Source organism: Leptodactylus fuscus, chromosome 9 (assembly GCF_031893055.1).
Source record: "Leptodactylus fuscus isolate aLepFus1 chromosome 9, aLepFus1.hap2, whole genome shotgun sequence".
Lineage (NCBI taxonomy): Eukaryota > Metazoa > Chordata > Amphibia > Anura > Leptodactylidae > Leptodactylus > Leptodactylus fuscus.
The window spans coordinates 50698449-50912010 of record NC_134273.1 but is presented as its reverse complement, the minus strand read 5'-3'; the positions used below and the strand labels follow the sequence as shown (position 1 = coordinate 50912010).

At 42.7% G+C, this 213562-nt stretch overlaps 1 protein-coding gene across 2 annotated transcripts; it reads left to right on the top strand.

Annotated features, from left to right (window-relative positions):
- The first annotated feature begins 7470 nt into the window (after window positions 1-7470).
- On the top strand, window positions 7471-192213 carry PDE4DIP (phosphodiesterase 4D interacting protein). Of its 2 annotated transcripts, XM_075286675.1 has the most exons (35): window positions 7471-7842; window positions 23278-23354; window positions 26471-26594; window positions 46526-46692; window positions 67013-67172; window positions 79591-79728; window positions 82430-82549; window positions 86733-86825; window positions 88999-89202; window positions 90748-90906; window positions 91402-91515; window positions 92652-92789; window positions 93987-94166; window positions 94635-94802; window positions 95804-95950; window positions 110362-110431; window positions 112849-112943; window positions 115757-115873; window positions 118277-118411; window positions 119861-119973; window positions 123311-123450; window positions 144687-144784; window positions 147397-147503; window positions 150497-150875; window positions 152675-152822; window positions 153489-153605; window positions 153701-154121; window positions 158559-158794; window positions 162669-162720; window positions 166368-166507; window positions 171835-172037; window positions 176539-176682; window positions 189544-189682; window positions 190901-190947; window positions 192026-192213. In XM_075286675.1, exons 1-35 carry the CDS (start codon window positions 7696-7698, stop codon window positions 192071-192073), a joined length of 5085 nt encoding a protein of 1694 aa, XP_075142776.1. In that variant the 5' UTR covers window positions 7471-7695; the 3' UTR covers window positions 192074-192213. The 2 variants fall into 2 exon arrangements, with proteins under 2 accessions (XP_075142776.1, XP_075142775.1); XM_075286674.1 differs by lacking the exons at window positions 7471-7842; window positions 23278-23354; window positions 26471-26594; window positions 46526-46692; window positions 67013-67172 and adding an exon at window positions 74103-75296.
- The last annotated feature ends 21349 nt before the right edge of the window (window positions 192214-213562 follow it).

Genomic DNA, 213562 nt, shown 5'->3' with positions numbered 1-213562 from the left:
AACTTCAGTGCCAGGACAAACTTGAGAGCTGCCCAAACGCCAGAGCATGCAGACCATCAATGCCAACAACAGACTCATTATATGGCGTCCCAGTGAGCTGCTGACATGCTGGAACAATCACAGGCACAGTGCAAGAAACAAGTTCTACAGCAGGACAGCTTGAGAGTCGGAGCACACAAACCATCGACGGCAGCAATTTACTAAATTTAGGTGGATCATATACGTCAACAACCCGCGGACGAAGTCGCGGGCAGAGGCTACTATGTTATACTGTATATTGTAATAGTATGCTATTATGCAGTGTTATGTGTAGTGCTTTGCTGCATAAACACATGTATATTGGAGACTCCCTTTGCACAATTTGGAGCTTATTTTTACCTATTCCAGTCTTTACTTGTCTGTGCAATGACACAATAGTGTGTAAGGTCCTTTTATATGTGATGCAAACATTATTGTGATATACTCAAATAGTATGCTATTATGCAATGATATGTTCAGTGGTTTGGTGCATACACACATGTATATTGGAGACCTTTTTTAATTTGCACTATTTCTTTGTGAGGCCGTTTACAGTTATATCTATTTATAAGTATGGCACTATAGTAAATATTTGAAAATCATTAAATTCTATGAGTAATTATATATATTGTATGATATTCTGTCATGCTGTGGTCATGATATCTATGTATTGACTTCAATTTTGTGCCGGGTTTTGGATGGGACCTCTATTATGAATGTGATTTTATCATTAGTTTTTAGTGCTTAAAGTTTGTTACTAAAATATTTCTATTTTTCAATTATGTTTTGTGTATGATTTCTTTGGTATATTCATATAGGCTGGTCGCTATAAAGACCTGGATAACCCGTTGCACAGTACTTGTCTCTCTCTCATTGATCTCAAGCAGTCTCAGTCTCTGTACCTCTGGGTGGCAGGCACTTTGTCTCTGTCTCTAAATAACCACAGTAGTCATGTAGTCGGGCAAGGAATCCTACAGCCTCTATAGCCTTGGGGGTGTACTACTTGCATCCTTACCAACTGCAGCAGCTTCAGAGTCAATACGCCTAGGTCGTCATTTCTACTACTCTTCAGGGTCTTCAGGGTTATCCAGTCTAGGTTCCTTTGTCAACTCTTAATGGTATGGTGGTATACAGATTCCCCGCCTACTCTTCTCTGGGGTAATGCATCACATGTTAACTATTAGGGCCAGTTCACACAGAGTTTATGGGTGCGCATTCTGGCACATATACACTTGTCAGAATGTGAGCGCTCAAAACAGATCCCATTCATTTCAAGGGGTCGTTACAGGCGTATAACGCGCGTAATTTTGCGCGCGCAAAATTACATCTAGGTGGTATTCAAAAAGCAAAGTAGCTCACATATGCTATTGTATTACAAAATGAGCTAAAATACATATTTGCCTTTACTAGAATAATTTTGACATGTAGATTAAAATTTACATGTTATTTATTCTATTTGCTAAAAAATCTCAGAAACAATAATGGAATTCCTGGGGGTTTTGGCCATTGATTTCATGTTTTCACGCTTTATATGGCTATAAGCCAGATACTTTGTTGGCTGATGACTATCTTACCCAGTTGCCCTATACATATGTAATCTTGCCTTTGTGCTATGGTAAGAGTAAGGAAAGTCGCTACTAGACATTTATAGCAGTGGAACAAATGGTTTAAACAGTTGAAATTTTTCTCCAATGAAATCTGCCATTAGGGGAGAATAAGAAGGCACTGGAAGGTTGACCAAACCAGACAAATTTGGTAGCTCACACAATTCTAATATGTAGGGCCCACATTACATCATTTTCTGTATTAGAGCTGCCTTTGGTTTGCTTTTCTAAGCTTGTTGCATCAAGCAAGGGATACAGGAGCCCTACAGTTGGTGGGATCCCAATCTGGTGGTAGGTTACTGACAAGTCTTTAAATAATTACTGCAATGTAAATTGTACTGTTATTCTGTAGGGTTTTTCACAAATTGATGATCCTAATAGTAGGCTTCATGCAGCTATTGCTACTTTGGAACTTCAGGCAAGTTTTCCTAGCCAAGTTGTACAATACCTCATCTGTAAAGTTTGGTTACCCTCCAGAGGGGTAGCTATAGAGCAAGGGGAGGCAACCAAAATGTATAACATATTAGTATCCCTTAAACTAACCCTCCTCCTCCTGCCTCACTTCTAATTTACTTCTATTAAAAAAAAATATATATAATTACCTATGTCCCACCACTTTCTGATAATCCGGTGACGTTCTGTTTCACCGCTTCCAAAAAGGAACATCACCATTACTCCCACCCCCACTCCTGTGGGAATAGCTCCTCCCCTCTTCCTCTCTGTTAGTAGAGGGCAGGATAGCTTAGCTAAGGGGAAGGGCTAGTAGCTTAGCTAGGAAGACAGGGGAGGAGGGGCTAGTAGTGGGCGAGATAGCTTAGCTAGAGAGACATGGGGAGGAGGAGAGGCTAGTAGTGGGTGGGATAGCTTGGCTTGTGAGAGTGTGGGAGGGGCTATTAGTGGTTGGGATAGCTTAGCTAGTGAGACAGGGGGAGGGGCTAGTAGTGGGTGTGAAAGCCTAGCTAGAGAGACGGAGGGGGTGTAACGGAGGGAACTAGTGAGGAAGGTACACAGGAAGCTGAACAGCAGGAAGTTACACCATGTAAACAAATACAGAAGATTCCAGGAGCTCCCACAGATACCCATAAACCACTCCAAACATTGCTAAAGGTATGTGGGTGTACTTACTAACCTATTACTAGCACTAACAGACCTTTTTTTAAAGAAAAGAAAAAAAAATGCCTGGAAAACCCCTTTAATTGTTATTAATGTGAGGCAGATGTAGTTACTAAAACTAAATTAATAAACCCAAATGCCTTAATGCCTATATTAATAGCAATAGAAATCCCAGCATGTACCTGTTTTAGTTTTTTTTAACTTTCAATTTGCTGACAGGAACTCTCCTATTTTCCTCCCCCTCTTCCTTGTTGAATGCACATGCCAGGAGTTGCCCTTGTCTTAGGTGGCCCAAATTCCCCATAAGAAGACACTAGTATTATAGAGCGTACATGGTAATTAGGGATCCCCGGTCTGTCAAAAAAGCAGACAAATGAATGGACCTATAGATAGTATAGTCACAGCCACATGATAAAATAACAGGTAAGTATTAAAGTAGACTTACTCATTCTGATGCAATGAGTCCCAGAAAGAAACGTGGAGATGCACGGAGAACCTTCCAGCTAGGTGAAGAGGAAATGGCAACACATTGCGGGCATCGGGTCCTTGAATGAACGATTGGGGGCGTGGATGGATTCCATCCTTCAGCCTTTAACTGTTAGAGTTCCAGGCTTCATCAAAGATACTAAAGATCTCTTAAGTATATTTGAAAAATTTACATGGAAGCCGGAATATAAGTGGTTAACTTGCGACGTAATATCGTTATACTCCAGCATACCTTATCATATAGCCCTAGAAGCTTTTGGATACCACCTTTATAAATATTCTAAATTCTCAGAAGATCTTAATGAGTACATTATTGAAGTTATGGATTATCTTTTAAAACATAATTTCTTTATGTTCGATGACACTTACTATCTCCAGTTGCATGGCGTCCCCATGGGAGCCAAATTTTCACCCAGCCTTTCCAATCTCACAATGGCATGGTTTGAGGAACAATATGTGCATTCACCTAACAACCCTTTCATTGAGGATATACAGTTTTATGGTCGTTATATAGACGACGTACTACTTGTATGGTCGGGGGAAGTGTCAAAATTCTCCTCCTTCACCGACCATTTGAATAGTAATAACTGTAATTTGAAATTTACATCTTCTTTCAATGAACACCAAATTGATTTTTTGGATGTGACCCTCATAGGGGACCCTGCTAATGGATGTGTTGTTTCACGACTTTTTAGAAAAACCAATGCAGGCAACACTACTTTGCATGCAAAAAGTTGTCATCCGATGCATACAATAAAGGCTATACCAGTAGGGGAGCTGACCAGAGCCAGACGTATTTGTACTAAATATCTTGACTATGAACTAGAATTGAACAATATCTGTTCTAGATTAACCCAACGGGGATATCCCAAATGGAATTTAGATCAAGCTAAAAATATTGTTCACAATAAAAAATAGAACATCTTTGCTACATATAAACAAGAATTCCACAAATAAGGATAAATCAGGGGAACTTTTCTTTTCCACCCCATATAGCAACCAATATAATGACATTGTCAACATCATCAAGAGAAATTTGAACATCTTACAACAAGATGATGCACTCAATGACATCCTCAAAAAGGGATGCAACTTTGTTGCAAAAAGAGGGAGAACACTTGGCAATAGAATTTCCCCTAGTTATTATACATCCAACAATGATGTACAACAACCACATAACTACAAAGGATTTTTTGGTTGTGGTGGTGTTAGATGCAATATTTGTCAACTGGCTAGGAAAACCAAGTGTTTCTCAGGATATTATAGTACGAAAACTTATAACATCAACTCTTACATCAACTGCAATACAGATCATGTAGTGTATGTTATTAACTGTGAGCAATGCAGACTCCAATACGTTGGATGTACTATTCAGCCATTAAAAAAAAGAATAGTAGAACACATTAGAGATATTTATAACCCTGACAAAGTAGGGAAATCTGGAGCTTCTAAACATTTTACAGACATACAGTACATCAGGGTAACATTAAATCCTTAAAATTCTATGGCATAGAAGCAGTCAGTCGGCCCCAACGGGGAGGTGACTAGCAGCGCTTCTATAACGAGAAGCCTATTGGATATTTTGTTTAAAAACCAGGTTTCCGAAGGGCATGAACTTTCGTACCGATCTTTCATTCTTTTACTAACTGATTTCATCCATTTTATATTTACGAACATACATTTATACATTGCCCAGATTAAGTTGTTTCAGGTCCCTATCACTTACCTGTCAATTTCTTCTTCGTTTTGGTTCTTGGATTACCATACAATCTCTGTCATCAATGAGTTGCCCAGCGCTGGATAGACCATAGATTATGAGCATCTTTTTGATTGCGCATGCGTGGCAGACGTGGTGCGCATGCGTGTAGGTCCTCCATCGAATCTAGGGTCTGAATGTATATTCTTCGTGTGCGTAGCAGACGTGGTGTGCATGCACGTAGGTCCTCCATTGAATCTAAGTTTTGAATGTATATGTGATGTTTGGGAGTCTTGGAGTAGACCATATAATATGCAATATATTGCTGAGCACTGGACATAATAATATACCACAAGTATCCCTGTCATTGCACATAACACGCATGCGCAGTTATTATTATTTTTCAAAAAGTACCGAGCTGAAATACAAATTTTCAAATGCATACTGTTTTGGGTATTCTATGCGGGTGCATAATAAGCACATAATATACTTAATGTAGACACAGTTATTGTGGAGTAAGTTATTTATTTTGAATACTGTCTCAAAAGAACAACTATAGATATCATATATAATGGATAGGCATAATGCCTGGTACTTACCAATATACCATTATTCACTTTATCTGTCTACCGCATATTGTTATAATCCATTTTTTTAGAACACCATATATGGGCTTGTGTACATGCATAATAAGTTTAGTAAATATGTGTAGCTTTCTCTGGAGAACAACAGGTCCAAGATTAGGGATATACATATTTATTTTATGACGTAGAATATCTACAATCGATGTGGTTTGTATGGATAATGTGTTAACTGTTCGGATTGTATGTTTCTTTCTTTTCTAGTTCCTTGATACAATTCAGTGGTATTCACCTTCACTTTTCATTTTAGAGCATCAATCATTGTTTTTTGTATTGTCCTTCACGAGCTCGCGTGTCAGGTGAAGCTGCTCTCAATCAATGAACGGATATTCCGTCCTAGTGCAGACGGGTGGGCTTCCGGTATTTGTTGTTTGTTTTTAACACACACACACACACACACATATATATATATATATATATATATATATACACATGTGTTTGTTTGCATCCACATTGAAACCATGACTAAGGGGTAAAGAACCCCGAAATACGTCGGTTTTTTTCTATTATATTTTTCAATCCGGTTTGTACCTCACATATGTTGTATATACGTGAATTTTAAAGGGAGCATGTCTCCAGAATAAAGTTTATATTTTTATACAACAAGAAACCTTCGGAGTGCTAGATATCCATGTGTTGCCAAATGAATGGACCCACTGCTGTGTGAATATGGTCTTGCTGTTAGGCCCTTGCAGATGACCATTGTGTGGGTTAGTGTGCTATCAGTGTATTTCATGGATAGCACACTAACACATTTTTTTCAATGGACCCGTGTGCAGGCCGATAGTCTGGGCTGCATCAGATGGGACAGGTCGTATTGTTGTCCTATATTCCAGCCCATGCTTCCATGGCTCCTATTCAATTAATGAAAGGGGCCATGGAAGCATGGCCCTTCTCCAGTGTGCAGCTTGTGCTTTTATTTCATGAGAAGCCGGTTGCAGCACCTCGTCTGTAACTGGCCAAGGGAGCCTTCACACAGAGTAAACGCGCAATTTTGCACATTTTTGCAAAATACATGTGTAAAAATAAGACTCCCATTGACTTCAATAATATTTTTTACACGTCTAAAAATATGCCTGTAAAAATACGCCTGTAAAATGTCATTGAAGTCAATGGGAGTCTTATTTTTACACGTGTAATTTTTACACGTGTATTTTGCAATTTACATTTTGTATTTTGCAATACATTTTGTATTTTGTGAAGGTAAACGCGTGTATTTTGGCAAAATACATGTGTAAAAAATACACGTGTAAAAATAAGACTCTCATTGACTTCAATGACATTTTTTTACATGTGTAAAAAAACATGGCAAAATACACGTCAAAATACACGTGTAAAATGTCATTGAATTCAACGGGAGTCTTATTTTTACACATGTATTTTGCCAAAATACACGCCCGTTTACTCCATCACTAGAACTGTGACTGCATGAGAAGCCTGTTGTACTGATCTCAGACTGACCCATTGAGAAACTAGTAACTGGTTATAGAGGAGTTATTCAGGAGAGGGATGGCCATCCTTGATACCTTTGCACTGGGCCAGTCAATGTGTTAGAATAGCCCTTGCAAGGAAATGAATGATCTATTACAATAATTGTAAGATGGACATGTTAATAACATATTCAAGCAGATCCATTTCTACTTTTGCATTGGTTTATTTTTCATCTTGCAAATATTTATTGTTATAATGCTTGTTTACTGCAAGGCATAGCGTATAGCAAATGCTCAATTTGTGTGACATGTTGACCAAAGTAACAGCTGCCTGACTAAAAGTCACAGTGCAGCTCTAGTGACAGCTTTTCTATCCGTATCAGCTTTCAGCACTTGTGCCTGTATTGGATTTATGACAGTTGTCTGCTAGAGATTCCATAAATATCTCCCTAAAGTAAAAAAAGAAAAAGCAACTGGTCTCCGGGTGAACACTTTTCAGCTGTACTGGTTGCAAAAGGCTGCAAAGAGAGAGAGGTCCTAACTCTCAGTCAGCTGAGAATTTTTCATTATGATTTCATAATAGCTGAAATGCAGATTTTTAGGTTAGTGTTTGTTTTTGGTTTGTAGAATAGAGTTTGTATACAGTTAGAAATATATTATTTAAAATATGCTAAAGTGTAGAAAACGGAAGTGGTGAATACAAAATTATGACCATGTCTATCGGATACCGAACATTGTCGCAACACCTCAATGACCTCAAAAAGGAAAATTTCAGCCTCAAATTGAGGATCTACTTTCTGGAGGAACGAATCCAGCACAAGTATGAAGACAATAGCAATGATGTCTACAAAAGTGTGAGTATATTAAACTAGTATGCCAATCCATATTTTGCGGCCAAACATGACGTGCGGCTTTACAATAATGTAACGTCATCAATTTCTTTAAAAACTGAAATCAATTAAATTAAGTTTAAATATTATTTAAATAGCAAAAAATGTATCTGTAATTTCTTCATAACCCATTAATGATACCTTATGTGGGAATGATGACTCTTGAGCTATGAATAGTAACAATTACCTGTTGTAATTATGCTTGTTACTATGTTGTTTTATATATGTTGTACCACATAACAAACTGATAGTGCAGATTGGATCTGTCTTGAGAAAGCCCATCTTGGAAAAAGAATTTCAGCTTTTGAAATTCACTGCACTATGACATGCTGACTTTTTTTGTCCCCACTAATCTCCTACTATGAGATCAGATGCAGTACAGTATGTACTGGTTTGGAAAAATAGACTTAACAGAACACCCTATTTAAGGCTTTTTTCTGGTTGTAAGGCCTTATTCACATATCTGCATTTTGCGGACATGTGAGGTCCGTGATATTTGCGGACAGCACCCCACCCTACTAATTTGTGTGTGGTGTGCTGTCCATGGTTGATCTCTAATTCATGTCTGTGATTCAGAGGGGAGGGTCCAAGAGTGCCCGCACCTCAGGTATACTGATATTATCATTATACAGTGACGGTATATTGATAGATACTAGCTCTACACAGGCTCTGCAGACCATCTAGGTGAATACAGTAGTGACTTACATGTGACATCACTGACTGTAATTGTTCACATTTCCCATCTCTCTACCATCAGGGCCACCATAACTCCTTCTTCCAGTAATAACTTGTTTCTGTAAAGTAAGTAACACAGACATCCCCTCACTTTTGCAGGCACCTGACTCACATTGTCCTCACTTATATACAGTCTCCATGCTGCTGTAACCTTTAATTATAAAATATATGATATAACAGACCCATAATGAATAGATATGAGCGAACACTAAAATGTTCAAGATTCGATATTAGTTTCGAGTAGCCCCTCAATATTCGACTACTCGAATTGAATATCGAACCCTATTATAGTCTATGGGGGGGAAAATGCTCGTTTCAGGGGTAGGCAACATTCGATCAAATTATACTTACCAAGTCCACGAGTGAGGGATGGGCTGGATCCTCCGAGAAGTCTTCTCCGTGCAGCGTCCCCGCGGCATCTTGTGGGTTTGAATTCACTCTGCCAGGCATCGGGCCTGGGCAGAGCCAACTGCGCATGTCCGCACTACAAGCGGGCAAGCGCAGTCGGCTCTGCCCAGGCCCGATGCCTGGCAGAATGAATTCAGAGCCGGAAGACGCCGCGGGGAAGCTGCACGGAGAAGACTTCTAAAGGTAGGAGAAGAACCAGTGTTCATTGGCCGACTGTATAGCATTTGGCCAATCAATGCTGGTTTTGCATCGAACTTTTCCATTCGAATAGCGAGTGGTACTCGATCGAGTACGAGTATTTCAAATACCTTAGTATTCAATCGAATACCTACTCGATCGAATACTACTCGCTCATCTCTAATAATGAATATACCCGAGTGCATCTTTAAATGAGTAATGTCTCTGCGTGCCCCCTTAAACAGTGCCCCTGATTTAAAATTTCCTAATTAAGGCTGGGGCCCCATGGGGCGGAAACGCCACAGGAAAAACAGTGGTAAATATTCTTTCATCTAAATCATTCCACTGTAGCTCTGACTGTATGTTTAGGTCATTGTTTTGCTGGAAGGTGAATCTCCTTTCCAGTCTCAAGTCTTTTGCAGCCTCCAACAGGTTTTCTTCCAGGATTGATCTGTATTTAGTTCCATCCATCTTCCCATCAACTCTGACCAGCAACCCTGTCCCTACTGAGATGAGCAAGGTTACTTTTCCGCCACACATAGCATTTGCATTTAGGACATAAAGTTCAACTTTGGTCTCATCTGACCAGAGCACCTTCTTCCACATCTTTACTGTGTTCCTGATATGGCTTATGGCAATCTGCAAATGGCACTTCTTATGTCTTTCTTTCAACAATGGTTTTCTTCTTGCCGCTCTTCCATAACAGCCAGATTTGTGAATTGCACGACTTACTACTTATAGTTGCCCCATGGACAGATTCTCCCACCTGAGCTGTGGAATTCTTCAACTCCACTAGAGTGACCATGGGCTTCTTACTTGCTTCTCTGACTAGTGCTCTCCTTGCTTGATTTGTTAGCTTAGGTGGACTGCCATGTCTTAGTAGGTTTTCAGTTGTAGAATATTTTTTCCATTTTTGGATGATGGATTGAACAGTTTTTATGACCTAACACTGCTTTAAACTTCTCCACAACTTTATCTCTGACCTGTCCGGTGAATTCCTTGGTCTTCATGATGCTCTTTGTTCACTAGTGTTCTCTAACAAACCACTGAGGCCTTCAAAGAACAGGTATATTTATACTGAGACTAAATTACACACAGCTGGACTCTATTAACTGATTAAGTGACTTCTGAAGGCAATTGATTGTAGTGGATTTTATTTAGGAGTATCAGTGTACAGGGGGCTGAATACATTTGCATGTCACACTTTTCAGATATTTATTTGATTAAAGTGTTGTAAATCATGGAGAACTATCATGCCACTAAACAATTATCTGCTGCTTTCTGTTGGCATATCACTTAAAATCTCAATAAAATACATTTAAGTTTATGATTGAAAGGTGACAAAATGTGAATAAGTTCAAGGAGTATGAATACTTTTACAAGGCACTGTATAGTTAAAAGTACAGCATGTGCTTATAGCAGCCAGTGGTGGGCCCCAAACACTCAGTGGACCTGGGGTCACCACCACTCTTCCTCTCTGCTACGCCTCTTCTGTGATAAATTAACTTTTAAAAAATAATTTCATATACTTATAATGCAATATTTGTGGGTCTGTGAAAAGCAGCATCCATTATGGTGCTCTCTGGTCTCCAAACTGGACCTAAATAAAGTACTTATTAAAAGTAATGGGCTCACATGGACATCACACATCTGCACAATGCCTAAGGGATACAGCAATATGTATTTCTGTGTTTGGTTGTCTCCATTTTGTAAATATAGAAGAATATAGGAAATACTATAACCTTTCATCTTTTAGCTTCAATATGTCTAAAGAACATAATGTTGATTATCTAGACATATTGATTATCTTATAGGCATATGCAAACTCCTGACAACTGCGGTGAGAGTGTATTTAAAATACAATGTTAAAAGTATATATTGATGAGTTATAGTAAACCTTTCATGTTCCGTGGGCAGCATTAAGGTTCAGTGATTGGTACTCTTTGTTTCTAGCTCTGTGGGTATGGGTTCATATTCAACCAAGGCAATATCCCCATGGAATCTGCAGGGTGGACATACCAATTGTCACCTATACACTTACACTTACTCAGTGGGTTGATGTGCCTTATACAGTCCTATGAAAAAGTTTGGGCACCCCTATTAATCTTAATCATTTTTAGTTCTAAATATTTTGGTGTTTGCAACAGCCATTTCAGTTTGATATATCTAATAACTGATGGACACAGTAATATTTCAGGATTGAAATGAGGTTTATTGTACTAACAGAAAATGTGTACTATGCAATAAACCAAAATTTGACCAGTGCAAAAGTATGGGCACCTCAACAGAAAAGTGACATTAATATTTAGTAGATCTTCCTTTTGCAAAGATAACAGCCTCTAGTCGCTTCCTGTAGCTTTTAATCAGTTCCTGGATCCTGGATGAAGGTATTTTGGACCATTCCTCTTTACAAAACAATTCAAGTTCAGTTAAGTTTGATGGTGGCCGAGCATGGACAGCCCGCTTCAAATCATCCCACAGATGTTCAATGATATTCAGGTCTGGGGACTGGGATGGCCATTCCAGAACATTGTAATTGTTCCTCTGCATGAATGCCTGAGTCGATTTGGAGCAGTGTTTTGGATCATTGTCTTGCTGAAATATCCATCCCCGGCGTAACTTCAACTTCGTCACTGATTCTTGAACATTATTCTCAAGAATCTACTGATACTGAGTGGAATCCATGCGACTCTCAACTTTAACAAGATTCCCGGTGCCGCATTGGCCACACAGCCCCAAAGCATGATGGAACCTCCACCAAATTTTACAGTGGGTAGCATGTGTTTTTCTTGGAATGCTGTTTTTTTTGGACTCCATGCATAACGCCTTTTTGTATGACCAAACAACTCAATCTTTCATCAGTCCACAGGACCTTCTTCCAAAATGAAGCTGGCTTATCCAAATGTGCTTTTGCATACCTCAGGCGACTCTGTTTGTGGCATGCTTGCAGAAACGGCTTCTTTCTCATCACTCAACCATACAGCTTCTCCTTCTGCAAAGTGTGCTGTATTGTTGACCGATGCACAGTGACACCATCTGCAGCAAGATGATGCTGCAGCTCTTTGGAGGTGGTCTGTGGATTGTCCTTCACTGTTCTCACCATTCTCCTTCTCTGCCTTTCTGATATTTTTCTTGGCCTGCCACTTCTGGGCTTAACAAGAACTGTCCCTGTGGTCTTCCATTTCCTTACTATGTTCCTCACAGTGAAAACTGACAGGTTAAATCTCTGAGACAACTTTTTGTATCCTTCCCCTGAACAACTATGTTGAACAATCTTTGTTTTCAGATCATTTGAGAGTTGTTTTAAGTAGCCCATGATGCCACTCTTCAGAGGAGATTCAAATAGGAGAACAACTTGCAATTGGCCACCTTAAATACCTTTTCTCATGATTGGATAGATCTGGCTATGAAGTTCAAAGATCAGTGAGGTTACAAAAACAATTTTGTGCTTCAGTAAGTCAGTAAAAAGTAGTTAGGAGTATTCAAATCAATAAAATGATAAGGGTGCCCATACTTTTGCACCGGTCAAATTTTGGTTTAATGCATATTGCACATTTTCTGTTAGTACAATAAACCTCATTTCACTCCTGAAATATTACTGTGTCCATCAGTTATTAGATATATCAAACTGAAATGGCTGCTGCAAACACCAAAATATTTAGAACTAAAAATGATTAAGATTAATAGGGGTGCCCAAACTTTTTCATAGGACTGTATATTGTATCACTTATAATTAGTATGCTCCAAATGATACCATTTATTTTCTGCACCACAATTTTTGCTCCTATTTAGTGTGCAACAGACTATACCATTTCATTTTTGCAACGCATATTCTATGCCTAATTGGTGTATACTAAGTTACACAATTGCTCCACAATTTTTATTGCTAATTGGTGCACACAGAATTGCAGATGTACAGTAGCAGTGTTATCACGAGCGGGATGAAGTGCTGCAGCATGATATTTTATCCCAGAAGCCCATTGTTTTCCTTTGGTTTTTGTTGACTCCTGGGATTAGATATCACACTGCAGTAATTTATGCCGCTTCAGAAAGTTGAGTTAACTCCACAAGTATACTGTATCATTTGTGTACCACAGGCTTTTTTTCCGGATTGTACACACCAAGTTGTACCTTTTAATTTTGGTGCCAAAAGTTTCAATTCTAATTGGTGCATGGTTAGCTATAATATTTCATTTCTACACCACAAGTTTTGCTCCCTTTCGGTGCACACCAAGTTATATAATTTAATCATGGTCCCAGTTCCCCATTTTTCCATCATTATTATCATTACCAGCTGAAGTATTCGGGAGACTTGTCTGCTTTGAGCAGTTTAATTTTTTTTTCAAAGTGAACGCTTTGAGTCCCCAGGACACTTAGTCAAGGGCATTGGTAAGGTGCAGAGAAGAGGGGCTGGGACAGGTGGTAGCTTGTCTCATGGTGATCTGCCAGATTGATTCTTTGTGTCATAGATCCAATCTCTACAGAAGCATCAACAATATACAGAGACAGTTCTGTTCCACAATAAAGCTGAGCTGTCTAAAATTACTTCCTGTATTTAGCTTTCCCCTGACATATATGACTTATTTAAAGGGGTTGTCCAGAATTTAAAAAAAACTCAATCCCTAAACTAAATCCCCTCCCTCTGCCTGACTTCTAATTGACGTTATTTAAAAAAATTCTATATTTACCCATATACCTGAGATAGTCACATGACTGCCCCAGGCACATTTTCTGATGTTCCGGTGATGTTCCATTTCTGCATTTCCAGAAACAAAGCATCATCAAAACTCTCCCGCCCCCATCCTGCACATACTTACCCATCTTCATTATTCTGGTACCAAGCGGAACCACTTCCTCCGCTTCTGCCGACGCCTGCGCAGTAGAGCTTTATTGTACAGATGCTGGCCAAAGTGCAAGAGTACATACCACGTATGCACAAGAAGTCCACAGAAGAAGATGCTGATGGGACTGAAGACGCTGATCTCTAGGACACAGAAGACAGGTAAGTATGATTGCGGGGGGGATTTGGTCTTAGTGAGGTAGGTAGGTAGATAGATAGATAGATAGATAGATAGATAGATAGATAGATAGATAGATAGATAGGGCAAGTAAACCATGGGCTAGTTAAGGAAAAAAGGGAGGGGGGGGGTGAGAGAGGGGGATCATGGGAGTTGTAGGCTAGGACAGCAGGGAAGCATGTAAACAAATGTAGAGGATGTCAGGAGGTCACAGAGAGAGCCAGAAATCATTCAAAACACTGATAAAGGTATTTTGGTACAATTATTAACCCATTAACAGCACTAAAATATCATTTAAAAAAATTTGCCCAGAAAACCCCTTTAATGCTGTAGGCACAGTTACATATCCCTGTCTTTCTACTGTTGATTGTCCCCCTCCCCCTCTATATGGCTCATTGTATAATGAGATTGCTTGTGTACAGAATACAGACAGAATTAATCAGATGAGCAAAAGACATGAGAATACTGAAATATACTGAAACATATTGCAAGGTTTGCTCTTTTCACCTGTAATATTGATGTAGGAAAAAATAATTAAAATATGACTTATACTTTAAAGTTGTGAATTGTAATTGTTGAAAAATATAAAATTTTCATGCTTTGCATCAAGTTCTGAAACACTCACGTGGGCTCAATATTATCATAATTCTAAAATGTTATCATAATATTTTCCAAAATGGGGTGTTTTGTTGAGGGTTTTCACTGTTCTGATAACCCTTTGTAAAAATTTGGGATGAAAGTGATATTTTTAAATTCTGTGAAACAGCTCTGAGGTCAAAATGCTCATTTTACCCCTAAATAAATCCCTTCATGTGTGTAATTTCCAAACTGGGGGTCATTTGTTGGGGTTTTTTCACTGTTGTGATATCTCAGGGCCTCTACCAAAGCGTCATGGTGAATGAAAACAATTTCAGCAAAATCTGTCCTTCAAGAGCTAAATGGTGCGCATTAGTTTATGTGCCTTGCAGTGTACCAATGCAGCAGTTTACGTACATTTCTGGGGTATTTTACGCACAATTACTTAACAAATTGTGGCTGCATTTTCTTCTTCAATCCCTTGTGAAAATAAAAAAGTTGGGACTAAGGCCAGTGCCTCATATAGTGTAAACCCCTCATTTCGCTACAGTGCTTTACAGTACCTGAATCCACACATTGCAGAAAAAAAAATCTGCATCGGGAAATCTCTCACATTTTTGTAAACCGCAATATGTCAGTTATACGTATGGAAACGATGGTGATTTCTGTATAGGTACAATTAATGGTTTAGTTGGGCCAGAACTCAATTCCGGCAATCAAAAAAATTTTTTTTTTTTTTTTTTTTTTGTGATGTGTGTTTCTTTGTAATGGATTAAATAAAAGAAAAGTTTTTTACTGAAGGAGTGTCGTAAACCAACCTTTTCCTTTTCACACCATAATCAAAAAATGCCTGTCAGCGTTCTGACATAATTTCTTATTTTATACCATATAATTTATGCGGTATAAACTAAGAAATTATCTCACCCACAATGTGGAACATAATAAACACTGTTACTTACCTCTCCTCGCTCCCGAAGGCTTCAGGCCTACTTGGATGATGTCTCCGATGTCACATGAGCATGAGGCTTGCATCCTTATGCATCACGACGCAAGCCCCCTGCTCACGTGACATCCAGTTTCCTGCGCGTACTACATTGAAAATGGACGACGAGTGCTACGGAGCTGCGGAATAACAGTTTCTTTTTGTTTCCTCCCTGGGCCCTGGGTCTCCGATTATTATACTCTGGGTTCTGAAAAGACCCAGAGTATAATAATTCTTCATGAGTGTCCACAATGGGGCATATAATACTGTGTGCAAGAGCCAATTGAGGGTATATAATACTGTGTGCAGGGGCCACTTGGGGGCATATAATACTGTGTGCAGGGGCCACTTGGGGGCATATTAGTGTGTGCAGGAATGCATGTGTCTGTGGGGGGCGGGGTTTTGTCCAGGGGTGGAGCTGATATTTCAGAGTTTCCCCTAAAAAAATGTCCAATTTAAGCACTGGGTACAATAGCAGCAGAAATTCAGCAGAAGAAAACTGTGATGTATTTCTGCTGCAGGTTTTTCCTGCATCGCATTTTGTCTGCGGTTTGCTACGTGGTTTCCACTATTCTGGTACCCCAGGGGCTCTGTAAATGCAACACGACACCTGAAAGCAATTCCATAAAATCTTTCCTCCAAAAGCCTGTACCCATACAGCAGTTTACGACCACATATAGGTTATTGCCATACTCAGAAGAAATTGTTTAACCACCATAGCTGAAGTGATGTTGTACTTCACCACCCCATTTTAGTAAAGTCAAGATGGAGGAAGACATTAAAATGGGAACAGAAGGAAGGGGGACATTAAATTGGAGACAGATCGAGGAGTGGACATTAAACTGGGGGGCAGATGGAGAGTGACATTAAACTGAGGGCAACTGTAAGAGGACATTAAACCATGGTGGGTAGCTGGAGGGGGACATTTCTGCCTCCAGTTGTCCCCAATTTAATGTTCCCCTCCAACTACCCCCACTGTTTAATTTCATCCTCCAGCTGCCCCATAGTTTAATATCCCCCTCCAGCTGCCCCAATTTAATGTTCCCTTCCAGCTGTCCCAGTTTAATGCCCCCCCTTAGTTTCCACCAGTTTAAACTGGGGCACGAGGAGAGGGACTTAATTACTGTGGGGCAATTGGAGGAGAACATCATAATGTGGGGGCATATAATGTTAGAGTGACTGTAAGAGCATTATACTGTGTGGAAGCACATGGAGAAATGGATGAGAATGGGTGGAGTCAACATAGAAGTGGGCGGAGCTAAATTTGCTGTGGCATGCATATCACACCGCAAATCTTGTCCCTCTTTCTGTCCTTTGAAAGTTGGGAGGTATGGTTAAAGTAATGTGAGAGATATTTTCAAATAATTTCATCATCTGGAATATGATAGTAACTAAAGCATATAGGTATCTTACAGTATACAAGTGAAATATTACAGGGCCTTATTGTGTTTGGTAAAGGTACTGTATCAGTCAGCTGTCAGCTGCAGATGTCAGGAGACGGCAAGTGTCTGTTACTATGAATAGAATATGAGTGGATGCATAGCACACAAACAAATTTGCATTGTTAGCAACTCATTGCACCTATGTACAGGACTGTGACTCTGCTAGGCTTAATGCAACATACTCATGAGATATAAGTAACCAATCCTTGATATTTTTTTTTTGCCTGTAACTAAACATATTGGATTATACTTGCCATCCTATGATATACTATGGGAAACTATTAGATAGTTGTCAGGTAACACTGTTTGATGCAGTAAAGTGTCGCTACAGTTTCTCTCTTGTTAAAAGCAAGTCCTTAAAGGATTGACCCCCGCTGTTTTACCCCCGTCCCGTCAATCCTTTAAGTAACGGGGCCAACCCTCATGGTCCCGTGAACTGCCTATGTGTCATACAACCTGAAGTTTATGCTGTCTAGTAAATATGGGCCAATGTGTTTAAGAATTTTTTAAAATACAAACATCAGATAGTGAACAGAACTTCACACTTCACATTCATTAGTACATAAGAAGTACTGTGGTAAGTATACCAAAAATTTCTGGCCACCCTATCACATAACTAGTTCCCAGATACTGTTGGCTGCTGCTTGGCTTGGAGTGGAAAGAAATGGCAGCTATATTTACAGATGTAGCACAGTTAACATGGTTAACATTACAGTCAAATTAGGGGCGTAACTAGCAAAGACTGGGCCCCATAGCAAACTTTTGACTTGCCCCACCCCCACCCCCATACTGCATAGTGCCTCCTTTCCTGTCCCCCATATGGTATAACGCTTCATTTACACGCAATATAATGTCCCAAAGTGGCCCCCAGACAGTATAATATCCCATAGCTGCCCCTGCACACAGTAAAATGGTCCATAGTAGCCCCTTTGCACAATATAATGTCCCATAGCAGCCACTTCACACAGTATAGCAGACCCTTCACACAATAAAATGTTCCATAGCAGCCCCTCTACACAATATAATGTCCCATAGTGGCCATTTCACACAGCATAATATCACATAGCGGGCCCTTCACACAGTATAATGTCCCATAGTGGCGCCTGCAAACAATATAATGTCCCATAGCGGAGTTGCTCGGGAGTCCAGGAAAAGTAAGTAACATTGTTTTTTATGTTTGATCAACTCCCCGGGGCCTCCGATTATTATACTCAGGGGGGCCAAATAATAACCAAACCCACCGATCAAAGTTTTACAGAGCGTTAATATAAAATGTGTCTGCAGTTGTCAGATAATGGTTGATGTCACAATATCAGAACACTCCCCTACCCCCCCTTCCCCACACTTTTCCAGGGGACAGGTGTTTAACTACCAATCTAACCAAACTGACTCGACTGCCTCATATAAAAGAACCAGGCACATAGATACGATTACATGGTATTGCGATGTGGAGAATGTGGAGACGCGTCTAATGTGGAGACATGCTACACTAATACCCCATTACATAACACCAAGAGACCTAACCTCCTCTTTGAACCTGAAGCTACTAGCCTAATGCCATGCCAACAGAACTTAGAGGAGGTAGGACCACAAAGAATGGGACAATAAAAGCTTCAAATAGAGTGCTATGGTAAAATAATAACTAACTGTTGAACAATTTCCTACGCGTTTCCTCCATAAGGATTCATCAGGGCATATAATAAGATCAAAGTAAGCCATAGAAGCCACAACAAACAGATGTCAGCAGAGATGTAAGTAGTCTGACTGCTCTGATATCAAATCATTATCTGACAACTGCAGACACATTTTATATTAACGCTGTTAGGGCCCCTTCACACGGCGTAAGCGCTTGGCTCATTCCGAGCCATACATGCGAGCGCTTCTAAACACGTCCCATTCACTTCAATGGGAGCGCTCGTAAAGCCGGCTTTACGAGCGCTCCCATTGAAGTGAATGGGAAGTGTTTAGAAGCGCTTGCGTGTACGGCTCGGAATGAGCCGAGCGCTTACACCGTGTGAAGGGGCCCTTAAGATTTGGTCGAAGGGTTTGGTTGTTATTTGGGGCCTTCTAATATTTTTATATTATTGGTGTATATTTTTCTTTTATTAAAGTATTTATTAAAGTTTTTCACAAAAGGATAAAAAAAACAAGAAACAGAAAAGGAGGATCAGGGGACGGGAGGGCGTACAGTCTCTGGGAGGGGGGTAGGCGAGGGGGGAGGGGAAAAGCAAACACTCTGATGCACCAGATTATTATTATTATTATTTATTTATTTATATAGCACCATTAATTCCATGGTGCTAGAACATTATATCAAAAGAGCTAATTGAATGAACAATCAAAACAAGGAACAAACAAAAGGGTGGGCAACCCAACTAGGAATAAAGGGAAAAGAAGGTGTGATCTCCCTCCCTGGAGCCGGGGGGGGGGGGGGCAGTGTATTGCATCTCCAACATCGATCTGAAGTGGAGGGATATATTCTGTGGAGGACAGAAGGCACTCTGTACCAGTGTGAGAGAATCTTAAAATTAGTTTCTTGCACCCTACAATGGAAATAGAGATGACCACGCGTCTGGTGGGAATGAAACCCCCAACTTTGATGTATAATTAATTAATCGCTTTATTAACCCTTTCGCTGCCAGGCACGTACACTGTACGTGCTCCCAAGGTGGCACTTCAGTAGCGGAGGACGTAGTTACTACGTCCTCCCTACTAATGCCGATATCTCTGGACTGCATCAACATATCTTGATGCTTTAAAATGCATTTTAAAGAAGAGACTCTCATCTTTAAAATGATACCAGGGACTTGATGATTTTACTTACAGTCCTGGAACGATTCACTGTTGAAAACACTATTTGGCATTGAGATCCAACTGCAGATCTCAATTCCCGACAGTGTTTCAACAGTGAATTGCTCCAAAACTGTACATCCAATCATCGAGTTCTTGATATCATTTTAAAGATGAGATTCTCCTCTTTAAAATGCAATTGAAATCATCAAGATATGTTGATGCAGTCCAAAGATATAGAGCTCCAAATTGTCCCCCCCTCCTGTCTAAGCAAGCAATTTGCGATCTAAGAAGAAAGGAAGAGGGACATGGAGCAGCCCAGCAGAGAGAGAGAGACAGTGAAACGATCTGACTCTCTGCATAACTTGTATGTGACAGCAGGAGGGGGGTGGCAGGGACTCTATTGTCCCTATTAACCCTTCTCCTGCCAATCAGAGAACATACTATACATTTGTCTCTGATTGTCACATACAGTTATAATGTAATTCCCCCCTGAGCATTACTAGTGGGGTATTCTTATGTTATACCTCCTGAACATAACCAGGAAGTTTGTTGGCACTGTGACCCAGACGTTTACCATTGTCCAGGTCGCAGAGCCAAAAAAAAAAAGTCGCACCAAACACTTACACAACATATACATAAAGTCGCAAATAAAGTTTACATTTCACCCAATCCCTGTCCTGTCTATACCTGAGCTTTCTACAGTAAAATATGTCTCTAGTGATGTCCATTACATGCTAAAATAATAGTAATAACGATTATCACTAGAGATGAACGTATAGATTGCTAAAATTATTATAGGGGGATGGAAAATAACATTTTTATGTAAAGTCCTATTTAATTTGCATGCACAAAATGGGATGGCGCATTTCTGCGATTTTGGCGATTCTTTAACACCCGCCCCCGTAAATATATACATGTGTGGTATGTATGAACTCCTCACATATTGCAGTTTTATGGACAGTACATTATGTTTGCAGAAAGGGATTTCTTGAGCCGCACTTTAGTGGCAAATTTGAATTTTTGCGCAATTTTTGCTAGCAATCTCTGTTTGCGGCAAAGTTGAATGAAGGTGGTTGTATATATAAACTATTAAATTGTGTTTTTATATACGGTATGCTGTGTACTCTGAAAAAAGTTAGATTTTGGTATCACAGTCACAGTTTGGTAGGTGCAGTATAGCTTTATAACATATTAATGAACAACAGCAAAATCCTGCTTGTCTTCTGTATTCGTGTTTTTGGGAGTCTGAGCTCTTGTTGTAGTTGATGTTTGCGGTACATATAGTATATTTACACATTGTATATACCATAAGCTATTATTTTAAAAGTATTTTGTATATGAATGTGAGATTGAACATGAGTTTTAGGTGCAAATATGTGTTTTAGCGTAATTTTTCAAAAAATTATTTGTGTTGGTCGCAAAGTTGCATGAAGGTGGATGTGGCTATCGATGACCCATTAAGACATTTGTAATCTTCAGGTTGTCTACTTTCAAAAAATATATAGGGTTTAGGGGTTCACTTACTTTTCATGGTGTGTAATCCCTACATTTTATAGGATGATACTTTTTTAACATTTCCAGCTTCAAAGCAGAATTTTGTTCCTTCCAGTTTAAGCGATTTTCTGAAGACACGTGCATGCAGGTTCAAGCCATAGTGATATGTATGAACTCTGCACATGTTGAACTCTTATTTTTAGGAGGTTTGGTGCATTTAATTTTTTGTTTGGTTTCCGCTTTTAACAACTAATATACATTTATTTGCATTTTTTCATAAAACATTCACTTTAAATCAAAATTGCATGAAGGTGCCTGTTCGTATACAGTACCAAGTGGCATTCTGACAATGCTGCAGGTGTCTACTTTAAGAAAATATATAGGTATGGGGGGGTTGGATGTTTTTTAATGTTGCAATTTAGGTTTGATTTGTCCATCTCAAAACTGTGAAAATTGCTCTGGCTACTGGAGGTGCAAAATTTCCAGAGACCCTTGGTAGCGAAAAGGTTAAAGGTGAAGTTTTAGACATCTGATCTTCTATTTTTTCTCGACAACTAAATTATGGATTGAGGAGACGACTTAGTATCATAGTTCAGTGAAATTATTATCAGTGGTGGTCCAGCTATCACAGAAGAGCCACTGCTCTTATTGACACAGCCAGCGCTCTAGTATCTCTGAGAGTGTTCTACACTATGTTCTAGAACAATTTAAGGTGTGGTTCATACCAAACTTGTTTAACCCAAAAGGAATCACCCGAACCAACCAAACCATAAATTAAATGAATCCTGAGGGGTTTTCCCATCTCTATTGAGGGCCCACCCTTAGTGTTGTTTTATAGAAAAATCACTGTCTGTATTGGCCAGATTTAGTGTTTTGAATGCAGCGCCACTAAACTGAACTCATCATGTCAGTCCAGTTCCACTGAGTTGGATTCAAACCAGTATGTCTAGCTGATACATAGCTCATGTTTTCCAGCCTTAATATGACTGCCGGAATCAGCCCAGAGTCAAGGGTTTAATCCAGGGGTAGGGAACGTACGGCTCTCCAGCTGTTGCTAAACTACAACTCCCAGCATGCATACTTGCTCTACTGTTCTTGGAACTCCCATGGCAGTGAATGGAGCATGTTGGGAGTTGTAGTTTCACAGCAGCTGGAGAGCCGAAGGTTCCCTACCACTGGTTTAATCAATACGAAATTGGTGGTCCAACTTCTGTTGCGGGTTTTCTTGCAATTTATTGCTCATTCAAATGGAGTCTATCACCAGTGCGAACCATTTTAAACCAGGAACACAGTTAGATAGGTCAGGCTCCTCTGACCTCCATTTGTTACCAAGATATTCTTTTTTTTTTTTTTTTTTTCAATATTCAAATGATCATTCTGAAGCACCGAGTATGGCTCTTTTGTTCCAAACTGCCATGCCCCACATTGCTCTAAATTGGCCCCTTCCCTCTTTTCTACTTTGAGTGACAGGGCCAGGAGGATATGGTGAAACCTTGCCTGGCCTTGTGTTCTCATATTCATGTCGTTGTATTAGAACAGTGCGGGACACACTAGTTTGGACAAAGGAGCCCTCTCTGCTCCAGGCTGCTGATTTGAATATTGTAAAATCAATTGTTGCCAATTAGGGCACAAGTTTACATGGGTAAAAAGGTGTTACATTCAGGTGAGCCTGATATATCTGTGTTTCTGATTTCTTATGCTTCACACTGGTGACAGCCTCCACTTTATATACCAATTTTTTATTCAATAAACCTGACCTATTTCTCCTTTTTAGAATATTGAGCTCAAAGTGGAAGTGGAAAGCCTGAAGCAAGAACTTCTGGAGAAGCAGCAGCTCTTAGAGAAAGTTTGGTAAGCTTTTCATTTTTTTATGGTTGCCATTTTTTTTTATGGTTGCAGGAATGTAATGAACATGTATAATGGACATTTTCTCAATCAATCCATTCAAAGCTCCTCAACTTAGATACAGATGTTTTTGTATTTTTGAGAATATTTGGCTCAAAGGTCAACACTGTTACGTCGCAACTATGATTTGGAGATGAGTGGCTAAGTCCTCTCGCTGTTTTACTTTTATGGAAAATATGTATATGATGTTGATGCACTGGTACCATAGTCCGACCTTGCTTCACTCCTGTAATGCAACAATTCCTGACAGTTGCTGGAGGTGTGGAGCCAGCTAACATATTTCACCTGTTTCGGATGCCCATTGTTCCAGCACTTCTGGATACAGGTCCAGGCCCTAATTGATTGGGTGTCATGAGTTTGTCTCCCACCACTACTCAATACATATTTACTTAACCTACTCTCTGACCACCTACACAAACCCTCCCTGAACATTTACTTCACATTCATGTCTATCTGTAAAAAAAAAAAAAATTATCAGGAAACCTTTTTAATATCTACACCAATAAAAAGGAATTCAGTAAAGTGGAGTGTCTGTGTTCTTGTTGGCCAGTAGACGACTATCGTAGACTCATAGATCTGGGCAACAACTAAGAAGACGGGTCTGGTACATTTGCCTGTTAGCCACAGAGGAGTGTGGTGCCAGCTGTAGCAGAGCGGCTATTTTGCCCCGGCCCAGAAACTGCTCATTACTGCCTGATTACTCCATGATATCATATTTGGAAATGTTGACATCTATGTATCACAGCAATTTTAAGCACACGTTCCTTGTTCATGAACGGAAACCCCCTCTGGCTGTCACTCTATATGTGGATCCTGAAAATAACTTGAAGCTCCTGGGACCTAATGCAAATTCATAAAGGGGCCCCCATTTACTATGTGCTATTGATAAAACTAGTGTCTCCTTATGTTGTAGAGATTCCTTTGAATCCCTTCAGGCTCAGGACACCTCCTATAGCTATGCCCCTGTGTGGATCTGACAGTGTTTGCCACTGGCTGTGCCAGACTAGCGCAGGTCTAGTCCTACTCAAGTGAATTAATAAGTCATCAATATCAAAAAAACCTACCCAAGAGTGAACAAACCCCCTTTAATTTGGGGAAAATGCATATACCCCACTGAGGAGAGGCAGTCTGAAGCCAAAGTAAATGCAGTATCTATGAAAGAGAGAGTAAGACTGAAAATAGGAAGACAGCTCTGAAAAATCCCCACAGTAATACAAGACACATAAACTGCAGAGGACATCACACAGCTGCATCTGTCAGTGTGAGCAAATGGCCAGTATTAGGTTTTTGTTGGTTGTGAAGATTGGAACATAATGTGTTACCTATTGAGATCTAGCCTACTTCCTGTTGTCACACAGACATGTTCTATTTAAAAGGGCTCTATCAGCAAAAATGTTGCTGTATGAGCCCCACATATGCGTGAATAGCCTTTAAAAAGGCTATTCAGGCACCTCCAATCTTATTTTAAACCCCCATCCTGTTTTAAAATAAAACTCTAAAAACATATATGTAAATCATATTTGAACGTGCACGGTGGGCGGTCGTCCACGATCCGACGTCATCTTCTGGCACGACTACCTCTTCTTTCTTCTTGCAGCAACGCCCTCTGGTCCTGGCTCTTCTTCGCCTTCAGCGTACTCTTCTTCCGGCGTGATTGCTTCAAATCCCGAGTCTGCGTAGTAGTGCTCCCCTCCGGAGCATGCGCAGTACGCTTGTGAACTGCCATTGCTAAAAATGGCGCCGAAGCCTGCGCAGTAGTTTTCATTAATATGATATGGTATCTGCCATTACAGCATCCCAGAGTGCTGCTGCTTTAAGTTTGTATTTTGTGCTTCCTGGTTGGTTTGGTATGTCCAGTCCTTAATGTTCTATGTCACTGTATATATTTTTTGCAGCTTTCCCTATTCTTTTAGGCCCAGTGTTTGAAACCTTTTTCCTTGGTTCTACCCTGACTAATCACAGACCACTAGGCGGAGTTGTAGGAGACCTAGGTCTCCGTGGTGACCGATGAAGGTCAGTGTTGTGCCATTCTGGCTTGTAAGCAGATCAGTTTCCTGTTTGGTGCAGAGGTACTCACACAGCACTGACACTGGTTCTCAACGGCCACCTATACAGCCTCTAGGAGGAGAGATTACCTGCCTCAGGTTCATCTAGAGACAGCCCTAAAGAAGGGAGTTCAGCTGTCCGGACTACTGGACACTGTGGCAGGAGGAGCAGTGGTGGACACTAACAGGAGGAGTTCACTCAGGCCTACACAAAGGTCCTGTCAGGACTCTCTGCATCATCATTCCCAGTATACCAAGCTAGGAGAGGCCCAAGAGGAGAAGTAGTTGGAGGAGAAGTCTGCCATAGAGCCTGTGTTATCCTTGAGCACCCTCCTAAAACCAAGGCTGGAGGATTGGACATTGTGGTACTACCACCCCCATTTCGAAGCTGCTGTTGTACCTGTTCCCAGTTGCTGCAATAAAGTTATCACCCTGTTCAAATTCAACCACTGGCTTTCTGAATCATGGTTGCCTTACCATCAGGGCCCTTCCGAACACCATCACAATGGCTCAGAGAAGCGTTCCGAGGGAAACTACTACCACCACCATCCGGGTAGTGCTTCAGGACCCCCCTCAGTTGTGTCTGGCCCAGGAGCTGGGCTGGGGTGCTTGGTTGAGCATGTTCGGTCTAGCAGGTGGCACATCATCTGCCTCTACTACTCCCATCCTCTGGTTCCCTCCATCTGGGTAGCGGCACCATTACTACTTTGTGTAGGTGGTTCCATAGTTTCAACTATAACTGTAAAGAACCCCTTCCTATAAGGATGCATCTACCTTGGTTTGCTGTTTTCTAGAAAGAGGGTGGCATTATCATCATCCCTAACAGTCAAAACCAGTGCCCATTGATTGCATGATGGGCCAGAGATAAACCCAGCCTGCAACTACACAGGTGTATCCTGGTAAAGCCTCAGTCACAGTGCATTTGAAACCTGGACAATAATATAGCCATAGACATCACTAATAAATATAGGCCATTTTGTATAGCTAGATAGTAAACAGCACTGTCATATGTTTCAGGATTGATGGTGGACAACAAAATAGTTGCAATGAACCTGAATTACATCAAGAGTACAAACAGAGGCAAGAGGAAGCGCAGCGTGCTCGAGAGCATCTAGAAAAAAAGATTGCATATTTGCAAGAGGTAAGATAAAAGACAAAGTCTTGTACTTCTTGTGTTTCTAATTTACTGTTTAAGTTAAGTTCATGTGAATAAAATACACATCTGAAAAATCCCACATATATTTGCAGTGAAATCAGGGGCAGAAATCCAGATTTACAGTTTGAATTGTCATTCAATGGCCCATTCAATCTGTGTGTGGCTACCTGCCACAGAAACCAGAAGACATGTCATGTCTTTGTTTTTGTTTTTTTAATTGAATTTTGAAACTTTAATTTTTATTGAAAGGTTTTTTGTATGTACAATACAACACAAGAATTGAAAACATAAAAAACATGAACATATAGCGTTGCGTATACCATCAATTAAAACGAATAAATATATATATAAATATATATATATATATATATATATATATATATATTACAGAAACATGAGAATGGAAGTGAGGGGATGGGGTTGGAAGAGAAGGGGAAAAATCAGAGACCATTCAAAATACAGTATGCATCCCAAGATGACCATATAGCTTGAAACGCCTCGACAGTATGATTAAGCGAAGCTGTCAGGTTCTCCATACTATGGACATCCTTAACTCAGGCTACAAGATCAGAACCAGAAGGATAAGAGAGGTACTCTTCCATCGAAGAGTGATGAGCGTTTTGGCTGTGGTACAGAGATAAAGAAACAATTTAGAGGACTGTTTACCCAGGTGTGCAGGGGGGAAGTTGAGAAGATAGATGAGGGGGTCTAAGGGGACACCTTGGATAAAGAGAACGTCCGTAAGGGACTTGACCTCCAGCCAGAAAGGGTGGATCCCTGGACATTCCCAGAAAACATGATACAGAGTACCCACCCCCACCCGGCAACGCCAACACTGGGAAGAGATGCTAGGATAATTTGCCATTGGTTCGGGGAGATCTGCCTGTTCAAGGCCCCAGACCACTTCTCCATATATTTATGCAGTATGGGACCTCGCCGTCCAGAGGAGGAAAGGATTCCATAAATGCCAGAGATAAGGCCAGCAGTAGAGGTGCCTGCACGACAAAGTTTTTCAAAGGCAGTCGGTGGGGACACCTTCAGTGAGCCGAACTGAATAAAAACAAAATGGACAATCTGCTGGTAATGCAACCACTCAGTGGCGGGTAGGTGTAGCTTTGACACAAAATACTCAAAGGGCCTGAGCTCCATCATCAGCGGGTCTATCAAGTCAGCGACCCGAAAAAGGCCCAGCCTACCATGTCTTTGTTTTATCTCCACAATGCAGAATTAAAACCTTTATATCATGGTGTGAGCAACAATGCAAAATCACATTAAAATCCACAGAGACAGGCTTTAGACTGTTGCAAAGCTGATTCGGCATGGAGTACACACTAAAATCTATATGAAAATTCTTCCATGTGAACATACCCTAGCAGAAAGTAATAGGCACAAGCAGGGTTGGACTGGCCCACCAGGGGACCGGGGAATCACCTGGTGGGCCCCGAGCATTCACTATTAGTCCTCATTATAGGGGCCTTTATGGGGCCCTACTGGACCTCCACTGCCTTTTTTTAATAGGATTTTTTGAGGAGTTTTCCAGCTCATTTATATTGATGATCTATCCTCAGAATAAATCATCAATAAGAGATAAGTGACCCACTGACCAGCTGTATGAAGGGGCTATAGTGCCTGTTTATATCACATGTTGTCTGTTTATAGTGACCATGTGATGTAATTCCAGTCTTTTCACATAGACATGTATAGGACCAGACTGTAGTTACATGACACGGCTGCTATGAGATCTACGACAATATGTAAACAAAGAAGAGGTCACGGCACTTACACAGGTACCACGGTTCTCTCAAAGAGCTGATTCTTCCTTCATTCTGACTTCCATTGAAAACAATTAGTGCAGGACGCTGTGGCTGCCACGGAGGTGTAAAAATTAAAAAAAATATATATATAAACTCTCCTGTCCCCAGCACCCTGTTGTTCTCCGCCTCTGTCTGTTCAGTCTCATGGCAACAGCTCATTTCTGGATATCCTGTACCCAATTCGTCTTAGATATTTGGGGGTTTTCTAAGAGAGAGTGGGTTCACACCTTTCGCCCGGTTTCTGGCGGGTTTCCGTCTTCTTCCCCAAAAAACTGGACAGGGGACAGAAACCTGGCGGTCAGTTTTCAAACCCATTCACTTGAATGAGTTTGTAAAGTGACTGCCCGTGTGCGTCTTCTGCCTGTCTGCGGTGAAACCATTTTTTTTTAACTGGACACAAAGTTGGACATGCAGGACTTTGTGTCCAGTTAAAAAAAAATGGTTTAGCTGCGACAGGCAGAAGACACACACAGGCAGTCACTTTACAAACTCACTCAAGTAAATAGGTTTGAAAACTGTGCGCGGGGGTTCCATTCCCTGTCCAGTTTCTCAGGGAAGAAGACGGAAACCTGCTGGATTGGCTAAAGCGGAGACCGGGCACAGGTGTGAACCCACTCTCTCTTAGAAAACCCCCAAATATCTTACCCACCACAGAGGTCAAACTTACCAGACTATAGTTTTTAGGCTCACTTTTCGACCCCTTTTTGAATATTGGCACCACTTGCTATGCACCAATCCTGTTGAACAGATGCAGTCGTTACTGAATCCTTAAATATTAGATATAAGGGTCTGTCTATATCTGTGCATAATTTCCTCAGAACTCAGGGGTGTATTCCGTCTGGAACGGGCGTTTTGTCTATTGTATTTTAAAGGTGGCGCTTTCCATCATGGAGAATTTACATTAGCCCTCATGTCTTTGGTCATTAGGTTTTTCTTGTGTGAATACAGCAGAGAAGGCATTTAATATATCTGCCTTTCCCTTATCCTCCATTGCACCCATATTATTTTTGAGCTGCGCCCACATTGTTAGTACTTTATTATTTATTCAGTTAAGGAATAATTTTGGATTATTTTGACTTTCCTTGGGAATTATTCTCTCTGCTTCAATCTTTGCAGCCGTTATTTATCTTGCAATTTATTTTTACAATTTATTTTTTCACTATATAATTTTTTTAATGCTGCACCACACCCCTTTTTATCACTCATTGCACTATTTAACATTTTAGTTAGACACATTTTCTATGATTTTTAACCCTCTTATTCCCACAAGGTACATGTTTTTCATTGGATATTTTTTAAAACGTCCCATTTACTTTGGGTGGATGCTAGTATTCCAAATGTGCACGTGTTCGATGCCAGTCACATGTTAATGTGAAACACACAGCCCTGCACAACCAATTAATGATACCATCTTTTTGACCAGGAGGGGCTGTCCAGCACCTCTATTTGTGCACCCCACTGGTATCATCATGTAAGTGTGGGTTCATTTTTCAGTGATATGAGACAATACCATTAGCTGGACTGAGAAGTAACATGAAACATGAAGAAAAAGAGGCATATAATATATAGTTGTCTAGTTATGAGGCCTCATTACTGCAGGGATCTGTTTGACCTTCACTTAGGTTTGGAGATTTGGGAGCTTCCACAGTAGACAATTCCTGTCAGAGAGTAGCTGTTTTCATTTCAGTGGAAAGGTAGTGCCATCTAGTGGTGAGCTGAGGGACCAACAGGAAAACAAAAGGTGCAGCTTTTTAGGGAGAGGAAAGAGAATGGATTTTATTTGTCTAACAATAAATTTAAAGGAAATCCCCATTTATAGGGGCTATTGTTATGCCCTAAAATTCGAGTAGTCTTGGCACAATCCCTCCTTTCCAGAATGGCTAGCAGAAGGTTGGTATAGAGTGCTCTTTGGTGAAAGCGCTCTGGGAGCTCCTTAATAGTTCCAACAGCTTTGAATAAGACATCTTTAAAATGAAAGCCCTTTGAATTGAGTTGGCAAACAACTTACAGTTTGATAGTGAGATACTGCATTGCCATCAAGTATTCTTGTACAGGGGCTCTCCCTCTCCCTCTCCCACTCCCACTCCCACAGGCAATATATGAAAAGCAGGCATTCTATAGAATGGCTAGATTGTGGGGATAACGTCTATCCTTAGGGAGAGACCACCTTCTCAGGTGTGTGGAGACTTATAGCCATAGTTGCTCCACTGCAAAGGAACATGGGAAGAATATGCAAATTTGTCTCCCAAGATGTAAACAGGGAGACAGTGCCTCTGTTATGCTGTCCTCTATAGCAAGCAACCCTGAACAACATGCCCGACTTCCCAGAAGCCTTTGCTGCATGATGCAAGGTTATAACCAAATCAGTTTCTCAGCTACGGACGGCACCGTTTCTGTCTCTTTGGAGGTTGAGAGGCTGAAAGACCAGATTGTGGGGATAACGTCTATCCTTAGGGAGAGACCACCTCCTCAGGTGTGTGGAGACTTATACAGCCATAGTTGCTCCACTGCAAAGGAACATGGGAAGAATATGCATATAGAATGGCTAAGCATTGTATAGAATGCCTGGCGTTTTTAGGCAATGTATGAAATGGGAGAATTGTTACATACATTGCCTAGGCATTGTGTAGAATACCTAGCCATTCTATAGAATGCCAAATGTTATTTAGGCATAGTATGAAAAAGCCAAAACGAGCTTTATCAAGTACGTGAAATAACTTGGAGTCTGTGACATAATGCTGGATAGTAAGTAGAGATGAGCGAACACTAAAATGTTCGAGGTTCGAAATTCGATTCGAACAGCCGCTCACTGTTCGAGTGTTCGAATGGGTTTCGAACCCCATTATAGTCTATGGGGAACATAAACTCGTTAAGGGGGAAACCCAAATTCGTGTCTGGAGGGTCACCAAGTCCACTATGACACCCCAGGAAATGATACCAACACCCTGGAATGACACTGGGACAGCAGCGGAAGCATGTCTGGGGGCATAAAAGTCACTTTATTTCATGGAAATCCCTGTCAGTTTGCGATTTTCGCAAGCTAACTTTTCCCCATAGAAATGCATTGGCCAGTGCTGATTGGCCAGAGTACGGAACTCGACCAATCAGCGCTGGCTCTGCTGGAGGAGGCGGAGTCTAAGATAGCTCCACACCAGTCTCCATTCAGGTCCGACCTTAGACTCCGCCTCCTCCGGCAGAGCCAGCGCTGATTGGCCGAAGGCTGGCCAATGCATTCCTATGCGAATGCAGACTTAGCAGTGCTGAGTCAGTTTTGCTCAACTACACATCTGATGCACACTCGGCACTGCTACATCAGATGTAGCAATCTGATGTAGCAGAGCCGAGGGTGCACTAGAACCCCTGTGCAAACTCAGTTCACGCTAATAGAATGCATTGGCCAGCGCTGATTGGCCAATGCATTCTATTAGCCCGATGAAGTAGAGCTGAATGTGTGTGCTAAGCACACACATTCAGCACTGCTTCATCAAGCCAATACAATGCATTAGCCAGTGCTGATTGGCCAGAGTACGGAATTCGGCCAATCAGCGCTGGCTCTGCTGGAGGAGGCGGAGTCTAAGATCGCTCCACACCAGTCTCCATTCAGGTCCGACCTTAGACTCCGCCTCCTCCGGCAGAGCCAGCGCTGATTGGCCGAAGGCTGGCCAATGCATTCCTATGCGAATGCAGACTTAGCAGTGCTGAGTCAGTTTTGCTCAACTACACATCTGATGCACACTCGGCACTGCTACATCAGATGTAGCAATCTGATGTAGCAGAGCCGAGGGTGCACTAGAACCCCTGTGCAAACTCAGTTCACGCTAATAGAATGCATTGGCCAGCGCTGATTGGCCAATGCATTCTATTAGCCCGATGAAGTAGAGCTGAATGTGTGTGCTAAGCACACACATTCAGCACTGCTTCATCAAGCCAATACAATGCATTAGCCAGTGCTGATTGGCCAGAGTACGGAATTCGGCCAATCAGCGCTGGCCAATGCATTCTATTAGCCCGATGAAGTAGAGCTGAATGTGTGTGCTAAGCACACACATTCAGCACTGCTTCATCAAGCCAATACAATGCATTAGCCAGTGCTGATTGGCCAGAGTACGGAATTCGGCCAATCAGCGCTGGCCAATGCATTCTATTAGCCCGATGAAGTAGAGCTGAATGTGTGTGCTAAGCACACACATTCAGCACTGCTTCATCAAGCCAATACAATGCATTAGCCAGTGCTGATTGGCCAGAGTACGGAATTCGGCCAATCAGCGCTGGCTCTGCCGGAGGAGGCGGAGTCTAAGGTCGGACCTGAATGGAGACTGGTGTGGAGCGATCTTAGACTCCGCCTCCTCCAGCAGAGCCAGCGCTGATTGGTCGAGTTCCGTACTCTGGCCAATCAGCGCTGGCCAATGCATTCTATTAGCCCGATGAAGTAGAGCTGAATGTGTGTGCTTAGCACACACATTCAGCTCTACTTCATCAGGCTAATAGAATACATTGGCCAATCAGCGCTGGCCAATGCATTCTATTAGCTTGATGAAGCAGAGTGTGCACAAGGGTTCAAGCGCACCCTCGGCTCTGATGTAGCAGAGCTGAGGGTGCACAAGGGTTCAAGTGCACCCTCGGCTCTCCTACATCAGAGCCGAGGGTGCGCTTGAACCCTTGTGCAGCCTCGGCTCTGCTACATCAGAGCCGAGGGTGCGCTTGAACCCTTGTGCACACTCTGCTTCATCAAGCTAATAGAATGCATTGGCCAGCACTGATTGGCCAGAGTACGGAATTCGGCCAATCAGCGCTGGCCAATGCATCCCTATGGGAAAAAGTTTATCTCACAAAAATCACAATTACACACCCGATAGAGCCCCAAAAAGTTATTTTTAATAACATTCCCCCCTAAATAAAGGTTATCCCTAGCTATCCCTGCCTGTACAGCTATCCCTGTCTCATAGTCACAAAGTTCACATTCTCATATGACCCGGATTTGAAATCCACTATTCGTCTAAAATGGAGGTCACCTGATTTCGGCAGCCAATGACTTTTTCCAATTTTTTTCAATGCCCCCAGTGTCGTAGTTCCTGTCCCACCTCCCCTGCGCTGTTATTGGTGCAAAAAAGGCGCCAGGGAAGGTGGGAGGGGAATCGAATTTTGGCGCACTTTACCACGTGGTGTTCGATTCGATTCGAACATGGCGAACACCCTGATATCCGATCGAACATGTGTTCGATAGAACACTGTTCGCTCATCTCTAATAGTAAGTAGGGTCCACACGGTGGCTCAGTGGTTAGGAGTTTGTATGTTCTCCCCGTGTTTGCATGGATTTCCATCACGTATTCCAAAGACACACTGATAGGGAAAAAAATGTACATTGTGAGCTCTATATGGGGCTCACAATCTACATTTAAAAAAAATAAAAATAATACTGGATAGTACTGACGCCTTCTTTAACAGGATAAATGAGTTGACTTTTGTTTCATACAATCATCACATTATAGCGAATCAGCAACCAATAGTCCCTGGGTTCAGTGGCATAACTACCGGGGTAGCGGCTGCCACAGGGCCTGGGGCATTAGGGGCCTGGCGACAGCCGCTACAGCTGCGTTTTTTTTTTTCTTTTCTTAATAGACCATTACACTTCAGCTGGTAACGGCCCTATTTACTTACCAATCATGGGAGTGGCTGGGATGGGTAAGTGACGCCACGGGCCCCACAAACATCATTATTATACTCAGGGGTCTTTTCAGACCCCCGAGTTTAATGATCGGAGGTCCAGGGGAGGTAAGGTAACATAAAAAAAATGTTACTTACCTCTCTGGACAGGTTTCGGGCCTACTTCTGTGACTCTTCCTGACGTCACATGACCGGGCCTGCGCTTCGGGTCATGTGATGTCCCGGACGTCATTGAAGATGGTCGACACCACCGAGGACTGCAGCAGAGCCGGGGATAGGTAAGTAACATTGTTTTTTATGTTGGTACCCCCCTTCGTTCTCCGATTATTATACTCTGGGGTCTGAAAAGACCCCAGAGTATAATAATTGTTCATGGGTGTCCACAGTGGGGCATAATAGTGTGTGTAGGGGTCACTATGTGGCATAAAACTGTGTGCACCATGGGGCGTAATACTGTGTACAGGGGCCACTATGGGGTATAATTGTGTGTGCAAGGGCCACTATGGGGCATAATAGAGAGCGCAGGAATGTGTGTGGGGTGGTCGGGGTCTTCGGCGGGCGTTGGTCAAATCAAATCAAAAGTTCGCCACAGGACCCCGCCATTCCTAGTTACGCCACTGTGAGACACAGTTTCTCGGAGTGAGAGTGAGCAATTGGAAGAGGAGTTGGTGGATGACGAGGCTACTGACCTGACATGGACAGGGGTGATGTCTATCGGGGAAAGCAGTGTAGATGTGGAGGCAAGCTAAGCAGGAAAAAAGGTGGCTAGAGTCAGAGGCATGTCCAGAGGCAGCAAGGCCAAAGATTTTCCGTGTACTAGCCACTTCTGCAAAACTCGCCCATGTTGGCAGACTTATGCGAGATCTCTCCGTGTCTTTGAGGAGTCCACAAAGAGGGTCAGCTGTGACGACGCACTCGTGAGTGTAACAATCCCGCTCCTGTGTGTGATGCAAGAATCCCTCCTAGCCATCAGGGATAACGCATTGTACGCTGAGAAGTCGGGCATAGGAGCAGAACCATTCCAGCAGGATAGTCAGTGCACACTCCTGTCCGCTTCACAGCGTATATTGATGGAGGAAGAGGAGGATGACGAAGTGGCAGATGATCTCATTGTCACTCAGGAGGCTAGTGGCACCCCCTGGCCAAACTACCACCACTGAGGAGCCTAGTGTTACCAGGAGGGACAAGTATAGGCGCATGTTGTGGGAGTACTGGGTATTGGGTCTCCAAGTTGGATTTGTGGCTGGAACATGTGCTATACACCTTGGAGGTCCTTTCCTGCCCTGACGCCAGCGTGCTATCAGAAAGTGTCTTCAGCGCAGCCGGTGGCATCATCACGGATAAGCACAGCTGGCTGTCAGCTGACAGTGCTGACCGGCTGACTTTTATTAAAATGAACAGCCAATAGATAGACCCATCATTTACATGTCAGTTACATGACAAATTTAGTGCGGTTTGCACACTTTGCAAGTCTAAACTGAGTAGGGGCTCTGAAAAGAGCAACCTTGCCACCTCTTGCGTGTGCTGTCATTTGGAAGGCAAGCCCTGGGCTTAGTGGGAGAGAGCAAACGCAGGACAATTGTCGCCCGGCATTGCCGACACTGCCTCTTCCACTGTTTACAGTGCTGGTGCTGCAGTTCAGACTACCAGCCTGGACACCTACACATCTGTCTCTGACACTTTGGGGAGTTCACCCCCATCCACCCTTTTTGCCTGCACCATCATGCGCCTCTTCCCAGCCACTCCCCATCTCCCAGGCGTTTCATTGCAGGCAGAAGTATAGCGCAAGCCACCCACATGCAAAAGCCTTCAACGGCCTCATCTAAAAACTGCTCGCCCTGGAGATGTTGGTGTTTATACTTCTGGATACTCAGGCCTTCCATCACCAGATGGCAGCTGTGGCACCTCGCTATGCAGGGCCTAGCCGTTACTTCTTCTCTTGGTGCGCTGTCCCCACCTTGTGCCTGCACGTGTCCCATAACATCAGTCGGGCCCAGAGTTCCGTGCTTTGCTGCAAGGTCCACTTGACCACCGACGCATCGACAAGCGCTTGCGGTCAGGGATGCTGCTTCACTTTAATGACAGGCCGGGTGAATATAGTGGAGTCTGGGCCCAGGGTGCAAACTGGGGTGGCCTATCTCTACTCCCAGTCCAAAATTCATGGCAGGGGTTCTCTGAAAGCTTACTCCTGTGCTGCAACTTCGACCCCAGCTACGAGCTGAAAACGCTGTAACACTGACGTGGGGAGATTTCAGCAGGCCGTACTGAAGCTCATCAGCTTGGGGGACAGACAGCATACTGCCTCTGAGGCGAGGGATGCCATCCTGGATGATATAGCAATATGGTTTTCCCCGCTGCACCTGGGCCCAGGCATGTTTGCGTATATGATAATGGCAGGAACCTGGTTGAGATCTGGAGCTTGCCAGACTGAAACACGGTCCACACATGGCCCACGTTTTCAACTTGTTGGTGCAAAGGTTCTTTGAAACCTACTCCATTGTGCCTGATATACTGGTCAAAGTGCAGCCATTTTCGTAAGTCAAAAGTAGCCTCTGCTAGGCTGAAAACATACAGAGCACACTCCTGTCATCTTCGCACCGTTGACTGGCGGAGGAAGACGAAGGGGATGAAGTGGCATTTCATGTCACTGTCCCACACGAGGCTTGAGGGTGAACTTCAGTGCATCCCATTGCTTCAGCACGGATGGTGTGAAGGGGAGTGGAAAATGGAGGAAATGGAGAGTGACCCTTACAGTTGGGGCAGCGAAGTCATGCCAAGTAACACACTGGCACACATGGCTGACTTCATGTTGGGTTGCTTTTCAAGAGACAAAGGAATAGTTCACATCATGGAGAGCAAACAATACTGGATTGAACAAAAAATTGGATTGAGCTTATATAGCTTGACTGATTTGCTGTGTATCCCAGGTAGGTTTTGGGGGGTACAGCATTAAAAAATGGGATTGAGTTTATATAGCGTGACTGAATTGCTGTGTATCACACTTAGCTTTTGGGGGGTAGACCCCTAAAAATTGGATTTAGTTGATATAGCCTGATTGAATTGCTGTGTCTCCCACTTAGCTTTGGGGTACAGTATGGGAAAGCTGGATATTGCGTATATAGACTGACTGAATTGCTGTGTATACCACTTAGCTTTGGGGGGTACAGCATTAAAAACAGGTTTGACCATATATGGCCTGACTGAATGGCTGTGTCTTCCACTTAGCTTTGGGGGGTACAGCATTAAAAACAGGTTTGACCATACATGACCTGACTGAATGGCTGTGTCTCCCACTAAGCTTTGGGTGGTACAGCATGGGGAAAGCTGGATTTTGTGTATATAGACTGACTGAATTGCTGTGTATACCACTTAGCTTTGGGGGGTACAGCATTAAAAACAGGTTTTACCATACATGGCCTGACTGAATGGCTGTGTCTCCCACTAAGCTTTGGGGGGTACAGCATGGGGAAAGCTGGATTTCGCGTATATAGACTGACTGAATTGCTGTGTATACCACTTAGCTTTGGGGGGTACATCATACTAAAAACAGGTTTGACCATACATGGCCTGACTGAATGGCTGTGTCTCCCGCTTAGCTTTGGGGGTACAGCTTTAAAACCTGGATTGAGCTTTTATAGCGTGACTGAATTGCTGTGTTTCACACATAGCTTTTTGGGGGCAGACCCTTAAAAATTGGATTGAGCGTACATAGCCTGACTGAATTTCTGTGTCTCCCAGGTAGATTTTGGGGGTACACACCGTGGATATCTGGATTGAACATACATAGCCTGACTGAATTTCTCTGTACCCCACTTAGGTTTTGGGGGTATACACCGTGAATATCTGGATTGAGCGTACATAGCCTGACTGAATTTCTATGTATCCCACTTAGGTTTTGGGGGTACACACCGTGGATATCTGGATTGAGCGTACATAGCCTGACTGAATTTTTGTGTATCCCACCTAGGTTTTGGGGGTACACACCATGGATATCTGGATTGAGCGTACATAGCCGGACCTAATTGCTCTGTATCCCTGTTTTTGGGGGATACTGCCTGCAAAGCTGGGTTGAGCGTATATCGCTGGACTGAATTTCTCTGTATCCCTGTTAGATATTTGGGGGGACACTGCCTGCAAAGCTGGGTTGAGCGTGTATCGCTGGACTGAATTGCTCTGTCTCCCTGTTATGTGTTTGGGGGGACACTGCCTGCAAAGCTGGGTTGAGCGTATATCGCTGGACTGAATTGCTCTGTCTCCCTGTTAGGTGTTTGGGGAGACACCGCCGGCAAAGCTGGGTACAGCGTATATATCGCTGGATTGTATTGCTTTGTATCCCACTTTGGCGTTTGGGGACACACAACATGCAAAGCTGGATTGAGCATCTATTGACTCCTCTCCCTGTAGTATATAGCTCTGAAAAGAGCTGTTATTGTTCTTCCGTTTTTCCCTGCCTAGCTGATGCTAATCCCTATCTAGCCCTCAGCAGCACCTCTGTCCCTATGTCTCAAAGCCGGAAAATGAATCGAAGATGGCGGCTGATGTTCTTATAAATCAGAAGTCACGTTTTCGGCAGCCAATGGTTTTTTTTTTAATTTGTTTTCAATGCCTACATTGTCGTAGTTACTGTCCCACCTCCCCTGCACAGTTATTGTTGCAAAAAAAGCGCCAGAGAAGGTGGGAGTGGATACAAATGTTTACTGCGAATGCAGCGTGGTATTCGATTGCAAACGAATACCTCGAACGGCCTGATATTCGATCGAATACCTATTCCATCGAACGGTGTTCGCTCTAGTCTCATCTGATCACAGCACCTTCTTCCATGCTTAGTGTGTCCCCTATATGGTTTGTGGCAAACTGCAAACGGCACTTCTTATGTCTTTCTTTCAACAATGGTTTTCTTCTTGCCACTCTTCCATTAAGGCCAAATTTGTGGAGTGCACAACTTATAATTGTTCTGTGCTACTTTGTGTTACTCTAATTATTTAAAATCTCAATGAAATACACCTAAGTTTGTGGCTGTAAAGTGACAAAATGTGAAAAAGTTCAAGGGATACGAATACTTTTTCAAGCTACTGTATTTTTAAGCATAGTTTAGATTGCCAAAGCTGATTTAAAAAAAAAACAAAAAAAAACAAACTTTTATTTGAATGATTAGGTTACATTAATTGAGTTTTTAACATGCTGTTGAATAATCATATAGCAATTTTAACATAAAAATGCTAAAATTTAATAATTATTATCTACAATATTGCATTTATTTATAAGGACAAGCCCTTGGTTATCCATGGGACAGAAGAACAAGTGAAAATATTTAATGTTCAGTATTGTGAATAAAAGCTAATGCCATATCAACTTAGTGAAGCCTTTAACATTTAACTACATTAACTATAATTAACTTTAACAAATTAAAGGGATTCTATCATTTTTAACTAAGCATATATTTGCATAGCCTTTAGAAAAGTTATTCCAGACATACCTTTAATTTGTTAATACTCCCAGTCATTTTTTAATTAGCCCACTTTTATTAATATGCTAATGAGCCTTCAGCGTGCACCTGGAAGTGTCTGTGATTCTCTCTTAGCACTGCTTGCGTGATCTGTATACACAGGGAGGCTGCTGCTGACTCATCAGCCTCCCTGCATTCACCTCCCCCTGTGTGTACACACAGCAGACAGTGCTCACTGAACTTCCAGGTACACGCTGGAGGCTAATTAACATATCCATAAAAGTAGGCTAATTCAAAAACAGCTGGGAGGATTAACATACAAAAGGTATGTCTGGAACAACCTTTCTAGAGGCTATGCAAATTTATGCTTAGTTAAAAATGAGTTTTCCCAATGATAGAATCCCCTTTACTATAATTTGTTAGGATTAACAGATTTTTTTTTTAGATGATAAGGTGCACGTTTTACCAATCCCTGCATGCACCTCTTCCTCCCTTCTGGCACCAATCTGTCAGACTAGGAAAGATGCTATGCATTCTGTTTAGAATGGAGAGAACCACAGCCCTCCTTACTGTGCAGGTCCTTGTACCTTGTAGCTCTCACCTCATTTACCAGCAGCTGGAATTTACCAGTTGGTTACGAATTTGTTGTAAAAATTAGTGTAAAGTGTATTCTGCAGAATGACTGTGTGTGTGTTTGTGTCTGTGGATGCAGCAAATCTATCTCCATGTAGCTCAGCTGTGAGTGCTATGTACATAATGTGTGTACCGCAGAATTGTGTGTGTGCACAAGCACAACATGTCATAGAACAAAAATTTAAAAAAAGATCATAAATTATCATAGATAATGAATCCTAAGTTTAACAGGAGTCAGCTTTTTTGTACTAACCCCTTATCTACCCTAGAACACCAAGAAAGGATGCGCTAGACTACTTCACTAGATTTAGTATGACTGACCTCTCCACTTAATTTAATCACTAAGGAATTTTCAATTATTATTACAGGGAACCTACCACCAACCCATATATTTAACTGTTACCACCATGTTGCATAGCTTTGTTATAAATATCATTTTAGCTAATTGGAGCTCTGCTCTTGCGACTCAGACTCCTACCATCTTCTGCAGTGTTGATCTTCCCACCATGACATGCTATGCTATAACATCATCCATTCTATTTGAGCAACATTGCATAACTGTATCATTTGCATTATGTTGGTGTACTCCCTTTAAATAGTTCTTCCTTTTTTGTTGTAGTCTAAATCTGGAGCGTGTCTTATAGTCAAATGTGTGTTACAGTTCAAAAATAAAAAATACCGTATATTAGTTTAATAGTGTTACGTTCTGCAATAGCAAATTATATTTCCATACTCTGGAATTAATGATCATGGCAGAATTAAAATGGTAAATAATACTTGCAGTGCTAAAAATATATGTGATGGTCTAGAAGTCACTCTTTTAATTGTGACCTGATGTATTATCCCCCCCATGACAATAATGACAATGTACATCCAATTGCATCCCTTCATCCAATCAAACCTCCTAGATTGATTGGTGTGTGGAAATCAGAGCAATGCCAGGCAAGCAAATCATACAAAAGAAACTGCTATGAGAAACATGTTTCCTTTGGCTGATACAAAGTGAACACTGTGGCCATTTCTTCTCCAACTGGTTTTATTGACTACTGGCAGCACACAATGCAATGCAATTAATACACAGTGCAATGAGCAGCCAATAATCTTCACCTTTATCCCTGCATAATAATTTGATCAGCCAGATGAGCACTACTAGACAGGACTATTATAATAATATTCCTGAAGTTCAGGCAGTCTAATAAAGCTCTTACACCTACTACACATATATCATGTTGAACTCAATAATATTGCTTAGATCATAACCTCAGATGTTATGCCTTTGATCTTGTTCTGAATACTTTCCATATGGAGAGTTGGCTACAACTGTTATAGCATAAATATGTTAAATCATTGTTATAATTCATTTAACAGTATACAGTATGAAAATTATATTACTGCAGTATCACCCACCATAAATAAAAATAAAGCCCACAGTAAAAGTAGTATTGTTAAAGATGTGACACTGTGTTGTATCTGGATTTTATTCACTAATATCTGTATGTATTAATATCTTATAATAAATAGGACCATAAATCCAAACTTGGTCCATATATTTTCAATGGCTCTTCATCTTTGGCTCATCTCACAGTGATCCAACACAAAGCATATGAAGGCCCCAAAATGATAGTAATGGGAATTCCCTCCTGCTCATGTAATAGATACTTTATCTATTTTTAGCAGACTGCTAACTAAGAAAATGACCACAGGGGGAGTCAGCAGAGAGTTTATCATGTCCAGCAACTGGTGCGCATGAGAGTTGGTACACAGGTTTACAAGTGAGAAAGCTAAGGAACTCCCAAAAAGATCAACCATGGAGAGCACTGGAACCCTTGCCTGTAAAGACTGCAGACTTTTTCTGCATTGTTATTTTATTGCTTTATTTAAAGGGATCCTATCATTAGAATCCATTTTTTTCTAACTAACACGTAGGAATAGCCTTGAAGGAGTATTCCCACATCGCATATTCACCAGTCTTCACTGCTGTAAAATCTTCTTTCTTCCTGGTTTCTTGCGTCATTTGGTGGGCGGGGTTTCACATGCAACCTGCCGTTTAGCTCCGCTCGCAAATTAGCGTGTAGCTCCGCCCACCGCATAGTGTGATCCTATGGGGCGGCTGAAGGGCCTGTGATGTCATCAAAGGTGTTAGTTAGAAAAAAAAGGGATTCTAATGATAGGATCCCTTTAACCATATCTCAGTTTTGTTGCTAGATACATAGATTGTTAAAGGGATTTGCCAATTGTACTTGTTTGTTTGGATTTTCCCATTGTCCTCTCTCAGAAATTTGGCCGTTGTCTTCTTTTCACTTCCTGTATTCTTCAACAAGCTGGTGGGCAGGCTTTGACTATTTCATGAACAGCATACTATGAAGTACCTCAGTAGATATAGATGTACAGTTTGCATGGTAAGCAACACAATATTGATCATGGTGACTATCTTTAGGGTTATGCTTATGGAACTTTTATTGATGTTTAAGTAATTTGGGATATTTATTTTGTATGATGTCTTGCTACTGATTACTTGTTTGTTCCTATTATGGATTATCTTGTTTACAGTTCCCATTTTCCTTACATGTAATTATTGATATTTGTTTTTTTTTTATCCATTGTTATTACTCTATGTCATGCTATTCTGATATATAATTATTACCAGTGATTTTGCTAAACTTGTATGTGGATATTTTTTTCCCCCATTGTATATGTAATAACATGCTTGTATTGGTTAGGCTTCGGATCTTGTTTTATACATCTGTTTAATGGATGCAAAAAACAGATACAAATAGATGGCCATTCATTTACATAGATATCAATGGTAAAAAAAAAAAATGGATCTGTTGCTGTTCATTTTCTTGAAGGACACAGAACTATGTATACTATACTTTTGTGTCCATTCAAATAAACAGACAGCAACTAATCTGTTTTTGTTTTGTTTTTTAACACTGATGTCTATGAACTGAACAGAGCCTAAAACTAATAATAAAAATATTTAAAAAATTAATTAATTTTAACAAAAACGTTTAAAAAATAAATTATTTATTATTATTTATTTATTTATATTAAATTTTAAAACATTTTAAAAAATAATTAAATATTGTAAAATCTAAAGAAAATGTAATATGGGAATCTCATACAGCCAGGTTTTTATAAAAAATAGAACAAACATCAGAAAATTAAAGGTTTTCTATTTAATTTGAAAACATTAACTCATTTAGAAATTGATGGCACCGACACATTTCTTTGGCGGATTTTTCGGGTTCATAACACATCCAATGTTTGCTGTTGGTGAAAGGTCTGGACTGCAGGCAGCCAGTTTAGCACCCAAACTGTACTACTGTGATGGATATAATATCTGGTTTATCATTGTCTTGCTGCAGTATGTAAGGACTTCTATTAACTCTCTGCTTGACCCCTTACAATCTGGTTTCCGCGCTCTGCACTCTACTGAAACAGCTCTCACAAAAGTCTCTAATGATCTACTAAAGGCTAAATCCAATGGTGACTTCTCTCTTCTTATTCTTCTGGACCTCTCTGCAGCTTTTGACACTGTTGACCATCAACTTCTCCTCACTATGCTCCGCTCAGTTGGCCTCAATGACACTGCGCTCTCCTGGTTCTCCTCTTATCTCTCAGGCCGCACTTTCAGTGTATCATTTGCGGGCTCTGTTTCCTCCCCTCTTTCCCTTGCTGTTGGGGTTCCTCAGGGCTCGGTCCTCGGCCCCCTGCTCTTTTCTCTCTACACAGCCCCCATTGGACAAACCATCGCCAGATTTGGCTTCAGGTACCATCTTTATGCTGATGACACCCAATTATACACATCTTCCCGTGACATCACCCCTGCACTCATTCAGAACACCAGTGACTGTCTCTCTGCTGTCTCTAATATCATGTCCTCGCTCTATCTGAAACTAAATCTCTCTAAGACTGAACTACTACTGTTTCCACCATCTAACAGATCTGTCCCTGATATATCCATTGCAGTCTCAGGCCTTACTATAACTCCTAGGCAGCATGCCCGCTGCCTTGGGGTCATATTTGACGCAGACCTTTCCTTCACCCCTCATATTGAATCACTCGCACGTTCATGTCACCTCCACCTCAAAAACATCTCCAGAATACGCCCTTTCCTTACCAGAGATACACTAAAGACACTTATTGTCTCTCTGATTCATTCTCGCCTTGACTACTGTAATTCCTTACTAATCGGTCTTCCCCTCACTAAACTCTCTCCTCTACAATCTATTCTGAATGCAGCGGCCAGGCTCATCTATCAGGCTAGACGCTACAGCGATGCCTCCGGTCTGTGCCAGTCGCTACATTGGCTGCCTATTCATTATAGAATAAAATATAAAGTTATTACTCTCATCCACAAGGCTCTCCATAATGCCGCACCTCCCTACATTTCTTCCCTCATCTCTGTCTACCGCCCAACCCGTGCTCTCCGCTCACTCAATGACCTAACACTTACATCCTCTATTATCAGAACCTCCCATGCTCGTATACAAGACTTCTCCCGAGCTGCACCACTTCTCTGGAATGCTCTACCCCGGACAATCAGATTAACTCCCAACTTCTACAGTTTCAAACGCAAACTAAAGACGCATCTTTTCAGACAAGCCTATCACAATTCCTAATGCACAAAATTGTCTGAACACTGTATAAGCAATGCCGCCCCTGCTACCTCTTGTGTCACCCTCTCTACCTCATAGATTGTAAGCTCTTTTGAGCAGGGCCCTCAGTCCCATTGTGTGAAATGACGTTCTTTGTTATGTATGTCTGTACCTGAACCCTATAAATTGTACAGCGCTGCGGAATATGTTGGCGCTATATAAATAAAATGTATTATTATATTATTATTATTATTAAAGAGATGTTGTCTGGACGGGAGCTTAAGGCTGTCTAGTCTAAGTTGAAACTAACTTAGACACTTTTAGTAAATCTGCCCCAACGTGCACATAAGGTCCATTTGGATCATTTTATATAAGGGATTTCTCCTTTTAAACTCTCACATATTCAATACAGTTGAGGAAAATTTATAAATTTGTTTTATCAGAATATCTGTATACCTGGCAATATTCTTGTCTATGTACCTTGTGATTTTCCTGAACTGAAATAGTGATGACGAATCAACATTAGATCAGTCGGAGTCTGACTCCTAGGACACTACAGATCAACTGATACTAAATAGTAAATGAACTAAATAGCAGCAGAACTCCAGTGATCCTTGCTTCTGCTTCACAGACCTTGTGATGTCACATTCATTAGTCACATGGCTTGTTTGCAGCTCAATCCCATTCAAGTGTATGGGGCTGAGCTGCAATACTAAACAATGGTTGTACAATGTACAGCTTTGTGCTTGTAAGTAATGAAGAGACTATGGTATTAGTCCAAGTGCTGCAAATGGACAACCCTTCTAATGTTTGAATAAGCAAGGGGCAGAGAAAAAAATGTTAAAAATGCATACTCACTTGTCCCCGATACTCCAGTGTTCTCCTGCGCATTCCAGTTTTTCTGCTCTGGAGGCGTCTCCCAGATATCTTCCTGATCGCATATTTTTTTTTTTTTTTCACTGTCCCCGGCTGATGTAAACATTAAAAGGATTGTCCATTTTTGTCTGGACAACCTCTTTAGGCTCTACCTCTACTATCAGGTGGTCAATGTCAGGAAATGGTTGTGATTTTGAGCTCTGACACTGTCCACCTTTGATTGCCTGCTTCTGCTTGACACTGACCACCTGACAGTAACCAAGTCTAAATAGCATATAAGGCATCAAAATTAGCAGCATTTATAGCTTGGGAACACTGGGCGTAGAAACAAAATTCCAATTGTGATGCAATCAGTTGAGCAGCGCCTAGTAACAGATTTCAAGACCTAGAGTTGGTAGAAGTGGTGAAAGGTCCTCTTTCATAACCTATTCAAAGGACACATCTTCAATATCTTAGTTTCATAAAAGCACTTTAGGCCGAGGCCCCACAGGACAGAAACGCCAAAGGAGAAATCGCAGCGTTTTACAGTAAGGGCAAAGTGGATGGGATTCTAGCGAATCACATGACCACTTTGCGGTAAAAACTGCCGTTTGGACATGTCGCGATTTCCAAAACAGGGTTTTGGAAATCGTAGCATGCCAAATATACCTACGGAAACGGCGGTGGTTTCCCATAGGTATAATTGTAACAGAAGGTCAGTGGAGGAAAACTCAGTGAACTTTCTGTTTAAAGCTCTGTGGGAAGAATCACGATGCGTTGCGGCTACCGTTTTTCCCCATTACTTTATTGCTGCGGGATGTCCCGTGGGGCCTTAGCCTCAAAAATCCTCTGCATAGTCCTTGTTTTACCATATTAATGTGCTTATCTATGTTTATTTTTCAGGAAGTCAGGCTTGCTATGAATGAAGCAGATCGGATGTCTACTTTAGCTGAAACTGAAAAAGAAAATTGCCTCAAGCTAAAAAGAACGATTGAGGGATTTACAGCAGATATGACAGAAGCAAGGCTACTGCAGAAGAACTATTGCACCATATTAGCTGAAAAGGACAGGTATAAGCAGTTATAGCTCCATGGGCAACTTTATAAACAGAAAGTAGTTATAAAAAAAAAGAAATACATTTTGTATGCAAAGTTTATTTCATCATTGAAGTGGTCGGGAATAAAGAGGTGTAGACAATGTTAAACGCACTGCTCAAAAAAATAAACGGAACACTCAAATAACACATCCTAGATCTGAATGAATGAAATATTCTCATTGAATACTTTGTTCTGTACAAAGTTGAATGTGATGACAACAAAATCACACAAAAATCATCAATGGAAATCAAATGTATTAACCAATGGAGGTCTGGATTTGGAGTCACCACCAAAATTAAAGTGGAAAAACACACTATAGGGTGATCCAACTTTGATGTAATGTCCTTAAATCATATCAAAATGAGGCTGAGTAGTGTGTGTGACCTCCACGTGTCTGTATGACCTCCCTACAACACCTGGACATGCTCCTGAAGAGGTTGCGCATGATCTCCTGAGGAATCTCCTCCCAGACCTGGACTAAAGCATCTGCCAATACTTCATTCATTCAGATCTAGGATGTGTTATTTGAGTGTTGCCTTTATTTTTTTGAGCAGTGGATATTATTCAAACACTTGGAAACAAGTAAGGGATTTGGTTTATGTAAAGATAAAACATACATCTTCAGAGTTTTTTACAAAAAAAAAAAAAGTTATTGATAGAATGGCAAGATTTGCATCAAGATCAATCTCATGTGAACTTCCCATATACAGTATTCCATTTCATGCAAGAGAAGTCAACCTGGGAGATTGCAATAGAAGTCTCCATATGCTGTTCTGGACTGCCCCTACATGTTATACATGAGGTTGGTTCAGTCCTAACTCTGCAAGGCTGTACCTGTACATCTTTGCAGAGTTATGGTCCATTCACACAGAGTTTTTGGGCGCTGAGTTTGACGCTGAATCCGCGTCAGAATTCAAGTGGAGAAAAAGGCCTCCCTATAGAGTTCTATGGGTTCCGCTCGCTTTATTTTTCCACTTGCGGAAAATTTTCCACTAGCGGAAAAAGAGATTCCTTCAGGCGGATTCTGTCTGCAAAAACCTATGCAATCAATGGGAGGCAGAAAATCAACTTGCGGATTTGAGTGCGGAATTGGCAAAAACCTTGCGGAAAAACTGCTAGTGTTTTTTTCAAGGTCCATACACTGTGCTGGAGGAAAAAAGAACAAAAACTAAAAAAGCCAAAAAAAAAAAAACCCCTCCAAAAACCGCTTTAAAAAAATTCCCTAATTCCTGAAGCAGATTTTTTTCCTTGCTAAAATCCTCGCCAGAAACCTCAGTGGGAATGGACCCTTAAGCAGCTGCAGAAGGGGTGAGCTGGCTGTTACAACGTTGGACCTCTCAGACAAAAAAGCAGGGATAGTTTATTAACTTGCCAATTGCTGTATGCACCTGATACCATAATAAGGCTCCCATTACAACCCCCAGACTGAATGATCCACTGGGTGTCAGGAACTGTATGAGCTGCTGGGCCTAAAAGGAACCAGATCAGCTCTGTAGCTTACTAGGCTGCATTCTTTCTCAACTTGGCCAAATATACAGGCCACAGTTTATGGGAAATCAGAAATGCAACTATATGTTGTTACTTACATAAAAATTACTGTAACGCAGAGGGAAAATTAAAAAGTTTTTTTAGCAGCACTAAAAAAATTTAAAAAAATTATGAAAAACAGACATATTCCCTTTCCTTTTTTGTTATTTGAATATCCCACACATAAACATTTTATAGCCCCCAAAATCACAAGTATGAAAAATAAAAAAAAACATGCCTTGTCCTGAAACAGGAAAAATGGCCTGGTCCTGAAATGATCTTGGTCTCCCAATATACAGTAGTCAACAGGGCAGTTAGTAGTACTGTATATGATAGAAAGGTTATCACAAATTTTATCATACTTATTGAATGTAGCATTGTAGCTATTCAAATAAATAAGTCCCCCAAAGGGAGAGATGCTGTCTGCTGTGGCCCTATGGACAAATAATAATGGTTAGCTAGACGGCCGCCATATATCAGGGCTCAATACAGTCAACGAGCCAGTGGCCCCTGTTCCCATCTTGAATATCACTGCACCTATATATTTTGTGTAAAACCTATTTATACATTTGAGATAGTTTAAAAGTGTTTGCCAATTAAAAAAATATATACTAAAGGCCGCTCTGTATAGCTTCATGCACTGGTGAATTCAGAGGTAAGTATGTCTGCTCAGAAAACGGTATGGACGAGTGTCCCCATACCCTGGTCTATAGTCTCTCACCCTGCTAAATCAGTATCCCTACACTATGCTGAGGATGGCCCAATAGGCCGAAACAGCGCTGTCCATAGTTGGGAATCTGTTCCTTTTGGGACAGAAATACTGATTTAGCAATTAAATCCACATTATGATTAAAAGACTTTATAACTGAGTCGTTCATGATGTTAAGGATGCCGCCCTCTATAGGGTGGTGTACAGAGTGCACTCTGTTCTCCTAATTCCATCCAGGAGATTAGATTTGCACATATTTTTTACCCAGAAAACGGTATGTCAAGGGAAAGATAAGAGAAGTAATCATTTGGGTTATTATGTGACCATGCAATCTTGCACCCTAGATGTATCACTGGAGGATTGCACTGTTTATATAGCCCATAGATGGCAAGGCTATGAAGCAATTTACACATACAACAATTTACCGTTCCTTAGTCCTTTTTATTTTACAAAGTGTCCAATCCTTTTAATTCCTCTAAGAGCTTTGTAACACTAGTTTATCTCGCTAATCCTGGCAGCAGGATCTTTTCACATGGAAGACTAGATGGAATTTTAGATCCTCTTTAAAATAAACTTGTTAGCTATATTTGGGATACTGAACCACCTTATGGTCCTAAACAGTCCTTATGGCTTAATACCCCATATAATTTCCTGTATATGATATATGAAGCCTGTCCAAACAGGTATCTCTACGCTTACCTACAGATAAATCTAATGGCCAGATGATAAATAACCCCCAATATGATTATGTTTGCCACTTCCATGGCACATGTGGTTCTGAATAGAAGCCAGGGAAAGTACACCGCAGTTTAATTATAGATATGCCTAATGTTGGGAGCATGTGACGTGAAGCTGAGGTGTACTGCCCCTTCTCACCTTGCTTCATTACAGAACTGTACATGCATCAGAAGCATTCATTGCATCAGAAAGTAAGTATAAGTTGTTGTTTTTTTTTGTTTTAGACATCTGTACAGACAAGCTTGATATAGGAATATCTGAGACACTAAACCACTAGTCCATAAGTACCTGTTGATGGTTTAGTGCCCCAAATATGGCTGACAGGTCCTAATTGAGGTACAACTGACAAAATGGTTGCTAAGAGAAGCTACAAAACCAAAAGTTAGAAAAAATATCCATTCCACTGAAGCTATTTCCTGTACTGAACAGGATTCGGGAGCACCCTGACACCAGGGGAGACCAAGTAAATAATGTGACTAAATATAGCCTGCCAATAATGTCACCTAAAAGAACTCAATTACATTTACTGGGCAAGCTCTGGTTCACTAAATTCTTAGATAAAAATTCTACATGGTTGAGATCATATTTCTTATATTCCAAATGGTGGAGGAATATGAGGAGGAATTGTGGAGGTTGAGCGCAGACATGACAATTCATGTTGGGGTGCTTGACACTGGTGGGCACGAAAATGATGGGTCTATCCAGTGGCTATTCATTTTGATGAAAGTCAGCCGGTCGGCACTCTCAGCTGACAGCCGGCTGCGCTTATCCGTGATGATACCATCGACTGCGCTGAAAACCCTCTCAGATAGCATGCTGGCAGCAGGACAGGACCTCCAAGGCGTATAGTGCAAGTTCAAGCCACAGGTCCAACTTCGACACCCAATACATGTAGGGAATAGAGGGATCGGAGAGGACAGGGCTGTGGTCGGACAGGTATTCCCACAACATGCGCCTATACTTTTCCCGCCTTGTGACACTAGACCCCTCAGTGGTGGGAGTTTGGCGAGGGGGTGCCATTAATGTGTCCCAGAGCTTAGACAGTGTACACCTTGTGGGTGTGGACCGGATGGCACTTGTTCGCCTCATGGAGGAACTGTCCTCTCTGCCACCAACGACACTTGATGGAAACATCTCCATCATGTTCTGCACCAATTGGCAGTCACTAATGCGATTGGCCCTCCCCTCTACCGGAATAAAAGACGAGATGTTATTTTTATACCGGGGGTCAAGGATTGCAAATATCCAGTATTGGTTGCTCTCCATTATTTTGACTACGCGCTTGTCACTTGAAAAACACCCCAACATGAAGTCAGCCTCCATTTCGCCCCATCTGCTCTGCAAGAATGGGATGCATTGAACTTCCCCCGTAGCCTCCTGTGTCACAATCATATCATCTGCCACATCTTCATCCTCCTTCTCCTCCGTCAATAAACGCTGTGAAGCGGACAGGTGTGTGGAACTACTCTCCTGCTGTGACGGTTCTGCTGCTATCCCTGACTCCTCAGTGTGATCTGCGTTATCCCTGATGGCAATGAGGGATTCTCGCATTACACACGAGAGCAGGATTGTTACGCTTACTAGTGCGTTGTCACAACTGACCCTCTGGGTGTACTCCTCAAACACCCGTAGAATTTCACATAGGTCTTCCATCCATGGCCACTCATGGTTGAGAAACTGAGGGAGCTGACTTTGTGGTACACTAGGGTTTTGGAGATGGTACTCCATCAAAGGTCTCTGCTGCTCAACCACTCTGCTCAACATATGATATGTTGAGTTCCAGCGTGTGGGGACGTCGCACAACAGCCGGTGTTCGGGCAGATATAGGCATTGCTGGAGTTTTTTGAGGCTAGCAGCGGCTACTGTAGACTTGCGAAAGTGGGCGCACAAGCACCGCACTTTCACCAGTAGCTCGTGCACATTTGAGTATGTCTTTAAAAAAACGTTGCACCACTAAGTTAAAGACATGGGCCAGGCATGGAACATGTTGGAGGCTGGCAAGCTCCAGAGCTGCTACCAGGTTCCTGCCGTTATCAGACACGATGCCTGGGCCCAGGTGCAGCGGCTCAAACCATATTGCTGTCTCATCGAGGAGGGCATCCCTCACCTCGGAGGCAGTGTGCTGTCTGTCCCCCAAGCTGATAAGCTTCAGCACGGCATGCTGACGTCTACCCACGCCAGTGCTGCAACGTTTCCAGCTCGTAGCTGGGGTCAATTTAACGGCGGCGGAGGAGGAGAGTGTTGTTTCAGAGCCCCTGCCAGGAATGATAGGCGGGGAGACGAGGTACACCGGCCCAGTTTGTGACCCAGTTCCAGCCTCAACTACATTCACCCAGTGTGCCGTCAGTGAAATGTAGCATCCCTGTCCGCATGCACTTGTCCACGCGTCGGTGGTCAAGTGGACCTTTGTGCAAAGCGCGGAACTTAGGGCCCGCCTGATGTTGAGTGACACGTACTGGTGCAAGGCGGGGACGGCACACCGGGAGAAGTAGTGACGGCTAGGGACGGCATAGCATAGCCATCAGGTCCCGAAAGCCCAGAGATTCCACAACCCGGACCGGCGACATCTCCTGGGCCAGAAGTTTGGAGATGTGCGTGTTCAAGGCTTGCACATGTGGGGGGTTAGCGCTGTATTTTTGCCTGCGCTCAAATGTCTGAGAGATGGTGGGTTGCCGGGAGGAGGTGCATGATGGTGCAGGAGAAGGAGCTGAGACAGGAACAGGGGAGGATGAGGGAGAAGTCCCCAAAGTGGCGGAGCCACATGTTGCGGTGTCCTGGCTGGTGCTCTAGACTGCAGCGCCTGCACTGGCAACAGTCGGAGAGGCAGTGGTGGCAACGCCGGACGACGATTGTCCTGTGTTTGTTCTCTCCCACTGAGCCGAGTGCTTGAATTCCAAATGACAGCGCATGGAAGTGGTCGAAACGTTGCTCTTTTCAGAGCCCCTACTCAGTTTCAAGTGGCAAATTGTGCAAACCGCACTATATTTGTCCTCCGCACATTCCTTGAAAAATCTCCACACCATCGAGGAATGTGCCTTCGATGGGGGAGTTTTTATGGACTGGCTATAACAGGGAACATCTTGGGCCATTCTGGGTGTGGCCTGGCTTCGGCGAAGCAGCTGACCTCTGCCTCTGGACATGCCTCTAGCTACCCTCTTTGGTGCTGCACCTCCATCAACATCGACACTGCTTTCCCCATTTGACAACCCTGTCCAGGTTGGGTCAGTGTCCTTGTCACCCACCACCTCCTCTGCCAATTCCTCTCTCGCCTCCTCCTCCTGCACACCGCACATGGCAACAGGCTGCCCTCGTCATCGTCACTGAGGGTGGGTTGCTGGTCAACCACCACAAAATCAATAGGAGATGGAGGAGACTCGAGTGCTTGGGCATCTGGACACAGAAAGTCGTCTGGTAGCTCCGTGGAATTGGGAAATGGAGGGACAGTTAAAGAACCAGAGAACAGCTCCTGGGAGTAGGGAAAGTTGGGATTACTCTGCTGGGAAGATTGGGCATTTTGGGAGGAAGGCTGACCAGAATGTTGTGTAGGAGGAGGAGTTGAGGTAGAGGCTGACTGGTTTGTGGATAATGTGGTGGAAGCATTATCCGCCAGCCATTGTAACACATGTTCCTGGTGCTCGTGCCCTGCACCCTACTTAATGTAGCCAGCAAGCCGGGGACTGTGGAGAAGCGTAATGCTTGCTGCCCATGAGGAGTAGGCATGGAATGCGCTGTGGCTTCACCACGACCTTGCTCCCCAGCAGCATTCCCACGCCCCCGGCCTCGCCCACGTCCCTTACCGGTAGACTTGCGCATTTTTAGATGGTTTTGATGATTTGGTGGCTACACACCGTGACAACCTGGATGAAGCGTTTATAGCCTGATAATTAGAATGCATATCCCACTGATTTTTTGTGGGTGCACACTGTGACAACCTGGATGAAGCGTCTATAGCCTGATAATTAGAATGCATATCCTACTGATTTTTTGTGGGTGCACACTGTGACAACCTGGATGAAGCGTCTATAGCCTGATAATTAGAATGTATATCCCACTGATTTTTTGTGGGTACACATTGTGACAACCTGGATGAAGGGTATATAGCCTGAGAATTAGAATGTATATCCTACTGATTTTTTTGTGGGTACACACTGTGACAATCTGGATGAAGCGTATATAGCCTGAGAATTAGAATGTATATCCCACTGCTTTTTGCAGATACAGCCTGGCTTAATTGCTTTGAATCCCACTTTAGCGTTTGTGGGTAGACATTGTGCCAAGCTTGTTTCAGCTTCTACCTTTAGTGTAGCTCTTAAAAGAGCTGTTGTGGTTCTTCTTTGATATTCCTGCCTAGCAGAATCTAAAACCTATCTAGCCCTCAGCAGATGTCTCTCTCTAACTAAGTGCAAGCACAGAATGAATCAGAGCTGAAGCCGCCTGTTCGTTTGAATCTGAGGTCACATGTCCTCGGCAGCCAATGGCTTTTTCCTAGTTTTTTCAATGCTTCCGTTCTTGTAGTTCCTGTCCCACTTCCCCTGCGCTGTTATTGGTGCAGAAAAAGCGCCAGGTAAGGTGGGAAGGGAATTGAACTGTAAGTGCATTTTCAACGCGGTGTTCGTGATGTCAAATCGAACATGTACTCGATCGAACGCTGTTCGCTCATCTCTAGAGGCTGTCCTTGCTAGGACTGTCTCCATGACTTTTCACCACAGAAAGAGAAGAGATTCCAACAGGGTCGGACTGGGGTGACTAGGGCCCACCAGTGGGATTATTTCCAGGGGCCCACCCTACTGCCATATGTAATATCGCCCGTCCAGTTTTTGCCATTATACACGATTAAAGTGCATTTTCACGCACAATACAGTGTGAAAAACAGCTATGGCTACACTACTACTTCTTTCATGCAACCAAAGATCGCAGTGCCCTTTGGGACTCTTTCACATTAGTGAATGGAGTCGCATTGGGTCCCTCAGGTTGCAATGTGACTCCATTCACTAACATGAGTGAAAGAATCACAGGGCGACACATCTTTGGTTGTATGACGGAAGTTATAGTGTAGCCATAGCCTTATGCTAGGTTCACAACAGCGGCAATCTCTCCGTCATACAGGTCCACAATGGGACCAGAATGACGGAGAGGTGGACTATCAAAATGGCGGTTACACACAGACAGTGGCAGACCTCATTAACATAATGAGGTCCGCCAGGTGTCAGCCATTTTCAGGCAGATAAGGGTATGTTCACACATCAGTATGCCATCCGTCCGTTTGAATTCAGTTTGACACTTCAAAATGGACTGAGGCACATACTGATTGTATACTGTCGGGGGAAAATCATAATACCCCAGAGATATGCTGTCTGTAAAGGAAAATTAATTAACAGGCCAAGATCGGCCTCCGCCATCTTAGCCTGGAGAACCACAAGACACATGGTGGTCGTGTATCAAAATGGATTCTGGTTTAATGGTGGCTAGAACAAAGTATATATCACATGGCATAGACAGAACAGGATTGGCTAGTATAATTAGCCTAACATCTATTGGTGGAGAAGTTTGTAACAATAGCCCTGATGCATATCTATTGGATAAGAAACTGGAGAGAGGACACACCCCCCTGAGGGCTGGCTTTACTCTAAAATGGAGTCTTGTGAGCACATGGTAGCCGCATGTATCAATCAAAATGGCAGCCATCAGCACATGTCTCAAATACACATCCTAGATGTCTATCTCATGGTATTCTAAAGACAATAGACATCCTTGTTGGAGACAATTAACTTAATTACCCTTCTCTTGTCCCTTTATCTTAAAAAGGGTCTTTGGTCTTTGATCCTTCCTAACAATGCCCGTGGTTCCTGCCGAACTGTCTCCATTTTAATTAGTTTCTTTGTAAGATAGCATCACCCAATACACAGAGCATAGTATTTACATAACCAGTCTGGCAAGATCCAAACTGCATCTCTCTGGGAGAGAGAGATGGACAGATAGAACCATCTCAGCCCCCACCTCTATACACAATTTTTCATAAGATATTATTGTTCCCCCACAATTCCCCCATTAAGACATTTATTATTTTTCATATCAGATGAGTACGTTCACTTAGTTCCCTAAATGCCAGCCCTGCTGGATTCCCCATCTGATATTTTTTTTTATAAATGTCTACCACTTATATCTATCTTTATCATAACATCTATTAAAACATATCAAAATTAATTTGAAAGAAAATACTATATACACAATATGCCCATGGCAATTTGTACAATGTTTTGCCATATCCCCATTATCCTTTTAGGAAAGCAAAACAAAAAAACAAACAAATAATGTCCATTTCTTCATTCCTGCCGTGATTCAGGAATCTTTGTATAATGGGAAGCAGGTATCCTCCAATTTGACGGAGGTGGCAGTTGTCATCAGCACTTAGGAGGGGCCGTCTTTCTGATATGTCTTTTCACTATCACTCAATCACCACCTGCAAGCTATGTGCTCCTGGAAAAAATCAAAAGATCAAACAGGGTCTAGAATAGAAGAAAACGCCTGTTCATGTGTTACTTTCAGTCTTTGACACAAGTTCTGGACATAGCTGGCAGTACTTATCATACTTAAGTTGTGAAGTCTGGGGAAAATACAACCCTTAGTCTAAGCACCCTTCCATAAAGCACCTTGAGTGTGCACTTAAACCTTTTCTACTTTGCCTGAACTCTGCTCAATCCCCAATACATACATTATTTTATTCATTATTTCACCTGTGACATGTGTACCTCTATCAGACTCTATCCTCTCAGGTATCCCCAATCTACACACAAGCTCAGATATCAATTTCTTGGCAGTTACCTGCGTCGTTGCTCGGCTGATCCAACCTGAGACCAAATCTCCACACAGACCAACACATTTGTACGTTGTAAATTCAGGCAATTGTATGTAATGGATACAGGGGTTTTGGTGTGCATGCGGTGTGTCTTAACTACCTGTCCTGGATTGTGTAGAGCACATATGTGACATGCTTTTATGTGATTCCCTGCAGCCCTTCCAAATCCTGAGGCAACCCATAACTTACCCACTAGTGACTCCATGGCATTTCGAGAGGCATGCACCTTACCGTGGGCCAAACCAGCCATTTGGGGGTATGCTGCTGCGGGCAGACACAGTCTATCCCCCATTTTCCACATTCCTTCACATTCTCTGGCACCAGCCTTTGTCCATTTCTCAATTTCCTCACCAGTCACCTAAGAGTACAGCCCCTTGGGGTCTGCTATTTTTCTCACCTGGTTGAGACCCTTCCATGGTGGTAGCACCGCTGCTCAATCAGCCTTCTCATTTCCAATACTCTCAGGGTCTCTTCCCTTTGTGTGAGCTCTGACTTTCACAATTGCCAACTGCTTACGGAGCAATATGGCCATATCTCAACTGACTTACTAAGTTTCCATTCTTAATTGGTTCGCCCTGTGCCGTCAGGAAGTTCCTGGACCTCCATATTGGACCATAACCATGTGCAATGCCAAACGCATACCTGGAGTCAGTGTAAATGTTTGCTGTGCTATCAGGCGTCTATAAGGTCAGCCTCTTATACTGACATGTGTGGTGGAAGGGCTTCTTATACTATGGTGTCATGTATAATGACTACAGCATGCCCTGTATTCAAATTTGCCTTTTTCTGTTAGGTACCTGGAACCGTCCACAAACATCTCATAGTCAGGATTCTCCAATGGGGCATCAGTGACATGACTGAAGCCGCCTCTTCTGAGAGGGAGTTTAAAAATATCTCATCTACTAATATCTCATCATCTACTCCCCTTTGAATCATGAACTCCTACTGGTATAAGAGTTGCAGGATTCAAAAGTCAAATAACGCTGAAATGAGATGTTTTGAGGAGGATTGTAGAGCAAATTCCATGTTACTCTATCTTGCCAAAGAAATATGACATCTGTCTATCTGTGTGAGGATTGCCTTACCACCGTTCTGATAGAGGAAAACACATCAGGTTCAGGTCTGTCTATCTGTAGCACAAAAAAATTAAAATTATCAACATATCACAATAATATTCACTTAATTTCCCATAAAACATTTGCCTAATCTTTTAATACTCTGCCTATTTCTGGCAGTGTCACATCCCCTATCACTTCTCTTGACTCTTTTTAGTTAAGGTGACAATAAGAGACACTTCTAATTAGATTTCCAGTGTCTCACTTTAAGCTATACAGGGCAATACAATACTCTATTTGCCCTTTAGCCATTATACAATAGGACTTTTGAGACCTAATTAAGACACTAATTAAGACATTCTGTTGTTTGAGGGTCCAGCCATTGTAAGTGGCTGGCTGGCTAAAACTTGCCAAACCTGTATTCAGACTTATTTATACAATCCTAAGTAAATTCAATTCTCTACAACTCCTAATTATTCCAGAATTACAACTAATTCATTAAATGCTCAAAATATATCAGCAGAGAAGGCAAAAACTTTATGGGATCAATCTATCTTCCCCTCCCCCATCATAACAAGAATTTATACACAAAAACACATTACAGAGCAGATATCCGAGTGCCTTCTGATCTACTTAGTCAGATGTCTATCACCTTGTAGCAAACAATGCCGCAGAAATACCACTTTTGTTTTGTAAAACTACGATTTATCTTTACCTGCGTGTACATATTAAGATAGCTCACATGCATTGCCTACCCCTTTATGGTGCCTAATCCCATATCAGAAGGATCAATCTGAATAGAAATGATCAATAACATTTTACAAGTATTCGATACAACTTTTTCACAAAATAATTCCCAATTGTTAACATTCATGGGTTTATAGTATAAACTCATAACCAATAAACACTGAGTACCTAGTACATGTACATGGTATATCAAGTACATCTCATATTCACCAGAAGACATATATATATATATTCAACGATGGAAAAGAACTCATATCTACTTGTCACCCCCTCTGTGGGACTATCAGCATTCAATTTCTTCATCTGCTCCCTGTGGAGTCTAAAAATGTAACAATATAAACATGAACAAACAGAGCATGTGCATATAGCAATACATGTAACACATATGGGCCCATTCATATACATACATGCAAACTTCACACTGGAGCTCCAGACACACACACATCCATTAAATCATAAAGAACTTGTCAAATTTTCTTATTTTCCTACAAATAATCACAGAGTTAGTTATAATTCCTGCACAGCTCAATATTGAAGAAAAATAAACAAAACATGTGATTTAGATGCCTTCGTCTTCTCCTCAATGTGTATATCACTGGAAAATAAACATAATGATGATTATCTAAAATTTATGACATTAATCCAATTCTAAAGACATTAAATATGATTTAAACAGCCAATACTGATACCAACATTACATATTAATATCTTTGTGCAGTTTTTGAATATGTCTATGGCAAACCCCTCTCTTCTAATTACCACAGATGTTCAGAACCTTTTAAACTATATTTGAGGTTTCGCCTTAAGGGCCAACTGCCAGAATTTTAACATTTTTCTTTCTGAGATTCCAATCAAAGTTTTTACCACTGTTACACAAGGTTTAAAAATCAAATACTGGCATTTCTAAAAACAGCTTAAATTATACAGTTACAAATTGTTAAACCATATATTCATAATTCTCCATACATTATACCAATGATGTTACATCGTATCACTCATAGCTAAAATCTTAGCTAACTGCCGTGTCTCCCCTCCCCCCTTCTTGCTACCAAACCTGTATACCATGATACCTCTGCTGTGGATATATACGAGTCACACTGGGGGGAGGGGCCTGACCTTCATCATCACTCACATGGCACTAACAACACAATGCCATGTGCAGAATGCATTGATCTTTTAACTGGACTGAGTGTGTGTCCACTATGCATTTCCTTACACTAAGGAAAATATACACACACTTAATACCTTATTTCTGTAACCATTCCTTACTTAATTTGTTTTTCCAACTATCCAACATCTTATCAGCAGTTTCTCACCTCCATTTCTAACTGCTCTTTCCTTAAACTATCTTTTGGGTTGATTTCCATACTGGCTGACTCTGCACTCCCCCCATTCTGTTCTTCAATCAGAGCTTATTCCTCTTTGTAACTTATGCTCCTGTATCTGTCCTGCATGATCTAATCTCCATTGGTTCCCAACATTTACTATCAAACAATCCTATCTTAGGAACCCCTGCTCTCTTAAGGATTTTTTATTTATTTATTTATTTATTTTTTTTTCCTTTTTCTTTTACTTGGGCGGCAACTTCTCTCTCTCTCTCTTTCTATTAGTTCATATGGGGTGTACCATATCTCAGAGGGTCCCTTCCCCATACTAGCTGATGGCCAGTCAGCCGTGAGCTTCCCACCCCTCTAGGGCAATTAAGACAATAGAGGGTCACTCTTGACTACTCGAGGGTCATACATATTTCTCCCCAGGGTCACACAGATCGCTCTGGGGGTCATGCCGACTTCTCTTAGTGGGATCTCCCAAACAGTCACTCTGTTTTCACTGAACTAATCTCTAATGTACAAGTTTCCGGTATCTGTGCTCAAGGCAAAACCTATTCTGAACACCCCTGAATCTTTACACGTACTTGCGCGGATTCTACTCAGTCCTTAGTGTTTAAACAAGGACTTTTCAATCACTCAGTATTAAGGATGGAGACTGACTCTCCCTTCTATGCCTCCCTATACACTTTATAACAGATGTATCAATCAAATGACAGCATGGACAGTATACAAAGAATGAGGTATAACATTCCCACCCCCTTTACAGACAATATATTCTACTGGTTCTTCCGAGCTATATAAAAATGGCGTTGATTTTATACTATATGCAGCACTAACCTCACTTATCAACACACAGGATCCGGGACACGTAGAAACTCAGATTAATTATTTGGTAAAGCAAACGCTTACCTTTCTTTCAGCGCTGATTTATTCATCTGAGGTCCTCCGTGCCCGTCTCCAAATCGGTTGGTGAGTGGATCAGTACACTATCGGCTGCACATCAAACGATCATCAACGCCCTCACGTTGGGCGCCAGTTTCTGTCGGGGGAAAATCATAATACCCCAGAGATATGCTGTCTGTAAAGGAAAATTAATTAACAGGCCAAGATCGGCCTCCGCCATCTTAGCCTGGAGAACCACAAGACACATGGTGGTCGTGTATCAAAATGGATTCTGGTTTAATGGTGGCTAGAACAAAGTATATATCACATGGCATAGACAGAACAGGATTGGCTAGTATAATTAGCCTAACATCTATTGGTGGAGAAGTTTGTAACAATAGCCCTGATGCATATCTATTGGATAAGAAACTGGAGAGAGGACACACCCCCCTGAGGGCTGGCTTTACTCTAAAATGGAGTCTTGTGAGCACATGGTAGCCGCATGTATCAATCAAAATGGCAGCCATCAGCACATGTCTCAAATACACATCCTAGATGTCTATCTCATGGTATTCTAAAGACAATAGACATCCTTGTTGGAGACAATTAACTTAATTACCCTTCTCTTGTCCCTTTATCTTAAAAAGGGTCTTTGGTCTTTGATCCTTCCTAACAATGCCCGTGGTTCCTGCCGAACTGTCTCCATTTTAATTAGTTTCTTTGTAAGATAGCATCACCCAATACACAGAGCATAGTATTTACATAACCAGTCTGGCAAGATCCAAACTGCATCTCTCTGGGAGAGAGAGATGGACAGATAGAACCATCTCAGCCCCCACCTCTATACACAATTTTTCATAAGATATTATTGTTCCCCCACAATACTGACACCTTTTTATGCTGATAGCAAACGCTCTCCGTCCCCTAGAGGACAGATAAGGGGATTACAAGTAGCAATTGTAACCAGAGTAGAGATCAGTATGTGTATCAGTCCGTTCTGAAGTGTCAAACTGAATTCAAACGGACGGATGGCATACTGATGTGTGAACATATCCTAAGTCCTCAGCGTTTCTGAAACTTGGATATTGTTATGCTGGAGCTCTAGAAAAGGGCACTAGCATAACAATAGAGTGGGACATTATCTATGGGGTGGGTGGACTACAACTCTCAACAGTTCCAGGGCATCTGGAGCTGCTGGGAGTTGTAGTAATTGAAAGATTTGGGGGCATCTCTCGATTGTCCACCTCAGACAGCGGGGGGATTGGGGGTGCTAGCAGTACCATTACAATAAATCACAACATTACAATAAATACAATGCAGTAATATTTTGTGCAGTAATACTCACAGGAGACGTCTTCCCACATTTCCCTTTGGACCGCCATGACCACTTCTTCCAGCTGTGACTTGACTCTGTAAAGTTTGAAACACAGACATCTTTGACTCCTCACTTCTCCATGTACCCAACCTATATATATATATATATATATATATATATATATATATATATATATATATATAATATATACAGCCCCTGCAGCCTATATAATACCCCACAGTGGCACAATAGATTGTGGGGCATAATAGAGGTTGCAGGGGGGCCACTGTAGGGCATAATAGAGGTTACAGGGGCCACAGTGGACCCTTCAATCTCTATTATGCCCCACAGTTGCACACCCATGAACTATTATTATACTCGGGGGTCTTTTCAGACCCTGAGTATAATAATCGGAGCCCCAGGGAAGGTGAGAGAACATAATAAACACTGTTACTCACCTCGCTGGGATCCGATTTTACTCCTAGCAGGCTTTGGGCCTATATGGTAATGTGTCAGACGTCACGTGGTCTGGGATAATACCATATAGGCCCAAAGCCTGTGCTAGCAGTACCATACAGGCCCAAAGCCTGTGCTCGCAGTAACAGGTTATTACTACTACCACAGGCTTCGGGCCTATATGTTACAGCTAGAACAGGCTTCGGGCCTATATGGTAATATTCCAGCTAGGAGTAACACCGGATCCCGGAGAGGTGAGTAACACTGTTTATTATGTTCCCTCACCTCCCCTGGGGCTCTGATTATTATACTCAGGGGTCTGAAAAGACCCCCAAGTATAATATCAGCGGCAGTGGGTCACGGCCTGGCCCAGGCCTATTCACTACCGCCCGCCGCGGCCTAAAGTACAAGGGGAAGCGGGGGCGGCAGTGAACAGGTCCGGGTTGGTAATAGGCCGCTGCCTGCTGGTAGATACTCCATCAGGCAGCGGCCTATTATAAAACAAAAAAAAGTTATTATACTTACCGACCGACCGCGCGCTGCTGCTGCTCCCGCCGCATCCTCTTCTGTCAGACGTCTCTGTATCAGCGTAGGCGGCATGATGACGCCGCCTACGCTGATACGTAGATGGCTGAACAAGCCCAAGGAGAGCGGTAGCTCTCCTTGCGCTGGTTCTTAGGATTAGGGGAGGCGCCCTAAGCGCCTCCCCTAATCCTCCTCTGACATGGGCAGGGGCCCGATTGAAATGTCAGGGGCCCGATCGGGCCCCTAACCACCCGATCCACCCCATTGATGATCGGGCCCCTGCCTATGCTAAAATGATTAGCAGTATAGTCGGGGCCCGGGGGCCCACCGGGGGATCCCCCGGTGCTCCGGCGGGCCAGTCCGACCCTGGATTCCAATGAATAAATGACAAACTGTACTAAAGCTACAAAACTATATATCAAGCTTCTCAGCCTTTTCTGCTCTAGAATTTGCTTCTGGCAGATTAGAAGGCATTTTCCATGTGACAGATTATAACCCTTTAATGACCTGCATATGTTAGTCATGGTTTCTATATTGGTTATTTATTCTGCCACAATTGAATTTCTGCGTCAGTTGTGGTACCACAGCTGGGAACCTGCTTACAACGCCTAAGATCACCAAACCTCCAAGCTTGGGTATTTAATAGAGATGAGCGAACACTAAAATGTTCGAGGTTCGAAATTCGATTCAAACAGCTGCTCACTGTTCGAGTGTTCGAATGGGTTTCGAACCCCATTATAGTCTATGGGGAACATATACTCGTTAAGGGGGAAACCCAAATCCGTGTCTGGAGGGTCACCAAGTCCACTATGACACCCCAGGAAATGATACCAACACCCTGGAATGACACTGGGACAGCAGGGGAAGCATGTCTGGGGGCATAAAAGTCACTTTATTTCATGGAAATCCCTGTTAGTTTGCGATTTTCGCAAGCTAACTTTTCCCCATAGAAATGCATTGGCCAGTGCTGATTGGACAGAGTACGGAACTCGACCAATCAGCGCTGGCTCTGCTGGAGGAGGCGGAGTCTAAGATCGCTCCACACCAGTCTCCATTCAGGTCCGACCTTAGACTCCGCCTCCTCCGGCAGAGCCAGCGCTGATTGGCCGAAGGCTGGCCAATGCATTCCTATGCGAATGCAGAGACTTAGCAGTGCTGAGCCAGTTCTGCTCAACTACACATCTGATGCACACTCGGCACTGCTACATCAGATGTAGCAATCTGATGTAGCAGAGCCGAGGGTGCACTAGAACCCCTGTGCAAACTCAGTTCACACTAATAGAATGCATTGGCCAGCGCTGATTGGCCAATGCATTCTATTAGCCCGATGAAGTAGAGCTGAATGTGTGTGCTAAGCACACACATTCAGCTCTACTTCATCGGGCTAATAGAATGCATTGGCCAGCGCTGATTGGCCAGAGTACGGAACTCGACCAATCAGCGCTGGCTCTGCTGGAGGAGGCAGAGTCTAAGATCGCTCCACACCAGTCTCCATTCCGGTCCGACCTTAGACTCCGCCTCCTCCAGCAGAGCCAGCACTGATTGGCCGAATTCCGTACTCTAGCCAATCAGTGCTGGCCAATGCATTCTATTGGCGTGATGAAACAGTGCTGAATGTGTGTGTTTAGCTCAACTACACCGGTGGAGTAGTTGAGCTAAGCACACAGATTCAGCTCTGCTTCAATCAGCGCTGGCCAATGCATTCTATTAGCTTGATGAAGCAGAGTGTGCACAAGGGTTCAAGCGCACACTCGGCTCTGATGTAGCAGAGCCGAGGCTGCACAAGGGTTCAAGCGCACCCTCGGCTCTGATGTAGCAGAGCCGAGGGTGCACTTGAACCCTTGTGCACCCTCGGCTCTGCTACATCAGAGCCAAGGGTGCACTTGAACCCTTGTGCACACTTGGCTCTGCTACATCAGAGTTGATGGTGCGCTTGAACCCTTGTGCACACTCTGCTTCATCAAGCTAATAGAATGCATTGGCCAGCGCTGATTGAAGCAGAGCTGAATCTGTGTGCTTAGCTCAACTACTCCACCGGTGTAGTTGAGCTAAACACACACATTCAGCACTGCTTCATCACGCCAATACAATGCATTAGCCAGTGCTGATTGGCCAGAGTATGGAATTCGGCCAATCAGCGCTGGCTCGGCTGGAGGAGGCGGAGTCTAAGGTCGGACCAGAATGGAGACTGGTGTGGAGCAATCTTAGACTCCGCCTCCTCCAGCAGAGCCAGCGCTGATTGGCCGAATTCCGTACTCTGGCCAATCAGCGCTGGCCAGTGCATTCTATTGGCGTGATGAAGCAGTGCTGAATGTGTGTGTTTAGCTCAACTACGCCGGTGGAGTAGTTGAGCTAAACACACACATTCAGCACTGCTTCATCACGCCAATAGAATGCACTGGCCAGCGCTGATTGGCCAGAGTACGGAATTCGGCCAATCAGCGTTGGCTCTGCTGGAGGAGGCGGAGTCTAAGGTCGGACCAGAATGGAGACTGGTGTGGAGCGATCTTAGACTCCCCCTCCTCCAGCAGAGCCAGCGCTGATTGGCCAAAGTACGGAATTCGGCCAATCAGCGCTGGCCAATGCATCCCTATGGGAAAAAGTTTATCTCACAAAAATCACAATTACACACCCGATAGAGCTCCAAAAAGTTATTTTTAATAACATTCTCCCCTAAATAAAGGTTATCTCTGGCTATCCCTGCCTGTACAGCTATCCCTGTCTCATAGTCACAAAGTTCACATTCTCATATGACCCGGATTTGAAATCCACTATTCGTCTAAAATGGAGGTCACCTGATTTCGGCAGCCAATGACTTTTTCCAATTTTTTTCAATGCCCCCGGTGTTGTAGTTCCTCTCCCAACTCCCCTGCGCTGTTATTGGTGCAAAAAAGGCGCCAGGGAAGGTGGGAGGGGAATCGAATTTTGGCGCACTTTACCACGCGGTGTTCGATTCGATTCGAACATGGCGAACACCCTGATATCCGATCGAACATGTGTTCGATAGAACACTGTTCGCTCATCTCTAGTATTTAACCCCTTAGATGTCATGGTCAATAGCAACTGCGGCTCCTAAGGGTTTTTTGAGAAAGAGGACTTAGCTGCAAAAGAGATTACAGAGGTCCAATGCCTTCACATGGCAGACAGGGGCCTAATGAAGGTCCACGGGACTGCCTTAGTATAATCCTATTAGGCAGTCCCATTGGCACGGTTGTCAGAAAATGATAGGCAGTATAATGCATTGTACTACTGTAACATCTTTGCCCATCCGGGCTTTGGCGTCATCTTCCAGCCGCATGCTGCAGCGCAGGAGAAGTGTTCGGTTGTGATTTATTCCGTTGGTTTCTTCCTGCACTGTCTGAACACTGCAATGCAGTGCACTGCACTGCACTGTCTGAACACTGAACACCTTGGTAATTGATTTTCCACCACACCCATCTCCTTCACCTTCAGTTTTCTCTTCTCCTCTAATGGTTAATCTGGCCTTGCCCTGTGATTGACAGCCTGCCTTCCTGTCAACTCTACGGGCGGGTTCTTCCTCCCTATTTAGCCTTGGCTCTCATTCACACCAGTGCTTGCTATTGTCGTGTGCATACTTGCTCCTTGCCATCCCTATTTTTGCTTGCATTCTTATCCTTGACCTCTGGCTTTCCCTACTGACTATTCTTTGGACTCCGATTTGGCACTGCATCGCTCGACTGTTACTGACCCTCGGCTAGCTGACCTCTCTTTGTTGTTGTTCGTCTTGTCTCCGTTTTGTGTTTCACATATACAGGAAGGGACCGTCTTCATGGTTCATGCCTATTACGTAGGATAGGGCCTGGCAATAGGAAGGGACAGTTGGGGGCTTCAGCTTAGGGCTCACTGTCTCTTGTATCCCTTCCCAGGGTTCAACAGCTACTGGGGAATTGCTGTCCTAGCAATTCCCTAACAACTACATAGGCAGCATATAGGACATATATGGTCAATGTGTGGTCAACGACTGGTTAAATTACAGCTTTTACAGGAAAATATACTAACAATGATATAATAGTGTAATAATAATATACAATAATATTTATAAGCAAGTCTTCCTGTAGATGAATGTGATGATTTGTTGTATCCAAAATGATTTATATGAACAACAACTTCTGTAATGTTTTATCTTATTAGGATGATCCAGCAGATGACTCTTTTACTTAATAATAAGGACTCTCTCATCAATCAATTAACAGAGAAGAATGAAAATCTTGTGCACCATCAAATTAAGGACTTAGAAAAGTCCATGCATGAGTTACAAGATGCTTTGCAACAAAAGGAAAGTGAAATCAAGGTAAGAAAGCCATTATTTGTGGCTGAATTCTATGACATAAAGAAATGGTACGGTATGGTAAAATGGTCACTAACTATTCAGATCACTTAGTCTCATGTAATTCTAGACAAAAAATGTAAAACACTGTAATTAAAGTCTATATTGTACGAAAAGTCATGTTTGAAAAGTCATGTGCGGAAAATCTCTCTAAAGTTCTTGCCACTAGGCGTCTCCTTTTTAGCTAATTTGCAGTTCCCTCCCTGTCAATAGAGAGGTTTCAACCATAGATATATTAGATAAGCAAGATGTCTTCCCAATGAGTGGAAGGGGGAGGGTCTGGTCTCTTTACACAGTGAATGCAGATGGGAGGAGTTGATTCTCCTCACAGCCTCCACACATATCTGTAAACTGTTGAAACTGAACATTGTGCGGTATCTCACAGCTTACAATGTAAGAAAAATCAATTTAAGCACTCCTATCGATTTATGTGATTATGGATAACATATTTCTTGACTATGCTGGTAAATTGCTATTTTCCTTTGTCATGGATCCTATAGGTTGCATTATGCCTGCATTGTTCCTGAATCCTCTATACTATGTTCACTTAGGCTTTTCTAAGCTATTCCTTTGCTATTGTAAAGTTACTCCTTACAGAACTGCATGTAACTAAACCAGTATTAGTAGTAATTGATAGGGGAAGGGATCAGACTGCTCCTTATTGAGCACGTCCCCTGTCTCATAGACAAATTTACAATGTCCTGCAGCCATAATGTGATTTTTATACAGTCATAGAACAGACTGCTAAGAAAGACCCAGCAGATATTTCAACTTTTTAGGAAAACTCAGGTAACTTATAAATGAGTATGCGCTCCCCGCTCTGCTTAATGCCTTAGGCACTACTTACCATATTTGATGGACCTACTCTCATGCCCGTCGCTTCTGGATAGCCATCGATAGAATGACACAATGGCTATTTGGACAATCTCTCCCTTTATCGGCCCTTTATTTTTCATCTTAATCTTAAACCTGCCATCCTCTAATATGCCCAGTTTAAAATATTCCAATACGTTCTACTGGCTGCCCGAAACCACATTGCTTTTAAATGGAGAAACATTATTTTTTCAGTAACCAATGTGGTTTGGCGCATTGATACTTTTATGCTACATGAAAAAATTAACGCCATTGTCTCTAATACTCGACTTTGATAAGATTTGGTCCCCTTAGGTTTATAGAACTAGCATCCAGGGTCTACCATACCTTCATCTCTGATTGTGATGTATGATTGAGTATCTCTCTCACACCCTCTATTCCAATCAGGATTCCCCACTCACATTTCAATATCTGTCTGTATCTTAGCGCTACACCCCCTTCATACTCTTCCCAGTGTTGGTTTTATTACCTTTTTACTCCCCCTCCTTACTTTATGCCTCTGCTTGCCACGATTGTATAGCCGTTTCTACATTGTATATTTGTAAAGTTTTCCATTCTCTGTATTTGTACTTTGATTGCCTTCATATTTGCCATGTTTTATTTCGCTGCAATATATTTCAATAAATACCTTTTGAAACAAAAGGGGTATGCCATGTATGTAATGTAAAGATAATTAAAAGTCAAACATTTTTTGCAAATATGTATGATTGGCCTAAGCAGTCATGTGCGACGCAGGAGAATCTTCAGCAAAAGTGCAGTGCATGCTGTACAGAATAACGGATGTTGACATATGATTATGCTTTATATGTCTTACCTTCCCTGACCTCCTACCTGACTTGTGAAAATCCTGGATAATACCTTTAAGTTCTTCTTAAGTTCTGGTAATCAAATCAATATACAGAAGTCCTTCTTTGTTCTGCTGTCCACACAGACAAATTAATATAGGGGGAAAAACCATAGGGAAAAAAATAAATCGTGAAAGGGGGGAAAAATAAATTGTGAACAGAGTGAGATTTGGCTTATCTGAAGATATGAAGAGAACTAAACCAAAGACTGTACCATTAGTGTGCTTTACATGTTTTTTTTTACAGAAAAAAAGGTTGTGACATGGTGCCTCTGCGTTTACCAATTGGGTCCTGTGTTCAAACTAAGGATGTTTGTGCTTGAGCTCGCACCCACTTTTTATAAAACTGGCCCTATTGTGCACGTGTGCAAAAGAGAAAAAAATAGATTGTGAGCTGGAGCTGGGCGATTAATCGTAAAATAGGCAAAACATCAACCAGGATAACCGATGTGACTTTGTTCACACCAGTTATTTTGATTCTTACAATATTTGCAGTTCACTTCAGGCTGAACACATTTGAAACAGAACTACCAGTATGTTCGCATGGAGTTTTTTGCAGGCATTTGATTGGGAGCTGCTCGCTTTTTTTTCCTGCTAGTGTTTTTTTTCTGCTAGCGGGAAAAAGAAGTGAGATGCCCTATCTTCCCACGTCTGAGACATCCGCAGCGTGAGACTCCCTCCTGAGTAGGCCCATTGATTTGGGCCTAATCAGGAGCGGAATGTCACGACTCAATGCCGGTGCACTGCATTGACTTCCCGTCGCAGCTAGCGGCGCAGAGTTTACACGGCAGAATTTGGTTTCCGCCGCATGAGCACACCCTTATACTCGGTTCTGAAGAGAGACTAGAGTATAATAAGTGGAGGCCAAGGGAAATTGAGCAAACATAAAAACTAGTGTTACTCACCCCTCCTGGGGTCCAGTGTGATTACCTGCTGTCCTTGCGATTTTACCTGTAGTTAGGCACCGCGCAGGCCTGGAGAGGTAAGTAAAGGCGGGTTCACATCTGCTCTCGTGTGTGCTTTAAGAAATCTTGCTGGGTTTCCGTCTTCTGCCCAGAGAAACTGGACAGGGGACGGAAACCCGGCAGTCAGTTTTCAAACCCATTCAGGTGAATGGGTTTGAAAAGTTAGTACCTGTGAGCGTTTTGTACCTGTCCGCTGTGAAACCGTTTTTTTTAACCAGACATAAAGTTGGACATGCAGAACTTTGTGTCTGGTTAAAAAAAAAAAAGTTTTGACGCGGACAAGTACAAAACGCTCACGGGTGCTCACTTTTCAAACCCATTTGCTTGAATGGAGGTATGTCCCAATTTCAACTCAGATCTGCGTCCGGAGGATGCAGATCTGAGTTGATTACATACGCGACTAAAGCAAGGAGCTGTCACAGCTCAGCGCCTTGCTTTACCGCGGCACTCCGGCTAGTGGATATGTAGGCGCGATGTGATGACGTCAAATCGCGCCTACAACTCTGTTAAACTGCGGAGAGAGCTGCGGGGGAGCACTGGAGGGTGAGTATAAGTGTTTTTTTGTGTTACACATTGAGGTGGAACATAATGAAGGGGGCCCATGAAACTGGGGGCAGATGAATGGGGGGGGGGAACGGCATGAAACTGAACAGAGATGGGGGGACATGATTCTGAGGGCAGAGATGTGGGGGGGGGGCATGAAACTGTGGGCAGAGATGGGGGGACATGAATCTGGGGGCAGAGATGGGGGGACATGAATCTGGGGGCAGAGATGGGGGGACATGAATCTGGGTACAGAGATGGAAGGGGACATTAAACTGTGGGCAGAGATGGGGGACATGAAACTGGGGGCAGAGATGGGGGACATGAAACAGGGGCAGAGATGGGGGACATGAAACTGGGGGCAGATGAAAGGTGTATATGAAACTGGGGAAGAGATGGAGAGGGGGCATATAATTTACGGGTGACTGTAGGAGGATTATACTGTGTGCGGGCACATGGAAAATGAATGAGAATGGGCGGAGTCAACATAAAATCATTCACACGATGTTACGCTCCGCTCATTCTGAACGTTAAAATTTGTTCAGAATGAGCGCGTAAGAAGCAGCTCCCATTGATTTGAATGTACATACCTCCCAACTTTTGAAGAACTGAAAGAAGGATGAGCATTCACACACGCGTATCATATTGAAAGCAATAGGGAAAAAAGCCTCCCATTGATTGGGTAGCACGCGTATGCCAGGAAGTGGCGAAACGTGCGTCGGGTGCTCCATAGCCGGGTAGGCTCATCATAATGTGGATTGTATTCTGTACTGGGTCTTTTTACACTTCACTTTAGGGTTGTGTTGTTCACTGTTGTTATATGCTCTGTGTTCACTCCATTATTGGTATGCTTATGGCACTGTAATTTATTTAGTTGTTTATAGGTTGTTCACACAGTTCTTTATATATGACCCAGCACAGATGTACCACTATTACACTATAGCATAGTAGCCACCCCACTATGGTATACATTTTGTATTGGTCCTTCCCATATCTAATATATTGTGGTTAATTGTGTATTATTATCTTTATTTCAATAAATATTTATATTTTATTCATAAGTAATCCTGTCTTTTTGACATTGTGTTCTAATTCTACCATTGAAATCAATGGGAGCGTATACGCCGCTCAAAGTCTCACGCGCCGTATACGTGCCACGTTACTCCGTGTGAACTTACCCTTAAAAACATGTTCAGAATCAGCGCGTACAAAGCAGATCCCATTCATTTCAATGGGAGCCGGCATACATGCGCTCCCCATTGAAATGAATGGGATGCTTTTTTCCCTATTGGTTTCAGTATTCAGAATCAGTCAGCGTATACTCAGTGTGAATGCACCACACACAGCTGTGCAGTACTGTATATACATGTTAACATACACACACAGCTGTTTAGTATACACATATTAACATACACACACAGCACTGCAGTACTGTAAGCTGAGCAGTATACACACTTCTGCGTTACATATGGACCACCGCACGCAGTGATGCTGCTCTTCTGCTTCCACATCACACAGAGCCGCACTCCTCCCTGGCATGTGACTGATCACATGGCAGTGACATCATTAAAGGTCCTTTATCCCTTCAGGGTACAGTAATCTCCCTGCCCCGATGGCCGCACTGCAGCTGGATATCTGTCGCTGAGGCTGATGTAAGAGCTGCTGTCCTTATGGGTGATGTAGCCTATGAGAGGAGTGTAATATGGGGTGTGTGTAATATGGGGTGTTTGTAATATGGAGTGTGTGTAATATGGGGTGTGTGTGCTGAGGCTGCAGCAGGGCGGGGAGGGATCACTTACCTGCTGGCTGTCAGTGCTGAGGATGGAGCTGTCTGTACACTGAACGTGTTTGGCTCCTCATCACTGCAGGCAGAGACCTGCTCAGCTTCAGTATTAGGCCTACAATGAGCTCTGCAGCCTTATGCTTATGATCTCAGTATTTCTTCTCTGTCTTGGTCCTTGTCTTCAGGTTGTAGTGTTACACTCAGTATCAGGCAGGTTTGGCTGTGTGTAGTAGATTAGTAATGTTCTGTTATCTATTCATTGGTGACTAGGGCACAAAAGCAGAAAACATCTCATATATGCTACATCTCACTAAGGCTAGGTTCACACCTGCTCTCTGTTTGGAGATTCTGTCCCCCAATCTGCTTGAAAAACGCAGAGAGGCCCCGTTCCCACGGAGTAACGCGACGCTCATTCTTACACGTAAACACGTGTCAGAGTGAGCGCTTCAAAACAGAATCCCATAGACTTTAATGGGTTCCGTTTAACGCGCATAACACATTGAAATCAATGGGTTAAAAAGCCTCCCATTGATTACAATGTGCAGCGCGCGTAAGATGGAACCCATTGAAGTCAATGGGATTCTGTTTTGAAGTGCTCACTCTGACATGTGTTTACATATCAGAATGAGCGGTGCATTACTCCGTGGGAACGGTGCCAGAGAAAAGAAAATTTTTCTGCATTTTTCAGGTGGAAACCCGCCGAACTCCATTATAGTCTATGGGGTTCACAGGTAACCGCTTTTTAAGCAGATTAGGTTTCTTCTCTTCGGGTCTCCAAGTGGATCTGCAGAACAGAAAGCCGAACCTAGCGTAAGCTACAACATAAACACCTGGATGAGGGTTAGTTTTTAGGAGAACTTGTCTGCACTTCTGACATGTCTGGTTTACTAAATACCTGCTATGTATAAATGAATAGACAACTGGACCTTACCATCTCCCTTGTCAAATGGGGGTGTCCCTGTACTATTTGTCATGGTCAGCAATGATTGGAGAGCGTTAGCAGTGTTACAAGGCACAGCGCCTTATGGTAACAACCAGTTGTCACTTTTTTCATACATTTCCAGGAGAAATAACTGAGGAATGGTACAGGACAGAGTTATAAGAAAAGCTGCTCCAAAATAGGCATTTCACTAAGATTTCAGGTATTCAGTAAGACCTCAGAGACCTGTTCGGAGAGATGAGCAGCCTTTTTCTATACCCTCTGCATACTTGTCACGGCTTGCCCAGACTTAGGATTTATTGTGCATACGACATTATTGCATTACATGTCTTATTATGGTCTGTTCAGTATTCCAAACGGAGTCATGACACCTATGACAGATCCTATGACAAATCGTAATGTAGTGGTATAGGAAAGGACACAAATTCTGTTTTTTTTTTATGCAGTTTTTGAAAGCAAAATCAGATGTGGATGTGTACCCAATAATAATAATGGAATTCAGCAGGGCTTTCTATTTTTATAGAATAGTGCTGCACGCATGGCTATTATTGCATCAGAATGGGAAAAAGTCTTTGACATGTGTCCTCTTGACATCGAAGTATTTTTATTGAGCAGGCAGCTGGTAGCTTTGTGTAGTTTTGCAGCGTTATTTAGTTTGACTAGTATTTTGCATATGAAATGTGTCAGGTTAGAAATCCGTATTAAAATAAATAAATAAATGAACAGAATCATTTGTTTCTTTGTCATTTGTCTCCTCCACTACAGCTTTTTTTCCCATTACCTGAAGGCCAAATGAGGGAAGGACGGAATTTCTGCTGCAATTCTGACAATAGTAATTTTGAATTAAAGCTTTAAGAAATCCTGTATAATTTCCATATATAGATAAATATAGGGAAATGCAATTCTAAATAACATCTGCTGGTGGTACATTCAACACTCGAAGTGTCTTGTGAATCTGAGTTTGTAGATTTTGAGTTCATATTCAATGTTGGACTTAAAGATGAAAGATGTGTGCAGGATTTGTAGACGGGAGCTATGTGGAAATCAACGGAGATGGATTTTTCACACAACTGCTAAACTAAATCTTCAAGTAATATTATCCCATGTTTTGGGTAAGGAGATCTTACGTGATGGTCATGCTGAATTTGTGTGCAGCAAATGTGCATTCATGCTTGAACGTTTCTACAGATTTGATACGGTCATAGCACGCATTGAAGCTCTCTCAATTGAAAGACTGCAGAAGCTTCTTTCTGAGAAGGATAGACTTAAACATTGCCTAGCTAGCCTTTACAGGAAAAACAACAATGAAGAAGGTCAGGAAGCCAAGTCAGGAGAAGGCACAGTTGAGACTTCAAATCTTTCAGACATGCAGTTCTCTTATTCAGCTCTTCTGCAGGAAGATTTTACTTATTCTGGATTTGAATGCTGGACTGAATTGGAGGAACCTAGTCAAGAAGTTCAGCATTGTTCACACACTGACAGTTCAGGTGCTGTACCGAGAAAATGTCATGGATGTTCTTCTTTGAGAGTAGCTGATTCTGACTACGAAGCCGTTTGCAAAGTACCAAGGAGGATAGCGCAGAATATTTCTTCTGGTCAGATGTCCACAGTCGCAAGCACTTTCAATGAATTAGTAACAATTCCACAAACTTCAGAACCTGAGGCTGCAAATGATAAGGTTGTATCAGATGGAGATTGTTTGGAGAGATCGTCTTCTGCACCTTCAGTTGAATCACTTCCAGATACCAAGGATCCTGGGCCTAACTTTCAAAAAGCTGAAGAAAAAGTCAAATCAACCAATGAGAATCTGAAGTGGCAATGCTCATCTTGCAACTACGGTGTTAGCTCATATGGATATGCAAGGAAATTAGATCTGGCCCTTAGTCTTGTTAAAATGTTTGACTACAAACCAGTTCAGAGTCCAAGAGGGAGTAAAATACCTGTAAAAAGCTGCCCAGGCATAAAGTCAAATAGTACTCTTAATAGCGCTCTGTCAAGCACTTCAAACACTGGTCTTGGTTTCCTGGATAGCATCATGGAATCCCCTCCGAAAGGTTCTCAAGACTTCATTGCCGAACTTTCTGATGTGCACGAACTGTGGCACAATGTCTATGAAGATTACATTCCAATTCACATGCAGGTATTTTCATCTTTTACTCTCCTTGCTGTTGAAAACAACATACATTGATATTAGATTAAGATTCCCTATGTGTGGTTCTGGGACCCAGATAGTAACGATACAGTAAAGATATCCACTCATAATATATTTATTTATATGTGCATGCGATCGTAATATATCTAGAGCTAGTCTAAGCAACATAAAACAAGAAAACCAGCACTTTACTCAACGTTTACAATGTATTTAGTGTATTTCCACCTTCATGGAATTCACACACTTCAATTTTTTTTTCATTATAGTGTTCACTTACTTAGGGTTAAATACTTTTGTATTATAATAGTTTTATATTTTTGGACATTACCCCTAATATATTTATTTATATATAATGGTTGAAGAGGGTGATTTTTAAATTTTAATATTTTTGTTATTTTAAATATTTTTGTAAGTTTTTATATATATATTTGTTTATTTTCTTTTTTCTTTTTCTTTTAGTGCACCTAAGGCTAGGTTTACACTTGAAATGCTTGAAAAATGTTGAGAGAAAAGTGGTGCAAGCCCTGCTTTTCTCTTCACATTTTTTGGCCTTTTCAGGCGTTAACTGCGAGTAACCGCTTTTTCTAAGTGGATTAGGTCTCCATTCTCGGGGTCCCCCAGTGGACCCCCAAATGGAAACCCAAACACAAGTGTGAACCTAGTGTAAGAGGTTTGGAGATGTGATTGTTCAATCATTCATAGTAATACACTACTTCTGTACTGCAGTATAGTATATACCTGTGGCAGGGCATAATAGAATAGCTATGATGACCAGCCTGGGAGACTTCAGTAGATTATCAGATGTCAAGACAACTAATCAGTTTAAAGATTGTGGACCCATGCACTGAAACAGCAGATCTTAGGTTCACAATGGCATTGCCTCCTCTGTCGTTCCAGAACAACGAAGAGGTGGATTGCTAAAATAGCGATAATACAAGGAGTCCGACAAACCCCATTTACAATAATGGGGTCTGTCGGGTGACCGTTGTTTTAAAATTGAAAGCGGCAAAGGAAACAGTGACGGTTACAATCTGTGCTGTAATTCATGGCTGTTAATGGTTTCTGTGTGCGGTAATAAAGCTGTCACCCCACATTATGATGTACATGTACATCGAATGTTGGGAAAGGGTTAAAAGATGATATTTCAATGGATTTTCCAGGCAAATTGGAAAACCCAGTGAGGGCTAAAGGTGGGCTAAACTAAAAAAAAAAAACAAAACAACAAAAACTGCAACGCCTTCATCTGGTCCTTCGTTCCAATGTGAGGTCCCTCCTTTCATTTTGTGCCTGTAATACTTGGGTTGCAAATGAATGGTCAGGTGACCACTGTGGCCAGCCACTGGTCTCACTGGTCACATGCTGGGTATTTACATCATTGTTAATGCTTCACCTTTACTGAACATGTGACTGAGACAAGTGGCTGGCCACTTCACTTCCTGGCTGAGCCAGGACCAGTATGGAATGGAATAGGTACCCAAGCGAATCCCATGCCCACTTTTCGTTAAAATACGCGCTGAAGACACTCGCCAATTTCCAAAACTGTTGTGGTGGTTTCCCTATAGGTGTAATTGAAGCAGAGAGTCTGCAGAGGGTTGCAGCCACGGTTTTTGCAGTGCTTTTTTGCTGCAGACGCCACATTGGGCCTTGGTCTTAATGTTGTCTGCATCCTGCATAGGTTTGGTAATGGTAAGTAAGGAAACTATTAAGCAGTTTAGAGCACCCCTTGTTATTTGTAATTGGTTAAGTCTTGTTTTGTGGCCTTTTTTAGGCGAGTTTACCTCGGGTACTTTATTTCCACACACCACAAACACAATGAAATAATTGACCTCTTTATAAAATACCCTTCTGATAAGGAAATGACATTGTGAGCTCTGATGTGAATGCTGCAGAATATGTTTGCAAGCTTATGTATCTGCTGTATAGCCTAACAAAGCTTAAATCGCACGTACAGTTATTCCTAAATACCTCAAAGTACAGTCGCAATGTGTATTTTTTAGCAGCCAAATGCAAGTGGTTAGGAAAATTTTGTTTTTATTCACACATTGTATTTTTGTTTGTGGCATTTTTCATGTAGTTTTGACGTTTAATGTAAATATACAGCATTACCAATATTAGTTCATGTTTATGGCACCATTAAAGAGAGCATTTCGGGGATTGGGGCCTCTAAACCAGCAGCATGCCTTGATGCCTCAGATATGTAAACCTTCAAGCCTGGTGACCCCAGTCCCATCCTGTGGCTACATTTGCCAGATTTGTAATCTGCCATGTGCTATGTAGACTTCAATTCAATGTGCATGAGCCCCACAAGTGCATTAGACATATACTGTCTAAGTGGCAGGCTGGTTCAGAAGGAGAAATTGTCCTGTCTGCAAGGACATACAGTTCACAAAAGCAAAGAGAAAAAGCCAGACATTTGGATTGGAAGCTGCTAATGTTAATGGGGTTATTGCAGGTAGTATGTGTTTACAATGTGTATCACTTTTCCTTTTTATAATTTAGTGCGATGTCATAAGTAGCAGATTGTGTTGAATATACACCATGGTCCATAACCCTGCAGTTCTAATGACCCGAATATAGATTCCCATAAGGTTTTAGGGCTCCGTCACACACGATTTTCAAAACCTCTGCAATACTTTTTACTCGAGTAGATGTCTATAGAGAAACCAACATGCCCAGAGGGTGCTGCATTTTGTAATTAGAGGCCAATAACTCCAAACATGTTAAAGAGGACCTCTAAGCAATTAGAAAATACTAAATAACATATATAATTTGATTCTTACTGTTTCCCTGGACAATTTGGTGTTTTGTTTTTTTATTAAAATCCTTCCCCTAGTTCAAAAGATATTTCCCTTGGAATATTATATGTAAACTAGCTTGGATTTTCCATGTGGGTGGGAGCCTTTTATTTTCTCACAGATACACATAATGTTACCACCTACTTGGAGAATTAGAGTTAGTTTACATATAATCTTCAAGGAGTTTAAAAAGAAAACTCCAAATTGATCAGGGGAACGGCAAGAATCAAATAATATATTTTACTCAGCACTTTCTACTTGGTGACAGAGCCTCTTTAAAAGCAGACTGCGATTTAAAAGGGGTTTCCAAAACTGCATATGTTCTGGATACTGATGATGTATCCACAGGATCTGCGTCATCAGTATCTGATGTTGAACCCTCACTGATCAGCTGATCCTACTTGCCGTAATTTGTATACAGGGTATAAAGCTAAAAATAACTCTTCTCATATTTGAGCTTTGTAGCAGTAGCGCAGAAGAACTGGCTTTGTTACACTGCTTCCATTATTCCCATAGAAGTAGTAGGAGCTACAGTAACATTGTAGCACATCCAGGTGCGCTCTTTGCATGACTTATAGACACATTAGTTTGCTGTGCTATGTTGCTCCTATGGGATTCATGGCAATATTGTAGCACAACTATATTTATCGGTTTCTATAGCTCCCAACGTCCCTAGAGTGCTGGAGACATGCGTCTTCTTACCCATGAAAGGCTGAGCTGAGGATATCCCTTTAAGCCCTGCTACCTTATTCAATAAGCTTCACCCTTTCTGTATGTCCTGCTCCGTGGACAAAGCACAGATAGCATCTATAAAAGTTTATAAATGTTGTGTAAGGCATGTATGCTACTTCTTCTTTTACTCAAATTGACCAGAATTCTGCCACATTTTGCTTAGTAAATATTCTCTGTTCTGAACTAGCTAGTCCATGAAAGGGTTAATGAGGCTTCTTTGTGTCAGGTGTCCAGATTATTTAATAAGATTAATGTAATTAAGTTACTTTATTGTCCTAAATTGCTTTACTTTTAATACAGTGTTAATGTATATGGCAGCTGTCACATAGAAGTTGCAAAACAGAGTCTATGGGATTATTCACATTATGTTCAAAAAAAAAGTAGGATGTGCTATTTTTGGCCATATTTTGACAGATCACTCCAATTCTAGTCTATAAGGAATCTGGAAAGGGCTGCTGCATGGATGCAAAACAGCTGTTTGAAACATGCCTCTTACGAAACTTATGCTCTTTCCCTGCTAAAACCAATTTCATTGTGAAATTCCCTGCTCGAGACTGTAGATCGCATAATAGATGACTTATCTCTATAGAAGTCTATGGAGAGGGGAAGACAGAACAGTGAGCAGGGTAAGCTGGAGACCGAGAAGAATATTAGTATAGCAGCACTGCACAGTGTGAATACTCCCCCAAGGGAGTGAAAACCCACAGTTTCGGAACCCAGAATGTAAACATTTTAATGTCCCCTCTTCTTTGCAGAATTTGGTTGAAAAAAAGAGCCAGGATGCAACGCAGTACGAGACTTTGCTGGCGCAACAAGCCTCTAATCTGCAGAAAAGAGAGCTGGAAGTTCAAGCACTTCAAGAAAAATTGCAGGAGTCTCAGACTATTATCGAGGTACGCATGTTGTTCACGGCATCCCGCCTTCCCTAAATATTTTCATATTAAACTCAAGCAGCTTCCTACTTTACGGACAAGTAGTGTTTACTTCATTCATCCATAAATCTCTACTGAGGATGTGCCAATGATATGTATCTCTAATATATATGTCAATAATCTTTCACTTATTCCAAAATAAAAAATTTTGGGTACTATGCCTTTTTTTTTTTTTTTTTTTTTTTGCAAAATTCTAAAAAAAAAAACCCCATACCTGCCTCCTGATACTTCTCTGCAGAGGCTTCCCTCATTCTGTAGGCCCATCCCTGTACTTTAGCAGCCAAATGTGATGCCATGGAGCCTGTGACTGGTTGCAGGTCTTGACATGTCATTGAAGGTGGCCGGTAAACAGAGACCAGCCTGGTGGCCAGGGAAGCCATGCAACATAACCAACAGTAGACTGGGAAGGTGAATGTACTTTTTTTCTTTACTCATACCAACAGGTTTTGCTGTGAATTCAGCAGGAAAATCTGAAACACCAGCATTTATTTGTAGATTGTTACTTACACAATTGATGTCATTGGGAAAAATCAGCAACACATCCTTGTCTTTTCTGCAGCAGAAATGATCATGCTATAAATTAAAAATTTCATGCACCAGGACAATTTCCTGACAGATAATTTCTGCAGCAAGTATATGGGACTTGTTCTAGTCCATTTTGCTGTACGGTGGCTCAGTGGTCAACACTGTTGCCTTGCAGCACAGGATCCTTAATTTGTTTACTGACAAAGAGCAACATCTGCAAAGAGTTTATATGTTCCACGCCTGTACTCTGGAATCCTCTTACATGTCTAGAATATACTGATAGGTAAATTGAGTTTCCATAAAACATCTTACCCTTGTGAGTGTTGGGACAAGCACCTGTACAGCAGTCTTCTGACTCCCCTACTCCATGATGCTCTCTGTATATTAAAGAGGTTTTTCAGGATAAACTCATAATTATGCCCTAAACTAGACTTCCTCCCCCCACCTCCAGGTACGCTTTCTGATAATCCGGTGACGTTCTATTTCAGCGCTTCTGAAACGGAACGTCACCATCACTCTTTCCTCTCCCCTATCCCTACAATACTTACCAAGCTTTCCGGTGTCCGTGGAACAGGTCCTCCCCCTTTTTTCTGTCTTCTAGCAGGGCGGAGTAGCAGCTAGGGAGATGGCAAGAGTGGGAGGGGCTAGTAATGGTCAGGACTGCTAGGCTAAAGAGAGGGTAAGTTGAAAGGGGCTAGTAATGGGCGGGATTGCTAGTCAGTGAGGGTTGGAGGGCATAGGTTGGTGATACGGAGAGTTTTGTAATGATGTGAGATAGGAGGGGGGGCTGAGTGAAAGGGAGTTAGTGCAGCAGCTTAGGCCGGGTTCACACCAGCGCCCAATCTCCGTTATGCAGATTTCCGTTTCCTGAGAAACTGGACAGGTGACGGAGTCCGGCAGGCAGTTATCAAACCCATTCATTTGAATGGGTTTGAAAAGTTTCCACCCGTGAGCGTCTTCTGCTCTCTGCGGCGAAACCTTTGTGTCCAGTTAAAGAAAAAACTGGTTTCGCCGTGGAGAGCAGAAGACGCAAACGGGTGCTCATCGGCGGACACTAAATGGAGGTTTCTGTCTTCTGCCGACAGAAAATGGAAACCTGCATAACGGAGATCAGGCACTGGTGTGAACCCACCCTTACACAGGAAATCTGTACAGTAGTAAGCTAACAGCATGTAACACAGAAAATGCAGAAGCTGCCAGAGACACCGAGAAATCACTCTAAGGGAGCCTTCACACGATGTAACGCTGTGCTCATTCTGATCGTAAAAACACGTTCAGAATGAGAGTGTAAAAAGCAGTTCCCATTGACTTGAATGGCAGCCGGCATACGTGCGCTCCCCATTGAAATCAATGGGAGGCTTTTTTCCCTATGCTTTCAATGTATTACGCGCTATTCATTTCATTTTCCTAACAAGCTTAAAGGGTTTCTCTGCTTTCTGTGGGATGACCTGGCAATAACTGTAAAGAACAGTTGGAAACCAAAGATTGCGTATGCAGCATTACATCTGGTGTACATGTGGTGATATTTTATTGGGAAGTTAAGAAATGTGGGCTAGGGGGTGTAAAGCATATAAACTTTTATTTAAAGGGATATCCTGTGTTTGGGATAACCTAAAATGCGCGGAGGCTCTAAATTGCTTAGCCCAATATTCCATGTCACCCGTTTGTATGGACAGTGTGTTTCATCACTAGATGGAGCACTCTTTACATCCATATGAAGATGACGATGATTTATTAATGTTCCACTTTCACAGTTGTGCCTTGGCTGAGTTCTCTTCTGGGCAGGACATTTAGAGATTTTATTACCTGAGTGTGTTCAGTGCCTATGCAGAAGTGAACTGAGCTGCGGGAAAGCCAGGAAAGAGGTCATGTACAGTATGTGAAACATGAGAACAGCGCCATCTTCATGGAAGATGTGGAATTGTCCAATGTTTACATACTTTAGCAGCAGGCAGGTTTGGAAATGAAAGCTGCAGGTCAGTCACTATGAAAACCTCATTTTGGGCATTTTGAACCCGTTATCAACAGTTTTGTCCTTTGCACTAGTCCTTAATATGCTTCTTTTGCAGTTGTGTCGGCTGCCCCTACTAGTGACTGTTTTCCGAATGAATATTTCTCTTTTCTTTCTACAATACAGACCCTGCAGGAATCTCAGCACCAGCTGACAAACAAGTTAAACAGTGCCCAGGAACTAACACACAATCAGGAATGTCTACTGCAAAGCTTAAGGGATACTCTTCAGAGCAGAGACCATGAGGTAGGTCATCTTCACAAAGACAACTTTTTTTTTATGAAATAAGGAATATCTTTTGAGGTTAGTGATGATTTCCTTCTTTTCCTATTTTTAATTGAAATTTATATATCCTATTAATATTATAAAGGTGAAAGTTTGTGAGTTTGGATGTTTGTGGGTTTGTGTGTTTGGATGTTTGTTCCTCAATCACGCAAAACCCGCTCCACCGCTTTGGCTGAAATTTTCCACAAATATAGTTACTACACTGGATTGCGCAATAGGCTACTTTTCGCCACAATAGCGCACATACGTTTTTCCCTGGACCCCCACAAAACCCAAACTCACATCACTATCTCTGCAATCTCACACACTTTGGACCATAGCAAGCCACAAAATTCATATTACCCTCTACAGCAGAGGTCAGCAACCCCTGGCACACGTGCCAAGAGTGGCACTCCTGCCATATTTCACTGGCACACCAGCAGCACAGGACCTGCAAGAGTTAAATGAAGTCCGAGCATCCCTTCAGTGCTCTGCTAGAGCTGAGGCATAAGGACACTCCCCTTTGAGAGGGGTGCAGGAAACCCAGGGGGTGGAGCTTAATCGCTCAGGTCTGTGCCTGCAATAGTGCTCTGCATCCTGCAAAGATTCCCCGAGGAGGAGAGGAAGCTGCTAGCAAAGTGAAACTGAAAAACACACAGGTACATAGGATTACTATTCTCATTAATGTCAGGCATTTGGGGTTATTAGTTTAGTGTTAGTAACTCCATGTGCCTTACATTAATAGGAATAAACCCCATCATGTCCCTCATATTAACCCCTGTGTGCCTCATATAAAGGTTACTAATATGTGAGACATGGAGGTACTAATAAAAGACCTCAATAATGAAGATACGTCATTATTACCTCTAAGTCTCTCACATATCAGTAAGTCTTACACAAGGGTTAATGTGAGGGACATGATGGGGTTAATTGCTATTAATAAGAAGCACATGGAGTTACTAAACTGTCATGCACAGGGCCAGACTTTATGTTGCTTGCTCAACAGTATCCTGTGCCCAAAACTTACATGTACTGGCAGAAAATAACAAATCATACAATGTCGTATATCGAAGTATATTCACTTGAAATACCTCTGTCCCAAAGACACTATGTACAGTTTCTCAGAACACCGTATAGCAGCTGAAATACAAATTACATTCATCACAAAAGTCTCATGTGCTCTCAGAATTACAGCAACAACAAGATACACAGTTACATTTCATATCCCATACCTTATACACAGTACGAAAACCTTACCCGCGCCTGTATTTACACACTTCTACAATCACTGCAGACGAAGTCGCGGGTACCAGCTAGTTTGATTATAAGCTAGGGAACTATGTGTTTGTAACTATTAAGATGTTTAGTTTAACTTTTACTTTATAAATTGCAGCGTTTTATAGTCCCTACAATCCCATCCACACATTGCAGGAAAAAATACACAGTGGAAAAGCTGCAATTTCCATAACTATTATGGTTTTGGAAATCGTAACATGTCAGTTATTTCTACGGAAATGCTGCCGGTTTCCCTATAGGTATAATGGAAGCAGAAAGTCCGCAGAGGTTTCTGTGAAAAGTGCTGCAGTGAAAACCACTATACGTTGCTGCTGCAGCTCTCTACGTGGGGCCTTAGCCTAAAGGATGTAGCCAAGTTTGGCACTGATGGTCCTATTTTTGCTTTTCTAATGTGACATTTTAAAAACTGTAACTGTTCATTTTAATATTGACAGTCATATGAAGGCTAATTTTTTGCACGAGTTGTGCTTTTCAATTGCACCATTTTGGGAAACGTTTACTGTATATACTACAGTTTTTGTGCTGAAAAAGTCCGCCTCGGCTTATACTCGGGTCATTACGGTAATTTAGCAATATCATAGTTACAGACCCGGAATCCGGACCTGGCATACAGACACCGGGACTGGTGTCGGGCCGCAGCATTGCCACGCTCATAGCAGGAGTGTAGCGATTCTGCTTATTTCAAACTGCAGAAATACTTAAGGTACTTCTGCTAGCAGGCCCGGAATACAGACCCCGCCCCCCCCCCCCCCCCCCTCCCGATTCCATCACACGCTGGGTGACGTGGCCATGTAAGCTCAGGCCCGCACCCGGCGTATATCTGCGTTCCATAAGTACTTCTGCAGTTTGAAATTGACAGCATCGCTACGCTCCTGCTATGACCATGGCGATGCTGCGACCCGGCACGGTGTCTGTATGCCGGGTACGGATGCCGGGTCTGTAACTATAATGGCTTCAGAGTGGTCACCATACCAACCGGCACCTCCGCTGTAACTTTTACATCGGTAATGTCGGAGCTCCCTGCAATCATGCCTGCAATCAGAGATTGCAGACACGGGGAGCTAGGACATCTCCGCTGTAAGTGTTACAGTGGAGATGCTCTATGATGTCCCGGAACGAGGGGTCCGGGCAGGTGCCGCCATGCTGCTGGAGGGAGCGGGTGCGACTGCTCTCTCAAGTGCGATCCTTTAGCGCTTCTGCCGGGAATTCCCCTCAGCGCTCCTGCCGGCGGCCGGCTGCAGTTCTCCTTCAGGTCCGGCCGGCTGGGGATTCCCCTCAGAGCTCCTGTAAAGGCTCCCCTGCCGGCAGTGCTTCTCTTAGAGCAGCCTGTAAAAGAAATGACAATTTTTGCAATGTATTGCAATGCATTAGCATTAGTGATCAGACCCCCTGGGGTTCAAGAATTTATTAAATTTAAAAAAAAGTAAAAAAATTAAATAAATATAAAATAAAGTATTAGTATTAGTAAATAAAAAGTATTAAAAATTCAAATCCTCCCCCTTTCCCTAGAACACATATAAAACTAATACTGTCAATACTGTGAAACACATACACGTTAGTTATCCCTGTGTCCAAAAACACCCGCTCTACAAATCTATAAATATATCTTTTCTGTACGGTAAATGCCGTAGTGGGAAAAAAAGGTTGTCTAACTGCCCCTTCCCCGAGACTGAGTCCCCCCCCCCCACACTTGGAATTCAGCCTGACTACTTCCAGGCTAAGTATAGGGTATCTACACTGTTCATATTCCGTCGGGAAGGGGTTAATGGGAGCACTGCAGATACGCTATATTCAGCCAGGCTGAATTCCAAGTGTGGGGGGGGGGAAACAGTCCTCAAGCTCAGGGAAGGGGCAGACAGACAACCAAAACACCTCCTCCCCTACCTCAGCGTCTACTGCACCCAAAAACTCTGACCATTTTAAGGGAGCCTTCACACGGCGTAAACGCGCGTGTATTTTTGCAAAAAAAATAAGACTCCCATTGACTTCAATGACATTTTACAGACATATTTGTACAGGTGTATTTTTACACGTGTAAAAAATATCATTGAAGTCAATGGTAGTCTTATTTTTACACGTGTATTTTTACACGTGTATTTTGCAAAAATACACGCGCGTTTACGCCGTGTGAAGGCTCCCTAATTTTTGAAATTTTCCAGTAGCTGCTGCATTTCCCCCCCTCGGCTTATACTTGAGTCAATAAGTTTTCCCAGTTTTTTGTTGTAAAATTAGGGGGGTCGGCTTATATTCGGGTCGGCTTATACTCGACTATATACGGTAGCTTATTGACTACATTTTATTAACTCTTTGTTACTGGGATGGCAAAAAAGGCCAGTTAAATAACAGTCTTTGTATGTTCTAAATTTTCATGGTGCACTAGGCATCATAGCTAGTTAACAAAGACATCAAAGTTAACATGTTAACTTTATTCTGCCAGTTAGTACAATTTGTGGCAATACCAAATTTATGTTTATGTTGTACTATTTTTGAAATATAAAAAAACTAAAAACTTGAGTCTTCAGTAGTTGATACCTTTTTTAATGGCTTACTTAATAATGATGACAGATTACAAGCTTTCGGAATAACTCTGATCCCTTCCTCAGGTATAGTACCAGCGGAAGGGATCAGAGTTATCTCGAAAGCTTGTAATCTTTCATCATTATTAAGTTAGCCATTAAAAAAAGGTATCAACTAATGAAGACTCTCAAGTTTGTTGGTTTTTTTTTTAATATATTTTATACCCACTGGCTAACACGGTACAAAAACATACTTTTTCCTTGTACTATTTTTGAACAATAAATTTTTTGTTTTATTTTTTTGCCTTTTCTATTTGTTATTAGTGTTACAGAGCTTTTGCATCTTCTTCTAGGTTATGGAACTATACCAAATAATAGATGAGCACAATGCCACTATTGCTAAACTACAGGATATGATATTGAAAATTCAGAACGAACAGCTGCAAGTAAGTAATGCTATAGCACAGTCAGCATGGAAATATGGAAATATGGAAATGGACTTCACTTTTTGTACTGTCATTTATTAGCAAATCTATCATTTACTGTAAGTATTGGAAAGGTTCCTAAATATCCAAACATAAAGCTGAACAATGATTCCTTAATTCCTTAGATCCCAGCAACAAACTACAAGACATTCATAGGTCTTTAAAGGACTAATAAGCTCTCCATAGCCATTTGATATTCTCCAGGAATTGTTAAAGGGTATTTCCATTCTGCACATGGATAATGATTGATAAAAGATGGAAATGCCTGACTTATGTTTCTGCTTGTTCTATTTTTGCCTACTATTAACCCATATGCCTGACAACATATATGATTTAATAAACATTCAGTTTCATTTGCATACAGATTGTAATTTAAGGATTTCTGCAACACATCCTCCTCTAGCATTGGTATTTAGAAGAGCTGAGGATAATTTTAGAGATTGAAACCTTATCGGTGTGTCAGCGAGCTCCGCTTCACAGGCCACATTCATTTGTCATATGGGCCTGTGTGGTGCTCAGTCCTATTTAAATGAATGGGACTGAGTTTTAATTGCAAGCACAGCTGCTATACATTGTATATCGCTGTGCTTGATAAGCAGTGAAGAGACAGTTGGACCCCTACTCATCTGATATTGATGATGTATCCTGAGGCTAGATCTTGAATATCTTTTCACTTTTCAGCTTTCGTTTGGATTGTTTCCACTTGTACCTAGAGATTGTACCTTCTAATGACAGGGTTGGTTCACACTACCAATACTTATTGTCCGTTGCTCTTATCAATCACAGGATGAGAGCAACAAACAGATACAGACTGAGCTACCTCCTTCCCTTTGCATTCATATCCATGTAAAAAACATGAAAGAAGGTTTTAAAGGGACACAACCACAAAACAAAATATACAGCTCTCAGCAGTTTAGCAGTAATTTTACAGACAGATTGGGCATACCCTGCTTTCTGCCTCGATGCAATGCCATTCCCGGGGAGTGCCTGACTACAAGCACTTGTACGACATTGCAAGAAGTTCCAGAGGGGCAGTCCTTATGAAAGAAGGGGGAGGGTTCAACGCCCATTCAATCTAATGCTGTAATGGAGTTCCATTGAGTGTAATGGAGATAGTGCAGCTCCAAAGCATTAAAAGAGTCGTCCAGGATAAATTAACCCCTAAACAAAACCCCTTTCTCCCCATCTAACTTCTAATGTACTTCTATTAAAAAAAAAGATATTTACTCATATCCCTGGGGTGGTCATGTGACCACCCCACTTTCTGATAATCTGGTGACGTTCTGTTTCTGTTCGGAACGTCACCATTACTGCCCCCCCACATCCCCATCAATACTTAGCAGCCTTCCTGTGTCTGGAAACGGCTCCTCCCCTCTTCATCTCTGCCAGTAGTGGGTGGGATAGCTTAACTAGGGGAAGGGGGAAGGAGCTAGTAGTGGGTGGGATAGCTTAGCTAGGGAGACATGGAGGGGCTAGTAGTGGGCAGAATTTCTTAACTAGCGAGACAGGGGGAGGGGCCAGTAGTGGGCAGGATAGCTTCGCTAGGGAGACATGGAGGAGCTAGTAATGGGCAGGATAGCTTAGCTAGCGAGACAGGGGGAGGGGCCAGTAGTGGGCAGGATAGCTTAGCTAGGGAGACATGGAGGAGCTAGTAATGGGCAGGATAGCTTAGCTAGCGAGACAGGGGGAGGGGCCAGTAGTGGACAGAATAGCTTAGCTAGCGAGACAGGGGGAGGGGCTAGTAGTGGGCAGGATAGCTTAGCTAAGGAGACAGGAAGGGGGTTGTAATGAAGCGAGAGAGGAGGGGGGCTGAGTGAAAGGGATCTAGTTTGAATGTTACACAGGAAGCTGCACAGCATGAAGTTGCACCATGTAAACAAAGGATGCAGAGGACGCCAGGAGCTCCCACAGACACCCAGAAATCACTCAAAACATTGCTAAAGATATATGGGTGTACTTATTAACTCATTACTAGCACTTACAAATGAATTTCTGCCCATAAAACCCCTTTAAACCGGCACATACTGTGCTACCCAAATATGACCAGAAAAGAATTGGTCCGTACTCAAAAATAATGGGAGATATTGTATAAATTATAACCTCAGAGACATTTCTATGTTTTATGTTTTTTCAGACCTTTCAGGTAATGCCAACACAGCTACAATTTTTAGACCTGCAGAACACCTTATTCTCTACTCAGATGGAACTTCAAAAAAAGCAATTGGCCCTCCGACAAAGGGAACGCCAGCTGACTGATGTTAAAAGATCCCAGAAATTACTAGAAGTTGATTTATTAGAAGGTCAACAACAGAAAGAAACTACGTGGAAACATAACCAGGTACCATTTAACATTGCATATTGTATAACACCGTTCTGACGGCTCCTTTCCATGAAATCCTGTGCTCAAATCCACTTTGACTGGAGTATGGGTGTAAGGAAGCTGACGCTATTAGGAGGGAGGTTCTGACACTTCAAGCAGTTATATCTTAGGCTCAAATATAGAACAGTGCTTTTGGAGTCTTATGAGAAAATGTGATTCTGATCTATTATATGACACTATATTTCCAGAGATATTACATTGGGAAATTCATAATCACATGGAGAGCTTCGATCTAGATGCCATATTAAGAGATGAGAAAAAGGAAAACTTACTCTAGCGCCACCCTAGTCAAAAATGTATGAGATCTGTTAGATATTACACACCATAAAGTGGCTTGCAAAGGCACTCTCCCTAAGGAGACATAGTATCATTCTGAGCCACGTCAATGACCTCTCATCTTTTAATACACAACCCGCCTTCCCACTGATTCTCCCAGGTTGACCCCCCTCCTCCCAGGACCATGTTGTCAAACCTATGGCATGCCCTAGCCAGACTTCTTGATCGCTAATGTGGAATCCAGGATAGTGGTCCCAGTTTCCCCAGTGAGTGAGCACTTTCTTTAGGTGTATGTGCAAATTTACATACAACTGAAAGCTGTCCATGTAAGCTGTAGGTCTGCAGTTTGCTGTTCTTTGTTTGTTTTTTCTTCCCCTTCATTTCAATGGCAATTGCAAGGCAGAATCCACTTGAAGATAAATCCTGAAGCTCCTTTTTTCATCTAGCTAATTTTTTTCTCTCGCCTGACTCCCATTGAAATGAATGGAAATATTGGTAGGCACTTGCTAAAAACTGTGCGAACTTGCGTCTCTCTTTTGGCCCACATTACACCAAAAGCACTGTTCTGTGTTTTATAATGCCAAGATATAGCTTAAGTGAGCACTCCGCCCAGCCCCAGCTTCCATGCATTATTAGAGCCTAAGGACCTGTACACTACTGAAAAGCAGGGAGAGCATGCAGAACAAAGTGGATTTCACAGAAAGGAACCTAAATCCATTAATAAAGTATATTACATTTTTTATTGACACAAATGTTAGCATAAATTCAAAAGTTGTTAGAAAGTTTAGATTCACTTTAAATGTGCAAATTTAGTTTTTTTGTATTAAATCTTGGGATAGTATTAAGGCCTTGTTCATATCTGCGTTCGGGGAGTTCATATCCGCATGGGGACCCCTCGAACAGAATACTGAATGCATTGATAAGTGGTGAGAAATGAAAGTTATAGTCTATGGGGTCCGTGTGCTTTCCGTGCGCTGTCCACATGAATCATGTGGAGAGAAAAGTACTTCAAGAACTACTCTGCTCTCCATGATTCGTGCGGAAAACACATGGACCCCATTATAGTCTATGGGGTCTGTGTGCCTTCATTGCTCACCGCTTGTCAATGTGTTTGGTATACCATTCAGATGTGAACTAGGCATAATACTTTTAGCAATGTTGCAAATGAAACAGTATTAAGGTGTGGAATTCATGTTCTATTTATTGAAAATGTAAATTGTATATCAGGAGTTACATGGAGCACTGCATAAACTTCAGAGAGAATTGCAGGAGAAGAGTCAGCATCTTAAAAGCCTAGAAGAAGAGAAATGTACTAAGCTACTTGCCCAGGAGCACAACATTGAAAGGTTAAAGCAGACTGTAAACCAGAAAGAACAAATACTGCAAGTAAGTGAATGAATTTGTCATAAGGATTTAGAACACACTCCAACATGTAAAGTTTATTTCAGCAAGCCAATATGGATATTGGGCGATTGAGCAAGCAGAAAATAGAGAAGGTTTTTTTTGTGTTTTTTGCTTCGTTTTTTTCAGTCAAAGACATGAATGGTTACAAAAGAAATGGGACATGTATAGGAAGCTCTTATACATTTACCTTCTCTGCTCAATCCACTTTGCTTTTTGCTCAAAAAAAACCAAAACAGCAAAATCTGCAACAAAAAATCTGCAAATCAACACAGGGTCTCAGCTTCACACAACTTTTTGGCTCTCTGTAACCAGCTTTACACAACTTTTTGGTTCTTTGCAACTTTTTTGCTCTGTTGTATTGTAACCATCAAGTAAGAACTATGTTGTTGACAACCCGGCTTTTATTAAGTACATTTCGGAGTACCAAACCAGTAACTTCTTTCTCCAATTTTTTATTTTTTTTTTAAATTCTTTTAGGAGTACATGGATGTCTTGCAGTATCAACAAGGTTTAGAAAAAGTCCCAGGTGGTAATGAACATATGATAGAAAAACTACGACAGAGAATTAAAGAGAGAGATGCTGCCCTAGAGGTACATGAATTACACGTCTTGGAACGTTACATATAAAATAGGCTATTCTAGGTGCCATATTGAGCATTGTGAAACTTTATATCCACACTTGGTGAGAACTTTTCCATGGTTCATTATATTAAATAAAATGCTTCTTACTACTTTAGCACTACTCAGATTTTCCTTTAAGTAGCAGCTGCTGCAGCAAGTAAATGCAGTCTCCACACAGTGCTCTTAGAAAGACGTGTAGTAAAGTGTTTAGACTCTGAGGGGGTGTTCACACTTGTGCTGCTGTCCGCCCACCTTGATTCCGCCAAAATTACAGAAAAAACAGCTTGGGGACGGTTTCATATGGTCAGTTTAAAAACCCATTCATTTCATTTGGTTTTTAAACCAAAGCGCCGGTGTCCATATTGCAGCCTCTCCGCCATGAAACCGCTTTTTTTTATACAGACACAAAGTCAGACATGCAGGACTTTGTGTCCATGCAAAAAAAGTGGTTTCACAGTGGAGAGGCTGTATACGGACACCGGCGGTTTGCTTTAAAAACCCAGCGGTTTGCTTACCAGATAACACTTAAAGGGAGTCTATCATTAGAAAATGACCATTAAAAAGGGTATTCCTACCTTCCATTTTCTTCTGCACCTTGCCGTTTCTGTAAAAATCCGGTGCTTGTGATATGCAAATTAAGCTCAGAGAGCACAGGGGGAGTTCCCTCTGTGCTCCGAGCACACTCACGTCATCACCTCTCTCCACCCAGGCTATTCAGGCATATGCTTAGCTGAAAATCCGTTTTCTGAATGATAGAGCCCCTTTAAAGCATATACAGTTGTTTTAGTATACTTTATACAGGCAAAATGTACATAGTGATTCCACAATAGTAGCCAATGTGCTTCATTTTGTGTTCCTACAACTTAGTGCTGCTGCAGAAGTGAATTTCACATATTAATTGAGATCCAATTTCCAACAAGATGGACAAATATTTTGCTTTTCACTATGACCTACACTTAGTACTGGAAATTTTACTTCATTTCTAAAGACTTTACTTTTGTATATTGTCCATTTATGAATGTAATATGACTTTCTGTAGCTTTAAACTGTGACTTTTTAAAGCACTAGAATAAGAATTCTTTCCATTTTGTTCAATACAAAAACAGAGAGCAGTCGATGACAAATTCTGTGCTGTAGAAGAGAAAGAAAAGGAGATGCAGCGCTTAAAGATGATCATCCGGGAGAAAGAACACGACTTAGAGAGGCTGAGTAATGTTCTTTCTGGGAATGAGGAGACCATAAACGTATGTTTTGTTTGTTTACAAATATTGCAGATGTGAACAATAGTATAGAAAGAAGATGGCCTACCTACGATTTAATCTATTGAAATATAGAAGGAAAAAAATAATAATAAATATATATATATATATATATATATATATATATATATATATATTTGTGTATGTGTTTGTATGTATGTATGTTTGTATGTCTGTGTATAAATATATATATCTATATAAAATGATAGGTTCTCAAATTGTTAAAAGTATTCTAGGCACTTAATAAAATCCTTTGTACTGTGGTCAAACAGGACATACAAATGTTGAAACTAAATGATGAAAAGGTTTGATTATTAAAAACACCTAAAGAAAACTATACATTTACTATAACTTTCACTTACAAATCACTTTGCTCTAAAACCATCTGTATTAGAGATGAGTGAGTAGTATTCGATCGAATATCTCCCCGCCATAGGTATTTGTGTAAGCGGCCGATCACCAAGGGGTTAAACGCATCAAATATTCGATGCACTTAATCCCTTGGTGTTCAGCCGCTTACACGCATACCTATGGCGGGGAGGTATTCGATTGAATACTACTCGCTCATCTCTAATCTGTATCACCCACTAAATATTTTGCTGTGGTAGAAATTCATAGTGCAGTAGTAGTGCAGTAGTAGTGTTTAATATTAAATGTTAAGGAGGATATTTTTTTTGTCTTCTGACATTGGTGGTATTATATACTGGTGGATACTTGAATTCAGCAAGCTGTCAGCTTTGCTGATATGCGCCCTGGCTCCAGAGATATCTGTGCCATTAATTTCGGCACCAATATCCCTCAACTGTCAGAAGGGTGGGCCTTACAGCTCATTGTCACATCTGGGCTATGAGGAATGCCGCCCCTGACAATACAAGGCTATGAAAGTATACAGCTGCTCTCAACTAGTGATATTTCTGGAAATAAAGGGATTTTATATTGGTGACCTATCCTAACAATAGTTCATTAATATTATTTGCCCAAAACACTCTTTCAATCTTCATACTGAAATTGATTTCCAGTTCATAGCTGGAATAATATATATATATATATATATATATATATATATATATATATATATATATATATATATACACTGTGTAATATATGCATGTATTGGGACATGCATATGATTTGAAATGCCCTTGTTCCCTTAACAAGTTAGACAGAATGTATGTATTATAGAGTTTGGACAACCTGGTGAAGGCCAAAGACATGGAACTGGAACAGATATCTGCTGCTTACAAAAATATTCAGTGGTTAAAACAGGAAACTGAGGAAAAGTACAGATGTTCACTCAATGAGAGAGAATCCATTATACTTCAGCTGCAGAAAAATCTGCAAGAAAGGAATAAAGAAATTGAGGTAAGATTTGTTTTTAAAAAAAGTACATTGCTTTAGAAATTTGTTGGAATTTGTGAAAGCAGATACTCCATTCTATATACTGCACATATTCACTGGCTGCAACATTCAGCAAACAACAAGTGCATTTCACTAGTAAAATATTTGTGAATTAGCACATGGCATCGAGGACCAAGGCAAAGGGTTTCAGCTGTTTGACAAACCAAAATATTCCTATTATATTACAAAAATAGGATTTTAGAAACAATGAAGAATTAAGACACCAAGTACATTAATAAGAAAGTTGTGGAACCCCTCAATATACTTTATCATGGGAAAAATGGAGAAACCCTTTGCATTTTGCTGGTTTCCTAAGGGAGGCCTCATTGGATAGTTCTTCGTGTCACTATGCTGTCCTGTATATGGAAGGATTCAAACCTGACCGGTTCCCCTTAAGATCCATGTTGTTTATTGTGAATAATTGTACTATAGGAGATGAGGACTTGCTTTCTTGGGAAGTCTGACATCTGCAGTGGGGATATGATTGAAGAACTTAAAATGTGTCTTCAGCGGAAAGAGAAGATGCTGCAGGATGCTGTCTTTGCAAGGAACCAACAAGCTGAAGAGCACATGAGAGAGGTCATGGATCTCTTAGCAATGGTAAGTATTAAGTGCACAAACTTGTCAGGACAATTGTATCAGCCTGAAAAAAGGTAATGGTGATGGTCTCTCCAAAATGAATGGTTTTCCTCTATGAATATAGAAGCACAATGTCATTTAAAACTGTAGAAATTTAACCTTATATGCCAGTTTTCTAAGTCACTATTTTTGTACACATCAGTTCTTTCACGCAAAAAATCCTTTTCCATTTTTGCACTGTCCTTGCCACTTCCTCAAAAAGGGGGCAAGGCGCAGACAATCAGGGGGCGGGCTATTGCCAATGCTAGATTTATCCTAAATCTGCTGATATTTTTCCTGTAGGACAAATGTTTCCCTGGCCCTTCTGATTTCCTGAGGTCTCAGCTTCAGGCTCACAGATTGGCTATGGGACTGCATTTAGTAGACCCCCAAATGGGTCTTTTCATTATCCACTGTTATGGTAGATCATTGAAATGTGAGTCTAGGAACTGGCCACTGATCTGACTCCTTATATACTCTGTTCAGCAGCGATCAGTGGGGGTCCAACTGCTCAGACAACCGCTGATCAGGAAAATGGGTAATTTTATCCCCTATATCTGAATGGAGTGGTGGTTGATCCATTAGTTTCAGTGGGAGCGTCGGAGATAGCCAAGCACGGTTCTTCAGTTATCACCTACACTCCCATTGAAATTAATGTAGTATTGCATGCTTCCTGATCACTGCTTTCATTCAGAGCAGGAGAAAATTCCCTCGTTTTCCTGGTCAGTGGAGGTCTGAGCGGTTGGAACCCCGATAATATAATAACACATATGACACATACAGAGTGGCATGCAGAGTTATATAGGTATATAGCCTATACAGTAGATGGAAGGAACTTGTACAGAGTCGTATGTCACCAGTGTCTGTATTGTAAAACCTTTAATGTGGTACACTACTGACCATTGGCTCATTTTGGGGTATAGTACAGCACACTAGTTTGACTGGGGTAGTGTTTACATTTTCTTTTCCTTTTATCATTGTAGATCTCTTCAGAAAAGATGGATCAGACTTCAATCTGTCAAAACTGTTTAGTGAAAGAACAAAATACCGGAGTCAATCAATCTGTTGAACATTTGTCCAACTTCATTCATCTCCAAAAACTTGTTCAAGAAAAAGAGAAAATAATTCAGGTATTTCATTTTTGGTATTTACCATATTTTTCGGACTATAAGACGCACTGGACTATAAGATGCACCTAGGTTTTAGAGGAGGAAAATGGGGGGAAAAAATTTTGAAGCAAAGAAATGGTAAAATATTTAATATATGGGAGTTGTAGTTTTGCAACAGCTGCAAGGCCACATTGACAGGTGACTCTGCAGCTGTACAGAGATCCATAGAGCGTTATATTTTGCGGGGCCAGATATACTTTTTAGTTATACCATTTTGGGGAACGACACTTTTATTTAAATCAGAGGCAAAACGGTGAAAAAAAAAACGGCGGTTTGAAAAATATCAGTAGAGCGGGCATTTTCGGACACCGGGTTACCTAATGTGTATGTGTTTCACAGTAATTTTCTACTTTTATATGTATTCTAGGAAAAGGAGTTGATTTAGAAGTTTTATTTATTTTATTTTATTTTTTTAAAGCTTTTTTTTTTTTTCTTCACTATTTTATTGCCCCTTCCCCCTAGGTGGCTTGAACCTGCAATCATTTGATTGCAAGTCCCATAGACTGCAATAGAAGTGTATTGCCGTCTATGGGAGATTCTCTACATTACTATTATGGCTGGTCATAGACCAAACGCAATAGTAATATAGCAGTGACAGGCCTGGGAGCCTTCAGTAGGCTCCCGGCTGTCACCAGAACAGGTCGGCTCCTGCGACCTTGCCGCGCAGGAGCTGGTCTGCAACTTTAAAGGTATGGGGCCGGTAGGGACCGGCCTCGGGGGGTATTCTACACCTTGGGGGGAAGGGGGGGTTAAGTTTTAATTCCCGCAATTAGAATGCATACTAATTGCGGGCATTAGCTTTGGGCTTCCGCGTATAGCGGAGACCCGGTTGCCATGGCGGGGCACCGTGGCAATCTTTTGACACCCCCCGACCGACAAGGATGCCGAAGACCTCGACCGATCCCTCCCACCCCGCATTCCAGCGCGCTCTATTATGGGGCATAATAGAGCGCGCTGGAATGCGGGTTGGGGTGATCGGTCGAGGTCTTCGGCATCCGTGTCGGTGGGGGGTCAAAAGTTTGCCACGGTACCCCGCCATTCCTAGTTGCGCCACTTAGACCCTGGCTAAGTTTTCCACTATGCCGAAACTTTGCATCTGCTCTTTGGGAATGACTCAAATCATAGGCTTTGTGGGCTACAACTACACTAGCAGTCACATTTACGTTGCTTCCATCTTTGTACACTATGCAGATCTGTCGGCCACAGCAACTGATTGGTAGCGGTGCCACATACTCAGATGTATGGCATCTGTTTGCATATATTTTGTTTTTGGATCCTTTTTTTCTGAGGAATGAACTGTATAGTAAAAACATGAAGTGAGCTTTACCATAATGAATTTTGTGAAAGATGTTTTAGGGTACATACACTTTGATTGTAACTGTGTATGGGAGTACAGGGCTGTGTAAGGGTCAGTGCACACAGTTTTTTGGTGCTGATTTTGAAGCTGAATCCGCCTCAAAATCAGCCTCCAAAAAAAGCCTCCCAATAGAGTTTTAGCAAAAAACTCTGTGTACAATGACCCTAACATGTAGAGAGAATGAGGGTGGGGGAGGGTCAATATAAACAGCTATATCTCAGACATTATAAAAGGTACAAACTTGCTTCTGGTGTCATATGAAAAAGGAGATTCTCTTCTCTATTTTAAAGAACTGTGCTATCTAAATTATTTCCAGAGATATGGCTGGGATTGTGATTTTTATATCATGTATATTATACTGATGCATATAAATAGTGTTTCATGAAAGAAAATAATCTCCTCAAAAGCATATTTATAAGTTTAATAATGTCCGACATATTACTGTTTGAAGTGACCCTCCCCTACCCTCATTTTCTCTACGTTATACAGCCCCACAGTGCCGCACCTCCCATGAGGCGACCTGAAGCGACCGCTTCAGGTGGCGCTATACCATGGCCCCAGGGAGGGGCCTGGACAAGTTGTCCTGGACTGGCTTAGCACTGAGCGGTGGATTGGGGAGGCCGCTGGAGCAGCGCTGCTCCAGCGGCCTCCCCTCATGCTCAGGCAGAGAGGAGTTCTTCTGCCTGCCTGCGAACGCTGATAAGCCCCGCCCATTTGCTTTGCCCCGCCCCCCCTCCACGCCCTATCTGCTTTCTGTCGTTCGCCTCGGGCGACGAAAGGGGTAGGTTCACCCCTGTAGCCCCATACACAGTAACATTAACAGAAGCAAGGCAGGCAAAGAGTCACAAAAATGCAAGATTTCACAAAAAGGAGCCAACATTTGTTAATAAAGTATGTTCCTAAATATATCTGTTACTGTTACTTTCATAAATGTGGATATTATGAATAATAACCAGGTTTATAGGTTTATACATAATAACTAGAGATGAGCGAACACTAAAATGTTCGAGGTTCGAAATTCGATTCGAACAGCCGCTCAATGTTCGTGTGTTCGAATGGGTTTCGAACCCCATTATAGTCTATGGGGAACAGATACTCGTTAAGGGGGAAACCCAAATCCGTGTCTGGAGGGTCACCAAGTCCACTATGACACCCCAGGAAATGATGCCAACACCTCTGGAATGACACTGGGACAGCAGGGGAAGCATGTCTGGGGGCATCTAACACACCAAAGACCCTCTATTACCCCAACATCACAGCCTAACAACTACACACTTTACATACTCAATACCACATCTCTGACAGTAGGAAAACACCTTGAAACATGTGTATTTGGCACTTGCAGTGAGGAGAGCTTGTCACCAGCAGTGAATTTGGCCCTTGTAGTAAGTTGAGGTTGGCACCAACATTTGTTTTGAAAATCAGGGTGGATTGAGCCTCTAACCAGCAGAGTTTGGGCAAATTCATGGTGGAGGGAGCCTCTAAACACCCCAGTTTGGGCAAATTCATGGTGGAGGGAGCCTCTAAAAACCCCAGTTTGGACCAATTCATGGTGGAGGGAGCCTCTAACCAGCCCAGTGTGGGCAAATTCATGGTGGAGGGAGCCTCTAAAAAACCCAGTTTGGACCAATTCATGGTGGAGGGAGCCTCTAACCAGCCCAGTTTGGGCAAATTCATGGTGGAGGGAGCCTCTAACCAGCCCAGTTTGGGCAAATTCATGGTGGAGGGAGCCTCTAACCAGCCCAGTTTGGGCAAATTCATGGTGGAGGGAGCCTCTAAAAAACCCAGTTTGGACCAATTCATGGTGGAGGGAGCCTCTAACCAGCCCAGTTTGGGCAAATTCATGGTGGAGGGAGCCTCTAACCAGCCCAGTTTGGACCAATTAATGGTGGAGGGAGCCTCTAACCAGCCCAGTTTGGACCAATTAATGGTGGAGGGAGCCTCTAACCAGCCCAGTTTGGACCAATTAATGGTGGAGGGAGCCTCTAACCAGCCCAGTTTGGACCAATTAATGGTGGAGGGAGCCTCTAACCACCCCAGTTTGGACCAATTCATGGTGGAGGGAGCCTCTAAACAGCCAAGTTTGGACCAATTCATGGTGGAGGGAGCCTCTAAAAACCCCAGTTTGGACCAATTCATGGTGGAGGGAGCCTCTAACCAGCCCAGTTTGGGCAAATTCATGGTGGAGGGAGCCTCTAAACAGCCCAGTTTGGGCAAATTCATGGTGGAGGGAGCCTCTAACCAGCCCAGTTTGGACCAATTAATGGTGGAGGGAGCCGCTAAACAGCCCAGTTTGGGCAAATTCATGGTGGAGGGAGCCTCTAAACAGCCCAGTTTGGACCAATTCATGGTGGAGGGAGCCTCTAAAAAACCCAGTTTGGACCAATTCATGGTGGAGGGAGCCTCTAAACAGCCCAGTTTGGGCAAATTCATGGTGGAGGGAGCCTCTAACCAGCCCAGTTTGGACCAATTAATGGTGGAGGGAGCCTCTAAACAGCCAAGTTTTGGGAAATTCATGGTGGAGGGAGCCTCTAACCAGCCCAGTTTGGACCAATTAATGGTGGAGGGAGCCTCTAAACAGCCCAGTTTGGACCAATTCATGGTGGAGGGAGCCTCTAACCAGCCCAGTTTGGGCAAATTCATGGTGGAGGGAGCCTCTAAACAGCCCAGTTTGGACCAATTCATGGTGGAGGGAGCCTCTAAACAGCCCAGTTTGGGCAAATTCATGGTGGAGGGAGCCTCTAAAAAACCCAGTTTGGACCAATTCATGGTGGAGGGAGCCTCTAACCAGCCCAGTTTGGACCAATTAATGGTGGAGGGAGCCTCTAAACAGCCAAGTTTGGACCAATTCATGGTGGAGGGAGCCTCTAAAAAACCCAGTTTGGACCAATTCATGGTGGAGGGAGCCTCTAAACAGCCCAGTTTGGGCAAATTCATGGTGGAGGGAGCCTCTAACCAGCCCAGTTTGGACCAATTAATGGTGGAGGGAGCCTCTAAACAGCCAAGTTTTGGGAAATTCATGGTGGAGGGAGCCTCTAACCAGCCCAGTTTGGACCAATTAATGGTGGAGGGAGCCTCTAAACAGCCCAGTTTGGACCAATTCATGGTGGAGGGAGCCTCTAACCAGCCCAGTTTGGGCAAATTCATGGTGGAGGGAGCCTCTAAACAGCCCAGTTTGGACCAATTCATGGTGGAGGGAGCCTCTAAACAGCCCAGTTTGGGCAAATTCATGGTGGAGGGAGCCTCTAAAAAACCCAGTTTGGACCAATTCATGGTGGAGGGAGCCTCTAACCAGCCCAGTTTGGACCAATTAATGGTGGAGGGAGCCTCTAAACAGCCAAGTTTGGACCAATTCATGGTGGAGGGAGCCTCTAAAAACCCCAGTTTGGACCAATTCATGGTGGAGGGAGCCTCTAACCAGCCCAGTTTGGGCAAATTCATGGTGGAGGGAGCCTCTAAAAAACCCAGTTTGGACCAATTCATGGTGGAGAGAGCCTCTAACCAGCCCAGTTTGGACCAATTAATGGTGGAGGGAGCCTCTAAACAGCCAAGTTTGGACCAATTCATGGTGGAGGGAGCCTCTAAAAAACCCAGTTTGGACCAATTCATGGTGGAGGGAGCCTCTAACCAGCCCAGTTTGGACCAATTCATGGTGGAGGGAGCCTCTAAACAGCCCAGTTTGGGCAAATTCATGGTGGAGGGAGCCTCTAAAAACCCCCAGTTTGGACCAATTCATGGTGGAGGGAGCCTCTAAAAACCCCAGTTTGGACCAATTCATGGTGGAGGGAGCCTCTAAAAACCCCAGTTTGGACCAATTCATGGTGGAGGGAGCCGCTAAACAGCCCAGTTTGGACCAATTCATGGTGGAGGGAGCCTCTAACCAGCAGAGTTGGTGGAAATCAGGGTGGAGGGAGCCTCTAACCAGCAGAGTTGGGGGAAATCAGGGTGGAGGGAGCCTAGTATTAGCAGAATTGTGCAACGCTTATGGTGGATGAGTATGAGGATGCGGAGGAATTGGAGAGGTTGAGTACAGACATGGAGTTTCATGTTGGGGTGCTTTACACAGGTGGGCACAAAAATGACGGCTCTACCCAGTGGTGGTTCATTTTTATCAAAGTGAGCCGGTCGGCACTCTCAGCTGACAGACGGGTGCGCTTGTCAGTGATGATGCCACCGGCTGCACTGAACACCCTCTCAGATAGGACGCTGGCGGCAGGACAGGACAGCACCTCCAAGGCATATAGGGCAAGTTCAAGCCACAGGTCCAACTTCGACACCCAATACGTGTAGGGCGCAGAGGGGTCGGAGAGGACAGGGCTGTGGTCGGAAAGGTATTCCCGCAACATGCGCCTATACTTCTCACGCCTGGTGACACTAGGACCCTCCGTGGCGGCACTTTGGCGAGGGGGTGCCATCAAGGTGTCCCAGACCTTAGACAGTGTGCCCCTCGTTTGTGTGGACCGGTGAGAACTTGGTTGCCTACTGGAGGAACTGCCCTCCCTGCCGCCAACGTCACATGCTGGAAACATCTCCATCATATTCTGCACCAATTGCCTGTGGCAAGCATTGATGCGATTGGCCCTCCCCTCTACCGGAATAAAAGACGAGATGTTGTTTTTATACCGGGGGTCAAGGATAGCAAAGATCCAGTACTGGTTGTCCTCCATGATTTTGACAATACGCTTGTCGGTTGTAAAGCACCCCAACATGAACTCAGCCATGTCTGCCACAGTGTTAGTTGGCATGACTCCTCTGGCCCCACCGGAAAGTTCAATCTCCATTTCCTCCTCATCCTCCATGTCTACCCATCCGCGCTGCAACAATGGGACGATTCGAAGTTGCCCGGAAGCCTCCTGTATCACCATCACATCATCGGACAACTCTTCTTCCTCCTCCTCCTCCTCCTCCTCCTCCATTAAACGCAGTGAAGCGGACAGATGTGTGGACCTACTCTCCAGCTGTGACGGATCGGATGCTATCCCTAACTCCTCTGTGTGATCTGAGTTATCCCTGATGTCAATCAGGGATTCTCTCAGAACACACAAGAGCGGGATTGTAAGGCTCACCATCGCATCCTCAGAGCTCACCCTCCTTGTGGACTCCTCAAAGACCCGTAGGATGTCACAAAGGTCTCTCATCCATGGCCACTCATGGATGTGAAACTGAGGCAGCTGACTTTGTGGCACCCTAGGGTTTTGTAGCTGGTATTCCATCAAAGGTCTCTGCTGCTCAACCACTCTATTCAACATCTGAAACGTTGAGTTCCAGCGTGTGGGGACGTCGCACAAAAGCCGGTGTTGTGGCACATGCAGGCGTTGCTGGAGAGATTTTAAGCTAGCAGCGGCTACTGTCGACTTGCGAAAGTGGGCGCACATGCGCCGCACTTTCACCAGTAGCTCTGGAACATTGGGGTAGCTCTTTAGGAAACGTTGCACCACTAGGTTGAAGACGTGGGCCAGGCATGGAACATGTTGGAGTCCGGCAAGCTCCAGAGCTGCTACCAGGTTCCGGCCGTTATCACAAACGACCATGCCTGGGCCCAGGTGCAGCGGCTCAAACCATATTGCCGTCTCATCGAGGAGGGCATCCCTCACCTCGGAGGCAGTGTGCTGTCTGTCCCCCAAGCTGATCAGCTTCAGCACAGCCTGCTGACGTCTACCAACGCCAGTGCTGCAACGTTTCCAACTCGTAGCTGGGGTCAATCTAACAGCGGAGGAGGAGGCGGTGGCGGAGGAGGAGGCGGTGGCGGAGGAGGAGGCGGTAGAGGAGGAGGAGGAGGGGGGTGTTCTTCTCGTGTCCCTGCCAGGAATGTTAGGCGGGGAGACGAGGTACACCGGGCCAGTTTGGGAAGCAGTCCCAGCCTCAACTACATTCACCCAGTGTGCCGTCAGTGAAATGTAGCGTCCCTGTCCGCATGCACTTGTCCACGCGTCGGTGGTCAAGTGGACCTTTGTGCAAAGCGCGGAACTAAGGGCCCGCCTGATGTTGAGTGACACGTGCTGGTGCAAGGCGGGGACGGCACACCGGGAGAAGTAGTGACGGCTAGGGACGGCATAGCGAGGTGCCGCAGTTGCCATCAGGTCCAGGAAGGCGGGAGTTTCAACAAGCCGGAACGCCAACATCTCCTGGGCCAGCAGTTTAGCGATGTTGGCGTTCAAGGCTTGCGCGTGTGGGTGGTTAGCAGTGTATTTCTGCCGCCGCTCCAATGTCTGAGAGATGGTGGGTTGTTGTAAAGAAACGCCTGATGGTGCCTTTGATGGTGCAGGAGAAGGAGATAAGACAGGACCAGGGGAGGATGAGGTAGAAGTCAACAAAGTGGCGGAGGCAGATGAAGTGGTGTCCTGGCTCGTCCTCTGGAGTGCATCGCCAGCACAGTCAGCAGTGGCAGTGGCAGAGGCAGAGGCAGAGGCAGTGGCAGTGGCGTGAACGGCAGGCGGCCTTTGTCCTGCCGTTGCTGCCTGCCACTGATTCCAGTGCTTGGATTCCAAATGACGGCGCATTGAAGTGGTGGACAGGTTGCTCTTCTCAGAGCCCCTAATCAATTTCGAGAGGCAAATTGTGCAGACAACACTATATCTGTCCTCGGCGCATTCCTTGAAAAAACTCCACACCTTCGAGAAACGTGCCCTCGAGGTGGGAGTTTTTCGGGGCTGGGTACGAACTGGAACATCTTGGGAGATTCCGGGTGTGGCCTGGCTTCGCCTAAGCTGCTGACCTCTGCCTCTGCCTCTAGCTACCCTTTTTGGTGCTGCACCTGCCTCAACATCCACACTACTTTCCCCGCTTGACATCCCCCCTGTCCAGGTCGGGTCAGTGTCCTCATCATCCACCACTTCCTCTTCCAACTCCTGTCTCATCTCCTCCTCCCGCACAATGCGCCGGTCAACTGGATGCCCTGACGGCAACTGCGTCACATCATCGTCGATGAGGGTGGGTTGCTGGTCATCCACCACCAAATCGAACGGAGATGGAGGAGACTCTAGTGTTTGAGCATCTGGACACAGATGCTCCTCTGTTAGGTTCGTGGAATCGTGACGTGGAGAGGCAGGTTGAGGGACAATGAAAGGAGCGGAGAACAGCTCTGGGGAGCAGGGACAGTTTGGGTTATTGTTCTGTAAAGCTTCGGAATTTTGGGAGGAAGGAAGACAAGACTGTTGGGTAATAGGAGGAGAGGAGGCAGAGTCTGACTGGCTGCTGGACAATGTGCTGTAAGCGTTCTCTGACAGCCATTGCAAGACCTGTTCCTGGTTCTCGGGCCTACTAAGGTTTGTACCCTGCAGTTTAGTTAATGTGGCAAGCAACCCTGGCACTGTGGAGTGGCGCAATGCTTGCTGCCCCACAGGAGTAGGCACGGGACGCCCTGTGGCTTCACTGCTACCTTGCTCCCCAGAACCATTCCCCCGACCTCGCCCACGGCCTCGTCCACGTCCCTTTCCGGGAGCCTTGCGCATTTTGAATTCCTAGTTAGAAATTGGCACTGTATACCAGTAGTAAAAATTGTGGGTGCACGTAACCCCAATATATTCTTTGAATTCCCAGTCAGACACTGGCACTATATGGCAGTAGCAAGAAATGAGGGTATTTGTATTCCCAATATATTCTTTGAATTCCCAGTCAGACACTGGCACTATATGGCAGTAGCAAGAAATGAGGGTATTTGTATTCCCAATATATTCTTTGAATTCCCAGTCAGACAATGGCACTGTATACCAGTAGTAAAAATTGTGGGTGCACGTAACCACAATATATTCTTTGAATTACCAGTCAGAAACTGGCACTATATGGCAGTAGCAAGAAATGAGGGTATTTGTATTCCCAATATATTCTTTGAATTCCCAGTCAGACAATGGCACTGTATACCAGTAGTAAAAATTGTGGGTGCACGTAACCCCAATATATTCTTTGAATTACCAGTCAGAAACTGGCACTATATGGCAGTAGCAAGAAATGAGGGTATTTATAACCCCAATATATTCTTTGAATTCCCAGTCAGACAATGGCACTGTATACCAGTAGTAAAAATTGTGGGTGCACGTAACCCCAATATATTCTTTGAATTCCCAGTCAGACACTGGCACTATATGGCAGTAGCAAGAAATGAGGGTATTTGTATTCCCAATATACTCTTTGAATTCCCAGTCAGACAATGGCACTGTATACCAGTAGTAAAAATTGTGGGTGCACGTAACCCCAATATATTCTTTGAATTACCAGTCAGAAACTGGCACTATATGGCAGTAGCAAGAAATGAGGGTATTTGTATTCCCAATATATTCTTTGAATTCCCAGTCAGACAATGGCACTGTATACCAGTAGTAAAAATTGTGGGTGCACGTAACCCCAATATATTCTTTGAATTCCCAGTCAGACACTGGCACTATATGGCAGTAGCAAGAAATGAGGGTATTTGTATTCCCAATATATTCTTTGAATTCCCAGTCAGACAATGGCACTGTATACCAGTAGTAAAAATTGTGGGTGCACGTAACCCCAATATATTCTTTGAATTCCCAGTCAGACACTGGCACTATATGGCAGTAGCAAGAAATGAGGGTATTTGTATTCCCAATATATTCTTTGAATTCCCAGTCAGACAATGGCACTGTATACCAGTAGTAAAAATTGTGGGTGCACGTAACCCCAATATATTCTTTGAATTACCAGTCAGACACTGGCACTATATGGCAGTAGCAAGAAATGAGGGTATTTGTATTCCCAATATATTCTTTGAATTCCCAGTCAGACAATGGCACTGTATACCAGTAGTAAAAATTGTGGGTGCACGTAACCCCAATATATTCTTTGAATTCCCAGTCAGACACTGGCACTATATGGCAGTAGCAAGAAATGAGGGTATTTGTATTCCCAATATATTCTTTGAATTCCCAGTCAGACAATGGCACTGTATACCAGTAGTAAAAATTGTGGGTGCACGTAACCCCAATATATTCTTTGAATTCCCAGTCAGACACTGGCACTATATGGCAGTAGCAAGAAATGAGGGTATTTGTATTCCCAATATATTCTTTGAATTCCCAGTCAGACAATGGCACTGTATACCAGTAGTAAAAATTGTGGGTGCACGTAACCCCAATATATTCTTTGAATTCCCAGTCAGACACTGGCACTATATGGCAGTAGCAAGAAATGAGGGTATTTGTATTCCCAATATATTCTTTGAATTCCCAGTCAGACAATGGCACTGTATACCAGTAGTAAAAATTGTGGGTGCACGTAACCCCAATATATTCTTTGAATTACCAGTCAGAAACTGGCACTATATGGCAGTAGCAAGAAATGAGGGTATTTGTATTCCCAATATATTCTTTGAATTCCCAGTCAGACAATGGCACTGTATACCAGTAGTAAAAATTGTGGGTGCACGTAACCCCAATATATTCTTTGAATTCCCAGTCAGACACTGGCACTATATGGCAGTAGCAAGAAATGAGGGTATTTGTATTCCCAATATATTCTTTGAATTCCCAGTCAGACAATGGCACTGTATACCAGTAGTAAAAATTGTGGGTGCACGTAACCCCAATATATTCTTTGAATTCCCAGTCAGACACTGGCACTATATGGCAGTAGCAAGAAATGAGGGTATTTGTATTCCCAATATATTCTTTGAATTCCCAGTCAGACAATGGCACTGTATACCAGTAGTAAAAATTGTGGGTGCACGTAACCCCAATATATTCTTTGAATTCCCAGTCAGACACTGGCACTATATGGCAGTAGCAAGAAATGAGGGTATTTGTATTCCCAATATATTCTTTGAATTCCCAGTCAGACAATGGCACTGTATACCAGTAGTAAAAATTGTGGGTGCACGTAACCCCAATATATTCTTTGAATTCCCAGTCAGACACTGGCACTATATGGCAGTAGCAAGAAATGAGGGTATTTGTATTCCCAATATATTCTCTGAATTCCCAGTCAGACAATGGCACTGTATACCAGTAGTAAAAATTGTGGGTGCACGTAACCCCAATATATTCTTTGAATTCCCAGTCAGACACTGGCACTATATGGCAGTAGCAAGAAATGAGGGTATTTGTATTCCCAATATACTCTTTGAATTCCCAGTCAGACAATGGCACTGTATACCAGTAGTAAAAATTGTGGGTGCACGTAACCCCAATATATTCTTTGAATTACCAGTCAGAAACTGGCACTATATGGCAGTAGCAAGAAATGAGGGTATTTGTATTCCCAATATATTCTTTGAATTCCCAGTCAGACAATGGCACTGTATACCAGTAGTAAAAATTGTGGGTGCACGTAACCCCAATATATTCTTTGAATTCCCAGTCAGACACTGGCACTATATGGCAGTAGCAAGAAATGAGGGTATTTGTATTCCCAATATATTCTTTGAATTCCCAGTCAGACAATGGCACTGTATACCAGTAGTAAAAATTGTGGGTGCACGTAACCCCAATATATTCTTTGAATTCCCAGTCAGACACTGGCACTATATGGCAGTAGCAAGAAATGAGGGTATTTGTATTCCCAATATATTCTTTGAATTCCCAGTCAGACAATGGCACTGTATACCAGTAGTAAAAATTGTGGGTGCACGTAACCCCAATATATTCTTTGAATTCCCAGTCAGACACTGGCACTATATGGCAGTAGCAAGAAATGAGGGTATTTATAACCCCAATATATTCTTTGAATTCCCAGTCAGACAATGGCACTGTATACCAGTAGTAAAAATTGTGGGTGCACGTAACCCCAATATATTCTTTGAATTCCCAGTCAGACACTGGCACTATATGGCAGTAGCAAGAAATGAGGGTATTTGTATTCCCAATATATTCTTTGAATTCCCAGTCAGACAATGGCACTGTATACCAGTAGTAAAAATTGTGGGTGCACGTAACCCCAATATATTCTTTGAATTCCCAGTCAGACACTGGCACTATATGGCAGTAGCAAGAAATGAGGGTATTTGTATTCCCAATATATTCTTTGAATTCCCAGTCAGACAATGGCACTGTATACCAGTAGTAAAAATTGTGGGTGTATATAGCCCCAATTCTATTGCTAGGGGACTTGCAGGGTATTTCTGGGGTGAAGGTGGGGGGGCACACCGTTGGAACGGGTATCGGGGTATATATCGGGTATACGGGAATACACTGACAGTGTATTCCATTCAGGATCCTGGGAAAGCTGGGTTGCGGCGATTGAGCCCGTCAGTGCCACGTTACACTGACAAGCTTCTCCCTGGAATTTAGCTCTTACAAGAGCTGTTGTGGTTGTCTTCTCCTTCCTATCCTAGCCTGTCCCTGCCTACCCAGAATCTAAGCCCTAGCTAGCTGGACGGAAACCTCCGTCCTCGGTGAATTGCAATCTCAGAATGACGCGAACCTGGGCGGCGCTGTTCTTTTAAATTAGAGGTCACATGTTTTCGGCAGCCAATGGGTTTTGCCTACTTTTCTCAACGTCACCGGTGTCGTAGTTCCTGTCCCACCTACCCTGCGCTGTTATTGGAGCAAAAAAGGCGCCAGGGAAGGTGGGAGGGGAATCGAGTAATGGCGCACTTTACCACGCGGTGTTCGATTCGATTCGAACATGCCGAACAGCCTAATATCCGATCGAACATGAGTTCGATAGAACACTGTTCGCTCATCTCTAATAATAACCAATGAAGGTGGTTAATATGATAAATATTTAAGATTTTGCAGAATTAAAGGGGCTTTATCATTTGAAAAAAAATAATTTTTAACTAATTACATGCTTGAATAGCCTTTAGAAAGGCTATTCCACACGTACCTTTTGTATATAAATTGCCTCAGTAGTTTTTGAATAAGTCTGTTTTTTTTCATACGCTAATTAGGCTTCTCTGTGCACCCCGGAAATCTCTTTGTGCACTGTCTTCTGTGTATATAGCACAGGCTGCTGCTGACTCCTCCTCCCTGCTCTCACACACAGCAGCCTGTGCTGTATACACAGCAGGGAGAGGAGAGCTAGCTGACAACTTCCTGTGCACGCTAGAGCCTAATTAGCATATGAATAAAAACGGACTTATTCAAACAATACTGAGGTGATTTACATACAAAAGGTATGGAATAGCCTTTCTAAAGGCAATGCAAGTATGTGATTAGTTAAAAATGACTTTTACCAATGATAGAGCCCCTTTAATCACATTAACGTGTTATTATGAATAATATCCAGCACCCTCTGGTTAATATGTTAAATGTCACACTTATGCAGGTTTGAACCTGTCTGTTCTTGGGGTCATTCGGCAGGTGGATACTGATGGCAAGATGTAAGAGATTGGCACTAAGAAAGGATTGGCTCAAAAGTATTCTAGGAACCAGTTTGCCATTTATAAGGAGAACTTTATTTCACAGGAGGAAGTTCCAGATGTAATTGTGACTCTTTGTGAGTTTGCTAGGAAATATTTAATCACAGATGGTCAAGGTTTCAAAAGATGTAACTGCAGAGGAAAATGTCTTTCAGAAAAATGTAGCTGCAAGGAACCTGGGTTACTGTATAGTTCGATGTGCTGTGACAGTTTTCCATGTTGTAACAAGTAGATAAAACAGTTTTTTCATTGAATAGAACATTGCCCTTTTTATTTCACAAGCAGTGATGAAAATTCTGTGCTCCCTAAATATTGTAATTTATCACTTCAGCTAAGAGGGTTTAGGTTGTAAAGTAACTGGTTAAAATAATAAATTGAATACATATCAATACATTAACCACCTTTACTGGTTATTATGTATAATACCTGGTTATTATGCATAATAACACATTTATCAAAGTAACAGTAACCATATCAATAACAAAAATACTGCAAGAAAATCAAAAGTTGTCCGAAAATTTTGTTACAGCTTAAATGGGTGTAGGATGGCTATCTGTTTGCATCCATCCATTAAACGGATTTGCTAAATCAGTGTAATAAAACATGACGTGAATTTACCTTTACTTGGTTGTTTGTAACAAAACACTGTAAAAATGACTTTCATTTTTAATATGTTAACATTTGTATTTACCTTTCAAGGCATTCACAAAAAGTTATTCAGTTCAATCTTTGCCCATTGGCGTGAAATCTGAAGAACTGGACGTCAAAGGTACATTTCTACTCATTTCCTGATTTTCATTGACAATAAATAATCATTAATTGTATATAATTAAAGATGACCTTTCAACACCTTCACCAACTTCAGTCCATTCCTTCATTTTTATTCCAAAGCAGTTGGATTTTTTTTTCTTTTTAGCCCCCACCATTCCCAAGCAATAAATACTGTTACTTTTGATGTCCAATATACTATTTAGGCTCTGTAGGCTATTTAGTTTTAAACTTTAAAACAGATGTCTAATGACGATCAATTGATGAGGTAGAAGCCCTCTGATTATCATGGAGTTTAGTAGGTTTCTGTTTTTGATATGACTTTGCCCCATCATGAATTAGGTAAACCTTAGGTGTCCTTGCACCTAAATATAAATTTATGCCAGCTCCTTGTACTCAAGTATAAGCCGACTTTTTCAGAACATTTTTCACACTGAAAAAGCTCTCCTCAGCTTATACACGAGTCAAGGTCCACAGAGCACAGAAAACTGGAAGGGGGGGTTCCTTTAGTGCTACTGCTCTGTAATTGGCTTGTCATGAGGTCACGTGACTGTGATGTCATCAAAGGTCCTGTAGCCACTGGTATGTAACATCTGCAGATAAAGTTGAGTCTAAGGGCTAGTTCACACGGGGACATGGACGCTGATTTTGACCGCGGATTTCGCGGCCAAATCAACGTCCATACAATGTATCCCTATGTGAACTACTCGCTTTTTTTTTTCTGCTAGTTCGCTAGCAGAAAAAGAAGCAACATGACCTATCTTTCGGGCGGAAGCCGCTCGCGATGAGCCGCGGCTTCCGCCCAGCGGCAGCGCCCTCCATGTCGGCTCATTCATTTGAGGTGAAAGCCGCGACCGCGATGGTCGCGGCGGGAGCAGTTCACATAGTGTGGACATTGTATGGACGCTGATTTGGCCGCAAAATCTGCTGTCAAAATCAGCGTCCATGTCCCCGTGTGAACTAGCCCTAAATCCTAGTAGCTCCGCCCACACCAGAGTCCGATCACATGGTCATGACGTCATCAGAGGTCCTTTAGCACACTAGGATTTAGCATCTACCCTGCAGACGAGTGGCCAGGATTCATTGTGTCTTATGGAAGATGTCTGTTGTATGGAGGAGAGGAAGCTACAGTAACGTGACACACAGGGACCTTCCTTTAGTTACTCTGCCTATTACTGTCAGGCATTTGGAGTTATTAATTTAGTTTCAGTAACTCCATGTGCATCACATTAATAACAGTTAACCCCATCATGTCCTTCATATTAACCCTTGTGTGCCCCATATAAGGGTTACTAATATGTGAATCACATGAGGGTACTATTGAAGGACCTTAATTATGAAGATACCTAATTATTACCTCCATATGTCCCACATATCAGTAACTCTTATGTGAGGCACACAGGGGGTTAATGTGAGGGACATGATGGGGTTAACTGCTATTACTATTGTTACACAGCGTTGCTATAACCATGGACCTGGGAGATAACTCAAGTGACTCACCTACTGAGTGCCAGACAGGACAATAGTTCAGCTAATTGCAGTTTTGCTGATAAAGCAGAGTCTGTTATCTCTCTATTTAAACACACAGATAACATGAAGTCCATTCTGTACAAGCACTATCTTTTTGAGTGAAAATAAACTCCACCTTTGGTTAAGACTGAAGAAACTGGACTTGTGTGTCTATGCCACCCCACCTAGCAACCCCAGACCCTGACACGTTACAGTATTTACAATGTTAGTTTAGGAGGTGAAGTTGCATTTGCAGCTCTCTGTTGTAGCCTTTTCATTGTTTACATAAGTAATATAGTAGATAAGGTTGAATGAAGATACATGTCCATCAAATCCAACCAATAACTCTATTGTGTTAATCCAGAGGCAAAAGGTAAAAACCCCATGTGGCGAATGCCAGTTGTCTCATGTCAGGGGAACATTTCTTCCTGATTCAAAATCAAGAACCTATAATAGAAGCACAGAACCTTTAATATGTCAAGAAAGACATCCAGGGCCTTCTTGAATTTACACAGTGAATGCACCATAACCAAATCCTGTAGCAGGGTGTTCCATAGTCTTCCTGCTCTTACAGTAAAACATCCTCATCTATGATGCTGATGAAATGTTATTTCTTCTAGGCATAGAATATATCCCTTTTGTCACCTTCACAAACCTAGGAATAAAAAGAGATTTGCATTGTGCAGAAAAGCCAGATTATGTGCACTGGTTCATAATGCTGAGCATTGTACACTGGTCTGGTAGCAGCAGTGAGTTGTCCCATTCACGTCAAGGATAGGCCATCATTTCTGAAAGGGCTGGAAAATACTTTAAATATGTTTAGTAGAAACTGAACCATTTTTTTAAATCCCAAATAGAAATATACGTGGCCCATAATACAAACATTTTTGTTTTATTTTTTAAATTAAGGTGAAGAAAATGAAATTGGCGAAAACCTCAAGAGTGAACTTGCTAAAGCCAAAGAAGATCTGAGACTTATTTTGAGGAAAATGAGAGAATATCAGGTAATGATTTAACTTCTTAATTCCAAACTGAATTGAAGTTAAACAGGTACCTACCGTGTTTCCCTGAAAATAAGACTGTGTCTTATATTAAATTTTGGTCCTAAAGATAAGCTATGTCTTATTTTCAGGGGATGTCTTATTTTATTTTTGTGTGCTGCTGCCACCACTGCGCTACGCTGAGATGTGCTCGCTGTGCAAAGACTGTATGAAGGAAAACATTGCAGCCAACTGAACACTGTGTGTGGTGCTCCGTGTGCACAGGAAAGCCAACTGCTGCTGTGATACTGTACATTGTATCCAGTGTTCTTGCTGCTGTGGGATGAGCTGGGAGAGTGGATCCCTGCCCCATATGATTCGTAGTGTATGCACAGTGGGCATCTCCCAGCTCATCCTACAGCAGCAGGAACAGTGGATACAACGTATATCAGCAGCCAGCATACCTGTGCACATGGAACATCACACACAGTGTTCAGCCAGCTGCAATGTTTTTCTTCATACAATCTTTGCGCAGAAAGATTATTATTATTGGGGAATGTCTTACTTTCAGGGGGTGCCTTATATTAGGCAATTCAACAAAACCTCTGCTATATTTTTCTCCCGGGGGGGGGGGGGGTTGACTTATTTTCGGCGAAACAGGGTATTGTTTTACAAAACTTTTGATGTTGTTAGAAAATTGGTAGGACAGCAATTCCCCAGTAGCTGCTGGAAACCCTGGGAAAGGGGCACAAGAGACAGTGAGCCCTAAGCTGAAACACCCACTGTCCATTCCTACTTGCCTGCTCCTATCCTACATAATAGGCGGCAACTGGGCGACGGGCCCTTCCTATGTACGCAAAAACACAAAACGCAGACAAGACAAACAACAACAAAGGGAGGTCAGCTAGCCAGGGGTCCGTAACAGTCAAGCAATGCAGTGTCAAAATTGATATCCAAGAGAGTAGTCAATAGGAAAAGCCAGAGGTCAAGAATCAGAATAAGAAATAACAGCGAGAGAAAAGCCAGCACACACAAGACGATAGCACCAATGTGAATGAGAGCCAAGAATAATTAGGGAGGAAGAACCCGCCCTGGAGTTGATAGGTGGACAGGGTGTCAGTCAGACGGCAAGACTAGAATTAACCACTTCATGATCAGAGGCAAACAAGGGCAGAAGACGGGTGTGGTGTAAATTTAATTACAGAACTAGAGCCGTTTTCACACAGTGCAACCAAAAACTCTAAGGAAGGAACCAAACTGCACATGCCTCCTGCACGCAGCATGCGAGCAGAGGGTGGCGCAGTGACCCGAAACAGGCAGAGATGCTACAGATGTATTGGAAGGTTTGAAGGTAGAGACTGCATGCAAGACCTCTCCATGTAACAAATGGAGCAAACATTTAGCAGATCCTCAGAGAGATGTAGTAAGAAGTGTATGGGACAAAGCCAGTCCTCTTATTCCAGTTATTAGTGTAGTCTTCAGTCTTTTGATGGTCTCCAAAAAGAGCTGAAATGTAAAATTAGGTCTAATAAACTAGTGACAATTTAATAGCTATGTTCGCAAACTCCAATGAATCTATGACAAAAAAAAACCCAAAACAAACCGATGTGGCAGTTTTTACTTTTTAAAAATCTTACTGTAAAAAAAAAAAAAATCTATCACTTTTCAGATCTGTGCATCTCCTTGGCTACAGACAACAAACATGTAGTCTAATCCAGATGTGAGGACACAAACACTTCAGTCATCGTGATCATCCAGAACGTTTAGGGGAATCTCCCATTATCACATCCCCTCAGTTAATGAGATTCTAATACTGAGTATTGCCTACAGGACTTAACCAGTTTATGGCAACGCCATGTCTTGTGAATTTGATTTAGGAATTTTTTTTTTTTTTTTTTACAGAATCAGTTCTCTGTTTAAATGAATCAAATTGATTTTTGCAGTATAAAATAATTGACATACATTTCTCTATAAAATTTTTACATGCAACTAGAAGATGAGATCAATGTCCAAAATGTTTGGGGTGGGAGAATATTGTATGTAGTAACTACATTGTATATTCTCTGTACAGTACTATAGCAGGTAGAAATAAAACCCAACCAGTAACAAATGTTAAAAGAGGATTACTCTTCATAGAGAGGTGTGGAGGGTCAGCAGAAAACTAAATCAGAATTTCTAGTGTAAGTGTAGTATTGAGAATAAAAAGATGGATTTAAAAACTGGGTATGTATGAACATAGACCAGATGGCCTCTCACCTTATAAGGTTGTGAACCACAACACTTGAAGAACGTGATAAGGTGAGAGTGGCAGCGGTTCAATCCATCACCGGTAAACCGGGGAGATACTGGAGAAGGGTAAAGGATCAAGGGTCCGCTGGGGAAGAACTGCGCTCACTGGTGCGTACAAGAAGAAGGTGAACCAGGATCCAGATAAAAACGATTTATTAAATGTTGTAGAATACAGCATACAGCACCAAGAGCAGGCGCAGTTATATTCCAGAGACGCTGACTAGATCACCGACAGCAGAATTGATCCCTGTTGTTTTAAGCTCTGGTTTTTGCACTTGAGAAAGGGCCCGTGCTAGACCCGAAACGCGTCGTGCTGTGTGCTGTATTCTACAACATTTAGTAAATCGTTTTTATCTGGATCCTGTTTCACCACCTTCTTGTACGCACCAGTGAGCGCAGTTCTTCTTCAGCGGACCCTTGGTCCTTTACCCTTCTCCATCTTTACAGTATGGAGAACAGCTCTAGAGTGGAAACTGTTGTATGAAGTCAAATGATAAAAGTTGAGTAAAATTATTGACTGAGATGATCTTTTTTTTTAATCTAAACAGCTTGAAGTATCTGCTCTGCAGTCTATTATTATGAAACAAAATGAGCAGTTACGTGAGCAAGCGGCAGACATCGATACTCTCACAAGAAAAAGTCAGATAAAAGAAGAATTAATTAAGGTAATTTATGGTATCTCTTGGTGTTGTCAGAATTCAGTGGATATTTCTTCATTGATTAATTATGTAAATAAATGTTATATGCACTGATCAGCCATAACTTAAGATAACATTCATTATCTTGTTACTGCTGCAACTGAAGAGTGATATATCTTAGGCAAAGAAACAGGCTAGCAAGAAAAAGTATAGGAGCTACTCCGAATAAGTGCTGTACTGTGATAAGTCATATCTCCGAAACTGCCAGTCATGTCGAGGGGAGTGTGTCTGCTTTAGTTACTAATATATTATGTTGTATTTATTACAAATCAGGTTGCTCATGTACAAACCAATTAGACATTACAGACCAACTGCATTCATACAATAAGAGTGAGGGCCATGCATGTAAGAGAGTGACCCAGAAGGTAAAGGTGCTCGTTTGGTGCAATGGTCCACTAAACTTTATAAAAGAAGGTAGCACACATATGCTTCATGAGAAAGTTACCAGCCAGTACGAAATACAGGCAGTAAAGAGTGCAGGGGTTATTGTTAGAAGTAGTGATAAGATTCTGAGGTAAAATGGAGAGGATAAAGGGAGAAAAGTGAGCTTAAGAGAGTAGAGCTATCAATAGTACGTTTTAACTGAATGTGTTTTCATAGATCTCTCAGTAGCCTCAGTTCTGTGATAGGGTCTGTGAAAATGGCTCCCAAATGGATGCAAAACAGGCGTGAAAAAAAAAAAGAATATTGCATTTATTATTCACAGCCATTTTATTACAAAGGTGTTCTAATTGGACAGAAACCTCAATCTGGCTAACATATTCAGGATCAATAGTCATGAGTAGTTAGTAACTACGAGAAGTGGTTCATTGCTCAGCCAATGAATTAGCAACAGGGTCAATACAAGGTTCATTACAGCACATCTGATCTTGTGAACCTTGCCTCAGCGAGAGGAACTGTCCCACGGGCACACAATATTAAGGACGTGGTCTTACTGTTGTGGCTGATTGGTGTAAGATTTGGCAAACATTATTCTGTTATTATTCCCCTGCTATTTTGCAGAGCGATCTTATGTTACGTAATATAAATATATTCTATATAATTGTATTTACCTAGAACTCTATCTGAGTCAATTGCGGGTGTATTAATTAAATGCAGTAGAAAACTAAACTGTTACAGTGAAGTCATAAAACTGATATTCTGCCCCCTATTCTCTGATCTCTATTGTTTCCAGGAAAAAGAAATTACAATTTTATGCAAAAGTCTGACACTAGGTGCAAGTTGCAAACTCCATGTTAGGTTTGAAAGGAATGAAGATTGCAAACGATACTTAGTGGAACTTTTTAGTTTCAGCTAACCATTGATATACTATATGTAAAATGCCATGTCAAATGTGTCCACAACTACAAAATTGTAATGCTTTATTTATATAAATCACAAAGAGGAATAAATTATTATGTATACCCATAGTAATGACCTAAATTACAGGGAGTCTGTCGCTGAGTATATTAAACTTGCAATACAATTAGATCAGGCTGCCCTCGATGCTCCAGAGTGCTCATTTGTTTATTATGATAATAAATATTTCTGCAATGGTTACAAGAATTTTCATGGGAATAAAGTGTTAGGTTAAGCTCTCCTGAATTTTATCTGTGTTTGTTTAATATGCTTCAGCCTGCTAATAGATTAACTTTAATAAAGTCTAAATGTGTTTTATAGGGAGTCTGGCAGCAAAAAAATGGACCTGCAACCAGCCCTATTACCTTATAGCATTCAGCATCATGATCACCGCTCTGTTTTTTTGTTGTTGTTGTTTTGTTTTTTTTATAGAATATTGAGCTCATTTTTAAGAAAATTGCATTTTTGCAGATGAGTAAATGAGCCCAAAGTTTATTTGAGTCATGGATTAAGTTATGCTGTGGTGTGCTGCAAAGCACATGAGTAGCCACCGTCATCCTAAACTGGATGGAGATGTGATGCAAGTACATTCGGATTGTACCCGCGTCACAGCTCTGTCCAACTTCCACTCCCATGTGTAGGATGATGGTGGACACTAATGTTCAGGATCACCACAGGATAGTTTTCTCTATGACTCAGAGGGATGCCGAAGCTAAGATGAAATGAGTCTTTCTGGATGGGGTATGGACAGTGGATGCAGGGACATTTGTGATGCTGAATGAGGCTGTGCCACATCACTGATTCACTTTGGGCTCATTTACACATATGTAAAAACATGATTTTCTTGAAAATGAGCCAACTAGTGGTAAACCTGTCCAGCATCATGATGCTGGACAGTATGAGGTACTGGGACTAGGTGCTTGCCCATTTATTTTACTGGCCAACTCCCTAAAAAAAAAAAAAAAGTTGAGATTTAAAGGTAATACTAAAATGACTTAATGTACTTATAAATGTGCTACATTTTCAACTCAGGATCTGCAAGTTAAACTGGTTGATCCAGAAGATGTACCAACTGTGGAACATTTGACCCAGCAGATTTTCACCTTAAAGGAGAATATTGCATCACTGAATTTGGCTAGCCAGGGTCATTTAAGACATACTCAAAAGGTATTTGGGGATGTGCTTTATGTATTTGGGATCTGTTTTTATGAACGTTTTAAATATTATACTCTTATCAATTGTGAGACATAAGAGATTCGAGTTCTCAAATATTGAGAATTATTGGTTAGTTATAGAAAAATCTATAATGCTACTGAAGATAGATGACTGTCGTGTGTCCATAATAAAGATTGGTCATCTAAAAGATAAGCCTGGCACGACACTGAACTCTGGGCAGATATCTGGGCCTATCCTTACCATCTTGGATGGTGCCTGGGGAACCATAGGAGGCCAGAGGAGTGGTGCACACTGGAGGCACCACTTTGAAGAATGCTGCTGGCAGTGCAGCTCAATTTTGGTGGTTGAGAGGCCGAGGGGAGCTGAGGCAATGATACTTTGCCTCACTGTGATAAATCACAATAAGACGGTCAGAAACAGACCGCTGAGGTCATTTCAATAGGAGGCACTGTTCGATCTGAAAGTTCCATGATCCAGCCCATGTGTGGTGGCGATCTTGGATTTTTTGGATATTAACTGTGTACTTTTATGCCTGATAGTAGTAGGTTGGAGGTAACAGAGGAGTACTTGTTTCAATGGTCTACAGGGACTGTGCTTCTTTTTAAGCTGTTCAACATTGGAAACCCACAGGCTCCTTTCTGTGCATAGTTAAAGGGGATGGATGAATAATTCCCCAAACTGTAGCTAGTTATTAGGTCACAAACCACTTTTACACAAGTACTGAGATGTGCTAACTAAAACGTGGTGGAGCTGGGATGGCCTAGAAGCATACATATTGTGCACACAGGTCTCCCCCAGATGGTAATGGAAAATATTTCAATAAAACAGACACCCTTTCCTCTATAAAGCAAAAAAAAACATTTATCTTCAACCATCATGACAAACCTATCAGGAGATATGGTGGACATTAAACACTCGGACACTATTTTGCAATCTCTGATCGCCCAAACTGCACATATTTGACAGGCAGAAAATTGGAAGACATCTTGAAGATGAACTCCAGGAAGCACAGACTAAGATGCCTTACAGCAAACCAACATCCAGTCTTTGCTTTCTAAAGTTGATGACTTTATTCTGTGTATTATAGGGGTGCTGGAGTCTGTAAAAGGTGCAGCTTTACATTCATTGGTCTTCCAGTGGCTACCAAGGGAACTTGCAATGGTATTACAAAGTGCCTTTCCGATTTCACACTTTGAAATCAGAGAACTGATGGTTAGATATGGTGCATGGTGGGGTGGGGGAAACAAAGGAACTGCTAAATGTTGGACCTGGGGGTATACTTACTTAAAGGGGTTGATCACTTTCAGACCAATGTTATTGTTTGTGTAATAAAAAGTTGTACAATTTTCCAATATACATTCTGTATCAATTTCTCCATTTTCTAGATCTCTGGTTTAATCTATGTAAATACATGTTCTTATTTTTCTACTCCTTTTATAGACATTTAAGTTACTTGAAGAACTCGCTGCAAACAAAAGCAGACTTAACGAAGCACTGCAAGCTGAAAAACAGCTTTATAGTTGTTTAGTACAATTCCATACAGATACTGACAGGTAATTGTAATATTGTTTTGTATGTTGGTATATTTATTTTGTGATAATAAATTGGAAAAGTCAGTTTATAAGCCATTATTTATGACGATATTACTGGAAGCACAGCAGCATTAGAGTTAAACTTGTATGATCAAAATGCAGCTCAGACTGTACAATATTACATACAGTATAGATAAAACGTAGTGAGACTTGGATGACCAGAACACAGCTTGGACTCTAAAATAATATATGTATCCAGAAATGTCTAGATAAGCTATTTACATAAATTAAATGGTATAAAACTAGAGAGCAGTGGAGCACGAGAAGTACCTGAGGATAGTGGTTACCAGTAAACAGCTTTCAATGTCAACCAGACGCTGCAAAAGTAAAGTGATTCTAGAGTATGTAAAAGAGGGAACACAGCCTGTGAACTAAAATGTATTACCGTATATACTCGAGTATAAGCCGAGTTTTTCAGCACAGTTTTTGTGCTGAAAAAGTGCGCATCTGCTTATACTCGCGTCAATACAGTAATTGAAAATGTCACATGACTGGTCCGCAGAGAAAGACATCTGTGGGAGGCCGCTGGAGCAGCAATAGGTGAGTGGTGAGGCAGCGCTGCCTCCAGGACCGCCCCAAGATGTTTCCAGAGCATCTTCTCTGCCTTGGAAACATCTTAAGGCGGCCCTGGAGACAGCGCTGCCTCACCGACCACCTATCAGCATCAGCGCTGCTCCAGCAGCTTCCCACAGATGTCTTTTACTGCGCACCAGTGAAATTACTACTCGAGTCAATACGGTAATTGACTCGACCGTATTGACTCGCTGCAGCGGGCCTCCACTCCAGTCCCGTCCCCCTCCCCCGGCTACAACACACGCCGGGTGACGTGGCCACATTAGCTCAGGCCCTCACTCGGCATATGTCGATGACGTCTTACTGCGTCTCAGCAGAGGTGGCATCATCACGCCCCCTACACTGAGACGCAGGAGCAGCCGTGAGAGAAGACAAGCGGCCGCGGGAGAAGATGAGCAGTGGCGGCAGCAGGAGCAGCAGCACGAGGTCGGTAAGTATGAGAACTTAATGTTTGTTTATCCCCGGGCCTGCTCACTGCCAACCCCCGCATCACCTTATACTATAGGCCACGGAGGCCGGCAGTGAGTAGGCCTGAGCCCCAGCCGCGATCCCACTGCCGCTATTATTATACTCGGGGGTCGTTTCAGAACCCCGAGTATAATAATCGGAGCCCCAGGGGAGGTGAAAGAAAATAATAAACAGTTCTACTCACCTCTCTGGGATCAGATGTTAATCCTAGCCGGCTTCAGGCCTATATGGTAAAATCCCAGATGTCACGTGGTCTGGCATATTACCATATAGGCCCAAAGCCTGTGGTAGTAGTAATAGCCTGTTACTGCTAGCAAAGGCTTTGGGCCTGTACGGCAACAGGCTGCTACTGCTACCATAAGGCTTTGGGCCTGTATGATAATGCCCCAGACTTGTATATGGTGTCCTGAATGTACCTTACAGATATGGTTAGATATACAGATCAGGCATGCTGGATCTCAGCATATCCAGTTATTTGTTCTTATGGGAGAACATTGTCAATTTCTTGCCCTCATTAAAATCACATGAACATTTGGCTGACCTCCTTCAAGATAAAGCAGCTAAACTTAGAGGTTTTGCCGTCTTTATAACTGATGATCTATCCTTTGGATAAGTCAGTAACTAAAGAATGGCAGGACTTTTGGCAAATCCGTTCTTCGAAGAAGTCACAGCATTCCCATAAGCGATCTTCAGTACCTGCTTCCTGCAGAGGGTTACATACAGACTGTGCTATTGTGAGACATACCGGGTTATATGTTGGAGGATATATATTGTCTTATACTGTTATGAACTGCCTCTTCATTTAATGTTAGTAAATACAGATACAATTGTTACCGGGTGCTCTACACCTGTTAAAACATGGCATGGTTCAATATGATATTAAGACAGGAATCTAATACACGAGGCACCACAGTGGTTAGCACTGTAGTCTTGTAGCATTGGAGTCCTGGGTTCAAATCCTTCCAAGGACAACATCTGCAAGGAGTCTGTATGTTATCCCCGTGTTTGCGTGGGTTTCCTCCCATGCTCCAAAGACATACTGATAACGGAAAAAAGAAATCTATTAGAACAGTGCTGTACATTAATGTCTGTAAAGGTTTTGCTAAAATTGTATTCCATCCTCTCGATTAGAGCTGACTGAATTTCTGACCATCCAGCTGTGTAATACATAGTTAGCTAGACTAAAAAATAATTATGGTCAACCCTATTGAACCCTAATTTCCGCTGTTCCCTAAAAAGTAATTTAAATATTTACATAGTTTGTACAGTTGAATAATGCCATATGTACACCAACTTCAACCAAAGAATGGGAAAGGACATAGCGGAAGAGGTGAGAAAAACAAGAATTGTGTGTAATTAATCCTTTCAGATTAATATTAGAATGATTTCACCTTTAAATGGAATATGTTAATAATTTTTGGAATCATGTTTTATGATATGTTCAAAGTACAATGTACAAAATAAATTTTACAAAAATCTATTCTAAAGTAAAATTTTAAAGGGATCATATCATTAAAACACTATTTTTTCTGCCTACCACGTAGGAATAGCCTTAAGAAAGGCTCTTCTTCTCCTACCTTTAGATGTCTTCTCCACGCCGCTGTTCAGTATAAATTCTGGTTTTCATCGGTATGCAAACAGCACTGGCGGCGTCCCCAATGCTGCAAGAGAACTCTCCAGTGACGCCTCCATCTTCTTCAGGAACTTCTTCTTCCGGTGCAGGCAGTCAAACTTGTATGCCTTGGGCAGAGCCGACTGCGCACAGTAAGTAAGCAGCCATTTTCTTCTGACCTGTGGGCATGCACAGTCGGCTTTTCACAAAGTTTGACTCCCAGCGCCGGAAGAAGACGCGTGAAGAGGACGTTCCTCAAGAAGATGGAGGCGGCGCTGGAGAGTTCTCTTGCAGCATTGGGGACCCCGCAGTACTGTTTGAGCCCTGGGGCCTGCCCCCAGTGCTGCGAGAGAATTCATTTGCATACCGACGAAAGCTGGGATTTCTACCAAACAGCAGCGTGGAGAAGACATCTAAAGGTAGAAGAAGAATAGCCTTTCTTAAGGCTATTCCTACGTGGTAGGCAGAAAAAATTGTATTTTAATGATAGGATTCCTTTACATAAATGTAACTACCACGATCACATCAACAGTTCTTACATGAATTACCGTATAATTATTATTGTATATTTTTTACATTGAGTATTTTATTGTTTAAATTTAATAATTATGTTGAAATATTCACATATTGTAACTTGTTTAACAGTTTCAGTTCCAGTTCAGCACTTCACAATGAGCTGTTAGCTGCTCAAGCACTTAGAGGTCAATTGGAAGACACACTAATGAGGACAATGGAGCAGCTAGTCGCACTGCAGTCTGAGAGCAAGGTTCCAGCTTGTTTTGGAGGTGCGGAAAAAGGGTGTCTGAATCTTCCTCACCAGCATGCTTTCTAATTTGTATGCGTTTGTTTTGGTTTTTATTTATTTTATGCACTAATTGTTTGCATTGAAGAAAACTAACAAAAACTGCTGTTTGATTTACTAATTGACTGACCGGTTATATATTACTTAGCTGTAATGTGTGCATTTTTTTTAGATTTGTAGAAATTGAATACAGTTTTGATACATTTTAGTAAACATAGCAATGTTCAACAATTTGCCTGCAAAATAAAGTTTTTTCTATATACATAAGGTGTTTTGTTTTATTATTTCACAATGCTAGGTTGTCTAGTAAAATATACTTCAAAGGGAGTCTACCAGCAGTAAATATATTATATACTTAATCATATGACCTTGTAGCTTCTTAAGTTTCCAAATATGCCTATTGTGGGAGTCTAGAGCTAAGAAGAACGCCCAGGCCACTTCCCAAGGACTTTTCCCACCATTTGCATATTGATAAACAATTTACATGAAAATGGGGCTATAAATCTGAATCTGTAGAATATACTCTAGAAGGTCTACAACTTATTGTTGACAGACTCCCTTCAATGTATTTTTACAGTTAATAGCAGGGGAAGTCAGGTTTTACTGTTGTCATACAGTGTTGGCCAAAAGTATTGGCACCCCTGCAATTCTGTCAGATAATACTCATTTTCTTCCAGAAAATGATTGCAAGCACAAATTCTTTGGTATTATTATTTTCATTTAATTTATCTTCAATGGAAAACCACAAAAAGAATTGGCAAAAAGCCAAATTGGATATAATTCCACACCAAACATAAAAAAGGGGGTGGACAAAAGTATTGGCACTGTTTGAAAAATAATGTGATGCTTCTCTAATTTGTGTAATTAACAGCACCTGTTACTTACCTGAGGCACCTAACAGGTGGTGGCAGTAACTAAATCACACTTGCAGCCAGTTGAAATGGATTAAAGTTGACTCAACCTTTGTCCTGTGTCCTTGTGTGTACCACATTGAGCATGGAGAAAAAAAAGAAGACCAAAGAACTGTCTGAGGACTTGAGAAGCAAAATTGTGAGGAAGCATGAGCAACCTCAAGGCTACAAGTCCATCTCCAAAGACCTGAATGTTCCTGTGTCTGCCATTTTGGCAGTGTCATCAAGAAGTTTAAAGCCCATGGCACTGTGGCTAACCTCCCTAGATGTGGACGGAAAAGAAAAATTGACAAGAGATTGCAATGCAAGATTGTGCGGATGGTGGATAAAGAACCTTAAATAACATCCAAACAAGTTCAAGCTGCCCTGCAGTCCGAGGGTACAACAGTGTCACCCTGTACTATCCAGCGTCAGCGTCTGAATGAGAAGGGACTGTATGGTAGGATACCCAGGAAGACCCCACTTCTTACCCAGAGACATAAAAAAGCCAGGCTGGAGTTTGCCAAAACTTACCTGAGAAAGCCAAAAACGTTTTGGAAGAATGTTCTCTGGTCAGATGAGACAAAAGTAGAGCTTTATGGGAAAAGACATCAACCTAGAGTTTACAGGGGAAAAAAAAAGAGGCCTTCAAAGAAAAGAACACGGTCCCTACAGTCAAACATAGCGGAGGTTCCCTGATGTTTTGGGTTTGCTTTGCTGCCTCTGGCACTGGACTGCTTGATCGTGTGCATGGCATTATGAAGTCTGAAGACTACCAACACATTTTGCAGCATAATGTAGGGCCCAGTATGATAAAGCTGGGTCTCCCTCAGAGGTCATGGGTCTTCCAGCAGGACAATGACCCAAAACACACTTCAAAAAGCACTAGAAAATGGTTTGAGAGAAAGCACTGGAGACTTCTAAAGTGGCCAGCAATGAGTCCAGACCTGAATCCCATAGAACACCTGTGGAGAGATCTCAAAATGGCAGTTTAGAGAAGGCACCCTTCACATCTCAGGGACCTGGAGCAGTTTTCCAAAGAAGAATGGTCTAAAATTCCAGCAGAGCATTGTAAGAAACTCATTGATGGTTACCGGAAGCGGTTGTTCGCAGTTATTTTGTGTAAAGGTTGTGCTACCAAGTATTAGGCTGAGGAGGGGCCACACGGTGGCTCAGTGGTTAGCACTGCAGCCCTGCAGCGCTGGAGTCCTGGTGTTCATATCCCGCCAAGGGCATAAAACCATCTGCAAGGAGTTTGTATGTTCACCCCGTGTTTGCATGGATTTCCATCCCATATTCCAAAAAAGACATAATGATAGGGAAAAATGTACATTGTGAGCTCCATGTGGGGCTCACAATCTACATTAAAAAGAGGGTGCTAATACTTTTGTCCGGGCCATTATTGGAGTTTTGTGTAAAATGATCAATGGTTTCACTTTTTTTTCATTCTCTTTTGTGTTTTTTCATTGCAAGCAAAATAAATGAAGATATTAATACTAGAGATGAGCGAACAGTGTTCTATCGAACTCATGTTCGATTGGATATTAGGCTGTTCGGCATGTTCGAATCGAATCGAACACCGCGTGGTAAAGTGCGCCATTACTCGATTCCCCTCCCACCTTCCCTGGCGCCTTTTTTGCTCCAATAACAGCGCAGGGTAGGTGGGACAGGAACTACGACACCGGTGACGTTGAAAAAAGTAGGCAAAACCCATTGGCTGCCGAAAACATGTGACCTCTAATTTAAAAGAACAGCGACGCCCAGCTTCGCGTCATTCTGAGCTTGCAATTCACCGGGGACGGAGGTTTCCGTCCAGTTAGCTAGGGCTTAGATTCTGGGTAGGCAGGGACAGGCTAGGATAGGAAGGAGAAGACAACCAACAGCTCTTATAAGAGCTAAATTCCAGGGAGAAGCTTGTCAGTGTAACGTGGCACTGACGGGCTCAATCACCACAACCCAGCTTTCCCAGGATCCTGAATGGAATACACTGACAGTGTATTCCCGTATACCCCATATATACACCCCAAATCCCCGTTCCAACGGTGTGCCCCCCCACCTTCACCCCAGAAATACCCTGCAAGTCCCCTAGCAATAGAATTGGGGCTATATACACCCACTATTTTTGCTACTGCCATATAGTGCCATTGTCTGACTGGGAATTCAAAGAATATATTGGGGTTACGTGCACCCACAATTTTTGCTACTGGTATATAGTGCCATTGTCTGACTGGGAATTCGAAGAATATATTGGGGTTACAAATACCCTCATTTCTTGCTACTGGTATATAGTGCCATTGTCTGACTGGGAATTCAAAGAATATATTGGGGTTATAAATACCCTCATTTCTTGCTACTGCCATATAGTGCCAGTTTCTGACTGGGAATTCAAAGAATATATTGGGGTTATAAATACCCTCATTTCTTGCTACTGGTATATAGTGCCATTGTCTGACTGGGAATTCAAAGAATATATTGGGGTTACAAATACCCTCATTTCTTGCTACTGCCATATAGTGCCAGTTTCTGACTGGGAATTCAAAGAATATATTGGGGTTATAAATACCCTCATTTCTTGCTACTGCCATATAGTGCCAGTTTCTGACTGGGAATTCAAAGAATATATTGGGGTTATAAATACCCTCATTTCTTGCTACTGGTATATAGTGCCATTGTCTGACTGGGAATTCAAAGAATATATTGGGGTTATAAATACCCTCATTTCTTGCTACTGGTATATAGTGCCATTGTCTGACTGGGAATTCAAAGAATATATTGGGGTTATAAATACCCTCATTTCTTGCTACTGGTATATAGTGCCATTGTCTGACTGGGAATTCAAAGAATATATTGGGGTTATAAATACCCTCATTTCTTGCTACTGGTATATAGTGCCATTGTCTGACTGGGAATTCAAAGAATATATTGGGGTTACAAATACCCTCATTTCTTGCTACTGCCATATAGTGCCAGTTTCTGACTGGTAATTCAAAGAATATATTGGGGTTATGTGCACCCACAATTTTTGCTACTGGTATATAGTGCCATTGTCTGACTGGGAATTCAAAGAATATATTGGGGTTACAAATACCCTCATTTCTTGCTACTGCCATATAGTGCCAGTTTCTGACTGGTAATTCAAAGAATATATTGGGGTTACGTGCACCCACAATTTTTGCTACTGGTATATAGTGCCATTGTCTGACTGGGAATTCAAAGAATATATTGGGGTTACAAATACCCTCATTTGTTGCTACTGCCATATAGTGCCAGTTTCTGACTGGTAATTCAAAGAATATATTGGGGTTACGTGCACCCACAATTTTTGCTACTGGTATATAGTGCCAATTTCTAACTGGGAATTCAAAATGCGCAAGGCTCCCGGAAAGGGACGTGGACGAGGCCGTGGGCGAGGTCGGGGGAATGGTTCTGGGGAGCAAGGTAGCAGTGAAGCCACAGGGCGTCCCGTGCCTACTCCTGTGGGGCAGCAAGCATTGCGCCACTCCACAGTGCCAGGGTTGCTTGCCACATTAACTAAACTGCAGGGTACAAACCTTAGTAGGCCCGAGAACCAGAAACAGGTCTTGCAATGGCTGTCAGAGAACGCTTACAGCACATTGTCCAGCAGCCAGTCAGACTCTGCCTCCTCTCCTCCTATTACCCAACAGTCTTGTCCTCCTTCCTCCCAAAATTCCCAAGCTTCACAGAACAATAACCCCAACTGTCCCTGCTCCCCAGAGCTGTTCTCCGCTCCTTTCATTGTCCCTCAACCTGCCCCTCCACGTCACGATTCCACGAACCTAACAGAGGAGCATCTGTGTCCAGATGCTCAAACACTAGAGTCTCCTCCATCTCCGTTCGATTTGGTGGTGGATGACCAGCAACCCACCCTCATCGACGATGATGTGACGCAGTTGCCGTCAGGGCTGGGCTGGTTAGAGGCTCCCTCCACCATGAATTGGTCCAAACTGGGTTTTTTAGAGGCTCCCTCCACCATGAATTGGTCCAAACTGGGCTGGTTAGAGGCTCCTCCACCATGAATTGGTCCAAACTGGGCTGGTTAGAGGCTCCCTCCACCATGAATTGGTCCAAACTGGGGTTTTTAGAGGCTCCCTCCACCATGAATTGGTCCAAACTGGGGTTTTTAGAGGCTCCCTCCACCATGAATTTGCCCAAACTCTGCTGGTTATTGGCTCAATCCACCCTGATTTTCAAAACAAATGTTGGTGCCAACCTCAACTTACTACAAGGGCCAAATTCACTGCTGGTGACAAGCTCTCCTCACTGCAAGTGCCAAATACACATGTTTCAAGGTGTTTTCCTACTGTCAGAGAGGTGGTATTGAGTGTGTAAAGTGTGTAGTTGTTAGGCTGTGATGTTGGGGTAATAGAGGGTCTTTGGTGTGTTAGATGCCCCCAGACATGCTTCCCCTGCTGTCCCAGTGTCATTCCAGAGGTGTTGGCATCATTTCCTGGGGTGTCATAGTGGACTTGGTGACCCTCCAGACACGGATTTGGGTTTCCCCCTTAACGAGTATCTGTTCCCCATGGACTATAATGGGGTTCGAAACCCGTTCGAACACACGAACATTGAGCGGCTGTTCGAATCGAACCTCGAACATTTTAGTGTTCGCTCATCTCTAATTAATACCAAAGAATTTGTGCTTGCAGTCATTTTCTGGAAGACAATGAGTATTATCTGACAGAATTGCAGGGGTGCCAATACTTTTGGCCAACACTGTATGTGTTAGTTTACACATTTTCTTTTTATTTGTTAAACTAGCTATCTTTATTTGATAACCTGACAAAATCAGCCATCATTACGGCAAGAAAAGTTCAGCACTGCAATAGACACTGCAAACATCCCCCAACATTTCCATGTCAATGGAGTTGATCAATGATAATTTAGCTGCGGCATATAATGGATCCAGCTCAGCACTGTAACTTCTGTTCATGATAACTTTATTTAATGTGCAAAGCTGTTCTAAGAAGTGTGAGGTTTGTTCTAGTATATTACCCATAATATATTAGTGACTTTGGTGTCATTACTAATAACATTTGCACGTGTGTGTTTTTGATTGATTGAAATGTTTTCACCTACTTGAACAGGAGCTTATTTATTTCTTAAATTGGAACTCTATAAGGGCCCCTCCTTGGCCCTGAGCACCGCCGTGTAGTTGTGACTTGTATTAGTCAGCTGGGCGGTATGTCAGGAAACATACTTTGCACACATGTTGTAACTAAAACCAGGTATTTACTCGAATGTTTTCCGATGTACATCAGCACTGGAGCAGCATAAGTCAATGCTGGAATCTCTCATAGGTCCCTTATTGTCAATATTACACAATTAGTACTTTATTAACTAATGTAACTCACAAGTAAGAGAACATAGCTGTCCATATGCATTGTTCTTACCTTCTGCAACAAGCAGTTTCTTTGCACTGGTAAAGAAATGTGGCATAACTTTGTAGTGTGAGGCATTTTTCTTATTTTCATTACACATGACCTTGTAGCAATACCATTTTGTGGGTGATGCACCATCTGTATCTCATAGGATAGTACAGAGGTATTCCAACCTAACACCACTGGTAGCCAAACTGATGGAGTGGCTTGCAGACACCACTGTTATATAGCGTGATCACACCACTGCGATAGCCAGTGCAGGGCCGTACTGTTGGGTGTGTGTCACTGACCATCTGCAGTACAATGCCAAGCCTGTGCAAAGGTTCCACCTCTCCCAGGAATACCTCAAAGGAGAAATTTGACCCTAACACCAAGATAATATAACAAACCATTTTGCATACATACCAATGGCATATAATGCGCAGCTCAAATCAAGTGCAGTAAATTAGTACGAGTAAACAGTATTATAATAAAGAGTTATCAAGAATATGGACCTAACCAGGTTACCCAGATAAGTACCCAGTTATCCAATTAAAGGGGTACACTTACACTAAGGTTGGTTTAATTTTTTTTAAGTCATAATATTTTTAAAACATTATTTTTCTACTGATACATTTTTGTGGCATTCATTCAGTACATTCAATCAACAGTCCACTATTTGCCATTCCGCCGGGTTTCTGTCCTCAACTCCGGCAACATTGGACAGGGGACGGAAAGCGGGCGGTCAGTTTTAAAACCCATTCACTTGAATGGGTTTGTAAAGGTAACTGCCGATGTCCGCCTGCGGCCTCTCTGCGTAGAAACCGGCCTGTTAAAAAAAAAAACACAGCGGTAGCGGCTGTTGCCGGCCCCCATAATGTCCCAGACCCTGTGGCAGCTGCCTCTGCTGCTACGGCGGTAGTTACGCCACTGATCCTTTTCAAGTATCTGATATATCACTCTAGGAAGTGGGTAGGGGGCCCTGGACAAAAGTTTGCATCCGGACCCACAAAACTTTACTTACGCCACTGGTTCCCAGCTCTCATGGCAACTGATCGGTGCCCTCCATTGTCATTCCAGAGGGCAGTGATCGGTAAAAGATGGTGACACCCATATTTTCTGTTATCACTTTAGATGCCACATATGTGTTTATTCATGGCATTTAAAGTGTTAACCGCTGAAATCGGTGTCGGGACCAATCACAGCTGTTAGAAGCATATGTCGTGTATGGAGAGAGCTCGGCTCCTGAGCCCTCTCTAGATGGCCTCATAGGATGATACATTCTTGGTCGTTAAAGGGTTAAGTGGGGATAAGAGAGCATAAGAAATAAGACCTGACAGTTGAAGAAAGTGGGACTTGGTATTGATCAGATTTGTAAGGCTATTCAGCACTTCAGCAGAAGGAAACCTGGTCATCACAGCTGGCAAGGAATTTCACTTCAAAAATACAGCTGCACAGCAAGACCGGACCGTACTGGAAGGACATCAGTGCAACAGGGAAAAGAGTGTTATTTTTTTGTGTTTTTTTTCACCTCCCCAGCCTATTTAAAAAATACATTTTTGCCCGGACAACCTCTTTAACTAGAGCAGTGTTTCTCAACCTTTCTAATGCCGTGACCCCGCAATATAGTTCCTCATGTTGCGGTGACCCCATTCAGTTTGGAACACGCATCCATAATGGCATGCGTTCCAGCTGAATAGCGCTGCTGCAGACAGTAGCGCGGCTTCTGAGTGGCTAAAGCCATGGGAAATATGTATTTTCTGATGGCTTTAGGCATACCTCCCAACTTTTGAAGATTAGAAAGAGGGACAAAATATGCGGTGCAAATTTAGCCCCACCCACTTTTATGTTGACTACGCCCATTCTCATTCATTTTTCATGTGCTCCCACACAGTATAATCCTCCTACAGTCACCCGTACGTACCCGTACTCCACCATCTCTCCCCCAGTTTCATATAACCCCTTCATCTGCCCCCAGTTTCATGTCCCCTTCCATCTCTGCCCCCAGTTTCACGTCCCCCCATCTCTGCGCCCAGTTTCATGTCCCCCATCTCTTCCCCAGTTTTATGTCCCCCCATCTCTGCCTCCAGTGTCAAGCCGTACCCCCCCTTCATCTGCCCACAGTTTCATGTCCCCCATCTCTTCCCCTAGTTTCATGTCCCATCTATTCCCCAGTTTCATATTCCCCCATCTCTGCCCCCAGTATCATGCCGTCCCCCTCTTTATCTGCCCACAGTTTCATGTCCCTCCATCTCTGTCCCCAGTGTCATGCTGTACCCCCACCTTCATCTGCCCACAGTTTCAAGTCACCCCATCTCTTCCCCCAGTTTCTTGTCTCCATCTGTTCCGCGGTTTCATGTTCCCCCATCTCTGCCCAGAGCTTCATGTCCCTCCATCTCTGTCCCCAGTGTCATGCCGTCCCCTCCCTTCATCTGCCCACAGTCTCATGTCCCTCCATCTCTGCCCCCAGTGTCATGCCGTCCCCCCCTTCATCTGCCCACAGTTTCATGTCCCTCCATCTCTGCCCCCAGTGTCATGCCGTCCCCCCCTTCATCTGCCCAGTTTCATGTCCCTCCATCTCTGTCCCCAGTGTCATGCCGTCCCCCCCTTCATCTGCCCCTTCATTATGTTCCACCTTAATGTTTAAAACAACAACAAAAAAAACACTCACCTTCCAACGCTCCTCCCGTCGCCCGCTCAGTCTCGCTCACTCATATAGTTGTAGCCTTGTAGCCGCGATGTGACGTCATCACATCGCGGCTACACATACAGAAGCCGCAGCACAGCGTTAAAGCAGGAGCTGGCTGTGTCAGCTCCTGCTTTAATCGCCTGTGTTTTCAACTCATCGGCGTCCTCCGGGCGCCGATCAGTTGAAACCGGGACATACCTCCCACTGACCGGGACGGTTGGGAGGTATGTGGCGACCCCTGTGTTTTGGTCGTTCGACCCCCGCCGGGGTCGCGACCCACAGGTTGAGAACCGCTGCACTAGATGCTATCAGCTTATTAGATTTATTCACATATTTGTAAAATACGAGTCATGCTGTAGTTTGACATCCATACATTTTGTAAGGCAGTGAGTGGGAAGGCAGTTGGCAGCTGGTGGGCAGTTTATAGTTTTAATAGTTCATGTTCCAATTCTGCCTGAACCTTAGTCCTTTCCTTTTCTTAGACGAGAGGCTTCTGCTATAAGGACGCCGCTAACTGTGGCCTTATGGACTGCCCAGTTAATAGCTGGTTTGGTATCTGACTTTTTATTAAATGTAAAGACAGACACTCCCCTACCCTTGATCTGATTTGGGGTATGGCCAATAGGGTTTTTTTGTGAATTAAATACTTAGAAAATGAGGTGTCAGTGAATTGAAATTCTTGAATACAAAAAATGTAAGGTTTCATTTTGTCATATTGGAGAAACCCCTTACAACGCTTCTGAGTGGAACTGAATCCCCCTCACATTAGGTGAAATAATCTTACACATGAGAAGGTCTCAAGTGTGGGCTAACCAGTTCACTTCTGAAGAGGACAATTCAGGTCAGATAATCATAAGCAGAATCTCAAAACCACCATAAATACAGACAGAAAATAGGTAGCACTGTAAGAATAAAAAAAAACCACAAGCATGAAAAAACAGTAACAGCAAACTCAAAATCAGGGCATGCACTCTGGGGTTAAGTGGAGTGCATCAAGTCCTATAGCGCCTAAAGAGCACGAGACACATGAAACCGCTGTCGTGGCTAACCCCCAAGATAATAAGGGGGAGAATAAAGTGCTATAGGCTATTGAAGAATACAACCAATAAATCCAGGGGCAGCCTTGGGAGAGGGTGATAATAACAATATCATCTGAATGATAAACAAAGAGTTCTCAATGGCAATATTAAGGCTGACATAAAACATTAGCTAGAGGTAGTGAAACAAGGCTAAGGTCTGAAAATACCAAGTACAATGAAAATCGCAAATAGTAACATTCATTCTGGATAACCTGCAAAGAAAACAGGGGAGACAAGTCATAAATTTATCATGGAGGCACATGAGTCTTTTCTGGTCATGGAGGTCAGGCGGAGCTCAATGATTTGTGCTTTGTTGGCCAAGTGCATAGGAGTCTGGGGCAGAGGGTCACTGGGATCCATTTCATCCCACTGACTCTCTGCATAGAGCTGTATCGATGGAGCTATATCCATCAGGGGCTGTAAATTCCTGGCCACTGATATGATGGATTTAATCGCTGTGTATAGAGCTTGAGGATGATATTCCTGGGCACATTCAGGTTCTTACTCAAATATGGTCCATACAAAGCAGTGTGAGGTCCACCTGTTAAAGTAGCGCTGCAAACAGTCTCTTGAAACGTAGTTACCGACTCCAGCACTCCCCTGATATGGATGTAGGTTCTTCCTCACTTGTTTTCTACATCTTCTAATTTCAAATCGATGGCAGTAGGCTCTAGGCTCTAGCAGTAAACTCTAGGTCATAAGTCCCAGTGTCCATCATGGGGTCGTTGTCAAGGTAGCTAGTGTTATAGTCAGCAGGATATATAAAAAAAACTAAAAGAAATAATATTCTGCGGAGCCCTCTGTACTCTGAGTACTAACACCTAAGTGTGAATACTCTCTGACAGTTAGTGTCACTGCCAGCTAACTGAAGAACCAGGTGTGCGCTGTTAAATTCACAGAGCCACCTGTGCAGGTCAGAGCAGCCGCTACAACAATTAAACTGTCTAGCCAGAACTACTGGTCTAGACAGAGACCGAACTAAACCCTGCGTGCTTTTGTTCCACCAAACCCCCAAGGCAGCTTACTGCCACCAACTCACAGTGTGAATACTGACTGAGAGTATCACTAGCTAAAGCCACCTGAGATAATTCACACAACACCCACACAAGGCAGCATGGTACCCAACTAATGGCATTGCTATCTCAGGGGTAATTTACTAGCTAGGCCAACTAAAGATTATTCAGGCTGGAACCCATACACGCACACAAACATCGTTTCGGGTTTGAGATTTGATCTTAGCGCACTGGGCGTCCAGACCAGCCCCCTTAAATAGGCAAGGGGCGGTCACAAGCAAATAGCCCAGCTGCCCACGCCCGAGTGTCCATTGGTTGACACCTATGTCGGTCAAACAGTCGACCACACCCGGCTGTTGCAAGGCAGATTAACCCTTGCAACCCTGGACTGTGCAGAGGAACAGGAAGCATCGCCCATATCATGGCCGCAGCTACTGCACAATCCTAACACTACCCCCCCTCCACAGCGCAACGACACCATGCATCTCCGGATCGGAGACGAACATGACGAGGAGTGAGCCAGATATGATCCCCTGGGGACAACTCCATCCCTGACGTCTGGGATCAGTTGTTGCTCCCCTCCTATCCTTGGCCTAACTCATGGCAGATTGTATAAACCGTGGAGCTTTGTCATTTGGAAACTTAAAGGGGTATTCCCATGACGCTTGTTCACTAACCTGCAGGCTGTTGTGCTCTCTTCACTTCCTGCTTTTCTCGGCATATAGGTGGGTGGGGTTTCACTTGCACGTTATTGGTTATGAATGAATTACCACAGTGTGAAGCTGATGTAGCAGAGCTGGATTTGAGTCAGTTTGCATTACATACAGAGGTAACGGACTCCCTATCTCAGCCCTTAGCCAAATTCAATTAAACTGACTGATAAGAGCTCAGAAAACCCGGAGCTCTCTGTGAAGCTCCGTTACTTAAAAGACACAAACAGCTCAGAGCTGCTCCCAGCCCCTCCCTCCCCCCTCTGAGAGCAGGCAGCTACATCACTTGACAAATGAGCAGATAATCCCAAGGGCCATAGAAATGAGGTGTAAACAATGAAGTGAATAAATTAAGATAGCGGCCAAACAAAGCAGTTTTGATAAAGCAATGCATTTAGGAAAAGTCTTAAATCCACATAAACTAGCAGTATAGATAGGATCCTTGTGATGGGACAACCCCTTTAACCACAGGACTTGACAAGTCAGGGGAGTAAACAAGTCTAGTCATTTTATCCTGCCCAGATACTGTGCCTTCACTAAATCTAGGGTTCAATTTTTCCCTATCTTTCCCTTGCGGGCAAAAAATCTCCCTGGCATCTGATGGCAGGGGGCAATAAGACTTTTTTGCAGAGTTGTGTCTCCTGCTTCTGCCTTGAGGCGGCGTTGCCCTTGGCAACAGGTGAGTGGAGTATATATGAGACCTAGGTACTGGCAGAGTCTTAGTAGCATTTATAGTAAAGACCTCTGCAGGCTGAGGGGGTAAGCCCTCCTGCTTTGAAGGCCTCACTGGAGGGACGGCTGATGGTATAGCCTCCATACATCTTCCCTTGCACTCCACTTACTAATCTCCCCTTGCCTCCAGTCTATGACTGGTGAGTGTCGGCGTAACTATGGGAGACCTAGCATTACTGCATCAGTTAAGCCCTCCATGATGTAAAAAGGGAGCTGTTCTGTGTGCAGTGTACCACACTGCAGAAGCAACGGTGGCATCTCAAATTGGATCTGCGGCCGAATCTGAGACCTGTCAACTACCTTGATATTAATGGGGGTCTGGAGAGCTTTCATAGGAATGCCAAACTGCTGAGCAAATTTTACAGAAATGAAATTTCCCATGGCCCCAGAGTCAACAAATGCCCTAGTGTCAACCCAATCATTTCCCAGCTTAAGGGCTACTGGGAACCGGACACGATTATGGGACTTTTGGGTACCAAATAGCCCACCCCCAATGGACACTTGGCTAGCCCTTTTCCCTAGTGGGGTCGAGCATTGAGGAGCAATATGCCCTGGCCTGTTACAACGGTAACAAATCACCCCCCTGATTTTCCTACTCCTGCTGCTACCAGGAGTGGAAGCACGGGAGGTGTCCATAGGTTCAGTGGACTCCTCAACAGGCCGGGCAGTAGTAGATTTTATGACCCCCCTCTGTGACATGAGGTTATGTTTGAGCCCCCGCTCCACTCTCCTATCTGACAACTGTGTATCTATCTACACAAGTAGCCGATTTTATAAGGGTAGAGAGTGAGGTAGACGGTGTTCGGCCTGCTAGTTCATCCTTTATATTTGAGGACAAACCCTCCCAAAAAATTGCCACCAGTACCTTGTCTGGCCAATCCAGCTCGGAAGCCAAGGTCCGAAACTCGATAGCAAAGTCCGCTACTGAGCTCTGGTCTTGCCTTAAAGAGGACCTTTCATCAAATCGGGCACATGCAGTTTTATATACTGCTGGAAAGCTGACAGTGCGCTGAATTCAGCGCATTGTCGGCTTTCCCGATCCGTGCCCGGTGTAAAGCGCTATCGGTCCCTGGACCGTAGCGCTTTAGTGTCAGAAGGGCCTTTCTGACTGTTAGCCAGTCAGAAAGGCCCTTCTGCCTCGCGGCGCCTATCGCGCTGTGCTGTGGAGCGGGGAGGAATGCCCTCCTCCATCTCCTGATAATGCTCGTCTAAGGACGAGCTGTGTGAGCAGAGGGAGGGGGCGTTCCTCCCCGCTCCACAGCACAGCACGATAGGCGCCACGAGGCAGAAGGACGTTCCTGGCTAACAGTCAGAAACGCCCTTCTGACACTAAAGCACTACGGTCCCGGGACCGATAGCGCTTTACACCAGGCACGGATCGGGAAAGCCGACAGTGCGCTGAATTCAGTGCACTGTCAGCTTTCCAGCAGTATATAAAACTGCATGTGCCCGATTTGATGAAAGGTCCTCTTTAAGCATAAGAGCTGAGAGGCGTAGGTGGACTGGGGCACAGGGCCATGAAACACCAAATGTAGCGCTTCAAGCAGAGAGGTTAGTGTAGCCAACTCTGCTGTATCCCACTCTTTTAATGGGGTAACCCAGGCCAAAGCTCTTCCAGTGGCAAGGAAACCACAAAGGCCACCTTAGACTTCTCATCTGGGAAGAGACTGGGACCTTCAATCTATATTTTACATTGGTGAATGAATCCCCGACATCCCTGTGGCTCACCTGCATACCACTCCGGAGGCAGGAGAGGACACGGTGATGCTGCAGAGGTCGGCAGACTACCCACCAACTGAGCCATAGCCTTGATATAGGTCAGAAAAATTAACTGGGGCAGCTGGTGGGGATTGTTGCAAGTGTTGCTCCACCGCTCCCAGGCGTGTGTTCAGGCTCTAAGATACTGTTATGGTCAGCAGGATATATTAATAAAAACTAAAAGAAATAATATCCTGCAGAGCCCTCTGGACTCTGACTGCTAACACCTAAGTGTGAATACTATCTGACAGTGTCACTGCCAGCTAACTGAAGAACCAGGTGTGCTCTGTTAAATTCACAGAGCCACCTGTGCAGGTCAGAGCAGCCGCTACAACAATTAAACTGTCTAGCCATAAACGCCTGGTCTATACAGAGACCGAACTAAACCCTGTGTGCTTCTGTTCCACCCAACCCCCGACTGTTGCAAGGCAGATTAATCCTTGCAACCCTGGACTGTGTAGGGGAACAGGTAGCGACGCCCATATCATGGCCGCAGCTACTGCACAATCCTAACAGCTAGTGAGGAAGTGCTACTATGAGGATAACGCTCTCCAGCAAGGCCAGATGGACAAAGTGATCTGAACATTTCCGGCACAGTATGACAAGCAGCTGCGTCGTCCCTGACTTTCCGGGTCTTCTGGGTCTGATTTTTAGAGCATGTACACATGTTAATATTATAGGAGATGGCAGGGTGGCATAGGAAGCAGAGTCAAGTCGTTTGTTCATGTGGAGGATCAATGATGGAGAGCTGGGTTGTTAACCAGCCACTATCAGAGCAGATATACATAAATTCACCAGAAGTCAATAATAAAGAGGTCCAGGTATCCAGCAGGAAAATAAACAGGTGCCCAAGATAAGAGTCCATAAACCAGAGAGTAGCTTAAGGAGGGCTGTAGGTGTGTTTGTATATGTGTGGGAAATCCATTCAGTAATCCTGGAGTCAGCAAAGCGATAGGCTGATTCAATATATCCCCCTAGTCAGCAGTGTAGCAGAGAGGAGAAACTCACTGGCATTTTGATGCCAGGAGGAGTGCACACCGGCACATAAAGAGGAGCACTGGAGGATACAGTGATGAAGCAGGCTTTGAAGGGAAGATGGCTTTGGCTGCATGCAGCAATCAAGCTGTGTGGTTTGGCAATGGTGGTAAATCCATGCAAACAGGTTCACCCTGCACAGGTGGGTCCCAATATCAGGAGGGCACCGGGTCCAGAGAAGAACTCAGGATCGTAATAGCCCCTGAATCAGCCACTGCATAGAGTCCTTAGGATGAATCTCATCCAAAGCTTGTCTAGGCACGTTTCTAATTCCTAATGTAAACCCGTTTACAACAACCTCTATTACAAAATTGTCTGACCACTGTATTAGCAATGCTATCTCCGATGCCGGCCCTGCTACCTCTTGTGTAACCCCCTCTACCTCATAATGTAATGTACCACGTAGAAGTTTTGCATTCTGCAAAACTCAGCATGCAAGAAGGGCCCTCAGTCACATTTTGAGAAGTGACTATTTCTTTGTAATGTATCATTTTTCCATGTGCCCACACAACGTATAATCCTCCTACAGTCACCCTAACATTATACACCCCCACATTATAACATTTCCCTCCAAATGTCCCACAGCATTAAGTCCTGGTGCCCCAGCTTAAACTAGCAGAAACTAGAGGGGGACATTACACTGGGGCAGCTGGAGGGTGACATTAAACAGTGGGGCTAGTTGGAGGGGGACATTAAACTGGGGGCAAATAGAGGCAGACATGTCCACCTCCAGTTACCCCCCACGGTTTAATATGTCCCTCCAGCTGCCCCAATTTAATGCCCCCCTCTCCATCTGCCTTCAGTTTAACTGCCCCCTAAATTTCCCCCAGTTCCCTCCTCTTACTCACACATGCTGTCTCTTCTCTCCTTATCTTCCTTCAATCTCAATTCCCGTTAGCTTGCTCTTTCTGTGTAACAGCAACCACACTGTCCTGTATGGCTACGCCCACTAACGAGTCTTAGCCTATCCTAGTGAGCTAATGGACCTGTGATGACATCATTACAGGTCCTTTAGCAGACTTCCCATTCAGCATCTACTTTTATCCCACAAGCTATGCGGGTCGGACAGAACCAGTCTGAGGGCCGGATGTGGCCCGGGGGACGTATATTGCCTAGGTCTAGTACAGAGCCTAAGTAGCATATCTGGATTCAAAACTAACAGCACTGATTTGATCCTGCTCATGATGGGTACAGATTGTGGTAGAAAAAAACAACAAAAAACAGCTTTATCTCCCTGTACTGTGAATATTTTTTTAACCACTTCAGCACCAGGCCAATTTCTCTAGTTCAGGAAAAGAGACATTTTATTTCTGCATGTTTTGGGAAAATCTGGGAAAATGTAAACAAAAGAAGAGGAAAAATGTGTCTGTTTTTCATGTTTCATGTGGCATATATATATATTTTTTTTACATTATTTTACTTTAACTTTAATTGTTTGTTTATTTATTTTACTGTGTCCCCATAGGTTCAGAATAGATCTTTGGGGGCATCAGAACACAATTTTTTTTGGTGACAGAGGTTAATTTACCCTGTAAGGGTATGTTCACATGGAGTTTTTGGCAGTGGAAAAAATCTGCTTCAGTAATGAGGAAACTTTTTTTGACACATTTTTTTTTTTTTACATGAGGCGTTTTTTGGAAGGGTTTTTGACGCGTTCTTAGTTTTTTGGGTTTTTTTTTGCTCCAACAAAGTGTATAGACCTGGAAACTTCTCTTTGCAAAACGCTAGCAGTTTTTAAACTCGCTTTATTGAAAGGTGCTTAACAGAGCAAATAATACAGTGAAAAAAGAATAGAATGTAAGCACAAATAAAACCTACAGAAAAAAAAAATAATTTACAAACAAACAAAGATAAGCCACAACAATGTCACCTCCTGCCCCAAACCCCACCCCGGCCCGTACAGTTCAAAGCAGAACATTACATGCTATACCGACAAAATGAAGCAGTATTATGACAGGGGGAGCCATGAACCTAACCAGCACGAGCTACCCCTACGGAGTGAAGGCACCAATAGCCGAGCGCATTGAAGAGGCAGAATATTGGATCATGGGGGAGTCACACCAAGCTCCCCAAACTTTAGAAAAGTTTACGCCACTGGGAAACGGATGGGGCTCTAGGGGCCATCCTCTGCAATGCGATGGCTATCCTTGCATAAAACAGGCATTCCCGAAGGAAAATGCGGGTGTGATGCTGTCATAACTCCTCCTCCAACACACCGAATAAACATACTTCGGGAGAAAAGGGAACAGGGCGGTTCAGGACTTCCGTCAGGAGGTCCCCCTCCAAAAGGTTTGGATAACAGGGCAGCTCCACAGCATGTGCCAAAAGTCCGCACGAGGGCATGACACCTAAGACAATTAGGGCCAGTTAACCGACCCATCCGGTGTAACCGGACTGGGGTCAGATAACATTGATGTAGAATAAAAATCTGAATCTGCTTGTTGTTAGCTGAGGGTGACACATAGAGAGGAGACTCTAAGATCTCCTGGAATGTCTCCTCCGTCAGCTCTGGGATATTAGTACGCCATCGCATCAATATCGGGGCTTCGGCTAGAGATACCTTCGCATGAATCAAATGATCGTACAAAACTGAAATAAGGCCTCCTGGGCCTTGGGATCGTAACACACTAATAAGCGGGTATTCTGATATGGTACAAGGTTGGTGAGGGAATAATGAGGAAAGGGCATGCGGTATCTGAAGGAATCTAAAGAATTGGTGCCTCGGAATTTCATGGGAGGAGGCCAGGGAATCAAAGGCGACAAACACTCCCTGTGAGTATAGGTCAGCCAAGGAAGACACTCCATATCTGGACCAGGACCTGGCATCAGATAGTACAAACAAATCAGGTAGCCCAGGATTATCCCATAAAGGGGTCTCCACAGGGACATCTGAATACGAAGACACCTTCCGGGCCTGTTTCCAAACCTGTACCGCCAAGGCATGGATGGGTAGCAGTCGACCTCTAAATAGCCGAGAGTGGTCCAGAACCGGCCACAGTATGCGTAAGTCCAGGCGGTGAGCCAGGTGCGCCTCAGGTCCCGAGGGCCGGGTCTGGGAAAGCCAGGGTTTTATAAAACGAAGCTGTCCCACTAAATAGTAAAGACACAGGTCGGGGAGGGACGCCCCCCCAAGCTGTTTCGGTCTCTGGAGAGCGGATAATCGTAATTTGGGTCTAGAATGGCCCCAGACAAAAGAGGTCCACAAAGAGTGCATCTGTCTAAAAAATCGGAGAGGGACAGGCACGGCCGAGTTACTAAGGGAGTACAGGCATTTGGGCAGAACGATCATTTTTATTAGGTTGATTCTACCAGCTAAGGACAATGGTAATGTAGCCCAGGTCTGGAATTTAGAGCGAAAGTGTGAAAGGAGGAGAAAAATATTGAGGTCCAGATACGTCCCATAATCTCTAGGGATCATAATTCCAAGATATTTAAAGGCAGAGACCACCGGCAATCCACACACCACCTCTCCCTTCGCTGCCGTCAGAGTACGACCTATGGGCATATAAGAGGAATTAGACCAATTGGTCCGCAGGCCCGAATAATCACCAAAAATATTTAGCAGTTCCATGGCTCGGGGTAGGGATGTGGAGGGGTCAGCCATGAACAGGAGAAGGTCATCGGCATAAAGCGCCGTCCTCTCCTCTTGGGGACCTATAGATATACCTCTATAAACAGGATCTTGCCGAAGAAGTAAGGCCAGGGGTTCTATAGCCAAAGCAAACAGCAGCGGAGAGAGAGGACATCCCTGTCGTGTGCCTCTACCTAATGTAAAATACGGAGACAGCGAACTGTTAATGGATAGCGCCGTAATAAAATGGTCCCCAAACCCATACCTACGCAAGGACTGTAAAAGGAAAGGCCATTCGACCGAGTCGAACGCCTTAGCCGCATCCAGTGAGGCTACTGCCCAATCCTCCGAAGAGACCGAGCCAATCTGGGTCACCACCTGGACACGCCTGAGGTTGTCAGATGTAGATTTGCCTGGCATGAAACCGGTCTGGTCAGGGTGGATCAGATCTAGAACCACAGTGTTAAGCCTCCTCGCCAACATCTTAGTCAGTATTTTAAAATCAGTATTCAATAAAGATATAGGCCTATAAGAACCACAGTCCAGCGAATCCTTATCCGGTTTGAGAAGAACAACAATAGTAGCTTCATAAAAGGATTATTATTATTATTATTATTTATTTATATAGCGCCATTAATTCCATGGTGCTTTACATTTAGGATTCCGGAAGACTGCGGACTTCAAAGGCAGATTCATAACACTTCAGCAATACAGGCAGAAGCACAGCTCCATATTGAGCATACACCTCCACTGGGATACCGTCGGGGCCAGGAGATTTCCCCCTTGCCATGTCCACCAACGCCTCCATCAACTCCTCCAAAGTAAAGGGGGAGTCCAAAAAAACACGCTGATCATCAGACAGAGCGGGGAAGGGAATAGAATCTAAGTAAATAGCCAGGTCCTTGTCACTAACCCCAAGTTTGGAACCATATAGGTCACTGTAGTACTGGTGGAATCTAATCCGGATGTCATTGCCACTAGTAAGGGTTTCACCTGTCCCGGAGCATATTCGGAGAATAGCCGGGGAAGCCGTGTTTTGATGTACCAAATGGGCCAACAAACTGCTAGACTGATTCCCGAGTTCATAGAATTTCTGCTTACTAAAAAATAGGGACCTACGGGCCTTGTCAACGCATCGCAGTTTTTCTACTTCCCATTGACTTCAATGGGTTTTTCCAGGCGGAGTCCACCTGAAGATAGGTCATGTCACTTTTTTTTCTGCTAGCTGAAAAAAAATGCTAGTGGAAAAAAAAGCTAGCAGCTCCCATTGAAATGAATGGGAGGCATTTTTGCAGGCGGATTCCACATCAAAATCCGCTGGCAAAAAACTCTGTGTGAACAGACCCTAACTGGGATTGATACCTTAGTCCCAGTTACAGGAGGAATACAGCCTCCTGCCTGTTACTCCTGAGCTTATCTGACTCCTCATGGGTCAGAGGGGAGCCACATCATTGACTGCTGTGTACACACTGATCAGGAAGGCAGGGACGGTAATAAATCAATCTAGTGGCGGATCCAGGCTTTGCGGGGCCCTGGGCAATTGACATTATTGTAATGTCTGACATTACATTCTGACATTACAATAAATACAATGCAGTAATACTCACAGGAGACGTCTCCCCACATTTCCCGTGTGACTTGACTCTGTAAAGTTTGAAACACATATTTTTCACTCCTCACTTCTCCACGCACCCAACCCCTTTATATATATATATATATATATATATATATATATATATATATATATATATATATATATATATATATCCCACAGCAGCCCCTGCCGCCTATATTATGCCCCACAGTGGCAAAATAGACTGTGGGGCATAATAGAGGTTGCAGGGGCCACAGTGGACCCTTCAAGCTCTATTATTATACTAAGGGGTCTTTTCAGTACTCCGAGTATAATAATCGGAGCCCCAGGAGAGATGAGCGAAGATAATAAGCACTGTTACTCACCTCTACGGGATCCGTTGTTAAAGAGGACCTTTCATGGGTTTGGGCAAAGGCAGTTCTATATATAGAACTGCCTTTGCCCAAACCCATGAAAGGTCCTCTTTAATCCTAGCAGGCTTCGGGCCTATATGGTACTGCTAGCACAGGCTTTGGGCCTATATGGTAATATACCAGACCACATGACGTCTGGGCATTACCATATAGGCCCGAAGGCAGCTACGATTAACATGTAAATTGTATTAATATAGCATTACTAATATGGCTGACTGCATTTTTGCAACTAGTTTGTTTTGTGTCTTTATGGTTACAGGCTACAAAAAAAACCCCAAAACATGTTTATAGTGTCATCCTGTTACTCCCTTCCAATAGCTCAACTGTCTTGATAAACTTCTTATACTTCATTTTTAGGTACGTGCGACAATAACATCAGTGCTGAAAAGAAGACAAGTCAGTTTACAGAACCTAAAGAAGATTCACATGATGAAATGATGGAAGATGTGCAGAAGGTAAAGATCAACGCTCTGAGTACCGTGACAAAATCGGTATACAAAGTTTGTTTGAGGCATTAACTGAATTAGAAGTGGATTTGATAGTGATTTTATTTCACTATAGAAAATAGTCAAAAATTGTTGTTGTTTTTTCTAGAATGCACCACTGAAAAATTGTAATTTATACTCTGGAAATCGGGACAGATGTTTGTATTCTTAACTGTTTCATAATAATGTATGAATCTTATCTGTAGGTGAAGTGTGTTTTTCTGACCAATGCAACATACATAGACTGTAAGCCCTTGTGGGCAGGGCCCTCTATCACACTGTGCCAGTTGGTCATTGTTAGTATATATAATAATATATAATAATCTGTAAGGCTATATACATATTATCATGCACCCATTTTCACGGATCCCTCATAGAGTCTATTCAGGGGCCATGAAAATGGTCAAAAATAGGAATTATAGGTCCTGTTTTTTTTAACAGCTAGTATTCACAGTCTGTGTAATAAACATATATGTGAATACACCCATAGTCTCTCACAGCTGAGTGATGGCCAGTAAAGAATTAGCTGTTTTGACATATAAGCAGCCCATACATGTTAGATAGCTAGTCAGATAGATAGATAAATGATTGATTAGAAATCCAACAGTCCGATTCATATTTCCCCCGATATCTGCCATTAGGGGAGTGTCAGGAGACCTCCATTCAAATTATGTGGTCTGCCAGACCTTTAGAAAGTTGACAATATATTTTATTGTCTATCGGCAGCTTAATGATAAATTCACATGCAAGAAGATTTTATAGTAGAAATTTCTGAAATTTTCTGATACCCATTGAAAATTCATTTGAGTGGAACATGCAGAAAGCCATGCCAAGCCATGCTTGTCGAAAAACTACTCATTCAGATGAATGTGTAAATCCACCCTCAAAGACAATGGTGCTTAGTAGAGATGAGCAAATACTATTCAAAACTCTTGTTTTGAATAGCACGCACCCATAGGAATGAATGGATGCAGCCGTTCATTCCTATGGGTGCGTGCTATTCGAAACGGTCGTTTCGAATAGTACTCGCTCATCTCTAGTGCTTAGTTTAGTTTAGGCACTTTTTGCTTACAAATAAACTATCAAAAATAGAAAATGTGAATTTAACAGTTCAAAAAAGTCTAATATGTTATGATAGATTAGGATTATAATACACAACATAAATAAATGTGTCTCCTCTGACCCCTAAATGTAGCATCCTTCTGAAATGGGACAGAACACATTAAGACCCTAGCATGTTATTTTTTAATATTTTTATAAAAAATTTTTTTACAGCTAAATAGCTCTTTAGGAGCTCACTTTGTGAAAATAGGAATATATATATTATGTTGTGACTAGGTGTACTCATATGGTGTACTCATATAAACTGTGTACTGTATGTATTTTTGCGCTCCTCCTTCAGTGCAAAGTATTTATTAACAAAGCAACTCAGCTTTTTATGTAAATTACATCTATATTCACTCATTGACAACAAAAAAAAAATGTACCAGATAGAAGTGTTGCATTCTGCCAAACTCATCATGTAGTTATGTTTTAAGTTACTTTTGGGTAGAGTTTTTTTTTCTTGATGAGAGATCACAGACTACTTAGAGACCTTTTGCTCAGTTGGCCTGAGAGAAGCAGAATAATTGTTTTAACAAGTTGCCCACCAGGGTCTTCTGTCCTAGCTGTTGTTACATTAGGATACACAACAATAGGCTCTGGATGACTCACCCAGACACCAAGAGAGGAGACAGTTTGATCTGCCAACAAGCACAAGCAACTCCCACAGTTTCCTTGTCCACTATCCAGATACTGGGGGCACCTTTGCACCTTTGCTACACATCCTTGTCTCAGTTTGGACTGATTCCTGGGGTTTAGCAGAAGGAAATTTGACCTCACATGCAGGTTACAAGTCCTGCCATTGACAGTCAGACACTGCTGTCTTGTTTTTCAGGGGTGTCATTACTAAGCAACCTGGACTGCTACGGATGAGAACCATATAATCTTTAATAACTTCAGGTTCTATTTGGGATTCAGTCATAGTTGGGTTTGAGTATGGATGACCTTGTGGTGACCTTGAACAACACAATGCCCCAAATGCTGGAGTGATGATCTGTGGATCAGATGTAGTAGTGATACAAGGGCACTAACAGCTCAGCTATATGTTCAAGTCAACCGACAAGCATGCAGGATCTATAGGTCCAGCTGCAATGTATGTGGGCAAATATGCTGCAGGATATCACTCAGAATCTGTATGCCTCAATGTCCAGCTTTATCGCATCTTGGATCCAGCCTGGAGGCGGCCCAACAGGGTACTAGAGCCTCTTTTCAATTGTACGGTTTTCCCCAATAAATTATATCCTTTTGCTGTAATATTGTGAAGGGATACACTTACATCTTTCATCATTACATTTACACATACAAAGCTTCAACTACTTCTTGGTGCGTTAATTTTTTGTCACTGATTATTTAGAAAAATGTTAAAAAAATATACAAACGTTTTAAAAAAATTAATTTGTTTATTTCATTATACATGTATTGCTATCCATTTTGGTGTGTTTTACAAACTGAGAAAGAAAAATGTTTCTATACAATTACAGAATGAACATCAACATTCAAGCAGCAAAAAGAACAGGGTGGAACAGGAGCTGCAGGTTAAAAAATCAGAGCTGGAAGGTTCTCTACGGTTTCCAACACCTGACGTGAGGTATTCCATAAACCATCATCTATCCATTTGTTATTAAACCCTTCCAACCACAGTCATTTTTTGATTTTTGTTTTTGACTCTGTTTTCCAAACACCAATATTCAATGCGTTTAACCCCTTGGTGTTCGGCCACTTACACGGAAACCTATGGCGGGGAGGTATTCGATCGAATACTACTCGCTCATCTCTAGTCATTACCCCTAGAGGGTATGATCACTAATACATTGCTATTGCATTGCAAAATACCAGCACTTCTATTCTAGGCTGCATAGAGCAACCTGTAACAGAAGGCAATGGCAGACAAGCCTGGGAACCTCCTGTCATGTGAATGGTTTGCTGTCCCCTGATCTCATTCCATATCAAAATGTTGGCACCCATGTGCTGCTGAAAAAATGATTTCTCAGTCACCTTTGACTGAGGAGCCAGAGAATTTAATGCCCATGATCCTGAGCACTACTATATTTAAATACCCGACATCAGCATACTATTATGACAGCTGTCGTGAAAGGGTTAAAGGAATTTTATGCAACGTAAAGTCCATTTATTGTTTAAAGAAAAAAAAGGTATGCACCTTTCATATATACTTTGGGTCTCATTCATATTTATGAATTTATGAGTTTTGATGTTGCCCATAACAACCAAACAGATTCCAGCTTTCACATTCTCAGAACTTGTTGTATTTTTGTGCGTAAGGTTATCAGAATTTAATTTTTTCATAAATCAATAATGCAGGGGAAGAAAACAAACATTGCAATATACTTTACTTGTAATCCATGTCACATGGAAATTGGTTTCAATGACATTTTTATATTTACATGTATTTTTAAGAATTTTGATAGTTTTTAATTTTCCATGTTATTATCTATATTTAAAATCTTGCAACTCCAACTCTTGCCACTAAGCCTAAAATGACTTCCTGTCTGCTGGAGATGGACCATTTGCCATAGACATAATGATTTGGTGCAGACCCTAGTGACTTCTCAGGAGAAATTTCTAGGCATACTCTGTGACCTGTGCAGAGGTCATGGAGGTTGGGTGAGTAGTTAAGCATAATGCCCAACTTTTGAACAACAGAAAGAGGGATAAAATGTGCAGTGCGCGTAGCGTGCAGTGCCGCGGCGGCAAATTTGTCTCCACCCACTTTTATGTTGACTCCGCTCATTCTCATTCATTTTTCATGTGCCCCCACATTCCTTCGATCACCAGAGCCTTTTATCTGATATAAAAGCAGGCGGAGGAATGATTTTTCAGTAAAACATTAAAGGGACATAGCGGGACATGTAGGGAGCTGTGTGGGACCGCGGGACAGGGATTTCAAAGCGAGACTGTCCCGCCAAATGCGGGACACTTGGGAGGTATGTCATACCTCCCAACTTATGAAGAGCAGAAAGAGGGACAAAATGTGCGGAGTGCGCAAATTTTGCTCGGCCCACTTTTATGTTGACTCCTCCCATTCTCGTTCATGTTTTTCATGTTCTCCCACACAGTATAATCCTCCAGCAGTCACCCGTAAATTATATGTCCCCCCTTGATCTCTCCCCCAGTTTCATATAACCCCTTCATCTGCTCCCAGTTTCATGTCCCCCCTCCATCTCTGTCCCCAGTTTCATGTCGCCCCCATCTTTGTCCCCAGTTTTATGTCCCCCCCATCTCTTCCCCCAGTTTCATGTCTCCCCATCGCTGTCCCCGATTTCATGTCCCCCCCTCCATCTCTGTCCCCAGTTTCATGTCCCCCCCCATCTCTGCCCACAGTTTCCTATCCCCCCATCTCTGCCCCAGTTTCATGTCGTTCCCCCACTCCGGACACCGATGAGTTGAAACCGGAACATACAGTACCTCCTGCCAACTGGGACCGCGGGACAGCACACCGAATTTGTGAATGTCCCGCGGAATTCGGGACGGTTGAGAGGTATGGATAAGTAGTAAAATCACCTATTGTGACTGGTGGATTCTGTGTCTCATCTATATATACATAAGACCTGTGATCGTCAGTGTACTGATAAATCGGAGTGTTTCAAATCTCTAAGCATATTATTTGGGTAAATAGCCAGAGTCAGAACTGCAGAATTTTTAGGATTATTTTTCTTTAAATATGGATAATAACATGGTTTAAACTATAACATGATTTTAAAAAAATAGGTAATTCTCTGGCAGCACACTCCCTTTAAGTGTATGGAGGTCGGAGAGGAAGGAGAAGAAGAGAGGCTATATGAGGCTTTCTACAACATTAAATGAGAAATATGAGTTTATGTTATGTTATGAAACACTCTCTACAGTCCTCTTGTCCTCTCTGCTTTGAGGAACTCTTTCCTTCCACCCCTCTCCATAGATTTATACTGTAGATTTCATCAGTGGCAGAAGGAGGCAAATCAGTAAAGAAACAGGTACACATCTGATAAGCCTAATACATCAGAATTCTGGCTTGCTTCGCTCCAAAAAAATGGCCAACATGCTGTACACCACATTGATTATGTGTTTTAAACACTTTTCGTGCCTGACAAGGAGTTGGAGTCTATTGAAAGGGGCTTGTCTAAAAGAGGTAAAAGTCTGGCACAAATAAGGCAACTAATAGGTGCTATAAATTTACACTAGTCAGTCTAAAGCTTCATCCAGTACAAGCCACTGTAATACATGTGACAATTTTGAAAACTGTCTAAACATTGTCTAAAAATTAGACAGAATTAGTAAATCCTCCCCAGCATGGTTTATTGCTCACAGGTTTAAACAGGACCTATAACAATCTCCACCAGCTCCAGTTCTCCAGCAACCCTTAAGAGGTGCTTGTTCACTGATTCTGGTGCATGTGTAATATTTTTTCTCTAGCCCCCACTGTGTCTAAGCAGTCACAACCTCGGATATGCTAGTGTGACTGTCTACATGGTTAGGAAGGTTGAGCTCACAAAAAAATCTTATGTGAAATTAGCTTGCAAATTTACCCTTCCTGCACTATTACAGTTCAATACAAATGATTTTTTCATTTCACATTATTTGCAGACATGTGAAATATGATCTGAGTCATAAGAAGAAGCTTGATTTAAATGTGGAAAAGGCAAGTAGGACATTGGAACTTTGGACAGATAAAAAGGAGATGGTTGAAGGACTGGATGTGTCAAAAGAGATTAGAAAGCAAAACGCTCAAATAAAAATGGATGACAGCTTTGTGGAACAGGTAGAGAGAAACAGTACTGTGAACTCAAACCGAAACACCAATGACACAAAGGAAAGGAAGTATACTGGGGCAAAAACCTGTCCTGTGATCAACAGACAGCCAAGAGAAATAACTTTAAAGAGAGGTTTAAGTGAATCAAGTCCAGTAAATGAAGGAGAACTTGAGATTCCTAAGAAGACAGCACCTAGGAGATTTTACTCATTGGTAAGTACCTTCAAATCATTCTTTCACATATTATTTTCTCTTTCATTGTTTTCGGGTAATTCAATAAAATGTGTTGGTCATCTAATGAATATGTCCACAATGTTCATACAGTATTGGCCAAAAGTATTGGTACCCCTGCAATTCTGTCAGATAATACTAATTTTCTTCCAGAAAATGATTGCAATCACAAATTCTTTGGTATTATTATCTTCATTTAATTTGTCTTCAATGGAAAACCACAAAAAGAATTGTCAAAAAGCCAAATTGGATATAATTCCACACCAAACATAAAAAAGGGGGTGGACAAAAGTATTGGCACTGTTTGAAAAATCATGTGATGCTTCTATAATTTGTGTAATTAACAGCACCTGTTACTTACCTGAGGCACGTAACAGGTGGTGGCAATAACTAAATCACACTTGCAGCCAGTTGAAAGGGATTAAAGTTGACTCAACCTCTGTCCTGTGTCCTTGTGTGTACCACATTGAGTATAGAGAAAAGAAAGAAGACCAAAGAACTGTCTGAGGACTTGAGAAGCAAACTTGTGAGGAAGCATGAGCAATCTCAAGGCTACAAGTCTCCAAAGACCTGAATGTTCCTGTGTCTACCGTGCACAGTTTCATCAAGAAGTTTAAAGCCCATCGCACTGTGGCTAACCTCCCTAGATATGGACGGAAAAGAAAAATTGACGAGAGATTTCAACACAAGATTGATGGTGGATGAAGAACCTCGACTAACATCCAGACAAGTTCAAGCTGCCCTGCAGTCCGAGGGTACAACAGTGTCAACCCGTACTATCCGTCGGTGTCTGAATGAAAAGGGACTGTATGGTAGGATACCCAGAAGGACCCCACTTCTTACCCAGAGACATAAAAAAGCCAGGCTGGAGTTTGCCAAAACTTACCTGAGAAAGCCGAAAACGTTTTAGAAGAATGTTCTCTGGTCAGATGAGACAAAAGTAGAGCTTTTGGGAAAAGGCATCAACATAGAGTTTACAGGAAAAAAACAAAAAAGAGGCCTCCAAAGAAAAGAACACGGTCCCTACAGTCAAACATGGCGGAGGTTCCCTGATGTTTTGGGGTGGCTTTGCTGCCTCTGGCACTGGACTGCTTGACCGTGTTCATGGCATTTTGAAGTCTGAAGACTACCAACAAATTTTGCAGCATAATGTAGGGCCCAGTGTGAGAAAGCTGGGTCTCCCTCAGAGGTCACGGGTCTTCCAGCAGGACAAAGATCAAAACACACTTCAAAAAGCACTACAAAATGGTTTGAGAGAAAGCACTGGAGACTTCTAAAGTGGCAGCAATGAGTCCAGACCTGAATCCCATAGAACACCTGTGGAGAGATCTCTTGATGGCAGTTTGGAGAAGGCACCATTCACATCTCAGGGACCTGGAGCAGTTTGCCAAAGAAGAATGGTCTAAAATTCCAGCACAGCATTGTAAGAAACTCATTGCTGGTTACCGGAAGCGGTTGTTCGCAGTTATTTTGTCTAAAGGTTGTGCTACCAAGTATTAGGCTGAGGGTGCCAATACTTTTGTCCGGCCCATTTTTGGAGTTTTGTGTAAAATGATCAATGATTTGACTTTTTTTTTCATTCTCTTTTGTGTTTTTTCATTGCAAGCAAAATAAATGAAGATATTAATACCAAAGAGTTTGTGATTGCAATCATTTTCTGGAAGAAAATGAGTATTATCTGACAGAATTGCAGGGGGGCCAATTCTTTTGACCAACACTGTAGATATTGGAGATATATATATCATATTTACTGTACATATTTCTATTTCATTATACTGCAGCAGAATGATGGTTGTCCAGCAGCCAGTTGTCTTTCAGTACACAGTTCTATGCATAAGTACCCACAGCAACTTCTGTTGGAGACGCAAAACACCCAGCTTCATGGCATGTCAGTTTCATTGAATGAAAAACAAACTGGATCCCAAATAGGTATGTGTTTGCCTTCTTTGTATATATTAAAATGGGTTGCAAAAGAGTCTTACATCAGAAACCAGACATATTAATATATTGTTAACTGATACCATTAAAACTATCTCACTGTATATGCCTGTTCTTATACTAGAACTCTTCTGTTTAGTTGATAGCATTGCTGTGCTCTGCTTCTTCACTGCAATCAAAGTGTTGCTGCAAAAATGCAGTCCATTAATTTCCATTCACTAACTACTTGTACAGTATTCATATACTTGTTGTCAATGCTGATCTTAATATATCCGGCGCCAGAGGAGAATGCTATTACTTTAGGACACAATCAATCTATCCCACACATAGACTTTATAGAGTGTACGGTCGGTCAGTATTTGCTAGTTCCTTGATCTATTTGATTATTACATTTATATCTGGGAATACTAAGGAATACCAATAAAAATTTGTTATTTTAGATATTAACCATTTACGGTGAATAGATTTAGTGTCATTGTCCTTTGTGAAATTGACTTAAGAGCAGAACAGAAGTAGTAAGAAAGACATCAAGATCCAAAAATAATGTTTATTGAGCTATATTACTATATATCATAGTAAAATTTCAATAATTGCTATTGTCATACTGTTCCATATTGTTTGCACTTACTAGGTGAGCTATATATTTTCCTCCTACAGATAGACCTCTTTCAAAGCTTGATACCAGAGATGCTCATACAGACTTTCAGGACCTTGGCTATGAAACCTGTGGAAAGAGTGAAAATGAAATAGATCGAGAAGAAACAACAAGTCCAGGTGAAATTACTGTAGATCAATACATTTAACATGTACCATGCTCTACACTTTTATTCTAATTTTTAATTCTTTATTCTTATTTTTAATTTCTACAGAATGTGATGAGTATGAGGATGAAGACATGTTAACTGAAGTTAGCCACATATCAGCAAAGGACTATAACTATCCAGGCTGGGCTCATATGACATCTATGACATCCACTAAAAACAAGGGATTTTGGCAAACTGATCAGAAATCAGATGCCAGTGTGCTAAAACAGCATATGAAAAAGCTAAAGAGCCAGTTACAGACATCTCAGAAGCTCATGCAACATCTGCAAAGCCAAAGTTGTCCATCCTCTAAATCTCACAGCTTCACAGAAGATGATGAGGGCTGGCATTCTCATACAACTGGGCAGAACTCATATACGTTTTTACAGCAATTAGCAAAAAGAGTATCCAAACTGGAATCTTATTTTTATCATCTCCAAAAAGACGCAGGAACTCAATGTCACCTTAAACCTGCTACAAGTCCTGGGTAAGTAACAAACTTCATTTTATGTCTAAGTTTTCCATTTGAAAAAAAAAGAGAAATCATTTTTATATTTTTGTGGTTAGGGCATTTTTATATGGGGGATACCTAACAGGTTTATGTTTATTTATATAAAATATATGTGATCTATGTAAGTTAGGTGATTTGAATTTTTGTATATTTTTTTTTACATTTTTCACATAATAGTACATCCTTGGTCATATGGGGCCGTATGGAGAGGGCTCAGGAGCTGAGCTGTCTCCACACACAGCGAATGCTGGCTGTATCAATACCAATACCCATCGTAACTGTTAACACTTTAGATGCCGCGGTTAAACGCAACCTCGGCATCAAAAGTGCGCAGGCGCCACGCGCAATTACTTAGGTTTCCTCTGCTGCCAATATACCTATAGGGTCTCAGGATCCATTTGGGCTATGAAAAAGAACTCAAGATTCATCTTTAAAATGATACCAAGATCATCAGAATAGTCCCTACCAATTTGGAGCCATTTGCTATTAAAAGCAAACATCTTTAAAATTAATCCAACATCTTCTTTAGGTTAAGACCACAGCAAAAAACGCTGTGGGAAAAACCATGATGCGTTTCCACCACATTTTCCTCTGCAGACTTTCAGCTTCAATTATACCTAAAAGAGAACCGCCAGCATTTCTGTAGGTATAATTCACATGCTGCGATTTCCAAAACTGAGACAGCGTCTCCGCTGCCTGTATCTTTCAGCAATGTATGGGTGGGATTTGCTAGAATCCCCTACACTTTGCAGTGACTGTTACCATCATGATAATCTTAGTACCGTTTTAAAGGGATTCTACCATTAAACTACTTTTTTTTCTAATGAACACGTCGGAATAGCCTTAAGAAAGGCTATTCGTCTCCTACCTTTAGACGTGGTCTCCGCTGCGCCGTTCCGTAGAAATACCGGTTTTAACTGGTATGCAAATGAGATCTCCGCAGCAATGAGGGCGGGCCCCAGCGCTGAAAGGCCGATGAGCGCATCCCCATTGCTGCCCGAGAGCTCTTTCCTGCGCCGCCTCCTTCTTCTGCAGCAACTCCGCCTCTTCTGGCTTCTCTTGCTCTTGTAGTTCAATACAGGAGCATAGAGAGGCCACCCCAAAATGGCCGCCGGCCTGTTCCTGTATTGAACTGCAAGAGCGGCTACCCAAATTCCTTACATAGCAACATACACTGAAATATTAGAAAAAAAGACGTTAGGAGTGTTATAGTAAGGCAAGTAAAAAAAAAAAAAAGGAGCATTTTTCAAAGCTTTTGATTTTTGGAATGGTAGTAAAACATAACACTATATAAATCTGTCATCGCTGTGATTATACTGATCCAGAGAATATACAAACATATCATTTTTGCTTTAGGATAAACGTTGTTAAAATAAAATCCGTAAGAAAATGACACGGTTGCAATTTATTTCCAATCCACACCGTTCTGATATTTTTTTTACAGCAGTAAATTGTAAGGATCATAAAATGGTATCATAATGGAAACCTCTAGAAAGTGACCCAGTTTTGAAAACTGCACGCCATCAAGTGATGTACTGAGCATTAGTAACCCCAAAGTGAATATGTAAGCTGTGCGGAGTAAATTGGGTACACCAAATCCCATTCTATTTTCCCACTAGCTCCTATGACACGGATGGGGAAGAGGGGCATTCTGGGGGATCAGCGCTGGTGTATTCTTTCTCATAAGCTCTAAATCTGGGGTGTCCCCTGAAAACGCTCGCACAACATATACATTTCCTTCTAGTCGCAGCCACTTATGTCCTAATGATTTGGCGACTTTTGGGGTTTTTGTTTTCACATTGTACAAGCTTTTTTTTTTTTCCTGCAATGTGGCCATATGAGGGCTTGGTGTTTGCGGTATATGATGTACTTTTCATTGTCACCATTTTGGGGCCTGTAACTTATTGACTATATTTTATTAACTCTTTCTGAGTGGGGTGTAAAAGAAAACATCAATCCTGGCATTGCTTTTTAGCATTTATTTTTTTTCCCGTGCAGCGTACAGCATAAGTAACATGTTACCTTTATACCTCATTTATATTATTTTTTAATGCGTTGCTATTTGTGCAGAATAAATTTCAATTATTTTTGCATCGCAATCTTCTGAAAGGCATAACATTTTTATTTTTTTGTTGCCAGAGCTGGTTGAGGGCTTATTTTTTGTGGGATGACCTCTGCTTTTTTATTGGTACCATTTTGGTTTTCATCTGACCATTTGGTTACTTTTTATTGAACATTTTGTAAGGCAAAGGTGGTGAATAATCATTATTTTGTGCGGTTTTCTATGTTTTTTTTTATGTCGTTTGCCGTTCGGGTTCAATAATATTTAATTTTATTGTTCGGGTTTTTACGGACGCGGTGATACCAAATATGTAATGTTTTTTTCTATTTTTCTTTATTTTACATAGTAAAACATTTTATATGGGAAAAAAGGGATTTTGGGGGCTTTATTTATTTTTAATTTATTTTAAACTTATTTAAACTTTTTTTTAAATCTTTTTTATAACTTTTTTTTTCTGTCCCCATGGGGGATTGAAGCAGTGATCTGCTGATCACTGCTTAACTACATATATGCTGCAATACACGTGTACGTGGAGAGGACGACATGGGGCAGACCTGGGGACACTGATCAGACCCCAGGCTGCCCATTAGCAACACCGACACCCCCCGAACCGCAGTGGGGGGTGTCGATCGGACACAAAACATACCAAAACCCCTGAGATGTTGGCGGTCAAACATCTCAGGGGTTAAACCCGGTTCCCACCGCGGGTGTTATAGGGCAGTGCCAGCCGTATGTTACAGTTTCTGTGTGCGCACCATGAAGCCACCGTAGTACTAGGCGGTTTGCGGGAAGACTAGTGCTGCTGGGAACTTCCTGTGCTGGTGGGAAACTCATTAGCATATGAATAAAACGGACTTATTCAGAAACCACTGAGGCAATCTACATTTCTAAAGGCTATGCAAGGATGTGATTAGATAAAAATGACTTTTCTCAGTGATAGAGCCCCTTTAACATCAAAACTGCAGTGCTGGGAGGCTATTCTGACATCCTGCAAAGAAATTCCTGGAGAAACTATCGAAAAACTCACAAGTTCAATGGATGCAAGAAATGTGAAGTTGATATCAGAGTAGAAGTCCAAGGTTGACATGTCACTTGGCCTATTAAGATAGTTTTGATTTAAATAGCTTTTGCATTCACCTCTTATTGCTCTAATTTCAACAAATTACCAATTCAGTTATTTACAACCTCTAAAATGCTTAGAAACACTGTTGTGCATACTATGGAACAGTGAATTTAGATTTTTTTTTTAATTTGCAAAAAAAATGTTATCATTGGGAGGTTTGTCCAATAAAATTTAATTTACTCTCTCAACAGTTGAGGATTTGAACATTATGCATCATTTGCATCAAATGTTTAGGAAAATCAGAGAGAAATATAATTTGCGTAATAATTTGGAACATGGTACAAAGTGTTTTCTTGAGGTGAATCTCCTGATTGTAAGCCCTTGCGGGCAGGGCCCTCTGTTCCACTTTAATAGTTGGTCACTTTCAGTATTGTGCACTGTATGTAATCTCTAAAATGAACAGGGCCATGGAATTAATGGTGCTCTAAAAATAAATAATAATTATAATAAAAATTGAGCATGTGTAACATCTCTGCCTGTTCAGGCCTCTGCGCCACCCTCTGCTCGCGTGCTGCGGCGCAGGAGGCGTGTGTAGTAGATAATCTGCTTTAAGTTTTTAGTTGCACTGTGTGAACACGGCTCTAGTTCTTAATTGGATTTGCACCACACCCGTCTTCTGCCAATGTTGCCTCTGTTCATTAAGTGTTTGATTATGTCTTGCCTGTGATTGACAGCTTTCCTTCCTATCAGGTTCAGGGCGGGTTCTTCCTCCCCTATTTAGTCTTTGCTCACATTCACACTGGTGCCGGTTATTGCCTCTTGCTTGCTGGTTCTTTTGCTGTGTATTTACTTGTATTTTCATCCTTGACCTCTGGCTTCCCTACTGACTTTTCTTTTGGACTCTAATTTGGCACTGCATCGCTCTCCTGTTACCGAACCCTGGCTAGCTGACCTCCCTTTGTTGTTGTTCGTCTTGTCTGCGTTTTGTGTTTCACGTATTCAGGGAGGGACTGTCTTCGTGGTTGTCGCCTATTACCTAGGATAGGGTCTGGCAATAGGAAGGGAAAGCGGGGGGCTTCAGCTTAGGGCTCACTGTCCCTTGTGCCCCTCCCTCCAGGGTTCACCAGCAGCTTCTGGGGAATTATCGTCTGGCTATTCCCTAACAGCATGGTTTGAAAACAAAGGGTTTTACATGATCTGCCGTTATATGCAGATTAACGATTTATTCCCTACTATTCATTACCTAAAAAATCCTAAAAATATATCTTACTTTCTTTATCTTTTCCAGTAAATATGACTGGTTAGTTCAAGCACAGTCCCGAGAGCTATCATTACTGCGACAGAAGGTGAGAAAAGGACATAGCATTTGTCATGTTCTTACTCAACATCTGGACGAAGCCATAAAACTATTTGAGGAAATGCTTCGAGCTAATGACATAGACTACTTTATGGGTGAAAATTTCAGAGAGCACCTATCTCAAGGAAATCAACTGGCAAAGACGCTGAACAGTAAACTCAACTGCAGTAAGTTCTGAAAACCATTCTAGAAATGAAATAAAAAAAAAATATTCCATTGAAGATTGTTCTGTTAAGAGCATACATTGTGCATGATTTTTACAAAATAATGATGATTAAAATGATCTTAATTATTTTTAGGTATTGGGTATGGGCAACATACACTGGATGTGTGCCTGCTTGTAACTGGCATAGATTTCAGGCACCATTTACACCAGAAAAATGGGCAAACCTATAACGATGTCACTGAATTTAGTTAAAGGTCTTAACACACAATAGCACAACGACAAAAAAGAAGACAAGGCACCGAGCCGATTCTGGTGTATTAATTTTGTCAATGCAGGAATAATGTATGTGACAGGTGACTGCACACCTGATAGGGTTGTGTATTACACAACCACTACTGAACATCAACCAGATACGTGTATAGGGCAGCTGCAGATATTCGTCACTAGGACGTCAGGAAGAACCAGCTCTCACCCATCAACAGTACAACAGACTTTATTAAGCATGATGCGTTGCGGGCCTTAATGCCCTTTCTCAAGTGCAGACAAATCCTATAGCATGATTTAAAGGGTTATGGCTCGCACGCGATTGAAATGGCTTTGTTACATTGGTGAGCGCTGGTTCTTGGCTATTCCTCTGGAGGTCCTTTTCTTAACACACAATAGTTCATATGTAGAGATGAGCGAGTAGTATTCGATCGAGTAGGTATTCGATCGAATACTACGGTATTCAAAATACTCGTACTCGATCGAGTACCACTCGCTATTCGAATGGAAAAGTTTGATGCAGAACTAGCATTGATTGGCCGAATGCTATACAGTCAGACAATCAACGCTGGTTTTTCTCCTACCTTTAGAAGTCTTCTCCGTGAAGCTTCCCCGCGGCATCTTCTGGCTCTGAATTCACTCTGCCAGGCATCGGGCCTGGGCAGAGCTGACTGTGCATGCCCGCTTGTAGTGCATGCGCGCTCCCCAAACCTTGGGGAGCTTTTTCTTCTTTATCCTCTTATAAAAATAAACATTTTAGGACTAAATTGACGGTTTATTGGAAAAAAAATAATTTTTCATTTTCACGTCCCAATGTTAATAAAATCTGTGAAACAGCTGTAGGGTCAAAATGCTCATTATATTCCTTGGTATGTTCTGTGAGGGGTGTAGTTTCCAAAACAGGTTTACTTTTGATGGTTTCCACTGTATTGGTACTCTGGCTCTGCAAATCCAAAAACGATTCCAGCAAAATCTGCCCCCCAAAATCAAATAGCGCTCTTTCCATTCCAAGCCTCACCATGTATCCATAAATCAGATTATGACCACATATGGGGTATTGCCACGTTTATAAGCAATTGTTTAATAAACTGTTGGTGCTTTTTCTCCTTTTTGTCCTTTAATCCTTCGTGATTGTGTTAATTTTAGGGCTAAATGGATATTTTATTGAAAAAAAAAAATTGAATGTCTAAATTTCACCTCCATATTGTTTTAATTTCTGTGAAATGCTTAAAAGGTTAACAAACTTCCCAATGCTGTTCTGAATTACTTGAGGGGTGGGGTTTTGAAAATGGGGTGATTCATAGGGGTTTATAATCACATTCAGAACTGAAGTGGTTCCTAAAAAATTAGTTTGGGAAACTTTCTAATAAATCTGAAAAAATTGCAGAGGGTCCATTCACATGGAGTAAACGCGTGCTCATTTTGGCAAAATACATGTGTAAAAAATACACGTGTAAAAATAAGTCTCCCATTGATTTCAATGACATTTTTTTACACGTGTAAAAAAAACTTCAAAATACACTTCAAAATACACGTGTAAAAAGTTATTGAATTCAATAGGAGTCTTATTTTTACATGTGTATTCTTTACACGTGAGCGCGCATTTATTCCGTGTGAATGGACCCAAAATAAATCACAGGACGATTAAAAGATAAATGCCGATTAGAGATGAGTGAACAGTGAAATATTCGATATTTGTTATTGTTTTCAAATAATCCCTCAATATTCGGCTATTTGAACGAATATCGAACACCATTGTAGTCTATGGGGAAAAACCGTTTGTTTCAGGGGAAACCCAAAGGGTCATCAAGTCCATTATGACACCTCAGCAAATGATGCCAACACCTCTGTAATGCAACTGGGACAGCAGAGGAAGCATGTCTGGGGGCATTTAACAAGCCCAAGTCACAGTTTTACCCCACCATCACAGCCTATCATCTACACACTTTCCATAATCCATATAAAGGTAAAATATACCTGGAAATCTTCTTTCCTTCCCAAATGGATGGACAGAAACATAAGTTTTAAGCTAAAGAAACATTACCAAGCACCCCTTTAAATCACGTTGCCCATGACAACCACAGATGGAATAGGCAATGGGAAATCCAACAGTACCCACCCTTAACTGTCATTGTGTATGTGTGCGTGTGATGTGGTAAAACCTTCAAAAATTCACTTTTCTGGCCCATAACGTGAGCCCTTCCAAATTAAGTTAGAGGCCCTTAAGCTGAGCTACCAGCAGGGATTGAGGCCCTTGAGGTGACTTCAGCCTTTCACCAGCAGAGTTTATTGCCCTTTGGGTGAGTTGAGCCTTGCACCAGCAGAGTATTAGCCCCTTTAAAATTGTTAGCCCCTAAAACGGTGGTTCCAGAACCATCACTGAGCCTTGCACCAGCATTGTTTTTGGCCCTTGGGGTTAGTCGAGCCTTGCACCACCAGTGTTTTTGGCCCTTGAAGTGAGTAGAGTATTGCACCAGCAGTGATTTTGGCCCTTGAGGTGAGTTGAGCCTTTAAACAGCAGTATTTTTTGATCTTCAGGTGAGTTGAGCTATGCACCAGCAGTGTTTTATTTTTTGGCCTTTGGGGTGACTAGAGCCTTGTAGCAGCAGTCTTTTATTTTTTGGCCCTTGGGGTGACTAGAGCCTTGTAGCAGCAGTGTTTTATTTTTTGGTCCTTGGGGTGACTAGATCCATGCAGCAGCAGTGTTTTATTTTTTGGCCCTTGGGGTGACCCCTAAAAAATTTGATTTCAGGCCCTTGGGGGTGAGCTCTAAAACATTAATTTTCAGGCACTTGGGGGAGCCCTAAAAAATTATTTTGCAGGCCCTTGGGCTGGAGCCCTAAAAAAATTGCTTTGCAGGCCCTTGGGGGGTATCCATGAAAAATTAATTAAAAAAATAAATAAAAAATTAAAGTCCACGTCCTTGCCCACATCCCCTGCTGCTACTGTCGAAGGGCACTGCTGGCAGCCCCTCCCCAGTACCTGGACTGTGGACTGGATACCCAGCTGGATATCCACGTCCACGATCTCGCCCACGTCCCCTGCTGCATAATTGGCAGGTTCACTGTATGTTTCTCACACTGAGAACAAGCTATCCCTATCACTCCAAAACGAAAACGAGACAAAGATGGCCAACACTATTCTTATGTATCAGAGGTCACGAGTTTTTGGCGGCCAATGGGTTTTTCCAATTTTTTTTTTCAATGCCTACGTTGTTGTAGTTCCTGTCCCACCTCCCCTGCACAGTTATTGGTGCAAAAAACGTGCCAGGGAAGGTGGGAGGGGATACAAATTTTTACTGCGTTTGCCTCGTGTTATTCAATTAGAATCGAATATATCGAACAGCCTGATATTCGATCGAATACCTATTCGATCAAACGCCGTTCGCTCATCTCTAATGCCGATATAAAGCAGAGATATGATAGATAGTATGTATTAAGGTATTTGTGTGATATGACTATCTGTTTGAAAAGCAGGGCATTTCACATTTTGAAAATTGGGATTTTTTTTCCAAATTTCCATGAAATTTCCTATTTTTTATATTAATAAATATTAAAATATTGATCAATATTTACCACTAACATGAAGTATAATTGCATTTTGCTTTGCAGAAGGGTTTCCAAAGGGGAATAAAAGCACAGAAGATGAATTACAAGCAAACAGGTAAATATCCTTTTAACATCTGCATAAAAAATTCTGTAAGGCCGGAGACCCACGTAGTAAAAACTGTGACGTTTTACAGTACCTGCAAAATGGATGGGATTCTGGTTAATCCCATCCACACATTGCAGAAAAATATCCACAGCGGACATGCTACAATTTCAAAAACAGTCCTGTATTTGTAAATCGCAGCATGTCTATTATACCTGTGGAAAAGCTGGTGCTTTCCATATAGGTATAATTGAAGCATAAAATTCCCAGAAGAAAACTCTGCAGACTTTCTCTAAAACGTTTTTCCAGGGAGCGCTTTTTTCACTAAGGCTCGATACAGCCTTAGCCTAAAAGTAATGTAACTCCTTAAAGAGGACCTTTCATGGATTTGGGCACATGTGGTGTTATATACCGCTGGAAAGCCGACAGTGCACTGAATTCAGCGCACTGTCGGCTTTCCCGATCTGTGCCCCAGGTGAAGAACTATCGGTCCCGGTACCGTAGCTCTTCACAGTCAGAAGGGTGTTTCTGACACTCTGTCAGGAACGTCCTTCAGCACAGCAGCGCCTATAGCGCTGTACTGTGTGAGAGGGGAGGAATGCCACCTCCCCTCCTGATAATACTCATCTACGGACGTGTACTGTGAGCAGAGGGTGGGGGCGTTCCTCCCTGCTCACACAGCACAGCGCTATAGGCGAAGCTGTGCAGAAGGACGTTCCTGACAGAGTGTCAGAAACGCCCTTCTGACTGTCAGCTTTCCAGCAGTATATAACACTGCATGTGCCCAAATCCATGAAAGGTCCTCCTTAAGTAGTTTGGCCTACAGTATTTTGACCTTCCAAACATGCAAAGTATTCTGAGAATGGCTTAAAAATGTCTTTCATATTTTTCCATGACCATAGCTTTATGAAGTCGAGGCCCCAAAGGCCGGAAACGCCATGATTTGGCCGCAGCGAAAACGCCACGGTAAAAATCGTGGCATTTTACTATACTTGCAAAGTGGATGGGAGTCATGTGAATCCCATGCCCACTTTGCAGAAAAAAACTCAGTGCTGCAATTTCCAAAATCGATGCGGTTTTAAAAATCGCAGCATTGACATGAAGAAAACTGCTTATCTAAAGAAACGCCGGTGGCTTTCCCATAGATATAATTGTAACAGAAAGTCAGCGGAGGAAACTCTGAGAACTTTCTGTTCAAAGCGCTGCGGGAAGAACTGCAATGCGTTCACGCCACGGTTGCTCCCGGTGCGCTTTAGCGTGGCGGTTCCGGCCCGTGGGGCCTTAGCCTAAAACATTCTTTTTGCAGAATGAATTGTTTATATTGGTATCACTTTGGGGTAAATAAAGTTTATTGATTGAAATGTATAATTCTAGGTTAAGAGGAGAGGAAAATAACATTTTTGTTGCCATTTTTTCTACTATTATTAACTATAGATCGTTCTTAAACTTTTTCTATAGATTTTGTATTTTTGGGTTTTTTGGTTCATGCAGTGTTTTTAATGTTTTCTGTTTTCATTTAATAAAAGCAAAAGTGCTGCAAAAATATGTTTGTTGTAGTAATTTTCATGTAGAGGGAATTATTATAGCACCTCAAAACAAAATAAAACTTAACCTTTAATAATCATTATTAAAAACGATGTAGGCTACATGTAAAATGTCTAATAAAGTTGAGTATAATACAGTATATCCGTATAGAAAAAACCTGGCAAAGGTAATGAAAAAACGCCAATGTGAATAAAGGCAACACAAGTCCCTAAGTCAATATGTGTGGCAGTGTGTTATACTGTTACACCCATTTCTAATATCACTACTGCTATATTATGTATTAGTTGGTAGCAGGTGATGGTGGATTCATTAAACAAGTTCAAGTGGGCCTGGATGCCTTTCTTGAGGAGAAAAATATAACAGGTTATGGACTCTAGATTTTAAGGACACGTTGATCCAGGGTTTTATACTGACTGCCAGATTTGGAGTCGGGAAGGAATTTTTTCCCCTGAAATAGGGCAATTGGCATGAGCCTCATGGGGTTTTTTGCCTTCCCCTGGATCAACACTGTAGGGATTGTAGGGTTATAGGTTGGACTTTATGGACTAAAGTCTTTATCCAACCTCATCTGCTATATATGTACTATGTATGGATCTATAATGGACTGAACACACTATCCATTTGTGCTCAGAATACTTTGGGTGTGTCCAGCTGACCAGCTGCTCCTATGTAGAGGGCCTTTGTTACCTGTAATATACTGGCTCTATGTGTTACTTATGCCAGTCTCTTTTGAGCCTGTCCTTTATCGTGGCTCATTTACATGGGTATAATATACAATATCCAATCTACTTAACATCTAAGAGGTCTCCATCAGGGATCTTTTTTGTATCAGTACATATTCAACACTGGCTAACACTTGCCCTAGATCCATATACCCTCATATTTGGTTTCTGAATGTTTTTGAGTTGGTCACATACTTCCACTAAGCTACTTATTAAGTTTTATTGTTGGGTGCGTGGACTAGTTGTGCGAGTGTGTGATTTCTCCTATTTTTACTTTTCTAGCACTGTTACCAATATGCCATCTAATATTGGGTAATTTGGATCTATAAACAAAACCGATCACACTACAAGCTGTGCTCAGACCTTGTTGGGTTTGTCTAGAACATAAGTCACATATTAGGGACTTGTGTTGCCTTTATTCACACTGGCGTTTTTTCATTACCGTTGCCAGGTTTTTTTCTATGCAGATATATTATACTAAACATTATTAGACATTTTACATGTAGCCTACATTGTTTTTAATAAAGATTATTAAAGATTAAGTTTTATTTGGTATTGAGGTGCTATAATAATTCCCTTTGAGTACAATTGAGCATTTGTTTCGTACACACTTTTTTTTGGCTAATTTTCATGTAGGCAACAAGAAACATGGCATTAATTTAAGTAAAGACAATATTTTTTGAGACCTATATTTCAAACAATTATCACCTAGTTTATTAATATTGCTTGACGTTGTCCCTGGTAAGAATAATAGGGATGATCAATTTTTTGTATTTTCAAAATTCTCTATTACTCTTACCCATGGGCAAGCCAATAAGATGGAATATGTGAGGGAACATTCACACGGAGTAACGCAGCACTGATTCTGGCACAATCATTTGCGTTAGTCTGCGTTCACACGGAGTAATGCGCCACTCATTCTGACACGTAAACACGTGTCAGAGTGAGCGCAGTAAAACAGAATCCCATTGACTTCAATGGGTACGGACTTACAAGCGCTACCCATTGAACTCAATGGGAGGCTATTTTACCTATTGCTTTCAATGTGATACACGCTTTAAACGGAACCCATTGAACTCAATGGAATTCTGTTTTGCAGAGCTGATTCTTACGCGAGTTATCGTGCCAAAATCAGCGCCACATTACTCCATGTGAATGCCTCCTTAGAAGCAGTTTCTTCTCACTGGAACTGCACACTTTATAGATGTTCTGAGAGGAAAACTAAATAATAACAGCATATATGGATAAGGTTATATAGACAAGGGTTGTCCTAATGGGGCAAACTGACTATTGATGTTATTTTAACACACCTAAAATTAAGACTATGAAGAAGAATAATCTAACACAGACTTTCCAGTCTAGTCCTGATAATTAATCTTTCTATCCATCTAGCATTGATGGTTCCTCAGAGTCCAATGACTCAATCATGTTGGATGATGAACTTTCTGCCACTGATGGACTAGACAGCTGCTCAGAATTGTCAGTAACAACTGATTTCTCCTGTTGCGAACAAGACAGTATTCAAGACTCAGGTATTTTATATTAGGAAAACATTTTTTTTTAAAGAAATTTCCTACCTCCGCTTGAGCTGAGGTGTCACCACCGTGATATAGAGCACATTATAGTTATAAATGTCCTACCTTTGGTTTGTATGTTAATTTTATATATTTAAAGAGAAAAAAATCTAGAAGTCATATGCAAATGAGGCAATCTGTGCATTGGGGACAGGTCCTCAGCTCCCTGGAACACTTCTCTTGCCGCTCTCACCCCTATCATGTCCTGTCTGTGTCATCCTGTGCAGTGAGAGTTGTTCTTCCCACTGCTATGATGTGACCCGTCCAACTATCTAGCTCCTGGGGCTGAAGGCCCACCCCCACTACACCAACTTCATCACTTTCATAAGGCTTCAAACTTGTTTTTCTCCAAATACACGAAAGCATCATACATAACAAAAGGTATGCTGTTTTACATTGGAATATGCTCTGTCATGCAGTAGAATGGTGGTAGACTCCATTTAATCTTATATTATATCTTTTCAAGTGTTTCTGGAAATATTAAAATTAAGTATTGCATTGGAACCACCTTTCTAAGGGAGCCTGCACACGGAGTAAACGCTCGCTCATTCTGAACGTAAAACTCGTTCAGAGTGAGCGGCGTAAAAAACAGATCCCATTGACTTGAATGGGTGCCAGCATACGCGCATTCCCCATTGATATCAATGGGAGGCTTTTTTTACCTATTGCTTTCAATGTATTACGCGCGTATCACATTGAAAGCAATAGGTAAAAAAGCCTTCCTTTGATTTCAATGGGGCACGCGCGTATGCCGGCACCCATTCAAGTCAATGGGAGCTGCTTTTTACGTCGCTCACTCTGAACGAGTTTACGTTCAGAATGAGCCAAGCGTAAACTCCGTGTGAAGGCTCCTTTATATTGTTGATTATCTTTAGGAAAGCCAATCAATATTAGATCTGCGAGTTCAGACAGTTCCATTATTCTGAGACAGCACAGATCTGTGTTATGTATACATGCCAGGAGCTGTGCTATTCACTCTATGTCCCTTCAATGCCTCCATCCCTGAGGTAAATCCTCCTTGCGCTACCTGCAACCTGCACTCTCCTCCTCTTGTCCTGGAACTTTCTGGGCATACCGCCACTTGCCATGCTGACCCAATTGCTGCTCCTGTTACAGACATTTTGGGACGTTCTCATCTTGGCACAATCACAATGAGAATGGACATGGAGGCTTATATTTCTCACTCAGAGCAGTCCTATAAAACTGAACTGTCCACTGTGCATGCCAGTGTTCAGCAGTCGGAGATACTGCTGGGTTGACAGAATCTGGCTTTGACAATTTGAAGAATCGGAACAGATGAAATAACATTCGTATCAGGAGGATCCCCGAGTCTATTGAGCCTCAACATCTAGATGTCATCTTGTGGTTGATTTTCAACTCTTTGCTGACGGTTCCCCCTGGCTCCCTGCTTGTCAGGACACATTGCTCTTTGGGTCCTCGCCCACTCGATCAAAATAACCCCACATACCAGAAGATAGCCATTATACGCAAGTCCCGTGACCCTGTCCAAGTGCTAATCCAAGGCGTTCCCATATCTCACCTACCCGACCGCTAATGGCTTACCTTGGCTAAACAACGGGCTCTAAAACCACTGCTGGACAAACATACCACAATGGACAAACATATCAATATGAACAAAAGTAAAAAATACAATGTAATAATATGAGTAACTTCATAAAAATCTTGATAATACACAATACATAATTAATATATCAAAGGTGTATGAGGTATTTATCCAAAGAGTGGAAAGTTATAAACAAATAATAGTAATAAATATATATTTTTTAACACCTTAGCAACGCATGACATACCTGTAAGTCATGGTGTCACTAAGGAAGTATGGAGGTGCTGAGCCCTCTACATATCCGGTGGGTATTGCCTGTATTATTCAGCAGGGAACTTGTCACTAACAGCATGCACTGATTGTGGCTGTTAACCCTTTAGTTTAGATGACTCAGTAAATTCGACCAAGGCACACAAATATCAGCAGTTGTAAGCCCTCACCGACAGGGCCCTCTATCCCACTGTGCCATTCAGTCATTGTTAGTATTATATCTGTTTGTATATTTTGGAATTAATGGTGCTATATAAATAAACAATAGCAGTGCATGAGCACTGCCATATTGGACCTGAATGTTGTCCAATGGAACATTACCTATGGGCGATGATTGGTTGTTATGACTATTGAAGGCTCCCAGGTAGTGTGTAATAGAAATAAATGAATTTCACAATATACTGCAATGCAGTTGTATTTTAGTATATTGTATGAACAATCAGACCCCATGGGGATCAAGTAAAATAAAAGATTAAAAAAGTAAATATATATATATATGATGTTAAATCAACCCCACTGTCACTTAATTATGCATAAAATAAACAAACAAAAATTAATTTGAACCGATTAGATATCCCCACGTCCAAAAATGTCTACATTATAAAAAATAATGCACCAAATTTTTTGAGAAAAAGACATGGATTATACATTGAACTTTCTGAGATCTGTTCACAAGGTGTGGTAGTGCATGTTGCCTGCCATTCCTGTGATGCTATGCCTGTGGGGTGGTCTAGCAGCAGAGGTTTTGCTCGGCGGCTGGGTCGCTTACCCTGTGGGCGTTGTGTTGCGGTGATGGTGGTTGCTGTGCAGCGCGCACCCAGTAGAGGAGGGACACTATGCAGAAGTCACTGTGAAGGGGCTAGTGGACTTATACACCTTGACCAAAATATATATTAAGAACCTTGTTTTCATTTTTGTAGATTTGATATACTGTATGCTGAGAAGCATAAGATCAATGTATAATATTGGGATGTACGATCCATGTCTGTCTTTATCCAAAATGTTGCTATAAAAATACAACAATATCTATCCCAAACAATGAACAGTGTAGTGGTAAAAAAAAAAAAAAAAAAAAAAAAACACGCAAACTGCCATTTTTCATCATTTCCGCTGTCACAAAAAATTGAACACTGTTCAAAACTTCATACAATTTACAAAATCTTATGAAGAGAAACTACAGATTTCACAATATGGTGACAGAAAGATTTTACATTTTTCAAAGTTTAAAATTTTTGCAAAGATGTTAAATCATAATATAAGGCACATTGCTGAAATGCAGCTTTTTTGTTGCAGATTTTGCTGGGGTTTTTTTTTTTTTTTTTTAGACAAAACCAGGAGTGGTTTGAGCAGAAAGTAGAAGCATATGAGCTTCCTTTATATTTCTCATTCCTTCTGTATCCATTCTTGGTTTGGGCACAAAAAAAAATGCAACAAATTCTGCAAAAAAAAAAAAAGCTGCATTTTCACAATGTGGGGCCTCATCTTAAATTTGGTATTGCCATGATAGTACCGACCCACAGAATAAGGTAACGTGTAATTTATTACCAAACAGTTAACGCCATAAAAAAGAAGTCTGTAAGAAAATTGTGCAATTACATGTTTTTTCTGCTCCAGATCCATCCTGAATTTTTCAGCTTCCCAGTACAGATTATGTAAAATTAAATATTACCATTATGAAGTAGGATTTGTCCCACAAAAAATAAAAAAATAGGCCTTCATATGTGAACAGAAATATAAAAAAAAATATATAACTTTTGGAAAATGGAGATGGCCATGTAGGATCTAAAACTTCTATCAAAACACAAATACAAAATAAAATAAAAATAATCACAAAATTAGAAAAAAACAACTGCTAAAAAACATTGAACAAAATAGGACAAACACAGGATAATATTAACTAATAATAGAAAAGCTGCCAAAGCCAGGGGTATTTATTTAAAAAATCTTAAACATACTTTCAAGTGCCGAGATAACACTGCATCTAATTCAGAAATCCAATGGGGTTCCCTCTGCATTAATAATCACTTCCAGGTTCCTCCCCTGGAGTTAATAAACACCCTCTAAGGGTTCATTCACACGGAGGAAAATGGTGAGGAATTTGGTGTGGAATTTCAGCGCTGAAAAAAAAGCCTCCCATTGACTTCAATGGGTTCCTACCCATTGAAGTCAATGGGAGGCTTTTTTTCAGCATGGAAAATTCCACACAAAATTCCTCACCATTTTCCTCCGTGTGAATGGACCCTAAACAACCTTTTACCTTTAGGAGAGATGCATCACAATCATGATGGATCTTGAAACGTTTGGGGGTGGTCTTCAGGCTTGCAGATTCTAGCAGCAATGATACCCAGACTTTCTTCTTTAATTCCAGACTTGTCAAATCTATATATACGGTAGATCAGATTGCAAGGAGGCAATGCTAAGTAAATCACCCAAATGGTGTTACAATTAATGGTATGTGTAAACACATATTGTCTAGTACCGAAAGAATTATGAATAGCTGGTGAATGCACAATGTTGCTGCAGGCCACACATCTGTCACAGGGACAACAACCCCATTGTGGACCCATAATGTTAACCAGGAAATTTTCCCCTATAGTAACTTCTCACCCTCAATCCTTCAAATTGTTAAAACTCATATTATGGACGGATGAGGCGGTAAGTATTGCTGAAATATAGTCAGTCTGTTCTTTTTCAGTCTATAGTGTATTTTTGTATGGCTAAACTGATTATTGTTATGAGGTCACTTTTGTTGTATGTATCTCCTCCGGATGGCCTGTTCAGAGTAGCAGTGTTCACCGATGCTCAAAGCCCTTATTGTCTAAACAAATTGACCAACCGCACAGGCAATTTTTTTTTCCAGATGTTAGCCTTACAAAGAACCTTTCACCTTTCAAGTTCTTAGCCTCAGTTAATAGACACCATTCCACTGATTCCAGCACAGTTGGAATTTTTTTGGTAGCCTCCACCACCTAAGTAACAAGCTCACTTAGTTTTGGTGCCTAATGTGCTATTTAAGCTCTGTAATGTCAGAAGGGCAGTATCAGACAGGGTGTGTGACATAGAGCTCCAATCAGAGGCAGCCAAGGTCAGAGTTTAGAATCACATCCCTTATCTGTTCTCGCCAACCACAATCTTCCTGACATTAGAAAGAGTAAATAGCATATCAGGTTCCAAAAATAACAGCATTGATTGAGAAAAATTTTTAACTGTGCCAGATTCAGTTCAGAACTAGACTTCTTTGAGTTGGTGAAAATTACTCTTTAATCAGCTTGTATTGACATTCAATATTTTATAATTTTGCTTAATATGATGCAAAATATTAAACGTGAAAAATAGTTAGACTCACAATGTTATGCTGTTTGTAAAAAAATAACATTGAGTTAACATTAAGTGTAAATGTTGTGAAATAATCCGAAGAACAATTGACTTCAATGTCTTCAATTTCTTTTAGAGTTGTGCTGCAATTCTGCTGTTTTAAATAATGCTTCACATACGGACTCTGACAGAAGAAATGGACTTTATAGCTTTTGTCACACTGGAGACTTTAATGCTTTGAAGAAGAATATTCTTAATGGGAAGACAGTGTTACACAACATTGAAACATGTGTACAGTCATTCCTACATATACCTTTTCTTGACATACATGGAAGCAAGGTAAAATCAGAAGTCAATGCAATACACTTTTTGTACAGTCAATGTTATTGTCCTGTTTATCTTCACAGTATTGTAGAGGGCAACAGTCTAAATCACTTGAATACGTTAAAGGGATTCTATCATTAAAATCCCATTTTTTCTCGATCACATGTAGTAATAGCCTTAAGAAAGGCTATTATTCTCCGACCTTTAGATGTCTTCTCCACGCCGCCATTCAGTAGAATTCCCGTTTTTTTTCTGTATGCGAATGAGTTTTCTCGCAGCACTGGGGGCGGTCCCCAGTGCTCAAACAGCACTGGGGGCGTGCCCAATGCTGCAAGAGAAATCTCCAGCGCCGCCTCCATCTTCTTCAGGAACGGCCTCTACCTGCATCTTCTTCCATCCTGGGATTCAATCTTCTAGGTATTCAGCCGTTCAGTAGAAATCCCGGGTTTCGTGTGTATGCAAATGAATTCTCTTGCAGCATTAGGGACGCTTCCAGTGCTGTTTAAGCACTGGGGACCACTCCCAGTGCTGCGAGAGAACTCACTGCATACCGAAGAAAAACGGGATTTCTACTGAACAGCGGCACGGAGAAGACATCTAAAGGTAGGAGAGGAATAGCCTTTCTTAAGGTTATTCCTACGTGTGATTGAGAAAAAATGGGATTTTAATGACAGAATCCCTTTAATATCCCATGAAATAATTATGCAAGAGAATCTTTTCTTACAGCTCTGTGTTGTGCAGTTCCTCCGTTATACCTCGTGGAAACTTGTTGATAAATTGACTTTTGTGGGCATTACCATTCTCTGTGTCATAAGGTTGAATTACTATGTGGTCTGACACAGGTATAATTTATTGGACAATATAAGGGTGCATTCACACTACATTTCCTGAAGCTTATTCTGAACGTAAATCACGTTCAGAATAAGCGGCGTCTAAAGCAGCTCCATTCATTTCTATGGGAGCCGGCATACGAGCGCTCCTCATAGAAATGAATGGGCTGCTTCTTTCACTGCGAGCAGTCCCATTGAAGTGAATGGGAAGTGCCGGCGTGTACGGCTCGGCATGAGCAGAGCTTGCCGTATACGCCGGTACTTCCCATTCACTTCAATGGGACTGCTCGCAGTGAAAGAAGCAGCCCATTCATTTCTATGGGGAGCGCTCGCATGCCGGCTCCCATAGAAATGAATGGAGCTGCTTTATACGCCGCTTATTCTGAACGTGTTTCACGTTCAGAATAAGCTTCAGGAAACGTAGTGTGAATGCACCCTTAGAGTGGTAAAGGACACATCCACAGTCGGTATACTTTTCTAAGGCAAGGATCAAAGTTGCACAAAAGCTGCTTTTATTGAGCTAAAACTAAGAGTAGCTTCAATGGGAATGGTAAATCTATAGGAACACTTATGGATTGTTCACACAAATTGTCATGACTAGAGATGAGCGAACAGTGAAATATTTGATATTCAATATTCGTTTTGAATAGCCCCTCAATATTCAACTATTCAAACAAATATCTATTATAGTTTATGTGTGAAAAAAGTTTGTTTCAGGGAAAACCACTATTCGACTCAGGAGGGTCACCAAGTCCACAATGACACCTCAGCAACTGATGACAACACCTCTGGAATGCAACTGGGACAGCAGGGGAAGCATGCCTGGGGGCATCTAACACACCCAAGTCACAGTTTTACCCCACTATCACAGCCTATCAACTAGACACTTTCCACACTCAAAAAACCCTCTATGGAAAGTGAAAAAATACCTGGAAACCTTGTTTCCTCCCCAATTGTATGGACAGAAACCCAAATTTTAAGCTAATCCCTGACTTGATAGCTGTGTTAAGCAGGGTACCACACTGAACAGGACTGAGCACCAGGAACAGTTGTTACAATGGCTAGCGGATAATGTTTACAGCTCCTTATCCACCAGCCAGTCAGCCACTACCTCAAGTCCTCTTCCTTGCCAAGAGTCTGGTCCTCCTTCCTCCCAACATGCCCAATCTTCCCAGCACAGCAATCCCACATTTCCCCCCTCCCAGGAGATGTTTTCAGGTCCTTTAACTGTCCCTCACTCTGTCCAACCACTTCACCATTCCCAGGAGCTACCAGACGACTTTGTGTGTCCTGATGCCCAAACCTTGGAGCATCCGCCATCTCCGGGTGATTTAGTTGTTGTGGACCAGCAACCCGTCCTCAGTGACGCCAGTGCTGGCACTGCAGTCCAGTCCACCAGCCAGGTCACCTCCACATCTGCCTCTGACACTTTGGGGAGTTTACACCGCATCTTCCCCTTTTCCTTCCACTGCTCCTTTTGCCTGCACCATCATGCGCCTCTTCCCAGCAACTCCCCATCTCCCAGGCCTTTCATCGCCGGCAGAAGTACAGCGCAACCCACCCATATGCCCAAGCCTTCAACGGGCTCATCTCAAAACTGCTGGCCCAGGAGATGTTGGCGTTCCTGATAGTGGAGACTCAGGCCTTCTGGTGACATAGAGTGTACGCAACCTCAACTGTAACTTGCAGAGCCACACTTCTACTTGTAACTGCATGATAGAACCTGCGTGTCTCATGAGTTAGAGATAGATTGGGGCCCCTGTATTTTAAGTTTATGCCCCATTCTTTTACTTCAGCCCATAAACAGAGATGTTATTTTGTGCCCATTAGTGCCAATTCAGCCGTGCCACCCCCAGGAATAATTCTTTTACCCCTCTTTTGTAGTTGTCACTTGCCCCAGCAGCGTATACAGTGTCAGGCCCACCATTCAGCTTCAGCCCATTAACAGAGATGCTATTTTATATTTAGCTGTGCACCACTTTTATTTGGGAGTGGAATACATCCAGGAAAGCTGGATTGAGCGTATATGGCCTGACTGAATTGCTGTGTATCCCACTTAGGTTTTTGGGGGGTACACACCGAGGAAAGCTGGATTGAGCGTATATGGTCTGACTGAATTGCTGTGTATCCCACTTAGGTTTTTTGGGGTACACACCAAGGAAAGCTGGATTGACCGTATATAGCCTAACTGAATAGCTGTGTATCCCAATTAGATGTTTGGGGGTACACACTGTGGAAAGCTGGATTGAGCATATATAGCCTGACTGAATTGCTGTGTATCCCACTTTGGTGTTTGGGGTACACACCAATGGAAAGCTGGATTGAGCATATATAGCCTGACTGAATTGCTGTGTATCCCACTTAGGTGTTTGGGTTACACACCGAGGAAAGCTGGATTGAGCGTATAGAGCCTGACTGAGTTGCTGTGTATCCCACTTAGGTGTTTGGGGGTACACACCGAGGAAAGCTGGATTAAGCATATATAGCCTGACTGAATTTCTGTGTATCCCACTTTGGTGTTTGGGGTACACACCGACGGAAAGCTGGATTGAGCATATATAGCCTGACTGAATTGCTATGTATCCCACTTTGGTGTTTTGGTTACACACCGACGGAAATCTGGATTGAGCGTATATAGCCTGACTGAATTGCTGTGTATCCCACTTTGGTGTTTGTGGTACACACTGATGGAAAGCTGGATTGAGCGTATATAGCCTGACTGAATTGCTGTGAATCCCACTTAGGTTTTTGGGGGTACACACCGTGGAAAGCTGGATTCAGCATATATCGACTCCTCTCCCTGCAGTATAGCTCTGAAAAGAGCTGTTGTTGTTCAGTTTTTCCTGCCTAGCAGAAGTTAATCCCCCTCTAGCCCTCAGCAGAGCTCTGTCCCTATCTCTCCAAGCCGCAAATGACATGAACATGGCGGCCACTATTCTTATAAATCGGAGGTCACCTTATTTCGGCAGCCAATGGCTTTTTCCTATTTTTTTTTCAATGCCTATGTTGTCGTAGTTCCTGTCCCACCTCCCCATCACAGTTATTGATGCAAAAAAAGCATCAAGGAAAGTGGGAGGGGATACGAATTTTTACTGCGTTTGCCGCTTGGTATTCGATTGGAATTGAATAACTCGAACAGCCTGATATTCGATCGAATAGCTATTTGATCGAACGCTGTTCGCTCATCTCTAGTCATGACCAACTTTCAGCAAATTCCACTTTGCAAACCCCTTTGAAATAAATGGGAGTCAGAGAAAAAAAACTGCTAGGGCTTTTTTTTTAAGTGGTTTTCACAAAAACTAATATTACTCCTATTGAAATGAATTGGAGAGTTGAAAGGCATTTATAGGTAGATTTCCCCCTCAAAAATCCTTCTGCAAAACACTGCATGTGAACTTACGCATATGTCTCCATTCTACTAAATTCACTCCTATTTTTGACTAAAAAAAAACCTCAGCAAAATCTGTAACAAAAAAAAAAAATCTTTTCCACAATATGGGACCTTAGCCTAGGAGAATAACAGAAAAATTAGTACAACACAGAAGCTATGGAGAAAAATGGTTCTGTTTAATTTCATAGGCATTTTTAAATAAAACAGTCATGTCAAGAGAGGTCATGGAGTTTTTTTTTTTTGTTTTTTTTTAACACATATGCTTTTCATATTATTTTGTCTCCTTGTCTCTTAGGTGATGGATTGCAGAAATGTTGATGCATTGTTTTCTGTGATTAAAACCTTGGATTTTATTCTGGAGGAATCGCATTCTATCCTCAGTTTGTTTTGGAGTACAACCCAGCCTACAAAACAAATAAACAAACAGCAAACAAATGAGGTAATTATTGGTTTGACTTCCAATAACATGAGTTGTAGCTATACACAGAAACCACTCAGGGGGGCGTTCACACTAGTGCCTGTGTCCGCCCACCACGTCTCCATCCTATTCCCTGGGGAAACTGCATAGGGGATGTCTTCTCGGCGGTCAGTTTTAAAACCTATTCATTGGAATGAGTTTTTAAAGCAAACCCCCAGTGTCTGTATGCAGCCTCTCTGCGGAGAAACCATTTTTTTTTCACGTACACAAAGTCGGACATGCAGGACTTTGCAGGACTTTGTGTCCGCGGAGAGGCTGCATACAGACATTTGGTGTTGCCAAAGCAAAAAGACTGTTGGGGGTGATGGAGGGGGATGGGTACGGGGTTCGTGGGTTGGGGTTGAGTGTCTTTAGGGTCTCCTCGTTCTTGTTTGGGGTGTTTGGGTGTCGGTGGGTATGGGGTAGACAGGTGATGGGGGCTTAGGGGGGTTTAATAGTCCATGGGGGATGGGTGGTTTGATAGTCCATGCGTCTTATCTTCCTCTTGTTTGGTGACAGCTGGACACGTATTGGGCAGCGATCTCCACAGTGGCCTCTTCTTCTCCCAGTAGGATGTAGAGTTTCCTCTTCTCATCTGCAGATGTGAAGTCTGGGATGTGGGCAGAGAGTCTTTGGTAGTAGATGGCCCTCACATCTGAGTATTTGGTGCAGTGTAGCAGGAAGTGGGTCTCGTCTCAATCTCTAGTTGTGGGCGCTCAGTCTGTACCGGCTCGGGGCTTGTCTGTGTTTGGGGTTTGGTATTCTCTCCAGGTAGGTGGCCATGATGTAGTCCCTTTGTAGGGATTGGTACATTGTGAGTTTCTTGGAGTTATTTATTTCGTTTCTCTATTCTTCAATGTACCGCTCTCTGTTTGCCTCTGTGGTTGCCTTTATCTTGGCCTTGGTTATCATCTGTTGATGTTTTTGGTTTGGTGGTTGGCTGTTGTTGTGGTTGGGGGGTGTCAGGTTTGCTCAGGTGGCTTAGCCATGCTTGGCGGTGGTAGGAGTTGGGGTTTCTCCCCTGGATGTGCGCCTAGAAAGCTAGTGCCCTCTTCTGTATGGTGAGCCATAGGGGGAGTCTGCCTAGCTCTGCAGGCCATGTTGGAGGTGTTGTGATGGACATGGAGCAGGTATTTGCAGAACTCCAGGTGGAAGGTTTCTGTTGGGCTAGAGTCCCATTTTGGCTGGTCTGGTTAGGTGGCTGGGCCCCAAACCTCGCTGCCATAGAGAAGGATCGGGGCGATGACTGTGTCAAATATCTTCAGCCAGACCCTCACCGGTGGTTTGAGGAGACCAATTAACAATGTATTTAAATTGTTCCCTAAAGCAGGACCCCTCTATAATTGTAAGAGGATTCCCCCAAAATATGACCAGCTAAAGGCAAGGACTGAGCCAACCACTTAGTGTAATTAGGTACTATCCATTATATTTAACACTACAGACCAGCTGCTAGGGTCTATTGTCTCCTAACCCAAGCAGCAACTACCACTTAGTAACAGTGCTGGATAGGAATTGCTCCTCAATAACTGGTTAAAGTTCCGTGAGAAGTGAAATAATTAAGCCTATGAAAGAGCACGCTAGCCTGACTGTCTGCACTAGCTAACGCGTATCAATGCCCCTTGTTTCACAGGACATATCATCAGAGGTGTATTGGCATAGTTTCTTTCGAGTACTTGAGTCTAAGTATTCCAAAACATTTCTGCAATGAAGATCATAATATCACCAGTGACATGAAAATTTTGGTTTTAAGAGGGAATTTTAAATCAAGGAAAGAGCGACAGATTTATGAGTACAAGAGCATGACCCTATTTAACACTCTGGAGAATGGAATGAACGTCTCACATGGGTTCATGTCATTCTATAGAAATCACTGAACTAAGACAGCCATAAAGATAAGAACATGGGAACTGTGAATTGTTTAGATGTAACATACTAATAAGCCTCTTCCCCCTCCCTCCTGAAATTCTATCCCTATGTGTTCTGTTGTACATAAATATGCAGCCTTCAGAAATTGTTCTTAGTTATATCTGAAGAAGAAGCCAAACAGCTTTGAAACGTTATATTCTGTCATCATTATGAGTTAGCAATTAAAAAAGTTATCATCTACTGAAGACTCTCAAGTTTTTTTGTTTTTTATATATCATACCCACTGGCTAACACGGTACATAAACAAACATTTTCTTCTTTATAAGTATTTTGTAGCATAACCCCCAGTCCCCCGCTGGCATTAATGTGCAGCCGTGTGGGCGAGCCCGGAGTCCGGTCTTTTAAAGTCCCAGGAACGCCCATTCATTTGGTCCTAGCCAATCACTGGGATCCTCACCTAGTCGGCTCCCCACCCATCCAAAGGCAATAACCCAGGAGCATGCGCCGACCGTTAACCAATAGGAGGAGGGGCCGGAAACACCAACCCCCCTAAACCCCACCCACACAGCGCAATATAAACAAAAGCTGCTTAATCATTATGACTATCGTCTGCAGGTAAGGAAATCTTGCTCCCTCATGATAGCAGGGATTCCTCTACACCTCCAGGAGCTTCCATAAAAAGATGGGAAATCAACAGACACTATCGGCAGTAACAATACCGTAAACAGATAATAATCTACGGCAGGCACGTTGTATTACCAGCGGAGTCCACATTAACCCCTCACACATATGCCTAACTGTTTTTCCAAAGACACTAATATACGCCAAAAAGTCAATGTCATAGCAGCCACCATCAGCACCAGTGGCACATCACAAACCATGGATATTTAGATGAAGCAAGCGTATGAGATGTTATCATTTAACCCATTGGGTCTTACTGTCCCCAACACAAACATCCATCTCGCCTCCTTTTGTAAGAGTTTATTATCAAAATTGCCCCCTCTCGGGGAAGGGTGTATCTGTTTTCAATCCCCTGAAATGACAACTGGGATACATCACCCCCATGATGTTCAAAGACATGTCTCACCACTGTCGTGTCATCCTGCCTACCGACACCCGTTCCCTCACTCTCCTGCGGAGCTCACGAGTGGTTTTTCCCACATACTGAACCCCGCAGGAGCAAGTGATGAGGTAAACAACCCCTGCCGTCCTACAATTAATGTACGACCTTTTTTGAAAATGACTCCCAGTAGTCGTACTAGTAAAGCTCTTACTGCGACATATAAATGGACACGCACTACAGGATCCACATGGGTATGTTCCCACCAGGTCCCCGACTTGTCTCTCCAACCATGTCTCTATGCCCATTGGTGCAAGATGGCTATGCACCAATTTGTCTCTTAAATTGGTCCCCCGCCTATAGGTGATCAAAGGACGGGGGCTAAATTGGGGACCAATATCAGGATCTGAAAGAAGAATCACACTCCGTACCACATGATGCGCCTCATCAAATGTTCCAATAATACGTATTTGTTCATTTTCCTCTTTCTTTCTGGGTTTCAAGAGGTGGTTACGTGCTGATGATAGGGCATGTTGATGGGCTTTTTTCAGAACTCCGTCAGGGTAACCCCAAATGAATGGGCGGTCCTGGGACTTTAAAAGACCAGACCCAGCAGGCGGCTGGGAGTTATGCTACAAAATACTTAGACTCCAGTTCTCGAAAGAAACTATGCCAATACACCTCTGATGATACGTCCTGTGAAACAAGGGGCATTGAAACGCGTTAGCTAGCACAGACAGTCAGGCTAGCGTGCTCTTTCATAGGCTTTATTATTTAACTTCTCACTGAACCTTAACCAGTTATTGAGGAGTAATTCCTATCTAGCACTGTTGCTAAGTGGTAGTTTCTGCTTGGATTAGGAGACGATAGACCCTAGCAGCTGGTCTGTAGTGTTGGATATAATGGATAGTACCTAATTACACTAAGTGGCTGGCTCAGTCCTTGCCTCTAGCTGGTCATATTTTGGGGGAATCCTCTTACAATTATAGAGGAGTTCTGCTTTAGGGAGCAATTTAAACACATCTTTAATTGGTCTCCTCTGGTTAATTGTGGAGGGGATCCATAGTACTGTGGGAGAAGAGAGAGAGAGATAATCCTTTAATAGTCCCACATTGGGGAAATTTCAGAAGTTACATTATCCTCCTCACTGTAGGAAGTGGCCAGGTGGTACTATCTCTGTTACCCAACTTGGTGTGGCACACTTCCCTGATGTCTGTCATTTTATGGGAAATTTTCTTTAAGTTTTTTTTTTTGGTTGGGGGATTTTATTTTAATAATATCAATGAAAGGTATATTTTGAACGTCCTTTTTGGGTAGGCTTACTCTCCTACTCTTGGTCCAAGAGTAGGAGAGTAAGGGCACGTTATACAATAAAACTAATATCTTGATAGAATTAAGCACAATTGATGAAACTGGACTTCATTAGCAAAGCCTAGCTGAAACTAAAACCAATGACGCAATTACAGTTGTTGGTTTTATCAACAGATTTACACCTTTGCAATCCAAAGTTTTGTTCTCACTCCTGCAGGTGAGCTATAGCAAAGAACATCCAGTTTCCCATGTTGCTTCAAAACTGTGCCTGCTTAATAGTGTGGAACGTTGTTTTTAAGTTGAGTTCATAATCTGCAGCAAAGACCCTGCAGCAATGCTCGTGATCAGTGCCTACACTAATCTCGGGCATTAAGGATCCTGGCACCTCGGTGAGCTTTAGCTTTTGTGGAGGATAACCAGCCTTCCGGAGGCTCCCAGGCTTGTCTCTGCATTTCTTCTATTACAGGCTACTGTCAGGAGGGGCGTTCCTCACAGCCCAGCTAGACTGTCAGAAACGCTCTTCTGACAGTGGACTGAGATCGTTGCCATTATAGTGGCAAGGATATCTCTTTCCCTGGGGCACAAAATGGGAAAGCCGACAGTGCACTGAATTCAGCTCACTGTGAGCTTTTTATCGGTATATAAACCACATGTGTCCAGGTACATGAAAGCTCCTCTTTAAATCTGATTTGCATAACAATGTGGAACACTGTGTAAAATCTAATGGGTATGGCCATCTTAGAATAGGAAATCGAAAAGAAAACTCAACTCTACCTTTTTGTACAGTCCAAGGTTTGTGCTTTCTGTTGAGCCTTGTTAGCTGACAGTTGTGAGGGTTTCTTATCTTTTAGGAGAGAATAGCTACAGATACAATATGTACAAAAACAACAGCATGGCACGGTGGAAGGTAGACTATAGGAAAATGCTAATCAAGTAAAAACACCCATGATCATGCCCTTCTTAAGAACGTGTTGCTATATCCAAAACTATGAATGCACAAAAAAACTGGAAACCAGCTTTTGAGATAAGCATACCACAAAATGTACAAAAATATAAAATAAATTTTTATTACATTAATGTTAAAAAACAGACAAACAAATACAGGAAAAACACACTACCCCGATGGGCCAGGATTGGCATGAAGAGTATATTGAATGTACAAAAACTATTTCACAAATGGAAAAGCAGAGTATACAAAATAAACCCACATGTAACTCACCAAAACACAATGTAATGGGAATGTACTACATACAAAGCGTCACAAGGTGGCAATGTAGATCTATATGTGAACCAGGTGGTAATTTAAATCTCCATGAATTGGACCCAACGTGCAAAAACTGTGCTAGCAAGAGTATGGTGTGAATAGCATACCTCCCAACCGTCCCGTTTTCCACGGGACAGTCACGATTTGGGTGACATGTCCCGCGGTCCCGGTTGGAGGGAGGCATGTCCCGATTTCAACTCAGATCTGCGTCCAGAGGACGGCATGACGCTGGGGGCAGATGAAGGAGAGGACAGCATGACACTGGGGGCAGAGATGGAGAGGACGGCATGACACTTGGGGCAGAGATGGAGAGGACGGCATGACACTGGGGGCAGAGATGGAGAGGACGGCATGACACTGGGGGCAGAGATGGAGAGGACGGCATGACACTGGGGGCAGAGATGGAGAGGACGGCATGACACTTGGGGCAGAGATGTGGGGACATGAATCTGGGGCAGAGATGGAGAGGACATGAATCTGGGGGCAGAGATGGAGAGGACAGCATGACACTTGAGGCAGAGATGTGGGGACATGAATCTGGGGCAGAGATGGAGGGACATGAATCTGGGGGCAGAGATGGAGGAGACATGAATCTGGGGGCAAAGATGGAGAGGACGGCATAACACTTGGGGCAGAGATGTGGGGACATGAATCTGGGGCAGAGATGGGGGGACATGAATCTGGGGGCAGAGATGGAGGGGACATGAATCTGGGGGCAGAGATGGAAGGGGGACATGAAACTGGGGGCAGATGAAGGGTGTATATGAAACTGGGGGAGAGATAGAGGGGGGACATATAATTTACGGCTGACTGTAGGAGGATTATACTGTGTGCGGGCACTTGAAAAATTAACGAGTGGGCGGAGTCAACACAAAAGTGGGCGGGACTAAATTTGCTGCGGCGCGCTACGCGCGCTGCACATTTTGTCCCTCTTTCGATTCTTCAAAAGTTGGGAGGTATGGAATAGGGACATATAGGAATTATTATAAAGGCAAAGAAAGTGCTACTATTGTATGCACTCACATCACTGGAATTTCAGAAGCCAGCCATATAGTAATGTAGTTATATACACACCTAAGAATTGTATCCCATATATTAAATTGCTATAACACACCAGGGAGATTAAATGGATAGACTCGTCAGGGGGTAGGCTGACGAAGGCTAGCACCGAAACGCGCGTCGGGTGGCCGGGTTGGCGCCTTCCCCACTTGTCTCTCCTACACTCTCATACAGCATGGGTGAGTAACTTTGGATGTGCAACTTTTTTTAGTGAATATATTGCCAATACAAACCATGTGAGTCTATCCATTTAATCTCCCTGGTGTGTTATAGCAATTTAATATATGGGATACAATTCTTAGGTGTGTATATAGCTACATTACTATATGGCTGGCTTCTGAAATTCCAGTGATGTGAGTGCATACAATAGTAGCACTTTCTTTGCCTTTATAATAATTCCTATATGTCCCTATTCACACCATACTCTTGCTAGCACAGTTTTTGCACGTTGGGTCCAATTCATGGAGATTTAGGGCTAGTTCACACATGAGTATAAGGGGAGGTTTTTGACAGCGGATTTCGCGTCCAAAACCTCCCCTTATAATGGTGGTCTATGGAGACCGCCGGGCTTCTTTTCTCCGCTAGCGCGGGCTGCTGCTGGCGGAGAAAAGAAAGGACATGTCCCCGGCAGCTCCCTCCTATGTCGGCTCATTCATTTGAGCCGACAGCAGAGGGTTAAGCCGCGACAGCGATGGTCGCGGCGGGCGGGTTTTGACAAGAGAGAGACGCGGCTCGCCGCGGCTCTCTCTGTGTCAAAACCCGCACGGGCAGTTCACGTGTGAACTAGCCCTTAAATTACCACCTGGTTCACATATAGATATACATTGCCACCTTGTGGCGCTTTGTATGTAGTACATTCCCATTACATTGTGTTTTGGTGAGTTACATGTGGGTTTATTTTGTATACTCTGCTTTTCCATTTGTGAAATAGTTTTTGTACATTCAATATACTCTTCATGCCAATCCTGGCCCATCGGGATAGTGTGTTTTTCCTGTATTTGTTTGTCTGTTTTTTAACATTAATGTAATAAAAATTTATTTTATATTTTTGTACATTTTGAGTGGTATGCTTATCTCAAAAGCTGGTTTCCAGTTTTTGTGTGCTACAAATACAATAGCATGAGGAGGCAACACACAAAATACCATTAGTTTAAGAGATTCACTTTACCTATATACATGTTTCAAGCCCACAGATCTCCTCGGTGCTTTTGGCATATGAAGATCTAGAGATGCACCTTTCCTCTGAGTCACACAGCCTAGTGGAAGGTGCACCTCATTTACTTTGTGACATATTAGGCACACCCTCTGCCTGCTATGAAGACTGACGTGAGTAATGCCAGTCTTCCTAAATCTGACTGATTAACCACATGAGGACCGCCGTACGTAAATTTACGGCCTCATGTGCTGGTACCTAAAGACCGGACTATTGCCGAAATACGTCCGTCCTTTAGGTACCTTTCTGGCGGGGGGAGGGGTGCGAGGGGGACAGGGGTTAGGTGTTACTAACACCTAACCCCTTCCTCCATAACGTCCAGTCGGAACTGAGTCTGACTGGACGTGTTAACCCTTTCGATCGCGCCGTCAAACATCACGGCGCGATCGAAAGGGATCCGCCGACAGGTTAACCCGATCGGCACCCCCCGCGGCGAGATCGGGGGGTGCCGATGTCAGTACAAGGTAGTCTGGGGTCTGGCCAGTGACCCCAGACTACCGGAGCCCCCACATACCTGGTGATCCTGCCAGGCGGTGGAGGAAGTGAGCGATGTGTCTCACTTCCTCTGCAGCTTACAGGACACGAGCAGGCTCATGTCCTGCTCGTGTCCTGTCTGCTACTGTGCTGAATCAGTTGGTGCTTTCATCAAAGCATCAACTGATTCAAGTGTCCTAAAGGGACACATGAAAAAGTAAAAAAAAAGTTAAAAAAAAAAAAAAAAAAAAAGTGTATGAAAAAAGTAATAAAGTTCTAAAGTCCAAAAATCCCTTTTTTCTATACAAAATGAATTATATAAAAAAAAGCACTAAAAATTAAAAAAAGCAATGCATATTTGGTATCGCCGCGTCCGTAACAACCTGTACAATAAAACTGAAATAATATTTAATGTACACGGTGAACGTCGGAAAAAAAAAACGGAAAAAACTCGCCGGAAATAATGATTTTTTGCCATCTCATCCTACAAAATATGCTAGAAAAAGTGATCAAAAAGTCATATTCACCCCACAACAGTGCCAATAAAAAGCGCACATTTTCCCGCAAAAAATAAGCCCTCAACCAACACTGTCAACCGAAAAATAAAAATGTTACGTCTCTCAAAAGATGGCGATGCAAAAAACATTGATTTATGTCCCCATATGTGTTTTTGTTCTGCAGACTTAGTATCGCATAAAAAAATAATATAAATGAGGTATCGCCGTAACCGTACCGACCCGCAGAATAAAGATAATATGTTACTTATGCTGTACGCTGCATGGCGAAAAATTTAAAATGTAAAACTCAATGCAGGATTGATTTTTTTTTTTTTAATCCAGCAAGAAAGAGTTAATAAAATGTAATCAGTAAGTTGTAGGCACCCAAAGATGGTGTCATTACAAAATGCATCTCATCCTGCAAACAACAAGCCCTTATATGGCCATGTCACCAGAAAAATAAAGAAAATATAGCATCTAGCAATGTCAAGGCAAAACCCCCCAAAATCGCCAAATTATTAGAACACAACTGGCTGCGGCAGGTAGGGAATATATAAGCTGTGCGAGCAAATATCAGGGGACACCCCAGATTTACAGCTTATGAGCGAAAAAACACCAGAAGTGACCCCCAAAGTGACCCCCAGAGTGACTCCCCCAATCATAGGAGCTACTGGGACATAGTAGGGAATTTGGTGTCTGCAATGTTCTCCGCACAGCTTATATATTCCCTCTTCGCCATCCGCTGTGCAGTCACGTCTGGGATACTAATACTCACTACACCCCCTGATAAATTCTTTGAGGGGTGCAGTTTTCAAAATGGGGTCACTCCTTTGGGGAATCCACTTTTCTGGTACCTTACAGGCTCTACAAACATGACATGGCGTCCAGATACCAAACATCAAAATCTGTACTCCAAAAGCCGCATCGCGCTCCTTCGCTTCTGCGCCCTGCTGTGCGCCCAAACTGCAGTTTATGACACATGTATGACACTGGTGTACCCGTTATATCGGACGTAATGTCATATGTGGGTATAAACTGATATTAGGGCACAGCTGGACGCAAAAGGGAAGAAGGGTTATTGGGTTTTTGGAGCACAGACGGTTTGGTTTTTGGATGCCATGACACTTTTGTAGATCTGAAACGCCAGTAAAGTGGAATCCCCTGTTATGTGACCTTATTTTGGAAACTACACCCCTGAAGGATTTCTCCAGGGGTACAGAGAGCATTTTTAACCCCCAAGTGTTGCTATAACTTATTATCCATAAATGAATACGAAGCTGATTGTGAGAGGTGAAAATGACAATTTTTCCAGGAATACGTCATTTCAGTGCGTAATATGTTGTGCCCGCCTTGTATCAGAGATGAACGCTCTAAAAGCTGTTGTGCCCGGGATACCCGCTTACCAGTTTTTGGAGTGTCTCTGCTGATATAAGTTGGGCACAACATATCGGGCACTAAAATGGCGAATCTCTGGAAATTTTTCATTTTTAACTTCTCATTATCAGCTGTGATTTCATTTCTGGAAACTAAATAAATGCAACACTCAAGGGTGAAAAATGCTCACTACACCACTTGATAAATCCCATGAGTGGGCTAGTGTCCAAAATGGGGTGACATGTCTGCGGATTCCACTTTATTGGCAATTCAGGGGCTTTGCAAAAGTGGCATGGTGTCCTAAAACGAAACTGTGCTCCAAAAACCAAAATAGCGCTCCTTCCCTTCTGTGCCCGGCTGTGCCCAAACAGCCATTTATACCCACATATGGCATTAAGTCCGTTATCCGGGGTACACCAGTGTCATACATGTGGGCATACACCGCTATTTGGGTACCCAGCAGGGCGCAGATGTGAAGGAGCGATATGTGCTTTTGGAGTGCAGATTTATATTCTTTGTTTTTGGACACCACGTCACATTTGCAGAGGCCCTAAAATTGTCCCTACAAAATGGGGTCACTTCTTGGTGAATTCCAGTTTACTGTCACCTGTGTAGTTTCTAAAATGGGGTCACAATGGGGGGTTTCCATTGTATTGATACTTTAGGGGCTCAGCTAATGCGACATGGCACCTGAGAACTATTCCAGCCACATCTGCTTTCTAAAAGCCAAATAGCGCTCTTTCTATTCTGAGCCCCACCGTATACCCATACAGCAGATTATGGCCACATATGGGGTATTGCCGTGTTAAGAAGAAATTGTGTAACAAACTCTGGGGGGCTTTTAATTCTTCAGCTACTTGCAAAATTAAAAATATGGCGCTAAATGGACGATTAATTGGAAAAAAAAGTAATTTTTCATTTTTACGTCCCATTGTTAATAAAATCTGTGAATCAGCTGTGAGGCCAAAATGCTCACCAAACCCCTAGATACATTCTATGAGGGGTGTAGTTTCCAAAATGGGGTCACTTTTAGGGGGTTTCCACTTTATTGGTACACTAGGGGCTTTATCCTCTTGTGAAAATGAAAAATTTGGGGCTAAATTGACAGTTTGTTGGAAAAAAAGTAAATTTTCATTTTCATGTCCCAATGTTAATAAAATCTGTGAAACAGCTGTAGGGTCAAAATGCTCACCCTACCCTTTGATATGTTCTGTGGGGGGTGTAGTTTCCAAAATGGGGTCACTTTTAGGGGGTTTCCACTGTATTGGTTCTCTAGGGGCTCTGCAAATGCGACATGGCACCTAAAAATTATTCCAGCAAAATCTGCCATCCAAAAGCCAAATAGCGCTCCTTCCATTCTGAGCCCCGCCATGTTCCCATACAGCAGAATATGGCCACATATGAGGTATTGCCTTGTTCAGGATAAATTGTTTAACAAACTTTGGGGGGCTTTTACTCCTTTAACCCCTTGTGAAAATGAAAACTTTGGGGATAAAGTGACATTTTAGTAATTTTTCTTTTACACATTCCAATGTTAGTAAAATCTGTGAAACAACTGTACGGTCTAAATGCTGACTATACCCCTTGATGAATTCCGTGAGGGGTGTAGATTCTAAAATGGGGTCACATTTGGGGGGTTTCCATTGTTTTGGTACGCTAAGGGCTCTGCAAATGTGACATGGTGCCTGAAAATTATTCCAGCAAAATATGCTGTTCAAACACCCAGTGTCACTCCTTCCCTTTCGTGCACTGCCGTGTGCCCAAAAATCAGTTTACACCCACATGTGGGGTATTTCTGTGCACGGGAGAAATTGCATAACAAAATGTGAGATGCATTTTCTCCTTTAACCCTTTGTGAATGTGTTAATTTTAGGTCTAAATGAATGTATTAGTGAAAAAAAAATGAAATGTTTAAATTTGACCTCCATATTATTTTTATTCTTATGAAATGCTTAAAGGGTTAACAAACATCCCAAATGCTGTTTTGAATAATTTGAGGGGTGTAGTTTTGAAAATGGGGTGATTTATGGGGGTTTCTATTATATAGGCCTTTATAATTCCTTTCAGAACTGAAGTGTTCCCTAAAAAATTAGTTTGAGGAATTTTCTTGTAAATCTGGAAAATCGCTGTTACACTTGTAAGCCTTGTAACATCCAAAATGAATTAAAAGACGATCAAAAGATGATGCCAATATAAAGCAGAGATATGGGAGATAATATTTATTCATGTATTTGGATGGTATGACTATCTGCCTGAAAAGCAGAGAATTTCACATTTTGAAAATTGCAATTTTTTCCAAATTTCCATCAAATTTGCTAGTTTTTTACAAATAAATACAAAAATATTGATTAGTGTTTACCACTAACATGAAGTATAATGTGTTACGAAAAAACAATTTCAAAATCACTTGTGTAAGTTAAAGCGTCTCAAAGTTATTGCCATTTAAAGTGACACATGTCAGTTTTGAAAAAAGAGGCCCGGTCCTTAATGTACTTCTGGGCCTGGTCCTTAATCGGTTAAGATTATCTCACTCCAGTGTGCAGGAGATCAAAACTGGCATAGAACACAACAGCCTTGATAAATTCACCCCATTGGTTTATCGACTGTCATGTGATGTATTTGTTTTGCACTATTGTTGGTACATGATTACATCAGTAAAGCACTGTAGAATATGTTGGTGCTAAACAAGTATGACAAATAAATAACTAATTATTCCTGATTACAGGAGCTAGTTTTGAAAGGTGAGATCTGCAGCCTGAAAAATGAGCTAAAGGAGAAGGAAATTCTACTACAAAAGGCATCAGATCAAATGAAACATGCAAACCTTGCAAGAGAAGGCATGGAAAAGCTTATTCTGAAACAATGTATGTAGTATGTTAAATATGTTTGTAACACAATGAAGCATAAAAATCTCTATATATTATAGAAGCATTTATTTTAAATAATGCCCTCAGTCCCATTGCGCGAATTGACTATTACTCTGTAATGTATCTTTTTGTCTGCCTTTGAACCCTACAATTTGTGAAGTGCAGTGGAATATGTTGGCGCTATGTAAAATAGACCAATGAAGTTCATCTTTTTTTTTTTTTTTTTTAACATGAAAACGTTAAAAACAGTCCAGCAGTCACATTGAATAAAATGCCCCACTGAGCGGAAACGCAGCGCTACCAGCAAACCAGTGGACGCTGCCTTCCTAGTATACTGGGCCCCAACTGTCTTATCTATTAGAAGCCTGTGACCCTTGGATTGGATGATTGATTACCCTTAGGGTCTATTCACACAGAGGGAAATGGTGAGGAATTTGGTGTGGAATTTTCTACGCTGAAAAAAAGCCTCCCATTAACTTCAATGGGTTCCTTTTTCTGCTAGAGAAAAAGGAACCCATTGAAGTCAAAGGGAGGCTTTTTTTCAGTGTGGAAAATTCCACACCACATTCCTCACCATTTTCCTCTGTGTGAATGGACCCTTACTGGTTGCTGTCCTGCATTTAAGTCCATTGGTTCTGTTAAAGGGAGCGCAACCATCTTGGATTTTATTTCTCGACATATCTGCTAAATAATGTTACATGTTATTTAATATACAATTTTTTCTCTTAAGTGACTTTTCACTGTATATACCATCTTTATTCCATAGCCTTATATATGTCTATTTTTGCATCTGTTCTGTTTTTGACGGTTTAGTGTCATCTGTTTTGCATGTTTTAAAGGGTACTTGAGTTTTTACAAAAAGCTGAAATATGTGTAGGGTCTTGATAGTCAGCCTGTTCTATAGCCTGCATGCATGGTGTCTTATCAGTTTTCCTGCTGTTAATCAAATTATGGCCCAGCAAATTTTATATTTCTCCGTCTTATAATGTTTTATCATTCTGCCAGGAGTAACTGTACAATAGCAAAGAAATAGCTGAGAAAAGAGCAAGTGACAATAATATAGCATCACTATCTGGTTTTAAGTATTTTATAATATAGGTAATACATTATCTTTTAATCTAGCACAGCTTGTAGGACTAGGAATTAAAATGAAACTGCATACGGCAGCTATTTTTCATTTTACCTATTATGCTTACATTTATGTTTTTATTGCAGTGACAACCACTTGTGGTGCATTGAAAAAAGCAAGATTAAATCTATTGGTAAGGTTTTACAAGTACTTTATACACCGTAAAGTATACTAAATTTTTACCATTTAAACTGTTTTCAGTGACGATCGAATGAAGAAATGTAGAAATTGCAAAAGCTGGTTCTCTAATTATTATACTGTAGGTTCTGAAGAGACCCAGAGTCAAAATAAGGATTCATGGATTGTGAAAATTTGTGTGGGAAAGTGAAACAGTTATACTCACTTTCCTTCAGTTATTCAGGGCTCCCTCGCAGCATCTAATAATCTTTCCCATGTGTCTTTTGGCCTCCTCCTCCTCCTGACAGTACTCATCCATAAACTAGTACTGGAGGGGCATGCCTCACCGCTAAGCCTCATGGCCTCCTCTGACAGTATAGCGCTACACACAGTACTGTCAGGAGGAACGCCCTTCTGACAGTAAAGAGCTATTGGTAATGGCACCGATAGCTCTTGCCCGGGGAACATAACTGGAAAGCCGACAGTACGCTCAATTCAGTACACTGTTGGCTTTCTAGCGGTATATGTAACCTCATGTGCCCGAGGACATAAAAGATCTTCTTTAAGTATACTATTCAGTATGCTGTCCGTTGTTTTTACTCTCCCATAGGCTTTTATGTGTGAATCCGTGCAGCAAACAGTGAGTAGACCTGTGTTTTGCGGCACAGACTCTTGACCTGCACACGGATCTGTGGAATACATGGTAGTGTGCCTGGGCTCGTAGGAAATGAATGGGTCAGTGTGGTATTTAGAAAAAACATGGATAGCACACTGAAATAGCACACGGTCGTCTTCAAAAGGCCTTAAAAGAATTTTAAAACATCTAAGAATCATTTTGGGTCCTATTGGCAACTCCTACAATTTTTTGTCAGCACTATTCATTATAATGAAGTAGATGGTAGATGAATGAGAAGCAATAGAATCATTGATATAAATTAAAATGCTTTTAAAAATATTGATAATCTATTTATATATTTTTAACAGTTTCTAAAATTTCTAGCATAAAGAAAAAAATGTTTTGTTTTTTGTTTTTAAAATTTCTCGGAAAAAAAAATCATACTGTGGCAAACATTAATTTGTATTTCTACATTTAGGTCAAGTGCAGCAAAAATATAATAAGACCATCTCTTCAACTGACCTGAAAAAGATGAAGGATGAAGATATTCAAGATAATATTTGGAAGATTTTGAATTACATATTGAATTGTAAAATAGTTATAAAACATTGTTAAAATATTTTTTCTGACAAACTGAACTCAAACAATTAAAATACTTTAATCAAATAGGTTGTAAAATTTGTTTGTGATTTATTAAATACCTATACTTGCTTTATTACTTAATAAAAAATTAAGCTATTGGTGTTTGCGTTTTTACTTAAGGGGGCTCTATCAGCAAAATCATGTTGCTAGAGCCCCACATATGCGTGAATAGCCTTTAAAAAGGCTATTCAGGCACCGTAAATGTTATATTAAACTACCCCCCCCGTTTTAAAATAAAAACCTAAAAGAGAATGTTATCTACTTACGCATCGTGCACGCTGGGCGGGCATTCAGGGTGTGTCTTCTTCTTCATCCCCGCCTCTTCTTCCCTTCTTCCTCCGATGTCCTCCGGTCCCGTCTTCCTCCGGCGCTCGCGAGCGGACACATATAAAAAAAATGGCCTGGGCGCATGCACAGTAGCATACGGCTGCTACTACGGCTACTGTGCAGGAGCCCAGTCCATTTTTTTTATATCAGTGTCCGCTCGCGAGCGCCGGAGGAGGACGGGACCGGAGGACATCGCAGGAAGAAGAGGCGGGGATGAAGAAGACGGTGCACCCTGAATGCTCACCCAGCGTGCACGATCCATAAGTAGATAACATTCTTTTTTAGGGTTTTATTTTAAAACTGGGGGATAGTTTAATATAACATTTACGGTGCCTGAATAGCCTTTTTAAAGGCTATTCACGCATATGTGGGGCTCTATCAGCATGATTTTGCTGATAGAGCCCCTTTAAAATATTACAAAATACTGAATAGCTTTTGAATAGTGTTATGTTTACGTGATTAAAACTTTGCATTGTATGACAGTAGCAGTGGTGTAATGTAAAGTGCAAAATCACGGCCGCAAAATAGCACGCCGCATATGATCCCCGCTCCCATTGAAATCAATGGGAGCGTGTACGGCCCGCAAAAGCTCCCGTGGCGTAGACGTGCCACATCACGCGGCACGTTACACCGTGTGAACCCTCCCTAAAGCAGTGTATGCAGCAATAAAAACATAATATTTTGTATTACCTGTCATACTTATGTATATAATGGATACGGGACTACCAAAAATTGTGAGTTATACTGAAGGGGTACCCTCAAAGTAAAGGAAAAATTGATAAATAAAACCTAACTTTTATTCATACTATGTTAAAAAGAACTCCAATTCGTACCCTATTCGTACTCTCTTTAGGGTAGTGTAAATGGGTGGAAAACAGGATTGGAACAATAGTTAAATGCAGGAAGAGGTCACAGCTGAATCAGTACAGCATCCAATTTTTCTAAGGATGTCAGTATATGTGAAGAAGTTCACTGCAACAAACCCTTTCCTTTCCACTCCAAAATTTAATCAGCAGCGAATCAATTCTACAGATGTAACGTGTCACTGACGATTGTAAAAATCCACGGGACTAAAAGGCGACAGGTAGGATGTGTAACAACAGCGCTATTAGATATAAATCTGGTGAGTATATGGTCAACACCTCACTTTGTGCCCCCCACTCAGCTCACAGTGGATTAGCTTCTCAAATGTAGTTCCCATGAAGTGAAAAAAGGAAATAAACACATAACTGCTGATAAATACTGTGGCACTGCGTATTCACATAGTCTGATACTGATTGCTATATTAGTGATTAACCTACAATGTATAGGTGATTCCCAAAACATTCAGCAAGAAGTGTGTAAGGTGGATGAGACCGTGAAAGCACTGGGCAGTACTGTCATCGACCGACTGCTTCACCCCAAGTGTGAGAAGAAGCGCTATCGGAGGTCCTTCCTTCCAAATGCAGTTAGGCTGTATATCCAACACCAGGCTAAGCGTAGAACACTCTGCACAGAGAACTAAATGATCCTGAAGTCTTTTTTTTAATTATGACTACTATCTCTTTATCTTTCTATTTTGGAGGACATGGTAAGTATACCATGTGGATCTCAAACAACCAGGTAAGTATATACTGATATATAATATAGCTATTCACTTCAGAATAGTCCAATGTTTTCCTTTAGCCATTCTAGGGTGTTTTTAGTTGTGCGTTTTGGCTCATTATCCTGTTGCAAGACCCATGACCTGCGACTGAGACCAAGCTTTCTGACCCTGTGCAGCACATTTCTCTCTAGAATTCCTAGATAGTCTTGAGATTTCATTGTACCCTGCACAGATTCAAGACACCCTGTGCCAGATGCAGAAAAGCAACCCTAGAACATAACAGAGCCTCCTCCAGGTTTCACACTAAGGATAGTGTTCTTTTCAAGATAGGCTTTATGTTTCCATCTGTGAATATAGAGTTGATGTGCCTTGCCAAAAAGTTTGATTTTTGTCTCATCCGTCCAAAGGACCTTCTCCCAGAAGCTTTGTGGCTTGTCAACAAGTAGTTTGGTTATTATTACTTTTTCCCGATTCAAGTTATTTCTGTGATTTTCTGTGGTTTTTTCTTTCATTAAACAAAGGATACCAACAATTTTGTCCATGTGTATGATCTCTTTAGAATCCTAATGTAACCCCTTCACAGGAGTTACTAATGGTTATTTGGCCATAAAAGTGCCTTACAAGTTATGATTGATTGTATATGTTGTCATGTTCATTCTGTATTCATGTTCAAGCTATTGTTCTCTGGTTTCACTTGTCCTAGTGAGCTGTGGTCTCCATAGCAACACACAGTATAGTGGGTGGATCTGTAGCTGGAACAGGAAATAGTCATAGCATAGAGAGGAAGTAGTATTCTGTAAGCAGCAAGGGAAGGAGAAGGAAGGAGAAGTGTGGCAGTGGCCATCTTGTGTTTCAGACACTGGGTACTGTGAGGATTGCCACAGCAGCAGCAGGGCAGAGAAGCTGTGTGACAGCGCCCTGCATCACTATCAGTAAGAGGACAGGATTATATCAGGCTAAGCAGAGCTATAACCCTGGCAGCCTGCACCTACCTCTACAAGGTAACCGAACTCCTGCAGAAGTTCCAGAAGCTGGACCTGCAGACAGCTTAGACTCTCTGCTAATGCATGGGATGGTGTCAGCCAGCTACAAGCCACTATGCCACAGCTCACTGCTACAGGACAAGTGACCAGCAGATGCCTGTTACAATAAAGCAGTGAGCACTTCTACTGATTCTGGCCTGGACATTGCCTTCCTTGCAGCTAAGCCCTGGGCAAAAGCTCTTTGTTGGAGTGGAACACTGGCACCCACATCACCATCTCCAGCCCAGGGACCAGCGGGTGTCTCAATACTCCAACTGGTGTCACATCTAACTGACTCTGCCTATTACCCTCTGCACCTCTCCCGGGAGTTCCGGTGCCTATAAGGTAACTGTGACAGTCCAGCTTCCGGCACGGTTCTCCCAGGGTGGTCGCACTAATAAATAGAGGAATGCTGTAGTTTTCTTAGAGTTGCCCTTTTCTGTCATATCTTTTCTACATGCAAGGAAAGTGGCATTCACAATGCATCACCCCAGTCCTCTTTTTATTTGGCTCCACAAAACGTGGTATATCAATATCAGATGCTTCAACGGGCAACAACCGTTTTGAAGATTACAGCTTTTTCTGGCCCAGGACACTATTCCCCAACCTCCCGACACAAACATGTTATCAAGTATCAAGTGTCATTATGTGTAATTTCTCAACTCCAATAGCAAGCTTTTCCAAATGTAATATGTGATCTTGATAAATAAACAACTATTGTTTTTTGTATACCCGTGTTTCTTTGAAAATAAGACAGGGTCTTATTCTTTTCCTCCAAAAAAGGGCTAGCACTTATTTTTGGGATAGGTTTTTGCTTTTCAGGTACCGGAGAGAATCAGAATCTTTCCGTCGTCATACAGAGGTCTGGCAGTAGAAATTTAAGATGTCAGCTCCCAGAGATAAAGTCAGTCTTATTGTGACACGCTCAAAGTTCTACTGATGCAACTTAGCCTCACTTTTCTCTGGGGGTTGCCATCTTGGATTTCCCTTGCACTGAGCTATCCCTTAGCAACTTGCTTACTTGTGCAGACCACAAAAGGGAGACAACACCATACAAAAGTGACAATACGCATGTACACATGGTGCTGACATCACCTACAATATTGAGATTTTTTTGTCTTGTCTTTATTTTGTGTTTTTTTTTATTTTTTTTTATTTTCTCTTCTCAACACGTACCTGCCTTGAATTCCACTGTTTTCCCTGCCTCAACCTTGAAGGATTTTTTCAAAATGTTGCAAAAAATAAAGGGGTAGGAATGGCATTGCTAAAAATTATTTACAATTCTAACTTGATTTACAGTCTCACTGCAACATAGTTTCTAAGGCTTCAAAAGAGACACACTGCATGTCCATCTTGTTCAACCTTATTAGGTTGGTAGATCTGGTAAAACTGGATGGGACCCAGAAGAGGGATGGCCGGAGCAGGGGGTGAGCGGGACCATAGGAAGGCGTTGGGGTGGGTCAGGGCTAGCCACAATTTTTCAATTTCGACCCATCTGGTGAAATGTATGGCTCAGCTTAAGGGCCTCTAACTTAATTTGGAAGGGCTCACCTCAAGGGCCACAGAAGTAGTTTTTGGAGGTCTCACCACATCACGCACACAATGACAGTTAAGATAAGATAAGATATTCCTTTAATAGTCCCACAATGGGGAAATTTCAGTGATACAGTTTCATAGATGGTACAGTAGTATATAACAGGAGAGAAACACATAGAAGCTGATGGCAGATAGAGAAATCCTAGGAATCATAGCAACTAAAAACGAAAGAAACAAAGACACACTGCAGGATCATTTAGTTCTGTGCGGATTGATGTTAATAATACAGCCGACTGTGGTTTGAGGACATGAGGAGGGGGTCACAGCATGTAGATATAACAGGCAGAGCTGGGGGACATATGCAGCTATCATGATAACATGTGGTAGTTCTTTGGTAGGTGGTGAGATCTCCTGCTCACAGCTGATAGTTCGGTATCTTGTATCAGCACTATTGTCCATTAACCACAAAAAAAAATGCCCCAAATGTCCTTCATCACAAGCCTTCCTCCTCCTCCTTCCTTCTTACCACTGTGTTCTACTGCCCAGAGAGGTCTGAAGCCATCCAGGTAGACAGGGTGCTGCTCTCTTGCCGAGCTTCCATAAACTCATGGGGTAGGTGGGTGATGGTTCCCAGGTTGTAATAGAGTCCCACGTGTCCACAGTAATAGAAAGAAATACCAGTCAGCTGTAGACTTACACACATCAGCAATAGACACCAAAAATCATCTCCTTGAAAGAAGAAGTCCACACTTCCATGTAGGTTTCTCTTCCAATGCCGCATGGTGTCCATGCTGTCCTAGCTCTGGGGGGATGGCGCATGTGTAGACACAGGAAACCAGGTCTTGAGTCCATGCTTTACAATAGAAACAAAAGGAACAAAATACTCCACAGGGTCTTCCATTCGATTTATAGTTGCTTATATGCTTATAGTTGCTTTAAGGGTGGGTGCTGTTTTATTTCTCCCTTGCCTATGCCATTTGTGGTTGTCATAGGCAATGTGATTGAAAAGGGTGCATGCTAATGTTTTATTTAGCTTAAAATTTGTCTTTCTGTCCATACTAATGTAGTGGAAAGAAGGTTTCCAAGTATTTTTCCACTTTCATAGAGGTTATATTGAGTTTGGAAAGTGTCTCGTTGATAGGCTGTGATAGTGGTGTAATACTGGGACTTGGGCGTGTTAGATGCACCCAGGCATGCTTCCCCTACTGTCCTAGTTGCATTCCAGAGGTGTTGGCATCATTTCCTGAGGTGTCATTGTGGACTTGGTGACTCTCCTCAGTCGAATATTGGTTTCCCCTTAAACGAATATTTTTTTCCCCATAGACTATAATGGGATTCGATATTCAATCGAATAGTCGAATATTGAGGGACTATTCGAATCAAATATCAAATATTTCACTATTTGATCATCTCTATTTTTAAGGCTCCAAAAGAGACACACTGCTTATCCATCTTGTTCAACATAATATATTAGCCTGCAATCCTCCCCCCACTCCAGAGATTGGTATATCCTCATAAGGTACAGTGCAAGTCAATTCTCCATCCTTTTCTGCTCCAAACTGACATTCAGAATAAAGGCCTGAATCAGCTTCCCAACACCAAATATCTATTAAGAACAGGAAGGTGTAACATTGCTGTTCTCAAGAGAAGCCTTCCGGAGAGGGGATCTCTCTTCACACCATTAACAACATACATATTTCTACACACTCTTTCTGTGGCTGTTTACTTACTCATGACAATATGGCAGTGCAAAAGCAAATGATTTCTATCCAAAAAGTGCTCCAATAAAGGAAACACCCTTACAGGGATTAAATCTGTTTACAGCTAAGGCCCCCCCTTGCGAAAACTCAGCTTTTGTGGCTGCTGCGGAAATGCACCAGGTAAAAAAAAGAATGAGCCTGTTTTCAGTACCGTCAAATGAATGAGATTCTGGTTAATCTCAAACACAAAATAAAACAAAAAAAAAAATCTTGTGAATAGCAACTGCACGTTAATTTTACCTGCAGAACCACAAGTGTTTTTTTAATGGGTTTCATAAGAAAAGGTAAAAAGCAAAGAAAACCAAACACGCACCAAATACTTAATGGAGAATGTTACAGAAAACGACCAAAAAACGCAACGCATCTGTGCTTTTTTTTTTAATTCTAAATGAATTTTTCTTTAAGCAGCGATTGTCTACGTGGGACATTACCCTAAGACTACTTTTGGAGGTTACCACTTCACCCATGCTGTTTTTTTTTCATGCAACTTTGGATAACCGTGCATGCATACAACCTCATCTTTTGCTGTCATGCATGACTGTAACACTTGAAGGAGCCATTAAACTGTTCTTGCAGCCATCAGAGATAGGCCTGTTGCAGGAAACTTGTCTAGCCGTCAGGTTTGCAGCTGCAATTTAAGATGACAGCTCCCAGAGAAAGGGAAGGTTGATTTGCATATATTAGAACATTGAGCAGCATCACAGTAAAGTTGCCTAGCAACCAGAGGTCTGGCAGTAGAAATGTAAGATGTCAGCTCCCAGAGATAAAGTCAGTCTTATTGTGACACGCTCAGAGTTCTATTGATGCAACTTAGCCTCACTTTTCTCTGGGGGCTGCCATCTTGGATTTTACTTGCACTGAGCTTTCCCTTAGCAACTTGCTTTCCCCTACGCCCAACAGCAGCACAACTGGGGTATTCCTGCCCCTAATGAGCTGTTAGGACAGGTGGAATTTTTAATTACCTAACAGCTTTTGACCCCTATAAGAGGCCGGAAGACCTGCTCCTCCCTTGTGTTTTTTTCTGTCCTGTGGGACAGGACAGGTGGACAGGGGGGAGCAGGGGTTCTGGCCTCCTATAGGGGTCTGTACTCCCTCTCCCCCCTTCTGTTGTTACCTGCAGCGGAAGACCGTGTTTTCTTTTTCTTTCAGGCCGGCTCTCCCCCCGCCGGGTGGGTACTCGTGCCGCGCACTTGCATCTCTCCACTGCGCGCCGGGGCTCCCTGGTGGGGGGGGGGGAACTTCGGGCCTAGGAACCTCTCTTCTGGTTCCTGGGTCCACCGGCTGGGCCCTTCCCCTAGAGGACGAGCAGTAGCACCCTTTCTGGGCTGGAGGGGAGTTTGTTTCTCCCCTAGGCAGCCTACAGCTCCTCTGGCGCCGGGGGGGGGGGGGAACCCTCCATATCCTTGTTTTTTGGCTGCTTGTGCCGGGGGTGGTCCCTCCAGGGAAGCCCCTCCCCCTAGGCCTTTAAATTCCTTACCTACCTTTCAGTCATTGCTTGTCGCTCCGGTTGCAAGCATCACAAAGTAACTCCTTGCAGTGATTCGTGCCTGTAGAAAAGAAGTGTTCCTTTCTGCATTACTGAGGTTTGGTGGAGGTGGCCAGGGGAGGGGGCCAAGTTATGGAGGGACAAATTTTGTTAGTGCTGTTTTCCTTTTCCTTAGAATGTCTTCTTCGTCATCTTCGGTTAATCCACCTCGGAGAAAGGCGGTGTCCAAGAGAAAACATCTTGTGTGCGCCACCTGTAGGATGCCGCTCCCAGATGACTCCCAGTACAGATTCTGTCCGGGATGCAGAGCGCCCTCCTCTGAGGCCACTCCTATGCGGGAAATGGTTTCCTGGGTCAAGGGGTTCGTCCAGGATTCTATGAATAGGATGGAGACGTCCGTCTCCCACCTCGCCAAGAGACCGCGCTTGGAATCCTGTGAGATGTCTCTCCCACCCCTGGAAAACCTGCGCCTCAGAGATGTGGAGTCCTCTGAGGCGGATTCAGATGACGAGAAGGAGATTTTTCCTAAGGAAAAAATGTCAAGGGTGTTCAAGACACTCAGGATCCAGGACGGCGGGGAGTCCTCTAGACGTAAGAACCGCACCTTCAGACCCTCATCGGAGATGCTTCGTCTGATGGAAGCAGAATGGAGATGCCCGGAGAAGCCCTTCGCTCCTTCCAGACGATTCAAGACCCTATTTCCTATCTCTGAGGGGCAATTGAAAACTTGGGGTCCCCCGCCAAAAGTTGACGTGGCTGTGGCATCATGGAGGGATTGGCCGACTCCAAAGGGAAGAATCTGCCTCAGCCCTTGGAGGGTCAAGGTTCCTCCTTTCGTGGACGTGGAGGCCCCAGAAGAGGAGCCAGGGGCCAGAGGCGGTCTGGTAGAGGAAGAGGTAGGGGCGCGCCCCGTGGGCGTAAGCGTGCCTCCTTCTAATCCCCCCCACCTCTTCTCCCCCTCCCCATCCCTTCCCCCCTCCCCTGTGGTGGGCGGTCGTCTTTCCCACTATGTGGATGCCTGGCGCCAGAATGTTGGGGACCCCTGGGTAATACAGATGATCCAGGAGGGTTATAAGATCAATTTTATTTCCCAGCCGCCAGAGAAGATGGTAAGAACCCGCCCTCTTCAGGGCTCCAAACAACTTCATCTGGAGAAAGCAATCCAGGAGTACGTGGACAAGGCCGCGCTGGAGGTGGTACCCCGCGCAGATCAAGGCACAGGCGTCTATTCTCCAGTCTTCTTGGTCCCCAAATCATCAGGCGAGTGGCGCATGATCATCGATCTCAGATACCTGAATCATTTCAGCTGCAAGGTGCGCTTCCGCATGGAAACCATCAGGTCAGTGCTGCCTTTTTTACAGCCTGGAGATCACTTCGTCACTCTGGACCTGAAGGACGCCTACCTCCACGTACCTATCTTCCCGGCACACCGAAAGTTCCTAAGGATTGCCGTATACCTAGACGGGAAAGAGGCGCACTTCCAGTTTGCAGCCCTCCCGTTCGGCATATCCTCCGCCCTCCACACCTTCACAAAGGTCGTAGCTCCCGTCGCTGCCGCACTGCGCCTTCAAGGCATATTCATAGTCCCGTACCTGGACGACTGGCTTCTCAAGGCTCATTCAAAGGAGGTTCTTACCACGCAGGTGCAGACCGTTGTAGCTCTACTAGACAAGCTGGGGTGGCTGGTAAACTGGCAGAAGTCAGTGGTGGTGCCATCAACTCAAGTTCAGTTCCTGGGACTTATTCTAGACTCTCTCAGCATGACGATCTCTCTACCCTCCTCTCGCAAAAGGAAGATTGCTCGGGCGGTTCATCACTTAGCCACTACACGGAGGGTCACCATCAGGACGGCTATGAAGGTCCTAGGATTGATGTCCGCCACCATAGAAGCAGTTCCTTGGGCCCTATGGCATATGCGCCCGTTACAGAACGAGATCTTGAGAGTCTGGAACCACAGTCCTACAGGATTACAGAAGCCTATCCAGTTAACCATCAGCACCCGGCAAACACTGCCCTGGTGGACCCATCTGCGCGATGGGAAGTCCTTGGTCCAGCCCTTCTGGACCCTATTGACTACAGATGCCTCCCTCACAGGTGGGGGAGCTCATCTGGGGGAGACCCCGGTACAAGGTACGTGGAATCAGCGGGAGAGGACGCGCTCATTCAACTGGCGCGAGCTTACCGCAGTTCATCGAGCTCTTCTGTCGTTTGCACCGGTTCTGCAGAGGAAAGCGGTCAAGGTAAGGTCGGACAATCTGACGGCAGTCCATTATATCAACAAGCAGGGAGGAACCAGGTCCCCCTCGCTCCTGCAAGTTGCCAACCGGATCTTCTCTTGGGCAGAATGGAACCTCTCCCAGCTGGCTGCGGTACACATCCAGGGCCGCCTGAACATCGCAGCAGATCAACTCAGCAGAGGCCGCCCTACCGCAGGCGAATGGTCCTTGGATCAGGACATCTTCCACTACCTGACCAGGAGGTGGGGTCTCCCCGAGGTGGATCTGATGGCCACCCAACACAACGCCAAAGTAGAAAGGTTTTGCTCCCTGTACTGGGAAGACAACCCTTTGGCTGTGGATGCCCTGTCAATACCATGGAGGTTCGAACTGGCATATGTGTTCCCTCCCATCCCGATGATCCCAAAGGTATTGTCGAAACTCAGGCAGGACCAGACTTCGGCAATAGTGATTATGCCGTTCTGGCCAAAAAGGGCATGGTTCACCGACCTCATCCTAATGAGTCGGGGGAACTACTGGAGGCTTCCAGCAGTCAGGTACCTGGTGTCACTGAACAGTCAGCCTTGCCTGGGCCTAGACAAATTCAACCTCACTGCCTGGAGGTTAACCGCGCCATATGCGCAGACAGAGGATTGTCCCAGGGAGTGCTAAGTACCCTAGCCCACTCAAGAGCAGAGGCAACCAATCAGAGCTACCGAAGGATCGCCCGGATATTCCAAAACTGGTGTACAGGCAACCAGCGCGATCCTGACAGAGATGCAGTCCTAGAGTTCTTACAGAACGGCCTGGAGAGAGGACTAGCACCTGCCACCATTAGGGTCCAAGTGTCAGCTCTATCTGCTCTCCTGGAGACGCGATTATCACAAGATCCTCTCGTCAAACAGTTCCTGAGGGGGGCTGCCAGGCTCCGCCCCCAGGTACGGCCCCCTGTCCTAAGGTGGGACCTGGCCGCGGTTCTACAAGGGCTCTGTGCACCCCCCTTCGAACTATTATCTGAAGTGGACTGGAAGTACCTGTCATTCAAGGTGACGTTCCTGCTGGCAATAACCTCCGCTAAGAGAGTTGGTGAACTACAGGCCCTAGCTGCCTCTGAACCCTTCATAACCTTCTTTCCAGACAGGGTCCAGCTGAGGTTTGTCCCGGGATTCTTGCCAAAGGTACCCACACTTCAGAATACCAACCAGGTAATTGCCTTGCCGGCTTTCTTTCCCTCGCCTGCTTCAGAGCAGGAGGAGAAGCTACACAAACTGGATCTGGTAAGAGCACTCCGTATTTACCTAGACCGTACAGCACCGTTCCGAAGATCAGAGAATCTTCTAGTCAATGTGTTTGGCCACAATAGAGGCTCTAAGGCATCCAAGGCAACCCTGTCAAGATGGATCAGAGAGGCCATTAGTTGTTCCCTACGGGCCCAAGAGCTTCCTGTTCCAGAATTTTTACGAGCCCATGCCACCCGGGCCGTGGCGACATCTTCGGAAGAGACACGGTTCCTCTCCTTGGAGCAGATATGTGCAGCAGCTTCTTGGAGCTCGCAATTGACTTTTGCCAAACATTACAGACTGGACTGGCGTATGGCCGATGCTACAGCATTTGGGCACTCCGTCTTGGAATCAGCCTGCCAGGATAACCCGCCCTAGGGGAAACAATACTTGCTAAATCCCCAGTTGTGCTGCTGTTGAGCGTAGGGGGAAAGAAGGATTATGAATGATAATCTGTTTTCCCTTAGCCCAAACAGCAGCACAAGGCTCCCTCCCTAGGAGGTACTGTTGTACAGATTTGCATGTGTGTACTATTTTTTAAATTGTTCTTTTATGTCATACTTGTTACTAACACAAGGGAGGAGCAGGTCTTCCGGCCTCTTATAGGGGTCAAAAGCTGTTAGGTAATTAAAAATTCCACCTGTCCTAATAGCTCATTAGGGGCAGGAATACCCCAGTTGTGCTGCTGTTTGGGCTAAGGGAAAACAGATTATCATTCATAATCCTTCTTACTTGTGCAGACCACAAAAGGGAGACAACACCATACAAAAGTGACAATACGCATGTACACATGGTGCTGACATCACCTACAATATTGAGATTTTTTTGTCTTGTTTTTATTTTGCGTTTTTTTTTTCTTTTTTTAAAAATTTTCTCTTCTCAACACGTACCTGCCTTGAATTCCACTGTTTTCATTGCCTCAACCTTGAAGGATTTTTTTCAAAATGTTGCAAAAATTAAAGGGGTAGGAATGGCATTGCTGAAAATTATTTACAATTCTAACTTGATTTACAGTCTCACTGCAACATAGTTTCTAAGGCTTCAAAAGAGACACACTGCATGTCCATCTTGTTCAACCTTATTAGGTTGGTAGATCTGGTAAACTGGATGGGACCCAGAAGAGGGATGGCCGGAGCAGGGGGTGAGCGGGAACATAGGAAGGCATTGGGGTGGGTCAGGGCTAGCCACAATTTTTCAATTTCGACCCATCTGGTGAAATGTATGGCTCAGCTTAAGGGCCTCTAACTTAATTTGGAAGGGCTCACCTCAAGGGCCACAGAAGTAGTTTTTGGAGGTCTCACCACATCACGCACACAATGACAGTTAAGGGTGGGTGCTGTTTGATTTCTCCCTTGCCTATGACATTTGTGGTTGTCATAGGCAACATGATTTAAAGGGGTGCATGCTAATGTTTTATTTAGCTTAAAATTTGTCTTTCTGTCCATACTAATGTAGTGGAAAGAAGGTTTCAAAGTATTTTTCCACTTTCATAGAGGTTATATTGAGTTTGGAAAGTGTCTCGTTGATAGGCTGTGATAGTGGCGTAATACTGGGACTTGGGCGTGTTAGATGCACCCAGGCATGCTTCTCCATAGACTATAATGGGATTTGATATTAAATCGAATAGTCGAATTTTGAGGGACTATTCGAATCAAATATCAAATATTTCACTATTCGATCATCTCTATTTTTAAGGCTCCAAAAGAGACACACTGCTTATCCATCTTGTTCAACCTAATATATTAGCCTGCAATTCTCCCCCCGCTCCAGAGAATGGTATATCCTCATAAGGTACAGTGCAAGTCAATTCTCCATCCTTTTCTGCTCCAAACTGACAGTCAGAATAAAGGTCTGAATCAGCTTCCCAACACCAAATATCTATTAAGAACAGGAAGGTGTAGCATTGCTGTTCTCATGAGAAGCCTTTCGGGGAGGGGATCTCTCTTCACATTTGGGGACATTCTAATATTAGGAATTTTATTGGAATTTTTGTTATATCACAAAGAACAAGTCATACAAAGTATCAACAATGAAGAGTGAACATGGCAAAGGGAAGGTCAGGTAACGGATGGGGTGAACAAGAAATGGCAGGTGGGAACAGGGAGTATCCTAGGAGAAGGAGAAAAACAAAAGCTCTGTCACAGCAGAGTCAAATACGTAATGCAGAAAGAAGAAGACCTCATGTCATGTTGAAAGAGAAGAAAGAATGGTAACAAGAGGAACAGAGGAAAGGAAAAATCAAGAGGACACAGAGGGGAAAACAGACTAGAATTCAGCAGAATAGTAAAAGTAGGTCCATGCTGCTTATGCATACGACTTCCTGAAGCCAAGACAGCGGAGAGGGGAGTAACAGGGATTTCCAGTCTAGGGGTAACGGATCTTGCCGCTACTAATAAGCCTAATAGGTACAATTTGGGGTACACTTCCAGGTGTGTTTCTTAAACTGATGCTGGAAGATAGAGAGGAGCAGGGTCATTTTCCAAAACCATGCCAGTGACCATCTGAATAATATGACGGACACCTGACCAAAAAGGGCATAGGAGTATAGCCCCACCAGACGTGTGCATCGTGCCCTAGTCGATGTGTCTCCAGCATCAGTCTGAAGTGGAGGGATAGATCTCATGTAGGACAGAGGGAACTCTGCACCATCTAGAGAGGGTCTTATAATTTGTCTCCTGCACTTTGCAAGATATAGAGAACTTATGACATGCTTGGAAAGCCGAAGACCACACGTCTGGGGGGAACAAGACCCCCAACTACCCTGAATGCTGGTAAACATGGAGCATGCCATAGATAAGCAAGACTCTATGGATTGGAGCACTAGATGAGGCACAAACACCCTATGAAGATTGTGAGAGGTAGAATCTAAGGGTGGGTTGATCCACAGTGTGAAAGAGAAGTGAAGAGCGGTCAGGAAGTCCGGGTTGCCTGAGAGTGGAGTTGTAGGGCCATCATTACAAAAGGCGTGTCTGGCTTGTGACATAAGGGAGCACATGAGTCTTACTGTCTGACCAAAGGCGTTTATGAAGCCATGGGAGAGCAGTGAGAGGGAGTGGTCTCAGGGACCCCTCCAGGGCATTCCAGAGTTTAGAGTGTGCTGAGTGGTGCCAATCAAGAATGCGAGCTGTGACTGCGGCCAGGAAGTAGCGAGAGCAATCTGGGACCTCCAAACCCCCTTGCCATTTAGACCTAACAAGAGTAGTTTACGCGATTTGTGGGGGCTTTGATATAGGAGAGGTACCGTGAGCTGTTCTGTACAGTTGATAGGTCTGAGGGCCGACTGTTGGTCCCCCACCCATCAGGTATTTAATGCCTATCCTGAGATAGGCCATAAAATACTTAACCCTAGACAACTCCTGCTAAATGCTGGTTTGCTTACAGTTCTTGGTATACAAATGTGCGGGATGTGTCTAGCATGGGTAGTTCCTGAACGATTAGATTAAAATGAATTGATCTTCACACGGAACTAACATGTGGTTCACAATCCTAAAAAAGAGGAGTTCTTTATAAACTAAAGCAAGTGCGAGGAGGGAAAGACTCATCACTCCAGTCTTCCCTGCAAACATGCTTTTATTTCCTAATGCTGGAAAAACAAAGTAGACAAACATGTGAGTGAAAGAGAGTGTGTTGAACTTAATGCAAGTTATCTGTTTTTGTGATTAAAATCACCAACTGGTTAGTTCAGAGGTCCGTTCTACTCTGTTAAATATGCTAGGTGCTACTCCATTGCTTTTCAGCTCATGTCATACACACTCCATGAGTCTGTACTAGAGATGAGCGAACAGTGTTCTATCGAACTCATGTTCGATCAGATATTAGGCTGTTCGGCATGTTCGAATCGAATCGAACACCGCGTGGTAAAGTGCGCCATTCCTCGATTCCCCTCCCACCTTCCCTGGTGCCTTTTTTGCTCCAATAACAGCGCAGGGTAGGTGGGACAGGAACTACGACACCGGTGACGTTGAAAAAAGTAGGAAAAACCCATTGGCTGCCGAAAACATGTGACCTCTGATTTAAAAGAACAGCGACGCCCAGCTTCGCGTCATTCTGAGCTTGCAATTCACTGGGGACGGAGGTTTCCGTCCATTTAGCTAGGGCTTAGATTCTGGGTAGGCAGGGACAGGCTAGGATAGGAAGGAGAAGACAACCAACAGCTCTTGTAAGAGCTAAATTCCAGGGAGAAGCTTGTCAGTGTAACGTGACACTGACGGGCTCAATCGCCGCAACCCAGCTTTCCCCGGATCCTGAATGGAATACACTGACAGTGTATTCCAGTATACCCTATATATACACCCGATCCCCATTCCAACTGTGTGCCCCCCCACCTTCACCCCAGAAATACCCTGCAAGTCCCCTAGCAATAGAATTGGGGCTATATACACCCACTATTTTTGCTACTGCCATATAGTGCCATTGTCTGACTGGGAATTCAAAGAATATATTGGGGTTACATATAACTTCAATTCCAGGGAGAAGCTTGTCAGTGTAACGTGGCACTGACGGGCTCAATCGCCGCAACCCAGCTTTCCCAGGATCCTGAGTGGAATACACTGACAGTGTATTCCCGTATACACTATATATACTCCCGATCCACATTCCAACGGTGTGCCCCCCACCTTCACCCCAGAAATACCCTGCAAGTCCCCTAGCAATAGAAATGGGGCTATATACACCCACTATTTTTGCTACTGCCATATAGTGCCATTTTCTGACTGGGAATGCAAAGAATATATTGGGGTTACAAATACCCTCATTTCTTGCTACTGCCATATAGTGCCAGTTTCTGACTGGGAATTCAAAGAATATATTGGGGTTACAAATACCCTCAAGTCCTGCCACTGCCATATATTGCCATTGTCTGACTGGGAATGCAAAGAATATATTGGGGTTACAAATACCTTCAAGTCCTGCCACTGCCATATAGTGCCATTGTCTGACTGGGAATGCAAAGAATATATTGGGGTTACAAATACCCTCATTTCTTGCTACTGCCATATAGTGCCAGTTTCTGACTGGGAATTCAAAGAATATATTGGGGTTACAAATACCCTCAAGTCCTGCTACTGCCATATATTGCCATTGTCTGACTGGGAATGCAAAGAATATATTGGGGTTACAAATACCTTCAAGTCCTGCCACTGCCATATAGTGCCAGTTTCTGACTGGGAATACCTGGCCGACACCAGCTCTGCCCTCTCCGATCCCTCTGTGCTCTACAGCCTACACTTATTTTCTCATCTTTTTTTCTGCACTGCACATCTCTTGCCTACTTCCTTTGGGATGTCAGAAGTGGTGGTCTCAGTGCTGAGAAACACATCTGAGTCCCCCATGCAATATGCATTAAGAGAACCTTGGAGCCTACCATAGCATCAAGCATGGCTAAATGCAGAGAAAGATTTTTGACCACTTCCAGAGATGGTAATTTCAGTGCTGCAGTTGGCAACGGATGGTGTAATGGGATTAGCTGAGGGATCACTGTCTTGACCACTTTTTGGCACAAAATGAAAGTCCAATCCAGCCAAGTATGGTGCAAGGATATGATGCAAGGACACCTACATATCCGTCTGTGACACATTGGGGAGTTCACCCTCATCCGCCCTTTTGGCCTGCACCATAATGCGCCTCTTCCCAGCTAAGCTAAGCGCTGAATTTAGGGACCGCCTCATGTTTGGGGGAAAGTGCTGGTGTGGACGGCACAGTGAGGTGGCGCAGTAGACACTCTTCCCAAAAAGGGCAGAGTGTCCCCCAGCCGGGACTCCAACATCTCCTGGGCCAGATTTTTGGAGATGAGGCCGTTTCTACAGCCTACACTTATTTTCTCATCTTTTTTTTCTGCACTGCACATCTCTTGCCTACTTCCTTCGGGATCTCAGAAGTGGTGGTCTCAGTGCTGAGAAACATATCTGAGTCCCCCATGCAATATGCATTAAGAGAACCCTGGAGCCTACCATAGCATCGAGCCTGGCTAAATGCAGAGAAAGATTTTGGACCACTTCCAGAGATGGTAATTTCAGTGCTGCAGTTGGCAACGGATGGTGTAATGGGATTAGCTGAGGGATCGCTGTCTTGACCACTTTTTGGCACAAAATGAAAGTCCAATCCAGCCAAGTATGGTGCAAGGATATGATGCAAGGACACCTACATATCCGTCTGTGACACATTGGGGAGTTCACCCTTATCCGCCCTTTTGGCCTGCACCATAATGCGCCTCTTCCCAGCTAAGTGCTGAATTTAGGGACCGCCTCATGTTTGGGGGAAAGTGCTGGTGTGGACGGCACAGTGAGGTGGCGCAGTAGACACTCTGCCCAAAAAGGGCAGAGTGTCCCCCAGCCGGGACTCCAACATCTCCTGGGCCAGATTTTTGGAGATGAGGCTGTTGAAGCCTTGGGCATGTGGGTGGGTTGCGCCGTACTTTAGCATGAAATGAAAGGCCTGGGAGATGGGGAGTTGCTGGGAAGAGGTGCATGATGGCGCGGGCAAAAGGAGAAGTGGCAGGAAAAGGGGAGGATGAGGGAGAAGTCAACAAAGTGGCGGAGGCAGATGAAGTGATGTCCTGGCTCGTCCTCCGGAGTGCATCGCCAGCATTGTGAGCAGAGGCAGTGGCATGAACGGTGGGCGACGTTTGTCCTGCCGTTGCTGCCTGCCACTGATTCCAGTGCTTGGATTCCAAATGACGGTGCATTGAAGTGGTGGACAGGTTGCTCTTCTCAGGGCCCCTACTCGATTTTGAGAGGCAAATTGTGTAGACGACACTATATCTGTCCTCGGCGCATTCCTTGAAAAAACTCTACACCTTCTAGAAACGTGCCCTCGATGGGGGAGTTTTTCTGGGCTGGGTACAAAAGGGAACATCTTCGGACATTCCGGGTCTGGCCTGGCTTCGGCGAAGCTGCTGACCTCTGCCTCTAGCTACCCTTTTTGGTGCTGCACCTGCCTCAACATCCACACTACTTTCCCAGCTTGACATCCGCCTTGTCCAGGTGGAGTCGGTGTCCTCGTCGTCCACCACCTCCTCTTCCAACTCCTGTCTCGCCTCCTCCTCCTGCACAATGCACATGTCAACTGGCTGCCCTTACAGCAACTGCGTCTCATCGTTGTCGATGAGGGTGGGTTGCTGGTCATCCGCCACCAAATCGACCGGAGATGGAGGAGACTCTAGTGTTTGAGCATCTGGACACAGATACTCGTCTGTTAGGTCCGTGGAATCGCGAAATGGAGGGGCAGGTTGCGGTACAGTCAAAGGAAGGGAGAACAGCTCTGGGGAGCAGGGACAGTTGGGGTTATTGTTCTGGGAAGATTGAGAATTTTGGGTGGAAGGAGGACAAGACTGTTGGGTAAGAGGAGGAGAGGAGGTAGAGGCTGACTGGCTGGTGGACAATGTGCTTTAAGCGTTATCCGACAGCCATTGCAAGACCTGTTCCTGGTTCTCGGGCCTACTAAGGTTTGTACCATTCAGCCTAGTTAATATGGAACTTTTGTGCAAAGCGCAGAACTTAGGGCCTGCCTGATGTTAAGGGACAAACGCTGGTACAAGGCTCAACTCACCCTAAGGGCCAAAAACACTGCTGGTGCAAGGCTCTACTCATGCCAAGGGCCTCAATCTCTACTGGTAGCTCAGCTTAAGGTCCTGTAACTTTGTTTGGAAGGGCTCATGTTAAGGGCTAGAAAAGTCAATTTTGGAAGGTCTTACCACATCACACACACACACACACACACACACACACACACACACACACACACACACACACACACACACACACACACACACACACTATGACAGTTGTGGGTGAGGACTAAAGGATTTCCCATTGCCTATTCCATCTGTGGTTGTCATGGTTTAAAGGGGTGGTTGTTACTGTTTGTTGAGCTTAAATTGGGGTTTGTGTCCATCCATTTGGGGAGTAAAGAAGGTTTCCAGGTATTTTCCCACTTTGATAGAGGTTTTTTTGAATGTGTAAAGTGTGTAGTTGTTAGGCTGTGATGTTGGGGTAATAGAGGGTCTTTGGTGTGTTAGATGCCCCCAGACATGCTTCCCCTGCTGTCCCAGTGTCATTCCAGAGGTGTTGGCATCATTTCCTGGGGTGTCATAGTGGACTTGGTGACCCTCCAGACACGGATTTGGGTTTCCCCCTTAACGAGTATATGTTCCCCATAGACTATAATGGGGTTTGAAACCCGTTCAAACACACGAACAGTGAGCGGCTGTTCGAATCGAATTTCGAACCTCGAACATTTTAGTGTTCGCTCATCTCTACTCCTTATCTGTTTGTGGTAAGGGTCTCATCTTTGAGGGTATGTGCAGAATAACCTGTTGACTGTCAGACCAGCATGTGAATATTATCTCTCTTGCTGTGATATACATCTAGAATTAGTGTAAGATGTTGGTTTACACATAAATATTTTAGATTCTTCTTTATGTCATGAGAAAGGTCATCCCAGGTTGGAGTGTAATAATGAGATGCAGATTACATTAGACCTTATCCAATAGTCATGTGCCACAGCTTATGTCATTAGAATAGTCCAACCTGCTTTTGTCTGTATTGTATTTAAACTACCTCTCTGTAACAATAAATCAGAACTCTTTTGATACACCACCATCTGTGTCTTAATCAGTTCTCCAGGCCTAAAGAGGATGGCTGCAGTCCATCTAGGCCTGTTAATTATTTAATTTGGAGCTCTGCAACATACTCTTATGAGGACCCTTTGATGTCCCCAACACTATTCTAAAGAGCCATGTGCACCGTGGCAAATTTAGCTCCACCCACTTTTATGTTGACTCCGCCCATTCTCAATCATCTTTTCATGTGCCCCCACAAAGTATAATCCTCCTACAGTCACCCGTACATTATATGCCCCCACATTATAATGTTCCTTTCCAACTGCCCCACAGTATTAAGTCCCTCTCCTGGTGCTCCAGTTTAAACTGGTGGAAACTAGAGGGGGACATTAAACTCGGGTAGCTGGAAGCAACAATTAAACCGCAGGGGTACCTGGAGGGTGACATTAAACTAGGGGCAACTAGAGGCAGACAGATTCCCCTCCAACTACCTGCATGGTTTAATGCCCTCTCCAGTTTAATGTGCCCCTAGTTTAAGTGCCTCCTTCATCTACCCCCAGTTTCATGTCCCCCTTCATCTGCCCCATCTCTTCCTCCAGATTCATGTCCTCCCTCCATCTCTGCCCCAGTTTCATGTCCCCCTCCATCTCTGCCACCAGCTTCATGTCCCCCTCCATCTCTGCCCCCTGTTTCATGTTCACCCCCAACATCTCTGCCCCAGTATGAAATTCCCCCTCCATCTCTGCCCCCAGTATGACATTCCCCCCTTTAATCTCTGCCCCCAGTTTCATGTCCCCCCTCCATCTCTGCCCCCAGTTTCATGTCCCCCCCATCTCTGCCCCAGTTTCATGTCCCCCTCCATCTCTGCCCCCAGTTTCATGTCCCCCCTCCATCTCTGCCCCCAGTTTCATGTCCCCCTCCATCTCTGCCCCCAGTTTCATGTCCCCCCCACCATCTCTGCCCCTAGTTTCATGTCGCCCCCGTCCACCTCTGCCCCAAGTATGATATTCCCCCCTCCCTCCATCTCTGCCCCCAGAATGACATCCCCCCTCCCTTCATCTCTGTCCCCGGAATTGACATCCCTCCCTCCATCTCTGCCCCCAGCGTTGATATTCCCCCCTCCCGCCATCTATGCCCCAAATATTGACATTCCCCCCTCCCTCCATCTCTGCCCACTGTGTTGACATTACCCCTTCCCTCCATCTCTGCCCCCAGCATTGACATTCCCCCCTCCCTCCATCTCTGCCCCCAGTATTGACATTCCCCCTCCAACCATCTCTGCCCTAGTATTGACATTCCCCCTCCCTCCATCTCTGCCACCATAATTGACATTCCCCTCTCCCTCCATCTCTGCCCCCAGTATTGACATTTCCCCCTCCCTCCATCTCTGCCAACAGTGTTGACATTCCCCCCTCCCTCGATCTCTGCCCCCAACGTTGAAATTCTCCCCTCCCTCCATCTCTGCCCCCAGTATTGACATTCCCCCCTCACTCCATCTCTTCCCCCAGTAATGAAATTCCCCCCTTCCTCCATCTCTGCCCCCAGTCTTGACATTCCCCCCTCCCTCCATCTGTGCCCCCAGTCTTGACATTCCGCCCTCCATC

Excerpts from the sequence above, each read along its gene's own strand:
- PDE4DIP (XM_075286674.1), top strand. The coding sequence starts at position 74,142 with ATGTTGGACTTAAAGATGAAAGATGTGTGCAGGATTTGTAGACGGGAG. Across the intron at positions 89,203-90,747 it reads CTACGTGGAAACATAACCAG|GAGTTACATGGAGCACTGCA; the intron begins GTACCATTTAAC and ends ATTGTATATCAG. Across the intron at positions 153,606-153,700 it reads AGAAGAAACAACAAGTCCAG|AATGTGATGAGTATGAGGAT; the intron begins GTGAAATTACTG and ends TAATTTCTACAG.